Source organism: Dromiciops gliroides, chromosome 3, assembly GCF_019393635.1.
Source record: "Dromiciops gliroides isolate mDroGli1 chromosome 3, mDroGli1.pri, whole genome shotgun sequence".
NCBI lineage: Eukaryota > Metazoa > Chordata > Mammalia > Microbiotheria > Microbiotheriidae > Dromiciops > Dromiciops gliroides.
In genome coordinates this window covers 255,017,460-255,305,817 of record NC_057863.1, presented here as the reverse complement: position 1 = coordinate 255,305,817, position 288,358 = coordinate 255,017,460, and the positions used below count along the sequence as shown (strand labels likewise).

Here is a 288,358-nt window from a genome sequence, read left to right as displayed (position 1 = left end):
CTGAAAATAAAGGAGTAGGCATATTTTCTCAAAGGAGTTAATTGGCAACAGAATCACCTCCATCCAACTTTTCATTTCAGTAAGGGCAGAATTTTTTTGGTGTTGTCACTAAAAAGTATGCTATGCACTATAGAGATGGACTTTAATCACTTCCTTATCCCATGCCTTGCCTAGTATGACCAAACCTTACCTCAGTCATTCTGTACTCTAATCCCAATAGAATTACTCCTTCAAGAAGAGAAGGGGAAAATATCACCATTTAACATAGCAATTTTCAAACCTTAGCATTACAAGACTATCTTCCCTGCCCAAATCCACATGCACATTTAGTATTCCTGCAAGTCTGTTCATCACTTCATACACATCTCACATTTTCCACACAACCCTGAGGAAGAGGTGATAGAGAAACAGCATATAAAAGCAATGATTTCAGTGTTGGTATGCCAAAAAGTTTCATGGTGCTATCATCGACTTTATTAGAGTTCCACAGTTTGGATCATCATATATTACCCTCAAATCACCCCTATCACCCACCTTCTACATGCCATTTCTAGTTATTTATTGCTATTAGAACGATCTTAGCATTGAGATTGTGTAGATCCTAGTTCAGCCTTTTGAAATCGGCTTTCTGCCATATATTTGCATATCCCTGGAGAAAGATTGCACCTGTTTGGGATTTATTCAATTTGAAAAATCATGGAGTTCCAATAGGCCCTGAAATGACCTTTACCCTGGAAGCTATGCATCAGCATTGGCGTGCACTATTTGGCAGGCACTGTGAAGACAACCTAATCTTAAGTCATGTCCCTGAGTTGTCTGTCCAACAGAATCCAGACAGAATGTGGCAACTCAAACTTTGATTCATCCATACTGCCCAAAGATCTTTTGATTTCAGAGTCTGTTCCCTGTTCCAGATAAATGTTTTAGCAAGTTCCTATTGTACCTAGTTTATATATTTTTAAAAGTTGTCTAATTTGGATTACAAAGATAATAAAAGGAATCATGAAGAGATAAATATGAAGCTTATTAAATTGTCATCTGCATCATAGCACAGCAGAAGGAGTAATAGATTTGCAGTGAGAGGAGAGGTTCCAATCTGACTTTGCTACTCATTACTTCTATGCTCTTGGTCAGGTGGGTTCACTTCTTTAGGCTTTGGGAATTAGACTAGATGGCCTCAGAGGTCTCTTCCAGCTCTATATCTAAAACCTGGTGATATAGACAGGGATTGGATCTGCAACGCCCCAGCTATATAATCCAGGATGAGCAGGACTCTCTACCCGTGTAGGTTAGCTGCTTCTCTGCAAATCCTAGCCTTAAAAAATTGTATCGAGTAGAGGTTCTAACACATTGCTGCTGGTTCTACAATATTCTTGCATGCCTGAACTACATTAAAATGTAATTGAAGGGGCAGCTAGATGGCACAGTGGATAGAGCGCTGGCCCCGGAGTCAGGAGTACCTGAGTTAAAATCCGGCCTCAGACACTTAACACTGGCTGTGTGACCCTGGGCAAGTCACTTAACCCCAATTGCCTAACCAAAAAAAAAAATGTAATTGAGAAATATTGAATGAAATCAATAAAAATATAACAAAACATGAATACTACTGTATTTTAAAATGAAGTCAATATATGGACTTCAGGGATCCTAGTGTACTGTTTAGTGGACCCCATTTCTATTTGAGTTTGGCACTACTGGTCTAGAGCACAGGTAGGTTAAATGATTTGCCCAGAATCACACAACCAGTATGTAGGGGAGACTTGTACTCAAATCTTCTTGGTTTCAAGTCCATTATGCAAAACTGCCTCTTCTATGATAACAAAATTTAAAAATTTAAAAAAAACATATTTCCACAGTAGCTATATTGGAAAGGAAGGGGGTGGGGAGAGAAGCAAGAAAAATTAAGTGGAAAAAAAAACTTCAATCTTCACTCAGAGTTGATTGGTTTTCTCTCTGAAGGTAAATATATTTAATAATAATGAGTCCTTTAGAATTATTGTGAATCATTGTTTTGATCAGAGTATCTAAATTTTTTACAGTTGATTATTGTTACAGTATTGCTGTTGGGTAATTAATTGGCATAGTGGGTGGAGTGCTGACCGTGAAGTCAAGAAGACTCATTTTCCTGAGTTAAAATCTGACCTCAGAAACTTAGTATCTGTGTGACCTTGGGAAGTCACTTAACTCTGTTTGCCTCAGTTTCCTCATCTAAAAAATGAACTGGGAAAGGAAATGGTAAGCCACTCTAGTATCTTTCCCAAGAAAACCTCAAATGGAATCATGAAAAGTCAGACACCAATGAAAATGACTGAATTTTAAAAAACCATTAATCTAGGTCTCCGTTTTTTCCTTTATATTTTATTTTTAAATTTTTCATCTATTTTATTTTTAATTTATAGAATAAAGCATTTTATAACAGTTTAAGTTTTAAAAAATGATTGGCAGACAAGCATCCCCACAATTTCCAGTTCTTTGCCACTACAAAGAGAACTGCTATAAAGATTTTAGAATATCTAGGTTCTTTTCCTTTTTCCCCTAATCACCTTTGGAAATAGACTTAGTAGTGTTATTTCTGGGTCAAAGGGTATAGACAATTTAATAACTCTTTGGTCATAATTGCAGATTATTTTCCAAAATGATAGGATTAGTTCACAATTATACCACAATGAATTAGTATCCCATTTTTTCTACGTCCCCTACAACATTTGTTGCTTTCCCCTTCATTCATTTTAGCCAATCTGGTAGGAATAAAATGATATGTCAAGGCTGTTTTAATTTGCATTTCTCTTATCAATAATGATTTAGAGAATTTTTTCATGTGTGTTTTCTTCTTGATAAAATGAATTGGACTAAATGACCTTTCAAGCCACTTGTTGGAATATTATTTAATTCTATGAATCATAGGATTTTCTCTTTTTTTACTTTTATTTGGTTATTTTTATTTACGATTTTGAATTCCAAATTCTATCCCTCCTTCCTTGAGACAATAAGCAGATATAGGTTATACATGTACAATTATGTCTAATATTTACATATTAATCATTTTGTGTAAGAAGGCTAAAATAAAAGAAAAATGAAAGAAAGTGAAAAATATGCTTCGGTTCATATTCAAACCATATCAATTCTTTTTCTGGAGGTAGATAATATGCTTCATCATTAGTCCTTTGGGATTATCTCAGATCATTGGACTGCTGAGAATAGCTAAGTCATTGACAGTTCATAATCAAACAATATTGTTTTTATAGTATACAAGGTTCTCCTAGTTCTATTCACTTCACTATACATCAATTCATGTAAGTCTGCATAGTAATTTTTGAAAAGAGAAAAAGAAAGGAATTTTTTAAAACTGCAGAACCATATACAAATTGTTATAGGCCAGCAGTAAAAGTGAGGAAGGAGAAGTAATGTAGGTCCAACTTAAACTATTTCGTCTAACCTCCACTCTTCTCTGACAAGCATGATACTTACATGATACTTATTCCTACTTCCAAGCTTTTCCTTTAAGTTATTAACTAAGTCTGTAATACTCTCTTTTATCTATTTCTTCTGTAAAAATTCTATAGTTCCTTCAAGGCCCAAGTCCTAGCACTTCTCTATTTTTCTTCCTTCAGCATTCCAGTCCACTTTGATCACCCCCTTTGCTACCTCCTAACATATTTACCTTCTATAATGCATTTTAGAACTATAGTATATAATATTTTATATTATCAATTCTTTCTCTAGATTATTTTTTAGTTGAGTATAGAAACAAGATATATCTTACACTTTATCTCTACAGCTCTGGGCATATAGTAACTGCTCAATAAAATTTATTGATTATTTAAGTTCTAAATTTATTATGTACCTAGAGACACTGTAACCTCCTCAAGGACATGATCTGTGCCCCACTTCTTTGCCATTTTCCCATTAACAAGCAAAGTTCTAAATATTTCTCTCATAGATGCTTGGTAGACACTTTTGAATTGAGCTGTTGAAGGAATGTATCCTTAGCACCTAAGATTTCTGGGATCTGTAATGTTTTCTTACATTAACTACGGCATTTAGCACCATCTAGGTTCTTAATGTTAAATAATGGAAAGTTATGGATACTAAACTGAATGTCATTTTCACAAATCTAATAGCTCTAATCATGACTGGCTCCTTCTTTGATTTTTGTTTTTAAAGAATTGATTTGTACTGTCATGTTATATAAAAATCCCTAGACCTGAAATTACATATGTAGCTGAAATCCCCTTTGATTTTCTTTTTTTTTTATTAAGAAGTTTTTAAGAATAGCACCAGAATTCTGCTGTCCTATATAAAAATTACCTATTACTATTGTTGTAATAATCAACCTCCTGGATTTATTGTAAGGAAATCTTTCTTTAAAGTGCTATATAAATGTAGTTTACCATAAAAAGAGTGATGATCAGGATATTATCAGAAAGACATGGAGGGACCTGCATGAGCTGATGCAAAGTGAAATCTACTGCATACAAAATAACAGTAATATTGTGAGATGATCTGCTGTGAACGACTCGGTTATTTTCAGCAATGCAATGATCTAAGACAACTCTGAAGGTCTTATGAAAAATGCAGTCCATCTACAGAAAGAGAACTGATGGCATTTGAATACAGATTGAAAGACATTTTTTTGGTAGTTACTTTATTGGAAACAAAAAAAAAGAATGATGAGCAGGATGCTATCAGAAAAACCTAGAAAGACCTACATGAAGTAATACAGAGTGAAATGTACTGTATACAAAAATAACAGCAACAGTGTAACATGATCTGCTGTGAATGACTTGGTTATTTTCAGCAATGTAATGATTCAAGATAACTCTGAAAGACATGTAAACTGCAATCCATCTACAGAAAAAGAACTGATGGTATCTGAAAACAGATTGAAGCATAATTTTTGTGATAGTTCCTTAATCTAAATTTTTGTTTTTGTCTGTTTTCTTTCATAATCTGGCTAATGTGGAGATGTTTTACATGACTACCCATGTAAAATTTACATTGATTTGCTTGAGTTCTTGGTGGGGGGGTGAAGGGAGGCAGGAAGAGAAGTTGGAACACAAAGTTTTTTAAATTAATGTCAAAATTGGTTTTTACATGTAATTTGGAAAAATTAAATTCTAAAAAAAAAAGACCAGCACAAATACAAACAAGATATATTTTTCTCTTTTTAATTCTCTGAGCAGTGAATGGAAGCAGTAAAATATTTCTGGAAACTGGACTGGGCAGTACCCCCAATAAAAATAATATATGATAAGTGTTTTTGGTTAAATATATTTGTTTGCACAGTACTTTCAAGATTAAGTTAAAGTGGGCAAAGTACAGATTAAAATGTGAAGGTGCTGAAGGCTAAGAAAACTTGTTTTTGCTATGGAGATCTGGAGATAAGTTAGGAAGGAAAAGTTTATTTTGCTATAGAGATTTGGAGATAAATTGGGAAGCTTAATGAATTCAGATTAGGCCTAGCCCACCTGCTCAAAAATTAGAAAATCCTGCTTTCTGATCTTTATAAGTAACCATTCAAGTCTGGACACACCCAAGCTCTCCCTCTCTCAACTGCCCAAACCAGCTTATGTAACTAGAAAGGGCAGTAAGAAAATCCTTTGTTCTTTTTCATGCTAATCAATTTTTCTCACAATTTCCTGCATTAATTTCAGAAGTTACTTGAAAGTGTTGTTTTAGGAGTGAATTAAAAGATGCTGCTGATGGAGTTAAGTGTCTTACAAAACTGAAGTCATTTCGATTTATTTCTCCAGGACAATATAACCAAACATCTATTGATCCATAAAGGCAATTCCTTTGTCTTATACTGTTTTGAATTCCCTTCAGGAATTCAAACAACAATGTAACTTCTCTAATATATCCTTTGCCACAAATTGTTCAAATCTTTCTGCAAAAATATCTCAAACAATTCTGAAATCTAGAGATGGTTATTTAATTTGAGTTAAAATGTTGTAATAGTGGACCACAATCTTATGAAGTTAATATGGATTTTTAAATAGGTCAATCATACAATATGCAGATTTTATTTAAAGGTGTTGAAACTATTCATACTCAAAGAAAAACATAAAAAACTTTTTAGTAAATATTAGATAAAAGTTACAATGGAAATAATAAAATTCTGAATGGAGATAACTCCTCACCATCATATCATGTTCATTGTGTCCAAAGTTAGCTTAGACATGGTACAACTAAACAGAGCTATATGAGGTATTTTCTGCCCTATTCACCCTGTTACAAATATCTAAGGCAAATACGCCCAATTTAGAAACTTACAAAGGCAGTCTAAACAGAACTAAGAAATAAGATCATGTAAAATTAATTTCAGGAGTAAAGTTAAGACAACTAATGGGGTTATGATGGCAATGCATATGCAGTAGTCTCATCCAAATTTATGAAATAATTGAGGATACAAATGTATTTGCAAATTCAACAATCCAATTCAACAAACATTTATTAAGTACCCACTATGTGCCAAGGTATGAGACTTCCACTCTGTCTGCACCTCCATATTCTCTCAGTTTAGGCTTCCTGCTTTTTATTCACTTTACTTTCTTTAGTTTTAACCTTGCAATTAACCATCACAACTGTACATTGTCCTCCATCCTTGACTTCCTTATCTGATCATACCATCAGTTTTTTCCTGCTGTCTAGATCCTGCCAACCATCTGCTTTCTCTTCAACTATTAGGCTGTTAATTGCCACTGAAGGAAATCATATACTACAAAGTTGTGTTATCTAATTTCAACTGGACTGATGGAATGAGGGAGGGTATTTTTAAAAATGAAAATCCATATCTAAGACACCACTAAAAACTGAAATGTTTACTGAGGACAGACTCAAAATTTCAAAAAGATAATTAATAATATACAGTAGCAAATTATTATAGTAATCTTAGGCTTGACAAATATAAAGATTTAAGTTTGGAGGATAAGAATTCATTATTTGGTTGGGAAAACTAGAAAATTATTTGGCAGAAATTAGGCATAGATCAATTTCTTATACCATTTACCAAGATAAGGTCAAAATGGACATGTCATGTAGACATAAAGGGAGACATCACAAGAAAATTAGAAGATCATGGAAAATATTACCTATCGGACTCATAGACAAGAGGGCAATTTATTAATAAACAAGAGATACAGAGCATTGTGAAATATAAATATATTGTTATATATTTATGTAATATATAAAATATATGGATATACACAAATATAAATGAATAATTTCAATTACATTAAATTTAAAAGGTTTTGTACAAATAAAACCAATATAGTCAAGATTAGAAAGAAGAGAGAAAATTGGTAGGGGGTATTTATAGGCAGTTTCTCAAATAAAGGTCATATCTCAAATTTATAAAGAACTTTGTCAAATTTATAAAAATTTGTCATTTTGTGGAGATAGAGCCAAGATGTTAGAGTAAAGGTGGTCACCTGTCTGATCTTTTTCCCAAATCTCTCCAAACACCTTTAAATAATGCCTCAAAACAAATTCTAGAGCAGCAGAACCCACAAAGGGATGTAAGGAAACCATTTTCCAGCCTAAGACAATTTAGAAGATCAGCAGGAAAGGTCTGTCACACCAAGATGAAAGTGAATCATAGTCCAGAGCAGACTGTGCCAGCAAAGACCTGGCCCCAGTCAACCAGGAGCAGGCCTTAGGGCAACTGAATCAGTGGCAGCTTCTGGACCTCTCAGCCTACAAATGGTAAGGGGGTCAGACAACTGATTAGATGGAGATCACAGGGCTCCCTTTGTTGGCATCAGGGCCAAAACTCTTGCATTGCTCATACTTGGATATGGGTCATAGTTCTGGGTCTCAGTCCTAGGACAAAAAGGAGCAGTAGAACACCAGAGTTTGCAGTGCACAGAAGCAGGGACCCTGGTCACATTTACAGGGCAGAAAAGAACGCTTTCCATTGCTCACAAGCCACTGCACAGTAGAGGAGAGTAGTCCCCTTAAATCATACCACCCTGGAAGAAATAAAAACTTATAGATCCCCAGAATTTCCTCTGAAAACAGCTGTACAAAAAACCTGAAACTTGGGAAGATGTCTCCTCCATTCTGACAGCATTGAGCTTGCAGAGAGTTAAAAGTCAAGAAATGGAATGGAAAATGAACAAACAGCAGAAAAAGATATTGACTATAGAAAGTTACTATGGTGACAAGGAAGATCAAAATATCCAGAAGATAACAAGTCAAAACTCTTATATCCAAAGCCTCAAAGAAAAATATGAATTGGCCATGGAAGAGCTCAGAAAGGATTTTTAAAATCAAGTAGGAGAGGTAGAGGAAAAAAGTGGGAAGAGAAATGAGTGATGCAAAAAAAAAAAATCAGGGGAAAAAAAGAGTCAACACCTTGGTAAAGGAGGCAAAAAAATGCTTTAAAAATAACACCTTAAAAACAGAATAGAGCAAATTTTAAAATTCAATGAAGAGAAGAATTCCTTAAAAAGTAGAACTGGCCAAAGGGACAAAGATATATAAAAATTCATTGAAGAAAAGAACTCCTTAAAAAAGTAGAATTGGCCAAATGATAAAGAAGGGACAGAAGCTCACTGAAGAAAAGAATTCCTTAAAAATTAGAAGTGGGCAAGTAGAAATGACTCCCTGAGACATCAGGAAACAATAAAACAAAATCAAAAGAATGAAAAAATAGAAGAAAATGTGAGATGTTTCATTAAAAAAAACAACTGACCTGGAAAATAAATTGAGGGGAGATAATATAAGAATTATTGGGATACCTGAAAGCCATGATAAAAAGGGGGGAGGACTAGACATCACCTTTTAAGATATTATTCAGAAGGGGCATCTAGGTAGCACAGTGAATAAAGCACCAGTCTTGGATTCAGGAGGGCCTGAGTTCAAATATGGCCTCAGACACTTGACACTTATTAGCTGTGTGACCCTGGGCAAGTCACTTAACCCTCATTGCCCTGCAAAAAAAGTATTATCCATAAAAACAACCAGGAATTTTTATATATACATATATATGCACATACACATACACATACACAGGTATAAGTATAGGTATAGGTAAGGTACAGGTACAGGTACATTATGTATATGTGTATGTATGTGTATGTTTATGTGCATGTGTATGTGTATATATATATATGTCTATATCTGTGTGTGTATATATGTATATACATGTATATGTGTGTATTTATATATGTATAGATATGTATGGCCACATAGGTACACAACCAAGAATTACCTACCCAGCAAAATTGAGTATAGTGCTTTAGGGGGGAAATGGACATTCGATGAATAGAGTACTTTTGAACATTCCTAATGAAAAGACCGGAGCTGAATGGAAAATTTGACTTTCAAATACAAGACTCAAGAGAAGTATAAAAAAGTAAACAGGCAAGAGAAATAAAAAAGGACTCAATAAGGGTGAACTGTTTACATTCATACAAGTTTTTGTACAAACAAAAGCAATACATCCAAAATTAGAAAGGAGACAGAAAACTGGGAAACAATTTTTATGGCCAGTACCTCTGATAAAAACCTCATTTCTAAAATATATCAAGAACCAAATCAAATTTATAAGAATCCAAGTCATTCCCCAATTGAGAAATGGTCAAAGGATATGAACAGGCAGTTTTCTGATGAAGAAATCAAAGCTATCAGGGCAGCTAGGTGGCACAGTGGATAGAGCACCAGCCCTGGAATCAGGAGTACCTGAGTTCAAATCTGGCCTCAGACACTTAACACTTATTAGCTGTGTGACCCTAGGCAAGTCACTTAACCCCAATTGCCTCACTAAAAAAATTAAAAGAAAGAAAAAAAAAAAGAAATCAAAGCTATCTACTGCCATATGAAAAAAATGCTCTAAATCACTATTGATTAGAGAGATGCAAATTAAAACAACTCTTAGGTATCACCTGACACCTAACAGATTGGCTAATATGACAAAAAAGGAAAATAACAAATGTTGGAGAGGCTGTGGGAAAATTGGAACACTAATGCATTGTTGGTGGAGTTGTGAACTGATCCAACCATTTGAACAGTCTGGAACTATACCCAAAGGGCTATAAAGCTTTGCATACCCTTTGAGCCAGCAATACCACTATTAGGACTTTTTCTCAAAAAGATCATAAAAAAGGGAAAAGGACCCACATGTACAAAAATATTTATAGTTGCTCTTTTTGTGGTGCCAAGGAATTGGAAATTGAGGGGTTGCCCATCAATTGGGGAATGACTGAATAAGTTGTGGTATATGAATGTAATTGAATACTATTGTGCTGTAAGACATAATGAGCAGACAGATTTCAGAGAAACCTGGAAGGACTTGCATGAACTGATGATTAGTGAGATGAGCAGAACCAGGAGAACATTGTACACAGTATCAACAAAATTGTGTGTTGATCAACTGTGATAGACTTGACTCTTCTCAGCAATACAATAGTCCAACATAGTTCCAAAGGACTCATGATGGAAAATGCTCTCCAAATCCAGAAAAAAAAAAAGAACTGTTCAATCTGGATGCAGATTGAACCATATTATTTCTTATGTTTTTGTTGTTATTGTTTTTCTTTTTTGAGGTTTTTTCTTTTTGCTCTGATTCTTCTTTCTCAGTATGACTAATGCAGAAATATGTTTAATGTGATTGTACATATATAACCTATATCAGATTACTTGCTGTCTTGGGGAGGGGGGGGAAGGAGAGGGGTAGGGAGAAAAATTTGAAACAAGAAATCTTATTAAAACAAATGTTGAAAACTATCTCAACATGTAACTGGAAAATAATAAAATCTTTATATGAAAAAAATAAATGCTTAATGCCAAAAAAAAGGAAAAAAAAAGAAAATGTAGGGAACCATATATATATTGTCCTGGTTTTTCAATATTTTGTTTAGCTTTAAGAGTTTTTACTATAAAGAATAGCTCTCTAGGGAGATTTGGAGAGAGATTCAGTGTATAATCTAGTTGATTTATAAGCATAAGATATCAATAAAATTATTTTTAAAATATTTAACATATTTAACAATTAGTTTACCAAGACAATGAATTGACAATAAAAAGGTGAAAATTTTTAGCTGAATTTGAATAAAAACTTTTACATAATTGATGAATGGGATTGAAAAATTATTATTATGATTTCAAAACATAGCCTATGTTGGAAATCAAAGGAATGCCTATCAATTGGGGAATGGCAAAACAAACCCTGGTAGATGATGGTGATGAAATATTATTGTGTTATAAGAAATGATAAGCAGAATGACTTCTTAAAGGCCTGGAAAGACATGTATGAACTGATTTATAGTGAAGTGAACAGAACCAAAAGAACATTGTGCACAAAGACAGCAATATTGTTTGATGAAGAACTGTGAATGACTTGACTATTCTCAACAATGCAATGATCCAAGACAATCCCAAAGCATTCTTGATGAAACATACTATTCACCTCCAAAGAAAGAACTGATATTGATGGAACAGACTGAAGCATGCTATTTTTCACTTACTTTCATTTTTTTCTTTTAATCAAGTTGTGCAAAATGACAAATATGGTAATGTTTTACATAATGTGGGAAAATGTGGACTCCTCTCAATTTGATTGGAGCTGTCTGGGAAGATGGTTACAGGTGATTTAATGTCTGAGAAGTGGATTCAGAGTCAGACCAAAAGATCTTCCTTTCTGGAAGAGCTGATTAGAATAGAAGCAGAAACTCTAATGCTAATATCCACAATTGGAGGTTTCCATGAGAAAAATCAATGCAGAGGGATGGATGCTGCATTTGATTGATTAGCCAGATCCTGCCCATAGATTGTAACCCTAGGGAAGAGGCTAATCACCAATAGGGATGGGAAGGAGCCTCCGCCTTGGGACTTACTCCGATAGGGGGAAGCCCATTCTCGCAAGAATGAAAATAAATGAGCCTTTGATACATCACCAACACTGAGTTCCAGAAGTTATTGGAGTTCTATTTTCCCACACATAACCATACATGTATAACCCACATCTGATTGCTTGTCACCTGAGGGAAGGGAGTGGGGAGGGAGGGAAGGAGAGAGAAAAATTGGAACCCAAAACTATAAATAAAAATGTTTATTACATTAAAAACAAAGCCCATGATTTACTTCTTCCATTTGGAGTTACATATTTTTTTCAGCTATGACAACCTTTAGAATCATGTGTCAAAATAAACTGAACTTATAACCAGACTTTTTGATAGCTATATTACAAAGTATTAAACCAAAATTTTAAAAAATTATAAAGCATATTCAATCATATTACTCTCACTAACTATATCATTGATAACATTTTATTGATAGCCAAAACTGTGCGGGTACCATTAATGAAGTGTCTTCATTATAATATTTCATTTTTGGACTAGCCAAGTGGCTCAGTACATAGAGTATCAATCCTGGAGTCAGGAAGACTCATCTACCTGAGTTTAAATCTGGCCTCAGACATTTATTATCTGTGTGATATTTGGTAAATCACTTAACCCTGTTTGCCTCAGTTTCCTCATCTGTAAAATGAACTGGAAAAGAAAATGACAAACCACTCCAGTATCTTTGCCAAGAAAACCCCACATGGGGTGAGAAAAAGTTAAATATGACTGAAAAAATGACATAATAAATTTCATCTCTATCATCCCTTTTAATTTCTGTTTTATGTATGTTTTATTGGTGTAATTATTACTAGTACAGTAAAAAAATTAGGAAATATATTCGAAGTTATTTTACTGACAGGTTGGCATGATAAAAAAGTTTTCAGATTTATTATAAAGGATGACTCTCTAGGAGGGAAATTGGAAAGGAATAGATTATAAACTGCAAGTGATACAAAAATTAAAATGTAAATAATAATGTATTTGAAAAGTAAATGATGGTTAATTGATTGATATCACATGTAGGAAATAGGATTTCCTCTAAGAGATATACTCCTCCATATCCTTCTTTTTGCCTATATATTTGTACTGACTGCAATAAGCCCAAGAACATTCCAGGGCTTCAAGAAACCTAGAAAAAACTAAATGGATGAAAAATGTCTTCTCTACATATTCTAACATACATTTGGATGTCTAGTGCACTGAATTATTAAATATATATGTATGTATATACACATATATACCTCATAGAGGCATTGAGGTAAAACAGTAAGACAGTGAGGCAAAACAAGAATTTAATATTAGAAAGAAATCAGACTAAATTATATTGTGCATTGCTATTTCACCAAACCAAACTTTCCATACATAAAAGCCATCTTTTTTAAATTTATTTTTTAAACAAACATTTTTTTTTTTTAGTGAGGCAATTGGGGTTAAGTGTCTTGCCCAGGGTCACACAGCTGGTAAGTGTTAAGTGTCTGAGGTCGGATTTGAACTCAGGTCCTCCCGACTCCAGGGCCAGTGCTCTATCCACTGAGCCACCGAGCTGCCCCTAAACAAACATTTTTATTTAAAATTTTGAGTTCCAAATTCTATCTTTTCTCTCCTTCTCCTTCCCTTTCCCTCTCCCTAAGGTGGTAAGCAATCAGATATAGGATAACACATGTGCAATTATGTAAAACATTACCATATTAGTCATTTTGTATAAGAAAACAAAAAATGAAAGTGAAAAATAGCATGCTTCGATTTGTGTTCAATCAATATCAGTTCTTTCTATGGAAGAGGCTAGTATACTTCATCATTAATACTTTGGGAATGCCTAGGATCATTGTATTTCTGAGAATAGTTAAGGCATTCACAGCTCTTCATTAAACAATATTGCTGTCACTGTGCACAATATTCTCCTGGTTCAGCTCACTTGACTATACATCAGTTCATATAAATCTTTCCAGGCCTTTCTGAAATCATCCTGCTTATCATTTCTTATAGCACAATAATATTCCATTACAATCATGTACCACAGCTTGTTTAGCCATTCCCCAATTGATGGGCATCCCTTTAATTTCCAATTCTTAGCCACTACAAAAAGAACTGCTATAAATATTTTTGTACAGATAGGTCTTTTTCTCTTTTTTGGGATGTCTTTGGGCTATAAACCTAGCAGTGGTATTGATATATCAAAGGATATTCACAGTTTTATAGCCCTTTGGGTATAGCTTCAAATTGCTCTCCAGAATAGTTGGATTAGTTCACAACTCAACCAACAGTGGGTTAGCATACCAGAAAAACCCATATTTCAAACACAATTCCTTCCCAGTGATGGTTGAAGACTTTGTATCTAGATCTCCAAGGAGTCATAGTTGCAGGTAATCCAAAGGGTAATGGAAATATGGGCACAAGAAGGTTATAATACATGTTCAATAATAATCTATGTGCACAAAGTAAATTAATGGAATTTAGTGAGAAATGTATAATTAGAAAAAGAGACAAGCCATTCATGTAGTAAGTTCCAGCTAAACTGATGCCCAAATGATATAAAAAAGACCTGGAAAAAGGCTTCCAATTACTTGGGGTGCTCCTCCATGGAGGAACTATGGGAAAACAAGGACAAGGATAGCACAGTTTGAGAAATGTATGGATGGCTTACTCTCTGAGATGATAGAGGAAATGCCCAAATGAATGAGATCACAAGTCCCTTGAAGTACTAAATGTAGAAGTATATTTCTTATTCTTGGTTGAATCATAATTCCCATGTTTCACTTCAACTTCTGTTATTCTCTTCATTGAGTGAGTTTAAAAAAGGCAGATATTTAGACAGAACTAGATTTTATAAGCACCTTGAAAATGTTATAAGATTATAAAAACAGGCATTATATATATATATTATGACTATTACATTTGTGCAATGCTGAGTTCATTCACAATAATAGTGCAGAGATTTTAAAAATAGTGTTATTTCTTTAATTCTGTATGTTATTTAATGCTTCATTTCATTCATTGTTCTTAGTCTTTTTTCTAATTTAAATAGTTTTGTGATATATAGGCCAGTTTTACTGATGGATTTTCCTGGAGGAAGTCTGAAGACAGGGAACCTATAAATCATTGACTGATAATAATAGTTATGCTTTGCCATTATAAGACATCTTTTATCTCAAGATATCAAAGCACTTTTCAAAATATATCTATAATTACCTCCATTATGCAAAAGGATAACTACAGAACTGTGAGCCTGAGTGACTTATAGTAAGTGATTGACAAAGCTAGAAATAGAATTCTTGATTCCCATTCCTCTGCCCTGACTTCCAGACCATAATAGAGTTAGGGAATAATACAATCAAAAATAGGTTCTCGGGAGGTTCAGAATTGGACATAACAAATTGAAACAGCTCTGAGATTTACCTCCTATCCCCTCAAAGTAGAAAAGATGATTAAAGAGAGAGATAATAAACATTAGAGAAACTGTAGGATTACAAATAAGCTAATATAGTTTTAGTGGAACTATGAGTTAATCAAACTGTTTTGGAAAAACAATTCGGAATTATGACAGAAAAATCATTAAACTGTTCATCCCTTCAGCCCAGCCTTCCCTTTACTGGGCACATATCTTTAGGAGGTCAAAAACAGAAAGAGGAAAAATCAGGCTAATTGAAAAGAAAAACCTAACTTTTCTTTAAAAAAAAATTTTGGGGGTGAGGCAACCGGGGTTAAGTGACTTTCCCAGGGTCACACAACTAGTTAAGTGTCAAGTGTCTGAGGCTAGATTTGAACTCAGGTCCTCCTGAATCCAGGGCCGGTGCTCTATCCACTGTGCCACCTAACTGCCCCAAAAAACCTAACTCTTCTTAGTAACACTTTTTAAGAAAGCAAAAAACTAAAACCACAGTGGGTGTCCATCAAAAGAGAAATTGCTAAACAAGTTGTGATATTTAAATGTAACGGACCACAAGTTATTGTTCCATAAAGAAAAATGGATGTCAAGAATTCAGACACATATCAAGACTTGGATGTGCATCACCACTGCAAATTAAATAGAACCAGGTGAATATACAGAGTAATTACAATAAATTAAAGTGACACCATGTGATGTTAAGCTTTCATTATTTGTAATTACCCATTATTTGGGGGAACTGTGGCAGCAGAATGACAAAAGTTGTTGGCTACTGTTTAAGTAGGTTTTGCTTCAACATTTTTCTTTGTTAAATGGGGTGCTTAAATAAGGTATAGACTCTCTTTAAGGAGGAAATGATGTGCTACAAAAACCAAAGGTGACAGTAAAACTTTTTAAAAAGAAGTATTCATAAATAACATGCCAGTCACTATACCAAATGGAAACAGACTACACTCCCTTTGTTGAATATATCCATCCATCTAGCAGCAGCTGGGTGAGGATGCTATTGCTTGCAGCTTTCCATCCAACATTTTAATTGACTGACCTTTACAGGATATCTTTTACTTTGCAAATTTCCTTTGGAAATGACATTATCTAAAACTAATATGGTAGCTATTATAAACTTTTCCTACAGAAGGTTCATTTAGCTTTTTGTAACTGACCCTTCCTAATGCACATCTAGTCCCTTATTTCCTCCTATAACATTCAATTGCACCAGAGCAAATTTTAGCAGTCAAGAATAATTTGTATTGGTGTTTAGTAACATCCCAGCAAAGTGAATGCTTATATCAAAATTTTTTAAATATTTTATTTAATAAAATGGATATCTGAATAGAATTTGCTGACTCAGATGTAGGGTCAGCATTGTTAAAATGATTTTTAGCCAAGCTTCCCGCAGTATAAATAAGATCAATGAATCCTACCATGGGATATGATGTTCTAATATTCTATTGATGAAAGCTAAATCCTTCTAACATACACTTTTTAATATAGAATTTCTGGTTAGGAGTACCTTGTTATGCTCAGACAGCAGTGATTCTCAAGAAATGGTCACACATTCCAGATACTGTCCCCCCAACCCCACCCAACTCCTAGAGTGCACCAGCTGTATTTAATTCCTCCCTGAAAACTCCCTCATGAACCAGAGCCAACTCAGCTTTCAGCCACAACATTTCCCAGAAACCAGACTTGCCAAGGTCTCCAGTAACACCTTCACTGCCAAAACAAAAATGATATTTCTCCATCTTAGCACTCTTTGACCCGCCTATTGAATTCGATGCTGCTAAAGCCAGCTCAGATGAGTATTCTCTCTGATCTTGTTTTACAATGCCCTTCCATTATTCAGTGCAATTGCTTTCAGTCCTGCCTTGTACCTTTGTAACTTGCTCTTCTCCTTTGCACTTGAATCATTGATTTCCAGTAATTTGTCTATCATTTGTACATGAATAATACTCAGATTTATTTCTGTATCCCCCACTTCTGGCATCTCTCCATCATTCCTCTGCCCTATCTGTTTAGGCCTCCAACTCCATAGCAAGTTTCATCAACAATTCAAATTCATCTGAGTTTCTCACCTACTTTCAAGTTTCCCTGCTCGACATCCTCATCCTAATGCATTAACTTATAACTCCACTCCCAAGGAGAAAGAAAAATTAACCCCCATATTATCTTTGACTTTTGGTTATTTATACACTTTGAGTCCTTGTTTAAATTTGCAATTAATTGTACATCATATGCCAAATCCAATGTCTTATTTCTTTCTATACCGTGTTAGGCCATAGCAATGCAACATATCTGAATCAAATAGGTAAAGCCATCCAAATGGTCCTGTCAAATTTAATAGAGTAAAAATCACAAGTCACAATTCCTACCTAGCACAGTGCCTAGCACATAGTACATATTCCAGACATATTGTTTGGCACTTAGTTTTTCCTACAGAATGTACATTTAGTTTTTTGTAACTGACTCTTCCTAATGCACATCTAGTCCTTTGTTTCCTCCTATAACATTCAATTGCACCAATACAAATTTTAGCAGTCAAGAATAATTCATATTGTTGTTTAGTAACATCACAGCAAGGTGAATGCTTGTATCAAAATTTTAAAAATATTTTATTTAATAAAATGGATATCTAAATAGAATATGCTAATTCAGATGGAGATGGCCAAAACTGAATCAACTGTGTCATGATCTGCTTATTTCATCCATGACCAAATCAGATCAACTAATTAGTAATTGGATTGGGGGCGGGGCAGGGCAATGAGGGTTAAGTGACTTGCCCAGGGTCATTCAACTAATATGTGTCAAGTGTCTGAGGCCTGATTTGAACTCAGGTACTCCTGAATGCAGGGCCAGTGCTTTATCCACTGCACCACCTAGCTGCCCCAGTAATTAGATTTTTAAAAGGAGATAGTCATCACTATGCCTAAATACAATCAAACTAATTCTCTGAACAGTTGATTAGGCCAAGTATTAGTTCAACATGCAACCCTAAATTATTATCTGATCAAAATGATGAGCCATTTATCCCTGGCATCCCTGTTTGCAATACTATTACCCTATATTCAGTCTTAAAATTTTGCTGAAGTTGTTTCTACCACTCAATCATTTTACATGGCCTCCTCTTCTAAAATGTCTTTCTCTTGGCCTATGGATCTTGGCTTCTTTCTCCACTTTAAGATACTTTGTGTGACTTTCACAGACATCTTAATTCTCTTCATCACTTCCTCAGACATCCATGAAACCATGATAATTTATTTTGGGCATATTTGTTGACTACACATTTCATCTGATAATTGTGCCTGTGTAATTTAAGATTCTAAATGTGGATTCTAATCTGTTCCCCCAGTTTTGGGGGAAACTGACTAAAATCACTGATAAAATGAGTTTAGGTTTTTAAGGGTTTATTGGAAAATAGAAAGAAAAATGATTGAGAACAGAATTCCAACAGCCTGGCATTCCTATCTTTCCTCAAATTTCCTGTGAAGTCCTCTGCTGCCACCACCACCATCAAGTCAGGAACCCAAAAGAGCGAGAGCTCTCCACGCAGGCTCTCTTTCCTCCTTCCTGTCTCCTCCCAGAAAATAGGAGGCTCCTCAAGTTGATTGGCTGGTAGCCTTGATAGGCAGCACCCATGAGCAAACGTCATTTCCTGACGCCAAGGAAAAGCCACAATGCCTCTGAGGCATTTTCCTCATGGTGCAGCTTTCCCACAGCAAATCTCCAGTAGGTGGCATCATTCCAATCATTACAGTCCCCCCTTTTGTTTCATTTGAAAAACGAATGCGTTTGCTCAATGAAACAACCAAAAATAATATCCTATGTTAGCTAACAATATGTAAATAGCAATATAGAAAAGGAAGAGAGGAAAGTTTTGTACAGGGGGCGGTTTTTTGTCCTCATGAACCGATGCTTTGACATTAGTCTTGCAAAGGGAGGGCCTCTGTAGAGGGTACATGTTACAGAGGGTGTATATTATAACAGAAAGGAGATAGTAAAAACTAACAAAACAAAACAGTTCATATAGAGTCTCTGATTTCTCTTGTCTTCTTGAAGTGGTAAGATGTCATCAGGAGGAAGCTGGATTCTGGTCTGGAAAGCTGGATTCTGGACTCTGGTCTGGAAAGCTGGATTCTCTTTAACTGTTTGAATTGCTGGATTTTTACTAAACCTTAGCATAGCATTGTCAATGATCAAATTAATAAATTCCATTACATTCCCTCCTTTAAATCCTTAGACTTCTAATAGAGGGTTGAGGTACTTATGCAATCTGTAACACTTTTTACCACCATGTGTCTGGATCAAAGCCAAATTTAGGATGTGTTCATGACACCTGAAAAATGTTATGGAAAGGTTATCATACCATATCTTATGGTTCTGAGACAGCCAGTGATTATGCTAGGCCACCAAAAAAAAAATTTTTTTTAAAGATATATGTTCTCAATTCAAACAAAACATATTGATCTTGAAGACAGGACAAAAAGTACCTAGGGATTATAAGTCTCCCAAAAGAACACAAGTCAAAAAACCTGAATACCATAATATAAGAAATACTACAAGAAAAACGTCCAGAAATTTTGAACACAGAAAGTGAAATACTAATCGAAAGAATGCATATATTGCTGCCAGAAAAAAAAACCAAACAAACAAAAGCAAAAACCAAGGCTGCAAAATCCAAGACACATAGTAGTTAACTTTAAAAATTCAATTTTTAAAATATTCTGCAATAGGGGGCAGCTAGGTGGCACGGTGGATAAAACACCGGACCTGGATTCAGGAGGACCTGATTTCAAATCTGGCCTCAGACACTTGCCACTTAACTAGCTGTGTGACCCTGGGCAAGTCACTTGACCCTCATTGCCCCCCCCCCAAAAAAAATTCTGCAAGCAACCAGAAGAAAGATCTTCAAATACAAATGACAAGAAAAATCTAATAACACAAGATTACTCTGAATCCACCAGAAAATGCAGGAGGGAATATAATAGCATGCTTTATGTACAATCCCAAGTTGACCTATGTTGTAAATCTGAGCTTAACCATAAATGGAGAAAAAAGGATCCCAATAATAAAGAGGTGTTTGAAACATTATTAGAAAGAAAACCAGACTTGAAGAAATTATTTGCTTCTTGAAAAAACAAGACAACAGAAATATAGGACAGGTAAGCAACTACAGCAGCCAAGGACAGCAACAGAGTGAGAAGAGAAAGACCAGTAATATACTTTTCCCCCAAATGTACTCAAGGAGACATAGGTGAAAGCAGAAATAAGGTGGAAGAAGAAAAGCAGGACTGGGACATTCTGAATAGAACCTCATGAGACCTCACCTACAGATGAATTGTTGTATTTTGTGAGATTACATTATAAGAATGAGAATGGGCTTTAAAGAAGGGAATATGTAATATGCTTGGGTAAAATTGAGGGCTAGAAATGAGAATAAGAGAATCCTTTTGGCTTTCCAGTAAGAGAAGAGCCTATATGGAAGAGGGTGAGGAGAAAAGGGAAAGGATTAAAAGTGGAGAGGGAGAAGGAGGTCATGTTTTGGTGGTAGAAGAATGTTGTTCCACTGATGAATGTTCCTATGGGTGAAGATGTTTTTGTGGAGGGAGATGGGAATTCTGTGCTAAGTGTTGTCTGCAGAGATTTGGTACTTTAAAAGACTACTTGTCCTACCACTGAGAGCAGAGAGGACATCTGGGGGCAACTGTTGCTTAGGGGAGCCAGAGATCATGGACCCAGGGACTAGAATTTCAGGTGAATGGAAAAGGAAGGTGACCAGGGAAAGGATATGTATGATAGATGGGCTGCAAAATCAGGTATGTGGGTAAGAGGGGGGAGGAGAATCCTGCCATGGGGTAGTATACTATCTGTCTTTGACAGGAATTGTTACTTTTCTGGGAGGAAGGTACAATAAAAAAGGAAACCTAGGGGGCAAGCTCTACAAGACAATGTCAAAATATTTAAATGGGAGAGCCTCAAATAGATATCTCAGAAGTTTTGACTCCTTGCATAACTAAAGCAATCAAAGAAACATAGTACTATGTTTAGAGTAGTTTTTAAAAATCACAAATTTAAAATATATAAATGGAGAAATTTAAATGTGAATGTATTAAATAATCTAATAAAATGAAAAAATATTGGTTAAAAAACAAAAGCATACCATCTATTTCTTAGAAACAACACATTTTAAAAAACAAAGATATTAACAGAGCAAAAATGAAGGATGGGGGAAAAATTTTATTACGCATTAAGTGAATCCAAAAAAGAAAGTGCTGAATTCGTGCTATATTACAAAGCAAAAAGAAACATTTAAAAAATAAAAAGGGATAAACAAGGAAAGTCATGGCTATTGCAAAAATAAGTTTTGCATGAATTCATATGTACAATGAGCATTGTATTTCTTGCCTTCTCAATTAGTATGGGAGAGATAGAGAGGGAGAAAAAAAATAAAATTTAAACAAATAAAATAATAAAGAAACTATATTATGCTAAAGGGAACTATAGGCAAAAAAACAATATACATATATACTCCAACAGCCTTAGCATACAAATTCTTAAAGGAAACATTAACTGAGCTACAAGAAGATAATAGTGAAAGGAAACTTCAATAAACCTCACTCAATTTGCAATAAATTTAACAGAAAGATAAACAAATGGGAAAGAATGCACCTGAAGAAAAAACTGCTAAAGAAACTATAGATAAAAGACTTATGGCATCTTCTAAATAGAACTGCAAATATATTCATAAGTATATGGGGGTATGTATGTATGTGTATATGTCTGTGTGTATGTATGTCTGTGTATATGTATATATGTATGTACATATTTATAAGCAGCATATTGTACTTTTTACAAAAATTAAGCATATATTTAATGTCACAGAGATATTACAAACAAATGTAAAAGGGCAGAAATAATAAATACATCATTTAAAGACTATAATGAATATAATAACAATAGTCATTGGATCAGGGACTGAAAAAAAAAGACCTAAATGAAAACTTAACAATGAAATCCTAAATAATGAGTGAGTGAAGGAACAAAACATAGAAACAATTAAAGATTATGTGAAATAAAATTATAATAATGGAACAAAAAGGAGTCTTCAGGGGAAAAGCCATATCCCTGAAAAGTATGCATTCACAAAATAGGAAAAGAGAAGACTAATTTCTTAATTATGCATCTTAAAAATTAGAAATTCAACAAATAAACAAAACTAAAGTACAAAACAGGAGATATCAAAAATAAGAGAAATAAATTGCAAACAAAAGATAGAAATGATAAATAAAAAAAAGTTGATTCTTTGAAAAGACTAATAAAGCTGATAAATTTTTAACTAATCTCTTTAAAAAGAAGAGGGCAGAGGGGCAGCTAGGTGACACAGTGGATAAAGCACCGGCCCTGGATTCAGCATGACCTGAGTTCAAATCCAGCCTCAGACACTTGACACTTACTAGCTGTATGACCTTGGGCAAGTCACTTAACCCTCATTGCACCGCAAAAAACAAACAAACAAAAAAAACAAAAAAGGGCAGAATATCAAAACAATAAAATAGCAATGGTGAAATGACAACAAAAACAGAAGAAATAAAAAGAATAATCAGAATATATTATGCAGTTATACGCTAACAAAACTAAGAACACAAAGGCAATAGAACAATTCCTTCAAAAATATAAACTACCCAAACTATCAAAAGAAAAGATAGAACCCATTCTCCTCAGAAACTTTGTGTATGTGTTAAGAGAAAAGATGAAAGCCTTATTGTGAGGGTATTTGTAACGTCTGTTGCTATACTGCCTCAGTAATTATCCTTTTCTAGAAGGTAATTGATGCCTTCTTGTTGATTAATTTGGGAAAACGCACAAGATAGGGGCTCATGGGTAACACTACTAGAAATCAAAACTTCTCAGGTTATCTCTGGTATACTGAGGGGAGTAGTAGTGCCATACCACTGGAAACCTAACCTTATAGTGCAATGGGAGTTGGGAGAGTAAACCCAAAGAGGATGCAATAGTGGACTAAAATTGAGGAAAAAAATGTTTTCCTTCTGATGAGAATATATTCATTCTGCTTCAATAAGAGGTCAGGTGATGTGAAAGTTATGAATTCTATAGAGAATACTTGAAAGAATAACATTATCTTCTATTTAGTTATATTTGCCATGCTATTTCCCCCAAATTTAGAAGTGAAAAATTCTTATATTCCTGGAGAAATATAAATCTACTGGAAACATTAAAAAAAAACTATCTAGGGAGATGTGGGATAATATTTTCCCTCTGAAGACTCTACCACCACCATCACCATGTGACTGGACAAAATATGTCTTTTATAGGAAATTAAAGAAACATTTTTTCCAGTTAGAGTTAGTCCTTACCACTCCTGCCTTATGTGACTTGTTTTAGTTACAAACCATCTATATAAAAAATACCTTCCTTTGCACAGTTTTCTTCTCTTTGTTTTGCTTGATATTTAAAATCTTCAATAAAATATAAGTGAGCAATAGCTTCCTAAAAACCACAAATTTCCATTTATATTTAACTTTATCTCAGTGTTCTTTTTGATTGCCCAAAGGACTCTCTCTTCTCATTTGGCATAATTCTAAATTGATTTGAATCATATTCATCTTACTTCTACTGGACCTGAAATTTGAAACCAATAATAAGTTGTATTCTTTCATTATAGTAAATTACTTTCATTACAGTAAACTACATGTGATGGCTTTAGTTCACTTGGGCTGCTTTAGGTACAGGAATATTAATTTGGTTCAATATTTGTGCAAATTGTACAAATTTCATTTGTACATACATTTGCCAACAAAACCAGTCAATTCATTTTATTACCATATTGATAAGAAGGTATAAGAGAAGGATTTTTTTTAAATTTAAGTCTAAACCAAACAATACATTTTTGCTGGTGCTGCCAATACTTTCAGCACCAGTTTGACTTTTCTATTTTAATTATTCAACAAAAACATATCAGTTAAAACCCTTGTGGCTTTTGATTATATGTTTTCTTTTCAATGTCTTACTCAGAAGATTGTCATTTTATTTCAATATTGAGGAACTCTTTCTGGGCCACCAAGGACTGTGGCACTGTGCCCCCTTTGTGTTTTATACTAAGGCATGTGTCTAGATCAGGTTCAAATCTGAGAGGACTACCACTAAAGAGAGGAGTTAGATTTTCTTTATTACTTAACCTGTGGCTCATATCTAGGTTTTCCTGAAAAGTACAAAGAGGAAGTCAAAGGCATTCATTGTTTTTTGAGATTGGTAATTTATTTTCTTATATAAAAGAAATGATAAACATAAAAGATTCACAGTGTAGATTGACAGAACAACTTAAAACAATTCAGTAACAACTTAAAATTATTGTTATAAATGCATCGGATTGTAATTGGGTTAAATTTTTACCCCAGACTAGGAGGGATCCTTGCTGATATTTGAATCTCATAACAACATAAAGCAATTTGTAGAATTTCTAATTAGGAGTTTTTAAATTTCACCTCAGCTCTGTATTGTCCTGGTACATGCCTGATAAAATTTTCAGACTTGTACCAATCCTCTTGTCAGTGGATGGCTTCTGCAAGAGCACTGGAGTGCTCACTGTGTAGATAGGACCAGGCCCTCTTGAACTTTTTACCTTGATTTATAACTACTGTTCTTGCTACTCTGTCTCAGTAGATATCCTTTTCTAAAAGCTAATTAATGCCTTCTGATTGAGTAATTTGGAGGAACACAAAAGATGCGGAATCATGAGTGACACTATTAGAAAAACTCCAAACCTTTCATATCCTTCTCAGGATAGATACTGATTCACTTGATAGCCAGAAAGAACAAACAATGCATTTTAATTTTATATAATCAAAGTTGTCTATTTTATCTTCTATGATCCTCTCTATCCGTTATTTGGCAATGAACTCTTTCCCTATCAATAATTCTGAAAGGTAATTTCCTCTTGATTCTCATAATTTGTTTATCATGTAACTTTTTATCTAAGTCATGGATCCTGTGAGAAAATGGGTAGTTGTCTCCTCTCAATGGGGATATAACAGTCAATCAAATTCCTCCTGACCTGTTTTTAGGAAAAAGGTCTCAGAACCCCTCCTCCCCCTTGGGCTAACAAAATCACATGGTTCAAGGAGCCCTGGCCTCAATAAGGTCTGCTCCTGAGTTGTGTCCCTATAAGGAAGAATAAGGTCCACTCCTGAGTTATGCTCATATAAGGAAGAACTGATTAGGGATGGGAATACTGTGTTCTGATTAGCTAGATTTTGCACGTAGATTGTAACCCTTGAGTAATTGGACCAATGATGAAAAACGGGAGGGTCCATTCATGTTAGAGACTAGGGTTTAAAACATGTCCTGTGAGCCCCCTTTCTTTGTACCCACTAGCTGCACAGTAGGGTGCCTCCTTCTCACAAGAAGGAAATAAAAGAGCATTTGTCACATCACTGCTGAGTTCCTGAAAATTACTGAGAAGAGGATTGTTTTCCCTCACAGATCCATTTGGAACTTATTTTGTTATATGATATGAAGTGTTGACCTAAACTTAATTTTGGCCAGAGTGATGAATCCTTATTCTAGTAGCTGAGGTCTTTTAGTTTATCAACCATCAGGCTACTTGATTCTTTCTGTCCTCGATTCTAGCCCTCATACTAAGGGAATTCAAGTATATTTGTGTGTGTGTGTGTGTATGTATGTATGTATGTAAAATTCCCTCTAACATCTCAATTCCTCGATTTACTTTTTCATGACTTACTTCTTCACCACACCACAGCTACAAAGAGAGATTGTCATACCCTTAGTCTTGCCATCTCTCAAAAATATTCCACATTCATTTTCATGAACTTTGAAATTACTTTTTCTGATCATAATCTATTTCCACATCTCCCTCTGTCTTGAAACCCTGTTCTTTGTCCTCACCATGACCTTCAATTGCTTCACAGTTCAGTTCTTTTCCAGATCACTCCTACACTGGCTATATTCTTTTCCTTTTCCCATTTTGACCTCTTGGTGACCAATTCAACTCTGCTCTGTCCTTTTCCCTTAAGTCACTTGACCCTTTATCATACTGAATATTTTACCCTGTTAAACCTCTGACTCATTGCATACCATCCAGATATCTTCTGCAACTATCTCATCCTTCACCTGTTTTGCATGATAAAAGGCTCTTCTCCTTTGCAAGACAAACACTTTTACTTGCACAAGTGATCCCATTCCATTTCCTCTTTTCAAGCAGAATGCCCCCCTTAAGCATCCCCATCCTCTCACTTATCTTCAATCCCATTCTCTGGATTTCCCTAGTTCCTATAAATATGCCCATGTTTCTCACATTCTCAAAAACAAACAAAAAACCCACTCACTTGATCTATCCATCTCCACTACTTTATATGTGTGTGTGTGTGTGTATGTGTGTATGTAAACACGTGTGTGTCTTAGATCACTGTATTGCTGAGAATAGTTAACTAATTCACAGTTCTTCACCAAAGAATATTGCTGTCGGGGGAAGCTAAGTGGTGCAGTGGATAGAGCACCAGCCCTGGAGTCAGAAGGACCTGAGTTCAAATCCGGCCTCAGACACTTAACACTTACTAGCTGTGTGACCCTGGGCAAGTCACTTAACCCCAATTGCCTCACAAAAAATTTTTTTTAATTTTTTAAAATAATAATAATATTGCTGTCACTGTTCCCAACATTTCCCTAGTTCTTCTCACTTCGCAATACATCAGTTAATACAAGCCTTTCCAGGCCTTTCTGAAATCATCCTGCTTGTCATTTCTTATAGCACAATAATATTCCATCACCATCATATACCACAGCTTGTTTAGCCATTCCCCAACTGATGGGCATTCCTTTCATTTCCAATTCTTAAGCACCACAAAAAGAGCTTATGCTACTGTATTCAAAGCTAATTCTAGGGGTCTGAAAGTTTTCAGTGCTTCTCAGGTGGTGTGATCCAGGAAGAGGTGAGATCAACGCTCTGTCAAGTCTGGTCTTTACCCAGGAAGGCCCTCTATTCCCTTGCACCCACAAGGGCTAGTGCTCTTCTCTTCACTTAAATTGCAACCCATCACTGTCTATGGGCAATGCAACAAGGTCCTGTGCCTAGTGTCAGCTCAGGGTCCCTTATAATCCCTTTCTGTCCAGTTGTCCAACCTTTTTACAATCTCTGGGCTGGGGGCTCCCAAAGATACTGTTGCTCCTGCTGTCACCCCACCTCCAAGGGTCACACCTAGTGCTGCCACCGTGTGTGCTATAGGCTTCTCCCCACCCCAGTGTTACAGAATTCCCCTGCCCATCATCTAAATTTTCTGGAGCTGAAAAAAAAATGTGTCATCATGACCTTTTATTGGCTCTGTCATTCCAGAATTTGGCTTGAAACATTATTTTAAAGTTGTTTGGAGGGGAATGTTGGAAGTGTTCAGCTGAGTTGCTGCCTCTACTCTTTCTCTCCAATTTTTGATGTCCTTTTATGCTTATTTTAGATTTGTTTATTTGCTGACTTTCTTAATTCTTTTCATGCTAAACTTCTATTTTTCTACTTAAGTATGCTTGTATGGATATTATTTTTTTTTTCTCTCTGAGCCTGACATTCTATCCACTGCAGAACTTAGCTGCCTTTAACCTATTGTAAGGGAAGTCTATCCAGACCAGATCTCTTCCTTTCACCGTCTACACTGCCCCTCCCTCCATTTTTATCCCTTTCCCTTGTTAGTCTTTGACTTGTCTTACAGTTTTACTTAATAACTCCCTTTTTCTCACTTGCTTTAATCTAGTTATTTAATTCTTCCCTTATTTTTTCCCTCTAAAATAATCAAGTAGGATCCCCCTTCCTCTCCTCTCCTCTCCTGCAACTTATTTTGTTCTTTAGGGTTTGTTTGGTTTTTTACTTAAACTTCAGTTTCTGGACCGTTTTCTAAAAAGGATTTCTTTCCCTCATTCTCTTCATTATTTATGCTCCCTTCTGCCTATTCTAGGCTTTCATTCTTTGACTCATGTTTTGTATACTTATATATTTAGTGTTGGTTTTTTATTATTTGTATCCCTCATGGAATTCAAAGTTGTGTGGTACCTTTTGGGTTTTCACTTCTAAAGAATTTGTTATTTCATTGTAGATCTTACTCTTTGCACCCCCCCCCCACCTTATTCTGTTGTTCATCATTATGAAAAATAACAATTCCTGCAGGTAATAGAGGTTATTGTTGCATGGTACTAATTCATTAGTGATCTTTGCCCTCCTTTTGTTCTATTTACTCTGTTACCTAGAAATTTCTTCCCTGGGTCCATACCCTCTCAGTCTTCTGGGTATCAGTTGCCCCAGGAGTGTTCATTCTCCTTCTCCTGAGGCAGGATTCTGTAAGCATGTATCTGAAGACAGTGTCAATTGTAAGGTCCCCATCTCCCTTTATGGAATATCTCTTCTCCCATAGCAGGATTCATTAATGATGTCTCCTCCCACTATTAGAACAGGGTTTCCCCCTTCCTTTTCCCCTTTTTTCATCCCTCTCTTTTCCTCCTCACTCAGTGTTCTGTAGGCTATCATCTTCCTAAAAGACTATAGGAGTTGGGGCAGCTAGGTGGCACAGTGGATAAAGCACTGGCCCTGGATTCAGGAGTACCTGAGTTCAAATCTGGCCTCAGACATTTGACACTAACTGTGTGACCCTGGGCAAGTCACTTAACCCCCATTGCCCTGAAAAAAAAAAAAGACTATAGGAGTTATTTTCGCTTTATTGTTAGCCTTTGACTAGATCAGTGTATATCACACATTCTCCTCTACCTTCTTCCTCCTCTTCTTTCTTTTATGTACTCTCTCATGTGGTAATTTATTCCTACCAAAACAAAAGACAACAACAAAAAAATGTTGTTTTGCCTGTAGGTGGGGTGTTATGAAATGTAGTCCGTGATGTTTCTGGCCTCTTTCTCCATCGCAACTACTATCTGATGTTTGTTTTTACCTTGTCCTCTCATGCACTTTTAGGAAGAAAACCCTTAATGATTTTTCTGTTATTATTTTTGTTGTGGTGTTGGTCCTTATTTGCTGCAATTATTTGTCCTTCTTGTATTTCTGTTGTCTGGGGTGTTTGAGAAGCAAATGATCTCGTCAGGCCTGGTTTTTTTTCTAAGAACATTTTAAATACCTCTTTTTCATATATGGTTAAGCTCAGATTTGCAGGGTAGGTCACCTTGAGCTCCTTTGCTCTTTAGAACATATTATTTCATTTGCTCATGTAGTTTCTGGTAGGTACAAAAGTGTTATTCCAATCTCCTTTCCTTTATATTTGAAGGTCTTTCTCCTGGTCACATGTAGAATTTATTGCTTGTCAGTGGAATTGTTCAATTGAGCTACCATGTGTTTTAGAGTTTGCAGCATAGTTTTGTTTGTTTTATTTTTTTCTGAAGGAACTTTATGGATTCTTTCAATTGGCATTTTGTCTTTTGTGTTCAGAAGTTCTGGGTAGTTTTCTTCTATTAGTTATTGCATTATATTGTTTATGATTTTTTTTAACTTCTCATGTTCGTTTGAGAGACCTATTATTATTAAGTTGTCTTTTATATCCTGTCTTTAAGATAAATATGCTTTGCTGGTAGGGAGAGCATGTATTATTTTAATAGAGTTATTTTTTGCTTCTGTTCTTCCAAATTGTCTTTCATTTCCATGTATTTGTATTCTCACTCAGTTGTATTCTTTTTTGTTTTATGGGTAATATTTGCTACCAAGGATTTTAGGTTTTCTATTCTGCCAATTATTTCTTCTGTGAAGGCTATAATTCTGCTTTCACAATTCTTATTTCTTTTTAAAACCCCTAAAGAACATCTTGCTGCAGTTTAATGCTCTCTTGAGAATATAGAGGGTCTTCTGCCTCATTAGGTGGTGATGCATTTTTCTTTTTCTTCTAATGACCATTGATAGATGTTTGAATTCTTTTTCCTAATGTGGAGTCTATTTTCCCTTCTATTTTTAATATGTTATATTTATTAATATTTAATGTTTATTCTGTTAATAATATTTCCCTGTTGATTTATCTATTGTTTATTTATCTGTTCCTCCTGAAATCTTTGGTAATTTTAATATTTTCCCTCTTGCTCACTTTCTGACTCCCTCTCTTTTGATCACAGTTTCCCTAGGGGCTGCATCTCAAAATTCTCTCAATCCTTCCCATGCTTGGGAATTTACAGTTCGCTGCCTTAGATCTCCTCCTCAAGTGCCTTTTGAGGGGATAAAACTGGCCCCAGGGCATGCTGCATTCTTTCTTTCAAGGTTAGTGTTGTGTCACACATCCCTAACACCCATTTCCTGCCCCAGTTCCCTGTTTCTTCACTCTTTGGCTGATATGCTGCAACAAAAAGTACTGCCTTCCTTACCACTGTCACACTCCTCACTACTGTTGCAACCTAAGCAAATTTCAACAGTTTGGATCTCTGTAGAACTGAGTTTGAAGGGAGTCTAGTGTTGACTTCTGTTGTAAGAGTGTGAGTTAACTTGTAGATCTCTGCTGCCAAGAGTATACTGGGTATTAGTGGAAAGAGTGTTGACTAAGAGTGTTGTCTAAATTTTGCCTTGTTTGTGTTCTAAGTTCCCTAGATCATGGAAACAGCTGAAATTTCTGGAGCATAACTCCTATTTTGGAGAAGTTTAAGAAGTTATGACAATAAGAAAAGATATCTAATCCTCCCTTGTTATTCACTTCTGCATTATGTCTATATCCCAAACAAATCAAAGAAAGAAGGTAAGGACTCATGTACAAAAACCTTCTAGCAGCTCTTTTTGTAGTGTCAGAGAAATGGAAACTAACTGGCAGCCTGTCAATTAGAGAATAGAGAAACAAATTATGTTATATGAATATAATAGAATATTGTTGTAACACAAGAAATGATGAAAAGGACAGTTTCAGAAGAACCCAGGAATAATTTTGTGAAATGGTACAAAGTGAAGTAAAGAAAATTTTTTTAAAATTCTATAACATTATAAACATTATAAAGAAAAAAACCTTTGAAAGACATGATCAATGTAGTAACTAACCATATATAATTATGTACTTAAAAGTACTTGCTCTGAAGTCATAGAACATAGGATCAAATACTATTTGTGATATTTACTATCTATAATAGGTAGAGTATATATACCATAGGCAAATCAATTAGCCTCCCCAGGACTTAGTTTCCTCATCTATAAAATGAGAAGTTTGGATTAGATCACCTTTGAGGTCACTTCCAGCTCTGGATCTATTATCATGTGGTCCTAATATAAGGGTGAGTTCAAAATCTTTACACTCTGACCAGAAGTATCTATATTAAAAAAAAAAAAAGGCTGCTATGAGCATAGAGAAAACAATGACCTTTCTCCTGTGGCTTAGTTCTTTCTTAGCGCCTTTTCCCTACTTACTTCTCTACATGAGAGAATGGAAAAGTTTTAGCATTGGAAACTTGGGTACCCTAAACCACATAGCAGCTATTTACTAGTTATTATTTATTTAGTCCTTGTATGGTTTGTAGTCTAGCCTTCAGAAATTAAAATCAGGAGTTTAAGAATGCCCTCCATGAGCAAATATGAGGTTATCCACAGGGACCTCAAGCCTAGCCAATGAAAAGTTTAGTACAAATAAGCCTTAAGCCTGAAGCACAATCTACTTGGCTAACAGGGACTCTGCTCATTATTCTAAAGATCTTGGCAACTGGGGTTCTGAATCTCCTTGTATCCAAGGCTCAGAAGGGAGTAAGGCAGTTCAGTCCACAGAAGCAAAACTGCTGAGCAGATATTTTTCCATAGTAAAGACTTTTTACTGTTCCATAGCTGGGGCAATCGCTTTTCTAAAAGAGCTATAAAAAGCTACAGACTTTGAACTAAAAGAGCATGGTAGAAATAGACTTACAATTAAAGACTTCAACTGAGGCCAGAAACTGGAACCAGAGAGAAGCTCTGCAAACACTTGTTCAGTAGGTTCATGCCTGGATGTATCTAGCAGAAGTTATTAGTTAAATGGAATAACATTGAGTGAATCCACATTTGAAAGAGAATATGCATCTAGAAAAAATTAAACATATTAAATATCCAGACCAGCTTCAGATAGTTATTGTTCAGTCATTTTCAGTCATGTCCAACTTTTTGTGACCCCATTTAGGGTTTTCTTGCCAAAGATCCTGAAGTGGTTTGTCATTTCTTTCTCCAACTCATTTTATAAACGGGGATAACTGAGGCAAAAAGGGTTAACTGATTTGCCTGAGGTCAAACAGCTAATAAGTGTCTGAGACAAGATTTTAATTCAGGGAGATGAGACTTCCTACTCCAGGCCCTACACTCTAACCACTGTACCATCTAGCTGACCCCATCAGACAGAATACTGTATAATAAAGTTTAGGAGGGACCAGGCTCAGCCAGCATAGTAAAAAAAAAAAAAAAAAGATTACCAGAAAACAACATAAGCATAAATTGACCTTTGATACATGTTGGGCAGCTAGGTAGCATAGTGAAGATGGTGCTCGGCTTGAAGTCAAGAAGACTTGAATTCAAATCTAGCTTAGACACTTTCTCGCTGTGTGATCCTGGGCAAGTCACTTATCCACTGTTTGCTCAGTTTTATCATCTGTAAAATGAGGATAATATTAAAACCTACCTCCGAGGTTTGATATGAGGAGAAAATAAGATAATAACTATAAAGTGCTTAGCACAGTGCCTGGCACACAGTAAGTGCTAAATAAATACTAATTATTGTTAGTTCCCTATATTTATCCACATCAAGCATGTGCCTTCTCACATATCTACCTTGACCATGATTATTTCTTATGTCTATGTGTGTCTCTCAATGTATATTCTCTATATTTATCCATTCTTCCTCCAATTGTGTGTATCTGTGGGAAAATGTGTTCTTCTAGGTTTTTAATGAAAATTATTCCTTTTTTCTTGTAATATTTCATTAAATGAAATGCTTAGAATTACTTGTGTCCTCCTGCTGGCTAGTAAAAGTAAATACATCAGGGTAGAGCCAAATGGATGTGTAGAGGCAGCAACATAGCCAAACTCTCCAAATATTCACCTTCAAACAACTTTAAAATAATGTCTCATATTGAATTTTGGAGTAAGAGAGCCAACAAAAGGTGTGGTTGAGACATTTTTTCCAGCCTAATACAACTTAGAAAGTTAGTAAAAAGAGGTTTCTCAACTCTGAGGTAACACTTTACATCCATCATATTGGTTAATATGACAGCAAAGGAAAATTATAAATGTTGGAGAGGATATAGGAAAACTTAGATACCAGTGCATTGTTGATGGAGTTGAGTTGTAAGTTGATCCAACTGCTCTGGAGAGCAATTTGGAACTATGCCAAAGGGATACCAGGCATACCTTTTGATCCAGCAATACCACTACTAGGTCTATACCCCAAAGAAATTTTAAAAGGCTGGGGGAGGATAGGAAATCTATTTATACAAAAGTATATATAGTAGCTCTTTTTGTATTAGAGAAGAATTGGAAATTGGGGAATGGCTGAACAAGTTTTGGTATGTGATTGTAATGGAATATTATTGTGCTAAAAGAAATGATGAGCAGGATTATTTCAGAAAAACCTGGAAAGACTTATATGAATTAATGCAGAGTGAAGTCAGCAGAACCAGGAGAACAGTGTGCACAGTAACAGCAGCAATATTGTATGATGAACACTGAGTAATTTAGCTATTCTCAGCAATATAATGATCCAAGACAATCCCAAAGGAGTTATGATGAAAAATGTGATCTGCCTCTAGAGAAAGAACTGATGGCATCTGAATACAAACTGAAGCACACTATTTTCCACTTTTTTGTTATTCCAGGTTTTCTTCCACAAAACGACTAATATGGAAATGTTTTATATGATTGCACATGTATAACCTATATCAAATTGCTTAGCATCTCAGAGAGGGGATAGGGAAGGGAAGAAGGGATAGAATTTGGAACACAAAAAACCTGCAAATGTTAAAAATTGTTTTTACCTGTAATTGGGGGAAAATAAAATATTTTAAAATCTTGGAAAAAATAAAAGAGGTTTCTGACTCCAGGGTAGGGGCAGACCTGGAATATCTTCAATGGTAGCACCAGCAATGGGCCTTGGAGGCAGCCACAACAACTCCAGCAGGAGCTTCAGGAACTCTCAACTCAGAAACTATAGAGGATTTGGACAACTGGTCAGAAAAAGATTACAGGGGAACCTTTGTTAGCTAGGTGGAACTGGCACTGATTGAAGCCTCTATTGCCCATATGTAGTTCTGTGTCACAGTTCCAGGGAGAGGAGCACTTGTGGTCAATCACAACTGATCGGTGTCCCGATCATAGTTCCAGGGCTAGAAGTAACTCTAGTGTTTGCGGCTACAAGAGAGCATGGGACCTGGTCCTAGGGCTGAGAGAAGTGCAAACATTTGCAGCTTCAGGGAAACAGGGGACCTTTCAGAACACAGACAAGGAGAACAGTGATGATACCTCTCCTCAGATCTCACTACCCTGGAAGCACCAAAACTCATAGATGCCCAGAACTAGTTCTGAAAATAGCAACAAGAGAAAGTCTGAAGCTTGGGACAGTGCCTCCCCATTCCCAGGTGAGGAGAGCCCAACTTTAACATAGAGTTTAAAGTCAAGAAATAAGCTGAAAAAAGTGAGGAAATCGTAAAAGGGATACAAAAAATAGTGAAGAAAATAATTCCTTAAAAACAGAATTGTCCTAATTATAAAAAAGGCACAAAAATTCATTGCAGAAAAGAACTCCTTGAAAAGAAGAATAAGCCAAATGGAAAAGGAGGTACAAAAATTCACTGAAGAAAATAATTCCTAAAAATTAGAATCGGTCAATTGGAAGTTAAAGACTCCATGAGACATCAAAAAACAATAAAACAAAGTGTAAGAATATCTCAGTGGAAAAACAATGACATAAAAAAAATGTAGAGGAGATATTTTAAGAATTATTGGACTACCTGAAAGCCATTATCAAAAAAAAAAAATCCTAGACATCAACTTTCAATAATTATCAAGAAGGGGCAGCTAGGTGGCACAGTGGATAGACCACTAGCCCTGGAGTCAGGAGTACCTGAGTTCAAATCCGGCCTCAGACACTTAACACTTACTAGCTGTGTGACCCTGGGCAAGTCACTTAACCCTAGTTGCCTCACTAAAAAAAAAAAGAAAAGAAAGAAAGAAAGAAAGAAATTATCAAGAAAAATGGCCTTGGGGGCAGCTAGGTGGCACAGTGGATAAAGCACTGGGCCTGAATTCAGGAGGACCTGAGTTCAAACCTGGCCTCAGAGACTTGACACTTACTAGCTGTGTGACCCTGGGCAAGTCACTTAACCCCCATCGCCCCACAAAAAAAAAAAAGAAAAATGGCCTTGATATCCTAGAAGCAAAGGGTGAAGTAGAAATATAAAGAATCCACCAATCGGGGCAGCCAGATGGCGCAATGGATAGAGCACCGGCCCTGGAGTCAGGAGTACCTGAGTTCAAATCCAGCCTCAGACACTTACCACTTACTAGCTGTGTGACCCTGGGCAAGTCACTTAACCCCAATTGCCTCACTAAAAAAAAAAAAAAAAAGAATCCACCAATCACCTTCTGAAAGACAGTCCAAAATGAAAACTCCCAGAAACATTTCAGCCAAATTCCAGAGCTCCCAGGTCAAACAGAAATTATTATAAAGAGCCAGGGAAATAATTCAAATATCATAGAGCCACAGTCAGGATAACAAAAGCTTTCACATTAAAGAACTGGAGAGCTTGGAATATGATATTCTGAAATGTAGAGGAGCTAGGATTATAATCAAGAATCTCCTACCCAACAAAACTAAATATAATCCTTCAGAATGAAGATGGAAACTTGGTGAAATAGAGGATTTTCAAGCATTCCTAATGAGAAGTCCAGAGCAAAATAGAAAATTTTACATTCAAGCACAAGACTCAAGAAGAACATAAATAGGTAAACATGAAAGAGAAATTATAAAGGATTCAATAACATCAAACTCTTTATATTACTATATTGAAAGATAATATGTGTGATTCCTAAGAACTTTGTCATTATTATGGCAGGTAGAAGGAGTCTCCATGGATAGAAAATATGAGTGTGAGTCAATTATGTTGAGAAGATCTCCAAAAAATTAAGGGGTAAGAAAAAGGGTTTCACTGAGAGAAGGGAGAAGGAAAATATAGAATGGGAAAAATTATCTCACAAAAAAAAGGTTGGCAGGCAATGCTTGAATCCCACTCTGATCAGAATTGGTCCAAAAAGGGAAGTGTATGCATGTGTGTGTGTGTGTGTGTATATATATATATATATATGTGTGTGTGTGTGTGTGTGTGTGTGTGTGTGTGTATGTATATATGTGTGTGTATATGTATATGTACGTATATGTATATGTGTATATACATACATACACAAACAGTTGGGTTTAGAAATCTATCTTACGCAACAGGGAAATAAGAGGAGAAGGGGATAAGAGAAAGTGGAGGGGGTAATGATAAAAAGGAGGGTGGTTTAAGGCAAGAAGTGGCCATAAACAAAACAAACTTTTGAGCAAAAAACAGAAGAGAGAGAGAGAGAGAGAGAGAGAGAGAGAGAGAGAGAGAGAAGGAAAAACAGAAGAAAATAGGATAGTGGTAAATACAGTTAGTAATCATAACTGTGAGGGACAAGTTCACCCATAAAACAAATATGATTAGCAGAATGGATTCTAAACTAGAATCCAACAATATGTTGTTTATAAGAGACATACTTGAAACAGAAAGACACACCCAGAGTTCAACTAAGGAGCTAGATTAGAATCTATTATGCTTCAGCTGAAATGAAAAAGTCAGGGCTAGCAGGCATGATCTCATACAAAGCAAAACCAAAAATAGATCTAATTAAAAAAATAATCATGGAAATTACCTACCAAGTACCACAGACAATAAAGTAATATTTTTTTAAGTGTACAGAAAGTTTCTTTGATAAAGGTATCTTTTTTTTTTTTTAGTGAGGCAACTGGGGTTAAGTGACTTGCCTAGGGTCACACAGCTAGTAAGTGTTAAGTGTCTGAGGCCGGATTTGAACTCAGGTACTCCTGACTCCAGGGCCGGTGCTCTATCCACTGCACCATCTAGCTGCCCCTAAAGGTATCATTTTTCAAACATAGGGTATTGAATCAAATTTACAAAAGTAAGGGCCATTCCCCAATTGATAAATGGTCAAAAGATAGAATATGCAATTTCCAGAAGAAGAAATCAAATCTCTATAGTCATAGCTTAGAAATGTTCTGAATAACTACTGCTTAGAGAAATGCAAATTAAAACAACTTTGAGGTATCACCTCATACCTCCCAGAAATGACAAATTCTGAAGAGAATTTGGAAAATTACATACTCTAATGCACTGTTGACAGAGCTGTGAACTGATTTAAACATTCTGAAGAACAATTTGGAACTATATCCAAAGGACTATATGAATGTGATACCCAGCAATGCCACTATTAGACCTGTACCCCAAAGAAATCAATGAAAAAGGAAAAAGATCAACATGTACAAAAATATTTATAGCAATTTTTTGTGGTGTTGTTCATCCTTAGTTTTAAAGAGGACCAATGATATAATGGGGTGATGTCTTGACTTGCATGTGAATTGGATTTAAGTGAGGCAGAGTTGCAAAAATTTGTCAGCTTCACTCTCTTCCAGCATCATCAAAGTCCAGGAGCCAGACAAAAGTCAAGACAACTGGAGAAAGCTTGAGATAACCTTGACATCTGTGATGTTTGACCAATCTTTAAGTGTTTCACAGAACCTACCTCTTCCTCCTTCATGGCCATTGGAACAAATTGTTCTCATCCACCCCTGGGGGCAGAGAAAGTCTTCGTATTCTTAGGGCCAGACATCCCTTTAATTCACTGACAGGTTTAAGGCTTGTCAGTTACCCTTAACCTGATTTAGCCTATCTGCTGGATGGTTTTACTGGGTTGTGGTTACTGCACATGTGACAGCTTCTTGTCACAGGTGAGAGAATTGAACATTGAGGGGATGCCAATCAATTGGGGAATGGATGGAACAAGTTGTGGTATATGATTGTGATGAAGTACCATTGTACTATAAGAAAAGATGAGAGGGATGGTTTCAGAAAATTATGAGAACTATATGAACTGATGCAAAGTGAAATGAGCAAAATCAGGATATCATTGCAGACAGTAAAAGCAATATGGGAATAATGATCAACTGTGAAAGACTTAGTTATTCTTTTTTTTTTTCAATTTTTTTCTTTCCTTTTTTTTCCCCTCAGGGTAATCAGGGTTAAGTAACTTTCCAAGGGTCACACAGCTAGTAAGTGTCTGAGGCCAGATTTGAACTCAGGTCCTCCTGAATCCAGGGCCAGTGATTTTTCCACTGTGCCACCGAGCTGCCCCCACACTTAGTTATTCTTTTTTTGTGTGTGAGGCAATTGGGGTTAAGTGACTTGCCCAGGGTCACACAGCTACTAAGTGTTAAGTGTGTGAGGCCAGATTTGAACTCAGGTCCTCCTGAATCCAAGGCCAGTGCTCTATCCACTGCAGTACCTAGCTGCCCCAGTTATTCTTATCAATAAAATGATCCAAGACAATTCCAAAGGACTAATGACAAATACTATCCATTTCTAGAGAGAGAACTGATGTATTCAGGGTAAAAACCAAAGTATATTTTTCTCACTTTATTTTTTGTTGTTTTTTTTTTAATTATAGCCAATATAGAAATGTTTTACATGATATCATGTGTCTAACTGATATATTTCTTGTCTTCTCAGTGAATGGATAAGTATTGGGAGTGAGAGGAGAGAATTTAGAACTCAAAAAATTTTTAAAGAACATTTAAAATAAATAAAAACTAGTTTTGAAAATAAAAATGTAAATACATAATAGGGACTTGTTTACTATGTCTTTCAGTGGATGCAAACCTACAAGCTAGTTTGAACCTAGAATAATTATCTCTGAGGGATTTGCCCTGCAAGTTACAGGGAAGATGATGTCAGATAGGATTCCTAGGGATGTGCATAAGAAATAAGGGAGAAATGACAAGGCAGCAGCTACCAATAGTTTATGACTGAATAATTGGGATTCTGAGTTAACCCATGAGTCAGTAAATTACCAGACCCTTGCCAGTAACAATGTCAAAATTCTCTTTCTTGTGTAATCACCTAAAACTGTTTTTCCTTAACTTATTTTCTAATGAGGGACAGAATGACATAACGTACACAGAGCTTGCCTCAAAGCTAGGAAGACTTAATTTCAATTCCTGTCTCTTGAAGATATGGGCTGCATGACCTATGGCAAATGACTTATTATCTTAATGTCCTTGATAATTCTCAAAGACTGTAATATGACGACAAGGTACCAGTATACACTGGTAGAAATAATTTCCTTACCTGGGAGTTTCCTGTACAAATAAAACAGGTTTAATCCTTATTTCTATCTCTGATATTAATTCCATTTCTGAAACTCACCCCCTCTCTTATGTTTCACTCTTGTTAACTCATCTTCACATCTTAATAATGGCCTTCTAATCTTTGAGAAAATTGTGAAAACTCCATCAATGCAGATGATTTAATGGAATGCATAACTATTCACTTGTGAAGTATATTTCAATATTTTTTTTATTTTTATTTATAACTATTTCAGGGTTTTATGAACATGACCATATAAGACTATTTCAAAATTCATGTTATTAAGCCAATATTTGTCCACAGTTATAATAAAATTGAAATCATGTGAAGAGTACTATAATCAAATATTATGAATACAAATTCATGTAATGTTCTAAAATTTTCATTTAAGGTTTGCTCTGTTATAAATTCAAGCAGAAATTCATGTACATGGTTTTCTTTTGTAATTCTCAAGGAACCTATTTCTATAGGTTAAGATACTTCAAATTGTTAATATGGAAAAATGTGTAACTATTTTCTATAAGAAATAAACTCTAAAAATTTGTTTGAAAATAGTTATCAGTGGGGGCAGCTAGGTGGCGCAGTGGATAGAGCACCAGCCCTGGAGTCAGGAGGACCTGAGTTCAAATCTGGCCTCAAACACTTACCACTTACTAGCTGTGTGACCCTGGGCAAGTCACTTAACCCCAATTGCCTCACTTAAAAAAAAAAAGTTATCAGTGGAGCTAAGATGGTGGAAGAAAGGCAATAACTTGTCTCCAAATACTATCAAAGAATGCCCCATAAGATAATTTCTGGAGCAGCAGAGCCCACTCAGAGAGAGGACTTTCAGGCATTCTCAATGAAAAGACCTGAGCTAAATAGAAAATTTGACTTTCAAATACAGGATCATAGAGAAGCATAAAAAGGTTAACAGGATAAAGAAATCATAAGGGATATTAAAAAGTTAAACGGTTTACATTCCTACATGGGAAGATCATACTTGTAACTCATAAGAACTTTCTCATAATTAGGGCAGCTAGATGGTGTATAGTTAGACAGAGGGCACAGGTGTGAGTTGAATATTATTAATTAATAAATTGAATATTATTAATTAATAAATTAATAAAATTAAGGGGGTGAGAGGAATGCACTGGGAGAAAGGGAAAGGAAGAGGTGGAATGGAAACAAGAAGCTTATACAGTGGAAGGGAAGATGGAGAAGGGGCTGGGGATTGAGTGAACCTTACTCTCATCAAAATTGGCTCAAAGAGGGAATAACATACACATTCAATTGAGTATAGTAATATATCTTACCCTGCAAGAAAGTAGGAGGGGAAGAGGATGGGGGGTGATAGAAGGGAGGGCAGATTAAGGGAGGGGGGAGGCAAAAGTAAAACACTTTTGAGGATGGACAGGGTAAAAGAAGATAGAAATAAAGTAAATGTCATAGGGAGGGAATAGGATGGAGGCAAATACAGTTAGCAATAGTAACTGTGAAAAAAATTGAAGCAAGTTTGTCTGACAGGCCTCATTTCTCAAACACATAGAGAACTGAGTCACATTTGTTAAAATAAGAGTCATTCCCCAATTGATAGATGATCAAAAGATATGAAGTTTTCAGATAAAATAATCAAAGCTACCTATAGCCATATTGGAAAAAAAAGAAAAAAACCCATTAATACTCTAATATTCTCTAGAGCAATTTGGAACTATGGCCAAAGGGCTATAAAAACATGCATACTCTTTGATCTAATAAGACCACTACTAGGTTGGTATACAAAATGAGATAAAAAACCAAAAAGTTGAATTTAAAATTGAGGAGATGGCCATCAATTGGGAAATGGCTGAACAAACTGTGGGATGAGATTATAATAGAACACTATTGTGCTATAAGAAATGATGAGTGGGGGCCGGGGTGGGGGCAGCTAGGTGGCATAATGGATAAATCACTGGCCCTCGATTCAGGAGGACCTTAGTTCAAATCCAACCTCAGACACTTGACACTTAATAGCTGTGTAACCCTGGCCAAGTCACTTAACCCTCATTGCCCCTCAAAAAAAAATTATAAGCAGGATGCTATCAGAAAAACCTGGAAAGATTTACATGAGCTGATGCAAAGTAAAATGTACTGTATACAAAGTAACAGCAATATTGTAAGATGATCAGCTGTGAATGATTTAGTTATTTTCAGCAATGCAATGATCCAAGACCACTCTGAAGGACTTATGAAAAAATGCAATCCATCTTTAGAGAAAGAACTGATGGTGTCTGAATACAGATTGAAGCATGATTTTTTTAGTTCCTTTTTCTAAATTTTTTTTGTCTGTTTTCTTTCATAACCTGACTAATGTGGAAATGTTTTGGATGATTACACATGTATAACTTATATTGAATTGCTTGTGTTCTTTTTATTTTTTTTGTGTGTGTGTGAGGCAACTGTGGTTAAGTGACTTGCCCAGGGCCACACAGCTAGTAAGTGTTAAGTGTCTGAGGCCGAATTTGAACTCAGGTCCTCCTGACTCCAGGGCCGGTGCTCTATCCACTGCTCCACCTAACTGTCCCGAATTGCTTGTGTTCTTAAGGGGGGTTGGGAAGGGAGGTAGGAAGAGAATTTGGAACACAAACTTTTAAAAATCAACATTAAAAATTATTTTATATGTAATTTGGGAAAAATAAAACTAAATTACAATTTAAAAAGAAAATAGTAATTTTAATGTAAACCATAATAATTACTAAATCTAAAATATAATAATAGTAAGAAGAGTATATCAAAAATGTATTAATAGATAGTAAGAAAAGGGGACATCTAGGAGCTTCAGGATATAGAGTACTAGACTCAATCAAAAAGACCAAAATTTAAATCATGTTTGTGATGTTCACTAGCTGTATGGCCATGGATAATCCACTTTACCTCCCTCAGCCTCAGTTTCCTCACCTATAAAGTTGGGTTAATGATAGCAGCTACTTCCTAGAGTTGTTGTAAGGATCAACTAAGATCAAACTTAAATTGCTTTACAGATTTTGAAGTACTAAATAAATGATATTTATTGTTATTCTTATTCATAAATCTCATTAAATTAAAATAAAATATACTTACAATGATCATCAAATCAATGCACAAGAAATGTTAATTTATCTTTATAAGGATAAATTTTGAACATCAGATTTTCAAAATAATATTTCAGAAGTCCAGGTAAGGGCAATTTCAAAATTAAATTTTATATTTTTATGATCAATCACTTACAATGAGCTTTTAAACAATGAGAAAATCTAAACCCTACAGTTTAAAAAAAGGATATTTATATTACCAACCTATCAATCAGGTTGTTATAAGACTAGTTGGAAAACTTAAAACACCATACTGTCATTGTTATTTTTATTGTTATAAATCTTGCCTCTAAAAGAATCTATTATAAATGTGTAATACTATTGTGTCAAATATAGGAAAGGATAAGATCATGAACACATTGAGTCTAAAACATATTTGTTCTAAAAATAAACTGGTAATCTATTTGAAATTAAAAGGTTGTTTAGAAATCTACTTTAAGCAAAATAAAATATACATAGTGATTATGCTTAATAAGAGTAACACAGATATGTAAATGTGTATATATCTAAACACTATCTTCAGAGACTATTATATATGTACACATACACACACACACACACACACATATATATATATATAAACACTGTATCTTCAGAGATTATTGCATCTCATAACTCAACCAAACAACAATACCATGTTGGTATTTTGAAAATATGCCTTTATTTTTGAGAGAAGTTTAGAGTCATTAAAGGAAATTTGTAGTTTCCTAAGGGCAATCCCGCCTCTACTGTTTGTTTAATTTGAGGACCAATTCATCATCCATCTGTGCTCTCTGTTCGGATGGATGTGTGTATGTGTATGCATAGCGCTAGATAAATTCTACAAGTTGTCCATCTAACTGCAGGTTATTATCTGGAAAACAGTGGTTAGGGGTCTATTCTTTTAAAAAATTAAAAATGTGCATCATCTCCTTCCTGTCAATCTTAAGATGTAAAGACTACTCTCTGAACTCCAGAGGGTTAGTGGGGCATTGCATTTCCCCACACTGGGCCATAAGCCATGAGGTCCTGGTCTCCTAGGCAACTCCATGCTTGGAATGGGGTCATCTCTTGTTTGTCTTCTTTATTATTTTTTTTTTACTTTACTTCTTTACTTTTGGTACAGGGTCTTTTGAGATTTCAAAGGCAGCTGGCAACTTCATCCCACTTTTGAAAATCCAAATATCAGGGTATTGACTACCAGAGCAGTTGGGGCAGAAACATCAGCAGAAGCAGACTGGCCAACAGGGAGAGAGAAAAACTAACAGAATCTAGTGTGGGGGTGTAATTGGAGCATGAAGCAGCCTAATTCCCCTACTTAAGAGACGAGCAACTGCAAAGCAATGAATCCAGTACAAATATCAAGGGAAGGTAAAAGGATAGGAATTGGTAAAATTCACCAACCCATGATGCCTTTTCAACCAATGTGCTAGATAAGGGGGGACCTTTTCTGTTTTTTTGTGAGCGACTGATTTCAGTCAACCCTGAGTGCTAAATTCCTTTTGAAAGTTCCACATGTGTTCAGGGCTTATCTAATTCTCTTTTTTTTAAAATCTCTCCTTTTATGTTTAACATCAGGAAGCAGTATTATTTTATCAGTGGAAATGACATTAAAGAAGATTCATTACCATCTGCTCTGTCTCTGTACCCTAAGGATTATAGGACCTTTCCATCTGACTTGCAGTTGAAATTTCTGTGTTTGTCTTCCCTATTTCAGTGTGACTTTCTAGAGGGAGAGACTGTCTTACTTTTCTATTTGTATCCTTAGTGCTTAGCACATAGTGAGCACCTAATAAATGATTTTTATTTATTCTTTCTTTCTTTCTTTCTTTCTTTCTGTCATCCTTTCTTTTTGACCTGTACATACTGATCCTATTGTTTGGTGAGTTTAGAATTTTATTAGGACTGTCCTTTTTGTGGCAGAGATCCACTAGGGATATTTCAGATACTCATTAATATAGAGACCCAAAGGAAAATTTCTTAGACTTCTAAGAATATTTATGTTACAGTAACTCCTTGAAGTAATTTTGGTGTGCCCTATATGGAAAGGAACACAAAAGGATATTCATTTGGACAAAAAATAAGTTTAAGGAGGGATGAAAAGGTCAGGAAGAGCCTCTTTGGAGGGTAGGAAAGTGAATTAATGGGAGAGTTCAATTTTTCCTATTGACAGGTTGAGTATCATTTGAGTTAGGAATAGCCATCTTGTCCTTAGTAAAAGAGATCATATGGTCCTATGCCCAGCACAGGATGGTATCACCACTCAAATGTCCAAATTGATACTAGATCCACTCTCAACCTTCTACTACTATTGTAACTGCTCCAACCTGGTTTTTTAGTGTATGCCTTTTGATGGGTGCTGGCATGCCCCACAAACAACTGTATGCAGTGGGGGACATGAGCAGAATTCCTCCACCTGTCTTAACCTCAAAAGGGAAAGTCTTTGATTGTCTAATCCTATGTTCTCCAGGCCCCAGACCACTTGGTCAGACCTATAACCACTGCTCAGGAACTAGTATACATGGAGATCTTTTCTGCTCCATCCCTCAAGGCTTTCTCACACGTCAGCCATCACAACCTGGAGCTCAGCCAACTCAAAAGATGTGCTAGTACCACTATCCACAAGGGTATCTTCTCTTAGCAGATTAGGGATTGTTGAAGTCCCTCTCTTATAGCAGATGGAACCATCAGATAACCAGGCAAAATGGTGTTCCTCAGGAGGCAGGTACATAAAAACTAGAGCCAACTGGGTCATCAGAGGAGCCAGGGTTTAAGAGTCTAAACTGGAAGCCTCAGTCGCTGGCACAGTCGCCCCCTATTTGTGAAGAGCAATAACAACAGAGGGACCAAGGGAAGCATAATTTCTAATGTAAAACTTTCATTTAGCAGTAGAAGCCTCCTATTCTCTCCACAAGATGGACCATGTTGTATCACTCAGCCAAAAATAGGCAACTCTAAACAAAACATGATTGTAAGACTGTTATCTATTCAGTAGCAATTAGAACTCAGTAAGAGGCGAGCAAGTGCTCTTCAAAATCAGTATAATGAGTGACTACTGGGGCAGCTAGGTGGCACAGTGGATAAAGCATCGACCCTGGATTCAGGAGTACCTGAGTTCAAATCCAGCCTCAGACACTTGACACTTACTAGCTGTGTGACCCTGGGAAAGTCACTTAACCCCCACTGCCCCACAAAAATAAATAAATAAATGAATACATACATACATACACACATACACACATACACACACATACATACACACACATACACACACATACACACACATACACATACATACATACATACATACATACATACATACATACATACATACATACATACATACATACATACATACATACATACATACATACATACATACATACATACATACATACATACATACATACATTATTCAGCTTACCTTAGTTTAAAAACAAAAACAAAAACAAAAAATGAGTGACTACTCTGGAGAACTTGGAGCTCCAGTAGGCAACTATGGCTTATTGTAGCCACCTGTAAAAGGCTCGCACCAGCCTTGTTTTTATGGACAAAGACCTGTGGAAAGAGGGGCCTTTACTGGGTGATAAAGGCCTAAGGGGAGAGACTGCTGAACACCCTTCTTTACATCTTCTAGGATTGTAGTCTGTCCTGAACTTCACTTGAAAGACAATGATTTCTGGGTGACTCAGTAAATGGGGGCCATCAAGATATCCAGGTGGGGTATGCTAATTTTCCAAAACCTAAAGAGTCTCTGAGCTTATTACTTAGATCATGGAGAAGGAAGTTTCAGTAGCTTATTCTAGATTGTGCCTGGAATCCTCTAGCCTTTCCCTTTCTATTGTATTCCCCAAAAGTTTCCTGAGTGGACTGCATTCTGGGTTTTCTTAGGGTTTTTCCTCACCCCTTGTGTCTCATTTGTCAATATTATGTCATCGAAATAGTGGAGTACACCCATGCCCTCAGGAAGGGAGGCTCTGCTCACCATAATGTGGCAGTATGAAGGAGAGTTCGGGTGCCCCTGAGAAAGGACAATGAAGATGAATTGGACTCCTTCCCACAGGAAAGCAAATTGTTCCAGACTAGTTTCGACCACAGAAAAAGAGGAAAAAGCATTAGCAAGGTTCACAACCCCATGCCATTCACCCTGGGCTTAAGCTAGCTGATCTGCAACATTGATGAGATCAGGAACAGCTGAAGTGATGGACATGATAACTTTGCTTAGTTCCCTGTAATGCATTGTAAAGCTGCCAGTTACCAAATGCCTTCCTCAGGGTTGTTGTAAGTGAATCTGGTATAAAGAAATACTTCAGCTTCTTTAATCTCTATCATTATAGAAGAAATATCTTTCATACCTCGGAAAAACAGAATAATTTCTGTAACTCTAAGGGTTTCCATTTGGTCCTAACCACAGTAATATGTCTAGAGGTTGCTGAAAGGGTGTGCACAAATACTGAGCCCATAGCACCCCTTCCCTCCATGGACTGCCCTCTGGTGCCTCTCCTGAGCTCCAGGCTTAGGGTGGGACTGGAAGACCCTTAATGATACTTAATTGGTACTTAATTTTCTGGTTCCAAAGGTTTGTCATGCCGGGGCGGGAGTGGGGATAAGCTCCCACTCTCTATAAAATGCTCCAATAGCGTGCATCTCAAATAGCCTCTGAAAACCCGAAGCCCAACTCCTGACCTTCTCGTGGTGAAACTGTTTCCACTAACAGGAGAAGGGGCGAAGGCGAATCACTGGCGACTTAAAAACCAGTCACTTCGGGCAGGTGGGGCTGATTAGCCTTGGCAGGCAACCTGCCTAGGGGAAGGAACCATGATTTTAAACCTCCACTGCCTTGCAGCTATACCCATATATGGGAAAGGCTTCGGGAGTTAACTCCGAGGAAAAATCAGGAGTCAGAGTCCCTTAGGCAGTTGGATGTTGGACATCACATCCCTCTGGCAACTCCTGCAGTGTCACTGGTGCCAAACTGTATTGGCTCTGCCTCTCCTTTGGATCCACCAATGTCGCGGAAAGGGAAAACCTGCTGCATGGGCAACAGCTTGTTTTCCATATTGATCTTCCCAGGCCAGCACCCTGGAGAGGACACTCCAGCTACTCCTCATGGGGTAGATACAACACAGGATGCGGCAGTTATTGGTTATAAGTCACTCAGGAGCTGAGGCTCCTGCATCAGACTGCACAGCCACACTGTGACCTGTGGCTCTTCAAGGCGCTGATCCATGGTCGTCCGCAACTGGTGGAGGCCTACTACTACTACTACTACTACTACTACTACTACTACTACTACTACTACTACTACTACTACTACTAAGTAATTTTCCAGTACAGTTTTACAAGCACCCCTATGGGCTGGCCATCAATTTCTTTCATATCAATCCCATGTTTCAGGAGCAACAACCAGAGCTCCCTTCCGGGAATACTATCATCAACCTCTGTCCACCTACCAAGACTGGTATCTGTGACTACTCCTCCTATTCTCAGAGTGACTGTAGTAAAAGAAATATTTGCCCAAGCCAATACCCTCCCAACGTTCAGCTTAAATTTCACCAACTGATCGGTCAACGCCTGCATGGTTGCATGGTAGAGTTCCACTCAAAATGGGGAATCTAATTGCACCAGGAACAGGCTGGGCATAGGTTGTGGCAGTCCTTGAGGGAAGGGGACAATGAATCCAACTTACCACACCCATTTACTTTAGGAATTTCACCCCCATCTCCAAGCTAGCTGCAAAGGGAATTCATCTTTACAAGACCAAGTAGACTACTCCCCATCTCAGCCACCCAAAAAGGGAAAAATAGTATAAACCTTCAAGAAGTTCCAATACATTTAGTTGACCTTGAGCCAGTCCTCAGAGTTCCCAAAGGGCATGGTAGTCTAAAACCTTCAGCACCAGTTCCACCAGACTATATCCAGATGAACCATTGCTTCAGGGACTCCTCAGATTTCTGTTGGAACTTCTCTTAGGTGGAGAAAATTTGCCCATAGCTTGTTTCCTCAGAGCAGGGAGTCACTACCCTCCCTCAGCCAGCAGATATAGGATAAGCAAAGGGCTTTCAAACCTCTGATATGAGTTCTCCAGTCTCTGCCTCAAGTCTGCATCCCTTCTCCAGTCTCATGGCTCCTCTGAGAGCCTCTGGGTCAGAAATTATAGAGCTGGTTCCTGGCTGGGTCTCCTAACTTCCCACCTTTTCCAGGAGAGATGTGTCCATTTGCACTGCCATCTGCTCCACTAGTTAGTTGCCCCTCGGCTGTCATTGTGCAGTCGCTGAAAGCCCAGACCTCTGAATCTAGCAGCTGAATGTGCCTCCCCAGTTTACATTCAGTCTGACTTCACTGGCCGTCCAATTTATTCAGCACAATCAACAACATCCATCGAATGCTGAACTTGGTGCTTTCTTTGCCTTTGCTGGCATCCTCCTCCATAATCCACTGAGATAATCTCTCAATTTGAGTAGAAGCCTGCTGAAGGTCTTCCAAAGAAGACTCCCCATACATGATGAGGGGATATCTGGCCACAGAGAGCCAAGCATTGTTCCCCTAGGCACTCATACCACCCACATCTTCTTCCCTATTTGTGTGGTTCTTTCTCCAGTTCAACCTTGATGTGAACTGTAAGACCATCTTGTCCTAACCTTCCAAGACTATTCCAAATGTTCTAAGTACAGTTATAAAGCCAGTCCTCTCTCAGTTCAGGTTTGATGTTGGGATGAAATGAGGTACTTGTGAGTCATTCAACACTTAACAAAGCAAACATTTACTTTGCCCTAACACAATAACAATATGCAACAAAGATACACAGCAAGGATAGAGCATCTCTAGACAGTCCCAACTCATCTCCATCTGGAAATACATCTCCTCAAAGTATAGCAACTTGCATAGTCTCAGGCACCTACTAAGTTTAAGAGACTCAGAGCTCACATGGCCTTGGGCTTTTTGTTGGCTCTAAGCCAGGAAGCTACATTTTAGAAACTGGAGCCAATCAGATTTCACCAAGAGAGGAAAATTTACCAAAGAAACCACTAGGGAAACTGTGGGCAAAAGAAGGTGGAGGGGCAGGGGGAGAAAGTTATGGCAAGGTAAGGGATGCTGTGCCAGAGAACTACTGTCCTACCATTGTAGCCTGCAATGGAGAAAGACATCTCAGGAAGGGGAGAGAAAGACAGAGTGACAGAGAGACAGAGACAGAGACAGAGTCAGAGAGCTTAATTATTCTAATACAAGAAGATCTTACGTGCCTCTCTCTTTTCTTCTTTTCGAGGACTGAAAGCTCTTTAACAATAATATGATGAGGGGCAGCTAGGTGGCACAATGGATGGAGCACCAGTCCTGGAGTCAGGAGGACCTGAGTTCAAATCTGGCCTCAGACACTTGACACTTACTAGCTGTGTGACCTTGGGCAAGTCACTTAACCCCAATTGCCTCACCAAAAAATAAAAAATAAAATAAAACAATAATATGATGAGAAGATCTTTAAACACTAGCAAAGAAGCCTTGCATCTATCAGTTTTAGGTGCTTGTTTCAGACAGCACTAATGAGAAAGTGAAGCTAGTGCCCTCATCATGCATGGCATCATTATCATTAATCATTGAGAAATCATGGAGCAAAGATGCCAGAAGAGCAGATATTGGTAAAGGGCTTGATTTTCTAAAAAGAATGGATACTGAGAATTACAAGCCAGTAAATGATGTTAATTCTAAGCAAAATATAAAAGGGTTTATCAAATAGGTAATTTGTAGAAAGCTTTCACTTGATCTTTTGTCCAATATCTCTCTAGCTCTTTGTGACTAAACTTGAGAAGCCCATCTAGATTAGATATATTCATTTTTCTCCTCTTACTCATTTCCTAACCTCCCACAATTCATCTTCCAACTTCATCATTCCACCAAAATTGCTCTCTCCAAAGTTACTAATGATCTCTTAGTTGCCAAATCTAATGGCCTTTTCTCAGTTCTCATCCTTCTTGATCTCTGTGCAGTCTTTGACCCTGCTGATTCCCCTCTTCTCCTTGATACTAACCTTGGGTGGCCCACAGAGCTCTATCCTGAGCCCATTTTTCCCTCTATGCTATTTCACTAGGTGATCTCATCTACTTCCATGGACTCTTTTATCATATCTCTGTTCATGAATCTCAAATATACTTATCTAGCCCTAACCTCTCTGCTGACATATCTCCATATCTCTAACTGCTTATTACATATCTCCAACTGGATGTCCTGCAGACATCTTAAACTCAACATGTCTAAGATTGAACTCATCATTCCCTCCTCTCCTCTAATTCTTCCCCTTCTATACTTCTCTATTGTTGTCAAGGGCACCACCCTCTTCCAAGTGTCCCAGGTTCACAACCTAGGTTTCATCATTGCCTCACTCTATTTAACAGCCCCCCCTACACACACACACACTTCCCATATCTAATCTTTTGCCAAGACCTGTTGGTTTCACTTTTGAAACATATCTTAAATACATCCCCTTCTCTCCTCTGATACTGCCTCTCTCTCTCTCTCTCTCTCTCTTTCTCTCTCTCTCTTTCTCTCTCTCTCTCTGCCATCCCCCCATCTCTGGTTGCTATTCTAGGATGATTTTTTTCCTGTGAGACTATATATATATATATATATATATGTTCCTGTGGGTTATACATGTCCCTGTTAAAATTTTATGTTCTAGGTCATGCTGCCAAGCATACAAAAATATTAAGCACAGAAAACAATGAAGGTTTTGGCAAAGATGAACCTATGTCATAAGATCAGCAATACATGTATTCTTTTTTTTTATATGAGATATTTTATTTTTTCCGTTACATGTAAAGATAGTTCTCAACTTTTGTTTATACATGCTTTACAATTTCAGATTTTTCTCCCTCCCTCCCCTCCCTCCCCCCTCCCCTAGACAGCAGGTAATCTGATATAGGTTATATCTATATATCTCTATACATATACATATATATATATACACACACATATATATACACATAATAACATTAATCCTATTTCTGCATTAATCCTGTTACAAGAGAAAGAATCAGAGCAAATACATGTATTCTTAAGAACACCTTCAGAATCATTCCCTATTCTTTTAGGATTTTCTGTGTCTGAGGTTGTAGGATGCTAATTATGTGGTGGAGGGGAGGGGAGCTGAATAAGTGTTGATACCTTTTTTTTTTTTTTTTTTTGGTGAGGCAATTGGGGTTAAGTGACTTGCCCAGGGTCACACAGCTAGTAAGTGTTAAGTGTCTGAGGCTGGATTTGAACTCAGGTCCTCCTGACTCCAGGGCCGGTGCTCTATCCACCGTGCCACCTAGCTGCCCCTTGATACCTTTATTTTACACCACAAATATTTTTCCCAGATTCCTCCTCCTCCTGACCCTTCCCAGAGAGTCATACAATATGCCAAATGATATTTAAAAAAAAAAAACAGGAGAGAAAAAAATCAATAAAACTGATCAAAGCATCAACTATGGAACTCTCACTTCTGCAAAGAGTGGGGTTGGATTGTCTTTTCATCTCTCTTCTTTGAAACTCCTTGTTCTTTGTGATTCTGCAAGAATCACTTTTAATAGCTAGCATTTTTAGTGCTTTAAGATTTACAAAGCTCAGGGGACAGCTAGGTGACGAAGTGGATAAAGTACTGGCCCTGGATTCAGGAGAACCTGAGTTCAAATCCAGCCTCAGACACTTGACACTTACTAGCTGTATGACCCTGGGCAAGTCACTTAACCCCCACTGCTTTGCAAAAAAAAAAATTTGCAAAGCTCTTTACAAATTATATCTTGCCTCATCCTCACAATATCCCTGTGAGGTAGGTGTTATTCTTACTTCCATATGGGGAAACTGAGGTAGAAAGAGGCTAAGTGACTTACACAGGGTCATACAGCAAGTGAATGTCTGTGGCTGGATTTTAATTCCTCTCATTTACATTATAGTAGTCATGGTATTTATTGTTTTCTTAATTCTGCTTATTTCAAATCTTTCCATGCTTCTCTGTATCCTTCATATTCAGTTCCTTACATTGCAGTAATATTACAATAAATTAATTTATCACAATTTATTTAACCATATTCCAGTTGATGCAGATCTACTTTTTCCAATTATTTGCTATCACAAAAGTGCTTATTTGTCTTATATACATATATACATATACACATATACATATGTGTGTATAGACACATACATAATGTCTATGTGAACTTGCTTGTCAATGGCATACCTAAGTATAAGTCGGAGTAGAGTTTGTTCATCAAAGAGTATGGACATTTTAGATACTTTAGTTTCATGATTCCAAATTGCTTTCCATAATTGTTGTACTGACTCATAGCTTCATGAATAATATATTAGTGTGTCTATTTTTCAGGCTACCCCTTCTATAAAGATTGTTCCATTTTTTTTGTCTGTTCCATTTTGCAGAGTATGAAGTGATATTTCAGGGTTGTTTTGATTTGTATTTCTCTTATTAGAGAATGATGTATTAATTCATTCTTTCATATGGTTATTAATAGTTTTCAATTCTTTTTTTGAAAACTGTTCATATCCTTTGACCTCTTATCTATTAGAAATGCTTGTGTGTGTATGTATGGATGCACGGATGTATTCAGGCAGCTAGGTGGCACAGTGGATAGGGTGATAGGCCTGGAATCAAGAAGACTCATGTTCCTGAATTCAACTCTAGCTTCAGACACTTATTAAGCTGTGTAACCCTGGGTAAGTCACTTAACACTGTTTGCCTCAGTTTCCTCATCTGTAGAATGAACTGAAAGAAATGGCAAACCACTCCAGTATTTTTGCCAAGAAAATGCCAAATGGGGTTACAGAGATATGGACATAACTAAAAAGAAAAATATGATAATATGTGTGTATGTAAATATATACATATATATTTAAATATACTCACAAACACAGCTATATATTATATATTATTATATATTATACACATGTATATTATTATATTATATATATTATACACACCTGTTATTTGTTTATATTTCTTGGGTACTCAACACTTACCATAGAAATATGAGGTAATTGTTTTTTCCTATTCAACCACTTCCCTACTTTTATCTTTGGTGCATTAATTTTTTGTGTGTGCAGAAGGTTTTCAGTTTCATATAATCAAAGTTATCTATTTTCTCTTTTTTAATTGGTTCTATTCCTTGTTTGGTTGTGTATATCTCCTATCATAGCTACAAGAAGTATTATGATCTATTTCTCTTCTTTTTAAAAAAGTATAGGTGCTTTAATACTGAGCTCATGTTTTCACTTAGAATGGATTGTAAAATACTGTTTTTAAATTTTATTTAAGTAAGAGGTGGGAGGATCGGGGGAGAAGATAAGGTAGCAGGGATAGGGTAAAAAGAGAGACTGGGAAAGAATATGGCGAGTAAAAAATAAGATGGAGGGAAATTCTCAAATAGTAATTACAACTTTGAATATAAATCTGATGTTTATAGCAGCTTTCTTTGTGGTGGCAAAGAACTAGAAACTGCAAGGATCTTCACCCCCATATTATAAGTACATGAATTAAAAATAAAAGACATACAAAGAATATCGTGTAAGGTATTTGTCTAAGCATAATTTATTCCAGACTCTTTTCTAGTGATTCATCAAACACTGGGTTTTTAAGTTCCACTGTTTCTGATTCTCTTTTGTCTAGTTTATTCTATTAATCTACCTCTTTTTAAACAATACCAGATGGTTTTGATGACTACTGCTTTATAGTATAGTTTGAAGTCTAAAAGTGCTATTCCTCCTTTATCTCTATTTCTTTTCATTATTTCCCTTGGTCTAGCTCTTTTGTTTTCTAAATGAACTTCATTTATTTTTGGAGTTTTATAAAGTATCCTTTTGATAATTTGATTGGTATATCATTAAAACTATAGATTGTCTTTGGTAGTATTGTCAGTTTTGTTATATTAGCATACTCCAACCATGATCATTGACTATTACTCCAGCTAATTAACTTATTCTTATTAAGGAGTACTTTGTACTTTGTAATTGAATCCACTGAAATATTGTGTGTGCTGTGGAGTATTAATCCCCAATAATTTATGCATTTTTAATTATTTGGGATGGGATTTTGCTTTCTATTATTGCTTACTGGCTATTATTATTACTATATAGAAATGCAATTGATTTTCAAGGGGTTATTTAGTAAACTCCAACTTTCTGAAAGCTATTAATTCAATTAGTCTCTTTTCAGATTCATTAGAATTTTCTAAATAAACTATCATTTTATCAGTAAATAAGGATGGTTTTATTTCTGTTTTTACCTGTATTTATGCTTGTAATTTCTTTCTGTTTGTGAGAAAAAAATGGGTTTTGAAATACCCAAAGGCCCCAGCTAGAGGGGATTGATTGGATTGATTGGACAGACTGACTTGGATGATTAACTCACTTAAAGTTAATTCAATTAAAACCACACCTGCCTGACCTTCAAGAGGGTGTGTTCTCAGAGGGGAAACTCTGACCTCAACATGGGACCACCCTCAAGTCCAGTGAACCAATGGATTTGGGTGATGCTAGCCAATTAGCTTGAAGCAGTGTGTAAATAACAAATATATTAGAAACCCTAGCTAATTTTTCCTAAACTTGGTACAGAAATAAGGTGACCACATATTTAATTTTAAAAGTCATATCTTATCTTATATTACTAAATAATAGTGGAGAAAGTGAGCATACTTGCTTATTCTCACCTGTATACTGGAAATTATTTCAGTGCATTCCCTTTGAATATGAAACTTGCTGTTAGTTACAGATAAATTTTTTTTTTGTGGGGCAATGGGGGTTAAGTGACTTGCCCAGGGTCACACAGCTAGTTAAGTGTCTGAGGCCAGATTTGAACTCAGGTACTCCTGAATCCAGGGCCGGTGCTTTATCCACTTCGCCACCTAGCTGCCCCCAGATAATTTTTTTTTTAAATGCCTCTATATAATTTGTATAGTTTTAACATAATAAATGTTGTTCTTTGTCAAAGCATTTTTCTGTACCCATCAAGATAATAACACAGTTTTAGATATTTTTATTTTTAACATTATTATTTTTGTTGATTATTTTCTTAATGTTCAACCATCATTATATCCCTCATATGAATATAAATTAGTCAAAATGAGTGGTTTCTTGGGGGAATTATAATAGTCTGATAGGATTTTATTCTGAATTCTGAATCAATATTTATTCATGATTTTCATTTACAGTTCTGTGTTTCATCCTTCCCTGGTTCTATTTATCCCATAAAAAATAGAATGCCTTTTTTCTCAATATTTGAAGATAATTTTCTTAGAATTGGTAATAATTGCTCTTTAAAAGTTTGATAGAATTCTCCTGTCAATACATCAAGACCAGAAGTACATTTCTTGATAATTCCTTATAGCTAGTTCTATTTCTTTTTCTTAGATTGGATTATTTAAAATTGTTTTTTGGTCTTCCCTTAGTCTAAGTATTTTATATTTTTGAACATATTCTTACTTTCATGTTCTCAATTTTGTAAATACATACATTACTGTATATAATACTTCTGATTATTTTATGTCCTCTGATATTATTGATTTCACCTTGTTTATTTATTGTCTTGATCTCATTTCTGCCCTTTTCTTTTAATCAAATTAGCTAAAGGTTGATCGATTTTGCTAATCTTTTCAAAGAAATAGTCTTTAAATTTATTTTTCATTTCTGTGAGGGATTAGGAGCCCAAACTATCTATTTCTTACTAATTTTTCATATCTCTTCTTTTGTGCTTACTTTAGGTTTCTTTATTTGTTGGCCTATTTTAAAAATATATACATACATACATGCACATATATTCAGCTCATTTATCTTCTATTTTCAATTTTGTTAATGAATCTTTTTAGAGATAGCTATTTTCTCCCAAGGATTGATTTAGTTGTAGCACAGATATTTTGGTATATTCTTTCATCATTATTATTTTTTTTTTTGCAGGGCAATGGGGGTTAAGTGACTTGCCCTGGGTCACACAGCTAGTAAGTGTCAAGTGTCTGAGGTTGGATTTGAACTCAGGTCCTCCTGAATCCAGAGACGGTGCTTTATCCACTGCGCCACCTAGCTGCCCCCCATTATTATTTTCCTTCACATAATTATTGATAGTTTCTATGATTTATTCTTTTGCCCATTTATTATTCAGGATATCATTGTTTAGTCTCCATATGTGCCTGTGTCTTAAGTTTGTGCTCACTGAACTTATTACTATTTTTATGTTACATTCCGTAAAGGATAAGTTTATTATTTCTGCCCTTTAACAATTTATTTGCAATCTCTCTGTGCCCTAACATGTGGTTAATTTTTATAAAAGATCCCTGTGATACTGAAAATATGTATATTTCTTGGCAGTCCCATTTAGAAGATACTTTAAATATATTAGCTATAGTTTCTCTAGCAATTTGTTCAATTCTATATTTCCCTTTTTAAATCTTTCTATTATCCAAAAGTGAATTAGGAACGCTAAACTCCCCTACATTAGTCACATTACTGCCTATGTCTTCTTGTTATTCAGTTTATTTTCCTTTACAAATTTAGATGCTAAGTCATTTGGTTCATATAAGTTTAATATTTATATTGCCTTTTTTGTTTGATTTCTTTTAGCATAATGCACTTTCCATGTTTATTTTGCTTTGTCAGATAGCATGATTACAACTTCTGCTCTTGGGGATTTCCATGATATATAATAAAATTCCTTCAAATAAACAAATAGATTTTTTTTTTTAATTTTAAGGTGTGTTTCTTGTAAGCGATAGATTCTGGGGTGGCATGCTTAACCTGTCATTTTATTTCACTTTATTAGATTTTTTTTAATCCATCCTTATTTAAGGTTATAAAAGGTGTATATCTTTCTACATTTGTCTTTATTATTTCTGTATTCTGATTTTTTTCCTCTTCCTTGATACAGTACATTGTCTTCTTGATTATTCTTGTTTAATCTACTTTAAGACAAATCTATACCCACAGCTCTCTTCTCTTCACCTATAAGTTTCCTCCCATTTGGCACCTCTTTCCATAGATTTGAAACTCAATTTATTAATTTCTTTTCTATCTTCCTTTTGCCTAGTTATCTAATTCTTCACCTCTTTTTCTCTGTTAAGTTGTCAAGTAAGTACTCCTTCCTTTCAAATTGTTTTGTTGGTTAGTTTTTACTTCATTTTCCAAACTTTTAAAAAATGGATTTCTTTCCCTCATTCTCTTCCCCTTCTGTCTATTCTAGACTTTTATTCTCTAATTTGTGACCTTTATACTTATTTCTTCATCATTCTCTATATTCTTCTGGGAATTGTAGATTCTAGGGTACTTTTTTGAGTTCTCTCTTTTAAACAGTTTCTATGTTATTATCTTGTAGATTTTGTTCCCTGCTCCTTTTTTCAGTTATTACTATTATTATTATTACTATTACTACCATCATCAACAATAGCTAACATTTATACAGTGTTTACTATGTGCTATGTACTTTGTTAATAACTTTACAAATATTATCTTATTTATTTCCCACAACAACCTTGAGAGGCAAGGGTTCTTATTATCCTCATTTTACAGATGAAGAAACTAAGGTAAACAGAAGTTAAGTTATTTGCCCAAGGTCACACAGCAGTATCTGAAAATGGATTGGAGCTCAGATTTTCCTTACTGCGGAAGATGATCACTTCTCTTTGTTTTTCATTTTCTTCTTATAATTAACTATTATTTTTGAAAATGATGTCATCTGCTTCTTTTTTAAAAATTTCTATCAGTTTTATTTTTCCCAATTACATGTAAAAACAATTTTTAATATTTGTTTTTAAAACTTTGAGTATGAAATTATCTCCCTTCCTCCCTCCCCCCCCCAATTTGAAAAGGCAAGCAATTCAATATAGGTTATACATGTGTAGTAATGCAAAACATTTCCATATTAGTTATATTGTGAAAGAAAACAGACAAAAAAATAAAGAAAAAAAAGAAAGTTAAAGAGTATGCTTTAAACTATATTCAGACACCATCAGTTCTTTCTCTGAGGATAGATAGCATTTTTTATCATAAGTCCTTCAGAGCTGTCTTAGATCACTGGATTGATGAGAATAACTAAGTCATTCACAGCTGATCATCTTAAATATTGCTGTTACTTCATACATAGTACATTTTACTTTGTATGAACTTGTAAGTCTTTCCAGGTTTTTCTGAGAGCATCCTGCTCATCATTACTTATAGCACAATAATATTCCATCATAATCATATAAGCAATTTGTTCAACCATTTCCTAATTGATGAGCATCCATATTTTTTCTTGGAGGTTTTGGATGTAGGGGCTTTGACTTTGTTATCTTCTTTTGGTGTGTTTTAATCATCCTTGTCACCATAGCAACTTTCTATGGTCAATTTTTTTTCTGTTACTTGCTCATTTTTCCAGCCTGTTTCTTGACTTTTAACTCTTTACTGACATGGGGCTCTGCTTCCAGGATAGAGGGCACACTGTCCCAAACTTCAGGGTTTTTGTTTAGCTGTTTTCAGAGATACTTCTAGGGACCTGTAAGTTTTCAGTTCTTCCAAGGTAGTATGATCTAAGGAGAGGTGTGTTTACTATTCTTCTGGCCTGTGCTCTCATTCGTGAACAACTATGAGCACTCTCTTCTACCCTGGAACTGTGATGAGGATCCCTGCTCTACTGTACCTACAAACTCTGGTGTACTAGAGCTCCTCCTTGCCCTGGGATTGCCTCAGAAGACTGTGGCCCAGATATGATTTTGGACAAAGCAACAGAGTCCTGCCTCAGTACTAGCAAAGAGACCCCTGTAATCTCCCCCCAACTAGTTCCACCCCCTTACAGTCTGTGGGCTGAGAGCTCTGGAAGCAGACTCTGCCATTAGAGATTCAGTGGCACCCAAGGCCTGTTCCTGGTTTTTGGGGGCTTGGTTTGTGCTGGTGTGGCCTACACTGGGCTGAGATCCACTCTCACCTAGGTGCAATAGACCTTTCCTGCTGACCTTCTAAGTTGTCTTTGGCTGGAAAATTATTTTATTCAATCCTTTAATTTGCTACTCCAGGAACTGTTTTATGGCATTATTTAAAGGTATTTGGAACTGTTTGGGGAGAGCCCAGGTGAGTCACTGCTTTTTCTCTGCCGTCTTGGCTCTGCCCTGTTTTTCATTTTTTTTGTGAGGAAAATCTTCTTGTCTCCTTATGTGCTTTTAGTAAGAAATGTCTTAATGATCACTTTGTTGTTATGTTATTTTGTTAAGTTCATAGGTGTCTTTGGGTTTCTATTGTCCCCCTTTTCTTCCCCTGGGGCAATTTATTTCATTACCTATATGCTTTTCTTGATTGCTATGTTTGCAGCCCCCCCTTTTTATTGTATTTCTGTTGTCCGAAGTATATGCAAACAAATAATCTGTGTCTGGTATTCTTTGTTGGGATGTTTTACCTCATTTTCCCACACACACAGACACACACAGGGCAATGAGGGTTAAGTGACTTGCCCAGGGTCACACAGCTAGTAAGTAGGTCAGATTTGAATTCAGGTCCTCCCGATTCCAGGGCCAGTGCTTTATCCACTAGGCAACCTAGCTGTCCCTTAACTCATCTTTCTTATGGAATGCTCATCTTTTTTCATTACTGATTAGGCTCAAGTTATTAAGATATGTTACTTAGAATTTTACTTTGTTCTTGAGAACACATTTATCCATTCTTTCCTACAATTTCTGATAGGTACAGAATCTTGTGTTATTGTGTTACTCTCATTTCTTTTCCTTTACGTTTTAAGATCTTTTGCCTAATCACTTACAAAATTTATTGTTTGTTATTAGAATAATTAAATTTAACTACTATGTGTCTTAGAGTTTTCAATATATATCTTTCCCTTTCCCCACAGAGGCAATCTGTGGGTTCTTTCAATGTACACTGTTGTATATGTTCAGTTCTTATTAGTTTTTTTGTATTATTTCTTTTTTATATTATTTCTTTCATTATAATGTTCAGCTGTTTCTTCTTTTTGAAAATGTTGTTAATATTTTCCTGAGAGATCTATAATAATTAATTTGTCACTGTACATGTTATCTAGAGAACAATCTGTTTTGCTTGTATAGAGATCATGTTTTCTTTTAACATCATTGCTTTTTGCTTCTCTTCCTTCAGATTATACTTTACTTTTTTTTTTTGTATTTGCACTCCAAAACAGTTGCTCTATTTTGTTTCCTTAGTGATATTTGCTACTGTGGAATCCAGGTTTTCTATTCTGCTGAATATTTCTTCTTGTCAGGCCATAAATTCTTTTTTCTTGATTCTTATTTTTCTTTTAAACCATTCAGAAACATTCTATGTGATTCCATGCACTCCAGGGAATGCATGGGTCCTCTGCCTCATTAAATATTGATTCATTTTCCTTTGTCTTGCAATATTAATTCAGGGATGTTTGCATTCATTTAACTGACCTGGTAGCCACATTCCTTCATGTTATTAATATCTTCCATTTTGGTTTTTGTGCTTATATTCAAGCTTTTTCCTTCTGAGAACTTTGATAATTTCAGTCTTTTTTCCCCTTAATATTCCCTTATTGTTCACTTTCTGGCTCCATTTTTAATAGTGGCTTCCTGGGGGCTGCACTTTAGACTATAGTGTAAGTCTTAGCTATAAATCCCACATTGGAGAATTCACTTTAATCAGCCTTAGGATCTGTTTCAAATGAATTCTAAGGGGCAGAATTGTTGTTAGTTGAATGCCAGTCCCCCTTTTTTTCAGGCTTGGAGCCTCCTCAGCTTGAAGTGGCACCTTATCCCAGTTCTCTCTGTTATTTACTTCTCTCCATGAGCATTTTTGCAATACAGAACTCTGCCTTATTTTGGTCCTAGGGAAAGTATGCTTTCTGCTTTTCTTCATGGTAAGTAAGGGATCATGAGTGGGGAGAGTAGTAGAGTTGAGTTCTGTTGCAAGCTAATTTGGTCAGCTGCTGGAGTATGGAAGCCAGTAGAAGAAGGCATGCTGATAGAGATTGTGTATTACTAGCTTTCTTTGCTTTTAGCACGTATAGTTGTTACCCCATTGTGATTATTGGTACCTTAGAACATAGATACCAATGGAGTTGCTTTATCTCTCTCTTTTTTGGGGGTGAGGGTGGGGCAATGAGGGTTAAGTGACTTGCCCAGGGTCACATAGCTAATGAATTCTCAAGTGTCTGAGGCCAGATTTGAACTCAGGTCCTCCAGAATCCAAGTCTGATGCTTTATCCACCACACCACCTAGCTGTCCCTGGAGTTGCTTTATCTCTTACACATAATTCCAATTTTAGAGAGGCTTAAGAAGTTGTGAGGATGAAAGAAAAAATGTTATGACCTATCTCTAATTACATTTTCATATATCTTGAGCTACAGTTCTCTAACAGTGTTTGTTTTATCCTTTTGATTCAAAGGTCATTCTCCTGATAGAGGAGGAAGAAGGAAAATAGAAATTGAACTGTTTTCTTTTTTACTAGCATCTGTTAACATTATACCATCTGCCTCAAGGACTAAGCCTACCTATTCTTTTTTCACTTATGGCTTTAAACATAGCTAAAAGAGAAATTTTTGTTGTCCTTAGTATTTTTTTCATGAGCTCAGTCTTATAAGGATTTTTAGTTTTCCTGACACTATTTATAGGTTAATGTCATCTGCCATAGACATGATTTATTTTGTTCAGGCCTTGGGCCAGAAGGGGTTGTCTAGGTTTCATGGTATATAGTTTGCTTGGAACATTTTTGGAGCAGAGAAAATTCCTGAAGAAGGCCGACCCTGCCTCCCATACTGGCGCACACCCTGAACTGACACATGATTCCCTTGCACCCTAGTCTCTGGTTATAAAGACAGGCAGCAAGCAGAGAGGCTGTCAGGTGATGGAGCTCCATTGTGCAAAGGCATCAGAATGGGAGGGGAGTCACAGGTCAAACCATACCCTGGAGAAAGCACCTGGCAGGAGAGTGAGCCTGTAGACTTGAACTCAAATACATCTTCTAATGGATGTATGTTGCTAGATGAGAAAGCTGAGGTCTAGAGGTATGAAGTGATCTTCTAGTATGTCAAACACTACCAGAGCCATGCTTCAAAGCTATATTATCTGACGGCATAGAATGGAAAGAGCACTAAAGTTGGAATCAGGAGAACCTTGGCCTATGACACTTGTTGGCTATAACAAGTTGGATATAGAGCAAATCACAGGCACTCAATAGGCCTGCATTCAGTGAATTACAAGCCTCAGAATTATGGTACATTCATATTAGAATATTATATTCAGTGAACTACAAGCTTCAGTATTGTAGCAGTCAGTGAATGAGTTAAAAATTATCAAAACCTAACATCTTCCTAGCTATGATGATCAGAACTTTGACACGCACATTCCAAGGGCCAAAGAAACTACTATTGGGTTAGCAAATATGATCTAAAATAAACAACACTGAGTCTAGCAAGAAGTCATACCTGATTAAGGTACAAAGCTACAACATTATGTTTCTGAAAACAGAAGGATTTATGACAACCATTGTTCATTGTTGTTCAGTCATTTCAGTGGTGTCCCACTCTTAGTGACCCCATTTGGGGTTTTCTAGGCAAAGATACTATAGTGGTTTTCCCTTTACTTCTCCAGCTCATTTTACAAATGAGAAAACTGAGGCAAACAGGGTTAAGTGACTTGCCCAAGGTCACACAGCTAGTTAGTGTCTGAGGCCAGATTTGAACTCATGAAGATGAATCTTACTGACTCCAGGCCTGGAACTCATCTACTGTGCCACATAGTTGCCCTAACAGTTTTGAATTGTGCATAAAGAGATAACATAACTAAAGAAGTAACATAACCTCTCTTATGATCATAGGTAATTATTCTGAAATGAAAAGTTATTTGTTGAGACTGCTAATGCATCTGCCAGGAAGACTCATATACCAACTTCCTGTCACTTTGAAGCTTTTATATGAATTTGGAAAAATAGCACCCAACATGGATGAAACTCTCGAGAAGTTCCACTATCAAAAGATAAGCAGTCTAGATTGGAGATGCAACATCCGGAACCTAAGGAATAATCTTCTAGGGAAACATATTTATGCTCTGGGCTAAAACAGAAACCCAAACCCCAAGAATCAGTATAAATAAAAATCATATCTGCCCCATTCCTCAAGTTTCTCACATATCAGCCAAACATCCTACGACTTAGCCTACTGGAAGGAAATAATTGTCAGTACCCCTATTCTTCACAGCATTGCCTATTACCAGGTTAATGGTTGATAAAATCCAGTTTCATATACCTCTCTCAAAATAGGCAGAGCCACCAGCAAATTAATCAAAATGGTGCTCCTCAGAAATCAGATTCTCATAGGTGGAAGCCCATTGGGCAAGCAGAAGAAGGAAAATTGTCAGGGTTTGGACTGGATGCCTCAGTCCCTGTCGAGTTGCAAGATACTAACACTCATGAGGCCCAAGAGGGCTCAACCTTGAATGTAACATTTTCATTTAATAATAGAGACCTTTAGGGAAGCTAGGTGGCGCAGTGGATAAAGCACCAGCCCTGGATTCAGGAGTACCTGAGTTTAAATACGGCCTCAGACACTTGACACTTACTAACTGTGTGACCCTGGGCAAGTCACTTAACCCATATTTCCCTACCAAAAAAAGTTACAGAGACAAAATAATAGAGACCTCTGGTGCCATTTTCACCTTGTTAGGAAATCTATTTTATATCACACAATTTATAATAGATAACTCTCAATGAAGGGTGATGGTATAATATAATATCTGTCAACTAGCCATGAGGGACCAGTAGTAGCAAGAAAGTAACTACTTTTCAAAAGAGGTGTAATGAATGGCTGCTTCAGGAAGATTTCCATTGTACAAATATAAATGAAATTTCAACTAGCCACCCACAATTGCCTGCCAAAGGTACTATTCAGCCTGATCTTTGCAGAGAGAGACCTCCCAAAAGGTGGGCCCCACAAAGCCTAGAGGGAGAATTTATTGGACAGCCTGTTTTAGGTCTTCTAGGTCTCTAGCCTGTAATAGGCCTCATTCAAAAAAGGCAGACTTACAGGTGATTTGGTAAATCAGGGCCATTAAGATACCCAAGGAAGGAATGTGGATTCTCTAGGATACAAACAGTTCAAAAAAAGCTTCTACCACTCCTCTTTAAGATTATGGGGGGTGGGGCAGCTAGATGGCTCAATGGATAGAGCACCGGCCTTGGAGTCAGGAGTACCTGAGTTCAAATCCAGCCTTGGACACAACACTTACTAGCTGTGTGACCCTGGGCAAGTCACTTAACCCCAATTGCCTCACTAAAAAAAAAAAAAAAAAAAAAAAGATTATGGGGAAGCAACCATGTAGGTTAGTCCAAAATCCCCTGGGTTCTTTCCATCAACTGCATTCCCCCAAAATTGACCAAGCAGGCTGGACCCTACACTTTCTTGAGGTTAATTCCCTAATCCTCACCCTTCATATGGACCACCATCTAATCCAAGGCCTTAGTCACTATGGTTTTATATTGCCGACCAATATCATGTCATCAATGTAATGATGTATTTCATTGTTCTATGCAGGTCTATAACCCTCTAACACTTACCTTGAAGATAAGTTAATTGATTAACCACATTGACAAGGTCAGTAACAGCTGTGGCAATGGGCCTAATAACTTTGTTCAGTTCCTTGTATTCCACCATAAAATACCAGGTGCCATCTGCCTACCTCACTGGCCACACTAGGTTGTTGTAAGGGGTTGTCATAGTAATCTGGCCTCTTTCATCTCTACCACTAGAGAGGAAATATCTTTTACTTTGTCCCCCAAAAGTCTGCTCTCTGCTACTATCTTCAGACTTTTGATATTGATATTCTGTTATTGGTTGGTATTAACTATCCTGAATGATTCAGGTAACTCCAAGGGTTTCCATTTAGTTTTACCCACAAAAGACCTGCATGGTCTTTGCTAAAGGGCCCTAGATAGGTATCAACTTCAAAGAGCTCCTATGATCCATTCCCAGAATCTATTCCCTCTGAATGTTCATCACAACTGTGGTCTACACAAGGGGTCTTCTACATACTTCCACCTAAGCAAATATGTCCTTCCAAAGTTCCTACAGAAATTGAGGCAACTCTATATATCCATTTGGGCTCCCTTGTTATGATAGTAACTTGGAAACTGGTGACCAGCAGACCCTTGTATACTTGACATCCTCCCACACATATACTTTCCAAGTCACCACAATTTGGGCATATAGTCTTTGGTCCTCTTGAAATCTTAGAGCTAGGATGACCTGAGCCTCAGGGGTACTTGGCCTTTTGATTCATAAATCATTTTAGAAGTCACTTTAAAAAAATGAGGGTTGGTAGGCAAGAACCAAAAAAGGCAAGGTGATAACTTAATCATATATATATATATCCCATTACACTCACAGCTGCCATTTGTAGAACCAAAAAATTAATAATGACAATAACAATAGTCAGCCCCTAATTTAAGAATGGATCTTCTAAAAGTTCATTTGTTTAGAACTTGGAAAGTTTATTACAGTACAAATTAGATTATAATGGGTGAGTACATAGACTATCAAATCCTTGAATGCAAGTACTGCTTTTTCTTTTGTCTTTCCACCTCCAGCACCTACCACAGTGTCCTTCACATGATGGGTACATTAATAAGTTTGATGGATCTGATTGATTGGGTTCCAAATAGAGTTCACATTTGCTTGGTTCAATCTGTTGCATCTAGGCCCTGTCACCAATTTGCACCCAGAAAGCTATCCTTTTCTTTTAATCACAGGTTTAAGGCACCTGTGAGGTCAGTACCCACTAAGGATCATGGCTCATGAGCCCTCAATGATGTGTTTGCTTTTGCTAAGCCAATCCAAAAGGACATATTAGTTAAAAAATATTTGCTCAAACAGAATAGCACACTCTCCCTTCAGTCACTATAATACAAGTTGGGAAATATACATATGCTGAGAACATGTACAATATAAGTGAAGGGACTTAAACGCGTTGCCAAGGCAACTTATATCTCTGGTAATGTCATTGTACTTCTCTCTTTAGTTCTTTGCAACTCTGTTCTATACTACATATCACTGCTCTCTGCTACTATCTTCAGACTTTTGGAGCAATGCTTGCTCTCTTAAAATCTGCTAGGATTCAGTGTCTATCATCTCTTAGCAAAAGAGGGCTAATTCATTGTTAGTGCAAAGAGAATGGGGTCATGACTGCTACATTTTGCCAAGAAGCCAGCAGAAGCCACCATAAGCCTTTGGGCTGGGTTTGAGTTTATTCTTTTTACCACCTTTTATTACTTTCACTACAAATATCTAGCCCCAGTCAACTATCAGAGTTGGTCTAGAAAATTTCTTTTAACCTCTGTAAAAATCTCTGATTTTGAGTCTGTGTCCTCAAAAACTGTTTCAGAGACTACACCCAACAAAACTTCAAAGCAAATTGTCTTGGGCTAGGGCAATAAAGTTCCTTTCAGTCTAATTGGCATGCAGATTAAACTAGGAGGAAAACAAAAGAGCTCAGTGAAACCAACAGGTTTATCTGCATCTGCCTTAGATCTTTTGTGCTATATCACTTGTTTTATTACATATACCTGTCGTCAAATAAATCACTTGTCTTTGTGTAGCATTCCTGCCAGCTGCAAGCATTGTTGGTCTCCCTACAATCCAAAAGTAGATGAATATTAGCACTAACAGTACCTGCTTAAGTTCCGGAGTCCTCGAAGCAGAAAATCCCTATTCATGATTCAGAGGTTAGGGGTGTTTTCTTGCCTTTTTTCCTTGTTGCAAGAAGAAAGCAAAATTTAAAAATAAATGAGGTTTGTGTTTGGCATCATCTCTTATGACTTTCTCCATTGTCCTTCCAACTACTGGTATCACCTTTTCTAGTTTTTCATGTTACACTAAACCCCTTGCTTCAGCATCTCACCTGGACCTGCTTTAATTTCCAAAGTATTCTATCATTCAAAATCACCTCCCTTCCCATTCCTTTAAATAAAACTCAGTACTATGTTAGAGGATTTCAGCTACGCAAAAAGCACTATGATTGAACTAATTCATATTAATTTGTGAATGGTTGCCCATCAATAAAATAATAATGATTATCATCATCATCATCATTAGAATTAACATTCATTTCGTGTTTAAAGGTATAAAAAGTTTTGATTTTGAGATCCCTTTCCAGAGATGATCAGTGGATTCTTTCATTTTTATTTTACCCTCTGGAACTAAAATATCACAGTATTTTTCCTTTCTTGAAAAACAATATCTATGCTCTTTTTTTTATCATGGCTTTTTGTAGCCCAAAATTTTTAAATTTATTTCTTTTTTATCTATTTTTCAGGTCAGTTGTTTTATATGCTAAATTTAAATAATAATTTATAAATATAAATTAATATGTCTATATATGTATACATGTACACACACATAGAGAGAGAGAGATGTAAAATTTTATTTGATTCACATAACAACACTGTAAATTAAGTTCCATTATCTTCCTTATTTTGTAAATGAGGAAACTGAGTCAAAGAGAGATTCAGTGACTTGCTCAGGATCACACAGCTAACAAGTGGCTGAAGAAGGAATTTAAATTCATCTTCCTGACTCAGTTCTAGTAGACAATGAGTTAAATTAAAAATTAAACAAGTAGAGGAAAGTGGGCTAGATTGCCCTTGTGAAATCACAAAGTTCTTTTAGTGACCCCAAATTTCTCTCGGAAACAAAGGTCCATCTTTTAAATTCCAATATTCCATCGGTTTTATTGTATGATTGTGAGTCTTGGGACACTACAGTCTTTTAAATCTAATATACAGCCTAGATATAACTGCTGATGGGAATCATGGAGATTCTGTAACCTAGCCATGTGATTTTGCCCCATGTTCACTATCAGGGGAGCCTGATCTCTCCTCAGGGAACTGGGCATCTCACTCTCATTTTCATTGATTCATCACCCTGATCCTAGCTACTCTGGGACAATTTTACTTTGGGTTCTATTCTACCATTTCCCCCAAAACACAAAGGGAGTGTAATTTTTTTTTTTTTTTGGTGAGGCAATAGGGATTAAGTGACTTGCCCAGGGTCACATAGCTAGTAAGTGTCAAATGTTTGAGACTGGATTTGAACTCAGGTCCTTCTGAATCCAGGGCCAGTCCTCTATCCACTGTGCCACCTAGCTGTCCTGGGAGTGTAAATTTTTAAAAGGTACCTAATGTGCAAATGTGAATCAAGTGTAGAAGAGATCCTTTATTCCCACATAAAAAAGGAATGGTTAGAATGCTTAGAATAGAATTGAATAGCTAATTTATTACTACTAGTACAGTCAGCTAAAGTAGACAATGAGCATCATTGGAACTGTAAACACATACTTCAATGCTGTTAATTAGCTACTTCTCGTTTTACCTCTGCACAACCTTGATCTCTCTGGTGGCCTTAGTCTGATTATGACTCCTCCCTTAGCACCAACCCATCATTTCCCCCAAGAATCCCAAACTCCAAATAATAGAAATTAGCCCAGACTGTAATAGCGCCAGCATAGCTGCACTCTGTACTGTTGGGCCAGAGAATTAAGGAATAAAGGGAATGGGAGAGGATACCATGTGTGGGGATCTGAAGGGTTTCATAGACTTTCCACTAGTCAGAGAATGTGGTGAATATGCCTTTCTCTCCCTTGTCCCATCCAATTTTTCCCTATCTTAGGCAATATAATATAATACCCTTTTCAGTCTTCAAACTCTGTGGTAGATCCTTACTATTATTACTCCATCATATTAGTGAGGTTATATAGGGGAAGTCCTGAAGAATTTGTAAGAAGATTGTGTGTTAATTTAACTATAAAATTTTTGTTTCACTATAGGGTTTAACCTCACTGGTCCTCCCCCTTCAAAATGGGAATAGTATCTTCTCTGTGTACTTCCTAAGACATAAATGCAAGCTACGGTCTGACTTTAAAAATTAAACAAATAGGGGGCAGCTAGGTGGCGCAGTGGGTAAAGCACTGGCCCTGGATTCAGGAGTACCTGAGTTCAAATCCAGCCTCAGACACTTAACACTTACTAGCTGTGTGACCGTGGGCAAGTCACTTAACCCCAATTGCCTTACCAAAAAAAAAAAAATTAAACAAATACTTCATATGTAAAAACTTATTATTGATCCTGCCTCACTCCTTCAGACTCCCCTCCTTCCATCTTTTACCCACAACTCCTGTGGCTATCACAGGAGCCATCATGAAAAACTTTAAGCTTTTCCAAAGTTAACAATCATCAATTAGTTGTTAGATCTAATGGCTTTTTTCTAAATCCTCATCCATTTTTACATCTGTGCAGCCTTTAATACTATTGAGCACCATTTTCTGTCCAGGTTGTTATGACACTGCTTTTACCTGGAGAGAACAGTTTCAAGAGAATGATGAAATTGGAAGCCATACTGCAGAGAGTTAAGAAGGGAGCGAGAAAAAAAAGAAGTGGAACCATGTATCATTGACAGCCTTCTCAAGAAATTTAGGCAAAAAAAAAAAAGAGAAGAGAGATGGTTCGAATCCCTTAATATGAAGAATTGGGGAGGAGAGGAAAACTATGAAACAGGTACTCAACTCTTTGAGGAAAGAAGTATCTTAGAGGTTGATAGACAATGACCACCAGATTCTTGTTTGGGTTATAAATATGTATTGAATGAACCTCAGAGGAAACAATAATGGTAAAAGGAGAGTGTGGATATGGCAATGAAGAGAAAGAAACATTCTAACTGCCCCGCCATGACCAGTGAGTGGGATGGTGATCTGAGGGGACCAGTGAAAATGCAACTAGTGCTCGAAAGGGCAGCCAGGGGAAGCTGTGATATCAGGAAGTAGTAAGTCTCATATTGAGTGTAAGAAGCTGGAAGGAGAAAAATAGGAAAAGTTTTCATATGAAAGCCAGTTTGTTACCTACCAAGCAAGAATTCTGGAGAGCAGAGTCAAAGAGGTAGGTAGCTTTAGGGTGGAACACTGGTGAGGTTGGGTTGAGGGCTATGGAAATAATGGAGAATATCAGTGGGTGGCCAAGAATAGGATTTGTAAAATGGCAAATGGGAGTTTAGAATCGCATGAATGGGGATAGAATGGGAGATGGGAGTTTGTTAGTCAGTGAGGAATGAGTAGATTATTGTCCATAAAGTTTTATCCTAGAGGTGGAGTTCTCCGATGATATCAGACAGCTGGAATGGTGAAAGAGGGAAGGATGCATGGAGCAGGGAAAGACACCTGCTGTGAAATTTGGGGGCTCTTTAGAATGCCTGAAGCGCCCTAAGGCAATCCAGATTTTAAAAAATCAGTTGATTTTTATCAGCTAAGTCTTTCTAGAGACTAGATCCTAAAAACCACTGGAACAGAGTGGTATTTATTTGTTTCAAATATGGCTTTTAGGAGGATGGATAACTGGCCTAGCAGCCAGCTGCAACTGTTTTGATTAGCATGACCAAACCTCTTGCCCTGAGATCAAAGATGATCATTTTGCCAGCTGGAGAAATGTTGAAAACCATTTGGGTTGAGTGGGTGCTCCAACTGGCATAAGAGCCCAATTGGGCAAGGATAGCTTCCTTAGTCTTACTTACATAGGAGAATCATATGATCTGGTACCCAGCAGAGCATGGTATCATGACTTGAATATCCAAATTGGACTTAGACTCACTGACCTAGGCTGCTTTTGTAACTGCTCCAATCTGGTTGTTTAGCATATAACACTGGTTAGTGTACAGCCTGGAACTCAGTCCTCTGAGAGGACTAGGCAGGACCCTATTTCCTTTTTTTTTATTTCTTTTTTTTTTAATTTTTTTAATTTTTTGCAGGGCAATGAGGGTTAAGTGACTTGCCCAGGGTCACACAGCTAGTTAAGTGTCAAGTGTCTGAGGCTGGATTTGAACTCAGGTCCTCCTGGATCCAAGGCCAGTGCTTTATCCACTGCGCCACCTAGCTGCCCCAGGACCCTATTTCCTAGGGTATTCCCTGTTGGTGGAATACCTCTCTCAAAAGCCAATGAAGCTAATAGTCAATCAGGCAAAATGGCATTCTTCAGGAGCCAAGTCCTTATAGATGGAGGCCCATTGATGTGGAGGAGGCAGGGCTCCAGGCTCTGAACTGGAGGCCTCAGTCCCTGGCATAATCACCAACTATTTGTAAAGGGTACCAATACCAGAGGCACTCAGGTAAACATGATTTTTAATGTATCATTTCTATTTAGCAACAGAAACCTCCTGCATTCTACAGATTTTGTTAGTGGTCACACGATCTTGTATCACCCAACCCATAATGGGCAGCTCTTGACAAAGAGTGATTATATGATCCTGTATCATTTGTTTAGTAGCATCTAAAACCCTTTGACTGGCAGCCAGTCAAAGATTTATTAAGTGCCTACTATGGGAATGCAAATACTAAAAGTCCCTATCCTTAAGGGACTTAAAAGCTAATGGGGGAAGATACACACAAAAGTTAGCTAAATAAGGAGGGGAGAAGGGGAAAATAACATACCAAAATCTACAGGAGTGCAGACAGGAGAGAAATAAAGAGAAGGCTGAGCTTCCTTCCTTAAAAGTTCTGGAGGGGGGAGGGTGCAGCTAGGTGGCACAGTGGATAGAGCACTGGCCCTGGAGCCAGGAGTATCTGAGTTCAAATCCAGCCTCAGACACTTGACACTTACTAGCTGTGTGACCCTGGGCAAGTCACTTAACCCCGATTGTCTTACCAAATAAACAAAAACAAAAATAAAAGTTCTGGGAGTATCTCTCTACCCACTAATCATAGGGCCCCCAGGAGCTGAGGATACTGATGAAATGTGAGTTCCAAGTCTGACTTGATCTTCTAGAATGAAGAAATTCCCCAGAAATGATGGAGAAGTCCATCCAAAGGAGTGCTTATTGATTAATTGTTTCAGTCATGTCCAACTCTTCATGACCTCACTTGGGTTTCCTTGTCAAAGATACTGGAGTGGTTTGCTATTTCCTTCTCCAGCTCATTCTACAGATGAGGAAACTAAGGCCAACAGATTTCAATGACTTGCCCAGGGTCATACAATTAGTAAGTATTTGAGGATAGATTTGAACTCAGATCTTCCTGAATCCAGGCCCAGTGCTCTGTCCACTGTACCACCTGGTTTCCCGCAAGGAGTGCAGCTGGGTGAAAAAGCAACTGCCTTTCAAAGGTGCTATAGTAAGTAACTTCATTGGGGAATTTAGAGCTCCAGAAGTCTAGCAGCCCCTTATTCTAATTACCTCTTGGTGCCTGCTAAAGACTCCACTCAACCTGGTCTTTATGTACACCTTCAGAAAGATGGTCCTTACAGGTTCAAAAGGACCCAAGGGGAGAGAATGTTGGCTAGGCTGCTTTACATTTCCTAAGACTGTACATAACTACATTGATGCTGTTCTGGGTCCCCCTTAGAAGATAAAGATTCTTGGGCAAATTGGTAAATGGGGTCTGTCAAAATACCCAGTTGAAGAATGTGGGTTCTTTAAAACCTGGAGAGTATAGTAAGTCTCTGGACTCCCTTATTAGATTGTGGGAAAACAAGTATCAGTAGCATATTTGAACTGCTTGGAATCCTCTAGGTTTTCCAAGTGTTCCCCAAAATTTCTGAGGAGGCCAGACCCTGGATTTTCTTAAAATTTATCTCATACCTCGTCCCTCATCAGGGCCAACTCTAATCTATGGCCTGTGCCACTATAATTTCATCTGCCTCAATTAACATTACATCATCAATGTAGTGGTATACCACAATGTGCTCAGGATAGGAGGCCTCTTTTATAATGGGGCAGTATGAAGGAGAGTAGCCTGAGAGAAAAAAAAAACAAGGAAGGTATATTTAATTCCTTCCCAGTGGAAAGCTAGCTTATCTTAACTAATCTCAGACTCAAGAATAGAGAAAAAAGAGTTGGTAAAGTTGATAACACCATACCACTCACCTTGGACCTGGGCTAATTCTTCTGCAATATTGAGGTCAGAAGCAACAATAGCTATGATAATGATGACTTTGTTCAGATCCTTGTAGTTCACCATAAGTTTCTACCATATACCTTGTTGACAGGTAACATAGGGTTGTCTTAAGGGATATAATAAAGTACAACTGGTATAACAAAGTAATCCATGGGCAGCTAGGTGGCACAGTGTATAAAGCACAGCCCTGGATTCAGGAGGACCCGAGTTCAAATGTGGGCTCAGACACTTGACACTTACTATCTGTGTGACCCTGAGCATGCCACTTAACCCTCATTGCCCCACCAAAACAAACAAAACAAAACACAAAGAAATCCAGCCTCCTTCATCTATATTACTGGAAAAGAAATATCTCTCACCTGCCTAGGGATCCAATATAATATGCTATTAAATACATGGGATGGTTCAAATAACTATAAGGGTTTCCATTTAGCCCTAACATCAATAATATGCCTTGGGGTTTCTGAAAGGGCCTATACAAAGACTGAACCCACAATGCTCCTTTCCTCTGTGTTCTGCCCTTTGTAGCTTCCCTTGAATAATCTAAATGAGGCAGAGGCTTTAGCTCAGGCTTGGGTGACACTGAAGGGCCCCTGGACTGAATTTTGCTTCATAGTTTTACTGGCAACCTCATAGGCTGGCCATCAATTGCTTTATTATCACCACCATGTTTTCGGAGGCAAAGGTCCCTCAAAGAGATGGACTCATTTTCCTTGGCCCACCTGGCATGCCAATGAGTTCTGTGACTCCTCCCCTAATCGCAGAGTGCTTAGTGGCACTTATTGCAGTATTTTCCCAAACCACAATTGTCTTATCCTCCTTTTCAAATTTCACCAATTAATCAGTGCACACCTTTATGGTTATAAGACAAGGGAGACCCACAGTAAATTATGAATCCATTTGATTAGGCCTCCAATCTTAAGACAAGATCTAATTGCCTCTGAGACAGACTGAGCATAGGATTGTGTATTGGTGTGTGTATTGGTATGGGGCACATAAATTTGATCAATTAAACCCACTTCCTTTAGGAACTTTACCTCCTTCTTTCCAAATCCCCAACTAGGAGCTTGTGAGGAGGGCAATTCATCTTTACAGGGATAGGTATGAATAATTCCCCATTCTAAAAAGGGACAAACAGAATCCCCTGCCTGGATACTCTTATAAGTTTAGTTGACCCTGCAAAAGTACATTTTCACAGAGCTCCCCCATCCTATGGAAGTAGCTTAGCACTGGCTCCATTAAACAATGCCTCATTAGAGCCCATTGCTCTGACTCCTCAATTCCCTGAACTTCTCCTGCAATGTCCCCAGTTTCTTGGTAGAAATCCACTCACCAACTATTCAGATGTCATATTCTTCCCACCCTACCCCCCAGTAGTGATTTCAACCTACCTGTGGGAATTTCCAAATTTCTGCCTCATACCAGCAGTCCCCCTTTCTCATGGCTCCAATTTCAAAATCTCTGGGTCAGAGACCATAAGGCAGTTTCTTGACTAGGTCTTGTCAGTCTCTATCTCTGTCAGAAGAGATCCCTTCATTTTCACAGCCACCAGCTCTATTAGCCATGCCCTCAGTTTTCACTGCACAGTCCTTGAAAGCCAAAAACTCAATTTCTAGCTGAGAACTGTGCCAGCCCAGTTTACTCTTAGCTTTATTATGTTGGCAGTCCAATTTGTGCAGAACAGTTAACAGCAAATGGGAAATACTGGTCTTGGTGTTTTCTTCTCCCCACCCCCAGCCCCATCCTTCTCTAGTGCCTATTGAGTTAATCTCTCTGCCATACAGAGGGATTAGTTACTCAGAAATCCAGCAGCATTGGACTTCTTGATGTTGCTTGCATGGGACAATCGATCTCCCCACTCCATTCCTTTTCATTTCCTGCCCTCCATGCCTGCAAAATGCTTCCCCTCCTTACCTATGCCTCCTGGTTTTCCTGGATTCTTTTAAGATTCCTACTCTCCTCCGACCCTAGTGTCTTCCCTCTAAATGATTTCCTTTCATTTACACAATATACCTTGTTTGTAAAATTATAAGTGTGCAGTCTCTCTGGTTAGGATGTGAGTTTCCTGAGGATAAGGGCATGATTTTGTTTTTCTTTGCATCCACAGCCCTCAGCATTGTGCCCCAAATATACTAAGTGATTATTTAGCACTTGTTGGCTGACTCTCTGAATCAGGATTGATCATGTAAAAAAAATGCCACATATCTGCTTCATTTCGTTTTGTGTAGACATGGGGGGGGGGTAATTGGGGGAGGGCAGTCACAGAAAAATCCAGACACCTGAGTAGAATTAACATTCTTAATGTGACAAAATTTCAATTAACAAGGATATTCAAGAAACACATTTCTTTTCAGTTCAATCCTTGCTCAATTTCTTTCTAAAGGGTATTCAATTTCTACAACCAATGAAAATGGTAGCGTAAACTTCGTTGAGTCTTTAGTTGTTGAGTATCTTGGAGAACTTAAGGGCCATTTTTATCTTCTGCAAAATAAGAGAATTGAGCTAGATCAGATTGAGCTAGAGTCTTCAACATTTTCCACTCACAACTTCTTTTCACCTGAGAAATTTTTATGCAACCCCAGGTATATAGTATATAAAATAGGTATATAAATCAGATATTTACTGACAAATTTTTCTCAATCCCCACATTCATTTAAGTGACCCCATACAGGTCACACATGACCCAACCCTGACCCACAGTTTAAGATGGTTTGAGCTAGATGATATTGAAAACCCCTCTAGCTATGAAAAGAAAAATGAGCTCTGCGAGTATCAGGGTTTGTTTGTTTCTGTTTTGTTTTGTTTTGCGGGGCAATGAGGGTTAAGTGACTTGCCCAGGGTCACACAGCTAGTAAATGACAAGTGTCTGAGGTCAGATTTGAACTCAGGTCCTTCTGAATCCAGGGCAGGTGCTTTATCCACCTGGCCATTTTTATGCCCAAGTATCAGTTTTAATTGTAAGTTAGAGTAAATGCCAAAATTTATAGGATATTGAACTGAATGCATACTGGCCCCATGACATTGTCCTTAGAATTTTTGTGGGGAGAAGAGATTATTATGTATGTATTCTTTGTCATTTGCCTATTGCCTCTAAAATTTGAGGATAGGAAAAGTCTTATATTAACTAAGTGTTCAGATTCACCAAGTTTTTCCTAAACCAGCAATTTTGTATCCTGTTCTATTTCCATGGATTTTTGTGGTATTGCCGTGTTTTATATATATATATATATATATATATATATATATATATGTGTGTGTGTGTGTGTGTGTGTATATATGTATGTATATATGTGTATGTATTATGTATGTATATATATATATATATATATCTCAAGGGGCTGTGATTTTGTCATTATAGTCACTCCAATGACATAGATCATAACCCAAACATATCTTAGTTTTAGAAGGTTGTTTAAGGCTCAAAGATGTTCTTATTTGCTTTTGGTCACACAGATAGTAAATATTAGAGATAGGATTCAAACACAGTTCTTCCTAACTCCAAGTCCAGCACCCTCTCCATTATGATATTCTGCCTCTCAGTTTAACAGGTTGAATATTAATCTCATGAGAAATTTAGTTTCTGCCATTGATGGAAGCACCCCTTTACTGGATTTTTTATTTTTTGTTTTTGTTTTGTGGGGCAATGGGGGTTAAGCTGCCCCCGTTTACTGGATTTTTTAAAATCAAAGGTTTAAAAAAGGAATGTCACTTTTCTTTCAAATAACTAGAAAAATAGGCATTTAAAATTAAGTGAAAGGGGCAGCTAGATGGCACAGTGGATAGAGCACCAGCCCTGGAGTCAGGAGGACCTGAGCTCAAATCCGGCCTCAGACACTTAACACTTACTAGCTGTGTGACCCTGGGAAAGTCACTGAACCCCAACTGCCTCACTAAAAAAAAAACCAAGTGAAAAGTTGTTGGGTAGGGCTATAAAATTTTGGGGTTGGAAAACTAAGCTAAAATGAAAACATTAAAGTCTTGAATTGGTTTGAAGCCTTGAATGTTATGGCAAGTCACTGACCTGTCATTGTATCACTACAGACAGCAATATGAATCTGTCAGTATGGATGTTCACCTTGGGGCTTGTATTAACAATGTATGACTATAATTATAGATTTGATATTAGAAGTAAAGCAGTCAGCAAAAGTAGTGATTTTTGTAAAGAAAAGAGTTGGCTTTGCTCAAAATACTCTGTTACTGTTTCACAGTGTCAGTGTGAAAAATATATATATACTATTTTCTTTTGAGAAATATCAAAACTTCCTCCTTTGGAAACTTGGACCACAATGTGCTGAATTAGAATAAATATGCTACTGATTACAATTATGCTAAATGAAATATAAATGGTTTTCCATATTCATAGATTCCACACTAAGAGTGGCAATACCACTACTAGGTTTTTATCCCAAAACCTCCCCAAAAGAGGAAAAGACCTATTTGTACAAAAATATTTATAGTGGATCTTTTAGTGGTGGCTAAGAATTGGAAATTAAAGGGATGCCCATCAATTGGGGAATGGTTAAACAAGCTGTGGTAGATGATTATAATAGAACATTATTGTGCTATAAGAAATGACAAGCAGGATGATTTTGGAAAAGCCTGGAAAGACTTATGTGAACTGATGAATAGTGAAGTGAGCTGAACCAGGAGAACATTGTGCACGGTGACAGCAAAATTGTTTAATGAAGAGCTGTGAATGACTTAACTATTTTCAGCAATACAATACAATGGTACCATCACAAAAACTGGGCATGTATTAAGGCATTAAAAAGCTCAAAAACCATTGTAGAAAAGCAGAAATATTTAATGCACCATTTTCAGACCCTAATGCAATAAAAATAACATTCAATAAAGTGTTTGGAAAGTTAGATTAAAAATCAACTGGAATCTAAATAGTCTGATCCTAAAGGATGAGTGAATCTAAGAACAAATCATAGAAACAAGCAATAATTTTATTAAAGAGAATGAAAACAATGAGACAACATGCTAAAATCTTTGGGATGCAGCTTAAGAAGTACTTAAGGGGAAATTTTATCTAAGTGTTTACATCAATAAAAAAGAGAAAATGCAGATCAATAAACTGGACATGCAACTAAAAAGAAAAAAAAATTCCAAATTAAATACCAAAATGGAAATCCACAAAATCAAAGGAGAGAATAATGAAATTGTAAATAAGAAAATCATTGAACTAATAAATAAAACTAGGAGCTAGTTTCATGAAAAAAAGATTGATAAACTATTAGTTAATTTGATTTTAAAAAGAAAAAATCCAAATGATCAGTATCAAAAATGAAAAGGGTAAATGCACTACCAATGAAAATGAAATTACAGCACTTATTAGAAGTTATTTTGCCCAATTATATGCTAGAAAACTGACAATCTAAGTGAAATAAATATTAACAAAAATATGTTTCATTTTTAATAAAAATATTTTATTTAAATTTTGAGTTCCAAATTCTATCCCTTCTTCCGTTTCTCCCTTTTGCCCTCCCTGAGTCAGTAAGCAATCAGATATAGCTTATACATGTGCAATTATGTAAAACATTACTATATTGGTCATTTTGTATAAGAAAACCTGAATAAAAGAAAAAATGAAAAAAAAGTGAAAAATAGCAGGAAACCAGGAAAAGCAAAAACAGAAAGGTATAGAATAATTTCTCTAATGAATTTTGACAAAAAATTTTTTTACAGAAAATACTAGCAAGGAGATTAAAGCAATATATTGCAAAGATCAAATTCCATTACCAGGTGGGTTTTATACCAGGAATGAAGGGTTGGTTCAATATTAGGAAAACTTTAAGCATAATTGATCAGAAAAAATAACAAACAACAAAAATCATATGATTATATCAAAAGATGTAGAAAAAGTTTTTGAAAAAATAAAATACTCATTCCTATTAAAAACACTAGAAAGCATAGGAATAAATGGAGTTTTCCTTTAAATGATAACCAGTATCTATCTAAAACAAGATCAAGCATTATCTATAATGGGAGTAAGCTAAAAGTCTTCCCAATAAGATTAGGATGTCTATTATCTCCACTATTATATAATATTGTATTAGAAATGCAAGCTACAGTGATAAGACAAGAAAAAGCAATTAAACAAATAAAAGTAGGCAATGAGAAAACAAAACTATCACTCTTTGAAGATGATATGACAGTATACTTAGAGAATCCAAGAGAATCAACTAAAACCTAGTTGAAACAATGAACAACTTTAGCTAAATTGTAGGATATAAATCAAATCCACATCAATCATCAGGATTTTTATATTTACCAACAAAATACAGCTGGAAGAGAGAAATTCCATTTAAAGTTACTGGAGACATTATAAAATACTTGAGAGTCTACCTGCTAAGACAAACACAGAGAATATATGAACACAATTACAAAACACTTTTTGCTCAAATAAAGACAGATCTAAATAATGTAGAAAAATATTAGTTGTTCATGGATAGGCCAAGGCAATATAACAAAATAACAATTCTCCATCAATTAGTTTACTTATTTAGTGACATACCAAACTGCCAAAGAATTATTTTATGGAATTAGAAAAAATAATAAAATTCATCTGAAAAAACAAAAGATCAAAAATATAAAGAGAATCAACAAAAACAAAAAATGTGAAGGAGGGTGGCTTGCCATTACCACATTTCAAACTATATTACAAAGCAGTAATCATGAAAACAATCTGGCTAAGAAATAGAGTGGTGGATCATTGGAATAGATCAGGTACACAATACACAGTAGTAAATAACCATAAGAATCTAGCATTTGATAAAACCAAAAATCCAAGCTTTGGGGGCACAAACTGACCATTTGACAAAAACTGCTGGGGAAATTGGAAAGCAATTTGGCAGAAACTAGTCACAGGCCCACACCTCACACCATATACCAAAATAAGGTTAAAATGGAGAAATTATTTAGACATAAAGAACAATATCATAAATTAATTTAAGGACCATGGAAAAATTTACCTATCATATCTATTGATAAGGGAAGGGATTTTGGTCAAACAAGAGATAGATTGTATCACAGGAAGTAAAATGGATAATTTCAATTACATGAAATTAAACAGTTTTTGTACAAACAAAAATGATGCAGCCAAAATTAGAATTAAAGTAAGAACTTGGGAGAAGGGGGGAATTACAGCAAGTTTTTTTTTTCTGATAAAGTTATCATTCTTCAAATATATGGGGAACTCAGCCAAATTTATAAAAATATGAGTCATTCCCCAATTGAAAAATGGCCAAAGGATATGAATAGGTGGTTTTCAGAAGATGAAATCAAAGCTATCAATAATCACATTAAAATGTTTTAAATAACTATTGATTAGAGAAATGCAAATTAAAAGAACTCTGATGTCCTGCTTTATACCTATTATAATTGCTAACATGACAGCAAAGAATATGATAAATGATGGAAGGGATGTGGGAAAAAAGGTATGCTAATGCATTGTTGGTGAAGTTATGAAATGGTCTAACCATTCAATTTGGAGCCAATACCCAAAAGGCTATCACACTCTGCATACCCTTCACCCAGCAATACTACTACTAAGTCTGTATCCCAAAGAGATCAAAGAAATGGTAAAAGGACCCATATGTACAAAAATACTTATAAGTAAATCTTTTGTGATGGCAAAGAATCAGAAATTGAGGTGTGTCCATCAATTGGGAATGGCTGAAAAAGCTGTGGTATAAGATTGTGATAGAAGACAATTGTCCTATAAAAAATGATGAACAGAATACTTTCAGGAAAACCTAGTTACTATGAACTCATGCAAAGTTAGGTGAACAAAACCAGGGGAATATTGTATACATGAACAGCTATATTAAAACAATAATCAATTGTGAAAGACTTAGCTACTCTGATCAAGGCAATGATCCAACACAATTCCAAAGATCCCATGATGAAAAAAGGTTATCCACCTCCAGAGAAAAACTCTTAGTACAGATTGAAGCATGGTTTTTTTTCACTTTCTTCATGTTTTCTGTTTCTTTTCCAACTTGGCTAATATGGAAAAATATTTTGCATGATTTCATATGTAAAAGTGATATCATGTTGCTTGCCTTCTCAAGTGAGAGAGGGTCAAGAGAAAGGGAGAGAATTTGGAACTTAAAATTAAAAAATGAATACTAAAGATAAAAGTTGAAAGTGAAATGGATCTCCCCAAAAAAGTAAGGGGAAAAAATATATATATAATAGTCCAGCAAACTAATCTTTTTCTAGAAAAATAAAGTACAATTATAATAGTATCTTTACGTATGAAATGCAGAATAGTATGCTTATTGGTTGAAAAAATGATTCATAGACTAAATAAAATAGGTATTCCTTATTTTGTTTTGAATCACAATAAAAGTTAATAATATAACAAAATATTATGAATAAGAATTTTAATTCTTATGTAGTATGTGAACGCTGTGGGTCAGATAAAGCTATTGTTAGAGCATCAATGAAGTAGAGATAAGACTGAGAAATTGCCTGTAAATAGTCTACATCCTGCAGAGGAATTATTAGAATAATGTTTAGGATGGATTCTACCAAAGCATACTTTGTTTGAGATCTGTATTCAATAGTTAAGTGTACATTTTTACTTTTAGACCTTGTGATTTTTCTTTACAACATTTAGGAGAGCTCAATGCAATATATTAAGATAGATATGCAACCATGAGTAATCCCCCAAGAAATAGCAAAACTTTTTTTTAAGGGTAGGGAGCAACATTTACCAGATAGATATGATGGCCCAAAGCAACCCCAGAAATGATTATTCAAAATAGACATGTTGTTCTTGTTCTTGCTTCTTCAGGGCAAATTAAAAATTGTAAAATACTTATTTTGTTTATATTAGTCACACATATTAAAACACATTCATGAAATACTATAATGTTGAGGGTAGTGCCTACCTTTTTCTTGCACAAAAATGTAAGTCTTACACTGTTACCTCTAATTATAAAATATTAGAGTGATTTAAAGATTGAAAGTATTTTTGCATTTAATATTGGTGTACTAAATGTGTTGTACATCTGCTTCTTGATTAAGGAGAGACTGATCTTGCTTATAGTTATATCCCAGCTATATGTCATTACTTTCATCTTTCCTATAGTTTGCCTTTTAGGAGTTCCAGAATTTAGGGAAAGATAAGAAGAAGAAATAAATAAAGTACTCATTCAGGCACACACACACACACACACACACACTTTTTGGAAGTGGAGACTAAAACATGACAAAAATGAAATTTTATACTCTTTGTAGATTTTATGTACACATCTATACCTCATTAACAAAGGTATCCAAAATTGACCACATCTTTGAAGCATTATAATATACTAAGCCTTAAATAAAATACTTTATTTTTGAGTTGCTTCATTAAATATTTAGCATCTCTAGATAAGATAATGTTTAGTCACAAGCAAAGTGACTAGCTAATTTGGTAAACTGCAACTTGGCCTTTTTTTTAGTTGAACTTTTGCTGAGGAAAGAAAGAATAAACAGGGGAGCAGGGAATATACTATATGCATCACTGAAACTTATTGTTTATCTTTATTGCATTTGAGTAAGTGCTTTTTTTTTCCTGTTGCCAAGTAAGTCATCATATTTTAGTTCTGCACTGAATCCTTTAGCAGAAGCTGAGATGTAAATAAATCCAAATGCATGAAATAAAAAGAATGTACACTTTGATTAAATCTGCTTCCCTCAGTAGGTTTTATTTTCCCTTTGTTGGTAGTCCTTACAGTTTGTGGTTATCTATGTGAGACATAAGTCATATAAAGAAAATGGTGTTTCATTATACATTTTAATATCTCTAACTGATGATTATAACCCCCCAGAAGAGGCTTAGCCTTTTCTGATTTTTTTTTTGGATTCACATCTCCCTTTACCTCTAGAATAACAGGCAAACACCATGTCTATTATTGCCTGTACTCTTTCCCCCAGAGTCCTTAGAACCCTCATATTGCTACTTGTTTTAGGAACAAGTCTCTAGATGCCTTATTTTTGCAATACATTAACAGTGTGCCAATTATCATATGTAGTTAATAAATAAATTGGGAATGTAAAGGCAATTTATGTGTAGTAGTGTATCTCTTATTTATTAGGATTTCCATTTATATAAAAATATTTCCTATAAAAATCAAACTGAGAAGTTTCCTATAGAGGAAACTTTCAATCTAGGCTCCAGGGATATCTGGATAATAAATACAAGGATATCAGCCATTTACAGACAGCTTCCCCTTTTAGGAGTCCATTTCTAGATGAATTGTGGTTAGGTTAAAGATATGTCATTTGTGTAAATATAGGTAAGAGTGAGATTTGTGACTTTGTTTGAAGGTATAAGTGGCAGCTAGGTGATGCAGTAGATAGAGCACTGGGTCTGGAATCAGGAAGACTCATCTTCCTGAGTTCAAATCTGTCCTTAGACACTTAATAGGTGTGTGACTGGGCAATTCACTTAACACTATCTTCTTCAGTTTCCTCATCTATAAAATGATCTAGAGAAGGAAATGGTAAACCATGCAAGTATCTTTGCCAAGAAAAGCCCAAAGAGAGTCACAAAGAGTCAGACATGACTGAACAACACTGTTACAACAAGGTTGTTCACACCTTCTTGAAAGTATGTCTTGGGGCAGCTAGGTGGCACAGTGGATAGAGCACTGGCCCTGGATTCAGGAGTACCTGAGTTCAAATCCAGCCTCAGACACTTAACACTTACTAGCTGTGTGACCCTGGGCAAGTCGCTTAACCCCAATTGCCTCACTAAAAAAAAAAAGAAAGTATGTCTTACTAAAGTATTTTAGTAAAGTAGGTGAAGTCTTTAGGGTTATGTGGGCAACAAAAGTGCATGTATATTTATCTCTGTTCTGGCAGATCTCTGTGTGTTGATCTGGCTATCTCTGTTCCTAGCAATATGTGGCCTTGTTTTAACCTATACCTATGGCCTTTTATGATTTTTTTTTCTTTACAGACTTACCAGATGTCTTACTGTGTCTGTTTCATTCAAGTTTGGCTTTATATCTATTCCTTTACTAAAAAGACAAGGAGAGTAATTAATAAATAGTCAGCCTAAATGGCAAACTCCAGACAGTAAGATTGAAACCAAGTATGGCAGAGTTGTAAGGATAAAATGCTTTCTCATTCTCAAGTACTCCTTTATAAACAAACAGCTTGTGCATATGTTCTGACAGCAGAGCTTGTTTCCAAGAAGTTTGGAGTTCCACAGAATAAATCAAATTAAACTATGGCTTTGCATACTCCTGAATCTCAAGTACTCAATACTGTCCCCTAAATCATAAAATGCTTTCCTAGATAACTCATAAATCTTATTTTTCTTGAGGCTACTCTCTCCCTCAAAAGGAGATCCCATTACTCTTTTTTTTTGTATTAACAGAACAAACTACAATAAAAGCAGTGGACAGCCCAGCGTCCATTGTTGCCTTGCTACCCTACCAAATTTCACTGCTTAGTTGGTTGCCTACAAAACCAGTTTCCATCATTTTCTTTCCACAGAAATACAGCCTTAATTGGAAGGTGGAGATTTAGAGGAACACAACATCTTGGCTATTGAAAAAGAAAAAAATATATATAATTTTGTGTAAGTTTGTGTCCCATTTAGATAAGCAAAGCTGTATGTGGGAAGAACATAGCATAGATGCATGAATAGGAAATATTTTCAGGTACAAAGGAAGTGATGTATACCTTAGAAGGGATCTGAAGTGTGAATAGCATGACTGCTAAAAATCCTACAACACATAGGCATAGAGAAAACTTTAAAAATATCACAAATAGCAGAAGAGGAAACTAAGGCTTAAAGCAATTAGGTGACTTATACAGTGTCATGTCTCACAATTTTTAGTCATTCCCCTCTTGACAGGCATCTATTTGTTTTCAATTATTTTCTATCACAAAAAGTACTGCTGAAAATATTTTATTGTCAAAAAATACTTTATTGTCCATGAAGAATTCCTCTTTTTTAATAGATTCCTTAAAATATAAGCCCAGTAATGGAATCTCTGGTTCAAAGGGTATGGATATTTTAGTTATTTTATTTTCATAATTTTAATTTTTTCTGAATGAATGAATGAAGCTTTTATTGGGCACTTACTTTGTGGAAAGAACTGTGTTAAGCACTGATGATATAAATAGAAAAGAAAGACAACACTTGCTCTCAAGGAGCTCAAATTTTAATCTAAAAAACAACACATGAGGTTTCAGTTACAAGTCAGATGAAAAGATCCTATGATCCTTATGGTGTAGAGACAAAGCATCAATGGTAATGCTTCTTTTTAAATGTCATTTCCACAGATCAGTTCATACCACCTTCTGATGCTGAACCATTTGACTCTAGGTTGGATGTTATTCTAAAGGTCCTTGTATTCAGGCTACTGGGCTGTGTTCATCAGGGTTAAGGGGGGGGATTGTGTTTAAGGGGTGGTGATTTGACTTACTCTGTACACGTAGCCTGCTGTCTCTCCCTCCGGGTGCCACACTGCTTCAGCTAAGTTTCCCCAAGGGTGGCAACTAGTTAGCAGTTGGTGAGTTGGCTAGCCCATGATCACAAGAATTTGCTTCTCTGAACAATGACTGTGAGGGCTGGGAAGAAGCAGGGCCAGCAATTTGGTTCTATTGGCTCTGGGGCTCCTACCATTACCTAACTGTTGGTAGTAGTATACCAGCAGCTGTTTCTGGTCAAGCTGAGGAAGGTGGCATCCTTCTCTGCATTGATTTCTGGCCTCAATGATGACTTTTGGGACTGGGATGGAAGCAGGCCTGGTGTTCTGAGGGACATTTGTATTCCCATAGTGCTTAGGTTCAGGATCCTGTGCTATCTTCATCAGGATGTAAGGAGAGATGGTAGTCAAGGTGTTAATCATCATTTTAAATTGTAAAATGGTCATACTAAACAAAGTTTCTCCAATAGTGTATGAATGTGTTTATCATCCCACAACCCATCCAACATTAACTATTGCTATTTTTGGTCATCTTTGACAATTTTTAAGATGTGAGGTGGAACCTCAGGGTTGTTTTGTTTTGCGTTTCTTTCATTATTAGTGATATAAAGCATCTTTAATGTGGTTGTTAATATTTTGCAATATTTCTTTTTATAATTTTTGTTCATGTCCTTTGACCACTTATCTACTGGGGAATGGAAATTGTTATTATTTAATTTGTTGTTTGTATATTTTGGGTATCCACTCTTATTATAGAAAGTTGATATAAAGATTTTTTTCCTGTTCAGCTCCTTCCCTTTTATGTAAGAGGAATTGATTTTATCTGTACAGAAGCTTTCCAGTTTTGTTTTATCAGAGTTATCTCTTTTGTCTTTTATAATTGCTTCTATCACTTTTTTTGGTTAAAAATACATCTATTCATAACTCTGAAATTTTGCTTCTTTTCTAATTATATGTAGTGAGGATTGTTTGCAACATAGAGGAAAGGGTACTGTTTTATGGTTCAAAGGAAGGCAGAATAGATGTCTCTAGCCTTATTTCCCTACCACCCCCTACTCTTTTCCAAGGGTATTTGGATACTTTATATCTTATACAGAGAAGCAAGAAGTTGGGACCAGAAACTTGGCCACTCTGTTCTCCTCAGAGACATGGGGTACTAGCCTAGTGAGATAGACAGATGATAGATAGATAGACAGATTGATAGATGATGGATGGATGGATGGATGGATGGATGGATGGATGGATGGATGGATGGATGGATGGATGGATGGATGGATGGATGGATGGATAGATCTGCTTCCTTAAAATTTATTCATGTAAGGGATGTGGTTTTCAGGTTCAAGCTAACATCTTATTGCTGTTCATTTAATGGGAAAAGCAGGACCTCAATCTTTACTTACAAGGCTTTACTCTTTTCCCACCAAATACCAACAACATGGTGGGCACACGTAGGAACTAGCAAAGAAAACCATTTATCCAAGTCAGTAGTAAAACAGAAATCAAAGTATACATAGGAGAATATACACCAGACAATACAGATTGAAGCTCTTCCATTGTGAGCAAGGTAACTCAGTTCAGCCAAAAGAAAGAGTCCTTGATCTCACACGAAAGGAAGTTCCCTGAAATTTCTGGAATAGCAAGTTGGGGATAGGAATGTGATGGAGACTACCAATTCCTCTAGTATCAGCTTTTTCTAGTCTTTTGCTTCAATACCCTGAAGTAAGATGACATCTTCTATCTTCTCCCTCAAAACTGGAAGCCAGAAATGCCTGAAGTACCTCAAGAGCCTGAAGAAACTGAAGAGACATGAGCAGGTTCAAAGACTTAAAGAGACTGGGTCTCTCCTCTCTTGCTCCATCAATTCTGCCTTGCCCTTTACATAGGCTTAGGACATTGATTTCCACTAATGAAGGAAGAATCCCATAATAATAGGCTTTGGCGCTTGGGTTACATACAGTGATTATTTTTAATAAACATATCTTCTTAGAATATATTATAAAATATGGTGAAGAGCAGTGGTGTCAAACACATGGCCAGTAACCTTCACACAACCTGAATCTCCTTAAAATGTTGAGAAATCTGCTTTGAGGAATCTGTTTGAGGACGTGCTTTAAAAATTTAAGAAATATTTAACAATATAAATAAATACATAGCATTTTAAATATATAACATTACATTATAAAATTAAATCAATATGTAGCCTGCAGGGATCCTTATGTACAGATTAGTGGCTACTGTCTCATTTCTATTTGAGTTTAATGCCATTAGCATAGAATGTTAGTCTAAACCTAATTTCTGCCAGACTTCATTTAAGTTTTCTGAGCAGTCTTTATGAATTAGAGAATTCTTTCCTTAGTAATTTAGGTGTTGAACAATGAGTCACTAAGTTCTTTTGTTTCTGAGTCTCCATTGTCTAGCCTGTTCCATTGATTTATCTCTACATTTTTAATGAATACCAGATGCTTGTGATGACTGCTGCTTCATAATATAGTCTGAGTTCTGAAAGTATTATTCTCCCCCTTCAACCTTACTTCTTATCATCGTAGAATCTTGATATTCCAGAGTTTTTGTTTTTCCAAATATATCTTTTCAAGTATAATCTATCCCCTTTTAAATTCAATTGGTATATTAAAAATGAAAATTGACAATTTTTTAAATTAAAAAGTTTGGTAGTACTGTCATATTTATTATGCTGTCATAGCCTAGCCATGAGACTAAATGTTCCTCCAACTAATAAAATTGTTTTTATTATTGTCAAGGTGCATTTTGTGATTGAATCTATAAAAGGCTTTTATATGTTTTGGTAGTTTGATCCCCAGATACTTTATGTAGTTATTTCAAATGAAATTTACCCTCCTATTATTACTTCTTAGGTTTGGTTATTACTACACAGAAATACAACTGATTTTTCAGGGTATATTTTGTTGCCTGTAACTTTGCTGAAGCTATTAACTCAATACTTTCAGTGATTCTCTAGGACTTTGGGGAGTGTGGGTCTTTAGAGAAGACTAGTATCTCTGGTATGTGGGTTGCCAAGCCACTTTCAAGGCTACTATCCACCTTTGGTGTCCACCCACCACTGAACTCTCACCCATGGCTCTGAGAAGCTTGCACAGTGGCTACAATCCAGTAAACTGTTTCAGAAGATGGGCTAAATCAGGTTGAGGGTAATCAAGGGGCCTCAACTCTGATGGTGAGTTAGAGGGGATGGGGGAAAAACTGTAAAGACTCCCCTCAGTGGAAATGGTTGATAAAAATAATTTGTTCCAATGTTCATGAAGGTAGCTGAATCAAGCACTATCCATCACACAAAGCAAGCAGTGGAGTTCAGAATAAGTGATATAAGGACACTCTCAATATCTCTCTGAGAAACTTTGGAATTGATTGTGAAACATGGGAGACAATGGACCACTCAGCATGGTATACCCACATCAAAAAAGGCACTGGGCTTTATAAGCAAACGTAGCTCTATGGCCTATCTTTATGCTTTTAATTTCTTTCTCTCATTCTATTGCTATCTCTAACATTTCCAAAATGGTTTCAAATAAAAGTGGGGAGACCTGGAATCCTTGTTTCATTTCTAGATTTACTAGAAAAGGTTTATGTTTATTTGTATTTAATGTTATTATTTTTTAGTTATAGATAGATTTTTAAACGATATTTTTAAAAGCTCCCTCTATGCCTATACTTTGTAGGGTTTTTAGCATAAATGAGTTTTTGTACTTTGTCAAATACTTTTTCTTCACCTCCTGAAATAATCATATCGTTTTGAAAGTTTTGTTTTTTAAAATGAGAAATTATATAGGATGTTTTCCTAATGTTAAACCATTTTCAAATCCCCAATATGGTGCTTTCTTTTTCAATTTTCAAGAATAATTTGTTCATTATGCGTACTTCCGTTATTTAAAAGTTTGAGAGAATTCTCCTATGAATCTATCTGGCCCAGGAGTTTTTTTCCTTTTCCTTTTCCTTTTCCTTTTCCTTTAGATCTAGATCTATTTCTATTTTATGAATGTTGTTATTTAAGATCCCTAAGTAGTCTTTTGATTGTTTGGGTAATTTACATTTTTAAGATACTTCTTTTGTTTTCTCAGTTTTCTTAGCATATAACACAAAAAGAAAGTTATAAGCTACTATCATTAATGAATTTTGGTTCAAAAATTTTCAATAAAATCCTATCAAACAGACTATAGTGATTTTTTCAAGAAACCATTCATTTCGACAATGTTGGATTTATACCAAGGATACAAAGATGGTTCAACATTAGAAAATCAACATAATTAATAATATCAGAATCCAAAAGCATATGATTATCTCAGTAGATGCACATACTACACACATATACCTTACAAGAATGTGTTGGACAATGGGGAAAGCAGTGCTAAATGAATTTTCCTGAGAAGTTAGGGAATATTGGCCTTCTCTCTTATTAATTCATTGAGTTTTTACCTGGTTTGAGTTCTTGATGTCCTACACCATGGAAACAGCTGAAATTGCTTTCTCTCCTGTACATAATTTCTATTTATAAGATTTTTGAAAGGTCGTACAATCAGAGACAACGTCTAGTTCATATTTTTGTTGGTCACATGACCTATGGTATGATCTTTAAAATTATGGTCATGTATTTGATTAGAATGTATTGTGAAATATGGCATAAGGTACTGGTCTAAGTCCAATTGCTTCCAGACTGCTTTCAGTTTCCTCAGCAGCTTTTATCAAATAGGGAGTTTTTTCATGAATAATTTGTTCTGTTTTATTGGACACTGGGTTTAATTCCATTGTTTCTGATTCTCCCTTGTCTAGTCTTTTCCTACCTCTCTATTTTGTAACCATATTAGTTTTAATTATTAATGCTTGATAATATAGCTTGAGAACTAGAAGTGCTATTTTCTATTTGTCCCTACCTTTTTTTAATATATAAAGATATACTTTCAACAATGGGGACATTTTAAGTATTTCTGGGGGAAAATATCCAAACATGAGTAAAATATTCTACTTGCAAAAGCCCCCAAACAATGAAAAAAGAAAGTTAAATAAATACAATAGTCAAGGAAAGAAAAAGTAATTAATAATTTTGTGTTTAGAAGCTATAGTTCCCAAAAGTAAAACAGAAATATTGACATTTTTTTTTTTAGTGAGGCAATTGGGGTTAAGTGACTTGCCCAGGGTCACACAGCTAGTTAAGTGTTAAGTGTCTGAGGCCGGATTTGAACTCAGGTACTCCTGATTCCAGGGCTGGTGTTCTATCCACTGCGCCATCTAGCTGCCCTGACATATTTTTTTTAAAAAAAAGAATCATTATTAAGAGACAAATAAGGATTCAAAGGGATAAAGATTCATGTGGAACTTAAAGAATCAGAAAAGGCTAAGGATGGAGTTGAGGTGAAGTGCCATGGACTAAACCCCTTGACCTCTCTAGAGGGAAACTGATGTCTTTATAGAGTCACTGAGTGGATGGGTACTTACATTTTGAGGAGGATGGGGGTGAGAGGAAATCACCTTATCAAATCCCATAGATCAACAATAGAGGAATGGTAGTGATTTCTATACGTTCTTGTCAAGAGGGTATAGCAGAAAAACGGGAATAGTGACAGAGGGGAAATCAGAAGAAGTGGGGATTGATCCCAGCTAAGAAGAGGGTACTCAATTGAAGAGTATTTCCATGTAGGAGGTGTGTGACTTCAAAGGGAGACAAGGCACTGATATGTTTAACCTGGGGAGGGGGGAGAAGAGTGGAATTTGAATATTGGGAGACCACTTTTTGAGAGAGTATTGTACATCCATGGGCAACATTCTGAACCAGGACAAGGGATCTGTGAGTTCATAAGAGCAGATGACACCCAGAATAGAGGGGAGGGGGAAGGTCACATAGAGCTACAGATGAAGAGACTTGGCCTTTGGAAAGGAGATTGATAATGGTGTGCTCATGGGGTAGTTCTGAGCCATATGATTTGAGATATAGGGTAATTTCTATTATGTTATGATGCTTCTTTCATTGCTTCCCTCAGAAACTGTTATTTCTAAGAATTAGGCACAGAATAAAAATAAGAGAATATGGGGCATGATCTACAAAGGAAACAACAAAGAAACTGGTTAGAAGGCAGAGCCTGAACCTGATACTTCTGAAGCTCTAACCATATAAGAGACACAAAAAGAATGGAAAAGGAATATAGAAGGCTGTACCCCACCAATGAGACAATGCAATTTAAAATAAACTGAAAGGGAAGAAAAACAATGATTTCACTTTCTCTCTTCCTACTCTTTGCAATCTTGCTACTAACTTCACCACTCAAATGAAATTGCTCTCTCTAAAGCCACAAATGATCTCTTTTTCCCCTTTTTATTTTCATATTAATACATATATGTATTAATATGTAATAAAATAAATATTTCCATAACATTGTACAATGAAAAAGAATATTGTACATGAAACTGCAAATCTACTAAGCAAATCTTGCTATTCCTTTCAAATATACAACAAAATTATCATGTAAATTTCTTTTTTCTTCTTTTTTTTGTATCTTCCCACCACCCCACCCTGGAGATGGCTACCATTAGACATAAATAGGTGAAGATAGACAGACAGATAGAAAGATGTACAATTAATTATTCTATACATGCTTTTATTTATCAGTTCTTTCTCTGGATGCAGATAGCATCTTCATATTTCCTTTATATTTAATTTGGGTATTTATATTACTCAAAATAAGTTATTGACTCAAAGTAATTCTTAAAACAATATTCTGTTACTGTATACAGTGTTCTCTTGGTTCTGCTCATTTAATTTCTTTTTTTATCCACCATTCTTTTTTTAATAGAATTTTATTTTCCAAAATATATGTAAAAACAACATTTTTTTTTTTTTGCGGGGCAATGGGGGTTAAGTGACTTGCCCAGGGTCACACAGCTAGTAAGTGTCAAGTGTCTCAGGCCGGATTTGAACTCAGGTACTCCTGAATCCAGGGCCGGTGCTTTATCCACTGCGCCACCTAGCCGCCCCCTAAAAACAACATTTTAACATCAATTTAAAAAAAAACTTTGTGTTCCAACTTCTCTTCCCCCCTCCATTCTCACCCCCCACCCACAAAGAACTCAAGCAATTCAAAATAATTTATACATGAATAGTCATGGAAAAATTCCCATATTAGCTAGTTGTGGGAAAAAACAGCCAAAAAAACCCAAAACTTCAGATTAAGGAATTGTCAAAGAGGAAATAAAAAAAATTTTAAATGTGTTTCCATCTGTTTTCAGATACTATCAGTTCTTTCTCTGCAGATGAGCTGCAATCTTCATAAGTTTTTCAGGGTTATATTGGATCATTGCCTTGCTGAAAATAACCACATGCTTCCCAGCAGATCATCCCCCACTATTGCTGTTATTTTGTATACAGTACGTTTCACTCTGCTTCAGTTCACATAGATCTTTCCAGGTTTTTCTGATAGTATCCTGTTCATCATAACCTTTATATAGCACCTTAAGCTTGACTGAGAATTTTCTTCATAACAGCTCAGCAAAGTAGGTACCATATGGGCAGCTAGGTGGTGCAGTGGACAGAGCACCGGCCCTGGAGTCAGGAGGATCCGAGCCCAAATCCGGCCTCAGAAACTCAACACCCACTAGCTGTGTGACCCTAGGCAAGCCACTCAACCCCAACCGCCTCACAAAACAAAACAAAACAAAAAGTAGGTACCGTATGTTTTGCCATTATAATCAATCATCATAGCTATTTTCCTCCATCCCACTCCCTTCCCATGACATTTACTCTATTTTCTTTTTACCTATTCCTCCTCAGAGGTGTTTTACTTTTGACTCTCCTCTCCCTCACTCTGCACTCCCTTTTTTCGCCCTTCCTTCCTTATCCTCTTCCCCTCCTATTTTCCTGCAGGGTTAAATAGATTGCTCCTCCCAATTGGGTATGAAAGCTATTCCCTCCATGAGCCCACTCCAATGAGATCAGGGTCCCTGAGCTAATTCTGTGGTCTAAATTTTTCTTCCTCCCTCTTCAATCCTCCCTATGAGATCAAGCAATTCAGTATGTCATACTTGTGCAGTAATGCAGAACATCTTCATCCTCCTTGAAAGTGTTTTGTTTTTTACTGCACTCTCCCCCAATCTGCCCTTTCCTCCTTCCTTTCTCCTCTCCCCCCTCTTTCTCCCTCCCCCCCCCCAGGGCAAAAATATATTACTATATCTACTTGAGTATGTATGTTAGTCCTTCTTTGAGCCAATTCTGATGATGTTAAGGTTCACTCTTTCCTCAACTCCTTCCCCCTCTTCTACTCTCTTCCATAAGCTTTCTTCTTGTTTCCTTCATGTGAACTACCTCTCCCCAGACCATCTCTCCTCTTCTCCCTCCCCCAGTTTATTCCTCCTACACCTCAACCCTATTTTAATGATGCCATCATGGATTAGTTAGGTGGCACAGTGGACAAAGCACCAGCCCTGGACCCAGGAGGACCCAAGCCCAAATCCAGCCCCAGACATAAGATACCCCACCCTGTCTGCCCTACAAGGAACAAAACATAAATGCTTTACAGATATCATCCCTTCATATTCAGTTCAGCCCTGTCTTCTGTGAATTTCTTACTGAGATAATTCTTATGATTTCAAAGTATTAATCTTCCCATGTAGGAATGGAAACAGTTTGATCTTTTAATATCCCACATGAAGTGTTTTTCCTGTTTACCTTTTTATGCTTCTCCAGGATCTTGTATTTGAAAGTCAAATTTTCTATTCAATTCCGGTCTTTTCATCACAAATGCTTGAAAGACCTCTTTCTCATTGAAATCCAATTTTTGCCTCTGAAAAATTATACTCAGTTTTGCTGGGTAAGTGATTTTTGGCTGAAGTCCCAGTTCCTTTGCCCTCTGGAATATCATATTCCATGCCCTTCAGTCCATTAATGTAGAAGCTACTAGATCTTGCTTTATCCTTATTGGAGCTCCACAGTATTTGAATTCCTTTTTTCTAGTTGCTTGCAGTATTTTCTCCTTGACCTGGGAGTTCTGGAATTTGGCTATAATATTCTGGGAGGTTTTCCTTTTGGGATCTCTTTCAGGAGGTGATCTGTGGATTCTTTCAATTTCTATTTTAGCTTCTGCTTCTAGAATATCAGGGCAATTTTCCCTCACAATCTCTTGGAGGATGGTGTCTAAGCTTTTGTTTTGGTCATGGTTTTCAGGTAGTCCAATGATTTTCAGATTATCTCTCCTAGATTTATTTTCTAGGTCAGCTGTTTTTCCAAGGAGATATTTCACATTGCCCTCTATTTTTTCATTCAATTGGATTTGCTTTACTGTGTCTTGGTTTCTCATAAGGTCACTAGCTTCCATTTGTTCAATCCTAATTCTTAGGCAGTTATTCTCATCAGACAGTTTTTTAATCTCCTTTTCCATTTGGCTTTTCGGACTGTTGACTTTTTTCTCATGACTCTCCTGCATTGCTCTCATTTCCCTTTCCATTCTTTCCTCCTTTTCTCTACATCTTCTTTCTATTTCTCCTACTTCTCTTCAAAGTCCCTTTCGAGAGCTTCCATGGCCTGAGACCAGTTTATATTTTTCTTGGAAGCTTTGGATGTTGGAGCTTTGACCCTGTTATTATCTTCTTCTTCTGAGGTTGTATTGTGGTCTACCTTACTCCCAAAAAAGTTTTCAATGGTCTTCTGCTTTCTCTGCCTACTCATCCTGGCTTACTATTTCTTGGCTTTTAACTCCTTCTTAAAGTGTGGCTCTGCTTCCAGGACCCACTGTTCAAGCTACAGCATGGCCTGGGGGATGGTTGGGCTTTTTCTCAGCCTGCCTGGCCTCACTTTCATTTGATTTTAAACTCTCCACTGGGGGGGGGGTGGCAGGGTGTTGGGGGGGGGGGCTGCTTCTCAGCTCCACTCCTGTTCTCAGCTTCAGAGGGTCCCAGGTGTTTTGGGTTGAGAGGGGGCAGGATTTAATCTCACCTGGCCTGTTCTCAGGTCCAGAGATAACCTCAGGCCTACTTTACTAAGCAACCAACCAGCAAAGCTTTCTGTGGTGTGGTTCTCAGCTTCCGATGAGACTGCTCCCCTGCTCCCCTCCCTCACCTGGGTCTTCCGCCACTCAGGATTTCTTCCTGGGGTGGGACAGTCGAATCCTACCCCCCCAGTCCACTGGTACCCCTGCACTTACACCCCTGGGCTAGCCGTTCAGTCCAACAGCACTTGGTTCCAGAAGACTCCGGTGCTGCAGCCAATTCAGAGGCACTGGGGCAAATTCCTCTGGCGGGTGTCTGGTGTGTCAGCCCATTTGCAGGATTAGGCTTTATTCATGGCCCAGCACGGCCCCCTGAAATCTATCAATAGCTGGAGAAAACTCTCAGCCCGTATTTATGTGTGTTTTTCTGCCCCAACGGTTCTTTTATTGCTATTTTTGGGGTGATTGTATCAGGAGCCTTATGGGTTTAATGTCTTTCCTCTGCCATCTTGCTCATTTAATTTCATTATTTCATGCAAATTTTTTCATGTTTTTCTAAGATTATTGAGCTCATCATTTCTTACAGCACAGTAGTATTGCATTAAAACACAACTTGTTCAGCCATTCCCCAAGTGATTGGGCATCCACATAATTTCTAGTTCTTTGTCACCACAAAGAGAGCTGCTATAAACCTTTTAGGACATATAGGTTATTTTTCTTTTTCCCTAATCATCTTTGGAAATAGACCAAGCAATGATATTTCTCTCCAAAATGGTTGGTTCAATTCCACAATTCCACCAACAATGAATTAGTATCCCAATTTTTCCATATCCTCTCCAACATTTATCACTCTCCCCTTCAATCGCTTTAGCTAATCTGGTAGGTGTAAAATGATATCTCAAGGTTGTTTTAACTTGCATTTATCTAATCAATAATGATTTTGAGCATTTTTTCATATGTCTATAGATTGTTTTGATTTCTTCACTGGAAAACTGCCTATTCATATCCTTTGACCATTTATAAATTGAGGGATGACTCATTTTTATATGTTTGACAAAGGTTTTCAGTTATATTTAGATGAGACCTTTAACTGATAAACTGTCTATAAAAATTTCCCCCAATTTTCTGCATTCCTAATCTTGGCTGCATTTGTTTTATTTGTATAAAACCTTTTTAATTTAATGTAATTAAAATTATTTATTTTGCCCTTAACTTTGCTTTCTATCTCTTGTTTATTCATAAATCGCTTACCTATCCATAAGTCTGATAAGTAATATGTTCCATGTTCTTCTAATTTTCTTGTAGAATCCCTCTTTTTATCTAGGTCATGTATCCATTTTCACCTTATTTTGGTAAATGGTGTAAGATGGTGTAAGATATTGCTTTATGCCCAGTTTCAGTCATACTTCTTTCCAGTTTTTCAACAACTTTTTACCAAATAATTAATTCTTATCCTAAAATCTGAAAGTCTTTACACTTGTCAAATGCAAGATGATGTTTATTTTATCTCTTAAGTGCCAAATCTGATGTTTTTTTCAGTCCCAATTCTTCAGTAATCTGTTTTATTTGGACACTATTGATCATACTCTCCTAGATATTCTGTCCTCTCTAGCTTGTCATGAAACTAGTCATTCCTGGTTTACCTCCCACTTTCTTAATGTCCTTTCCTTGCTCATCAGCCATATTATAACACATCACTGTAAATGTTTCCCAAGGTTCTGTCGTAGTTCTTCTCTAACCCCTTTACACTTAGTAATCTTTTCAGTTCCCATGATGTGTAGATGATTCTTAGATTTATACATCTAGCACTACCAGTGTATCGCCTGAGTTTTAGTCCTTCATCACCAATTGTTTATTGGACATTTCACATTGAATGTTCCAAAAATACTCTCATTTCAAAATGTCTAAAGCTAAATTCATGATCTGCTTGCCACCTCCAATCCCCAATCCCATCTTCTTTTATGTTTCCCTATTTCTGTCAAAGGAATAACAATACTTCCAGTTTCAGATTTATTTCTCAGATTGGCATCATCCTGAATTCCTCATTCTCCCTCAATCCTTATATCCAATTATTTGACAAGTCTTGCCATTAAAAACTTTACATATTTTACTTCCATCCAATTCCTTCTTATTATATACATGATTACCACCTTTGTTGTTCAGCCACTCACACTTTTTGCCTCTTGACTCATACTTATTTAACTTTCTTGTATTTTTATTGTTTAGAGGTTTTTCCAAGCAGAATGTTTTACTCATGTTTGGATTTTTTCCCCCAGAAATACTTAATATGCCTCTCTTGTTGCAGATTGTTACATCTCCTTGTTTCAAGTATCTCATCCATCTAGTCCATCTTATGCTCTGTTACCAAAGTAATTTTCCTTAAACTTATATCTGATTGTTTCAATCCCCTACTCGATTTTGGTGGCTTCCTTTTGCCTCTATGATAAAATCTAAATGTCTCTGTTTAGTTTTAACAGCCCTATGCTGGTGGTGTCAAACTCAAATAGAAAACATCCTTATGGGCCACATATTGACTTAGAAAATCACAAATTAGCATTATCTTTGTTGTATTTTTATTTATTTTTTTAAATATTTCCCAATTACCTTTTTTTTTTTTTTTGCAGGGCAATGAGGGTTAAGTGATTTGCCAAAGGTCAACTTTGAACTCAGGTCCTCCTGAATCCAGGGCCCATGCTCTATCCACTGTGGCACCTAGCTGCCCCTCCCAATTACCTTTTAATCTGGTTCAGGCTGCATACTTTGTGGGCCACAGCCTATGGACCACAAGTTTGATGCCTCTGACCTATACAATCTCAACAAATGTTTTCAGGCTCATTGGACATTCTGCTTTTCATACTACATTATCCTGACAAACTGGCATTCTTCCCATTCCTTACAAATGACACTCTCTTACCTCCATGCCTTTGCATTAACTGTCCCACATGCCTTGAAATAACTGCCCTCCTTTCCTTGGTTTAATAGAATCCTTTTCTTCCTTTAAAATGCAACTCAGGTTGCACAGTGGATAAAGCAACAGCCCTGGATTCAGGAGGACCTGAGTTCAAATCCCACCTCAGACACTTGACACTAGCTGTGTGACCCTGGGAAAGTCACTTAACCCTCATTGCCCCGCAAAAAAACCCCAACCCCCCAAAAAACAAACAAAAAAAATGAAACTCAGGCATTATCTTTTACATTGAGCTTTTCCTCACCTTCCCAACTATTAGTTCACTTCCTTCTAAAGTATCTTCTTAATTTTTGTGTCATCCCCTCTTTTATTTCTTATTTATCCTGTATATAGCTTGTTTGTACATATTTGTTTGCTTGTTATTTCCCTATTAGATTGTGAATACCTTGAGGGCAGAGGCTGTCTTTTGCCTCTGAGTCCCAAGTGTTCAACACAGTACCTAGTACATAGTAGTCACTTAATAAATGTTTATCCATCTACCAGAACCAGGGACAAAAACAAAGATAGATTTCACAATCACCGAATAAAAGAAATATCAAAAGGGAAAGTCCCAGGAATGTCACAGTCAAAATTCCAAACTTCCATTTCAAAGAAAAAAATACTGCAAATATCCAGAAAGAAGCACCTCAAGTATCAAAGAAACACAGTTGGGATTAAACAAAGGGTTCACTGCATCTACTATAAATGAGAAGTTCTTGGAATACATTATTCCAAGGGGAAAAAGATATGGGTTAGAATAATTTACCCAGAAAAACTGAGCATAATCCTATAGAAAAAAAGACCTTTAACAAAAGAAGACTTTCAAATATTTCTGATGAAAGAACCAGAACTAAGTATGAAGAAAAACCTATCCTTCAAGCAACTGAAAGGCTTTATGCTGAAACAAGAAAAGAAACAAATAACCTCCAGAACTTTAATGACTTCAAAGGTATGCTAAATAAAGGAGGGAGTTAAATAAGACAGAGGATCTAGATGAAGTGCATTGGTTCCATTCTGTGGGTTTGGATAGGGTAAAGAGAAGGGAGAATATAAGAAATACACTAGTGTAGAAAGGAGGGATAAGGGAGTAAAACTTGTCATTTCTCATAATGGGGGTATGAGAATGTAGAAGAAAGGATTGTGGAACACATATCAGTTGAACCTCACTCTGCTCTGAAATGAATGAACAAGGATTAAGCATATACTATTGGTGTAGAAAGACATCAAAGAACAAGAAAACAAGAAGGGATGGGGATGGGGAATTAAGAGTGAGGGTATACTAGTTGCAAGCAAATCAAAACTTCCTGGTGAAAATGGAGGAGTAAAGGGAGAAACAAAAGCAAAGAACTAGAATCCAAGGGGTGCCTATCATTTGAAGCATAGCTGAACAGAATGTGGTATGTGAATGTAATAGAATATAATTCTGCCATATGAAATAACAAAAGAAGGATTTTTAGAGAAATCTGATAGCATGAATTGATACCAAGTGAAATGAGCAGAGCCAGGAAAGTAATTTACACAAGGCAAACAGCATTGTAAAGAAAAATAACTTTGAAAGACTTATGAATTCTGATTAAAGCAATGACCAACCATATATTCAGAAGACTTATGATTGAAATATGTTACCTCCTAATAGAAGTGATGAACTCAAGGTGTAGAGACACATAGAAGCAATTCATTCATTTATTTATATTTGTATATAATCCATTTGAGAGGTAGCTGAGCACAGAAGATATAAGTTCAAATCATGCCTCTTGACACATTAGTTGTGTGAACATGGACAAATCACTTAAACTCTCACTGTCCCAGGCAACTCTCACTCTTAATTACCAATGACTCGACCCAAGGTGAAAACTTAGTTTTTCCCACTTTCATATCTTCTATTAATTCCTCTGTCCCTTGCCCCATGACTTCCATTCTCAGCACTCCTTACTGCTTTCTTCAGGGTCACTAATGATCTTTTCTTTTTCTAAATCCAATGGATTTTTCTGAATTCTCATCCTCCTTGGCCTCTTTGCAGCTCCTGACAGGGTTGACCACCATCTCCTTCTTGATACTCTTTCCTTCCTGAATTGTGACACTCCTGTAATTTTCTTTCTACCTGTTTGACCAATCATTGGCTCTTTTGCAAGTTCCGTGTCCTACCTCCATTTGTGGGTATACCACAAGTCTCCATCCTAGGCTCTTGTCTCTTCTCTCCACATACTATCTCTTTTGATTATCTCATTAGGCCCCATGCATTTCACTCTACAAAGTTCAGTGTTTTACAAATTGAAATAGTTAATGGTTCAATGTCAACATGTCAGGTAGTCTTTATTTTAATATCCCAGGGATCTACATGACTCTCCAATACTTCACTTTTTTAAATTAAGGATTTGGATAAAGACATAGATATCATGTTCATCAAGTTTTCAGGTGTCACAAAGTTAAGAAGAATAGTCAACATACTGTATAACAGAGTTAGGATCTAAAAGGATCTTAACAGATTAGAAAGGTGATATGATATAAAAAGGGAGAGAAAGAGAAAGACTTTTTATTTATTAAAAATTAGAGAAATATGAGGGTAAATAGTTTCAATGGTATCAATAGAGGATGGTGTATTCAGTGCTGCAAAATATGGTAAGTACCTCAATAATTTGCATTTACTATTTTATGAATAAAGAGGGTAAAATTTAAAAATGGGAAATCACAAACTTTTGGAGGCTGCGGTAAGTTTTAAAAGGATTGTCAGTTTTGTAAGGGAAATTTGGGTAGTGATAACTTTTTAAGTAAAAAATATGTTATTAAGAGTCAGGTGGCTTTCAGCTAAGCCATAGGAACTGGAAAGAAACTAGGTTATAGAAAAACCTAACATAGCAATGTTAGTAGAAGAATTGAAGACAAAGCAAGGGGACTTCAGAGCTGTGCTGTTGGAACAGTGGTAGTTAAAGCAATCAACTGATAGAAGGTTTCAGTAGAGGGATTCATGAATAGTGAGAGAGAGATTGACTCTCATGGCCAAGAGCTCCAGTGAAAGCCATTGTTCTTCAGAGCCGCCTTGATTCAGAGACTGATAAAGTTTTTTTTGTTGTTGTTTTTAATAAGGACCTATTCTTCCCTGATGCACCTCTTGCTTGAAAGGGAAAAGCAGAGAAGGCTTTGCAGCAACTTTGTTCTCTGGGTAAGCTGCCTAGGTATGTTTGTATAGATTAATGAGTCAACCTGAGACATATTGCATTGACCTCCATTCTAACTGGATGCCACAGGCATACCTTGGAGATATTGTGGGTTCAATTCCAGACCACCATAATAAAGCAAATATTGAACTACAGTGAGTTACACTAATTTGTTGGTTTCCCAGGGCATATAAAAGTTATGGTTGCACTATGCTATAGTCTATTAAGTGTGCAATGGTATTATGTCCTTAAAAATGTACATACCTTCATTTAAAAAATTTGAAATATTGCAAGAATTATGAAAATGTTACACAGAGATGCAACATGAGTTGTTGCACCATGTTGTTGAAAAATGGCACCAATAGACTTGCTTGGCACAGGATTGCCACAAACTCTCAATTTGTAAAAAAAACCAAAACTTCTAAACCAAACCAAACCATGCAATACTTGTGAAGTGCAATAAAGCAAAGCACAATAAAACAAGGTATGCCTATACAGTATTTAGGTTAGCGAATAAGTGAATGCCCTGGTGAATATAGTCTAAAGATAGCCAATCTCATGAGCTTTGCAGTTTTCTAGCTTAAAGAATACTCCATGGATAGTATGGTCCATGGGGTCATGAAGAGTCAGACATGACTGAATAGCAACAACAACAAATTATAGTAGCTACTATGTGCCAGGCACTGTGCTAAACAAATATTATCTCATTTGATCTTTATAACAACCCTATAAGGTTGATGTTATTAATATTCTCATTTTATTGTTAAGGAAACTGAGGCAGAGAGTGGTTAGGTGACTTGCCCAGGGTCACACAGCTAGTTGCCATCTGAGGCTAGATGTGAACTCAAGACTTCCTGATTCTAGGCTCAGTGCTTCATCATTCCATCTACTGTGCCACCTAGTTTCCACTATTCTCAATGGATAGTTAATGAATTGGTGAGAGACTGTGTCAGGTTGGAATGTGTATTGTGATGTATTTTATTTTGTATGCATTGACTTTAATATGCTAGAATACAAAATAGTATTTAAAAATATTTTTGTATGGCTATACTTAAGATATAAAGTGTCAACAATGTGAGTACTTGTTTGTACAAATATCATGCACTGTGAAGTTACATCAAATTGTGAGTAGTTGATTTATATAGAGAAAATGCATCAGATCAGGGCTCAAGAGCTAGAGCAGTGAGTGGAGAAGGAGTATTCCCTTCAGTATAGGGTTACCATCAGGACCATGAGATAGTTTGAATATAACCATATAGTGATGGTTTATTTCTGGAAATTTAGACATACCAGGAAAGAAGAGTGAGCTAACTTGAATTAGTTAGTGGGTTCGTATTCCTACTCTATGTGAAGGCTGATATGTATCATATTAAAAATGTGGGTCTAATGCTAGTGCCTATGTGTATGGTTTGTCTATGCCCACTATGACAGTAACATATATTACTAATTTGAGAAAAACCTTATGAGCTGCACTGAAAGATATAGCCATATAACAAATGGGCAGAAACTATGATTTCCACTGACAACCCAAAGAGTTTAGTAATGAATTATCTACTTATATCCTGGTGTATATGTTTGTGCAATGAGGAGTGTTTGGATTTCCAATATTCTAGACGTTTCCCTTACCCAATCTGGTTTTGAATTGCAGGCAGTACCAGATAATGTCAGCTGTTCTTCAGGTTTCTCTCCTGTTACCACTATTTCTTCACCATTGCAACCTCCAACACTACTGCCTCTATAGTTGCCACCATGTAGCTTCACTTCCATCGCTATTCAGGCCACTTTTATTTTGTCACAACCACCATTTTTCCTCTATCTCAGTCACTGCCACAGACTAAGTAATGTGGAGAGTGAAAGTTAGGGTTTTTTTTTCTCTTTGCTTTAACCTTCTCCATACCCAAGTTGCTGGATTTTATAAATTACAAAGCTTCTTTTTAATCTTCTCTAATAGTTTGGACATTCCTTTTGATAAAGGGACTGTTTTATACATTTTCATATTCCTTACAGTATCTGGCATGGTACCTTAGTAAGCATTCAATAAGTGCATTGATTGAATGCGATTAGGTTCCCAGGCAACCAATAATGATTGCTTCTTACATTCAAAGGTTTCTTGTTTCAAATGACCTTTCTCTAACAACACCACTTGATCAAGAAATGTACAAATAGATTAGACTTAGTAACTGCACTCACTCCATTCAAAGACTAAATCCTTTTAATTTCTTTTAAATTCTTTTATGTAGAGAATGTTGTATAGTGGATAGAGAGCTGTCCTTAGAATCATAAAGACCTAGGTTCAAGTCCACCCTGCAACACATATTAGCTGTGTGATTCTGGGTAAGTTACTTAACGTTTCAGTGCCCTGGGCAACTCTTTAAGATTATAAATTACAGAATGGGTACCAACCTGCATTTGTAGAGGAATTCCCTGATGAGGAAGGTTTCCCATAACAATGAAATTATAGGTCTTGTCCCTAAACTATTCCTGTTTCTTATTCAGTCATGTCTATTCTTCCCCCATTATAATTCTTCTACATATCCCTCTAATTTTTCTCTTCTTTGCCTTGAGCCTACCATTCACATCCTCTGTGTATCCTCACTCAATGCTGTCAACATAGAGTAAAATGAATTTGTTTTCTAAAGCTCTCTAAAATTGTAAACATTAAATATTAATAGAAATGAAATCCTAAAATTCTTTGTTTAATATTTCATCCAACAGATTAATCTACATTATTGTCCTAAGTTAGGTCCATTGGCTTATCTGTAGAATAATACTAATAATATTCGTTACTCATTTTTAATTTATAGTTGTGAGAAATAATTATCTTGGGGGAACCCAGTGTTCTCCCCTTCTTTCTTAGTACTTTCCTCCCCCCTCTCCAAGGTCCAATTCTCCTTGAAAGTTAGGCTTTTTCAAACTACATGGAGGTGAAAGTTATTATGATCTGATTAGCTTCCGTGGGATCTACATTCTTTCTCTGATGTCATGTTGACTAAGATTTGAATGACCTAAGTCATACATCTCAAGACTTCATTTTATTGGTGTTTTGTGGGTAATTGTGTCAAAGTAGCTCTTTTCTTAAAGCAGAACTTCATTTTAATATAACACACCTCCAATCATGTTAACCAATTAGATAGGATTGCTGTTAACCAAATAGGTTTGATTGCTATGTGATGGACCACCTATAGTTAGAAAGGCATATAAGCTATGACCCCACTGCCATTAGGGGTCTTTGGTCTGAGAGAGATGGCCATTGACCATCCTTTTAATAATAACCTGTCAGCCTATTCATAAAATGATTAAATTACCCAGAAACTATGTCTCTAATTGTTACAGTGAAGAAATTTGTTGGACAATGAGATGGCATAGTGGATAGAATGTTGGGCCTGGAGTTAGGAAGACTATCTTAGTGAGTTCAAATTGGACCTCAGACACTTACTAGCTGTGTGACCCTTGGCAATTCACTTAATCCTGTTTGCCTCAGTTCCCTCATTTGTAAAATGAGCTGGAGCCTTCTCCAGTATCTTTGCCAAGAAAACCCCAAATGGGGTCATAAAAAGTTGGACATGAGTGAAAATGACTCAATAAGTACAAAATTTTTTTTATTTTAAAAAATTTTAAAATGCCTTTTACCAGTAGACTTATAATATTGTGGCATGACCATAAAAGAAAGTTGAGGGGGGGCAGCTAGGTGGCGCAGTGGATAAAAGCACTGGCCCTGGATTTTGGAGGACCTGAGTTCAAATCAGCTTCAGATACTTGACATTTATTAGCTGTGTGACCCTGGGCAAGGCACTCATTGCTCCATAAAAAAAAAGTTGAGGCCAGTGTTATTCAACTATAGAAGTGAAGAATCCTTAATGCTATCAGAACCAAATTTCTTATGTACCTTCACCAGAGTAAAGCATAGAACATAAGAGGTGTACATGCCCAGGTTATGAAAAAATGCCTACTGCCATATTCAACAGTTTTGCAAAATTTACTCTGAAGGATCATAATATGAATAAATGATTCAAGAAGTTTACTTGCATTGGCAAAATTTTTCAAATACCCAGCTTTTCAGTTCCTCAAACTACTCAATGTTTTTTCCCTCCACTTCCCCTTAGCTACAGATAGAGATGGTCAAATCCTTGATCTTGCATCAGACAAAAATGTTCCACTTCCATGATCCTGAATTCTGAAATTTTAAAATCTTTCATCATTTAATCTTTTCCCCAACCTTGTTTTATGTCCTCACTATGACTCATCAAATTTCTCTACTCAGTTCTTTCACAGGCCATCACCCTGCACTGGCTACACTTATCTTCCCTTCCCTATCTCAAATCCTTGTTGAGTCAGTACCATTCTCCTCTTGCTGAATTAAACTGGAAAAAAATTATGAAACGATATTATTTTAAGCTGGGCCCTCATTGCAGTAAGGCAATACTTCCATACCTCCCTAGTTATTAACTATCCCATTCTCCAGTTGCAGTTCCAAATATTCTCCTCTCCTCAAGCCTCCCATAGCACCTCCTCTCTTCAACTTTAAGCTGAGAACCTGGCCTTATACCTCAACTAAAAAACTGAGGTCATTTACCTAAAGCTTTCTTTTCTTTGTTCCTCCATCCACACCTCACAGTACTTAACTCTTCTTCACCTCTGTCTCATATGAGGAAGAGGAGACCAGGTCACATTTTCAATTTTGCTAAAGCAAATTCCTCCACAATCCAATTCACTTTCACCTTATCCCGAACATTGGCCCCTCTGTTATCCTCATCTTTCCTCTTCAATCTCTCCCCCACCCACTGATTCCCACTACACCACTTCCATCCTAAGAACAAAAACAAAAACTATCCCCTTCTGATTACCCTTCTAAGTATCATCCTATATCTCCTCCCCTTCTAGTATAGGCTTCTTGGGAAAGCTGTCTGTGTTGGGTACTTCCACTTTTTCTCTTCTCACTTGCTTCTAAACCTTTACAGTTACCTATGCCTTTTCTCAATCCTTATTCTTTTTTACCTCCTTGCATCACTTGACCTTGTCAATCAATTTTTCTGTTAGATGCTGGTTCCTTTTTAGGTTTTTGTGATACTACTGCCTCCTAGTTCACATCCTTCCTATCTCACTACTCTTTATCAGTCTTTTTTGCCAGATCTTCAATCCATGTCAACTATGGTGTTTCCTCAGGGTTGGTCCTTGGCACTCTTCTTCCATCCCTTTATATTATCTCCCTTAATGATCTCATTAGCTTCCACTGACTCAGTTTTCACCTCTATGTAAATGATTATTAGATCCAGCCCTAATCTCTCTCCTGAGTTCCAGTCCAGCATCTCTAAATGCCTTTTGTACATCTCAAACTGTTTGTCCCATAGGCATCTTAACCTCAATGTGTTAAAAATCTCAATGTGTTACAAACTCATCATCTCCACTCCACTCCCAAACTCTTCCCCTGATAGCAAATCTATTATTTTAGGAAAAACCATAATCCTTTCAATCACCTAGGTTCACAATCTCAGTGTCATCCTCAACTCTTCACTCATACTCATCTTAAATATCCAATCTATTGTCACCTCATGTAGCTTCTGCCTTCAAAACAGTTCTTTCCACACACAAGATGCTTTGGTGCAGGACCTCATTACCTCTTGCTTGAACTTTTGTAATAGCTTTCTAATTGGTCCCCTCTGCCCCATCTCTACACTCCAATCTATCCTCCACTCAGCTGCCAAAGTGATTTTCCCAAATCACAGATCGAACCATGTCACCTGTCTACTTAATAAATCCCAGTGGCCTCCTATTACTTCCAAGATCAAATCTGTCTGGCATCAAAAGCCCTTCACAATTTTGCATCTTCCTACCTTATGCTTTATTCTCTTTCCCATACTTTCCAATCCAACTTTGCTGGCCCACCTACTATTCCTCACATGATACAATAAGTTTCTTGACTCCAAGCAAATGCATTAGTTGTCCCCCATGTCTGGAATGTGCTGTTATCTCACCATTGACTCATAGCTTGCTTCCTTCCAGACTCAGCTCACATCTGACTGCTTAGGGCCTTAATAGTTCCTTTCTTATTTCCCCACCAAGTCCCTTTTCACTCTCAGATTATTTTTCATTTATACTGTATACATCTTGTATGTACACAATTATTTCCAAATTATCTTATATTAAAATCTGAACTCCTTAAGAGGAGCAACAGTGTTTTTACCTTTTTTTTATGTGTGTGTAACCCAAGTGCCACACCCCATAGGTAAGAGTTTCTCTCTTTATTCATAGAGATCAATGCCCTGCTCCTGTGTGAAGAGCAGGGAAGGGTTGTCAAGACTAGGAGAAAAGGGTCTTAACTCTTTAGTTTCTTCAGTCTCTTCAAGTCCTGAAGTTGCTTTGGGTGCTTTCAGCTCCTAGCTTCAAGTGAGAATATGGGCAATGCCAAATCTCACTTTAGGTTGCTAAAGGGAGATTAAGACTCTGAGAAGAAGCCAACTTGAGAGGAGCTAGCAGCCTACAGTTTGCCTCACCAGAGACTGTGGGGAATTTTACCTTGGGCAAGATCTTGAATTCTCTCTCAGTTGAACTGCTACCTTTCTCTCTTCACTCTGTATTACCTGGTGTATATTCATCTATGTATACTTTCTCTGATTTCTGTTTTGCTATTGACTGGGACAAATGGGTTTCTTTGCAACCTGCTATGTGTTTTCATTGTGGAACTGTATTGGAGTGAAACCTTGGGTATAAAACTTGGGGCTGTGTTTCCCCTATTAGGAAACAGAATCCAGAAGCTTAGCTTGAACCTGAAAACCACATTTCTTGGACTAATTGTTGTTGTCTGTTCTTCATTCTCTAAGAGGACCGTGACATTGGGAAGTGATGTTATTTATGGTTTGCAGTGAACTGGATTTAAGTGAGGGAGGGCTGTGCAAGGTCACCAACCTTACTCTCTCCTTCAGAGCCATCCAGGTCCAGTAGCAAGATACACACACACACACACACACACACACACATCAGGACGATTGTAGATGGCCCTGGATTTTTTTTTTATGGCAATTGGGTTAAGTGATTTGTCCAGGGTCATACAACTAGTAAGTGTCTGAGGTGACATTTGAACTCAGGTCCTCCCAACTTCAACACCAGTGCTGTATCCACTACACTTGGCTGCCCTCTTAGACTAAGAATATTTAAGGGAGTAGATAGATTCTAGGCTGGAAAATATAGAATTTTAGCCTGGTACCCCCTCTTTCTGAGGAGAGCAGAGTGGCCAAGTTTTGGGTTCCAACATCCTCCTTCCCCTTTTGGCAGAAATTAAAGCCTTGGAGAAAGGTGGAGGGAGAAGAGGCTAGTGATGTCTGTTCTGCCTCCCTCTGAGCCACACAGTGACATCTCCATGCTATGTGTGGGGGATATTGTTTTGTTTTGTTTTTTACTCACTACTTGACCGTTGATCCTCACTACTGCACTTGGGCAAATCCTCTTCTCTTCTCTACTTAAACACAGAATTTACCTCTCTTTCAATGAACTATCATCCTTAAAAGAGTGCTTAGGAAGTCAGCTTTCAATGTGAAAAGCAGTTGTCTTTAAGCTAGAGAATTCTAAAGCTCATCAGACTGGCCATCTTTCTTAGTCTAGCTCAGCCAGTTATTCATTTACTTAGATTCTACACTGTTTAGTCAGAAAGGTGCTCACTGCAACACAGTTCAGGTTGACTCTAATACAGCTGACCATGATACCAATGCTGCTGCAAAGTTCTCAAACCAAAGATGGCAGAAGAATTCAACAAGACCTTATGAGAAGTTTCACCTCTCTCCATTTTTAGGTGGCACTGAAAGGCAATAGTTGTCACCGGAGCTCTTGGCCAATAAAGTCAATTCTTTTCTCCCACTAATCAGGTATTACTCAACTGAAGCCTTCTATTATCTGACTGTTCCTAACTTTTTCAGCTCCTCTACTGTGTCTTTAATTTTTTGACTTAGGCTTCTAAGTCAGGTTCTTCTGATATCCCATTCCTCTCATTTCCTTTTTCTTCAAGGGCATAAATGAGAGCCTCCCAACTATTAGTGATTCACCTCCCCCATCAGATAGTTTTAAAAAAATCTTATCTTGGAGTTCCCTGTTCCCTGGAGTTAGTAGAGGAGGCCACAGACAGCTTGAGGGCTGACTGTCCTTCCCCTCTTCCCCCTTCTATTCCTTTACTCCCTAATGTTTCTGCATTTATGGGGGTATGTGAGAGAAGAAAAGAAAAGCCAGTTTAACCAATTGATGCATTTGGAAAACGTGTACAATGTGTAACACCTGGGGACCTCTCACCTCCAGGAAAGGGGAGGGAAAAAAATCAGATCAACTATATAATATTCAGAGGACAAGATATTTGTGGAAGAAGATACATGCCCTGAGAATATTCCAGTTGCTACAGTATTAATTCTCTGTGGAAACACATCTACTCTCAGAACACTTAGAGGACATGATACTTATGGTAGAAGACACTCTTCTGAGAACATTCCAGTTACTACAGGTTTGCTCACTATGAAAATTTATCTAGTCTCAAAACACTGAGAAGACAAAATACTTTTAGCATGATCCACAGTTTTTGATAACATTTCAGTTGCTTCAAGCTCGGTCTTTGTAAAAGCTAATCTTGTTTCAGAAAACTCAGACCTTTCATCTTGGTCATGTTCATTGAGTAATGAAGATAAGCCAAGACAGACAGACAGATACACACACAAAATAATCATACCTTAGCTTCTAAGTGTATATGTGATTTCTCATTTTTAGCTTTACTTTCTTTAAAAGAATTAAACTAATTAGTTGACATACCATAATGCTTTGCAACTCTGAATTCTTTAACATGGTCATCCATCTTTTTGGTGCCCTTGATGGTGTTTTTACACACCTATTTATCTAGTTTTTAATAAAAGATCTTTTTCTGCCGCTTCACAGCATGAAATTTCCCCTAAGGGAAATATTATATATAGATTATATAGATATCATTTACAAACATATGTGTCTCTATATTTTGTGCCACAGATAAATTTCTCTCCCAAATTATCTAAATCTGTGTGAAAGCTTTGTGTCTTCATTTGCATATTATTAACAGTGTACATGAAAACAATGATATTTTAAAAGTTTTTGGCATTAAATTGTTCCTCTCTAATAGGGAATCATTTCACAATTGATATAAATCTTTCCTTTTCTGCAAAAATATTTTTACGTATGTCCTTTTCATCATTAAACTGTTCTATATGGAAAGGACAACATACCCTACACAAGCTATTTATTTTCCTTCAAATTATTTTCCTTGAGAGCTAATTCAATTCTTTGCTTTATTTCTTCCTGCAACTTCTAAAGTACTTTTGGCCAACCCAAAACCAACTACCCCCCCCACCCCCAACCCTTCTGCTTTTACCCATTGTGGATTTATTCTTCCTCTATGTTTGCCTCATGGTTTTCCACAGCTCTTCATGTATTTGGAATTTTCTTCTATTTATTCATTTTTATAGCCTTAGTTCTTTTTTTTCTGGGGCAATGAGGGTTAAGTGACTTGTCCAAGGTTACATAGCTAGTAAGTGTCAAGTGTCTGAGGCTGGATTTGAACTCAGGTTTTCCTGAATCCAAGGCCAGTTCTTTATCCACTGTACCACCCAGCTGCCCTCTATAGCCTTAGTTCTTGAATTAGGATTTTATTTCTGGTCAGCCTCCATTCTACCTTGCACTCTTGTATGGGTTAAATGGGCATTGTTGGTCCTGTTCCTTCTGTAGTCTGGATAGTACAGGTACTAATATGGATAGTATGGCTGGTGCTTGGCCCCATCTCACTCCACGGTTCTCAGTTTCTGTTTCAGTGTCCTGGTAGTTCACTGTAGGTACTGACCTTTACCCATCCCTATTTCCTTCTTGCACATTTTAACAGGGAACTGGCTCTTTCTTTGGTTTTGACCCTGACAAGCCTTAATCTGATGTAGGACAATGCTCTGGTCTCAGGTCCTCATTGAAGGTAACTAGGCACTGAGTTGGCCCTGTCTCCTGCTTTGGTTCCCAGGGAGTACATAGCCAGAACTTCATCCTATCAAATGCACAGTGACCTCTAAGGGTTAGCTCTGTCCCTCCCAATCTGTTCTAATAGGTGAGGGTTAGAATATGTCTTCAGCCTCAATTGATATAGAGCTTGCACTAGTTTGTGATCCTTGTGAAACATTCTCATTTATACTGTTTGATGTCTTTCAACCCTTTTGTTGACTTCTGTGGTATAATCTTCCTCCCATTTCTCCCAGACTTCCAATGTAATTTCTAGTGCTCCAGCTAATTTTCATTCTTCCAGGTTCCACAGGTTCTTGATCATCTCTGTGTGAATTTCTGGATTGGTTTCAGAAGCTTACTTCTTTCTATTTCTTGTTGGTTTGCCCTATTATTTGGGGTCCTTATTTGGTGGTGTGGGTGTGAGACACACACACATAGAGAAAGAGAGAGAGAGAGAGAGAGAGAGAATGAACTTAGTTCCTCTACAAGCTTGTTTTTGTGTCTCCTTTACCAATCTGTTGACTTTTTTCATGATTTTCTTGCATCACTCTCATTTCTCTTTCCTTTTTATCCTCTATCTCTCTTACTTTATTTTCAAAGTTCTTGGTGAGATCTTCTATGGACTGAGACTAATTCATATTTTTCTTGAAAGCTTTGGATGTAGGAGCTTTGACTTTGTTGTCTTCTTCTGAGGGTATATGTTGATCTTCCTTGTCATCATAGAAACTTTCTATGGTCAGCTTTTTTTTTTCTTCTGTTTGCTCATTTTCCCAGTCTATTTCTTGACTTTTAACTGTTTGTTAAAGTGGGACACTGCTTCCAGGGTGGAGGGCACACTGTCCCAAGCTTCAGGGGGTTTGTACAACTGTTTTCAGAGATACTTCTAGGCATTTGTAAGGTTTTAGTTCTTCCAAGGTGGTATGATTTAAGGAGAGGTATGTTTACTACTCTCCTAGCCTGTGTTTTGGTCTGCAAAAAACATAGGCCTGCTTTTCTGCCTGGGAACTATGAACAGAGTCTTGTTCCACTGTGGCTGCAAGCTCTTGTGTGCTTGTGCTCCTCCCCTGCCTGGGACTGCCACCCAAACCTTTGACCTGCATCCAAGTATGGGCAAAAGAACAGTTTTGCCTCAGTGCTAACAAAAATACCCCTGTAATCTCCTTCTGGACAATTGTTCGACCCCCTAACCCTTTGTGGGCTGAGTTTCACAAGTAGTTGCTGCTGCTGCTGCTGATTTAGAGGTTCCCAAGGCCTGCTCCTGGTTTTCTGTGGCTGGGGCTGGGGCTGTGAGCTTGTGCTGGGCTGTGCTCCACTTTCACCCTGGTACAACAGACCTTTCCTTTGGACCTTTGAAGTTGTCTTTGACTGGAAAATTATTTCACCCTGTATTTTTGTGGGTTCTGCTGCTTCAGGAATTGTCTTATGGCATTATTTGAAGTATTTGGAGGGGTCTTGAGGAGAGCTCAGGCAAGACACTGCCTTTTCTCTGCCATCTTGGATTCGCCCCTCTCCCCAATTTGTTTTAATTATTTTAAAAGTCCTTGGCATTTTTAAGTTTATGGGGACATTAATTTATTTCCCTAAAGCAAAATAAGCCGTGGGACACTTTCCTCTGTCACAAAATGATATTGTGAAAAAAAAGAAACCTTATATCTAGGGAGATGTTTGAGAGAGGCATGAATAGTTCTAGTTTGAAGTTTCAGAGATGAATGAATGAAGTGCTTGTTATATGCAGAGGACTATACTAAGCAGTGGAGAGAGAAAAAAAAAGTCTAAGTCTCTACTATGAATGGGCTCACATTCTATTTGGGAAGACAACATATACAAAAGATTTCAACTATAGGGAAATTGAAAAGGACTGGAAGTCCTAAAGGTGACAGGTCAGGTAAGTATCAGTTAGGGAGTGGAGAGTAGGAGGGGGTGGAGGGAAGGGCTGGAGGGTATTGAAGCAGGGCATAAGGTAAAGCTCAAATGTCTGATAGCCCTAACAGCAGAGCAGATGGCAGTCTGTTGGTCCTCCATCTCTAAAGGAGGATTACAGATGGTGACTTCCAGTTCTGCTAGGCAGTGTGAGCAGCCATTGCTGCTTTTCCAGTCTATTCCCTCAAATGAGGTCTTGGCAGACTAGGGCAAGGGATGGTTGATGGTAAGGTATGGTCAAAGGGTGTCCTCGTTGCCCAACTGTAGTAAAATCGTCAAGATGAGAATTGAAGGCAAAACAATATATTAGAAAGATAAATATAATGGGTGTTTCTCTTCATTAACTGCCACTTCTTTCATAAAAATTTAAAGTGAAAAGCCCACAAATTACCAAGACTCCAAAGTACGAAGCAACTGAACTTATTCCTTAGTGATACTTCACTGTCCTCAGAATGGTTATAATGTAATACATAGTTCCAATCCAGGAGAAGATGGAAAAGAACATGACAGGATTTTTAGGACTTCTGTCTTCGGTCCTTATTCCTTCAGTCAATGATAGAGAATTGTTGACAAACTCCCACTGGGAACTCTTCAGGTGACAGAGGGTTGGAAGATAAGCTCTTCCTGTGGGCTTCAACTTCTTCCCACAGTTAAAGGGGACTTCTCTGAGTTGGTACAGTTTTCTTTTTAGCATGGAATTAAAATGGTCACAGGATCATTCATGTTGTTGGTGAGTAAACTTTAAGGGGATAGAAAGGGTGAATGGAGGGGCTGTGGTTGAGGAAGCCTACAAGCTGGTTGTAGTAAAGAGAAGGGAAACCACAGAAGTGTTTCCACTCCAACACTTCTGGTACACCACAAGGTAGATAGCAAGTAGTACCAAGATTTGGACGCAGAGGCCCTGCCTGTGGTGGAAAAAGGAATCTCATTCTAATGTGTCCTTTTGGCCTGTGGAAAAGGAAAGGATGACTTCACCAAGGTAGAAAGGAATTGTCTCCAGAGAAAAGGTCAAGGAGGGCCATTGGCTGGATAGAGCTGGTAAATGGGACGAGGGTTTTTTTTTTTCTCCTTTTGGGTGGGGGAGTTGGAGGGAAAACGTCCTAAAATGTGGTTTCCGTTTACAGTCTAATTAAGCTGAAATCTCCGATGCCCTTTAATCCCTTTGCTTATGCCCCCGAAGCGTTGGGTCAGTCCGTGTTATAAACAACCAGGACCCACGCTGGGCTTCTCCCTCTTCCCCCCCTCCCCCCACCCGCCCCGTGACAAAGGGAAGGAGGAAAAAAAGGGGTTAAGAAACTTGGCTGAACCGATGAATGGCGTGGAGAGCGAGGGGAGGGACCGGGCTGAACCGAAGAGGTGGAGGAGGGAGGAGCGCTGCTGCTGCTGAGGCTTTGAAAGTCAGCCTCGCAGACATTGCAGCAGAGCCCCGAACTAGCGAGAGGGCTGGCCCGAAGGGGACCAGGAGGCGGAGGTTACGAGTAGGCGGCGGCGGCCGGACCAGCTCCCTCCCTCCCAGCTTTGTGTGTCGGGGGAAAGCGAGGCCGGCCGGAAGCGGGCAGAGCTGCGGCTGCTCCCACAACTTGCCTCTAGGAGCGGGGTCGGCGGTCCCCGAGCTTTTCCGCTCGCCTTCCTTGGGCCAGAAACGTGCAGGGGATATTTCTTCGGAACCGTCACCGCCCAAATGGTGTGGATTGTTTTTGTTTGCTTCTCTTCGCTCTCCACTGTTTAAAATGCTGTCGGGCTTTTTTTTTTCCCTCCTGAGCGGAAGAACCTGAGGGATTGTTGAGGCGACGGAAAGAAAGGGGGGAGGAGGAGGAGGAGTAGGGGTGCTGCTGGGGCTACGTCTGAATTGGTGCTTAAGTGACACGGCCAAACGGGCACTGACTGGGCCAAGTGCCCCCGGCCCAGGCGGCTCTCGGAGCAGCTGTGAGCCCTCCTTCTTCAAGGGCTCCGACTGCGCCTCTGGAACGGGAGCGGGAGTCGGCGGCCCGAGACCCTGGCTGGGGTGAGTCGGAAGTGCGGTCGGATGGTCCTCCCGGGGCTCGATGGATGTATGTGTGACCAGAGGGGGAGGGGCGAGGTGTGTGTGTGTGTGTGTGTGTGTGTGTGTGTGTGTGTGTGTGTGTGTGTGTATCTATATCTATGCGGGGGGGGGGGGTTCCTCGCGCGCGGACCCCAGCCCTCCCCCTCCCGGGCTGCTTCTCTCAGGGTTGCTCATCCGTGGCCTTGGAGGGGGGGGGCGGCCTGGGCGCTGCGGCCCGGAGCACCTAGCCCGCCAGGAGGCTGGAGGAGGAGCTGCCCGAGCGGGCACGCGGGGCGGGGGTGAGGAGGCGGGGGCCGCGCGGTCTTGCCCGGACTGAGCGCGATTTCGAGGCGGAGGGGAGGGGGGAGGGAGGGAGGAAGGCGGCTCCGGGGGCGGGCGGGTGGGTGGCTGGAAATCCTAAACTAGGCGGCGGGGAGGACTTATTTCCTGCGAAAGCCCCGTTCACCTCCCGCTTCTTTTCCCACCCCCACGCCACCCCGCCCCCTCAAATCTCTCCATAGAAATAAAAGTTAAGTCTAATTTTCAGTCCGATACCGAGGCAGTAACATGGCTGGTCACGCTCCCATCTTCATCCTCCCCTCTCCCGGCCCGCCGGCTCCTCTGTTCTCGGCTGGTGATGGGGAGCGGCGGCTGCTTCTCGGCTCTCCTTGGCTGCCCTCGGCTGGGCGGGGAGGATTAGCTAACAGCTGAGTGTATCCGAAATAAATGCGCCGGGGTGGCAGCGGGGGTCGGTCTGGGGGAACCCCGGGTGCGGGGGCGCCGCGCGCTCCCCACCAGCCTATTCTTCACTTTCTCTCCCTTCTTCCAGTCCCTACTGTTTTGCTGCCGTTGTCTGTGTAGCACCAGGGCTCGCATGCATGAACTTCCTACCTTTTCACCTCGATTCCTGCCTGATTCTGGAGGAGAAAAATAAAAACATATAATTAGACCTTACCCTCCCCCCGCAGCCCCCGCCCCATCCGTCCCTGGGTCATTTTTTTCCCCCTTCACCTGCTCATGTGAATGAAACACCTTTGACCAGGGGCCTCTTGGAACTGTTTCTTTTAACTGAAGAATAGGTTTCAGAGCATAGGTATGTTAATAAAGGACCCTGCTTTACCTTTGGCCATAAGGATTTTTCCTCTTTTAGTTTTATACAACTGTTTCTTTGCCATTTTCGATTGGTCAAGTTAGTTTTTAAGGGATTTCTCTGATGTGCTCCTAAAATGTTTATCTACCTTAAAGAGAAAAAAAAAGACTTTTCAAAATAAACAATTTAGTATAGAAATTTAATATTTTTGAAAGAAAATGTTGGGTGGTGTGTGTATATCTCTGTCTCTGTCTGTCTGTCTGCCTGCCTGCCTCCCCGCCCGCCCCTCCTCCCTCAGTCCTGTTGGAACCGAAACTTAACACATGTTGATGTTGAAAAATTTAAAGGAAGTTCCTAATAACAATAATTTATTTAAGTTCTGGGACTGGTTAATAGGAGGAAAGAGTTTTACATTCTTCATAGTACTTCTTGCTACTAAAGGAAAAGGAGGTGTGGGGGAATTGTTAGCAATGTGTGGGTATTGCTTCTAAGTGTTGACTTTTATGCAGGGAAGCTGGTTGGAATTTTAAAGTATAGTTGCATAACTGATATAATCTTAGGTTATAGGATTTGTTTTAGATGAAGGGGAATTAAAATATGTTTACACATATGAGTTTTTATACATTTCTTGGGAAAAGTATGTAGTATGAGTGGATCTGGATCATAAGTTTTAGTTTAATTAGAGATTGGGAAGGGAAGTGATCTTTTTCCCTCCTCAGACCAGTTGTTAAGCATCTTTTTATGGTGATCCAAGTTGAAAGACTGTACCACTTATAAGTGAACTTTTTAAACAAATGGTGGCATATAACTGCTAAATAAATGTTGGTAGCCATGTGGATGTATGGAAATAAAATTCTCTTTTCCATTAGAACCTGAGTTCCTTGAGGACAGGGATGCTATATTTTCCCCTTTTCCTCAGAGCTGAGACTGTCCCAGCATATATTAAGCACTTGATAAATGCCACTAAATTGGTTGACTAACTTAGATTAGGTTTCTCTAGTTTAAGAGGGGTGCATGGAGCTTTATCACCATGAATAGTGCTTTCATTCTTGTTTGGGTAGAAGCCTACATCTGCTAAAAGTAGAAACAAAGATACAAAATTGATTATGGCTAGCTACTAACTTTTTTGGCTACAGAGTTACTAAGAGAATTTGTACTCTTACTGCAATTGTGGAGATTAGGGGACTCCTGGCTTTTCTTAGCCTGAAAAGTGACCAAGAATGAATTTGAGTTAAAAGTGCCTCTCCTAAACTCTCTTCCTCCCTTTTCTCTCTTTCCCCACTCTTCTCAAGGAGTTTTAAGTTACTGGTTCACAGAAGTGAATTCACTGTGTTTCTCTTTGGGTCAGTAGGTGAATTGAAAACTAGGCTTAATGCCTACTGGGCAGTTGAATGAGGGGACTTTCCAGTAAACATGACATGTGCTATACACCAAATTATCAGAGAAAAACTGATCTTAATAATGATTTAAAATAGAGTAAATTGTCTTATAACAATACCAATTATATTACTGCCATAGTACTGTCTACATATATGACTAAACGATCTGGAGACTTCAGTAGGAATAATAGCTAAACATTCAAAGATGGGGGTGGGGTGAGTGGGACTAAATTCTTTGTTACTAACTGGGATGTTAATCTATGGTTCTATATTTTGTTTTAAATTACTAGATTCTCATAAATTGCATTGAGTGAGAGGATATAACTAAAAGTGGCTTAGATTTTGTTTGGGAAAACAATCCATATGAGATACAAGCGCAAAACTTAATTCAAAAAAGTAATAAATAGCCTGATCAATTTAAATTGACTACCATATTTTGTGTCAAATCACATGTCCCAAATTGGATATTTTATTTTTTAAAATATTGACCCCAAATCTGTTAAGCAGTGATTTCCAACCCCAATTTTGTAATATTTTAAAGAGCAGTATTAATTATTTCAAAGATTGCTGTGGAATTCATGAAGTAAATAATTTTGAATGTTATGTAGGATTTTAAGGGTCTGTATGTCACAAGATTAAAAAAAAAAATCAACTCCAGAAAGTGGATGATGGGCACCGTTACCATTTCCGGTTCCTTGCCACCACCGAAAGAACTGCTATGAACATTTTGTGCATTTTCTTTTTAAAAATCTCTTTGGGATATAGATCCAGTAGTAGTATCTCTAGGTCAAAGAGTATGCGGGGACAGCTAGGTGGCCTGAGTTCAAAACCAGTCTCAGACATTTAGTAGCTGTGTGACCCTGGGCAAGTGATTTAAGCCCTATTGCCTTCTTCTTGCACCCCCTGCCCCCCAAAAAAGAGTAAACATCATTTAATGGTTGGTTTTTTTTGAGGGGAGGGCATAGTTCCAGATTGCTTTCCTGAATGGTCGGACCAGTTTAAAGCTTCACCAACAGTGCATTAGTACCTGCTTTCCCATAGATTCTCTAGCATTTGTCATTTTCCTCTTTTGTCAACTTACCTGGTGGGTGTGAGGTGGTCTTTTAATTTGTTTTTGTCTACTTATTAGTGATCAAGAGCATTCTCTAATTATTAGGGATATTGGGCATTTTTTCATATAGCTAGCGGTAGCTTGGGTTTCTTCCTCTGAAAACTGCCTTGTCATAACATTTGACCATTTTCAGTCAGAGAACAAAATATATTCAAAACACAATTTTAATAAGGTATTTTACTCATTATGGTGCAGTGCATAGATTGCAGGGCCTGGAGTCAGGAAGACTCAGCTTCCTGCGTTCAAATCTGGCTCCAGATACTTCCTAGCTGTGTGACCCTGGGTAAATCACTTAATCCTGTTTGCCTCAGTTTCCTCATCTGTAAAATGAGTTGGAGAAGGAAATGGCAAACTACTCCAGTATCTTTGCCAAGAAGACTCCAGATGTGATCATGAAGAGTCAGAAGTGACTGAACAACAATACAGCTTACTCTTGTTTTGTTTTGTTTTGTTTTTTGTTTTGCAGGGAAATGAGGGTTAAGTGACTTGCCCAGGGTCACACAGCTAATAAGTGTCAAGTGTCTAAGGCTGGATTTGAACTCAGGGCCTCCTGAATCCAGGGCTAGTGCTTTATCCACTGTGCCACTTAGCTGCCCCTATACAGTTTACTCTTAACAGAAACTGATCGATTGTATCTTTCAATATATAAATCAGGTTAGATTTCATAAAAAATATGGGTAATGTAGAAATAATATTAAGGTTGGCAATTTAGTTATTCTTTTCTGTTAATATATCTCATTTGCAATAATTTGTAGTTGAAAAAAAATAAATGAAAACTGTCCTCATTTATTGTGTCCTTTGGTAGCCATGATGAGGTGAAATTTCCCCGGCAACTTCTGGCTCCAATGGCACCAGATCAGGAGTTGATGGGTTTCAGCTTTTTTAAAATCCATGTGGCATAGATGAAGACTAGAAAGAAGACTCTCTTATGCTGTATTGTTTGTAGTAGCATAGTTGATTACAATAAAATTACTTATTGAATTGAGATCCTATGGGTTATAAGATGTTACTTTCAAAGCTATCCTACTTGTCTTTTTTCTTTTTCAATTTACTATTCATAAAAAAAAATTGCAATACTCTCTCCCACTTTTTGGGGCATTGTTATTGTCAGCTTACTCCTCTTCACCCAAGTTATGAGAAATGGTAAATTCTACCCTCTTTTTCCTCTTTAGAGTTTTGCCCTCTGTTATCTTTGCCTGCTTAAAACCCTCAGATTAGAACCAGTCAATTCCTAGGACCAGTGTTTTCCTATTTAAGAAATATCTCTAAGGTTCAGAAGAGAGAGTTGTTTTTTCTTCCCCATCAGAATATTAGCACAATATCAGTAGCTGGATGAGTAAATTTGAAAATCATTAATGATATTTGAAGATGAGGAGGGAGAGCATTTCCAGGTATGGGGATCAGCCAATGAAAATGCTTAGTTGGGAGTTAAAGAGAACTGTTTGAAAAACAATCAGGAGGCCAGAATCATAGCCTCTGTGGAGGGATAATAAGGTATAAAAAGACTGGACAGATAGTAAAGGGTCAGGTTAATTAGGGCTTTGATAGTCAGATGATCTTTTAATTTCATCTTGAAGGTTATTGGATAGGGAGAATGATATAGCTAGATCAGCATTTTAAGAGCAATTTTAGTGGAGGATGTATTAGAGCAGAGACTTGGGAGGGGGCTTATAAGACAGATGTTAGGAAGGTAAAATTGACAGGTCTCGGCAACAAATTAGGTATGAAGGATACAAGAAAATGCCCTCAGGATTTGAGGATGACACCTAGGTTTTAAGCCTGAGTGACACTGGGAGGATTGTGGTACCCTTGACAGTAATCAGGAGGTGAGGAAAAAGGGATAGGTGAAGATACTGACTTTAGTTTTGAACCTGTTGAGTTTAAGACATCTATGGAACATCTAGTTTGAGATATTATGACAGGCAGTTGAGCTATGTGACTAGAAGTCCAAAGAGAGATAGGACTAGAAAGGAAAATTTATGGTGCATGTGCATTTCAGGAGGTGATAAGTGGATCTTTTTATCTTCACTTTTCTCTTTGGGCAGTTTTAATTTATGATTAATTGAAGTATAGTGTTAAGAATTTAAAAAAAAATACCATTTTAGGTGGTCCTGGAATTCTTAAATTTATATCAGAAATTCTCCCAGCTTTTCTTTTTTGCTTTTTAAGATTTATTTTTAAAATTAAGTTACAGTATAATTAAGAATTTCAGTTCTAGAATCCAATCACAATAAGTTAGTTTTGTTTTGCACCATAAATAAAACTTGGCTGTTTTATTTTTAAAATGGTAAACATTTTAAGATAGGCAGGAAATCATACTAAGAATTTTTAATTCACCTCAACAAACATTAAATGCCCACTCTTTACAAAATAATTTTTCAATCTAGGCTGCATAATCTGTTATGATGAAGCCTGGAATTCAATTTAATTTCCAAGTTTTATTTTAAACATTAAAAAAAGGTTCTCTAAAGCTTGAAGCATTTGAGGCTCTATGCATTCCAAAATCATGTGATAACTTAAGTTCAGCTAAAATCAAGGAAAAAGGGGATGAGAGGAAAACGTTATTCATATCTTGTTAAACTGGTATCTTAACCTCTGACTCAGAGAACACAACCTAAGACTAAATGAGTTATAATAAGAAACAAATTTAAAGTTCAAAAACAAATTGTACTCAAAGGTTACTCATTATTATAATGCATTAGGTACGAAATTTCATGAGTGTATGACATGGAAATTTTAATTTGAATGAGCTTATTTTTCTCCTGGTTGAAATAATAAAAAAATCACAGTGAAAGAAAATGGTTAAGGATTTGTGTGCATGTGTGTGCGTGCCTGTGTGTGTGCGCGCAAGTGCAAGCCACTTGCTTGATCTGAATTTGAATAAGTAGAAAAAAATGCACATATGTTTAGGCACTTGAAAGTAGAGTTGTTCTTTGCCATTGTTCTACACAAAGATAGTGCCCATCTGTACACTTTTATTGTATATACGTATTGAAATTCATGTTAGGACATTTAGAGACTTGAAACTAACTTTGAGCTCTCTAGGAAAATGGCATAAAAAGGAGGATTGATTTTGGTATAGCTGCCTCATCTCTCCTTTAAATAGTAACCTCGAAAGAGTAAAGTACTGTGTTTTGGGAAGGAAAATTTAGTTCATTCAAGCATTTTATTCTAATTGTTCAGGATGTCTTTCAAAGAGCCTAAAGATTTAATTTAAAAAACATGCTTTGTAGTAGTGAGCATGAAGTATTGTCAAAATCTCAACTCTGAACTCACACATACTGTGTTCCCACGGGGCAAAGTCCTATTATTTTAGTTTCATATGATAGACTGAACACATTTCTATTGACGTAAGCTATCTTAGACATTCTTTTTTTGTTCAGGTGTTATCCACAGAGCTTCCTGATACTCTGTGTGTGTGGGTATCTATAAACAAGTACATATAGCACATATTTATAATGTATATTATGCTTAAAGGTTTGTAAAGCTCTTTACACATATTTTATTTTCATATCAACCTTGTGAGGTAGATGTTATGCTTGTTCTTATTTTATAGTTAAGGAAACTGAGGTTAAGAGAAATTAAGTGACTTACCCAGGATCACACTGGATTCAAACTCAGGTCTTCTGACTCCAAGTCCTGAACTCTATCCCTTGCATCATTTACCTGTAAATTTAGGGAACTATGGAATGTAATACAATCATTGAAATAATTATAAAGGACATTTCTCTCATTAAAGTGGAATTATGTTCGTGAGGTAGGCAAATCTGAATAGAAAATCCTGTCTTCTATCTTTGGTCCTACAGAATTTCTTTCCATAATGATCTGATAAGGACTGACAAAGCTAAATATACAACCATGTGTCTTGTTGCAATTTATTATAGAGACACTCTGGTCTCAGTTCAGAAATGCTTCTATTTGTGATTTTTAGTTTCCATTTTACCAGTAGGACCAAGCAACATACTCTACACATACCTAATTGAGGACTCTTGTCTTAGCTGATTTACTTACTATTACAATGACCTAACTTCTTACTGGCTTAAATGTCATCCTCAGTAATTGTATTTTAAAGATAGTGCTCATACTCTAGTCACTTTATAGTAAATGAAGAAAAGATCAATAGTACTATTGTACATTGACTAGGGGGAAAAAGTAGAATCTTATGAGAAGATGTAGCAGGAAATTAGATTTGTGGGAAAGACTCAGTGTGGCAGGGACAATTCTGGCACATGATCTATTTTTAAGTATATATATAAAGTATTTGTATTTTGTTAAATATCTTTAACTTTTAAAACTTCATTTAATACCTATGCATCTTTATGCCTTGATATTTATAGAATTTTCTGAACTTCATTAATACCTCCCTGAGAAAATTATGTTGCGTATTTCCCCATAGACAGTAAAGGAGTAGTTAAGTTAAAACTATATTAATGTTAAAAATGAAGACAGAACTGTTTTTACTATAATTAGTACTTCTGGAAAAGTAGACATACTTTTTTAATTGGATACTTCCTTCTGCTACTCTCTATTAGAATATAAGCTTCATGAGGGAAGGGACTGCTTGGCTTTTGTATTTGTATTTCTAGAGCTTATTGTGTTCCTCCTGACACTTGAAGAAAGCTATCTTTTGATAGTCTTTTCTTCTTTAAACCAGCAGTTCTCCAAATGTGGTCTAGGGACCCCTGGGTATTGCTGAGGTCCTTTTGCAGTGGTCTACAATTCCAAAACTGTTTGTATAATATTAGTAAAATGTTTTAATTTCTGATACAATACATATAAATAAGTATAAAAAAAGCTCTTTGGGGATTCCTTAATAATTTTTAAGAGTGTAAAGATGTCCTGAAACCAAAAAGTTTGAGAACTCCTGTTCCAAACGAGCATCTTCAAATGATCTTTGTCACCATCATGGTTGTCTTACTCTTAATGTAATTCTTTCTCCAAAGGGACAGATCACAATTCCCATTCATGCCACTTTTATGGAGTAGGTCTTGGCAATATCAAATAGTTTATTTATGCATATGGTGGATCTCTTCATAGTCCTTTGGGTAACCTTTAACTTTACTTCTTTGGAGATTGTGGTATTCCATACTTTGCAGCATATGCAATCACTAGAAGAACATTGATGAGCCTTTGTTACAGGGAGAAGCTTAGGATGGTTAAAGGGCCCTTTTTATGAGTTGATCAAGATCACACTTAAGTGGAAAAGACAGAACTAGAACTAATTTATTCAGATCACTTGCACTTTATGGTATATACAAGTGGATCTTAGAAAATGGAATTTTCCATTCAGACTATTGAGTTGTTAATATCTTTCAGAGATGCTAACTCAGCTGATAGTTGAGTCAATTTGTCTTGATGAATTTGGCATTTGGAGAATTGAGAAGTTCAGAATGGCCATTTTTCTGAGTGCTTATTTGTTTGCTTTCTTAAAACAATATAAAAAGAATTAGCATTGTTGTGATTATTGTTCTGATATTTTCCATATTTCTAATGATTTCTAGAATAATGATAAGGAGATTTTCCAGTGTAAGTGCGGATCATTTTCATGACTATAGCTTATTTTTAAAAATACATTATTATTGGAGCAGCTAGATGGCACAGTGGATAGAGCACCGGCCTGGGATTTAGGAGGACCTGAGTTCAAATATGACCTCAGACACTTGACACTTAATAGCTGTGTGACCCTGGGCAAGTCACTTAACCCCAATTGCCTCACAATAAAACAAACAAAAAAACATTATTATTGATTTTTTTCCCATACATCAACATAATTACCCCAAGTTTCTTTTCCCCTACTCTTCTCAGAGAACCATCACCTGTAACAAATGAATGTCTGTAAGGTGGCTAAGATTCTAGCAAGACTGTCTAAAAATCTAATGAGTGGTCGCCGATGAATTAGAAGCAAGAATTAGAAGCAAGAGTTTAGACTTTTAAGCATTTATTAAGGAGCATAAGAATTTGGTGAAGAGAGAGAAAGAGGCCTAAATTCACCTATCTATCTCAGGGAGCCAGCGTCTCCAGCTCCACTCCCACTCAGGTCCCAGGCGAAAAAGCCAGAGAGAGAGTGAGCCTTGCCCCCTTCTTCATCCCAGAAGCCTCATGTGAAACAGCACACAGGGCTGTCCAAACACACACAGCTCCAAGCTAATTGGCTGGTAGCTTTGATCCACAGTACCCACGAGCAAACATCACTTCCTGATGCCAGGGAACTGACCTTCCAAGCCGCATGGCTTGCCTTCAGACACCTTTTCCTCATGGCAGAGCTTTCCTACATTATGTCTCCAGCAGGGGGCGTCACTCCAATTCTCACACAAATAATATTTTTTAAAATAAAAATAGCACAATCAGTTAATATGTGCATTACAGAACATGTGCAGTCTGTAACACCTGTGCACTTTCTGCCTCCATGAAAGGGTAACTCGGGGGTGACTATATCTTAATTTGAGTCTTGTTTATATTTATAATTTTGTTAGATTTTGATTTTTTTTGGTGTGTAGATATTTCCATTTCCATTGTTGTAGTTACTGTGTAGATTGTTTTCTTGGCTCTTCTTCTGCATCTGTACTCTGGATCAGTTCATATGTATTTTTCTTGCTTCTCTGTAGTCATTGCACACAACATTTCTTTCAGCACAGTAATCTGTTACATTGATAGGCATTTACCTTGTTTCCAGTGTTTACCTATCAGAAAAAATGTTTCTGTCAATATTTTGGAATGTGTGGAGGTTTTCTTATCTGTGGCTTGCTTTGGGTTTAATCCTGGTAATGGAGTCTCTTTTTTTTGGCTTCTGGGTGTACTAAACCATAGAAAGAACTGAAGTTGCCTTATCTTTGATGAATAAATTCTGTTTTATAAAGGTTTGAGAAATCCTAGTTATAAGAAAAAACAACAACGTAGGCTTCCATCTTGTTCATCTAGAAGTACATGTGTAATTTAAAATTGTTATGCCACCTGAATCTTAAAAGTACTTCATGAGCCTACCATTTGAAGGATTCTATAATGATCAATTTAACACGAATAATAATCACCCCTAATTTATTTATTAAAAAATATTTCTGTTTTAGATTCACTAAAAGCAGAAAAAATATACATAGAATGAGTGTTTTGTGTATATTGTAAGCATAGATTTTTTTCAGGGAATGATTTTTTCTTTTTCTTCTTTGGTGGGGCAGTGGGGGTTAAGTGACTTGCCCAGGGTCACACAGCTATTAAGTGTTGTGTTTGAGGCTAGATTTGAACTCAGGTCCTCCTGAATCCAGGGCCAGTGCTTTATCCACTGCACCACCTAGCTGCCCCCAGGGAATGATTTTTGATAAAATTTCTTTTTGTTATTACTACTTAAGTACTATATCATTTGTCTTCCATTTCACAAATACTTGTGATGACAATTGTGCTAATTTTGCAAATTATAAAGTAGCAAATCAAAATCTGAAGAACCTGGAGTTTATATAGTTCTAGTTTTTAATGAAAAAACAAATATATGCATATATTGTTTCAGAGTTACCTAATGAATTAGTAGACAGGATTTTTTTATACTGTGTCGTGGAGGGCTTATAGTTTTCTTTGACTAGAACTTAGTCTTTCCTTTCACAAATGGACTCCGTTTATTATTTAAGAGTTGACCTAAATAAAAACCCCATAAATAAATAAACTAAATAAAATACCCCATAGCAAAATTTGGTTTTTAGAGTTTGCAGATTTGGAACTGTTGGTCCAATTTGTAACATAATCCTAAGGCTAAGATTTGTGGAGGTTAAAATCATATAGTATTATTTTAGTTTCTTGCTGCAGCTTGCAGCCCCTGTTCATTTTCCTCACTGTGCTCTCCAATCCATTTACCCTTTAATTTTCTCTTCATTCTCTTTATCCCTCAGTTTTTTCCCAGGCCATCACTCCTGCACTAATTATATACTCTTTTCCTTCTGCATCTTGACCTGTTGGTGAACAAGTTCAACTCTACCCGGTTCTCTTCTCTCAGGTCCCTTGCTGTGTTTCCTATTGCTGCTCTTGCCTTGCCAAGCTTCATCCTGGGATTGCTCCCCTCCGTCCACTCACTGTCTTTGTTCCTACTTATGTGCTGCTGAATGAAGCTTAATAAAATCATGAAACGTTGCCAACTCAGTCTACTACAAGTTTATATTACATATTCTTAGCTCGGGCCCTTACTACAGCAAGACAGTCCTTTTATATTTCCCTAATTGACTCACTATCCCACTCACCACTGTGGTTTTTCCAAATTTTTCCATCCCTCTTAAACTTCCCCTTTCCTCACCCTCTCAGCAGAGAAACTTACATGATATTTCACTAAAAAAAAACCTGAGACCTTTTGATGAAAGCCCCCTCTTCTCTCATCTCTTCTTACTCTGATGACTTCTACCGCCCTCTCCTCCCCCTTCTCAAGGAGAAATGGCCCTTCTTGCCTCTCTGCATGCACACATCTTAATTCTATAGTGGATTTTCCAGCAGAATGTGACTAATATCATCTCTACTATCTCACAAATCTTCAGTATTTCCTTGTCTGCTTGCTGCTTCCTGAAATTCACCTATATCTCATCCAATTCTCAAAAAAATCTTACTTTATTCAGCTGTCTCTATTAACTATCTTCTATATCTCTTTCCTTTCATGGCCAAACTCCTTGAGAAGGTTGTCTATAATAGGTGCTTCTCCTTTTCCTCTCACAATCATCTTAACTCTGCAGTCAGGTTTCTGACTTCATCATTTAGCTGAAACTGTGCTTTCCAAAGTTAGCTAGTGATCTCTCACTTGCCAAATAAAAATTTGGGCGTTTTTTAAAAGACCTCTCAGCTGCCTTTGACACAGTTGATCATCCTTTTCTTCTTGATATTCTCTTCTGCTTTTACATGACACTTCTCCTAGAAGTGACTAGGTGGCGCAGTGGATAGAGGGTTAGGCTTGGAGTCAGGAGCATGAGCTCAAATCTGACCTCAGACACTTAGTAGTTTTGGGATCCTGGGCAAATCACCTCTGTCTCCGTTCCCTCAACTCAAATGGGGATGTGAGCAGCACTTACCTTGTAGGGTAGTTATGAGGCTCAAATAAGAGAATCATAATGTACTTAGAAGAGACTCTGTATAAATGCCGGTTCTCTTTTCCTTTCCCCTTGTTCTTTTCCTTTCTGACCACTTTCCTTTCTTAGATCTTCATCTGGGTTATGTCCAATAATCATGAATGCTCACATCCTCACCTGTGCTTTGTCCTGGGCTGTCTTCTCTTCACCCTCTATACTATTTCATCAATTCCCCATGGATTGATTGTTATCTTTGTGTTGATGCATTTTTTTTTTTTTAGCCCTAAACTCTCTTCTGAACTTCAGTCTAGCATCTCTAATTGCCTTTTGGGCAAGCCTGAATTGAATGCCATGTATAGATCTTAAACTTAACATGTCTAAAACTAAGCTCATTACCTAACACCCCCCCCCCCCCAACACACTTCCTTATTAATTTCTTTCTTTTTTTTTTTTTTTTAAATGAGGCAATTGGGGTTAAGTGACTTGCCCAGGGTCACACAGCTAGTAAGTAAGTGTTAAGTGTCTGAGGCCGGATTTGAACTCAGGTACCAGGGCCAGTGCTCTATCCACTTCGCCACCTAGCTGCCCCCCTTATTAATTTCAAGAGCACCACCAGTCACCTACAGGTCCTAATCTAGGTGATATCCTCCGTCCCTCATTCTCACCCTTCCCCCCACCCATCCAATCTGTTGCCAAATCCTGTCCATTCAACCTTTGTAGCACTTTTTTTTTTTTTTTTTTTTTTTTGCGGGGCAATGGGGGTTAAGTGACTTGCCCAGGGTCACACAGCTAGTAAGTGTCAAGTGTCTGAGGCCAGATTTGAACTCAGGTACTCCTGAATCCAAGGCCAGTGCTTTATCCACTGCGCCACCTAGCTGCCCCCCCTGTAGCACTTCTTAATATGCCTCCTTCCTTCTTTCCTGTGACATTGCCACCACCTTGGTACAGGCCCTCATTAGCTCATACCTGAACCATCAGTAGCCTGCTGGTTTTCTCTCAAACTCAGGTCTTTCCCCACTCCAATCAGTCCTCCACTTAAACTGTCAAATTGACCTTCCTATGTAGATCTGACCAGAACTCCACCCCTACCCCCACCCCCATTCAGTGAATAACAGTGGCATCCTGGCATCTTTAGGATCAAGTATAAAATCATCTCCTTGATGCTTCAAAACCTTTCTAACTTGCTTCTCTTCCTACCTTTTCAATCTTCTTACACCTTATTCTTCTCAACATACTCTGTGATCAGTGACACTGGTCTCCTTACTCTTCCTTGTACAAGATGCTTCATCTTCACACTCTGCATTTTTACTGGCTGGTCTCCATACTTTTAATGTTCTCATTTCTCATCTTTTCGGTTTCCCTGATTTTTCTGTAGACCCCAGCTAAAATTCTGCATTCAGCAAGAAACCTTTTCCCAACTTCCTTTAATTCTAGTTCCTTCCTTTGAAATTGTTTATCGTGTATGTGTGTATATATGTATAAAATCTTTTGTATGTAGTTTTTTTTTTTTGCATAGTCATGTTATTTTCCCCATTAGACTGTGATGAATTGTTTTGAGGGTAGGGACTATTTTTTTCTTTCTTTTTTGTGTTCCCAGCACTTTACAAAGTACTTGGCATGTGGTTGATGCTTAATAAAATATTCGTTGACATGATGTGAAGGACGCGCAGGATGCTTATTGAAACCTGTTACTGCTCTTGAGAGAGGCAGTGTGGTATAAGTTACCAGACTTGAAGACAGACTTGAATCATGAGTATGCCACTTACTTATTCTCTAAGTGACCTTATCCAAATCATCTAAACTCAGAGCTTCATTTTTCTTAGCTGTAGAACAGGGATAATAATGCTTATGCTACCTTCCTTATAATGTTGAGCACTATATATAAAGGTGTGTTCCCATGGAAGGAATATTATGTCTGATCTGGGTTAATAATTCAACTTTTAAGAAGTTTAGTATTATAATCTTAGCCATTGTTTTACTTTTTCCTTTTGAATTTTATACATATTATGTTTAAAAGGAATATTTTTATTAAATTTTTCAGTTTTAATAATTAGAAAAAGTAAAACTTATTTTTGTACCTGGTATCTTAAATTTTATTTTCTGTCAGGTTTCTAAAAAATCCCAAACCATTAGTCACTTAGGATTAGACAAATCTTTATCATTTTTTCCAGATATGAGACAGAACAATTTTAGAATTGTATGAAATTATTTGGCAATTTTTCCTTAGCTTTCATTTTTTTTTTTAACAGGTTCTGAGTGAGCAAGAATGGGGAAGTTGTTTGGGCATAGGATCTGTCTTTTTTTTTTTTTTTTGTGGGGCAGTGAGGGTTAAGTGACTTGCCCAGGGTCACACAGCTAGTAAGTGTCAAGTGTTTGAGGTCAAATTTGAACTCAGGTCCTCCTGAATGCAGGGCCGGTGCTTTATCCACTGCGCCACCTAGCTGCCCCTATAAACTCATTTTCACAGCTAGTATTTTATATGTAATATTTAGTTTTAAAAATTAGAGCAAATAAATTTTGTTATTTTAGAAAAGCAAGGCATTAAAAACATTTCATTTATGCCATGTAATCTTAAAAACTTTTGGGGTTAAGAAGAAATAAGGGCAAGAAAAAATCTTTGGGTTGTCAGAAAAATATATTAAACCATCCCTTTTTTTAAGTTTCAGGATTTAGACAACACAAATATCAAAAATATTATATTTGAAGAATTTTCAGTATAAATAATATATATAGGTAGATGAAATTAGAAATTCTATGTTGAAGAGCTAAGTATATATTCTTAGGATTGGGTCTCATTGTCCTAATCACTTAGATAAATTCTCATGAAAGAAGAAATAATTAGTATCGTAACATAAGTAGTATAATGTGGTTGGTTAGTGACTCTTTCCAGGCTTATTTTATATTATTCCCCTTCACACACTCCCAGTGGTACAGATTGACTGACCCTTTTGCTGTTCCTTACCCAAAACACTCCCATCTCATCTTATTGCCTTTGTATTATTGACTGTTGTTCATGCTTAGAATATACTTTCTCTTCACCTTTACCTCTTAAGATCTTTTTTTAGGCTTAACTATGCCTACCCTCTACTCTTTCCTTCCCTTTCAATTAAAGACTGAGAAAAAGGAAAGGAAAAAAAAATCCACCTTAAAACAGATAAGCATAGTGAAGCAAAATAAATCTCAGGGTACATTCAAAACTTTGTCTCTTTCTTTACCTTCTGTCAGAAGATAACATGCTTTATCATATGTCCTCTGGAGACATTGTTGGTTATTTCATTTATCAGAATTATGTTTATCAAAGTTGCAGTTTTTGTATAAAGTGTTCTGATTCTAGTGTTTTCACTTCTCATCAGTTCATTCTCTGATTCTCTCAAATCATCTTTTCTATCATTTCTTATGGTGCAATAAAATTCCATGACATTAATATTCCACAGTTTATTTTTTCAACTTTTATCCAGTTATCTTCAAGGCATTTTGAGAAATTTCCTTTACTCTCTTCTCCCCATCCTCCAGTGCCTTCCTAAGAATCAGGCAATTTGTTTTTCTTGTTACTATTCCTTCTCTGGTATCCTCCCTCTTAACAACTACCCTTCCCCCACTCTGTTTTAAAATTTCAAATCCAAACTATGTGTATGTTCAACCCTTCTTTGTCCCCTTCAGAGAAGAATGTGGTCCCTTGCATGCACTTTGTAAACTAAATGATTGTTTACTTTTATTCTTATCCATCCCCAATTATGAGGAATAGCAAAATCTTCCCTTGTCTTCCTTTCTACACTACCATATCAAGTACCCTTTGGAGACTGTGGTTCTGAAGAAACACTTGTTTCTTCTCTCCCACTCAGAATGTTTGAACTACATCATCATATAACCTTCCAATTCCTCAAATAAAATTTACCTTTTCTATATTTCTCAGGACTTTTGTATTTGTTATTGCAACTCATTTGTGTGTGTGTGTGTGTGTGTGTGTGTGTGTGTGTGTGTGTGTTGTTGTTGTTGTTCCTATCAGAAAATGCTTGAAAATCTCTCCTATTGAAGATTTACTTTTTCCCCATCAGCTTTGCAGGGTAAATTAATGTTGGTTGTAAATCTCTATCTTTTGTCTTTTGGATTATTATATTGCATCAAGTATTGTGTGATGGTGAAAGTAGTTTCTTGGTAATTGAAGTGCTTCTTTCAGAAGGACTGAAGTACTTTCCCCGCTTTTGAAATGGAAGTTTGGATTTGTATCATTCCTAGCACTTTTCCTTTTGGACTTTCTCTTTATCATTGGATTCTTTCTGTCTTTTGCCGTCTGATAATCTGGGCAGTTTTCATTTATGATTTGAAATATAGTATTGAGGATTTAAAAAAAATATTGTTTATAGGGAGTCTGCTGATTCTTAAATTTATCATAGTGACCAATTTTTCAGGGCAGATATCCAACTACCTTATATTTTCTTCTATTTTTTCAGTCATTTAATTTTGTTTTCATAATTCTTGCTATCAAATGAGATAATGGAGTTTGGTTTGGTCTTTCTACTTTTCAGGGAGTCTGTTAGTAGGGTAAAGTTTCCTTTCTGTTCTATGCTATTCAAAACAACACAAAACTCCTTCCACTTCTTTCCATAGCTTTTCTTTCTTTTTTCTTCTCTTGCTTAATTTCTTCTGTGTAGTTATGTGGTCCTTGAAGAGAATCCATTTTTCCTTTTAATTTCTTGTAGCAGTTGTTATGCCTTACTCTTTAGATTTGGCAATTTTTAAAATACTGGTTGGTTTTAAAAAGTTTTGGATTTATTCATCTTTATTCATCTCTCCAGTTTTATTTCCTGAGTTGAGACTTTGTACTAGTTCTAGGCTCTATTTCCTGCTTTGCTTTTAGATGAGGTGATGGGTCCATTTTTGTTTTCACCCTATATTCCTGGTTTGACCTCTACTCCCTAGGGTTAACCTCCCCCACTCTCACCTCCCCCCCCCCCCCAGATCTTTGAAGTTCAGTGTACCAGGGACCTTGTGTGTGTGTGTCTGTTCTCATTGCTACTGAGCCTTCATTGCTTGGTTGTTTACTGTTGGTTTCCAAGGTTAAATCTTTTTAACCACCCAAGTTTTCTAAGGGGGTCCTCCCCTCTTGTTGCCTTTGGATACATTGTTATACAAACTATAGGCTTTCCTAGGCCATCTTTGCCTGATCTGGAAGGGTGCCTGTTCGTTTGCTTGTGCTGAATTGGTGGTAGATTGTCTGGGTACTCCAGTTCCTAATACTGTGGACTTAATGCTACCTTTTGGTGCGGTTCTTTGGTGGAAGAAGTCATGTACTGCAGTTTCTCTTTGGATTTCTTGATTAGTTTGGTGTGGTGAGAACTTAGACGTTTTGCTAGAGCACGTATATGGGAGTTGGTGAGGAGTCAGAGGGGCATTTGGAAATGTTGGGGGTCTTATTCCCTTTCAGGGAGCCATCTTGGTTGGAAGTCTTCTATAGTGTTTTCTAGAGATCCTGCAAGATGATATTTCTGGGCAAAAAGTGATGTTACATTTAGACCTGTTGAAATGATTTCACCAATTAAATGTTGTCTTGAATTTCATGTTCTTGATCAAATTAATTGAATGCACTGAACCTTGTGAAATGTAACATCAATGGTTCTGGAGTTATAGGATCTGGGTTTAAACTTCACCTCTTTCTTACATGTTTCACCTCTGTGATCTGGGGCAAATCACTCAACCTTGATGATTTCAGATTCTTCAGTTGCAGAATAAGGAGGTCAAATTAGATGGTCCTGAGGTCCTTTCCAACTCATGATCTATAAGCAATAGGCTATGAAGGGACATTCATTGGGATTTTTTCCAGCTAGACATTTAATGTTTTACAGCAAAGTTTTTAGCTTAACATATTTGAACTTGTACTAGATAAGGTTAATAGGCTAGAACAAAAGGTCAAAACATAAGGCATTAAGCTTAATTAAGGGAGAGCAGGAGTGGCAGGAGTATGTGACAGTTAAATGAGTTTCCCACAGACTAATGTCGGTTACAGAGGAACCATGCTTCAACTTAAGTGGGTTATTTTGTGCAAAGGGCAGCAGTGATTAGCAGATTGACATACCAGACACTGCTAGCCAATCCCATCTGTTTTAGAGGTTAAAAAAGCACACCCTTTATGAGCTGATGGATTGATTTGTGTGCCGGTCTGGTAAAGATTAGAAGTCCAAGGCCATTGCAGTAAAAATGTCAGTTACAGAACATTGTACTTTCTTGGTTGGTTCCTTGTTTTAACTGTCAACTGTTTTATAATGGGGGTGTATAGCTTGTTGTTTATAATACAAAGTGGGGGAAGTTGGTGAGGGAGGAAAATCTCACAGAAATAGTTGTCAAGTAACAGATTCTATAGCAGGTACTTCAAACTGAGACAAAGCCTACCTTGGAATACATTTGGTTTTATATAGTAGATTTTTTGTTTATTTTGTTTGGCATGTTCATTACAACTTAAGATATGCTGTTTCTATTCTCATGCCATTCCCCTGTTTTACATAGGCTTTAATTTTAGATATAGAATTATTAGACTACTTCACCTAGGCATTTGCCACAATCAAAATAGGCATTTTAATAAGTTTTTTTCTGATGTACTACTCTATGCTGTGATAAGAAAGACATTTATTCATTCAATTGAAAATTTGCCTTCGAATGGGGGCAGGGATCAGGATATGGATGGATTGGTTTTTGTTCTTTGTCTTTGAATAATATCTATTAAAATTAGTTAAGATTATATTGCAAAGATAAATTATATATGTACCATAGGAATGGGGGCAGTTAGGGACTGAAGTGGATAAAGTGCCAGACATGGAGTCAGGAAGACATCTTCCTGAGTCTAAACTGCTATTCATTATTAATAGCAGTGTGATCCTGGACAAGTCACTTAACCCTATTTGCCTCAGTTTCCTCATATGTTGTTGTCCTTCATTCTCTAAGATGACCCATGACATCAGGGTGGTTTCATGACTTGCACTGAATTGGATTTAAGTGAGGGAGGGCTGTGCAAGGTCACAACCTCTCTCTTCCAGAGCTATTTGGGTCCAGTGGCAAGATATATATCAGGTTAACTGGAGATGGCCCCAGATGTTTTTAAGGCAATTGGGGTTAAGTGACTCGTTCAGGGTCTCAAAGCTAGTAGGTATCTGAGGTGAGATTTGAGCTCAGGTCCTCCCAGCTTCAGGGCCAGTGCCCTTTCCACTGTGCCACCTAGCTTGTCTCCCTCATCTATAAAATGAGCTGGAGAAGGAAGAAATGGTAAACCACTTTAATATCTTTACCAAGAAAAAAACAAAAATGGGGTCACTGAGTTGGGCACGACTTGGGGGGGGAGGATACCCCAAACTATAACAATGACATTATTTCTTTCTCAGTTTTAAAAGAAAGCAGTATTTTAACTTCATTTCTGTTTTTCCCAGTGTTCAAATTTATATTACATTTAAGGTTGCATTAAAAGTGAGAGTACGGTATGAACCAATCTACAAATCACTTTGTATCGAGGAATTACTACCTAAATATAAAAGCCAAACAAAATTTTAAGCTATTAAGGTAAGGAAAAAAGGCTTGATAAAAAAGGTTAGAGGGCATATATCACCAACTTTATGTGCAAAGGAATTTTAGGAAATCTAACATACTTCTTGGGCCATTTGGGGAAAGGGGGAGGGAACCGAAATAGAAGTCTTATGTACAACATTAATGCATTAATCCCACTCTTTCCGCCCTCCCCCTCTCCCCAATTTCAAACTCAGAGCAGAATAAAGTTGCTAAGGCTCTGCCACTTATACTGTTTGACTTCACACAAAGTTGTAAGCCACCTGGTATAGTATAGTTAAATCAAGTGCTGGGATTAGGAGTCAAGAAAACTCTGGGTTTCAGTTTTGCCTAAAATGCTAGTTGTGTTGTTCCTGGGCAATTTACTTAATCTCTGTGAGCCCTATGCCTTGGTTTCTTCATTAGTAAAATGGGGGCCTTGGATTCAGTGACTTCAGAGGTCCCTTCTGTGGGGTTTTAAAATTGCCCAGTCTTCAAGAAAAAACACTGGGGCAGAGCTTTGAGCCAGTGGCACTTTATTAATGGATCCACAGTCCCCTCTAATGAAGCGAACTTCAAATTTTCCTCATGACCTGAGATTCCCTTGGTCCCCAGGACCATTATAGGGTTTGATACTCAAATATGCAAAAGAGGCATGGTAAAATATAGAATCTCATCGACTGATAGACATTGTTCTTGAGGGCCCAAAATTAAGTTAGGCAAGGCAAGAGTTCTCCCCAGTGACCAAGTGTTCATAAGATGGTCACCTGCTTATGTCTGGCAAGAGAGGGTCATCTAGAAGTACAAAAATAAGTTGAAGGATTTTCTAGAGTCAAGGCATCCCACCCATGCTGGGTTTGGATATGGAATTTGAGAAAAAAAACAGGATGGAGATATCTTTGTCAGAATTCTTGTGGTTGGACAAGTGAGTTTCATAACTGATAAATGAGTAGTGAAGATTACATTAAGGTTTGAAGCCTATTACAAAGGCCTACTATAAGATCCTGTCTTATCTAATTATTACTATATTATTTATGTTAAATATCAAACTGACTAATACTAATTGGAATAGAGTAGGGGTCCAAATGCATCATTTCTCACACTTGTATCTCTGAATCTATTATAATTCACCATTACAAGTTATTGTAGTAGTAAATTATAGTGTTCATCACTGAAGAACAAGGTTCACTTTTTGTAGTTTGGGGTAGTGTGCCAAAAAACTAGGCATTCAGTAAAATTGCTTGGTGTCATGACAGTCTGGGAACTAGGATTCAAGTGCTAAAATGATATGATTTCAATAAAAGAAACAGATTGTTGTATACAAAATCATGAAAATAATAATTTTGTGTAAAACAAAGAACTTGACCATTAGTATATTGGTTTCTTTAAAATATGTAATCTTTATGTATACAGATGCATAAAATAGCAACCCAGCTTTTTAGAAGGAAAATTAAAAAAAAATAACAACTGAGAAGAAATTCCATTTAAAATAATTATAGACAATAAAATGCTTGGGAGTCTACCAGCCAAGACAAATCCAAGAACTATATGAACACAATTACAAAACACTTTTCAGACAAATAAAATCAGATCAAAACAATTGGAAAAATTGCTTATGGATAGGCTGAGCCAATAAAATTAAAATGACATATCTACCTAAATTAATTTATTCAGTGCCATACCAATCAAACTATCAAAAATTATTTTTTAGAGATAGAAAAATAATAATAAAAGGTCAAAAATATCAAAGGAAGAAATGAAAACAAATGTGAAGGAAGGAGGTCTTCCTTCATACCAGATCTGAAACAGTATTATGAATTGGTAATCATGAAAACAATCTGATACTGGATAAAAAAATAAAGTGGTAGGTCAGTGGAATAGATTAGGTACACAATACGCAGTAGTAAATGACCATGGTAATCTAGTGTTTGACAAACCCAGTGACCCATGCTTTTGTGAAATGAATTTGCTATCTGACCAAAACTGCTAGGAAAATTAGAAAATAGAAACTAGGGATAGACCAACATCTTAACACTGTATATCAAGATACAGTCAACATGGGTACATCATTTACATATACAGAGTGAATCCATGAGTGAATTAGGAGAGCATGGAATAGTTTCTGTCAGATCTATGGATAAGGAAAGAATTTATGACCAAACAAGAGATAGAGAGCATTATGAGAGGTAAATTGGATAATATTTATTATATTAAATTAAAAAGTCTTTGCACAAACAAAACTAATACAACAAAGATTAGAAGGAAAGCAGAAAGGGGGGATTGCTATTAGTGTCTGATAATTTGACTCAATTCAAATATATAGAGAACTGAGTCAAATTTATAAGAATACAATTCATTCCCCAATTAATAAATGGTCAAAGGATACAAATAGGCAGTTTTCAGATAAAGAAATCAAAGTTATTTGTAGTAGGAAAAAAAAATCACTTTTGAGAAATGCACATTAAAACAACTCTGAGGTACTACCTCATACCTGTTAGATTGGTTGTTATATGATAGAAAAGGAAAATATAATATAATATAATAAATGCTGGAGGGAAGGTGGGAAAATTGGAACACCAATGCATGTGTGATGATGTGAATTGATCCAACCATACTGGAGAGCAGTTTGGAATTATGCCCATAGGGCTGTGAAACTGTGCATACCCTTTGACCCAGTGGTACCACTAGTAGGTCTGTATTCCAAAGTGATTTTTTTTTTTACAAGGGGGAAAGGACCTATTTATTTTTTTAATATGCATACATACATATGTGTGTATATATGTGTATATATATGATATATATATATATATACATATACATATATCTTTTTCAGCAGCTCTTTTAGTGGTGGCAAAGAATTATAAATTGAGGGAATGCCCATCAATTGGGGAATGGCTAAAGAAGTTGTGGTATATGATTGTGATGGAATATTATTGTGTTATAAGAAATAATGAGCATGATGATTTCAGAAAAACCTGGAAAGACTTAAATAAACTGATGATGCAAAGTCAAGTGAACAGAATCAAGGGAACTTTGTACACAGTAATAGCAATTTTGTATGATGATCAACCATGAATTACTTAGTTATTAATACTCAGAAATATGGTGATCCAAGATAATTCCATAGGATTCATGATGGAAAATGCTATCCACTTCCAGAGCATGACTGAGTCTGAATGAAGATTGAAGGATACTGTTTTTCACTTCATGTTTTTCATGTTTTTGCTTTTTTATTTTCTTTGACTAATATGGAAATATGTTTTGCATGATTGCACACATATAACCCGTATCAAATTGCTTACTGTCTTGGGGAAGTAAATGAAGGAGGAAGAGAATTTAGAACACAAAATTTTATAAAATGAATTTTAAAAATTGTTTTTACATGTAATTGGGGGAAAAGAAAATATTCAAAATAGGGGGAAAAAGCAACAGAGTACCTTGATTTTCATCAGTCAACAAGTATTTATTAAGCACACAATCATCCAGTATCCTCTAACATAAAGTTCTTTCTCTCCAAAATCAACAGTGATCAATTTATAGCCTGGTGACTTTTGTCTCTTGGCCTGACTTCAGCATTCATATTGATGCTCTTAAAAGCACCCTAAAATGCCAGTTCCTTAATATCTTCAGATTATATGACCTCCTTCACTTTGCCTCACATAGGAGTCCCTGACCCCAAACAGGGGTCAACATTAACCCCATATGTCCCACTAATGTGTTAAAAATCTCTGACATCTCTTTGATTATGACTTCTTATCATTCTATTTTTCCCACTGCCCCACCCTTCCTAAACATTTTAGGTCATTACTGCTGGTCCAACTTAACTTTTATGTCTTTCCAGTCCTTACCATGTAATTAAACAGTTAAATTTCACATTACCATTTACTCTTAAATCCCTTGTCCTGTTGTCTTGACCTCCATGCACACCTTGCTAGCCAGGTTAGTGGTTTGGGGTTGGAAAGAATTGAGATGTGTAGACCATCTAACATTTGAAAAAAGGAGGTTTACCTAACCTAGAATGAAAGAGATATTTAACAAACATGCATCATTATTTCATCTGGATGCTATTTCCACACTTGCCATTTTAGTATTTGGTTAGAAATGTGTGTGTCAAACCTGAGGAGCCCTGATTACTTGCGGGTTAGGCCTTTATACCTAGGCAACTGGTAAGCTATATTGGGTGTCCTGGAAGAATTAAGTCATGAGGATGATTTCATTGTCTTTTAAGAAAAAAAAATAGCCAATTCTACAATGCAGAAACCTGAGTGAGATGATCCTCTGACCATACTTGTAAAATACCAACATTAGATTATTCTCAACCATATGTATTCTTTACTCATAATGTTGCTTAATGGAGCAAGAGGAAATCTCCTAACTAAGGAGATTGGGTCCACTGCAAATTTATGTTGTCTAACCTCAACTGGGGCCTCTGTGCAGCAATGCAGTTCTTTTATTCATTCCTGATTAATTTTCTATCCTACATTTCAAATCTCTTTCTTCAAAGCTCCGATAATGCCCTCTTCCTACCCTCAGCCAAAGACCTTATCATCTCATACTGAGACATTTCTCATTACTAAGAAAATAGAGGCCGTTTTCAATTCACTCCATCTACTTACTTCCCTTTTCTTAATTTCAGAACTCCATATGATACTATATTCTATATTCTCTTTTCTTCCAGTTTCTGAATGAGATGGCATTTTTCAACAAGGGTAACCTCTTTATTAGTACTCTTGATTTCACCTACCATCTTCTCTACCATCAGTTATCTTCTTTCTAGTTTTCAGTTTCTCCTAAATCTGCTGATTCCATTTCTGCTTCCTTTGAACATGTCGAACTTTCCCTCATTCTTAAAAAAATAAATAAAAGCTTCATTAGACCCTACGAAACCCTCAATAACTGTCTGATATCTCTTTTCCCTTTCATAGCCAAACTCCTAAAAATATGTCTATACTCATTGCTTCTATTTCCTCTTTTATTTCTTTTTACTCACTTAACTAGTTGCGCTCTGGCTTTCCAAATTTATCATTTGCCTGAAATAGCTATTTCCAGAATTGCCAATAATCTTTAAAAATTTTTATTTTATTATTTAAAAATTATTCATATGTATATATAATGTGTTATGTATATATGTACTATGTTTATATATATGTGTATATGTATATATATTTAAATCAGCAAATAACCACTTTTTCTTCCCTCCCTCAAAGGAGAATGAAAGAAAATAAAACTTCTGCTACAAATGTGTAATCAAACAAAACAAATTCCTTCTTTGCCCATCTCCCTCAAAATATCTTTAATCCTACTCTGAATCCTTCATTTGCCTATCAGAGGTGAGTTTCATCATTGGTCTTCTGGAATTGTGGTTGATTCTACTTCTTGCAGAATTGTTTGTCATTACCATATTGCCATTGTTTAAATTATTTATGTAGTTCTGCTCACAGCCCTCTGTATCAGTTCAAAGGTATTCTTGGGTTTCTCTGATATCCCCTTTATCATTTCTTATAGTCTAATTGTATTGTATCACAGTTATATACTATAATTTGCACAGCATCATTCCCATTCTTAGAAATCTTAAGAACTATAAATATTTCTTGCATCTTTAGAGTTGGTTTTTATTTAGGATTAATCTCTTTCTTAATTTGTCCTGCTTCCAATTCCCTCTCCTCCGTTCTCCTCTTTACCTCTTATTTCCCTGTTAAATGAAATATATTTCTATGCCCAAATGCATGTATATTCTTTCCTTTGACCAGTTCAGGTGACAGTGAGTTTCAAGTCACAACTACTCCATCTATGCTCTCCTCTTTGTATAGACTTCTACTTTTTCACCCCATTATGAGATACTTTTCTGTAATCTCCTCCTTCCCCCCACCCCGGTTTATTTTTTCCCCTTTTCCATTCTTTTCTTATAATCAAGACATAATAGAACCACTTTCAACACATTTGTCTAATTAGAGTCTCTATGACCTCTAACGATAATAGGGTTCGGAGGGGACATATTAACATCTCTCTCTTTTAGAATGTAAACAATTTATCATTGTTCAATCCTTTATTGTTTGTATTTACCTATTTTTAGATTTCTCTTAATTCCTGTGTTCAAACTTCAGAGTTTCTATGCAAATATTGGTTTTTCATCAAAGATCTTTGGAAGTATTCTCTTTCATTATGAGTCTATTTTTCCTCCAGTAGGACTATTTTTTTTTTTCTGGTTAAGTTATTCTTGGATGTAAGTCTTAAATCCTTTGCCTTCTGGACTATTGTGAAATATTTGGCAATAGAAAAGGATATTTATACCTATTTTATATACCTATATACCTAGGATCACAAAAAAAATTTCTCTGGTGAAAAGGGGTCAAGAGTAGAAAAAGTTTAAGAAGCCCTGGACTATTGTATTACAAGCTTTCAACTCCTTTATAGTGGTGATTACTAAATTGTGTATAATCCAGAAAGTGGTTCCTTAGTATTTAAATTCTTTGTTTCTGACTTTTTGTGGTATTTTTTCTTGGACCTGTAGTCTCTGGGTTTGGTCTGTCATTGCCTTGAAGTTTTCATTTTGGGATTTCATTCAGGAGGTTGTTAAGGGTTAAAATTCTAGCTAAACTGTCTAAAATATCTAATGAGTGGTCGCCAATAAATTATAAGCTTTAGCAAGAGTTAGACTTTTGAGCATTTATTAAGGAGAATAAGAATTTGGTAAAGAGAGAGAAAAAGGCCTAGATTCCTATCTATTAAAGGGAGAGCACATTTCTAGCTCCCTTCTCCGCCAGAGTCCAGAGGAAAGAGAGTGAGACCGCGCGCCAGTCTCTTCCTTCCTCCTCCCACTCGTCCGCGTCACTTCCTGATGCCTGGTCTTGCCCTCAAAGACCTTCGCTTCATGGGCAGAACTCCTCTACAGTAAGTATCCAGCAGGTGGCGTTATTCCAATCGTTACAGTCCCCCCTGTTGTTCCTCAAGAAACAAAACGTTTCCTTGACGGAACAGTAAAAACAATATGATAACTATTGCTAACTAATAATATGTGAACAACAATATAGAAAAGGAAGAGAGGAAAGTTTTGTCCAGAGGAGCGATTTTTTGTCCTCATGAACCGACGCTTTGACATTAGTCTTGCAAAGGGAGGGCCTCTGCAGAGAATACATATTACAGATGGTGTATATTATAACAGAAAGAGAAAAAAAAAACCAACAAAAACAAATCAAAACTGTTCATTTAAAGTCTCTGAAAGTCTTTTCTCAGATGTCCTCTAGGTGTAGTCATGGAATGGAAGTCTTTTCAGGGGTTGATGTGTGGATGCTGGTAATCAGCCAGGAAAATTTCCTACAAAATTGAGCTTAACACAACTTTAAAATAGCTTTGTCAATAATCAAATCAAACAATGAAAGTTCTCAAAAACATGTCTAAGGGAATTCAGAATCTTAGTTGTTACACATGAAACATATAATAAAACAAAAATTAAACCATTCTTTAAAATTATAATATTACTATAGTCCCCCCTTATGGAGGGTAATTGAGAAGATAATTGCTGCGATATTAATTTTTAAAAATAATTTTTATCTTTGTTTCATCACTTTTTGCATCATCTGCCTAATTATCCTCATGCCATTATGAGAAATTAGAAAATCTAATATAATTGGTAACAGGTGTCAAGGCCAAATTCAACACTGTTATTTATCATGACACCTGAGATAATTATGGGGGTTACCATAAAAGAACAGAGAAATGATGGGATATGAGCATTCCCACACTTGAGCAATATATACTGCCCATACAGTATGCCAGGCTTAAAATAGGTGGATGGAATATATGTCCATGCCACCGAACATATTGGAGGAAACTGAGTCAGACTTAATCAGATGCATGGGATTGAGATGTCCATGGCATCAGGCATATAGGAGGGGGCATAGAAGCCAGGTGTAGAAGTGAGATGGGTGGGATGAATACTTCCAGCCATCTGTACAATATTGTGGGGAAAAATAAAATAAAATATTAAACCAAGAGAATCCAACCTCAACATTAGTCAAAAGCCGTTCCCTCGGCCATACCTTGACTTCATGCATGTCTCCCCTCATGTGACAGTTCAGTGTCTGCTCTTGCATATATTTCTCTTGTGATTGGATGGCATCTTGGCCAACTGGCATCTGATAACTCAGAATAAAGGCAATTAATGTCTTAAATGATAAATTCCCATAATCCAAGTCTCATATGGATTTAAAAATTGAGGATAATAAATGATTGCAAAAAATGTGAATACATCTTGACTCAGAACACAATATATAATTATGCAACAATTTCAAATAATACCCCTTTTTTTTTAACTTAGTATACAATTACTTTTTTGAAAAATCTGAACATATTTAAATACAAGTTAAAGCACAACACAATCTCAAAGAAAACTTTTACAAATGTTCCCCTCTTTTTTTTTTTTTTGGAATATGCTTATCAAAAATAATACTTCTAGAATCAATTTACACTTGCCATGGCAAACAATTTGCCAGGGAAATGCTTTAAAGAGTTTGATCAAATAATCAGTTGAGAAAAAATAACAAAAACAAACAACTCAGAATATGGGAGCACAATACTCCTAGAATTAACATTGTATAATAAAATCAAAACCATCTTGCAATGTTTCAAAATTAGATAGACAAATGAATAGAAGAAAATACACATGGAACAATAAAATACAGTGAAATTCAAACTAAGGAAATCTAAATGAATATGAACTTAATATCAATAAGAGTATTATAAAATATAAACTTGATCACATGACTATAAAAAGCTTTTACAAATATTCTCCTTGTTTTAGAAACTAAGTATAAGACACAATCTCAAAAGCATGAAAATCTCTATGAAAATAAACCCATACCATTAATTTCAAAATGTATATATAATAGCACAGAAATCCTATGTAACCTCTGAACTGATACTATTACTCTGAGTGAATTCAGAACACTTTTGATTCCGATATCTAAAATCCCCAATACTCATATCAATACCTTGCTGCTTACTTCTACATTTCTGTAAAATATATACCCTTCCATGGCAAAAGAATCGGAGTCTTGAACTATGTTGATGATTGTCATTCTTATTCGGCTTAAGTTTTTCTTCTTTAACCCCTCTATATTGTCTGTCAGCCTTTTCACCATACAAATGCTTTATAAGATTACTAATTAAAGACAAAAGCAGGTTAGCAAAATTATGAACAAAACGAGCATATCTGGAATTTAAAGGGTTTTCTAAAGTTGTCTCAGAAGCACAGCCAGGCTGGGGAAGGGGTGAGCCTGAAGCTGCAAATGCAGTTAGAGAAAGTTGAGCATGCGCATTAGATCTTTGGACTTCCCGGGCCAGGGAAGCAATGGGCTTGGCCATGGGAGGAGTAGAGGGTGGGGTTTGGAGAGGAGGGGAGGGACCAGAGCAATTTGAAGCAGACTTGATTTTGAACTCAGGCCTGGATTCCTCTTCCCCCACTTTGCCTCCAGGTGCTAGGGGATTAAAAGCTTCTAGAGGGTGGGTCATTGCCTCCAGGCATGCAAAATTAGAGCAACAATTAGTGTTAGAATTGGGAAAAGCTGCAGGAATCTCTTCAGGTTTCTCTGAAAAAGCATGGTTGGGAGAGGGAGAGATATTTCCTTGTGTGAGTAAGTTGCTGGCTCTTTTAACAAAAATAAAAAGAAAAATAGAAAATCCACAAAAACAAAGCATTAACATGATCTTATCTCCCATTTGTCTGGTTAAACAGACTAAAATCAAAAATAGGGTAATTAGGGAGTTTAAAAGGTCCATTCGAAAAAATTTAAAGGGAAAACACAGCCAGTGCGCCAGTACTTAGCAGTTTAAAGGGTAGGGGAAATTTCTTACCCAACCGGAAGATCAGAAGTGAGGTTCAGCTTTCCTCTTCGTGGTCAGCCATCTGTTAAGGGTTAAAATTCTAGCTAAACTGTCTAAAATATCTAATGAGTGGTCGCCAATAAATTATAAGCTTTAGCAAGAGTTAGACTTTTGAGCATTTATTAAGGAGAATAAGAATTTGGTAAAGAGAGAGAAAAAGGCCTAGATTCCTATCTATTAAAGGGAGAGCACATTTCTAGCTCCCTTCTCCGCCAGAGTCCAGAGGAAAGAGAGTGAGACCGCGCGCCAGTCTCTTCCTTCCTCCTCCCACTCGTCCGCGTCACTTCCTGATGCCTGGTCTTGCCCTCAAAGACCTTCGCTTCATGGGCAGAACTCCTCTACAGTAAGTATCCAGCAGGTGGCGTTATTCCAATCGTTACAAGGTGATCAGTGGATTCTTCCTATTTCTACTTTGTTCTGTATGAGTGCTGGACAATTTTCTCTCAAGATGTCTAGACTGTTCTTTTGGGGTATTTATTGAATATTGTGATGTTCTAGGATCTCAGATAACTCAGCCTGTGGACCTACAAGCTTTTAGTGCTCTGAATGTGGTCTCATCCAGGGCACAGTCTGATTCCTGCTCCCCTAGGCTGATCTTTCCCAGTTCCTGACTTGGGTATCAGTCTGAGCAACAGTCAAGTGCTGCTGAACTTAGATCTTATCAGTCATCTGGAAAGGTGTACTGGGTCAGAGTTACAGCATTGCAGTCCCACTTTTGGTCTGGGATTTCTAGCCTGCTTATATTTTTGCAGGCTTCAGACTGGGCTAGAAGATAGAAGAATGATAATATTTACATAGTGCTTACTGTGTGCCAGCCACTTTGCTAAGTGCTTTACAATTATTATATCATTTAATCCTCATAACTACCCTGGGAGGTAGGTGTTGTTAGTATCCCCATTTTACAAACAAGGAAACTTAGGCAGGAAAAGGTTAAGTGACTTGCCCAGGGTTACACAGCTATTAAGTGTCAGACTGGATTGGAACTCAGGTCTTCCTGACTATAGGACCAGTGTTGTATGCACTGTGCCACTGTTCCTGGAATCTGAGCCAAAATGCCACTGCTTGTTTTGAAACTTCCTTCTCTCTCTCTCGCTTTTTGTTTTGTTTTGTTTTGTTTTGCAGGACAGTGGGGGTTAAGTGACTTGCCCAGGGTCACACAGCTAGTAAGTGTCAAGTGTCTGAGGCTGGATTTGAACTCAGTTCCTCCTCTGAATCCAGGGCTGGTGCTTTATCCACTGCACCACCTAGCTTCCCCCCTTCTCTCTTTTTTTGTTTTTGTTTTTTTTTAGTGAGGCAATTGGGGTTAAGTGACTTGCCCAGGGTCACACAGCTAGTAAGTGTTAAGTGTCTGAGGCCGGATTTGAACTCAGGTACTCCTGACTCCAGGGCCAGTGCTCTGTCCACTGAGCCACCTAGCTGCACCCCCCCCCCCCGCCCCCTTCTCTCTTAATATACTCACTCTCTAAGGTCTGAGATTGTTCCTTCCCCCTGGAATGTCACCCCTGGGCTCATGTCCCCATCTCAATCCACTTTTGATCTGTGCCTTGATACAAGGAAGTAGATAATACAGTTGTCAGTTTGTATCTCTTCTTGTTGAGTTTTCCAGGTATGAGTCTAGAGATGCTCCATTATGGGTCTGGGATATTCTCTTGCCTTGGTCTACTCACATATCTGTCTGCTGTAGTGTGGTGTGTATGTATGACTTGCTCCAGGCAAACTGTTCCCTCTGTTTCCCAAGGCTGATCTGGGCCGGAAAAATAACTCTTTTTTTTTTGTATTTCCCTACCAAGATTTAGTCTGATGTGTTTTCTAGATCTGTTTGGAGATTTGAGGTGGAGCTCACTATACTGCTTTCTGCTACTCTGTCATCATGGCACTGCGCACCCTTTATTTTAAAACGAGTTTTTTAGTGATATATTTTGTTTTTACATTACCTAGTTTCCCTCCTATCTCTCAGAGAGCCATCCCTTATAACAAAGCATTTTTTAAAAAGAAAAAGAAAAAAAAATAAACAATTTTTGTTGTGGTTTTTCTTTTATTTACATCTCTGTAATCGTTGGTTTTATTGCTCTGCTTACTTTACTCTGCATAAGTTCATATTAGTTTCCATGCTTATCTTATTCATAATATTTGTCATTTCTAATAGCCTAGTAATATTCCATTACATTCATGTACTACAATTTGTTAAGTCTTGTTCTTTGCTATTACACAAAGTACTGCTATAACTATTTTGGTATATATGAAGTCTTTTAGTCAATAACATCCTTAAAGTATATGACTAAGAGTGGGATATCTGTTTTTTTTTCCCTAAGTATAGGCATTTTATCTACTTCATTTGCATAATTCCTAATTGCCTTCTAGAATGGTTATAGAAATGCACAGGTTCACCAGTAATGCATTAGTGTGTGTTTTCCACAACCCCTCCAACATTGCCTATGTTTTCTTATCTTTGCCAGTATGATCATTGTGAGGTAAAACCTCAGAATTATTTTGATTTTGATAGACAGGTGGATGGATAGCATTTATTAATCTGTTACCTTATGCCAGTATGCTAAATGCTGGGGATGTAAATATAAACAGTTCCTATACTCAAGGAACTTACATTCTAATGGGGGGAGATGACACCATAAAAAGGAACTGAAAAGTAGGGGATGAAGAAGAAACTATTCTGAGAAAGCAGTGAAGCAGTGTTGCTGCTCAGGAGGTGAAGTCCAGAGAATAAGTTTAGCCAAGAGTGAAGTATTTCCATGGTCATGTGACCAGCAAGATGGTGGACTAGACATTTTCTCCAATTATTACAACCTCTCAAGCCTCTCCAAACTAGAAATTATGTAGCAGAGAGATAAAAGCAATTTCGGCTGTCTCTCGTCTAGGAGAAAGCTTCTTTAACTGTGGGTCAAACCCCATATGATATTGCATAACTGAATGTGGGGGGTTGTGAAAAATTTGGCAACAGTAAAAGGTTACGTATACCTATTTTATATACCTATATACTCAGGATCACAAAAAATTTCTATGGTGAAAAGGGGTCTCAAGTGGAAAAAGTTTAAGAAGCCCTGGTCTAGGACACCATGGAACCAATCAAGGTAAAAGCTACATGAACTAATGCCTAACTCACACTCACTCAGCACCCCTTCAACCTGTTGCCTGCTACTTTCACAGCTGCATGGTTGTATAAGCTGTGTAATGCCACGCTGCAATGCTTTTCTCTGTGCATTGGAGATCTAAAGCAGCAGAGTTTAGCCAGTATAGAGGAACAGAAGAAAAGGGGCAGAATTCATATTTGGCCTTGCAATATAGCTTTGTTTTATATTACCAGTGATTAGAAGAACAACATTCAGATCCAGAGGAAAGCAAATTTGAATAACTCAAGACTATTCTGCACCCACCAGAAAATGTAGGAGGGAATGGAATTTATGTTCTGAACAACAATGGAGCTCAGGATGCAACCCAAGGTAAACTACCTTGCAAATCTGAGCCTACCCATAGGATGGATGTCTAATAATAAGAGAGGTGTTCAAAACATTTTTAGAAAGAACCAGACTGCAAGGGGGTGATTTCCTTTTCAAATATCCCAGACAACAGATTCCATGAAAGGTAAATAAATACAAAGACAACAATAATAAAAAATAACAATAGACAGACTATTAAGAGACTTTTTCTAAATGTACATGAGGAGACAGGTGGAAAAGCAGGTCTAAAACATGAATGAAAGCTCACAACACTAATAAATCAATGTTTTTGTGACTAAATTACAAAATTCAAGGGAGAATAAAAAGGAAGACTAATAAAGTCAATGGAGACTCCTATAGTCTCTCAAGAAGAAGGTAAACTAATGGAAGAGAATAGATGGAAAGGCAAAGAGAGGGATTAAGAATAGAGAGAACCTTGTTTCAATGGTAGGAAGAGGTACCACCGATAAATGCTCCCCTGAGTGATGGGTACTTTGTAGTGGATTCAGTACTTAAAAAGACCACTCATCCTGTGTCTGGAAAAGGGGAATCTATGGCTCCTTGTGGCAGTTGACATCCAGAACTGAGAGGATATGGATCTAAATAAAAGATTTCATAAATGGTAAAAAAATAATTAAAGGAAGGGCAAAGAAATAAAATGCATAAAGACATAGAATCCTACCATGGGAGTAATATATTCTTTTTAAAAAATTAAATTAGCCAAGGATTTATTTATTTTATTGTGTTTTTTCCTCCATAAAACCAGCTTAGTTCAAAATTTTATTTTCAATTTTATTTATCTCTTTTATTTCATCTTCATTGATTGTGTAGTCACCTTTTTATTTTTGATAGTGGTAATATGGATTTCTTTCAAGCAATATCATCTCTGTCACCTGCATTAAATGGTCTTTTTCTAAAAGGGAGACACAGAAAAAAGGGAGGCAGGGTTAAGCTCTATGAGGCAATAACAGAAACCATTTAGAAGAAGGTACTGAGAATGTATATTTTAAAGATTTTAATTCTATGGGGAATATGGAAGATGATGGACTAAATAAGTATAAGGACCATGAATCAAAGAATAAAAGTCTTGAATAGGCAGAAAGGGAAGGCAAATAATGAAGAGTGTCAAGGAATGGAATCCTTTCTAGAGAAAAGGTGTGAGAAATGAAATAAATAAATAAAAGAAACCATCACAAATTGAAAGGGAGGGAGGGGGAAATTAGCTATTTATCTGAGAAAAGAAGGGACAGCAAATAACCAGATAAAAACAAGGAAGAAAAAAAAAACAACCAATATGCAAAAGCTACAACTAGGGAAAGTTGTAACATACAGAGGCAAGGGATTTTGAGGGGTGGCGTGGGGGAACAGGGCCACCTTAAAAAACAACGCAAAAAAGGCTATAGTAACTGATAAAACATAGCACTGTGTTTATAGTAGAAGGCAAAAATTATAACTTGGAAAAAATCCAATGTTAGAAACAAATCGACCACAATATAAACCTAACTTATAATTTTAAATGTAATACAATAATATGAAAAAGAATGAAAGAATGGATGAGAAAACAAAACCCTACAATCTGTTGCTTTCAAGAAAGAAGAAATGCGTTTAAAAAACAAAGATATACATGGAATAAAAATGAAGGGACAGAAAAAAATTTGCTGTGGGTCAAGTAAATTTTAAAAAGCTGGAATTTTAGTCATGCTATCAGACAAAGGAAAAAACATTAAAAACATAAAGAGGAATAACAGGGAAATGAAATTATCCTGAAAGGAACCATAACCAACAAACCAGTATTAATACTAAACTTTGATGCTCTGAATGCCTTATCCAGATTCATAAAGAAAATATTAACTGAACTATAAGAATACATAGATTGTAACAAAATAGTGACAGAAGATTTTGTCCCTGTCTCAGTTTTGGTTTAGAGTAAGAGAAGGATTAAAGAGAAAATAAAGAACTGAAAAAAATTGCTGGAGACCAATCTTAGTGGAGAGTTAATGGAAGCTTAAGTAATGAGTGGGTACAAAGAACAAATGATAAAAATAATAATTATGTAAAAGAAAATGATAATGATGACATACCAACATTTTAGTGATGCAGCTAAAGCAGTCCAACTAATAATAGCTAATATTTATATAGGACTTTTCTGTGTGGAAGGCATTGTGCTAAACATTTTACAATTATTATCTCATTTGTTCCTCACAACATCCTTGGTAAGGTCAGTGCTGTTTATATTCCCATTTAAGTTGAGAAAACTGAGGTAGACCAGTTAAGTGATTTTGTCTGAGCTTACATAAGAAGTGTCTGAGATTGGATTTTAATTCAGGTCTTCTGATTCCAGGTCCAGAATTCTGTCTACTCCCCTACCTTGCTGCCTATAACTTGATATAAATGACATAACTATATGTCATATTCCTGTAAGTGTACATTAACAATATATGAAATAGGTTAATTAACAAATAAGCATTTTAAAAAATTAGAAAGCCAACAAATAACCCTAAAATCAGTTGAACAAAAGATTAGAAGACAAATAAAGACATTTTAAAGTTTAAAAAATAGAAAATATAAAAAATAAAAACTTCTTTGAAAAGATGAAATACAATCATTAAGTCTTTATTTCATCTGATTTTTTAAAAAGTTCAGAAAAATCAATAAAATATTAAATGAGCAAGATGAAATCACAATGTGATGGGTAAAACTAAATGTGTGTGGTTACCCTGTCTGTCCCCTTGTGGGGAAAGCTAACTAGGACAACAGTTTAACAGATTAGGTATTAAACATTTACTAAAATATATTAGAGGCTAACAAAGAGAGAAAAAGTGTCTCTGAAAGAATAGGAAAACCCTAATTACCTCAACCACTCCTGGTTCAGTTGCCAACCCCAGGAGGTTCCCACCACCAACTCACAAAACCAACTGCCTCACACACACTGCTTCAAGCTGATTGGTTGAGAGTGCTCTCATGTAAAAACAAAAAAAGAAAAAAAAGAGGGGCAGCTAGGTGGCGCAGTGGATAAAGCACTGGCCCTGGATTCAGGAGGACCTGAGATCAAAATCCAGCAGGGCAGCTAAGTGGCGCAATGGATAGAGCACCGGCCCTGGAGTCAGGAGTACCTGAGTTCAAATCCGGCCTCAGACACTTAACACTTACTAGCTGTGTGACCTTGGGCAAGTCACTTAACCCCAATTGCCTTACCAAAAAAAAAAAGGGGGGGGGCAGCTAGGTGGCGCAGTGGATAGAGGACTGGCCTTGGATTCAGGAGGACCTGAGTTCAAATGTGGCCTTAGACACTTGACACTTACTAGCTGTGTGATCCTGGGCAAGTCACTTAACCCTCATCGCCCCACCAAAAAAAAAAAAAAAAGAATTCAGACTTTGGGCCAGCTAGATGGCACAGTGGATAGAGCACCGGCCCTGGAATCAGGAGTACCTGAGTTCAAATCCGGCCTCAGACACTTAACACTTACTAGCTATGTGACCCTGGGCAAGTCACTTAACCCCAATTGCCTCACTTAAAAAAAAAAAAAGAAATCCAGCCTCTCAGACACTTGACACTTCACTAGCTGTGTGACCCTGGGCAAGTCATTAAGCCCTCATTGTTCTGCCAAAAAAAAAAAAAAAAAAAGAAAGAAAGAAAGAAAAAAGAGAGTGGTCTTATGTTGATGTTAGGTAACTTCGGGACACTGAAACTTAGAAAGGTCAACCCATGCTCTCACAACAGGGGGCTTCTGGTAATAATATTCTCAAAACAGCAAAGACAAGAAATAATAAGAATAACCAGAATCCATAGTTGTACTCAGAAAACTGAGAACACAAAAGGAATAGAGTAATGCCTTTAAAAATATAAAATAACCACACTGACAGAAACCCAGATTGATATCTTAAATGACCCAATTTGAACGAAGGAAATAGAATGAATTATAAAAAAAGTTACAGAAGCAGTGGGGAATATCTTGAGATATTTACAGGAGAGTTCCATTGAACTTTTGGAGAACAGTCAGTACACACAGTACACAAATTATTCTCAGAAATTAAGAAAACACACTACCTGAATCCTTTTATGAGTCCTTATACTTAAATCAGGGATGGATATAACACAGAAGGAAAACTATAGGCCACTATTATTAATAAATATTGATTCAGAAATTTTGAACAAAATTATGTTAAGCAGACGATAGCAATTTGTCCATTATACCCAAATTGGAGTTATAGTAGGCATACAAAACAAGGATTTTTTTGTTGTTTTCCTTTATTTTTTAAGCCAGCACTTGATCCCTATGATTAATTTTTGCTTAAACTTTTTAAAGGCAACAACCTTGCTCCCATAAGCTATTTTCCATTTGACACCTCCATACTCCCATCAACTTTACTTTTGGGGTTCATGTTGATTTTTCCCCCCATTAATTTAGTTATCCAGCCCCTCTTTTCCTTTATTCCTCCTCTCTGACTTCCTTAAAATTTTTTTCTTCTGTGTGTTTTTTCTGAGGATTTCTTTATTTTTCATTTCTCTTCCTTTTCCAAGCTACTTATCATTAATTCATAATATGTATTCCTTATGTATCCTCTTTTGTGTTAACTCACAGAATTAAAATTTCTGAAGTACCAATTGAAATCCCTCTTTTAACCAATTTCAATGTTATTGCCTTGTCTTGTTCTCTAAGTCATTTTTTCTTTCCTCATTCTTAAAAGTTTTCAATTAATGAACTTAGATATAAATTTAATAGTCCATTGGTATGTTTCCCTGTGTTCCAAGTCATGCAGTCCAGTTCTACACCCTGCCCTCCCTATCATTCTCTTTTGCATCGTAAACTTGCTGGATCCATGCCTTTTCACCCATCTGTGTGTTGGTTACTCGCTGGAGCTCTAGTTTGCTTTTTGCAGAGGTAGAATGTAGTCCATGAAGCCGCAAGACTCAGAGGAAGTAGTAACCTTTCCCTTTCAATCCCTCTTTGCCATTTCTCATTCTCCTGTAACTCAAGGAGTTGTTGGTCCTATCTGTCTCTAAATGAACCTGTTTGGGGTTTTCTTGGCAAAGATAGAGGAATGATTTTCCCTTTCCTTCTCCAGCTCATTTTATAGGTGAAGAGACTGAGGCAAATAGGATTAAATGACTTGCCCAGGGTAACACAGCTATTAAATGTCTGAGGTTCAATTTGAACTCGGATCTTCCTTACTCCAGGGCCAGTGCTCTAACCACTGTGCCACATAGCTGCCCTTAGTTTAAGGGATTATTCTCCCCTCATTGATTTTACCATTGCACTTAGTTATATACATCACACATTCTCTTCTTCACTCCCACTCCCCCTTTTATGCACTCTCAAATCCTGCTATTTAGTCCCATAGAATACTTTGATTACGGGTGGTGGAGATTGCACTTTGTAATATTTCAGATTTGTAGATTTCATTTTGTATTTTTTCCCCTTTTAATTGTCTTGGGAGAACATTTTATTTCATTATTTATTCATTTCTTGGTGGTTGTATTTATTTACCTCTACTTTATTTTTATTATTTGGAGTGTTGTTTTTTGTTTGTTTGTTTTTTTTTTGCAGGGCAATGGGGGTTAAGTGACTTGCCCAGGGTCACACAGCTGGTAAGTGTCAAGTGTCTGAGGCTGGATTTGAACTCAGGTACTCCTGAATCCAGGGCCGGTGCTTTTTCCACTGCGCCACCTAGCCGCCCCTATTTGGAGTGTTTTTAAGTAGATATTTGCTCATGTGTGATTTTCTTTTCAAGAATACTCATTTCAGTTTTAAAAACTGAACATCTGTCTTTATCATTGGTGAGTAGGGTCAGATTTGTAGGTAAAATTGTTTTGGTTTGCATCTGGAACTGTCTGTAGTTTTTGATGTGTACAAAAGTCTTTGAATTTTCTTTCCTTTTTGGTTGAAGGCATTTCTCTTGGTTGGTTGTAGAATTTGTGTTTGTCATTGGATTTGCTAACATTTAAACACTTTGTATTTTGGAAGCTGAAGAATAATAGGTTTTTATTTTCCACTTTCCCTTGAGGTGATCTGTAGATTTGTTTAGTTGGTGCTTTGTTTTCTGTATTCCGAAATTCTGAGCTGTCTTATTTTTTGTTTCATTAAAATATTTAGGTGTTTTGATTTATTAGGTTCTTTTAATAGGTTATCTTTTTTAATGTCTTTAGAATCATTCTTTTTGTTTGTATAGAGATCATTTTAAAAACAAAAATTACCTTAAACATTTTTCTTTATGAATTTAACCTAAAAAGGGAGTATTTTCATATACATAACAAAGCATAAAACAATTGAATGTGAAAATGAGAATCTCCATTTGATACTACTTGTTTTTTTTAAAAGATACATCATAATTTCACAAGTTACTTTTCAAATTGTGCCACTTGTCTGTGCTTCCTCTCTTTGCATTTTTGAAATGTGTAAATGGCCTTCTTTTTTAGTATCACTACAGTACCTCTCTCCTTACAAACTGTGAGAAATTGTGAGAAATTATCAAAGAAATCTTGTAAAAAATAAGTACAAACAACATGAATCCAGACAGTGGTCTGATGTATTTGAAAGACATAGTTTCTAGGTAATTTCTTGTTTGTTGGTGGTGTTTTTGTTGTTGTTGTTGTACTTGTTCTTGTTTGTCTTTGGTTCTCAAAGAGAACCATTACATCAGGGTGATTTCATGACTTGCACTGAATTGGATTTAAGTGAGAGAAGGCTGTGCAAGGTCACCAACCTTATTCTCCTCCAGAGCCATCTGCGTCGAGTGACAAAATGTACATCAGCATGACTGGAGATGGCCCCAAATGTTTAAGGCAATTGGGGTTGTGACTTTCCCAGGGTCACACAGCTAGTAAATGTCTGAGGTGACATTTGAACTCAGGTCCTCCCAACTTCAGTGTAAGGCCAGCATGTTTATTACTAAAAGGAGGTCAGTGACACTCTCAAATGCCAATGACCCTCATGGTGTTGGGCTCACAGTTTATTTACTCTTGGAAGAGTGGGTTTTCCTGAGAGTGGCAATCGACTCTGATTAATAATTAATTAGAGGAATGAATATTACAATGAGTGGCTTGGTTATATTACAGTGAGGTCTTTGGAGTCATATGGGTCACCCAAATAGTGGTCAAAGAGATATCAGTTTCCATATCACTTATCTGACAGAAGAGAGGATCCACATTTTCCCAGAACTTTATTAGCAAACACAATGATCAGTAATGTACCCATTAGCTCAACCTTAGAATTCCTTTCACTGTTAGATCTTGGCCTGGGTGAGTCTTTTTCTAAGGTGCCCTACACTGATTTCTGTATAAGGAAGTAGAAAAGGGGAAAACTTTGGTTCTGATTCAATAATTATTTATTATAATATGAGAAAAAATAATTATTTCTCCGAGTAGTCATGTCTACGTTCTGCACCTTAAATCCATTCACCTCCCTGTCAAGCCATGAGGAGATGCCATCAATCATTCCTTTGATCAGAGCTCTTTAAATTGTTTTTCCCTTTCATTATTTTATACTTCTGAAATAAGTTCTTTATCATCCCCTTTTAGTCTCTTCTTCAGAATGAGGAAGCTTGTTTATTCTTTATTATTAACTTGTTTCAGTTGTGTCAGGCTCCATTTGGAGTTTTCTTGACAAAGCTACTAAAGTAGTTTGCCTTTTCTTTCTCTGTTTTTTCCATTTCCTTCTCTCATTTTGCAGATGAAGAAACTGAGGCAAACAGGATTAAGTGACTTGTCCTGGGTCACACAGCTAGTAAATGTCTTGAGACTGGATTTGAACTCAGACCCTCCTGTTTCCAAGCCTTGTCTTCTTTCCACAGTGCCACCTAGCTGCCCTTCCTTTAGGTTAGTGTTTCCCTATTATTATTTTGCCTCTTAATCCTTTCCTATCCTCCCATCTATGCTTGTTTTCCTGTTAAGTTGTTTTCCTGTTAAGTTTGATTATTTTTCTACCAGACTGTATGTGTGTTCAGATGTCTTTTGTCTTTTTCAGGTAAGAGTGTTTGTAAACTCTTCTCAAGTACCAGAGTTACATTACTGTATTTTTTGGGGGGGGGGGTGAGGCAATTGAGGTTAAGTGACTTGCCCAGGGTAACACACCTAGTAAGTGTTAAATGTCCTCCTGAATCCAGGGCCGGTGCTCTATCCACTGCGCCATCTAGCTGCCCCTTACATTACTGTATTTTGCATATTTACATAACTTTCTTCTTTTAAAATTCTCAGAGCAGACCTCAGTTTTCTTATTTAAGAAATAACTTAATATCTTAATACTCTCATTACTTTTTTTTTCCTTTTTTGGACAGGGCAGGGGGGTTAAGTTACTTGCCCAGGGTCACACAGCTAGTAAGTATAAGTGTCAAGTGTCTGAGGCTGGATTTGAACTCAGATACTCCTGAATCCAGGGCCTGTGCTTTATCCACGGAGCCACCTAGCTGCCCCCTACTCTCATTACTTTTTGAAGACATTAAGGTTCTGTAACACTTGTTCTTCTTTGTCAGAATGATAGCACAGTATCTTTTGCATAATCTAAAGTCCAGGGAGTAAGCCTGGGAACCTCTGGGAGGGGATAGTTTGGGAAATCCATAAAACAATTAGAGTCTGGAATTGACAAAGTCTGGTTAGCCCTGGGCAATTCATTGGCCTGGGAATGGAGATCAGGTAAGGATCAGTCAGTTCTTAGTTAATTGTGTTTGTTGTAGCATTACTTATTACTTACTTTTTAGGCTCTCTACATTTTCTATTTTTTTTTATACTGGCTGGTTTTTTCGTTGATTTATTTTATTATTATTATTTTTTGTTCAGTATTTTATTATTTTCCAGTTACATATAAGGATAGTTTTCAATATTTGTTTTCATAGGATTTTCAGGGTTTTAAAAAATCATTTTTTGGTGTGTGTGTGTGTGTGTGTGTGTGTGGTTTTTTTTTTTTTTTTTGGTGGGACAATGAGGGTTAAGTGACTTGCCCAGAGTCACACAGCTAGTAAGTGTCAAGTATCTGAGGCCTGATTTGAGCTCAGGTCCTCCTGAATCCAGGGCTGGCGCTTTATCCACTGCACCACCTAGCTGCCCCCTTTTTTTGTCATTGCAGGGCAATGAGGGTTTAAGTGGCTTGCCCAGTCATTGATTTAATCATCTCCTTTTTTTTTCCTTTCTTTCTTTCTTTCTTTCTTTCTTTCTTTCTTTCTTTCTTTCTTTCTTTCTTTCTTTCTTTCTTTCTTTCTTTCTTTCTTTCTTTCAGGGCAGTGAGGGTTAAGTGACTTGCTCAGGGTCACACAGCTAATAAATATCAAATGTCTGAGGCTGGATTTGAACTCAGGTCCTCCTGACTCCAAGGCTGGTGCTTGATCCATTGCGCCACATAGCTGCCCCTATAGTCTCCATTTTAGTTTGCAGGATATTTTGTATGGCATATACGAACTCTCCCTTTTCCTGTTGTTATTTGATTTGTATATGAAATATTAGATTCATTATGAAAAAAAATTAGGGAGCCCTCTGATGTTGATGACCTCATAGGTGATAGTTATAGGAGGCTGGTAACATTTATTATTGCTTTGATATATGTAATTCTTTCTATTTATTAAATATACTTAGTTCTGTTTTTTTGTTTGTTTTTTGTTTTGAGGGGCAATTGGGGTTAAGTGACTTGCCCAGGGTCACACAGCTAGTAAGTGTTAAGTGTCTGAGGCCAGATTTGAACTCAGGTAGTCCTGAATCCAGGGCCGGTGCTCTATCCAATGTGCCATCTAGCTGCCCCTGAGAATAACATTTTAAAAATAAAATTTTATTTTCCCTGTATTATATGTAAAAACAATTAAAAAGTTTTGAGTTCCAAATTCTCTCTCTCCCTTTCTCCCCTCACCCTCCCTGAGACAGTAAGAAATCTGATAATAGGTTATACATGTGCTACAATAATGTAACATATTTCTTTATTAGTCATTTTGTGTAAGAAGACTTGAACCAAAAGAAAGTGAAAAAGTGTGCTTCCGTCCATATTCAGACAGCATCAGTTCTTTCTTTGGAGTCGGATTGTATTTTTCATCATGTGTCTTGTCTAATGGAATTGTTTTGGACCATTGAATTGCTGAGAATAGCCTAGTCATTCACAGTTTCTTCATTATATAATATTGTTGTTACTGTGTATGAGGTTCTCCTGGTTCTGCTCATTTCAGTTTGCATCAGTTCATGTAAGTTCAGCTTTTTTGAGAGCATCCTGCTTGACATTTCTTTTGGCACAGTAGTATTCCATCACAGCTTGTTTAGCCGTTCCCCAATTGATGGGTTCTTTGCCATCACAGGGAGCTACTATAAATATTTTTGTACATATAAGTCCTTTCTTGTTTTTTTGTTTTTATCTCTTTGGGATACTGACCTACTAGTGGTATTGATGGATCAAAGGGTCTGCATGGTGTTTTATAGTCCTTTGGGCATAGTTCCAAATTGTTCTCCAGAATGGTTGAATTAGTTCACATCTTCAGTGACAGAGCATTAATGTCTCAATTTTCCCACTGCCCTGTTAACATTTGACCTCTTTCTTCTCTATCATATTAGCCAATTTGATAGGTGTGAGATTGTACCTCAGTTGTTTCAATGTGCTTTTCTCTAATCAGTAGTGATTTAGAGTATTTTTTGGTAAGACTATAGATAGCTTCTATTTCTTTGTCTGAGAACTGCCTGTTTATATCCTTTGAGATTTTATCAATTGGGGAGTATTTGTATTCTTATAAATTTGACTCTGTTCTCTATATATTTGAGAACTAAGGCTTTAATCAGAGATACTTGCTGTAAAATTTCCCCCTCCCCCAGTTTTCTGCTTTTCTTCTAATTTTGGTCCCATTAGTTTTGTTTATGCAAAGCCTTTTACATTTTATATCATCAAAATGATCCATTTTATACTTTATAATGCACTCTATAGCTTGTTTGGTCCTAAATTCATCCCTTACCCATAGATCTTATAGGTAAACTATTCCATGCTCTCCTGTTTACTTATGGTATTGCTTTTTATATGTAAATGATGCAGCCATTTTGACTTTGTCTTAATATACAGTGTGTGAGATGTTGGTTTTTATTTAGTAACTACCATACTATTGTTTGGGACAAAATTGCCTCAGTTTCCCCAAATAACTCGAGACCACCAAGTCAAGCAGAGGCAGATTTATCACATTCTCATGAGAACAGGCGACCTCATGCCAGAGATGAGATCCGCAATAACAGGCTCATGCTTGGGGTTTTTATAGGGATTTGGCAGGGGGAGGTCCCCTCGAGCACAGGGTGAGCTCACAATCTAACATCCAATCCTGTCTCACCCAGAGTGTGTATTTAGCTAGTGATCAGGGTATAGGTACATGTTCCAGGAACAAGGGGGAAAGGGGAAGGGGAGAAAAAGGTCAAACCAAGGGAGGGGGAAAGGGTGAAACCACGGGAGGGGTGAAACTACTCCAAACCACTCCACCCAGGTAAGGAGGGGCAAGGGGGAAGAAGGGAGTGATGGTACCAGGAGCTGGTAAAGGGGATGGGGGTGGTGTTAGGATTTAGGAATGCAAAAGGGAGAGGTAAGATTTGGGTGGGATTCAATCTAGCAAGAGACATCTTCTCCTGCCTGGTCATAGCAACAGCATGATTAACCCATAACAAGGACTGGGGACTGAAATGTATGCAAGGTGGGGGAAAGGGGTACCAGGGTACATCAGGTTCAGCAAGGCAAAATAAATAATTTCTATTATAAGCAATGGAATTAAACATGAACAAAATGATCTGACTGTAACAGGGCCTGGGGGCTGGGTACTTTCCAGACCCCATCCTCAGAATCTAAACTGACTCAAGTCCACCTATCCCATTCACTATTTTCCAGTCTTCTCAGTAGTTTTTCTTCAAATAATGAGCTTTTGTCCAAAAAACTTGAATCTTTGGGTTTATCAAACAATACATTACCATGGTCATTTACTATTGTGTGTTGTGCTCTTAATCTATTCAATTGATCCACTACTGTTTCTAAGCCAGTACTAGATTGTTTTGATAATTACTTCTTTATAATCCAGTTTGAGATCTTATAAGGGTAGGCCACCTTTCTTTACATTTGTTTTCATTAATTCCCTTGGTATTCTTGACTTTCTGTTCTTTCAGATGAATTTTATTATTTTTCTAGCTCTATAAAATATTTTTTGGTAGATTGGTATGTCACTAAGTAGATTAATTTAGGTAAAATTGTTATTTTTCTTATATTAGCTTGTCTTAACAATGAGCAATTAATGTTTTTCCAATTGTTTTGATCTAACCTTAGTGTGTAATTGTATAGTTCCTGGATTTGTCTTGGCTGGTAGACTCCCAAGTATTTTATATTTTCTACAGTTATTTTAAATGGAATTTCTCTATTTCTTGCTGCTGGACTGGTAATAGCATTATTGAAATCATTTCAGTGTGCCAGCTCTGGAGCCAGGAGGGCACTAGTTCAAATTCTGCCATAGACACTTATTAGCTGTATAACTCTGGGCAAGTCACTTTAACCCGGTTTGTCCCAGTTTCCTCGTTTCTAAAATGAGCTGGAGAAGGAAATGGCAAACCACTCCAGGATCTTTGTTAAAGAAAACTCCAAATGGGGGGCAGCTAGGTGGCGCAGTGGATAGAGCACCGGCCCTGGATTCAGGAGGACCTGAGTTCAAATCTGGCCTCAGACACTTAACACTTAACTAGCTGTGTGACTCTGGGCAAGTCACTTAACCCCAACTGCCTCACCCCCCCCAAAAAAAAGAAAAAAAAAGAAAACTCCAAATGGTATCACAAAGTGTTAGATACAATTGAATGGTTCAGCATTTCAAATGCTTGTCTTTTTGCATCTTGGTGATACTTATGCTATTCCTTAGAAGCTTATTCTAAGAAAATTAGTTTAAATGTTGTTCATTTAGTTTTCATAACCAAATAAAAAACTTAGGAATGTACACTGTACTCTGGATAATGGCAATTTGCAATCTTAAATCTTATGTATCATCTTTATGTTTTACTTATCTTTATTCCATGACCTTGTAGTTACTAATTGCACTCTGGAAAAATTTCAAAGTAATGTAATTAATGTTTAACATCTTGCACAGTCAAAAAAGAAGCTGTTGGTTAGAAAAGTTTGTTTGCTGTATGTGGAAAGTGAACTTAAGTTTAAAAATATTGTCTAGGGCAGCTAGGTGGCACAGTGGATAAAGCACCGGCCTTGGATTCAGGAGGACCTGAGTTCAAATCTGGCCTCAGACACTTGACACTAGCTGTGTGACCCACCCAAAAAAAAATGCTTGAAATGAAACAGTAATACTTCTTTGTAGCTGCTGAAGAAAATAATATTCTGAGAGTAAATAAGATAAATTTTCTAAGTTCCTCCTGTAGATCAGTGTTGTCAAACTGTTTCAAGTAGAAACAGAACCCTGAAGGGAACCATAAATTAACATTATCTATGTTGTGTTCTATTATTATTTATTTTGCTAAGTATTTTCCAATTTTATTTTTATCTGGTACTCATGGCACTTGCTAACCTGGACTTTGACACCTCTGGCTAAGACCCTTCTTGGACTTCCACCTTCACCCCCCCCCCCCCATTCCCCAACTGACTTCCCAAATATTATTGTCCAGGGAAATTGGTAGTGGGTGGGGGTCCTTAGGTATTCCTCTTCAAAAAATTACAACCCTCTCCCACACAAATCTAATTAGAATAAACTAATCTTTTATTTAGGCACTAGACAAAGGAGACCAACAGGAGATGGTTCAGAGACATGGTTCTCTGAGATACCTATCTCCTCAAACAGGAGAAAGGCCATAGTTTTTATAGATGGGAGATGGGGTGATCACCTGAGGCCTTATTGGGGGTGGGTTGGGAGAAGTCACATGAGGGGTGATTGTTCTGCTTTCTGGAGCTATCTCTGTCCCCTTGGCTCCATTCAGGCAGTAATAGTCAGGCCTAATGGTTTTTTTTTATCTCTCTTGTTTCCCAAGGTGTGTTAATCCTTCAGTTTAGCTTCTCAAGGAGAGTTACCCCACATCCCTGTCCTTTAGTTTAGCTGACCAGTTTAAACTTTAAGAGTCCCAAATTTCCAACCCCATAACATTGTTGAAGACTGTTTTGGCTTTAATTATGACTTTAGTGACAGTTATGCAGTTGACATTCTTACCTGCCAAAAGGGCAGTAAGAAGTTACAGACTTGTGCCTGTTATGACTTTTCCTGGTGTCTTACTGCAGTGCTGTACCACTTGGTTCAGAACTTGAGAAAGAAGAAACCGGAATCCTCACTCACCTGCTTAGTTGGGAGCTCTTTGTACTGCTGGAAGGTTATCTCATGCAGGAAATATTGGCATGAATAAAAGTTAATTCTCAGAATTTCCCATATACGGAGTTAGAATAAAATTGTCAAGCATTTCTGTCTTTTCCCTTTTTGTGGTTCTACATACTTGCCTGTAGCTTAGGCGTAGTGTTTCCATGAAGTTCTAAGACATTGCTTTAATTTGCTCAAGGAAATTCAGAGAGCATATGCCACCTTAGATACTGGGTTTAAAAAAGTTGGACACTGATAAAATGAAGTGGGAATAAAGAATAGGAACTGAAGAGCTACCTACTTTTTAACCATGGCAGGCCTAAAAGTTTTAGGGTATGTATAGAACTGATCCTAAATTATGGGATTGGGGAATCATCTTTAGAGTGGGACATAATTGATAGAAACAACTCTTGGAACCAGACTATCCCTTCTTTGAAAGCTTTTTTCCCATAGATGTGTGGAAGGGGGTGGTGGTGGTGGTGGTGGGGCTGAGCCAGTCCTAGAAAAACCTTATTACTCTAGTATTAGCTAAGTCTAGGTGGAGAACTAACAAGTATGGAATGATGAGTATGTGTGATTTTAATTCAAACCTAGTTCTTTCTTGAAGCTCCCAAGGTTAACTGCTGGGGGGTGAGGAGGAGTATTTTGTGCATGTGTGTTGGGAAGGAGAGGAGCAGATCATAGATCCTTATATAGCTTATTATTGACATACTTGGAGGGAGGAGAAAATTCTCTGTTATCAGAACATGCAGAAGTGTTTGGTTAGCTCTCTATTTTAAGAACATGGCTCCTTTAAATAAAATAAAGACAGTAGTAGTAAAAATAAAAATTAATAATCGTAAAATAAAATTGGAGTACTGAATAGAAATTGAAGTGCTGCTCTCAGGGACACCAGTTTGCGGATTTATACTTGTATAAGTCTGTGGTCTTGAGTAGGAAAAATCCAAACAGGTTATAGAACATATGGGGGAGAAAATGTATAACAAAACAAGAGAGGAAGACTATTTTATAATTAAGTTTACTATGAAGTCATTCTGGTGATTTCCCTTTTATATACTCTTTAAAAAAAATAAACTAACCACCCCCTCACCCAATTCCTGGTGGCTGTTGCTTGCACAGATTTCTCCCTTTCTATGGCAGAATATCTATTTTTGAAGAGTGAATACTTGATTTAGTATATTCTATACTCATCTAAAGCAAGAAATTTCCATTGTGCTTGGTCAAAAGTCATAATTAGGGAAAGTACAATATAGAAAATAAAATTAGAATACCTACAAAAGTACTCTATGTGTTGAAGTATATTCTTTTTCCCCTCTTTGTTTTGTAAGAAGTATTATAATTCCTCATACTGCTTCTATTGAGAGTTAGAATGGTGTCATGCAAAGGGTTTTGGACTATAGAGTAGACAGATGTGGATTTGAAACCCTGTTCACCCAGATAATGGCTGTACTATATAGCCTTTCAGAGGTTGTTTCCTAATCTGTAAAACTGGACAAATGTTTGTACTAATTGTTTTATAGTTACTGTGAAAAAGTGCCTTGTGAACTTTAAATTTCTATTTGAATATCAGTTATTATTCAGAATTATGAAATGCTTTGAAAGGTTCCTTTAAAGAAATAAACATTGCAAAATAACCCTAGTCCTCAATTTATTTTTCAGGAACTTTTGGGATTGGAAAGATTGATCCACAGATGTGTTTACCTGTTGCCTCTAACTCTAATTGATACATGGTTTTCAGCATCCATTGTTTCAGCTACTGGGAGAAAATCAGAAGGTATGGCATTTTTAATTAGTATCATATGTATATAATTAAGTTCTTACTTAGGAGAGTAATAATGTTACTATATGACTTATTTGGCCATTAACTTCTAGATTTTGTTAAATTTCTTTGTCATTTATTGGTAGGAAAAGAATGTTTATTAATAATATGATCTCTGAAGGCTACTCTCAGTGATTATTCTTTGAGTTTTATGAAGGTAAAAGATATTTGGTATATATATGAGTACACAAATTCTTGCCCATATTAGCACATAGGATTTCATTGAAATTTTTCTTTGTAGTATAAAACCATTTAGAAAGTATTTTTCATTTATGGACAGTTCAACAAATACATTTTCAGATAGCTTTAGAGTCTTTTCTGACCTGCCTAAAGTCATTGGTTTATCAAACTATACTAGTGAAATCTTTCATGTTAATTAGTATTTTGAGAGAACTCTTGCAATAAACCAGCTTTAAAAATGATTTAATGGATCAAGGGAATAGGTTAGGCACAGGAGACACAGTAGTAAATGACTTTAGTAATCAAGTGTTTGATAAACCCAAAAACTCTAGCTTCTGGGATAGGAACTCAATATTTGACAGAAACTGCTGGGAAAACTGGAGGATGGTATGGTAGAAACTAGGCATAGACCAACATCTTACACCCTATACTAAAATAAGGTCAAAATGGGTACATGATTTAGACATAGAAGGTGATACCGTAGGTAAATTAGGAGAGGAAGGAATGGTTTACCTCTCAGATTTATGGAAAGGAGAACAGTTTATGACTAAACAAGAGATAGAGAATATTATGAAATGCAAAATGGATGATTTTGATTACATTAAATTAAAAAGTTTTTGTACAAACAGAAGCAATGCATCCAAAATTAAAAGGGAGGCAGAAAACTGGGAAACAATTTTTATAGCCAGTATTTCTGACAAAGGCCTCATTTCTAAACTATATAGGGAACTAAATCAAATTTATAAGAATCCAAGTCATTCCCCAATTGAGAAATGGTCAAAGGATATGAAGAGGCACTTTTCTGATGAAGAAATCAAAGCTATCTATTGTCATATGAAAAAATGCCCTAAATCACTATTGTTTAGAGAAATGCAAATTAAAACAACTCTGAGGTACCACCTGACACCTATCAGATTGGCTAATTTGACAAAAAAGGAAAATAATAAATGTTGGAGAAGCTGTGGAAAAATTGGAACACTAATGCATTATTGGTGGAGCTGTGAACTGATCCAACCATTCTGGATAGCAATTTGGAACTATGCCCAAAGGGCATACCCAGCAATACCACTATTAGGTCTTTTCCCCAAAGAGATCATAAAAAATGGAAAAGGACCTACATGTACAAAAATATTTATAGTTGCTCTTTATGTGGTGGCAAGGAATTGGAAATTGAGGGGTTGCCCATCAATTGGGGAATGGCTGAACAAGTTGTCATATATGAATGTAATGGAATATTATTGTGCTGTAAGAAATGATGAGCAGGGGGATTTCAGAGAAACCTGGAAGGACTTGCATGAACTGATGATGAGTGAGATGAGCAGAACCAGGAGAAAATTGTACACAGTATCAGCAACATTGTGTGTTGATCAACTGTGATAGACTTGACTCTTCTCAGCAGTACAATACTCCAAGACAGTTCCAAAGGACTCATGATGGAAAATGCTCTCCAAATCCAGGGGAAAAAAAAAAAGACCTATGGAATCTAGATGGAGATTGAACCATACTATCTCTATTTTTTTTGTTTTTGTTTTTGTTTTTCCTTTTTGCTCTGATTCTTCTTGAACAGCATGACTACTGTAGAAATATGTTTAACGTGATTGTACATATATAACCTATATTGGATTGTTTGCTGTCTTGGGGAGGAGAGAGGGACGGGAGGGAGGGAGAAAAAAAATTGAGACTTTATTTGATTATTTTGTGGTTTCTTGCTATACATACTGGGCTATCCCGAATAATAAAGTGCACACAATTACACACATAATGTGGTCCTGATGTGTCAAAGATTAATTGTCTCCAGTCCTCAACCCCCGTCAAGGGCATTGGCCCTCGAACCCGACAAGAGTTGTAGTCTGGTCAGACAATGGAATTGGTTGTGACTAGCATTTGTAGAGAGAATATCCAAATTGAGATAATAGATGCATTTGAGAATTTGAGTTAAAGAATGAATTAAATTAAGTGCACTTGTAAATGTTGAATAAGAGTTTCACGTTAGGGAAAAAATAATGCTTCTATATTACATTTTTGAAAAGCCATTTCTTTTATATTTAATTTACTTTCTGAATATTTTTGTCGTAAAACTTCTTCAGCAATGGAAAACTATGGTCTTTTGCCCATTTTTCCTGGTAATATTTTACTTAAATTTTTCTTGTAAAACATATTTGATTCTATTCTAGTGTGTAGCATATAGTAAGTGCTTAACAAATACTTGTTGACTTGATAACAATTTTTTTATCTTTGAATTTTTCAATGCTTGGTTTTTAAAAATAATTTATGCTGAGTTATAAAAGCACTTTATTATATCTCTTGTTGTTTAAGTATCTGTTTTGTCTGTAATTTTGTGACTAGTCATTTCAATTAAAGCCAGCATCTGTAGTAGGTCAACAGGCATTTGTGTTTTTTATGTCAGGCACTGTTTTGGGTGCTTGGTATAAAAGGTCAGAAGGAAAACAGTCCCTGTTGTCTAGGAGCTTACATTCTGAGTATCCACAAAATGTATAGTTTTGAAAGGGGAAGACTCTTACATGGTGGGGGAATTGGGAAAGGACTCATTCAGAAGGTGGCACTTGAGCAAAGCTTTTAAGGTAAATAGGTATTCTAAGAGGTAGACTGTCTTTGAAGTATGAGACATCCTATGCAAGGGCATGAAGCTGGTATATTAGAACCAGGTTGTGAAGGGCTTTAAATGATAAACAAAAGAATATATAATTGATTCTAGAAGGAAATAGGGAGCAATCGGGAATTTATTTAGTAGGTAACATCATAAGTCCAAGACAGAAAGGGATCTTAGAGTTCATCTATCTAGTTTAAGCCTCTAATTTTGTAGATGAGAAAACTGAGATTAGGTGAAGCTAAGTGAATTGCCACACAGATAGTAAAAGTCAGAGACAGGTTATGAATTCATTGACGCTAAAGCATTACTCTTTTTACTGTACCATACTGTGCTTTAGTAATAGCACTTTAGTTGCTATGTCTAAGACGAATTAAAGAGGGGAGAGACTTTAGACAGAGAGACCAATTAGAAGGCAATAGTTTTGTAGAGACGTAATGAGACTTTGAACTATAGCATGGTCTTTTAAATAGAAAGGGATAGATAAGGGAGTACAAATACTATAAGGATCAGCCAACAGTGTAAAATGCAGTCATTTTCTCAGATTGATATGGGCTGGATTTTGAGGGGGACAGGTTTAAGGACTGAATGTAAACCAGCAACAAACAAAAGAATAAAAGGGTTGTTTTGTTGTACTAAAAGCCTAATTGAGGTTAGCTAGCATATATTTGTACTAAACAGTAGTTTACTTCTGCAAAGTTTGGCATCTAAGAAATAGGAACAGAGTAGGCAAAATAGTAAGAGTTACTTAGAGTTGAGTGTTAGGACAGAAACAGCAGAAAGCAAAGCCATCAAGGTGAAGAAGAGGGCTTTATTAAAATAGCTGACCATGACAACAAGAATGTGTGACTGATACAGTGGAGAAAGAGGAATATAAAGACTGAAATTTGTGGTGATGGCATTGAATTGGTTATAGGAATTATAAGGAAATAGAAATGAATAGAACAGGAGAATGTGGTCAGACAGAGGAATTTAGCTGTCGTCTTGCAGTACTATTGCTTGTCCTCTGGAAATAGTAATCAAACCACCCATACTATCCCTGTAACTTCTCAGACCAGAACACTTCTCCCTGGCTTCTGTGTTGTCATATTCCTCAGAATGTGAGTTCGTTATGGGCAGAGATTCTTTTGCTTTTTGTATTTGTATCTCACGTGTTTAGCATAGTACCTAGTTCATAATTAGTGCCTACTAAATGCTATCTCATTCATTCTTTCGTGTTTTGCCTAGAGAAGGGAAGGATTTAGAGTCTGATAGCTGTTTTCAATTATTTAAGGGGCTGTTATGTGTATGAGTGCTTACAATTGTTCTTCTTGGCCCTTGTAGACTAGAACAGTGTGTGGTAGTTAACAGAAGCCAATTTAGTTTCAATGGGGGGAGAAATCTCCTAACAGAGTTCTCTTGAAGTGAAATCTCTCAAAATATAATATGTTACCCATAACTGGAAGTCTTCAAATCCAGGTTGGAGATGAATAGATATGGTGAACCTATTAGGAAATCATTGCCAGCTTGGGATCTGGAAGGCAAGATCAGATGGTAGAGCCCCAAAACTGTAGCTGTAGCTGTAGCTGTAGCTGTAGCTGTAGCTGTAGCTGTAGCTGTAGCTGTAGCTGTAGCTGTAGCTGTAGCTGTAGCAGTAGCTGTAGCAGTAGCAGTAGCAGTAGCAGTAGCAGTAGCAGTAGCAGTAGCAGTAGCAGTAGCAGTAGCAGTAATAGAACTGGACAGTGGTCACAGAGCAGATCTGAGGTTGACTTGAACTCTCATCAATCAATAAAAAATATCCCTTTCCATCTTATTTTAAAATAATAATATCTATTTATTTTCTTTCCATTCTCCATTGAAAAGAGAGATATACATAGTCAAATCAAAACACATCCCCTCATTGGCCTTGTTAAAATGTATATCTTATATTGTATTTTGAATCCATCACCTCTCTGTTAGGAGGTGGGTAGCGTTCTTCATCACTGTTCTTCTGGAATAGTGGTTGGTCATTGAATTGATTCGAATTCTTAAGTCTTTCAGGGTATTTGTCTTTACAGTGGTGTTGTATAAATTGATTCTGTTAATTTCACTCTATGAGATCATATATATCTTCCCAGGTTATGCTGAAATCATCCCTTTTGCCATTTCTTGTGACACAATGATGTTCTATTATATTCATATAACATAATTTATTCAGGCTTTCTCTTATTGACTTCCTTCCTTAGTTTCCAATTCTTTTCCATTATAATAAGATCTGTTATATATAGTTTTTGTATGTCTTTTTCCTGTTGTTTGATCTCATTGGGTATAGGGCTAGGAGTGGTGCTTTGTCAAAGGACATACACAGGTTACTATATTTTAGGTTAGTTCCAAATTCCTTTCCAGAATGGCCACACCAATTCACAGTGCATTAATATGTCTTTTCAAAGAATGAATGTTTCATTTGGCATCTTGAGTCTTTCATCAGGAGGTGGGTAACACTGTCATCTGTTACTTAAGGTTGTGTTTGCTCATTTCATTGATCAAAGTTCTTAAGTTATTTAGATTTGTTTGTTTTTATAATGTTATAATTTGTTTTCCTGGTTCCACTCACTTTGCATCATTCCATAGAATTCTTCACAGCTTCTCTGAAACCATTACTTTCATCATTTCTTATAACATAGGATTCCCTTACATTCATATATCATATTTTTTTAGCCATTTTTCAATTGATGGGTACCCCTCTTAGTTTTTAGGTCCTTGCTACTGCAAAAAAGAATGGCTATAGATATTTTTGTACATTTGAGTCCTATTTCTATTTCTTTGATCTCTTTGGGTGATAGATGTAGTTGTAGCACAAATATTTTTGTAAATTTTGTGGCATAGTTAAAAATTTCTATCCTGAATGGCTGGAATAATCCACAGCTCCAGCATCATTGTATTAATGTGCACCATGGAGCTGTGGAGTAGGCCTATAGTTCTTCTAATATTTTGCATGTTTTTTTTTTTGGTGCCAGCTTTGCCAATATGAGGAGTATGAGGTGGATCCTCAGAGTTGCTTTAACCTATGTTTCTTTAATACTGAGCATTTTTTTCCATGTGGTTGTTGATAGTTTATACCATTTACCAATGGGGAAATTGTATTATTCTTAAGAATTTCAATCAGTTTCTTTATATATCTTGGATATATAAGAATAAATAGAAACATATATGCATATATGTATAATTTCTCTTTCTGATAAATGTATCATGTAACTAAATATAAGTACAACATATAAATAAGTATTTCTATAATGTTGTTTATCAGAGAAACTTGCTGCAAAGTTTTTTCCCCCAGTTAACTATTTCCATTTTGATTTTAGTTTTGGTTTTGTACAAACATTTTTAATTTATGTAATTAAAATTGTGCATTTTCTCTTTTGTGATCCTCTCTGTCCTTTATTTGCTCATAAACTCTTCTAATTTTTAAATTTATTTTGTTTTATCTCTAAGTCATGTATCCATTTAGAGCTTACCTTGTTATGTGGTATGAAATGTGAATGTAACTACTTTTCCTAGCAGATTTTTTTTTAAACAAGTCTTTACCACAGTAGTTAGGATCTTTGGGTTTATTAAATTACAAGTCTATTAGGTTTGTTTATTTACATATATTTTGTACCTAATCAGTTCCCCTGACAGACCTCTCTATTTTTTAACCTGTACTTAATTGTTGGAAAAAATATCCATTGAGATTCTTGATCTTTTGTTCCTCTAGATGAATTTCATTTAAAAAATTTCTAGTTCTTTAAAGTAATCTTGGTTACTTTGGTATGGCACTGAAATTTTTATCATATTTACTTGATTTATCTATGAGCACTTACTAGTCCTTTAATTATTTAGGTTTGTCTGTATTTCTATGAAGAATGTTTTATAATTATATTTATGTAGTTCTTCTGTGGGTCTTGATAGGTAGACTACCAAGTATTTTATACATTCCATAGTTATTTTAAGTGGAATTTTTCTTTATTTCCTTTCCTTTAGAGTAGAAACTCATGTGGAAACATGAAGGGCATGTGTGACTTAGGCTGGTGCTTCATATTTAATTGATGAGGATGTTGCTGGGCATCTGCAGTTACCATTCAGTGTGGATTATAATAATACATGACATGCATATATTCCTTTAAGATTGCCAAAGTGCCTTATATCTTGTATTTCATTTGAATCTAAAGACAATACCGTGAGGTAAATAACCTACAGCTCTGAAGTTCTAAGTGTCAAAGGTGTGATTCAGACCCTAATCTTTTCCACTATGCCATCCTGCCTTTTGATAGTAACTAGGCCTGCTTTGTTATAACAAAATATAATGAATATGATAACCATTTAGATATAATTCTCTCTGAAGCAGCTTGCTTGACTTGAAACAGTATGTATGAGGGGTTATTTTGTTTGAATTATTCACATTAAAAAAGCAAAGAACATTTATTTGTTGGTGTAAAGCTTGGTAAATATTAGCTTATCCTTTAAGATTTCTGTGAAATTTGTCATTCATATTGTGTTATTACAGATGATAAAAGTTAATCGAACAGTCCATAAAGAATATCTATCACTTGTCATGGTATAGTAGCCTTCATAATATTTCTAAAAGTCTATTAAAGTATATTAAGCTTTATTGATGTTTGTATTAATTCTGGTTCTTTTTTGCCAAAATATAAATTTGCATTTTTCTAAAGTAATAAAAAGGGAATTGGGAAATGTCTTTTTCCTCTGTCAGGGGTGAAAGAATATCATTGAGAAGTTGTTGAACCTCTTTCCTTTTGAGAAGAATTGCTACTGAGCCTAACCTTATGGAGTGAATACTTCAAGCCAGCCATTGAGTTCTTTTAGAAGATTCCTTTGACTCTTTTTGACCTCTGACTTGTGAATTGTTTCATATATCAGTGATTTTGATTTAATTGGATATTATGAAATGAATTTATAATATGTTTAAAATTAGGAGACACTCTGATTACAAATACAGATTTATATAAACCTCGTTTCCTATAAGAGGTGAAAGGCTAAATTGAGACTTGCTTACAAGCTTATATTATTGTAGGGATAGCTAGGTGGTAGCAGTAGATACAATAGACCCGGAGTTAGGAAGACATTGAGTTCAAAGGCAGCCTCAGATACTTATTACCAGTTTAACCATGGGCCAAACCACTTAACCTCTGTTAGCCATAGTTTCCTAATCTGTAGAGTAAGGATAGCACCTGCCTCCTAGGGTTGTTGGGAAGATCACATGATAAAATTGTAAAGTGCTTAGCATGGTGCCTGGCACACCTAAATGTTGACTTTAGCTATTATTATTTGGACCTCAGAGAATCCAGGACAGAATGCTGGATTTTATTTAACTAGCTGTGTGATATTAGGTAAATAACAATGTCTCTGACAAAATAGTTTCCTAAGGTGCTTTCCATCTCTAAATTCTTAGATACTATGATAAAGGTACAAGAGGAATAGTATTGCTTAATTTATGAAATTTGACTTCAGTGTATCAGATTTTGTAATTCTTTAACGTCTTTGTAGTCAGATGCTGGACATGTTATGGTAAATACACCAATAATTTTACTTCTATGTCAAAGAAACTTTCCTAAACAGTTGGATATAAATTGATTAAATTAGTTATGTGGCCATGAGTAACTTAATTAAGCTCACTGGGCCTCAAGTTTCTTCCACCTGTGAAAAAGGAGACTGTTGGACTAAACAGTCTTTAAAGCCCCTTCCAGTTTTAAAATCTTGCGTTCTTTAAGGTTATTTCCAGCAAATCTAATCTTGACTTTTCTTTGTTTCTAGGTGTATGGCTTTAAAAAACGAATCTTATTTTCCCATCGACTTCTATCACATTACAAATGATTACATTAGAATTTATACTCTTCAGTCAATAAGAACTTGTAATAGTTTGGCAACATCAATTCTTATATAAATGAATTATTTTATGACATAAATGAACATGTTCTGATTTGTTGAGGAGGAACTTATTTTTATAGACATCTAATCTAGACACATTATTCCGTACTTCTACTCATTCAGCTCCAATACCAAGACTTCTGAATACTATTTTCTCATTCCATTGGTGTTTTTTACCCTGTGTGCACAAAGGAAAGAACACCAGGCTTGTTGTTAAAAATGAATTAGTTCATAAACACTAAGATAAGAATGTGACTGTTACCTTTCTACACAAATTCCTTAGGCTGCTACCTCTGGATCTTTTTCTTCTGCCACTACTGAGGTTGGGTGTGGGTATTTCAGGGGATTAGGAATTGGTGTGGGGAGTTAAGTAAGGCAAGGACAGATTAAGTTTAAAGGATCACATTGAATAGATGCCTCCTTGATAACTGAATTCCTTCAAAATATTAAGGTGCTGAAATAGTTGTGTTTTTTTCCTCCTATCAGTTGGATGATTGGACTGTTTCTGCTTGATGCAAGGAAATTTGAGAGACATTATTTATACTTTCCTGTACAGTTTTTTCAATAGACCTAAATCCTCCAGATTAAAACTCCAGTATTCCTCCCAAATGTTAACAAGGCAAGGAAAATCATTAACTAAATATGTGTTGATTATATTTCTCATTTTTACTAGGTCCTATTGATGACGCTGTGTTGTGTTTTTATGTGTGATTTGTATGCAGAACTTATTGTTCTGCACTTCTACAGTGTTTCACTTTGGTACTTATGTATAAAATCAGTCTTGTGGTAGTATAACTTTATATAATGAAATCTATCCAGGCAGAAAGTGGGTCCAAGCAAATTATTTCATTTTACCCACAAATGTATTTTTAGCATAGCATTCATTATATATGGCTCTAAAAAGAGCATAAGATCTCATTAGTGCTACTTTCTACTTTTGTCCAGATTTCATAAATGTCTGATAATAAGTTTTTTACTTTTGGAAAATATAAACAAGATAATGGAATTGACAGAGAATGGGATTAAGAGAAAATGAAATTAGAAAATTCTAGAAAGAGATTATTTTATGTAACTGTGATTTCTGAGCAAAGTAATGTGATTGGTATTCTCTAGACCAAGATTGACACATCCAATTGTATGTTATCCTTTCAAAGGAGTTACCTTATGGGACTATTTATCCTCCCCTTCTCTCCCCACAGACATTCAAACACACACACATAGACACTCAGACTCACACAACATAAGATTTCTATGCAATATATATGAACACTGTTCTACTTTAGTGATATTAAATTCCAACTTCCAAAGAGATGGTGACATGAACTTCATCTCATTTGTGTGCATAGGGAAAAAAAATATGACGCTATTGCTTTACCAAAAAAAAAGTATAGGTCTATAAGTCCTTTATGAGCATGAAGTTTAGACAAGTTATTTCCAAGACAGCTCCATTCATTTTATTTGCATGTTTATTTTTCGTACTAAATAGTACATTATAATATCATAGGATTATAGATCTAGAAATTGAAAAGGCCTTAGAGGCCATCTGGTTAAATCACTTAATATCATAGATGAGAAAGATGAGGTCCAGGGATATTGTATTATTTGCCCAATGTTAAACAAGGAGTAAATTCTGGAGGTCTGTTGTGAGCCTTAGGATAAAACCAAAAATCAAGACCAAAAAACTCGAAGAAACAGAAGAAAGAGAACAAAAGAAATAATTTGTCTAGCCTTCAATGTAAAGGCCATTTTTACTCTTTGGTTTTTAGTATATCATTATTATTTAGATAAAACTGACTTTTGGTTGTCTCACCAGCTAGTGTTAACTGTATCATTTCAGAAACAGGTAACTTCTTTGATCAGAGCTGTGTCTTTGTTCTTATCGCACCAGCCTCCCTGTAGAAGATAGTTTTTAACAGTATCAAAATAAAATGATAAATAGAATAATGCATAACTAATATCCAATAATTACTACTGTTATTACTCTTTTTTTTCAAAGAGGACCAATAACATCATGGGTTTTGAAAGTAAAAAAACCACAACACTAATGTTGATAGACTGAACTATGAAAAGTATGTGCTTAGATTCCTGCAACAGCTTAAAAACTGTTACCTTTCATTAGAAATTGCTGAAAATACACTTTTTTTTACAAAACATTAATTTTGACAATATACACTTTTCCTAACAATCCATGAAATATAGTGGAGAAGCAATGCAGGGGGTAGAAGGGGGACAGCCAGCAATGTCAGAAGAACCCCAGGGTAAAAGAGGGAAATGGAATGGGCAACCTGCCACCTCTAATCTCCCTTTCTGCCACATAGTCCCATAGTTGACCAGCCAACCCCTCTGATGCTAGAGACATCAATTGGATGAGGGAGGCTACCATCTCATTTACCCACAGACTTAGCCACTTTTTCTTTTTCCAATTCTCTCATAATGTACTTGAGAGCTTACTTTAGCACTTTTTTTTTTTTTGGGTGAGGTGATTGGGGTTAAGTGACTTGCCCATGGTTACACAGCTAGTAAGTCTTAAGTGTCTGAGGCCGGATTTGAACTCAGGTACTCCTGACTCCAGGGCCAGTGCTCTATCCACTGCGCCATCTAGCTGCCCCTACTTTCCTCCTTTTTGCAGGTATAAACTTAAGCATGGTGCCTTTTTTTTTTTTCCTACTATTGTACTTAGCCAGAATTGTGCATGGTTGCCAACTCAAAAGTGAAAATAAGGTTACTAATAAAAACTCAGGAATGCTTGGTTATGTTGCAAAAATGTCTGAATTACAGTGTTAAAGAAAAAAAAAAAAACCAACAGTCTCCCAGCCAAAAGAAAATAGGTTTATTGAGAAAGGGATCCTGTCTCACAATAAAGTTTTTCTCAGGTCTAGGACCCAAAGACTCAGAGCCTCAGGATCCACAGATATTTATACACAATGACTCCGCCCACTATGTAACATATTCCAAGGGGTAAAAATACTATAAGTATGGAATATAAAGAAAATATAATACTATAAGTATGGAATATAAAGAAAAAAAATATCACATCAGATACTAGCATAGTCATTTGCCATCCTATATTTCCTACTTAAAATGGCCCTGTAACTAAGTAACAGGCTCAATATAAGAAGCCATCTACTGAATTGCATCTTTGCTATCTTAGATGTAGCCTCTCTGGCCTATGTTTCTATGATTTGTTTCTCAGCTTTCCAGACTTTCCACCATATTGGTTAAGGCTGGCTTTCTAACTTCTCTCCCAACTTTGATTGGTCCCTTATAGCTCAGAAACTACTATTTTAGGTATCTGACCTTTAAGTTGATTGGTGGCTATATCTAACCACAATTAGAAGCCAAATAGTTGAGTCTTTGGTTAAGCTTGTAGATAAGTTAGCATTTGCCTTAGCTTCTTTCAATATGTGTCTATCTTAATCTTAAGCCACTAAAGAATATCTAAATATAATAATTCTTAAGCTACAAAAGAATATCTAAACATTTTAATTCAAAATAAAGAATATCTAAATATGTTAACTCAATTTGTAGTCTACAGACTGATTAGTATTATAATTATATCACTTTTATCTAAGGGGTGGGGAAAATCTCATTCACAGTTACAAAAGTTAATGGACTATAGTGAAACTATCAGAAGACCAGAGAGAGAGTTTAAATAAATCAATCTCAGAAAAGGAAATATATATATATAATTGTAATGGAACAAAGATAAAACTTCCTAGTCTGATGAATACACAAACTTTTTTAAAAAGTATCCATATTTCTCAAAAATTGAGAAAGAAAGCATTCTACAATGTTTTATTAGATAAATGTTCTAGTACACTATCCAGGGAAAGATAAAACAGAAAACTATAGGCCAATATCATTAATGAATTTTTTAAACAAAATCCTGTCAGGTTACAGTGAGAGTAGTTTGACATAAGGAAAATAGTCAGCACTATCATATTAAAAAAACAAAACATCTAAAATAACATGATCATGTCAGGAGATACAGGGGGGAAAAAAAAACACTTGACAAAACATAGCACTTCTTTATGCTGAAAACCTAAAAACCAGAAACAAGCATCAGGTGTATTGGGGATACATTGTGTTTTTTCCAGTAAATATGGGAATGAAGCAAGAATGCCCACTCTCTTTCTGGAAAAGCTATCATCAGCAATAAGACTAGAGAAAGAACTTAGAGAAATAAAGATAACCATGGAAAGGGTAAATCTGTCTGTCCCTGTTTGCTTATGATAAGATGGTTTACTTGGAAAATTCTGGGGAATCAGTGGAGATACAAATTGAGCTGCAGCAAAGTTGCACCTTACAAAATAAATCCTCAAAAATCAACATCACAAGAACACAAGATGCAGTAATAGAAGGGAAATCTCATTTCAAATAACCATAATGTATTAAGTATCTTAGATTGACCTCCCAAAGCACACAAAAGACTTGTCTAAATTCAATTACATAGTGCTTCTTAAATAGTTGGAACAATATTTCTGTGCTCGTTATTAGGTCATTCTAACGTAATAAAAAAAATAGCACCACCCAAATTAATTTATATACTTTTAATGTTCTGCCAATCAAGTTATATTCTAAAGAACTGCCATTAAAACCACTTCATTGGTTAAAGAAGAGAGAGGTATATTGGGGGAACAGACTAGGGAAGGGTCAGTCAGAAACAATATAACTCAGTAATACAGTTTTTGATAAAAGTAAATACAAATTACTTAGGGGATAAAATTCTTATTTGATTTAAAACTACTTGGAAAACTGGAAAATAGTTTGGCAGAAATTAGGTTCACACTACCATCTTATACCATATTCCATGATATGGACTTTAGGACTTTAGGATATATACATATCCTAAATATTAATTATTATGATATAAAAACATTACATAACTTTCATGACTATGGGTAGGAGATGTATTTTTATCCAAATAATAGATAGTATAGATTACCAAATACAAAATTGATAACTTGGATTACTTAAAACTGTAAAGCTTCTGCACAGACAACTTTAACGCAGTTGAATTGGGGGAAAAATCTTTGAATCAAATTTCTCTGATAAGGGTTTAGTATCCAAGATATATAAGACCAATAGCTATTCCTTGTCAAAGAATATGAAAATGAACACTGTTATCAAAAGAAGAATTGTAAGATATTCAGAACCATATCAAAGAATAGTTTGTTTTGTTTTGTTTTTTTGGTGAGGCAGTTGGGGTCAAGTGACTTGCCCAGGGTCACACAGCTAGTAAGTGTTAAGTGTCTGGGGCTGGATTTGAACTCAGGTACTCCTTAATCCAGGGCCGGTGCTCTATCCACTGTGCCACCTAGCTGCCCCTCAAAGAATGTTTTAAATCACAAATAAGAGATAGCAATCAAAACATCTCTGAAGTTTTACCTCATGTTGCAAATTGACAAAAATGACAAAAAATGACACTGTTAATGTTAGAGAGATTGTGGAAGGATAGGCTGTGAAATAGAACAACCATTTTGGAAAGTGATTTGGAATTATGCAAATAAGTTACTATGGTATTCACATCCTTTGAACCATAAGACTTTATTGCTGGGCTTATGCCTCATAGAAGCCATTAATAAGAAGAACGTTCCCATAGACACAAAAATATTTATATCAGTGTGATAGCTAAGAATTGGAAGCAAGGTTGCTGCCCATCAATTGGGGAATGATGAGAGTGCAGTAAATAGAGGCAAGAAAACAATATACACTGTAACTACAACAGTGCACATTGAACAGCTACACACAGAAAGGAAGGAGAGAGAGAGTATGAATATGAATATGAATATAAAGGTCCAGCAAGACTCAAATGAAGACAAATGAGAAGACACTCTCAACCTACCCCTTAGAAGTGGGAAACATCAGGTTTTTACATATTGTACATATTTTTAGACCTTTTTCATTATATTGATCAGTGGTACTGATACTTTATTTTCCTTAAAAAAAAAAAATACCGTTTGTCATATGGGATGGCCCTGGAAGTTGGAGGGGTAAGGATAATTAGGTTAAGTATGGTGATGTAAGAAACTAGGATGGTGGCTAAGTCAGTGGAGAGGAGATGATATGTAGGAAACATGTGGAGGTAGAATCTGCAGTACTTGGTAACTGGATATTTTGTAGTGAGGTAGTTTGAAAGAACAAGGATGTCTCAGGTTGCAAACTTGAGTGAGTGGAAGGATGGTGGTGCCCTCAACAGAAAAAGGGAAATTTGAAAGAAGGGTGCATTTGAGGGGGAAAAGTAAGGAATTCTCTTTTGGACATGTTGAGAATTTGAAAGTTGGAAGGGACTATATTAGTCATCTAGTTCAACACTTACATGAAAGGAATCCTTAGTATAACATACCTGACAGGCATTTGATTGTGTAGCCTCTAGTTTGAAAATCTACAAGGATGGGGAACCCTCTTCCTCTTCAGGTAGCTCATTCCATTTTTTTTTTAAGTGTATTTTATTTATTTGTTTATTTTTATTTTTTTAAATTTTTATTTATTTTTTTTTTACCGAGGCAATTGGGGTTAAGTGACTTGCCCAGGGTTACACAGCTAGGAAGTGTTAAGTGTCTGAGGCCAGCTTTGAACTCAGGTTCTCCTGACTCCAGGGCCAGTGCTCTATCCACTGCGCCACCTAGCTGCCCCACTCATTCCATTTTTAAAGAGCTCTAATTGTTAGGAAGTTTTTGATAACTAAATTTTCCTGTGCAACTTTTGCCCATTTTTCTTGGTTCTACCTTCGGGGCTAAAGAGGACGAATTTTGTCTTCCACTTAGAGCCCTCCAGATTCTTGAACAAAGGTATCGTGTACCTCTAATCTCACTCCTAAGGTTCAGTCTCATATCACCAAATCTCTTTGACTTCTCGAATTAGATGTTCCATATTCACTTAGATTCAAATAGGAATAAATGTGTTGAAAAAAGATCTAGGTGTGTTAGTGGATTATAAATTTGAGACACCTGTGTGATTGTAGCAGCTAAAAACCTAAAGCAAACATGGGCTGGATTAAGATTGTCATGGTTTCCAGAAATTAGGGAGGTGTAATAGTTCCATTCTATACTCTGTCCTCATCAGACTCATCTGGGAAAAGGTGTTCTGTACCAGGCTGCACAGTTTATGAAAGACATTAATAGGGTTTAATGCAAATAAACTTGAAAAGGTATAGTGATTGTCACTAAGAATCAAAGTATCAGCAATCTTGCTAAAAATAAACAAAACCTTACTTTTTAGTTCTGTTGAGTGATTACAGTCTAATTCTGAGTTTGAAAACATTAAAACTTACATGTATAAAGCCCAAAACTTCTAGGAAAAATTCATAATGGTATAATTGTCACATTACCTCAAAAAGGAGCTGCAAACAAGCCATTTTGTTATGACATATCAGTTTTACAACTACATATATCATACCACACATTCCTAGTAGTTTTTAAGAGGCAACAAATTTTGTTGCACGTTATTATGGTTTATATGGAGATGAAATCGAAACTTTTCATTCCAATAATAGTGATTAATGAAAGTGTGATTTATGGACAAATATTATAGTTGTTAAATTTTTACCTAATATAAGATTCTTTTATATAAGACCTTTTAAAACATTTCATAAAAACTTAAGCTCTTTTAAAATGGAGTATAATTACTGTATTCTTGTATAATTGCCCTATAGTCTTCCAACATACAATTTATGGTAGAGATTAATATTTAATTTGTGATTTGAGGTGTTGTCTCTCTTTTTTGCTCTCTTCATGGTCTTTCCCTGCCCACACTCCATGTTATACAATTGTGACAGCATGGTGATAGACCATTATACAAGAATATTTGATGTTCTGAAATCTCCTGTGGATTATTTGATGACAAAGTCTTTGCCTTATATTTTTATTTTGGTTAATGGAAAGTTATAAATAAATATCATTGTGAACATTTTGGTTTATATGCAATGCTACTATAATGGTGCATGATCTTTAACATTCTGTAGTAAAAAAAAAAATCCACTGGATTTATTGTCATTCTCTTGCTCAAGAAGTTTGAGTGGCTCCCTACTTCCTCAAGGATAAAAAACCAAATTTCTGCTTGGTATTTAAGGCCTTTAATGATTTGGCTCCAAGTTATCTTTCCTGCTGATTATACATTTACTTCTCAATACACAATATACTCCATGATCCAGCCAAAATGGCACATATGTTCAATTCCATTTCTTACCTCTGCCTTTGTATTGCCTTTCCCTTATGCCTGAAATATCCTCCTTCTTTACGCCAGCTTTTTACAACCTCTAATTCTCTTAAACTCAGCTCAGGTGCTTTAAAGAGGTCCTTTAAGAGAGCTTTCTTGATTCTCATCTTTTTCCCCTCACCCGTATATTTATTTTGTATATATTTTGAATTTACTTATCTGTTTTCATGGTTTTCTCTCCCTTAAACCACTCTCCCTTAGTGTAAAGTTGAGGACAGTAACTGTTTTGGTTTTGTATCACCAGAGCTCAGTCCTTCTGTGATCAGAAAGCATCTTCCAGTTCCAAGGGAGGCTTGGTTTGAGCATTGGCCAATCAAGCCCAGGGGACAATTCTGTTAACTTTTAGGGAAAAGCTAGTCTAACCCTTGAGGCAGCTAGGTCACATAGTGGATAGACTCAGACTTGGTGTCAGGAAGATTCATCTTCATGAATTCAAACTGGCCTCAGACACTATCTGCGTGACTTTGGGCAATTCACTTAACCGTATTTGCCTCTCATCTATAAAATGAGCTGAACAAGAAAATGGAAAACCGCTCCAGTATCTGTCAAGAAAACCCCAAATGGGGTCATCTAAGAGTCAGAAATGACTGAAAAAAGCAAGACAAACCAAACAAAATGATTGACCAACATCTAACCCTTATTGGTGGGGGAAAACCCATTCATTGATAATAGTCTTCTTAAAATGTTTATTTTTCATTTAGAATAATTATATAGTACATTACAATATAAATCACTTCTCTTTTCCTCTTTGCATTTCCTAATGTGCGTTTCTTAGAGGGTTGCCTTGGGCACGAGGAGTTTTAAATGAGTTTCTCTTTCAGATAATAACAGAAACAAGTGTCAAAACAAAGAACTTGAACCTAACCTGACTATAAGTTTATCTATCTGTTCACTACTCTCTTAGTGATGCCTGTTTTCATAAAAAAATTACATAAATTAAATTCTCACATTAAAAATTAAATTCAGATATATTATGGCAGGCAGCTTAGGCGGTGCCATGGATAGAGTACTGGTCCTGAAGTCAGGAATATTCATCTTCCTTAGTTGAAATCTGACCTCAGATGCTTACTAGATGTATGACCCTGGTTACGTAACTTAATCCTGTTTTCTGCAGTTTCTTCAAATCTGTAAAAAGATCTGGAGAAGAAAATGGCAAATCACACCAGTAGCTGGGAAAAAAAAAAAAAAAAGACTGAACACAACAGAGGTAGGCAGTAAAAAATAAATTCAAAATATTTTTTAAAAATCTTAATAGTATTTTTATCAATATATATGGTTTTCAACATTTGTTTTTATAAGATTTTTGAGCTCCAAATTTTTCTCCCTCCTTTCCTTTCTTCCCTCTCTCCTCCCCAAGACAGAAAGCAATCTGATATAGGTTGTAGATGTATAATCACATTTAACATACTTATGCATTAGTCATGTTGTGAAAAAAGAATCAGAACAAAAGGGCAAAACCTCAAAAAAGAAAAAAAAGTAGAAATAGTATGGTTTAATCTGCATTGAGATTCCACAGTTCTTTTTTTCTGGATTTGGAGAACATTTTCCATCATGAGTCCTTTGGAATTGTCTTGGATCATTGTATTGCTGAGAAAAGCTAAGTCTTTCATAGTTGATCATTGCACAGAGTTGCTGTTACTGTGTACAGTGTCCTCCTAATTCTGCTCACTTCATTCAGCATCAGTCCACTTAAATCTTTCCGTAAGATATTGTTTAAGAAATAGAATAATACTAACAGTATAACTCATTTGTATAGTACTTTGCAGTTTACAAATGGACTTTTCTACATAATAATCTTAGATATGTTACATTTAGGAACATACTATAATCAAAACCAGACCAATAATGTTTCAACTGTCAGAGGTCTGTAAAGTGACCTGTTTAAATAACAACAATTTTACATGGGTATAAATTAATGATCTTGAAATATTTTAAATATTTTTTCCTTTTAAGTTGTTTAAACCTTGCTGAAATATTTCTTCTTTGTCTTTCTCTTTAAGAAAGGTCAGAAATAAATTATAGTTCATTTTTTAACCATAGTACTGTATATCATGAATAATTATAATGTAAGTCAGACACATATTGTAATTTTCATATCACCACATTTTAGTGCCTGCTGTTATTCCTTAAACCTTGAAATATTTACAATAGTAAAGGGAAATGGAAAAGACAGAAACAGATGAAGCAAATATAAGAGAACATATGATGTGTAAAATGTTATAAAGAGCCTTATTTTCTTTGGCCAGATCTGCATCTCTTGTAGTTCTTCATCTTGCAAAAATATGCACTGTGACAATAAAGAAATCTTTTTAGTACCTCACAAGCAATATATGTTATCACTATTTTCTTTTTATCTCCTATCTAGTTACCACTGAGTTTAGATTTATTATGTGAAATTTGATTGACAAAAGCACTGAATACAATGAAAAGGGAAAAATGAACTGGACACAGGTGGATTTGGAATATTAACTACAAAATAGTGGTTTCCTCACTAAAGAATATTTTTGTTACATAATCAGTTTATGCTTATTGATCATTGAAAAGGAGTTTTCTTTATTCATAAGCAGTGCAGGTAGGTGGTGCAGTGAATAGAGTGCAGGGTCAGGAGTCAGGAATGTTCTTCATGAGTTCAAATCTGGCCTCAGACACTACATTTCTGACCCTAGGCAAATCTCTTAACCCAGTTTGCCTCAGTTTTCTCATTTATAAAAATAAACTGGAGACAGAATTGGCCAACTGCTCCGGAATCTCTGACAAGAAAACCCCAAATGGAGTCATGAAGAATTGGACATGAGTGAAAGACAACTTAAAGCAACAAATATTCATAACAGACCACTGGGATATGTTAGGTTATCTTAAAAAAAAAATACTTGCTATCACTTGCTATACCTCACAGATTTCAGTTTCTATTTGAAATAAATAAAACTTTAAAACGTATTTAAAGGATAGAAATCCATTTGAATGGTAAGTATTGAAGTAGATGATGTACTGAGTGGTAATACTTCATACACACACACACACACACACACACAAATTTCCTTTTATTTTGACTGATAAATAGACATAAAGCACTGTGGAAACAATGTACTATTAAAGTCAAATATATAAAGCCTAAAGCTTTATAAAAAACACTATTTTGATAATTATGCATTTATGCTGTATTCATCAGGTCTTTTAAAAAATGAAATTATTTGAATTTATAAATATTTTAGAATCGTTTTAAGAAGTCATTTTCCCCCCTTTCTGATAAAAAGAGGGACCTACTTGGTGAAAGAGCATTGGTCTAAACTCATTTGAAATAGCCAATCTAATTGTTTATCTTTTGGGGGGGAGTCTTATAAGGGGGTGTGGAATAAACCATTACTGGTCCCAGTAAACTCAATCCAACAATTTCAGCCTAAGATTAAAAAAACATAAAGCTACCCAAAATTGGAATGGCCTGAGGTTTTCAGTAAAAGCTGTCCTAGGTGACCACTTGTCTAGCATGTTGTGTATGTTCTTGTTACTTTTTCAAGTAGAAGTTAGACTAGATGCTCTCCAAGATCTTTTCTAATTCTGAGATTTCTGATTCTGTAATGAACCATTTATACTAGCCAAACTTGCCTGTTTGTCATTTATTCCCTGTGCTCTTTTTCTCCTTCATGCTTTTTCTTTCTCTTTTACCAGCTACCTAAAATGGTACTATTGTTAGCACCCCTATACCTGTTCCTCTTTGCAAACCTTGTCTGTTCTTCAAGGACCAATTCAAATCCTGCCTTCTCTGTAAATTGTTTACCCTATATGGGGTTGCATGACTGAATATGGTGCCCGAAAAATTTGGCAACAGCAAAAGGTTATGTATATCTATTTTATATACCTGTATACCTGTGGTTGGGTGAAAAGAGGTCATGAGTAGAAAAAGTGTAGATCACACCAGAAAGAAGTAATCTTCACCTTTTCTGAACTCATACGCAAAAGCCAAAAAGAAAAATAGTCAGTTCATCTTCTACATATTGGGTCTAACATGTAAAAAGATGAATATATTCATGCAGAAAATATACATTTAAGGAAGAGAAAGAGAACATAAACAACAAAGGGGGGATCAGAAAAACCTTCTTTAGTATAAGTTTTAATTTTTTTGGTGTCATGGATATCTTTGTCAGTCTGGCATAAGCCAGAGAATTATCAGAATAATGTTTTTATTTATTTTAAAAATAATAAACATTTATACTTTTGAGTTTCAAATTTTATCCCTCCCCTTCCCCCTCCCCTCCCCCTACCTGAAGTGGTAAGTAATCAGATAAGAGTTATACATGTGCAGTTATGTAAAACATTACTACATTAGTCATTTTGTACAAGATAACTTGAATAAAAGAAAAAAAATGAAAAAAAGTGAAAAATTGCATGTTTCAGTCTGTGTTCCATCAATATCACTTCTTTCTTTGGAGGTAGATAGTATGTTTCATCAGTAGTTCTTTGGGATTTTCTTGAATCATTGTATTGCTGAGAATAGTCAAGGCATTCACAGTTCTTCATCAAACAATATTGTTGTTTCTGTGTACCATGTTCTCTTGGTTTTGCTTACTTCACTATACATCAGTACATATGAGTCTTTCCAGGCCTTTCTGAAATCATCCTGCTTGTTATTTCTTATAGCACAATAGTATTCCATCATCATTATATACTACGGATTGTTTAGTCATTCCCCAGTTGATGGACATTCCTTTGATTTCTAATTCTTAGGCACCACAAAAAGAGTTACTATAAATATTTTTGTACAAATAGGTCTTTTTCTCTTTTTTGGGATGTCTTTAGGATATAAACCTAGCTGTGGTATTGCTGGATCAAAGGGTATGCACAATTTTATAGCCCTTTGGGCATAGTTCCAAATTGCTCTCCGGAATGGTTGGATCTTTTCACAACTCCACCAACAGTAGATTAGTGTCCCATCTTTTCCATATACCCTCCAACATTTTCCTTTTTTGTTATAGAATGATGTTTTTAAATTCATAGGATTACAAAGGAAACCAGTTATACTGAAATATAAGTATAAAATATTTTTTAAATGAATATACTCAAGGTTAAGAATCTGTGCTATAGGCAGTAACATATTAGCTGAACCTTGAAACCAGGTTAACATAGTATGGTGGAAAAAGTACTGGCTCTTGAGTCAGAGAATATGGGTTTAGTTTCTGCCTTTGTATTATCCCGCTTCGTATTTTGTTTCCAGTCTTGCATTTCCAGTTGCCTGTTGGACATCTCAAACTCTATGTCCCCTAGATGTTGAACTCAACATGCCCATTATCTCTTCCCCAAAATCCTCCCCTCTGACAACTTCCTTATTAATATTGAAGGTACCACTATCCTCCCAGTCACTCAAGTTTCCAATGTAGGTCTTCAGTCTTTCCAACCTTCCATAGTCAATCAATTGTCAAGTCCTGTCATTTCTATTGTATATGCTCTTTTATATATACATCCTTCTCTTTCACTGCTATCACCCTGGTATGGGACCTCAATACCTCACACCAAGAATGTTGCTGGTTGGACTCTTTTCCTTGAACGTCTCCCTCTTTAATCCATCCTCTACTCTGTTCTCTAATTGGTCTTCCTAAAGGTATGTCTGACTATATCCCCGCTATTCAGTAGACTCCTGCAGCCCTTGTGTTGCCTCCTGGATCAAATATGAAATCTTTTGTTTGGCTGTTGAAGCCCTTCATAACCTTGCTTCTTCCTACTTCTAGTCTTCTTATGCCTTTTCTTCAGTCTGTTAATATTCTCTTCCTTGTTCCTAGCCCATCCATTTATAGACTCATTGTGTTTTCAATGGCTGTTACCCATTCCTGAAATGCTATTCCTCCTCATCTTTACCTTCTGGCTTCCCTGCCTAAAGTGGGACTTGAAAGACCCACCTTATGCAAGCAACCTTTCCTCATCCCTTTGAATTCTAGTGCCTTCCCTCAGTTGATTAGCTCCAATTAATCCCATATATATTTTGTTTGTACATAGTTTGCATATTGTTTTCCTCATTAGAATGAGAGCTCCTTTGTTCTGATTTTTTGGGGGGATATCAGTGCTTATAGGCAATTAATAAGTGCTTGCTTGCTAACTAACTGGAGGCAAGGGAGCTACTGAAGGTTTTTGAACAGAGCAATGACCTGGTCACACTTGATGTTTAGGATATTTTTATATACTCTGGTGTACATAATGGGCACTTGAGTACTTGTTGAATGAATTACATAAAACACAATATATGTGTTTACATGTCTAGTATATGCAGGGCACCATGTAGATAAAAAAATGAAAGATGACAGTCTGCCTTCAGGGACTTTACACTGTACTAGAAGAAGATGTATTTAGTTAAATGTTTTTTGAGAAACTGAAGTAAACTGTCTTTGTTTCCTAAGTGTTTGAGGGTTTGGTAAATGAATTATAGTATCTTTTAGAATGGTGTAGATTTAAGGAGATACAAATATATTTTTAAAATTATATTTTATTTCTTTTCAAAGTTTAGCCTTATTTGCTTAAGTGCTTCCCACTTTTCTCATACACTGCCCCCAACATTGAGAAAGCAAGAAAAGCAAAATCCCTTTTACAAACATGTGTAGTCAAGCGGAACAAAATTTCTCATTAATTTTGTGTGTGTGTGTATAAGTGAAATAGATATCTAGATATCTATTTTGTTTTAATCAACCAAGAAACTTTCTCATCTTCCTATCCCATTCCCCCTCAACTCCAGTTGTGAACACAAGAAAAACAGCTTACAACACATATGTTGAATCAGTCAAACAAATTTCCAAATTGCCCGAGTCCTAATAAATATTTTTGTCATTCTGCCTTCTAAGATCTTCACCTCAGGAGGTTGGTAGCCTGTTTTATCATTATTACTCCATAATCTGATTGGTCACTACACTGATTAGAGTTCAGCACAATAGTATTTCATCATATTTATATACTATAACTTGTTCATCCATTCTCCAATTTATGGGCGTTCCCTCAGATTCCTATCCTTTGCACCTTCAGAAAGACCTTTAAATATTTTTGTAAATCCTTACAGTTTGTTTTCCTAAGAACTATTCCATCTCTTAATCTACCTTCTAATCTTCCTTTTTGCCTTTTCCCTTTTTCCCTCCTATTTCTTTTTAAAAAATAAACATTTTTATTTAAAGTTTTGAATTCTAAATTCCATCCCTCCCTCCCCTCCCTGAGGTGGTATGCAGTCATATTTAGGTTATACATGTGCAGTTATGTAAAACATTACCATATTAGTCATTTTGTATAAGAAGACTCGAGGGGACAGTGAAGTGGTGTAGTGTATAAAGCACCATCCCTGGATTCAGGAGGACCTGAGTTCAAATCTAGCCTCAGACACTTGACACTAGCTGTGTGACCTGGGCAAGTCACTTAACTCTCATTGCCCTCCCCTGCCCCCCCCCCAAAAGACTCGATTAAAAGAAAAAACTTGAAAGAAAGTGAAAAATAGCATGCTTCAGGTCTACGTTCAATATTAGTTTTTTCTTTGGAGGTAGATAGTATGCTTCATCATTAGTACTTTGGGATTGTCTTGGATGATTGGATGATTGGATGGAAGAGAATAAAGTCATTCACAGCTCTTCATCAAACAATATTGCTGTCACTGCACAATGTTCTCCTGGTTCTACTTAAATCATTATGCATCAGTTCATATAAGTCTTTCCAGGCCTTTCTGAAATCATCCTGCTTGTCATTTCGTATAGCATAATATTCTATTACAATCATATACCACAGCTTGTTCAGCCATTCCTCAATTGATGGGTATTCCTTTTATTTCCAGTTTTTAGCCACCACAAAAAGCTGATATAAATATTTTTATACAAATAGATATTTTTCTTTTTGGGGGGAATGTCTTAGGATATAAAACAAGTACTGATATTGCTGGATTAAAGGGTGTGCACAGTTTATAGTTCTTTGGGCATAGTTTCAAATAGCTCTCCTGAGTGGTTGGATCCATTCACAGCTCCACAAACAGTGCCTTAGTTCCCTAGTTTTCCCACATTCCCTCCAACATTCAACATTTTCCTTTTTTGTCATGTTAGCTACACTGATAGGTATGAGGTGGTACCTCAAGAATTTTTTTAGTTTGCATTTCTCTAATCAGTAGTGATTTAGAGCCTGTTTTCTTATGTCTATAGAAAGCTTTGGTTTCTTCATGTGAAAACATCTTGTTCACATCCTTTGACCATTTATCAGTTGGGGAATGATTTGTATTTTTATAAATTTCACTGAATTCTCTTTATATTTGAGAAATGAGGCCTTTACCAAGAGACATTTGTAAAAAAATTCTTTCCCAGTTTTTTGCTTTCCTTATACTTTTGGTTGCATTGGTTTTATTTGTGCAAAAGCTTTTTAATTTTATATAATGAAAAATAATCTATTTTCATAATGATCTTTTTATCTTCTTCCCCTGTCCATAAATCTGACAGATAAACTACTGTATGTTTTTTTAATTTGCTTATGGTATCACCCTTTATGTGTAAATCATATACCCATTCTGACCTTATTTTAGTATATGGTGTGAGATGTTGGTCTGTATCTAATTTATGCTGTACTTTTTGCCAGTTTCCCAGCAGTTCTTGCTCAAATAATGAGATTACTGTAGTCATTTACTGTAGTGTAATTTGTATGTAGTCTTTTCCACTGATCCACTACTCTATTTCTTATCCAGTACTAGATTTGTTTTGATAATTACCATTTTATAATATAATTTGTGATCTAGTATGGCTAGCTAGGCTACCTTTCATATTTTTTTTGGTTTTTTTGTTGTTTGTTGTTGTTGTTGTTGGTTTTTAGTGAGGCAATTGGGGTTAAGTGACTTGCCCAGGGTCACACAGCTAGTAAGTGTTAAGTGTCTGAGGCCGAATTTGAACCCAGGTACTCCTGACTCCAGGGTCGGTGCTCTATCCACTGCGCCACCTAGCTGCCCCTACCTTTCATATTTTTTATTGATTCACTTGATATCCTTGAGCTGTTGTTCTTCTAGATAAATGTTATTATTTTTCTAGATGTGTAAAATAATTTTTATAGTTTGGAATAGCACTCAATAAATAGATTAATTTAGGTAGGATTGTCATTTTTGTTATATTGGCTTAGCCTCCCCATGAGCAATTATTATTTTTCCAATTGTTTAGATCTGACTTTATTTGTGTGAGAAGTGTTTTATAGTTGTGTTCATGATTCTTGGGTTTGTCTTCCTGACTTCAAGCACAGAACTCTGTCCACTTAACTACCTAGTTAGCCAATAGCACACTAGTATCACAATATACCACAGCTTGTTCAGCCATTCAGCCGTTCCCCAGTTGATTGGCATCCCCTTGATTTGCAATTCTTTGCTACTACCAAAAAAAAAAACCCAACCCCCAAACCTGCTATAAATATTTTTGTACATATAAGTCCTTTTTTCCTTTTCTTTGATCTTTTTGGGATACAGATCTAGTAATTGTATTGCTGGGTCAAAGGATATACTCGGTTTTATTAGCCCTTTGGGGCATTCTCCAGAATGGTTAGACTTGGTAATAACTCTACCAACAGTGCATTAGTATACCAATTTTTTCACATCCTCTCCAGAATTTTTTACTTTTTTTTCTGTCATATTAGCCAGCCTGACAGATATGAGACAGTACCTCAGGGTTTTTTTAATTTGAATTTTTCTAATCAATAGTGATTTAGAACATTGTTTCATGTTACTATTTAATAGCTTTTAATTTCTTCAGAAAACTGCCTGTTCATATACTTTAGCCATTTATCAACTGGAAAGTGGTTCTTATTTTTGTAAATTCGTCTCAGTTCCGTATATATTTGAAAATAAGACCTTTATTAGAGAAACTTGATATAAATTTTTCTTCCAGTTTTCTACTGTCCTTCTAATTTTAGTTGGGTAAAAGCATTTTGATTTTATGTAATCATAATTGTCCATACTTTCTACCTCTTGTTTGGTCATAAACTCCTCCTTTATCCACAGTTCTCCAAATTTGCTTGTTATTTCTTTATTTCTAAATCATTTGTTCACATTGAACTTGTTTTGGTAGACAATACAAGGTGCTTATCTGTACCTAGCTTCTGCCAAAGTGTTTTTAGTTTTCCCAGAAATTTTTGTTAGATGGTGATTTGTTGCCCTAAAAGTTTGTCAGATACTGGATTACTATGGTCATTTACTACTGTGTACTGTATTGTGTACTTAATCCATTCCATTGATCCAAAATGGTTTTTTAGCCCGTACCAGATTGTTTTCATGATTCCTGCTTTGCTATATAGCTTGAAATCTGGTACTGTGAAGCCTCTTTACTTCACATTTTATTTTTATTGATTCCTATTATATTCTTGACCTTTTATTTTTCCAGATTAATTTTGTGATATTATTTTTTCTAGCTCTATAAAATAAATCTTTGGTAGTTTGATATGGCACTGATTATGTAAATTAACTTAGGTAGAATTATCGTTTTTATTATATTAACTTGCTTTTGCCCATGAGCAATTAATATTTCCTCATTTGTTTCTGTCTTTAGTTGTGTGAAAAATGTTTTATAATTGTATTCAGAGAGGTATTGGGTTTGTCTTGGCAGATAGATTCCCAAGTATTTAATATTCTCTTCAATTATTTTAAATGGAATGTCTTTTTATCTCTTCTTGCTAGGTTTTGTTGGTAGTTCCAGCTAGTTTTTTAGTTGAGTTTCTAGAGTGCTCTAAGTATACCATATATCATATGTAAAAAGTGATAGTTTTGTTTCCTTGTTGCCTATTTTTAATCCTTCAGGTTTTTTTCTTGTCTTATTACCATAGCTTTCTTTTGTAAAACAAGATTGAATAATATTGGCAATAGTGGGTGTCCTTGTTTCACCCCAGATCTTATTGGGAAGGCTTCAAGTTTATCAGTATTATAGATAATGTTTTTTCCTAATTTTTAGATAGATTCTACTTATCAAAGTTTACTTTGATTTCTAGGCTTTTTAGTGTTTTTAATAGAAATGGGTTTTTATTTCGTCAAAGGTTTTGTCTGCATCTATTCAGATAATCATGTTTTTATTATTTTTGTTATTGATTTAGTCAATTATGTTGATATTTTTCTAGTATTGCATTAGCTCTGGATTCCTGGTATAAATTCCATCAAATCATAGTGTAGGATATTTTACTTAAAATTTTTGTGTTGGTATTTATTAAGGAAATTGGTCTGTAGTTTTCTTTCTCTTTGCTTTCCTTGGTTTAGCTCTCAAAATCATATTTGTATCCAAAAATGTATTATTTGTATTTCTTAAATGTTTGATATAAACCACTTGTAAATCCATCCAATTTGGGGGATTTTTTATTAGGGAGCTCATTTATGGCTTGTTCAATTTCTTTTTCTTAGATAGGGTTATTTAAGTATTCTATTTTATCATCTTCTGTTAATCTAGGCAATTTCTATTTTGGTAAATATTTATCTATTTCACTTAGATTGTTGGATTTAGCTGGGCAAAATAGCTCCTAATAATTGCTTTAATTTCATTTTCATTTGGTGGTACATTCATTCTTTTCAATTTTGATACTAGTGATTTGGTTTTCTTTTTAAAAATCAAATTAGCCAATATTTTTTCTGTTTCCCCCCAACCCCTGCTTTTAATTTTATTTATTAGTTCATTTTTTTAACTTAATATTTTATATTAACTTCTTAAATTTTTAGGATTTCCACTTTGGTATTTAGTTGGGGATTTAAATTTTTTTTCCCCCCGTTTTTTTAGTTTGCACATCCAGTTTATTGATCTGCTGTTTCTCTCTTGACCTATGCATTTAGAGATATAAATGTTCCCTGAGTACTGCTTTGGTTATATGGTTATATTCAATAAATTTGGTATATTGTCCCATTATTCTCTTTAATGAAATTATTGATTGTTTCTCTGATTGACTCACTCATTCTTTAGTGAGTCAATCAGAGAAACAATCAATAATCATTCTTTAGGATTAAATTACTTAGATTCTGCTGAATTTTTTTTTTTTTTTAGTGAGGCAATTGGGGTTAAGTGACTTGCCCAGGGTCACACAGCTAGTAAGTGTTAAGTGTCTGAGGCCGGATTTGAACTCAGGTACTCCTGAATCCAGGGCCGGCACTTTAACCACTGCGCCACCTAGCTGCCCCTCTGCTGAATTTTTAACCTCTGTTTTCATAGCCCTATTGGATATAATTTTAATATAATCTGAAAAAAATATATTTAGTGTTCATGTTTTTTGCATTAGCTCATGATTTTAGGAATAGTCAATTTTTATGTGTCATATGCTTCTGAGTAAAAGGTATATCCATATCCCTTTTTATTCCCATTTAATTTTTTCTAGAGAGCTAGCCTATCTAAAATTTCTAAGATTCTATTCATCTCCTTAACATCTTATTTGGTTTTATCTAGCTCTGAAAGGGGAAAGTTGAGATCCCCCACTACTATAGTTTTATTCTTTTTCTTCCCATAATTGATTTAACTTTTAAGAATTTGAATCCTTTACAGTTTGGTCCCTATGTTTAATATTGATATTACTTGTATGTAGTTCCTTTTAGCAACATGTAGTTTCCCTGCTTTTAATTTTAATTCCCTTTTAATTAGTTTTATTTTTTCTCTCTCTGAGATCATGATTACTATTCCTGTGTTTTCAGCCAATGTATAATAGATTCTACTCCAGCCCCTTATTTTAATTCCGTGTGTGTCTCTTTGTTTCAAGTGTCTGTCTTGTAAACAATATATTGTTAAATTCTAGTTTCTAATGCATTCTGCTATCCACTTTTGTTTTATAGGTGAGTTTACTCCTTTTACATTCAGTTATGATTATTAAGTGTTCATTTCGCTCCATCCTATTTTCTTCTGTTTATCTTTCTCTTTTTATCCAGTCTTTCCTCTAAAGTCTCTTTTGTTTGAATTTGTTTTTAACATTTTTATTACTATATCATATATATCACATCTTATATACATCATATCATATTATAGTTATCCCTTTCACCTCATGATTTTTTCCATCATTTTAAAAACTTTTTATTTTATTTGTGACATATAATTATATTTATGCATATAACAAACATGGATATAATATACACAGACACATATGTGATATATAATGTAAATTTTCTACATTATTGCATTTAGATATATGTAGATTTAGTCTAACACATATGACTTAGTATTTTAATTCCTTAAATAACTTTTATAAATAGCAAATACATATCAATGTATATAAATAATTTATGACAAATTTTAAAAATATAATTACTATATAAATAATACCTAAATAACTCATAAATGCACAGCATATGTGTGCGTGTATACATACATATATACCTCCTGTATCTTTCCCAGCACATCCCTCCTCCATCTTTCCAGATTAAACATTTTTATTGATATTTTTCTATTCCAGTCACTGTCCCTCCCTTGCCCCTTCCCTTCCCCCCTCCCCATGAGGTAAATAACTTGATATGGGTTATATATATATGATCATGGAAAACATCACCATATTTGTCACTTAATTAAAGAATGTGAAAAATAGTATGCCCCAATCTGTTCCATCAGTATCATGGTTTTGATATATTACAGGTCAACATAAGAAATTAAATGGAAATATTTTGGGGAGTTTTGCAAATGATGCATGTAGGCCAGCAGATGATACATAAAAAGTTTAGAAAATCAGAAATTCATAAAATATATGTATAGTATTGTATAACATCAACATATTTTATGTTTTAATTCTGTAAAAGAAAAATTCTATCCTACTCTAGTTTGAAGGGAGGGCCAAAACTTTTTATTGGGGATTTTCCAGATTGCTGGGGTGCCGTGCCCCTAACCCCTGTGATGTGGAAGGGATGACTGTATTTTATATGATGTTATATTACATTTATCATATTACATTACATTATTTTTGGCCTCTCTTTGGTTCCTTCAAATTTTTGAGGAATTTGTTGCTTAAAGTTTTGTACTTCTTTTGCCTATTTAGTTTCTTACCAATTTGTCTCTTTCCAATTTTTGATTTGAGTAAGTAGTTTTTTTTCTTTCAGTTTCTTCCTCAAGTACTTTCATTTCAGTAAAAAAATTTTTTTTTAATTCTTGCTTCTTCTCTTCTAGGAATTCTAGTTGAACTTGTGTTCAATACAGTCTAAGTTGTTCTTTTGTTTTTCTGTGTGTTTCTCTGACTGAGGCAGTGCTTGTAGATGTTTTAAAGTCCTTGACTTCTGCATTTGTCTTGATTTCCTGAGACCATAATAGTGGGGTTCTTTTTTGTTTGTTTGCTTTCTTCTAACTTACTTCCTGACTTTGAACTTAATGTTGGTTCTGGTCTCTAAGGCAGTTTTGGAGGGAACTGTTCCTATCTGGCATATTCCCTTCTCACTCTGCTCTGCATTCTGCAATTCAAGATTGGATAGTAGTGTTATCCAACTTCCAATTAGCACTTGTCCTTGTTGCAGTGCCCCACAACTGTGCTGTGTCTGGGGTATCCCAATATTATAATGAGAACTCCTCTTGCCCTTTTGTATAGCCTTTCCCTGAGTGCTGGAGTGGTCTGCTAGCAGCTTGCTCCTGGTCCACCTGTTTCCCTTATGCCTTGCTGGGCAGGATATCCATTGTGACCTCCTGGATTTCCCCATCAGTATTCCTTCTGGTGCATTTTTTTAGTTCTGTTATGTTAGGAGGAGTTTGTGGAGAAGAGGTCTCTGCTTTGCTTCCTATCGCTGTTAGCTTGGCTATACCTCTTAAACTTATGGTTTGAAATCATCTCATAGGTGAGAGATAGGCAGCCTTTCAAAATTAGTCGTTGTCCCTTGTGCAAATGAGAGTAAAACACTTTATAGTAGATTCATTATTCTCACCTTATTCTGAATACCTTTAATCAGTAATAAGTTAGGAAAATTATTGCCATACGGAAATGACAATTCTAATGGGGGAAGAAGAGACTTTAAGGGGTGAAAGGGTGAATAATTTCCCAACTTGAGCACTTTGAAGGAAGGTCTAGATTGTGTAGTTTGTGTAGCCAGAGGGCAAAATAAGGGCCCTAGGATAGGTGGACACAGAGGTAGGTAGTTAGAAAGGTTCCTGACTTCACCTTTTTCAGTTTTGCTTGAAGCCCCCTGAAAAATCCTCAGTGTTAGATTGCCCAGAAGTCAGCCTTTTAGCATTTTTGTGGTGAACAATTACTTAACCTGCATTAGATTTAGATTGTCATTCGCTACAAAGCAATTAATTTTATGGATTTAAAATTATGTATAAACTTTTAATTTAAGAACTGACACTAATTGTTTGCATAAAATCCTTGAGTAAAGCTAGATTCTTCAAAAATCTTTTCTAAGGCATCCTTTTCCCCAATACTACAACCTCAACAAAGGATGGCAAATCTAATTGTTTTGAAGTCATAGGTATAAATGTTTGAGTTTTGTGCTGAGTCATACCAGTAGTTATACAGCATAGTATTCTTTCTCTTCACTCAACCAGATGACATTTTGGGGGAAAGTGCCCTTCTTGACACTACTCAAATAGTGTTTGTCTTCTATTTAACTGCTTGCCCTATTATGGAAAATTTGTTTTCTTTAAAAGCTTTGTGTTTGGAAAGGACTAAGTTTTATTTTTTAAAAATAATTTCTGCAAAGCTGCTTAGCATTACTTTTCTTTATTAATGTCTAGATATTATAGAACAGGCTGAAACTTGTAACTAATGTTGTCTTGGCAGCTTTTAGATGGGGATGCTTACTCAAGAAGAAGTCGTTCTGCCTGGTTGGTTTTTATTTGTGGATACTCAATAAGGTCATTCCTAGTTGTGCCCTGTCAGTAATTCTGACTTTAATCTGCCAGCCCTTTTAATGACATATGAACCTTTAGATACTTATCTCTTTTGACAAATACCTTCTTACTTCATAGAGTTGGATGGTATTATTGTTTTCCTAAATTTTGTACAATATAAAGTTTATCCTTATCGTTTGGGGGGCGTATGTGGGGGGGGGAGCAGTCTTCCTTTCCCATACCAACCCTCTCCTTTGTTTGACCTCATTTCCTCTCAGTCTGATCCTGATATTGGCGTTCCCTGCTTGAAAGTACAGTCTGCTCTCTGGCAGATATTTACTTGACCCTGGTGATTCCTGTTCTTTCTCATTCCCTACTCTTTTACTTTGGCTGATATTCTGCTAAATTCTTTCAGAAGTCTAAGCAGGACAATCAGTCTCTAGCGTATCTAACTACACTCCTCAAATTACATGTGCCCTGGGTCTTCCCTCTGTGCTATGGGAATGCATTGTGTTTGTCTCAGGATGGTGAAAGATTTTCAGCTCACTAAATTGGCTTGATGTCTATCAAATCCATATATTAGATTTTAAACTCTTCTGGTGTTATGAAATCTCAGAGAAGGTTGTAATTTTGAGAACTGATTAAAAAGTACAAAGTTGATATGATTTTGGAAGTGCTTATTTAAATAACTCTATACCTTGCAGGTAGATAGTGATAGGTGCTCAGTAGATAGCTCTGTTTGATTTAATATTGATCAAATGCTTACTTCTAAATAACTGCTCGTGAATGATTTAAGCCAGAAACCTTGTATTCCCAAATGGATCATTTTTGTGGATAATCACATGTTTACTTTAGCCATAACCTTAGTTCACAGTCAAGACTGATTTTGAAGAGGAGATATTTTATGATAGGATTTGTATATTCCACTTACTTCTTTTAAAAACACCTTCCATAGAATTTGCCTATATTCTAGGTTAATTTTTACAGATGTTTGTAGATATTATGACAATTTAGGTCTTCTATGTGTTGCTGCAAGTGCAATAATAGCACTAAATTTCAAATTTAATTAAATACTTGTAAAATAATGTCACCTTCATCATCAGTCTGTTTTATACCATAAAGTTGCTTTATTTTATAGCTCTATAGTCCTAAATAATAAGAGGTGTGAGAAGGCAACCTCTGGCTCATTAGGTATTTTTGAGAAAATATGAAAACTTCTATATGTGCTTTGGCATTTGTCCTCTGATATGCAAATCAAGGTTACAAATAATTCATCAATTAAGGAAAAAAGGAGTTATGTAGCAAAATTCTGGCTAAATATGATTGAATCCTTTGAGTAAGTACTATGTTGTTAAATAACTTAAAGAAGTTGAACTATCATCTAAATTACATCTAACATCTTCTAAATGAAATTAGAATTCTCAATGAATAATAGCATTAAAAATGTATAAAATATAATTTATGTTGGGGCGGCTAGGTGGCGCAGTGGATAAAGCACTGGCCCTGGATTCAGGAGTACCTGAGTTCAAATCCGGCCTCAGACACTTGACACTTACTAGCTGTGTGACCCTGGGCAAGTCACTTAACCCCCATTGCCCCGGAAAAAATTATTATATATATATATATACATATATATATATAATATATATATATAATATATATATAATTTGTGTTCCTTTTTTGTCACATTTTAATAAGAAATAATTATTAACAATTTGTCTGACAATAAGAGTTAAAACTGAATTTTAGTGCATGTTTTGTTGAGAGAGTGATACTTCTTCAGTGTGATTAGTTGTCCCTTGTAGGTGTAACTGCCAAATATATTCTTTCACTACATATAACCATTCCTTCTAGAGTAGTAGAAGTACTTAAAAAGTCTTTGTAGAGTATTGCCTAAATTAAACTATGAATGCATAGCCATCAAAGAATTAGAACACCCTCTACTGGCATTTATAAACTGATTATTTTTTTTTATGTTTTTTTTTCCCCCCCTGAGGATTTATGTGGCTTGTGCTTGGGGAATGCTAGGAAAGCATTAAAGAAGTAATCCACCTGACAGAAGGATATTAGGTCATTTTATTTTGTTTTACTTATGTGCTTTGAATGATGATTTTTTTTTTCTACAATAGTCATTATGTTATAGAATGTAGCCAGTCATTGGTGGTGTTCCTTTTTGTATTCCATAATACTTAATGTGTGTATATTAAGATTTGTTTCTGCATCGTGATAATTTTGGATATTTGTGAATCTTAGAATATTTGACATTATTTAAAAGTAAAATAAACCTTAAAAAAATAGAATTGTGTTTTCTTGAGGGATCTCCTGGTAATAAAACTCCCTTAATTTATGCAGATATTTGACTGCTCTGCAAATTAGTCCTTGTGTTGCTTGCCTGGAGTGCTGAGAGGTTGTGATCTTCCTATTGTCTTAGAGCTGTTATTTGTCATAGACTGGATTTGAACCCAAGTTTTTCCAAAATCTGAGACCAACTCTATCCAGGACTCTACCTTGCCTTTCTGCAAGGGTAACTGAGTAATTTAACTGGTTAAAACAATGTGTTTTAAATGGCTTCTGGAATATGAATCAGCATTAGTATTATATTTGCCTGTTTTTTTTTTTTTTACCTAATACCCCTCTATCGGATTATTATGTTGTTCAAATGTTATAGTCTCAAATTTTTATATGATAATACTTTTTAAATGAAGGTAAGGAATAAATAAAATAAACACCCCTTAAGCTTTTTTCCTAGTACATGTTCTGGAAAGTGTTTTAATTTTTCAAGACTAATTGCATACATGCATTTTTATGAAAGAATGCTGCTGTGTATTTCACATGCTGAATTGTGTGTATTTCAGTTACTTATTAAATTATCTCCCTAGAATACTTCTGATTTGTTGTATTCTGTTTAAGAAGGGTTAAGAGGAAACAACATCCTGTTGGAGACCTTGTTTTTAATTTTGTTTCTCACACTGGAACAGATCCTGCTAAGAGCAGCCCAGATTAGTTTGGAAAAAACCTTTGAAGAGATTTAAGATGTCCTTCATCCAGTTTGAAGGTTTTTGTCTTGCAAATCCAGTACAAGGGCGCCTGCAGGCATCTCGACCCTTGCTGTGCTGCTGATGCAGCTCAAGGTCACACTAACCCGCCCTGTGACATTCAACAACAAAAAAATTATGCGGTGAAACTGCTTCAGCATTCAGCCAAACAACAACTTCCTTAAGTGAGGAACTGGTGTAGAAGTCTTCCCTTTTTTCTCAGCTCTTTCTTTCTCTTCCTTTCTTCCTTTCTTCCTTTTTTCTTTTTCCTCTCTCTCCCTCTTCCTTCTCCCTCCCTCCCCCCTCTCCTTCTCTCTCCCCCTCTCCCTCTTTCCCTTCCTCTCTTCCTCCCTCCCTCTCTCTGTTCTAAAAGAGGAGGGTGGGGAGGTGGAGAATCCTTAAAATTTTGTTGTAGGAAATAATCCAGGATTTCTGGTGTATGTGATGACAAGGTCATTTCTTAATTAGAACACATGTAAAGAACAAAGCTAAATAGCTTCAAAACAGCTTTGTAGTTGATGGAGAGGATTTAAATTATTTAAAGAGAAAGTCACCCAAGTATGATGGAAACAGAATTCTAAAGATATTAACTCCTTCCTTACTGTTCATTTATTTTAGAATCTTAAGTATTGTTAAAAGAAAGTTGCCCATGCTATGCTTTGCGTAGAGAATCCTTTATTACTTGAAATTTTATCAGATGACTTGAATTTAAAATCTTGTCTAAACTGGATCCCCAATTCAATTAATTTATTTCTTAAGGCTTAGAGATAATAAGTGGAAGACTAGCTCGTTCTTTCATACTTTTTCAAAACTCCACCCATTTTCCATTTTTTATTTGGGGTGAGTTGCCCTTTTGAGTTTAGAAAATTATAGCACAAATCATGAAAGTGGTTGAAATTAAGTTTTCTATGCTCTTCTATACACAATCTGTATAAAATAGGATGGGGGAAAAGTCAGGCTCCTATACTACTTAGTTGACATTATCTGCCCTCATTAAATTACAAGCCTCTTGAGGGTACAGATTGTTTTTGCCTTTCTTTGTGTCCTCAACTGTGCCTGGTAGATATTAAGCCCTTGATAAATGCTTGTCAACTGACCTCTGTGAGCCTCAGTCTGTTAATCTGTAAAATAGGGGTGATGATACTTGTATTACTTACTTTTCAGGGTTATTGTGAGGAACGTACAATCTGGATATTGTTATTAGCAACCATGAAAGAAAATTTATGACTCATATAATTATGAGTTGATTATATTGAAGAAACAGTTGCATTTATGTTGCATTTAATGGAATGCTTTTGTTTAATGCCTAATTAAATTACGTAGTTTTTCATATCGTTTGTCATTCTGTTTTAATTTACTTCCTCTGTGTAGTTTAAGCTAGTTTAGTGGAAGAGAGTAATTTTCTATTTCATGATATAATTGTCATACTTATAGGAACATGTAGTGCAATCTGCACTTGAAAGAGATTGAAAAAGCACAGAGAATTTTTTTACTTGAGACAATAAAAGTATTCTTAGATTTTATATCTAGTTGATGTCTTTAAAACAACGTCAGAAGAATTATTTCCCTTTATCTTCAAGTGCAACTCTGAAGTGGATATTAGAGCTTGTAAATGTAATTGACTTACATGGTACAATGTCATCCTATTTTTTTTAAAAAAAAAGATTATTATGAAAATTTAAATTTGAGTAGGTAGTGTCACCTTATTCTATAGAGTACAAGCAGAAAAATCTAGAATTAAAATTTTGTTTTGTAGGGGAAGCCTCTCCTTTTGAAGAAGCAGTTGTTTTTTCATCAAAAGGAAGGAAAGAGATTATACATTGGGAAACAAAACTTCTTTTACTTTTGAATATTCAGAGAAGATTCCCATAATCTTCTTCTTTATTCTTTGGGCTTAAGTTTGTAAGGTAAAAATGAGAAGCAAAACTGTTTATGCAGGGAAATGGTTATAAGAAAACTGATAAGCTATTTGAAACTGCGTTCTTATTATTGCCCTTGCCTGGGGTGTACAATGACCTTAATATTAAATGTGACCTAAGCTCACCTGCTAGTAATTTCTAATTTACTGTCTTAATTCATCGATTTGTTATCACTAATTGTTCTTCATTTACTTCTATGTCGTTTCCAGTACCTAAAGGGTTGAAAGGTTGCTGTAATTGGCACTCACAGCTGCTCTTTCTTTTGACAGGGGATAATTTTGCAGCCTATGCTTTGTGTGACAGCTGCCTAATTGGGCATTCTCCCCTTGTAGCAAGCCTGCCTCCTCTAGCCTCCCTGCTGACAAATGGTGGTGGATTATAGATGAGGACATGCTGACCCATTCGACCTTGCTGAGATAGCTGGGAGGGGCCTCCTGCTACTTGAGGGAAGCTTTAGGTCATTTAAAGGACAGGGTCATGAGGCAGGTGGGGAAATGGCATGATATCACATGACATTACCCTGATGACTTGGTCAGTATGTCAAGGACAAATTCATCAGTATTGATTAGACTTTTTTTTAGAGTATTTTATCGAAGGCACTGGTGTTTGTTGTTTAGCTTGTTGCGTATATGTTTTGGTGAGAGAAAATATGTAGGATTTCATATACTTCTTTTGGCTTCCATAAATCTCAGTACTTCCAAAGAGTTTGAGAAAAGACACCAAACCAAGCCAAATGGAAAAGAAACAGCTTACTTGGGTGGAAAAAAAATCAGCTTTCACCCTTGTTGGTTTCTGGCATAAAATTTCCATTCACATTTTGAATAAAAGATGAAAAGTAAAATGCAAATGCCCATTAGAAAGGAAACTCAGAGTTTGGGGTTTATATGATAAAAGTTGATTATTGTGTTTTTCAAATGAATGTGAAATACTAGCAATTTCCAAGAAATATCATGGGGTTTTACTTAAATACTATACTAATTTCAAGATAAATGAAAAGCTTGTCTGACATGTGCAGTATTAGTAAAATGCTTACTTTTCTTGAGCATTTGGAGTTGATATGAATAATAACACTTAATGGCAAAATCTTAACTCTTCTAAAGCACCTTAAATCTGTGCTAACACTTAAATTTAAAGTTAACACTACAACTACAGCAAAATTTGCTTTTTGATTGTAATAGAAATTTTAATGTAGAGAAAAATACTTCATTTAAAACAATGAACCTTTTAAATTTCGAGAACATTGAACACTAATTCTCATTTCTATGGGATCATAATTATTGTTAGATTCTCTTGTGTCTAAATCTTCAGTTTAACAGGAAATAATTTTACACCCCTGAGGTAAAAAGCTGTCAGTGGTAAAGTGTGATGAATTAGTTCACTGAAGTAGACATATCCGTGTGTTCGTAGTGCGTGTATGTATGTGCTTAATTTTGACCTTGCTGTGTGTGTTTAACTGCTCTCAAAACCGGAGTCAAGCTTGGTGGAGGTTTAATCCTGTGCCCTTATACTTGATTAGTAGTTGTGGTTATCTCAGCAGAAGACATTCCGCCCTCTTCCTTGTATTGGTCAGGACCTGGGCATTGGGGAGTCAAGTCGAAGGAGAAAGAAAAGAGATTCTGCATTAGTATTCTATGAAAGCCTTACTGTCTGCAGAACAAATTGATTGCTACAGTGTACCTGTGCTTGGCACCACTGCTGTGAAAGAAAGGTAGGGTTGTAATCTGTTTTATTGTATTACATATTGTGACACTACAGGAATATTTAACATTCACTCTTACTGTGGCACATGCTATATGTCTAAATAAAGGGGGAAAAACCCATTTTTTTAAATGAATGAAAAGTGTGAAGTATCAGTAGTTTGCAGCATTGTTTACTCCAGTCAAGTAGAGTCCATTCTAATAAGAAAAATTTGCTGTATACTTCCCTGGTAACATAATCTGATTGATAACATAACCCTATGAAATGCTTAGTGGCACAAATCTGCTTCAGTGGTTGCAACATGCAGGGCAGAGATGAAATTCTAGCTAATATTCTAATTTTTTTAACTATGAGATTGAAAGAAGGGGGGAGGGGACAGTTAGTGAACTCATAGACTTAAGTTAAGGTACTTATTTAAATCATTTTTTAGAATTTACTGTTTTCAGAAAGGTCCCGCATATAATATATTGCAGAGATGAGGAAGAAATTTTTGTAAAGAATTTTGTGAGAAGGCAAGCTTCTCTATGTTGTGATACCTTAAATTATATTGAGGAAACTTAAGAATTTGTGACATGGCTTTTGACTATTTTTATTTGTATAGACATCAAGCATTATCATTTGTCTTGATCTTTTGAGTGGGGAAGACAAGGAAAAAAATATACTTATTTGTTTTATACTGGAGTTCCTGGTTCTGCTATTAGCATGTTAGAGTGTTGGGCTTGTCTGTGACATTATCATGATGCTTTCTTTTGAGCGCTAGTTATATAAATGTATTTTTGAATATTTTCTTAAGTGACAAATTTTACTTTAAAATTATTAATATTCTAACTCTTGCCACCTGGGATATATCCTGCACTTTAAAATCTGAGTATATACTCACATGATAACTTCACAGCAGATTCCTCCTGTCAGTCTCTTGCCACAGGCAGAGTTGTAGTTTTGCTCCCTCTTTTCTTGTTCTTCAGTGGCAGATAGATGATTTAAAGAGAAGAAATAGTTAAATGTTTCATGATAAAATTTTGACTGCACATTATAATAATGTTTTGCTATTTAATTTAGAATTCTTTAAATTAGTTTATGCCTTTACTCATAGAGTATTTTTATTATATTCTCCATCATGCTAAAATGCAGATAGTTTTATGGTTATGAATTGTACATCATGAAGTCCCCTCCCCCCTTTTATCTTCTAGTATGCATCAAGGAACTTGTTGAACTTGTTATGTTGAAGGCCTGTTAGCAGGTAGTATTTTCATGAGCCTAGACTTGGTCCACAGACATCCTAACAGAAAATATTAGGGGAAAAATAATCTTTGAGTGATTATTAACAATGAGCGTAATATAATTTTTAAAAACCTCAGACATCTTAGTTATTGCATACTGATTTATTTAAAAGTGAGATATTTGAGATTATAACGTGTCATGTACAATGAATTTAATTTTCAGAAAATTTAAAGGAAAATAAGTGAAAGAACCATGCCCAAATTGGACTACTAGACTGTTTTTAAATCTTTAACTTCTTATAGTTATTTCTTTTTTTCCTTTGATAACCAGTATTTATTACTAGAAAGACTATATTTCTAAAACACAAGATTTATACTTTGCAATTTTTTGTATGTTTATTTTAACTTAGTTGTTTTAAAAGTAGTTTATTCACAGAATACTTTGGGACTTGTAATTTAATAATAATACCAATGATTGTAGTTCTGGGTATATGAAATACCCCCAATATTAAATGGTATGGGGAATTTTGTATCAATCAAGGAAGTACTCATTTTGGGGGAAAATGCCATATGTGGTAGTTATTAATGCATATTTAATTTCTAATTTAACATTTTAAGGGGGGAAGAAAACTAGCATTTGTTTTTCCGTTGAATCTCCATTCCTATCTATGGGAATTTAGGATTCTTTGCAACATTGTTTGTGAAATAGTCATTTTGGTGAATTCCTGATTATACTTTGTATTTGGCCTTGGTATGAATGAAGATTATATACCTCCATATAGGGGGGGATTTTTTTTTTCTATAGCCAGATTAAATGACAGTTGTATTCTTAGTGTGTGCTAGTTGTTTGGGGAATATCATTGTCTTCAGCCCACCATAGGCACCATCACCTTTTTGTTTACACCACTTATAATAGTCTGTGTAGTTTTACTTAACTGTATGATTCTGGACAGTTACTCAACTTCTTTGACCTCAAGTTTGCTCAGCTATAAAATGAGAAAGTTGGATCAGATAACCTCAAAGGTCCATTCCAACTCTAAATCTATGATTCTTTAGATTGTACTTTATCTGGGCCTGGCTTCAGCAAGCTCCTCTGTACTAACTCTTGTGATATCAATGATTTTTAAGTCATGTGATGATTTTTAATAATTTCTGTATTCTCATTGTGAAAGATGAAGAATGTGTGCATGAATGCCAATTTCATCAGTATCACTAGGATAGCCTAACTGTCTAAAACATCATTCTTATAATTGATGATAGTAGTAATGGTAGCGTTGACATGTGTAAGAATTAAATATAAGACAATGCATTTGTTTAGGGTACTTCTGTTTCAGTGGACTTGTTTTCTTATTGATGTTGGTGTTTATTCCATTGGAACAAATCATAACCTATTTATTCATTCCCATCCTGTGTAATTCTTGTCAGTGCTTTCCTAAAACCTTTTTATTTTTCTTAGATACCAGCGGAGAACTTAGGTTACCCATGTTTTATTACTTGTTCTCAGTACATGACCATTCCACCTCCATTTGCAGTCATATGTTTTTTGAACAATATGCTTTATTTCTTTTGAGTATGAACTTGAAAACATGCTCTATCTTGCCCTTTCTATAACTTTACAATTTTGAAGATGTTTAAGATTAATAATCACGACATCATTGGGAGAACATTGTTGTTGAAAAGATGGATTTTTGTGTCAGTGAGTATCTTGGGCTCATTGAAAACATAACAGTTTGTTGTAGATGCACTCCACACCCTTCATCCTATTTAATTCAAGGCTTAGCTCACCTTCTATCCATTTGCAGGTCCCTTCCAATATGTAAATCTATATCTATCTACTGCTTTCAGTATTTGACCATTTGCAGTCATGTTTTTTTGCACAATATCTTTTAATTCCTGTATAAACTTGAAAAAAATTCAAAGTATGATCTATGAAAATATATCTTTATCAATATCTTCAAGTTGACATGTAGATATCGATATATAAATATAGATATACAAACTCAATATTGGCCATTCAAGTTATGTATTAAATTCTGGCTAGCATTTTTCACTAGCTTCCGTGGTAGTGACAAATATTCTGGCAATCTGTTTTAAACCTGACTTGCTAATCATAGTCAGGGCCTTGAACAAAATTATCTCTTGTTTTTTCCTTCCATTAAGAAATATTTTTAAAGTCCTTCACATTCTAGCTCTAGCCTACATATTACGTTTTATGTTCTAGTCAGAACTGCCTGTTTGCTGTTCCCCATACATGATGTTCTGTCTTCCACTTCCTTGCCTTTGTATAGTTTGAGTTTGTATCTGGAAATGCACTGCCTCATCCTTTCTCTCTGCCTCAGTGTCTCTTCCTAGCTTCTGTCAGTTCAGGCTTTGCCTCCTACTGGAAGCTTATACTGATACCCAAAAATTACTTTATGAAAATGTTGTATTTAATTTTCTATCCTCTATAGTTTATTGCTCCCAATAGACTATACGTTCTGGAAGAACAAGGATTGTTCTTTTGTATCCCCAGTGCCTGGCACATAGTAACCCGGTAACAAATGCTTACTATTCAATTGAATCTTGTAGATACTAACATAAGAGATTGTTGATGACACTTTCAAGTGACTTTTTTTTTTTCTGTACAATTCTTACCCATATTTTCCTATAAATTCTCCACAAGGAAGGTCTGCCTTTTAGGGTCTATGCTTTACACCTGACATAATCTGTTCACTGGTTTATTCCTTTCTCCTGCTTCATATACTATAGTTTTTGAAGAATTTAAGTTGCAAGTTATACAAAGGGCAATGAAGAGACATATTGGGGAATATTGGAATATTTTTCGATGAAAAATGAACAGGAGAAACAGTATTGAAATGGATTATTAGAAATGGAGTTGAGCCAGTCATGTAGTGAGAATGAGGAGACATGATCAAATATGTATAATTGTGAATGACATAGATTAGACTAATTTGTAAAATCCTGAAGAAGTACCCTTTTGACACCTAATGAGATAAATGTGTACCAAGTACATTGAATTATTTTGCATAAACAGTATTAAGTATGCATTCATTACTCACAATAAGAGATAGAAAAGAGTATAAACATTTAAGAAAAATAGCCATAAATGGTTATTAGGCAAACTGATATATACCAAACCTTTAAGGTTGATATCAGGAAGGATTCTGTAATTTGTCCTTATTTTATCTCTGCCAAAAGAACCAGGATAGGTGGCCATAAATGAGCTATATATGCATAAAACATACATGCATGCACGCACACATACATACAATCATGTACAGACATATGCATATGTATACACACAAACACATGCATGTGCTGTTACTGTAATCATTATTTTTAAAAAAATATTGTCAACAAAACTGTTGTTGGAGTTATGAATTTTAAGGTTTAAGGTCCCGTAGAGCCTTAAATCTGTAGTTCTGTATGCCTAAAAGTATGTCCTGGAAAATATTTTAACTGAGTTTTCCCCAAATAAAAATGCAAATTCTATTTAAATGGAATATAGATCTCATTTTAGAATTATGTCAGTGGTAAATATGAAAAAGATGGACCATGGGTTTGACTTCAAAATTTAGTTTTTACTACCTTTTTGTAGATGGTTTAAATTGCCCTTTTTACTTTTTAATGTAGAATTAGCTTAGGTTTTTTCAATAACTTTGTGAAACACCTCTAAAATACTCCTTTGTATTCTTAAAGTTGAACCTTGCTAGACATCCTTAAAACTCTGTTTTAATTATGCAAATATTCCTCCAAATTGTGTTTTGGAATTTTCAACAAGTTCAAGATTTAGGTTAACTTTGGGGGGGGAGGGTGAGGCAATTGGGGTTAAGTGACTAGCCCAGGGTCACACAGCTATTAAGTGTCAAGTGTCTGAGGCTGGATTTGAACTCAGGTCCTCCTGAATCCAGAGCCAGTGCTCTATCCACTGAGCCACCTAGCTGCCCCTAGATTACCTTTTAAATTCAAAACAGCTAAACCAGCATTAGCAAAACGTGTTTTCAAATATAGTTATCCAAAATAATTTCTGTTTACCCAAGACTTAAGGTTGCACTATATTTATGTTTTTGTTTTTGCATTATATTTCTGGACTTGGAAATGTGAGTAGCAATTTATCAATTAATTCTTCAGAAATTAATTATGTAAAGTGAATTGTGCAAATTTGGGGATTTTTGTACAATCTGATGATACCAGCCACTCTTATAATTAGTTTAGTTGGAGAGGAGGTAGTTTTATATAGTCAAAACATCCCTAGAATGTGAGTAAGGCTCAACTCTTAATTCTGACACTTATTACCTATATAACCTTGAGCAAGTCACCTAAGTTCTAGCACACAAGTTCTCATTAAACACTTATTGAATTCAAAAGTATTAATTAGAATGCAGATCATACCAATAGAGCTCACTTCTTTTAGAAGAAAAGTGAAATTTGTATTTTCTTTGTCTTAAAATATATGTGTGACATCAAGAAATAAATAAAATCAAAAGAAGAAAAGGAGAAAATGTAAAATACCTCAGTGGGCAAACAACTGACTTGGAAAATAGATCCAGAAGAGATAATTTAAGAATTACTGGATTACCAGAAAGCCATGATCAAAAAAATGACCTGAATGTGACACAAGGAGAAAATTGCCCTTTTGTCCTAGAACAAGAGATTAAAATAGAAATTGAAAGAATCCACAAATTACCTCCTGAAAGAGATCTCAAAATGAAAACTTCCAGATTCCAGAACTCCTTAGTCAAGAAGAAAATGTTGCAAGGAGCCAGAAAGAAACAATTCAAATATTGTCGAGCCACTCAGGATTAAGTAAGATTTAGCAGCTTCAATATTCAAGGATCGGAGAGCTTGGAATATGATTTTGTGGAAGGCAACGGAGCTAGAATTACAACCAAGAATCACCTGCTCAATGAAATTGAACATAATCCTTCAGGAGGAAAATGGTCATTTGATGAAATAGAAGGTTTTCAAGCTGTCCTGATGAAAAAGCCAGAGCTGAACAAAAAATCTGATATTCAATTTCAAGACTCAAAAAGCGTAAAAAAGAAAAGTGAAAACATAAGGGATTCAGTAAGGCTAAACTGTTTACATTCCTATATCAAAAGGTGATAACTTGTAATTCTTAAGAACTGTATCACTATTAGTGCAGTTAGAAGTAGTAGACAGAGGGTGTGGGTATAAGGTGACTTTGAGAGGATGACATAAAAAAAATTAAGGGGTGAGAAAGAATTACACTGGGAACAGAAGGAAGAGAGAGATGGAATTGGGTACATTATCTCACATAAAGAGGTGCAAAAGACCTGTAACAGTGGAGGGGAAGATGGGAGGTTGTATGGTGGCTATCACTTGAACTTTACTCTCATTGGAGTTGACTCAAAGAGGGAATAACATATACAATTAGTTGAGTATAGAAATCCATCTTAACCTACAGGGAAGTAGGAGGTGAGGTGATTAAGTAAAGGATGTGGGAGGGAGACTGACAGAATTAATGGCAAATTGGGGGAGGAGGTGGTCAGAAGCAAAATATTGATGAGGAGGAAAAGGGTGAAAGAGAGAGAAGGATAAAGGGGGGGGGAATGGGATGGAGGGGAAATACACTAATCATAACTGTTAATGTGAATGGGATGAACTCTTCAATAAAACAGAAGCCAGAAGCAGAATGGATTAAAAAAAAGAATCCTACAATGAATTGTTTAAAAGAAACAATTAAAGAATGCGCGCACACACACAGTAAAGGTAAGGGCCTGGAGCAGAATCTATTATGCTTCAGCTGAAGTTAAAAAAATAAAAGCAGGGGTAACAATCATGATCTCAGACAAAGTAAAATACATGTGTGAATATGAGGGCCAGTGTGTTTAGTTGGATTTGAAGTAAGAGGATTTGTTTTGGAATACCATTTTTGCTACCTACCACCTGTGTAACTTTGGACAAACTCATTAATCTCATATGTAAAATGAGGGTCTTAGACTAGATCAATGATCTCTGTAATTTTTTCTAGCTCTAAATCCTATGATTGATCGCTGTGCTGTTTTCAGGAAATCTTGTTTTCTTGAAATACAAATGAAAAAGTCAGATGGTTTAACCAGAGGTATGATGAGCATGCTGCTAGTTGTAGGACTCTTTGTGTAGTAAATGAGATGGCATATTTCTGCTAATTCAACGTAATTAAAGTTAAATATATTCCAAAAAGTTGTCAGATTGTTTTTAATGAATCACCTCATATACACAAAGTCAGTTGTGGCCAACCTGAATGCTACAGTTAAAAGATGGATTCTTAACAGAGTATTTTTTGTTAGCTCATAATTATGTCTTCAAGTTTATTTGTGTAACATGACATATTTGAGTTTTTTTAATACAATATTTTATTAGAAGATCTAAAATATATGATACTTGATAAGACTGTGCCATTCTGCTTGAATAGTAGTAAACTCCAATGACATTTTGTTGCCTCTGGGTTAAAATATAAAACTCTTTGCAACCTGGTCCCACCATAGATTTTTAAGTTTGTTGGACATAACTCCCTTTAACATAAGCTGTCCTCTCATTTCTCACATAGCAATCCTTTCGTCTCCTTGCCTTTGCACTGGCTGGCTCCCATCTTTTCCTTACCCATACCTCTTATAATCAATTTCTTCCTTTAAGATGCATTTCATGGGGGCAGCTAGGTGGCGCAGTGGATAAAGCACCAGCCCTGGATTCAGGAGGACCTGAGTTCAAATCCAGCCTCAGACACTTGACACTTACTAGCTCTGTGACACTGGGCAAGTTACTTAACCCTCATTGCCCCATGCCAAAAAAAAAAAAAAGCAATTCATATTCCATCTTCTTTGTAAAGCTTTTACTGATTCTATCTACTTTTTATTTAATTATCTTGCATTTGTGTGCATTTATTTATCTTTTTTATTTTGTATATATTTATTAAAGGTACTTGTCTCCCATATAGAGCACAAACTTGTAGAAAATGTTATTTTTTCATTTTTTGTCTTGTACTCCTATTGCTTGGAATAGTGTCTGGCAGTAAGTAGGTGCTTAGTAAATGTTTGTTGATTAATTGGTTGTATAACTAGTTTAATCAATGTAATTTTTGTTGTTGAATGTTTTAATGGACCTGCGGCCTTATCCATTTGGATATTCCCTCCATCAGTGCAGATTCAACCCCATCCATGCTCTCTCATCCTGTGTGAATTTTCTCTGTGTTTCAGAATCAAATGAGGTTTCTTTTCCCTGAAAATTATTTGGTGAACATTAAAGCTCTATAAGGCATTTTAAAATATCACTTTGAGCTACTTCAATATCTCATAGTGGTAGAAGTGCTATACTTTGCTGCTTCCCTATTGCATGATATATATTTTCCAAATATATTTAGAAGCCACTGTTTTTCCTTTGTGGAATATTGAATGTAGTTCCCAAACTAGGAGGGAGAAAATTTAATGCTAAATCAACTTAGTTTATTAGTTTGCGGCAAAAACCTTTATGTTTGACTTGGAAAAGATACTTTTGTTGCTTTGAAATTTTGATTAACAACCTTGCTACTTCTGTTACAATTTTCCTGAAATACCTCATTCTTGGATGGAAATGACACTGGGTTTTCAGTTTTATTTCAGTACCATATAAACTGTGACAGGTCTTAATGAATTGTAAAGGCTTAGAGTCTAGGTACAGTTTGTCATCTGAAGACTAGTCTAGAAAAATTCAGATAGTCTTATCACCTAGTTGACTGCAGGGTAATAAAATGTTTATCCATAGGATCTCATGAAGATTATCTGCTAAACCATGGCAGGTATATGCACTAGGGGAGAAAGTACCAGTATGCATGAAAAATCACAAGTCCCTGAAGTAATTTTTGGTTTAAAGAAGAAACTGTTGTGATGACCAAATGAGTTCACATACATAAAGGACTTTGTGAATTTAAAGCCCTACATACATGGTAGCTATTGTTACTAAATGTCTCTAGATCAAGCCCCACTACAAAAGAAAAGAACTTCAGGGTAGATTATCCTAAATTCTGACTAGTTTATTTGCCTAAGCTAATGTTATTGGGCTTGGTCTTTAAAATAATAAAGATATGGGTTATACACAGACTCCAATTTTGTTCTCTGTAGAAAATTTTTCATATCTACATATACTTCTTTAAGAAACCATGTACATGAGATACAAGTACAACACAGGAGAGAAGGAGCTATTACCTGGATTTACATAGAACAGAACCCTATTGTAGAGAAGACCTATCTCTTCAATTGTATTTTGGGTCATGTGGCCTCCTTACCAATGCAGAGTTCCTTGCCTTTGGAAAGGAGTTTTACCTGGAGTAGTCAGGAAGACTATAGCAGTCTCTTGGTTGGAGAGGCCCACTAAAGAGAAGTTTATCTTGACAGTGTATGAGCTTCTACTAGATCTTTTAGTTTGCCATTGGCAGATGAAACTTATATCTGATGTTTTTGATGACTGCTTGCATGGAAGTTAAGGACCCTCAGAAATTATGTTCTAGAAGGGTATCTTGGTTGGAAGTGAAAATCAACCAAGTAGAGGGATTTGGAGACATTTGATTGAATCCAGAGTTGCTTATCTATGGTGATAAGGACTGTATGGATTTCCAATTTATATCATAGATTTGGGAGGAAATTTTGAATTTTTGATGTTGATTTTTCATTTTGATGAAGGTTTGATATTAAAAATTACATGACAAATAATGTACTTGACTTTCTGGCTCCCTGAGACAGTGGTGTTGGTAGGAATTATTGGTAGTATATTATTCACAGAAAGAAAAGATTAAGTTGAACTCTATACTTTGGATAGTCATAAGTAAAAGAAAAAAAAAGACTGCCCCATTCCACTACCCTCTCCCCCCAAAATTTGAAGACAAAAGAAGGGAAAAGAATTCCTATTTGCCATGGGGCAGAAATAAGTCCAATAGTAATTCCTTGCTAAATTAAAGACAGTTTCACAGAATTTGACATTTGGAAGGGGCCTTGGCATCCATCTAGTCCTATCCATATCTAAAAGGAATCCCTACAATAATGCAACCTCACGAATGCTCATCTAACCTCTCTTTGAAGACCACTTGAGGTAGTCTGTTCTACTTTTGGATGACTCTTACTGTTAAGAAGCATGTACCTGACAATGGGCCCAAATTTGCTCCTTATAAATTCTACCCATTATTTCAGTTCTGTCTTATGGGGTCAAACAGAACAAATTTAATTCCTCTTCCCAATGACAACATTTCTGATACTTTGAAGACAGTTATATACCTCTGGGTTTTCTCTTCTCTGGGTTAAACATTCCCAATTCTTTGAAATGATCTTCATTTGACATGAACCCAAGGCCCTTCACTATCCTATTTGCCCTCTAGGACAATCTCCAGCTTATCATGTCCTTAAACTGAACACAATACTGCAGCTATGATCTGATCAGGACAGCGTACAGAGAGATTTTCTATCACCTCTTTATTCCTGGAAGTTATACCTTTCTTAATTTAGCACAAGATTACATTAGCTTTAAAAAAAAAAAACTACCAAATTACAATGTTAAACTCAATGAGTTTGTCATCCACCAAAACGCAGAGATCATTTTCAGGCAGACTGTTGTCTAACCATGTCTTCTCCATAGTGAACTTCTGAAGGTGTTTTTTTATAACCAAGTACTATTATTGAATTTCATCTTATTAGTTTTAGGCCAGTGCTCTAGCCTCTCAAGATCCTTTCGATTCCTTCATTTATAGTGCAGAAATTGTTTTTCTTCACAGAGAAAACAGAACCAGAAGAAAAATTTAATCACTCTGCCTTCTTTTTTCAATTTTGCCTAATCCATTTCACAGTAAAGTATCTTTTCTCTAATTGTCTCTTTTCTCTGTAACTTTAACAAAAGACTCAAAACAACAATAACAACAAACATCTTTGCGATGGGGGGTGGGGGGGAGTTCATCAGTTTGGAAAGAATGAAATGCTTCCAGCCATTGGAAAAAATGAGTTGACACTCAGGATGCTATTGAAATTGATTGAAAAGAATCATTCACACATACTCTGGGGGTGGATGGAAAAAAAACAAGCCAGTTCAGAATCTGACATTCCATCCAAGCAGGGGAGCATCTTTAGCCAAGCCCATGGGAGAGAATAGTTGGGGAGAAGGATGAAAAGAGTCTCTGTCTCCTCTCTTCTCTCCACCTTCCTCCTTGAGGGAAACCTTGTCACTTTTGAAGAACTGAAAAATTTATAGTTCCCATCTGGATGCAGCATCTAAGGAGCAAGAGTGACCTGACGACACGCTAAGCCCATCAAGAAAAGGCAGCTTTAGGATTCTACAAGGGCCAATGATACCCTTGAAGCCTAGCAAAGAGGGCTTATACGCCTTAGGGGAACTGTGGTAGGACTCTAGGAATAGATAAAAGGATAAACATTCAAACTGAAGCAATGTTATCCCTTTGCCATGTGTGCTTTTTAAACTCAAGTGCCTTCCCCTAAGACTCAATGTACTTGTAGGAGAAAGTGTCTCAATTTTAGAGGGATTGTTTTTGTAGTTAGGTCCTGGTTATACTGTCTCAGTATATTCCTCTCTCAAATTGTTCCTTTGTAAAAACTAATTGATCTCAATTGGGTAGTCTGCCTGTCAGTCAATCATTATACATTCATTAAGTGACAAGTAGAGTACTAAGAGATTGGGAATACAAAAAGAGAAGACAGTCCCTGCCCTTCAGGGAGCTCATAATCTAATAGGCGAAACAACATGGAAACAAATATATATATATATATTTGTTTCCATGTTGTGTGTGTGTGTGTGTGTGAGTGTGTGTGTGTATATATATATATATATATATATATATATATATATAGAGAGAGAGAGAGAGAGAGAGAGAGAGAGAGAGAGAGAGAGAGAGAGAGAGAGAGAGAGAGAGAGAACTAGGATAAGTAGGAAATAACAGGGAGAAGGCACTAGAATTAAGAGGGGTTGAGAAAGGCTTCTTAGAAAAGATGCCAAGTAGCTATCAACTGGTTAATTGATCCTGGGACATGCCAGATGAGGGCTCATGAATGACAATACTAGAAAACTACCACCTCATTCTCTCAGGGTTAAGCCTTGGAACCCTGAGAAGAGAAATAGCCAGTTGCCCTTTGAGAACCTGACATGTCAATATAAATGAGGCCTATGCTACATGCACATTTTTATATATATATATATATATATATATTTTTTTTTTAATCTAATTTGGTTGGTTAGTTCCCTGAGCAATATACTAGGGCTTTCCTATTGTTTTTCATTGAAATTTTTCCCCTTTATGTCTTCACAATTTTGTTCTTGAGATTTTTCCATTCCACCTTGTCTGACTTCCATTGTAGAATTTTAGTCCCTGAGATACTTCTCTGTCCTTTGTTTGGATTCTTTGACATCCACATTCCAGAAATAGAGAATGCATGCTTGACTGCCAAGTTTTCTTCTCTATCCCCAAACTATGAGAGAGAGAGAATTTATCTTTTTTTCTTCTTCTAATTTTTATCCTAGTTATCCTGTTACAATACAGAGTTGTGGAGAAAACCAAATACTCCATTGTTGTGTTCTTTTTTCCTTCCCAGAAATTCAGTTCAACATTATTAAGCATCTTTTGTCTACAATAGACTGCTAGGACCTGGGGCACATATAAAGTTTAGATAGTTTGTGGAGTTTATGTGGTATCAGTAGAAAAAGATAAGTAAATGTTACAGGAAGAGGGGGTACACTTTAATCCTGGATTAAAGGTACTACTCTGCTACTATGAGCTATATGGTCAAATAACCATGCCTAATTAGGAGTAGGATGGGGAAGTGAGAATATGTTAATAATTCCCTATGTCCAAGAATGTTTTTGTCATTATTTTAAGAATGTTTAGCTATCAGGACCTACTCCCTGCATTTGGGGCACTGAAAGAAGGAGTACTTCATAATCCTGAGATAGGGTAAAGAAGAAGGATATCTAGTCTCCATTGGCCCTCAGTTATGTCTGTAAATTTTGCTTAGCTCATAATGGATGCTAGTGGCAGAGAGATGTAGTTAGTTTGAAAAGAGTAAGTCCTTATAGTTAAAACACCAAGGGATGGGCCTAAATGGCAAAGGTGGTAGAAGCAGTTTTTCCATTGAGCTGCTTAACTGGCCATAACAGAAAGATGAACAGACTGAGAAAGCAAGCAGCTTCTGAAGGAGCCAGAGCATAGAGACTTGCAGAATGGATGAGGTGATATGGTACCATGACCTGAAACACAAGGTAGAGTAGCTTTGGGGCCCAGAATGGATTGCTAAGGCCTGGGCCAGTGGTTTTGAGGGTAATATATCTGTGACAAGATCACTGAGCTGGGAGGTTGTTGGAAGAAAAGTTCTGCCTGTTTGGGTCCACAGTTGCAGTCTTCAGTGAAAGAGATATGATAATTTCAGTTTACCTGTCATAGCCACAAAATCCATTCATGTTTTTCTGACTTTCTCTGTGCAGAGTAGCTACCAGATTTCATTTCCCATGATCTTCTTCCTAATCCCTTGGGTTGCTAAATGGTCATGAACTATATACCAACTTGTTGAACTGATCAGGCTCCCATAGATTCTTTTTTTTTCCCCTGGGGCAATGAGGGTTAAGTGAGCCCAGGATCACACAGCTAGGAAGTGTCAAGTGTCTGAGTCTGGATTTGAACTCAGGTCCTCCTGAATCCAGGGCCAGTGCTTTATCCACTGCGCCACCTAGCTGCCCCTGCTCCCATAGATTCTAAAGATTCTTATAACCCTGACTGGTCAATCCTGCTACAATGCAAGTAGGACTGAATTAATAATGATCCGTGACCAAGAAGGAAAAAGTTAGGGAAAGGAGAGTGGAAAATGCCATATAACAAAGAAGATTGGGATTAAACTATTCAGAACTTGGATAAACTGTCATTGTACCCTATGTTATATAGTGCTTATAAAAGCCCTTTAAATCACCTAAGAATTCCTTTGTGCTGTGGTTTTGTGATAGAGGAAGAATGGAAGGAAAATCTCTTCTTTCTAGTTCCACCTCTACGAATTTATTATTTCCCAACTGGTTTTCTGTTTACTTGTATATATGTCATATTCCTCCCATGTGTGTTAAGTATAATCCAGGGAAAAAGATTTTTGGATTTGGCTTTATATGCCTAGGGACTTGCACATAATAGGTACTTAGTAAATGTAATTTGAATTCTTTGGAACCCCTGTGGTCTGGTGTATAAGGAATATTAACAAGAAATGAATAATGGGTATGCAAAACCTGAAGGGGACACTGGTGAGCTGAGACCTTGGTTGAGAAGAAGGAAAAAGAGGGGGAAGTCCCCCACCTGGGACTGCCACCCAAGACTGTGACCTGGATCTGAGTATGAGCAAAACAACAGAGTCCTGTTTCCCTGCTGGCAAAGAGATCCCTGTAATTTCCTTCTTGCCAATTGTTCGACCTCCCAAGGCCTGTTCCTAATTAGCTGTGGCTGGGGCTGTGCTGGGCTGCACTCCACTCTCCTCTCACCTTAGTACAACAAACCTTTCCTGCTGACCTTCTAAGTTGTCTTTGGCTGGAAAATTATTTCACCCTGTCTTTTAGCCGGATTCTGCTGCTCCAGGAATTGTTTTATTGGAATTATTTGAAGGTATTTGGAGGGTTCTTGGAGAGAGTTCAGGCAAGTCACTGCCTTTCCTCAACTATCTTGGCTCCACCCCCAGGACATTTTTTTAGAGGGAAATCCAGGGAAGCCCTTAAATTGGCCCTCTAAGGATTTCTAGAGGCAGAGATTAGTAGAAAGAATATTTTAGGTATATAAGTTAAAGCATGTGCAAAGAAATGGTGAGGAGGTAGGAAATGGAGTGACATGTATTTGTAATAGCAGGAAAGGAAGTTTGGCTAGATCGTAGAATGTATAGCCTGTGAAAGTAGACTGCACCAGATTATGAAAAGTTTAAATACTAAAAAAGATGTACAGGTGACTACTTTTTAGCAATACTTAGGTTCGATAAAGTTGCCACAAACACTGAATTAGCTAAATACTGAACCATTTCTCCTATGGGAAATAGAATTAGGTGCCTGTGAGCCTTTGGTTACATTTAATTTAGCATTTTCCTGAGTAGCCTAACATACAGACTGGCAAATTGCTTCTTCCTTCTTCTGGGTATACTATATTTATGGTTTATTCATTAACATTGAACTCATGGCTGACAGCAATAAAACTTATACCTGAATGAAGTTTATTGAACATGTATTTTTTCCATAAGGCACATTACAATCCTTTTTGAGCATAGGAACACTAGACAGTACTTCAGCACTTCACTTGGGAACCATTTTAAATAGCGAAATCAACAAAACGCACAAAATGCAAAAAAGCAGCATTAAATAGACTGAAAAGTGTACTTGTTTACAATATGAGAACTGAAACAAGAAGGTAGAGTGTCTCCTGGTTCATCCTCTGCTGGGAAAGTGGCTTCAGCTCTTTGTAGGCAATTCAAGATATTTTTGTCACTCTGTACAAGTCTGTGAATGACTGTAAAAATGCTGCTAGTATTGATTTTGGAGTTACAAATAAATTTTAGTGAGTAATTGAAATCATAAATATGGAATTCACTAATAATGAGGATCATGTGTATTTGTTTTTTTATTATAGGATGGGAACTGTATTGGATATAGATCAGAGAGGGGTTATAATGGAGTCAGAGATCAATTAGGAGGTTATTCTAGTAGTCTACATGAGAGATGATAAGAGCCTGAACTAGAGTTGTTGTGGTTGGAATAGAGGAGATAGTTGTCACATATTTTGAAGAGGTAAGATGAATTAGATCTGGTAACAGATTAGATAGATGGGAAGGGTTTGGGGGGAAGGAGGTGAGAGAGTTTGAGGATGGTTGAGTTTGTGAACCCAGACACATAAAAAGAGAGTAATGACTCATACAGAATAAGGAAAGTTAGGAAGTGGGGAGGAGAATGGTAGAAAGATAATGAGTTTCACCTTGTTGACTTAATGAAGATGCCTATGGGAAAACCAGCAGAGAGTAACATCCATTTTAGAAGAGTTTTTGTGCTTAGATATAAAATATTAAAACAAACTTTACCAAACCACCTAATAAGCTTTCTGACCTGAACCATAATATTAAAGACATATCAAAAATATCATTTTTTCTTCTTAATTTCAGCAGGAACACAATAAAAACCACACATGTAAACATGTATACATATAAAATTAAGGATAAATTGTCATTAATTAATATCGTTTTAAGAACGACTTTGAGCAAATAAGTTATTTTGTCTATTATAAATACCCCAATTAACTATAAAAGACATATGAGGAAAGATGCTATTTGCATCCAGAGAAAGAACTGATAAATAGAAGTATGTATATAGAATGATTATATATAAATATATAATATACAAATACATGTGTACACATATACACCCCCTCATTTGTGTCTAATGGTAGCCATCTTTAGGGTAGGGATAGGAGAGGAGAGGAGAAAAAAGGGGGGGAAAAGAAATTTACATGATAATTTTGTTGCATATTTGAAAGGAAAAGCAAGTTGTGTGTAGTAGATTTACAGTTTTATGTGTAATCATCTTTTTATTATATTTTTATGGAAATGCTTGTTTTATTTCCATAAATGAAAAATAAAATAAAATTTTTAAAAGATAAATTATCTAGGAAGTTTGCATATAATAGTATAAGCATCACTCTACTTTGTTACCTTAGCTTAATGTCTTTTCTAAGGTTTCCTCATTTTTAGAATGAAATGGGTTCACTCTCCAAGCTTCCTGCCTGTTTGGTTTAGTTCTATAATTCTTATCACCATGATCACATTCCATTTCGTAATAACCTTACATCTCCAAGTTTCTCTCCAAATGTGAAAACCTCCCTACTTCGCTGTACCAAAAATTTTCATGAGCTATAATTCTCTTTTTTCTTCTTCTTTTCTTTTTCTTGACATAGCTATTTATCATTTATTAAAACAAAAACTTCTTGAAAATATATGCCAATTTATCTTCCTTTTCCTTTTGATTGTGCTGGGGGTAGTACAAAGCCATTTGTGCATACATCCGTGTGTGTGTGTGTGTGTGTGTGTGTGTGTGTGTGTGTGTGTGTGTGTGTTTTAGGAGGTGGCATAAACTTTTTATTGGCAATAAGATGTATTACTGAAGTAGAATGTCACCAAAAAGAATTTTAGTGAAATGGGTGGTAGAAGTGTTAATGGAAAATACTATTTCATCCCAAGAACAATATACTTGATTAACCTGGTTAATGAATCCTAGTTAATGAATCCTCAAATAGTATCAATATGGATGTAAATCTCTAGCCTTCTCTCATTCTGGTTTAATATCATCCTGTAGTAAAATCAATTATTCCAAGAGATACTGCCCATCTGGTTTAATAGAATACCATTGTATAATCAATTATTGTAAGAGATGTTCTGAAATTCTTTACAAATTATTTATTTTACTTAATTTATTTTAAACTTAATTTAATTCACTTTAATTTAAAAATATTTAGTACTTGGGGATGGGAGAGTACTTTTTTTTTTCAAAGCAGTATTCCAACTCTAGGAGATGGGAAATGATGCCTCAGTTTCCAACTTTTATAAGATGGCTTATTAAAACTAACAAGACAAAAGAAATTTAAAGTAATGAGTTTTAAAAACTATTTCTCTTGACCCTATAATCTCATTTCTTTTCATATATGGGATAGAAAAGCTTCTTGTGTACCTAGTGGCACACAACTGACCATGCATGTGTAAAATGCCTGGGAATAAGTATCGGGATCTATTCCTTCCTATTAAAGTCCATTGTGGGATATAGTCCAAGATGAGAAACATAGAAGTTAAGTGGCAAATATTAAACAGAGACAGCTGCACAGAGATTAAGGTTAGGCTATCATTGACAGTGTCAGGAACACTGAAGCCTATGAAGGGAGGGAATTAAAAGTCACAGAATGTTAGCATTGGAAGAGCCATCTCATCCAACCCATGTATCATCCTCAGCAAGTCACCATAAAGCCATGTCTTGAAGATCCCAAGTGAGGAGGTACCCATTTTTGAGGCAGTCCACTTAATTTTGCAATTTCATGGTGAAATTCTAAATAGAATACCTGAGTACATTATGTTCTCAATACAACCCAGGATCAGGTTATGGGGTCAGCTTTTGGTGTTATTTCATGATTAGCTCATGTTCAGCTTCCATTCCACTAAAACTCCCATGTATTTTCCATGAGCTGTTTGTTGTCTAATCATCCCTCCCAGTCTTAAGTTTACCAAGTTGCTTTTTTAACACAAGTATAAATCTTTACATTTATCTCTTTATTTTCACTTTTAAGATTTGATATACTGTTATATATTATTGATTTTTTTTTTTTTACTATTTCCTAGTATGTGAACTAGCCCCTCTTAGTGTTCTGTTATCTGCAAATTAGATATGCATTCTACCTATACCTTTATCTGTCATTGGTGTTAAGGGGTAAAATTCTAGCTAAACTGTCTAAAATATCTAATGAGTGGTCGCCAATAAATTATAAGCTTTAGCAAGAGTTAGACTTTTAAGCATTTATTAAGGAGAATAAGAATTTGGTAAAGAGAGAGAAAGGCCTAGATTCCTATCTATTAAAGGGAGAGCACATTTCTAGCTCCGCTCTCCACCAGAGTCCAAAGGAAAGAGCGCGAGAGTGAGCGCCAGTCTCTTCCTTCCTCCTCCCACTAGCCCGCGTCACTTCCTGACTCCTGATCTTGCCCTCAAAGACCTTTGCTTCATGGGCAGAACTCTTCTACAGTAAGTCTCCAGCAGGTGGCGTCATTCCAATTGTTACAGTCCCCCCTGTTGTTCCTCAAGAAACAAAATGTTTCCTTGACGGAACAGTAAAAACAATATAATAACTATTGCTAACTAATAATATGTGAACAACAATATAGAAAAGGAAGAGAGGAAAGTTTTGTCCAGAGGGGCGATTTTTTTTTTTGTCCTCATGAACCGACGCTTTGACATTGGTCTTGCAAAGGGAGGGCCTTTGCAGAGAATACATGTTACAGATAGTGTATATTATAACAGAAAAAGAGAAAAAAAAATAACAAAAACAAAACTGTTCATTTAAAGTCTCTAAAAGTCTTTTCTCAGATGTCCTCTAGGTGTAATCATGGAATGGAAGTCTTTTCAGGGGTTGATGTGTGGATGCTGGTAATCAGCCAGGAAAATTTCCTACAAAATTGAGCTTAACACAACTTTAAAATAGCTTTGTCAATAATCAAATCAAACAATGAAAGTTCTCAAAAACATGTCTAAGGGAATTCAGAATCTTAGTTGTTACACATGAAACATATAATAAAACAAAAATTGAACCATTCTTTAAAATTATAATATTATTACAGTCCCCCTTTATGGAGGGTAATTGAGAAGACAATTGCTGCGATATTATTTTTTAAAAATAATTTTTATCTTTGTTTCATCACTTTTTGCATCATCTGCCTAATTATCCTCATGCCATTATGAGAAATTTTAAAATCTAATATAATTGGTAACAGGTGTCAAGGCCAAATTCAACACTGTTATTTATCATGACACCTGAACATATTTAAATACAAGTTAAAGCACAACACAATCTCAAAGACAACTTTTACAAATGTTCCCCTCTTTTTTTTGGAATATGCTTATCAAAAATAATACTTCTAGAATCAATTTACACTTGCCATGGCAAACAATTTGCTAGGGAAATGCTTTAAAGAGTTTGATCAAATAATCAGTTGAGAAAAAATAACAAAAACAAATAACTCAATATGGGAGCACAATACTCCTAGAATTAACATTGTATTATGAAATCAAAACCATGTTTCAAAATTAGATAGATGAATTAATAGAAGAAAATACACGTGGAATAATAAAAGACAATGAAATTCAAACTAGGGAAATCTAAATGAATATGAACTTAATATCACTAAGAGTATTATAAAATATAAACTTGATCACATGACTATAAAAAGCTTTTACAAATATTCTCCTTGTTTTAGAAACTAAGTATAAAACACAATCTCAAATGCATGTAAATCTCTATGAAAATAAACCCATACCATTAATTTCAAAATGTATATATAATAGCATAGAAATCCTATGTAACTTCTGAACTGATACTATTACTCTGAGTGAATTCAGAACACTTTTGATTCCTATATCTAAAATCCCCAATACTCATATCAATACCTTGCTGCTTACTTCTACATTTCTGTAAAATATATACCCTTCCATAGCAAAAGAAGAGGAGTCTTGAACTATGTTGATGATTATCATTCTTATTCAGCTTAAGTTTTTCTTCTTTAACCCCTCTATATTGTCTGTCAGTCTTTTCACCATACAAATGCTTTATAATATTACTAATTAAAGACAAAAGCAGGTTAGCAAAATTATGAACAAAACGAGCATATCTGGAATTTAAAGGGTTTTCTAAGGTTGTCTCAGAAGCACAGCCAGGCTGGGGAAGGGCTGAGCCTGAAGCTGCAAATGTAGTTAGAGAAAGTTGCGCATGCATGAGCATTAGATCTCTGGACTTCCCAGGCAGGGGAAGCAATGGACTTGGCCATGAGAGGAGTAGAGGGTGGGGTCTGGAGAGGAGGGGAGGGACCAGCGCAATTTGAAGCAGACTTGATTTTGAACTCAGGCCTGGATTCCTCTTCCCCCACTTTGCCTCCAGGTGCTAGGGGATTAAAAGCTTCTAGAGGGTGGGTCATTGCCTCCAGGCATGCAAAATTAAAGCAACAATTAGTGTTAGAACTGGGAAAAACTGTAGGAATCTCTTCAGGTTTCTCTGAAAAAGCATGGTTGGGAGAGGGGAAGATATTTCCTTGTGTGAGTAAGTTGCTGGCTCTTTTAACAAAAATAAAAATAGAAAATCCACAAAAACAAAGCATTAACATGATCTTATCTCCCATTTGTCTGGTTAAACAGACTAAAATCAAAAATAGGGTAATTAGGGAGTTTAAAAGGTCCATTTGAAAAAAATTTAAAGGGAAAAACACAGCCAGTGCACCAGTACTTAGCAGTTTAAAGGGTAGGGGAAATTTCTTACCCAACCAGAAGATCAGAAGTAAGGTTCAGCTTTCCTCTTCGTGGTCAGCCATCTGTTAAGGGGTAAAATTCTAGCTAAACTGTCTAAAATATCTAATGAGTGGTTGCCAATAAATTATAAGCTTTAGCAAGAGTTAGACTTTTAAGCATTTATTAAGGAGAATAAGAATTTGGTAAAGAGAGAGAAAGGCCTAGATTCCTATCTATTAAAGGGAGAGCACATTTCTAGCTCCGCTCTCCACCAGAGTCCAAAGGAAAGAGCGCGAGAGTGAGCGCCAGTCTCTTCTTTCCTCCTCCCACTAGCCCGCGTCACTTCCTGACTCCTAGTCTTGCCCTCAAAGACCTTCCCTTCATGGGCAGAACTCTTCTACAGTAAGTCTCCAGCAGGTGGCGTCATTCCAATCTTTACATTGGTTTAAAAAAAAATAAAACATTAAATAGTACTGGGATGATCTCAGATCCTTGGAGGAACTCCACTTGAGACTTCTCTTCTCATGAGGTCATAGATCCTGAGGGATTACAGAGCTGAAAGTGACCCCAAGATGCCGTGTAATTCCATTTCCTTAGATACTGACAGATCAGGAAAGTGAGACCTGCAGATGGAAAGGGACTTGCCCAGTCACACAGGGCTGGGATTTCAAACTTAGGTCATCTAATTTCAGATCGAACGTCCTTTTCGCTTTAATCACCATGAATCCACTCATCTCTGGCCTCATCTAGCCCACATCTCTGTGTACCTTCTTGTTACAAAAATAAAGAGACTTAGTTTACCTAGATTTCTATAAAGTGTTTGATAATTTCTGTGGCATCCTGATGGTCTACTAGTGTAGCAACTTTAATAGAAAGAGATTGTATTGGGAGGCTCCATGATTTCTTCTATATGAAACCTTCTTGGCTCTTTGAAATTACCACTTCCTCTTTCTAAGTGTTCATGAACCAACTCTTTAATATAATGTTTTCTAGAATTTTACCAGAAATCAGTCATACTTACTGGTATAGAGTTTGCAGGTCCATACTCTTCCCACTTCTCTCCTTACCTGTTATGAGTTTCAACTCACTATTAGACATTTTTTTTCTATACTATTCAGTCCACAGAACACTCTTATAGAGAAAATGGGAGCTAACTTAGATTAAATAGTAAGCCTTTTCACTAGATTTGTCTTTCTATCCATCCCAGTGATTCCCTCTCCCTCTCCCAATCTAGTTAATGAGCTTTTTATGTTGCCCTTTGCATTCCTTACCAGTCTGAGCTCATTCTGAGCTTTGACATACTTATAGGAAATGTGATACTTATATGTGTCGCATTCATTCCCAGTCCTTGTTTTTGTTTTTTAGAAATACATACTCAAAAAAATTTTTTTTAATAAAATAAAAATATGCACATTCAGCTGTACATGGTGGCACTTGCCTATAATCCTTGGATCATTTGAGCTTCGGAGATCTAAGCTGTAGTAAGGATTGATTGTCTGCACTTAAGTCCAGCACCAGTGTGGTGCTGGTGGTGCTCTCCCAGGAGTAGGGTTACGTAAGAAATGGAAAACCAATGTAGCTTTGAATTTCCATGTCAATGACTATTGGGATCAGGGATTTCAGTGATCATTGCCACTTTTAGACCTAGGTGAGATGGGGAGACTAATTCTCCAAAAAAAGTAAAGGAGAAAATAATCTATAAACTAGCAAGAGTTCCTTTTGTATCTATAACAGTTTCTTTAGATAACTCCCCTTGCTCTCATTTAATTACAATATTTTCTTTTTTGTGTCTTTAGACTTTTATTTTTGAGAATTTATCATTCTTCTTGGTCCATTTTTCCCTTCTAGAATTTAGGCCTTTAGAATCCCATTTGTCTTTTCTCTAAATTTTGAACAGTTGGCAAAAATCTAAGATGTGTGTGCGATTATACCTTCCCTATCACTATTTTTTGAAAGGAAAGTCACATTCCCCAGGATTCACATCATTTCTCCTTACACGGTTACTTCTTAGAAATTAACATTAAAGAGTGAGATGTTTTTCCACTGTCTGAGTACAAAACAAGCTAGACCAGTCATTAGAATAACACGGAATCCTTAAATACCAGGCCACACCTGACCACATCTGCCTTAGTCAGCCCCAGATTCAAAGGTTAATGTCTACTCACCCATACAGCATTCTCCTCTTTTGAACTCTAAATGGCTTCTTGCTTTTGCAGGCAAAATGTAACCCTCCCCACTTCCTGACTCCACCTCTTCCCTCTTGCTTTGACAGAGTTGTTTCTATATATAGGGATCAAAAACCTTTGTAGCTCTAAGTGTTATTAGTGTTTGTGAGTGCCGTGAAGAAGAAAGAAAAGCCAAAGATCTCTTAATTGCCAAATATAAGAACACTTTCTCAATCCATATACATCTTGATCTTCTGATAGCATTTCACACTGTTGAACAGTCTCTTCTCCCAGGTTCTTTCTCAATGGTTGTTTTGATACTGCTCTTTCTTGGTTCTCTTCCTACCTCTAAGACTTAACTATTCCTTCTCAGTCATGTCCTCTAATGATGGATGTTACTCCAGTGCTCTGTTTTGGGACTTCTTTCTACTCCATATTTTTTCCAGGTGTCCTCATAAGCACATAGGGGTTTTAATTTTTATCTCTATGCAGATGACTCAAAAATCTATCTATTTAGCTCCAGTTCTGCATTTCACACTGGGTCAGGTAGGTGTCTTGAAGTCAATGTGTCCAAAACAGAATGTTATCTTTCTGCCAAAACATGTCTGTCTTCCAGACTGTCCTATTTCAGTTGAGCATTACCATTTTTCTAGTGACCCTGTTATCCAGCCTTAATTCTCCTCAATTCTTCACTCTCACTCAACTCATATACCCTGTCATTTGCCAAATCTTGTCATTTCTACCTCCATACCTCCCCTTGAATATGTCCCCTTATTACCACTTATACCTTAAGTACTCTTTTTCAGATCACCTCTTTATTCAAGTAAGGCAGTGACTTCTTATTTGGTCTTGGGGACTCTCTTCCATTAATGCATTTTCCACCTAGCTGTTAGTCATTTTCCTAAAGTCCAGATCTATCTGTGTCACTCCCCCTACTCAGTAATCTTCAGTGGCCCCTGGTTACTTACCTCCAAGATCAAATACAAACTCCTCTGTTTTTTATCCTTTTTACAGCTGGCCCTATCACACCTCCCTACCTTATTATGCGTTAGACCCCTCCACACATACTCCATTAGCCTGCTAAACGAGCTTTCTTGTTATCCCTCAAATATTTGAACTGACTGGCTCCCATACCTGGAATATTCTCCCTGCTCACCTCAACCACTTTGTTTTTCTAGCTAACTTTAAGACTAAGTGAAAATGCTGCATTTTGCAAGAGCCCTTTCCTAGTATCCTTCCAGCGCTGCCAACTGCTAGAGGCTTTCCTTCTGAGATTACCCCCATCTATCCTGTGTACGTCTTATACAAGCCTAATTATTTTCATTTTTATTTCTCCTATTAAAATGAGTTCCTTGAGAGCAAGCATTGTTTTTGCCTTTTGTATCGCTAGGTCTTAGCATTGTGCCTTTCATATAGCATTTAGACTTAATAAATATTTATTGAAGGACTGACCGACTGACTTCAGCTAATCAGTTCCCACTTCCAAACCCCAAGTAGAACAAAGGGGGCAAAAGCCATTGTTTTGATTTGCCTGAAAGATGAATCATCAGTCCTTGTAGTAGTTCTTTGATGGCTCTCAGAAGAAGGGGAAAAAAGTAATCTGTTTTAAAATTTTGGTGGCTAGAAAATGAGATGCCATAGACTTAAAAAGGTCACCATTGGAAAGCTTCACACAGCTGCAGCCATAACTTCAAGAAAGGACTTGTTCAACCAGATGGCCTCCGTTGGCCTCTTTCCCAATACTGTGAAAGATATGTTCTTTCCTCCCAGGGTAACTCAGGGAAAGAGCTGATTATGGAATTAAAACAACCAATGTATATAATTAACCTCTTGTTTTGGTCAGTGTTTCCTACACAGTTCGGATAATTGGCTCACTTTACCTCCATAAAGGGAGGCAGCTGTTTTATTAGTTAGTATAATATATTGGGAGTAAGAAATCTGAACCCATTAATTACTAGTTTTGCTTCAAGATGCTCAGAGTATGGCCTTGAAGAATTTATACCTCTCTGTGCCTTTTGCTTTTTTCATTTGAAAAATAAAGGTGTCTGATATATGTTCCCATTTATGAGATGGAGCACATAGTAGGAGCTTAATAAATGTTTATTAAATTGAATTGGATAAAGGACACCACAATCCTTTAGTCACTCAGGTCTGCAACCTCAAAGCCATTCTTGATTCCTTAGTATCTGTTCATCTCCAACCCCCTTACATCTCTGACACAGATAACCAGTCAGTTGCCCAGTCTAGTCAGTTTTATAATGACATCTCTTCTTTCTCTCCATTTGTACAGCCAAAGCCCTTATTTTCTCTCCCCTGGATTCTTCTCCAAATTATCCCTTTCATAGGTAGGAAGTTGATATTCGTAATGCTTAGTATTGACTATGTCATTCCCTTCCTGAGAAGTTTCAATGGCTTCCTGTTCCCCCTAGAATATGGTAGAAATGCTTTTTGTTTGGCATTTAAAGCCCTTCACAATCTTGCTACTTTTCCAAGTTTATTGCCCATCATCTGAACCATTGGAATTCTCTCCATAATAACTATAGGCAGTAATCTCTTCATCTTGCAATCCCTAGATTCCTTTGAGGTTCATGTCAAGTGCAGCCTTTGCGGTCTTTCTTGATCTCTCTCAGTTGCAAGTTTCTTTCTCCTCGAAAAAATTTTTTTTTTATTTTGTTTCCATTTTATGTTTATCTGTGTTCATGTTGTTTCCCTTAAGAATATTAACTGAAGATGGGAACCATTATGTTTTTGTATACTTGGGACATAGGTTGGTATTTAACTAAAGCTGAACTGCCACAGAAATATAGCTCTGCTTCTTTGATGGGATTCAGTGACAAAATAGGATTTATTCTAGAAAATTTAGTTAGGTTGGGGTGTCACCCAATTTAGCTAATAAAAAGGTGGGTTTTTTAAAAGGAATTGTGAATATTTTTTAACTTGAAAATTAGAATATTACTTCAGTCTGGATTCCTAGAAAACTTTTAGAATTGAAAACAGTTAAATCGTTCTTAATATACAAAAATACAACTTTGGATGCTCCTCAGACAATTAACAAGGATTTATTAAGTGGACAGAGTAGACTGTGTGCCATATTTCCCTATAAATAAATTGGGACTTAATTTGAGCCTTCTCTCTGCATGTTTAAATATGGCATACTATTTTATAATTATCATAATTGTCTTCATTTCTAAAAGTTAAGGGCTTGAATCTTTATGACAATACCTGTGCCCTATTAAACATATGTAAATAGTCTCACTGGTAGACAAGATTTTTAAAGAACTGAATTTTTAATCTACTTTTTAATATCTGACTGCATGCCATTTTCTGGGAAGGACTTGATCATATTACTTCTGCTCATATTTCTTTAGATATCATAATGGTTTAATATTAAATGAAGTTTTATTTAAATTTCTCTAGAATGAGTGATTTGAAAGTATTGAGAATGGAAAGAATAGTGAGAAGACATGTTTTGAAGTATATTATATTTGCTATTCTGTGTAGTCAAAGATATATTAGAAACTACATGAATTTGTAGAAAATAATTATTTAAAAAATGATAGGCTTCATTCAGTTCCATCTAAACAAACATTAAATTAGAGATCCTACTATGGTTTATTTAACTTTTTTTTTCTTTCTTTTTTTTTTTTTTTTTAAGGCAATGGGGGTTAAGTGATTTGCCCAGGGTCACACAGCTAGTAAGTGTCAAGTGTTTGAGGCCGGATTTGAACTCAGGTCCTTCTGAATCCAGGGCCGGTGCTTTAACCACTGCGCCATCTAGCTGCCCCTATGGTTTATTTAACTTTATTACTATTCAGTAAAAGAATTTGAAATCTGACTTCATAAGCTTATAAATCTTCTGATTTGCCTAATTATTTGAGTAAATTTTATACAATGTTCCAGAGCTATCATTAGTTTAAAACTTAATAATAGATACCTTGCTTCAAACAAAACAATGTATTATTAATTCTTTGACTGTTTTTATCTATGGCATCACCTTCAAGTTGTTAATTTAGAATTTTATAGAATCCAACCACCAGCATCATACCCCTATTTTAATGTTTTGGTCAGAATTATACAAAGTCATGTTATTTTGAGAGGTTGGTCATGATGTTACATATTGAATGTAGTATAAATGAAGAATTTAGTTTGTCTAGATTGGGTGGATCTATTGGTTTTGTTGCTCTAATAAGGCCAAAGGTACCAATTTGATTCTTGTTCAGGTTAGTTGTATTCACTTTTAGAAAAGCATTATTAAAAGTTCATAGGTTGCATTTCACAAATGTATACTATTGTGTGAAAGATGGCACACACAGCAAGTTATTACAGATGATCATTATTAGTGGAACAAATACTCAAAGTGAATTAGTAAAATTTGGCAGGCATCTTTTAGTTTGAATTTAGAGGATAAAGCTTTATTGCTACAATTATTTTTAGCTAGTATTTTTAGTTCTTCAACATAGAGAAGGGTATTTTTCTTTCTTTTTTATTTTTTTTGAAAGAGAGAATGATACCAATGGATTCCTCATCTAAGTTGCTGTTCTTATCCCAGTTGGGTGGTAATAGAGAATTTCTGGTACAGGTTTATTAACTTGGGCTCCATGGACTCCCAAAGAAATCCTGGATAGATTTGAAGAGGTCTGCAAACTTGGATGGGGGAAAAAAATCTTTCTTTTTGCTAAACTTTAACTTAAATTTATCATTTCCTTCAAATATGTAAAGAGAACAAAGTCTTTATCAGTCTGCAAAAGGTATCCATACAACACAATAAAAGGTGAAGAACCCCTGATCTATTCTAGTTTCCTTACTCTACACCAGAAAAAAACTGAGGCCTAAGGTCACTCATATAAATGGCAGAGCTGGGATTTCAGCACAGATCTTAAATCCAGTACTATTTCCAATATAAAATCTGCTTTTAACAGAAAGAATTATATACTGTTTTTACAGACAGACATTACTCTGAGTGTGTGTGTGTGTGTGTGTGTGTGTGTGTGATATTAACTAGTAAAGAACATTTGTAAAGGGGTCTATTTTAAAGACTGCTATTTTTCATTCAGTTTTTTTATATGGTTGATAGTTTTTAATGTACTATTCTACTATCATGGCAGTTTCAAGTATGCTTTATTTGTAATTCACACAAAAATATGTAAAATAAAGAGCTTCTCATTGAAAATTTTACATTCGATATATTTAACTTGCATATACTAGAAAGCTATATTATGTAAATGGTGACTTAATTTAACAATTAATTTTTTTATATTATGGGCTCAACCCAGGGAACATTATATAGCTTTGAAAAAATGTATTATTCTGAATGGTCCAATAGGGACATTCATATTTAGTCTCTTTGCATTAAGAAATTTAGTAGCAGAATTCAACATATTTTTGATAACTATACCTAATGGCTTTTTTGTATAATTATATTTCTTAATAATATAATAGTTTAAAAATTATTTCTGTTAAGCAATTTCTTAGACATTAGGGTAAACATAAACATTTTTTCACCCCAAATTTCTATCATTTACAAAATGCTTTGATAAATTATACAAGGCATAATAGGGATAGATAAAGTCACTTGAACTAGACAGCATGTCAAAGTTTAGACACTCTATAACAGGTATTTGACTCCAAAATTATAGTGTAAAAATTGGAATTTCTTTGCCATACACGGTTTGGCTAATATAGTGGTTTCTTACACTGTGATACAACATTTCTACTGAACATTCATTTTAGAACAAAGAATGCATGGGAGCTCTTGTCTTATAAGATTGAGAACATTTTAAAACACAATGTACTATGTGAGGAAATTCAGAGTGTCTGATAAGTGTACTAAAAACCCCAGGAGCTTTGATCGAGTGCCAGCTGTTACATCAGTCTTGTTTGTAATCTTTCTTGCTGATCTGTGACCTTGACCTTGTACTTCTGTCTGTATGTCAAATCTATTTTAAGGATGGGGAAACCATACTTGAGTTTATTAGGATTTATGTTTTTATTCTCACAGGATATGTTCCCTTTTATAATATAAAGACTAAAACAGTTTCAGGAGAAGAAGGTTGCATTTCCCATAATTTTCTTGCTTTCTAGGTAAAGATTGAAATACATTGTGCTTTTGAAAACTGATGGAAATCAGTAGGCATGTCGGGTGATATTTTAGGAAGTTTGGAGAATTTACTAACCTTTTCTTTTTTCATTACACTCGTGAAATAGAAAATTAGTTATTGCTCCTTGTTTCTGTTGAACTGTTCTCTTAAAAACAACAAAACAAAGGTAAAAAGGTACTTAACAAATTTTAAGTTTAACTAATTTTAATTATCTTTTATACCTATTACCATTGAATGCTTGTTATCTTTTCATAAATATTTGGCAGTCTCCTCTAATAGATTCTTTAATCACAATGTAGTGGAGTATTTTCAGAAAAAACTGTTATGGAAGGCTAATCTTGAGGTAGAAGGTTTAATCCGTCTAATGTTTTGACTGGTCCTCAAGATCTCATATTGTTTCATTTTCATGTAGTTTTATCTTTAAGTTAACTTTTTGAAATAATCTAGTGAATTTGGTTAAGGTGCCTAGGCTTTCTGGAAAATTCATATCAAATAAGTAACTATTTTACCTCTGTTTTGAAGAGTTATTTATTTCTGTTGCCTACATATTTTCTTAAATACTCTTTTCATTTGATCTTGGGTACCACAGGGCCATTACAGTTTTGCTACTATTTCTGAGCTTTATGCAGGATATCGTCTGTTATGTGATAAACGAAAATTTTATGGTTGAATTTATATTTCTATTTAGTTTTAAGTAAATGCCTCTATGTGAAATATATATATATATATATAAAATGTCTGGCCTTACTGAAATGTTGAATATAGAATGTCCCATTTTGCGCATTTAGCTATTTTGTGTTTATTTTCATACCTCAGAATCCATTAACGATAGCTATAAAACATTGGTTATTGCTATTTCTACAACTTTGCGATAGCACATCATCTTGTGGTTTTTTATCAACTACAATTTGAGAAATTACTTGAACATATTCAGGTTCAACATGTTCAATATTTGGATTAAGGTACATATTAATATTTCCTACCTGTAAAATCAACTCACTTTAATTAGTATTGATAAGGTTTATGAAGCAAGGAAATGTTTTCTTTTGTTAACGCCTTTCATTATAGTAAACCCCCTAGCTTCCACCCCTCCAACAAAACAAAACACGAAAACAACAGGCAGAGAGATTATTCTGCTTCTCTGAAATCATCTCCATTTCAGGAAAAGCTGTTCAATGAGCTTTAAGACAGCATGGTATAGTGGGGAAAGCATTTATTCCCTGTGTGCCTTTTTAAAGACATTTGGCTTCTCTAGGTCTCTGCTTTCTAAGAGGTAAAATGAAGGTACTGGAATAAGATAATAGTCCTTTTCTAGATCATATGATAAACTTAGTGGGATAATTGTTTGTAGTGTACTTCTTAAGGAGATCAACTGTTTTTTCCTTTTGACATATTTTATTTTTCCCCTCAATTACATATTAAAACAATTTGGGGGGGGGGCAATGGGTGTTAAGTGACTTGCCCAGGGTCACACAGCTAGTAAGTGTCAAGTGTCTGAGGCCAGATTTGAACTCAGGTACTCCTGAATCCAGGACCGGTGCTTTATCCACTGCGCCACCTAGCTGTCCCTGTTAAAACAATTTTTAACATTTATTTTGTTAAAGTTTTGAGTTCCAATTCTACCCCTCTGCCTTCCCTCTCCTTACCCCTTCCTGAGATGGTAAGCATATGCAAGCATGTAAAAGATTTCTATGTTAGTCATTTTATATAAGACTAGAATAAAATAAAAAGAATGAAAGAAAGTGAAAAATAGCATGCTTCAGCCTGTGTTTAAGCAATATTAGGTTTTTCTTTGGAGGTGAATAGTATATTTCATTATTGGTCCTTTGGGATTGTTTTGGATCATTGTATTGCACAAAATAGCTGTCATTCACAGTTCACTATACAATATTTCTGTTACTGTCTGCATTATTCTGGTTCTACTCAGTTACTTTACATCAGTTCATGTAAGTTTTTCCAGGTTTTCTGAAATCATTCTGCTTTGTCATTTCTTACAGCACAATAATATTCCTTTACAATCACATACCACAACTTGTTCAGCTATTTTCTAGTTGTTGGGCATCCCTTCAATTTCCAGTTCTTTGGAACTACAAAAAGCAGCTATAAATATTTTTGTTGTTAAGGGTTAAAATTCTAGCTAAACCGTCTAAAATATCTAATGAGTGGTCGCCAATAAATTATAAGCTTTAGCAAGAGTTAGACTTTTAAGCATTTATTAAGGAGAATAAGAGTTTGGTAAAGAGAGAAGAAAAGGCCTAGATTCCTATCTATTAAAGGGAGAGCACATTTCTAGCTCCCCTCTCCACCAGCGTCCTCAGTCTCTTCCTTCCTCCTCCCACCAGCCCGCGTCACTTCCTGACACCAAAGAAAAGACTCCTAGTCTTGCCCTCAAAGACCTTCTCTTCATGGGCGGAACTCTTCTACAGTAAGTCTCCAGCAGGTGGCGTCATTCCAATCATTACATTGTATATTTAGGTACTTTTCCTTTTTGTTTTTTATCACTTTGGGATATCACTTTTGTCAGTTCTAAATTGCTCTCCAGAATGATAAGATCAATTCATAGTTCCACCAGCAGTGCATTAGTGTCCCAGTTTTCCCACATCCCTTACAAAATCTATCATTTTCCTTTGTCATCTTAGCCAATCTGATAGGTGTGAGATATGGTACCTTAGAGTTGTTTTAATTTGCATTTCTCCTATCAATAGTGATTTAGAGCATTTTCTTTGTCTGAAAACTGTCTATTCATATCCATTGAGCATTTATTAATTGGAAAATTACTTATTTTTATAAATTTGACTGAATTCTTTATATATTTGAGAAATGAGACCTTTATGAGAGACATTTGTTGCAAAACAATTTTTTTCCAGTTTTCTGCTTTCCTTCTAATCTTGGTTGCATTAGTCTTGTGTAAAACTTTTTAACTTTATATTTACATTTTTTCATGCTGTATATTTTCTTTGGCCCTACATTCTTCCCTTATCTCCATAGATCTGACAAATAAACTACTCTATTGTAACGATTGGAATGACGCCACCTGCTGGAGACTTACTGTAGAAGAGTTCCGCCCATGAAGCGAAGGTCTTTGAGGGCAAGACCAGGAGTCTTTTCTTCGGCGTCAGGAAGTGACGCGGGCTAGTGGGAGGAGGAAGGAAGAGACTGGCACTCGCTCTGAGGCTTTTTCCTGAGGACGCTGGTGGAGAGTGGAGCTAGAAATGCTCTCTCCCCTTAATAGATAGAAATCTAGGCCTTTCTCTCTCTCTTTACCAAATTCTTATTCTCCTTAATAAATGCTTAAAAGTCTAACTCTTGTTAAAGTTTATAATTTATTGGCGACCACTCATTCGATATTTTAGACAGACTAGCTAGAATTTTAACCCTTAACACTATGCTCTCCTAATTTGCTCATGGTATCACCCTGTATGTGTGTAAATCATGTACCCATTTTTACTTCATCTTGGTAAATGGTATGAGATGTTGTTCTATAACCTGTTTCTGCCAAATTTGTTTCTACTTTTCCCAGCAGTTTTTCTCAAATAAGTTTTTGTTCCAGAAGCTTGTAACTTTGGGTTTATCATTTGCTAGATTACTGTGGTCATTTACTACAATGTAATGTGTACCTGATCTCTTCCACTCGTCCATCACTCTATTTCTTAGATGGTACCAGATTGTTTTGATAATCACTGCTTTATAATACAGCTTGAGATCTGGTATGGTTAGACACCTTCCTTTACTTTTTTATTCTTTGATTCCCTTGATATCCTTGTCCTTTTGTTCCTCCAGGTGAAATTTATTTTTTCTAGCTCTATAAAATATTATTTTTGATCATTTGATTGGTATGGCACTAAATAAATAGATTAATTTAGGTAGAATTGTCATTTTTATTATATTGGCTTTGTCTACCCATGAGCAGTTGGTATTTTCCAGTTGTTGAGAGCTGACTTTATTTGTGTGAAAAGTATTTTGTAGTTGTGCTCATATACTTCCTGGGTTTGTGTTGGCAGGTGAACTCCCAAGTACGTTATATTGTATAGTTATTTTAAATCAAATTTCTCTGTCTCTTGCTTCTCAGCTTTGTTGGTAATATTTAGAAATGCTGATGATTTATGTGGGTTTATTTTGTATCCTGCAACTTTGCTAAAGTTAATTATTTCGAGTAGTTTTTTAGTAGATTCTTTACAGATAATATCATATCAAGTGCAAAGAGTGATAGTTTTGTTTCCTCGTTGCCTATTTTTATTCCTTCAGTTTCTTTTCCTTGTCTTATTACTATGGCCTGCATTTCTAACACAATATTATATTAAAATGATGATAATATACATTCTTGATCATATTGGGAAGGCTTCTAGCTTTCCCTATTACAGATAATACTTGCTCTTATTTTTAGATAATCATTTTAAGATAAGCTGTTTATTCTCTATGCTCTCTAGTGTTTTTAATAGGAATGGGTGCTGTATTTTGTCAAAGGCTTTTTCTGCATCTGTTGATAATCATATGATTTCTGTTGGTTTTGTTATTTATATGATCAGTTATGCTGATTTTTTTTCTAATATTGAACCAGTCCTACATTCCTGGTATAAATTCCACCTGGCCATTCGGTATAATCCTTGTGATATATTATTGTATTCTCTTTGCTAGTATGGCATTTTAAATTTTTGCATCAATATTCATTAGAGAAATTGGTCTGCAATTATCTTTCCCTGTTTTGGCTCTTTCTGGTTTGGGTATCAACACATTTGTGTCATAAAAAGAATTTGGTAGGACTCTTTTGCCTATTTTTCTAAATAATTTATATAGTATTGGGAATAATTGTTCTTTAAAACTTTGATAGAATTCATTTCCCAATCTATCTTGTCCTGAGGATTTTTTTCTTAGGAAATTCACTGATGGCTTGTTCAGTTTTCTTTTCTAAGATTGGGTTATTTCAGTATTTTATTTCTTCTGTTAATCTGAATAATTTATATTTTTGTAGATATTTGTTCATTTCATTTAGAGTGAAATTGGCATAGAGTTGGGCAAAAAAGCTATTAAGAATTGTTTTAATTTCTTTTTCATTTTTGATACTAATAATTTGGTTTTCTTCCTTTTTTAACTGTTAACCAAAGGTTTATCTATTTTATTGATTTTTTTCATAAAGCCAACTTGTAGTTTTATTTATCATTTTCTTACTTTCGATTTTATTAACCTCTCCTTTGATTATTAGGATTTCCAATTTGATGTTTAATTGGGAATTTTAAATTTGTTCTTTTTCTAATTTTTTTAGTTGCATGCCCAATTCATTCAGCTGTTCCTTGTTTATTTTATTGATGTAAGCAATTAGAGATAAATTTCCCCCATGAACCATTTTGGCTGCATGCCATAAATTTTATTATTTTGTCTTAATTCTCTTTAATGAAATTATTTCTGTGATTTGTTTCTTTGACACATTAACTTTTTTAGGATTAGATTTTTTTTTCCAATTCTATCTTTCCATTGCCCATTATTGAATGTAATTTTTATTGCATTATGATCTGAAAAGGAAAAATGCTTTTTTGCATTTGGTTGTTAGGTTTTTATGTTGTAACATATGATCAGTTTTTGTGTAGATGCCATGTACTGCTGAGAAAAAGGTTCGTTACTTTCTATTCCCATACAATATTCTCCAGGCATCTATCATATCTAACTTTTCCAGAATTTTATTTACCTTCTTAACTTCTTCCTTGTTTATTTTTTGGTTAGATTTATCTAGTTCTGAGAGGGGAAAGTTGAGGTCCCCCACTAGTATAGTTTTACTGTCTATTTCCTCCTGTAACTCATTCAACTACTTCTTCAAAAATTTAGATGCCATACCATTTGGTGCATATATGTTAAATACTGATATGACTTCATTTTCTATGGTACCTTTCAGAAAGATAGTTTCCTTCTTTATTTCATCTAATAAGATATCTTTTTGCTTTTGCTTTGTCTGAGATCATGAGTGCTCCTCCTGCTTTTTTTGCTTCAGCTGAAGCATAATAGATTCTGTGGCAGCCCTTTACCTTTGCTCTGATATAAACATTTTTTTTTTAAATCACAGCAAGATATTTTTAAATTACCTTTGGTACTATTTGATATAGTTAACTGGAGGAAACATTTTTGGATAGTGAAGCCTTTAAGGTGCTTGATATCATCCCAACTGAACTAGTCTCTTAGCAAGAGTTGAAAAGAGTTATAGCATAGAAATAAACATTAAGTTGTACTTTATTCAAAAAATAGATTATATTCATTTTTGGGAATGTATATGATAAATGTAAGTTTTCAAGTTTACTCTTTAAAAGAGTTGATATGGGGCAGCTAGGTGGTGCAGTGGATAAAGCACTAGCCGTCCATTCAGGAGGACCTGAGTTCAAATCCATTCAGACATTTGACATTTATTAGCTGTTTAACCCTGGGCAAGTCACTTAACCCTAGTTGCATCATACATGCATACATACATACACACATACATACATGAAAATAAGAGAGTTGATGAAGTCTACATTATTCACTTTACAAATAAGATTGTTTTGGGGGGTAGGACAGCGAGGGTTACATGACTTGCCCAGGGTCACACAGCTAGTTACAAATGAGATTTTGAGGAAATTTTTCTCAAATGAAGGTTTTCCTCTTTTCTCTTAAAACCTTAGTACAGCATTTTCATTTTTGGCTTTTGATTTGGAAGGATAAATTCATCTATTATTTTAAGCTTTTTATTCACATACACCCACACATATTCTTGGTGTGGAATTGCTTTTCTTTTGTTTGCTCTGAGCTTATAAGTGTTGTGCAGATCAAATTCCATTTTAAAAAATCCCAAAGGAACATTAGAGTTATTTTGTTATACTGGATATTGCTTTGAATAGTCAGCCCAGTGAGTTAGGCCAGATATTGTTGTTTAATGGAATTCAATTATTCTTGCATTTATTTTTTTTAATTGCAAAAATTTACCCATACTGAAATATGAAGTCTTCTCTTACGGCAATTATTCTCATGGGTATATTTAGGAAACTCATTAACTTGTTTAGGAATTGGAGCAAAAATTTTAATGAAAGCTACATACCCAATTCATTTTTAGCTCTATGTGGTGTCACATTTTTGGGTTTATATGGGAAATGCAAACTAGGGAAAGTCTTAAGAAATTTTATGGAAAAAAATATTGGAAAAATATTAGATAGTACTGTTAATTAGCCATATAATTCAAGTATATTACTATGCAAAGTAAATTTTATTGAAATTTAATACTGATCCTTGCTCTTAATAGGTCCAGTAGTTATCTGATTACAAATTAGATGTTGTATCCTTTTCTAATAAACAAATCTTGGCCATATATCCCCTTTGTTTCCTCTTTGGGCCAGCAAGAGTAGTGCCACAGGAGCAGCTAGGTGGCGCAGTGGATAAAGCACCGGCCCTGGAGTCAGGAGTACCTGAGTTCAAATCTGGCCTCAGACACTTGACACTTACTAGCTGTGTGACCCTGGACAAGTCACTTAACCCCAATTGCCTCACCAAAAAAAAACAACAACAACAACAACAAAAAAAAAGAGTAGTGCCACAGCTATATTCCATAGAGATATATACCCGATTCACCTGATTACAACTTCACAACAGAAAACTGAACAAAATGAGAACAATAGTCACATAAAAATTAAGGTGTAATTTAAAAGTTATTTTTGCATCACTTTGACTAAGAAAATGTATACACAAATTCGCTTAATTGAAAAAATTGTCACTTAACTTTCATTTTATGAAAATTTGCTATTTGTACCTTTACTTTCCTCCCCTCCCCAATGTTTTATTAATTTTAGAAAGTATTGTCTATGTTAATGAAATCATGGGTCTTGGGTTTTTTTTTTAAATTGTTATTTTGTAGCAATTCTATTCTACCAAGCTGGTGTAACAAGTGTTTTGAAGAAGCACCACAAAGCCAATTCAATTTGCATTTGGTTCTTTGTATTATTTTCTTTTAGGGACTTACTCAATTTATTATCACCACACATTAAAAATTGAAAGATCTATTATTTGTAATGACTCAGTTCATTCTGCTTCTTCATTTTACTTTGATACCATGAGCAGTCCACCAAGTTTTATTTATTTTTTTTAAAATTAATTTATTGATGGGGGGCAATGAGGGTTAAGTGACTTGCCCAGAGTCACACAGCTAGTGTCAAGTGTCTGAAGCCAAATTTCAACTCAGGTCTCCTGAATCCAGGGCTGGTGCTTTATACACTGAGCCACCTAGCTGCCCCCCCCCACACACACACACCAAGTTTTATTTTCAGGGGAAATTCTTGTTTATGTCATTCTGAATACCCTACTCTCATTGTTTTTTACCTTTTTGTGAGCAATACATTTGGAGTGTGCATTTATTGTTAAAAGTCTAGCAACATTCTTAATTGAAATACATAAAACTAGACAAATAGGCACAAGTGTATTCTGATCTGAAAATGATTCTTGCTTTCATGTTCAAAACAACCATTGATTACTTTGAATAGTACAGATCAGAATTAAATATCAGGACTAGTTTATAGTTTAATATTTGCATAATGTTGCCCACAAATTACTAATACATTTATAGGCATTCTTTAGCTAGTCAATAACCTTTTTTAAGTACCTGCAGTGTGCTGGGAATGCAAAGAAAGACCGAAGTCAGTGCCTGCTTTCAATGAGATTACAATCCAGTGAGGGAGACAACATGCAACCAGCTATCAAAACAACATATATACAAAATAAATGGAAAATAATCAAGAGGGAAGTCACTAGAATTAAGGGGGATCAGGAAAAGTTTCCTGTAGAAGATGGGATTTTAGCTGTCATTTGAAGGAAGCCAGGAATAAAAATTAGGTGTTGAGAGTATTCCAGGCAAGGGGTCAGGGTGCTGTACCCCCTAGACAGCCAGTGAAAATGTCTGGAGTAGGCAAATGAAATGTTTTATTTGATGAATGAATGGCAAGAATGGCAGTGTTCCTGGATCACTAAATATTGAAGTGGGGGAGGGGAGACAGGTGATCATGGTTTAAGGTATGTGGGATTGAAAATTGATTTTTTTAATCCTATTTTGTTAAGACTTAATCATGCTAGCATAGCTTTAATATACTCCATTCCCTGTTTTTGCCTAAATTCCCAGCTCTTGCAAGTTCACTTAGGTAACCTCAGGTCACTTGTGTCATGATTCTTCTCTTGTGACTTGTAACTCTGTCCTTAAATTGTGACTTGTATGCCTGCCCTTGTAACTTCACTCATCACCCACATTCCAGAGGAACTTGATTAACCTAAAGATCAATCTCATCAAATTAAACTGTTGCATTAAAGTCCAATCATATCAGTTTAAAACGTGTGGCAACTACCATGCCTATGGACTAATTCCATCTCTTGAACACTATTTTGATCACCTGAGAACTGATCTTATCTCCCACTGATTTTTATTGGGGAGAAGATGAGATGACACACTATGTCCTCATTGAATTTGCTGGCCAATCAGAAGACATACTTATGTTCAAGATTTTGCTGTTAATCACTAGAAAGGATTCTGGGGTACATGGGATAGCACCTCTGACTGAGCCCTATTATGGTCTGCTCATCTACATTTGGTGTTTACCTGGCACCCAGCTCTCGTGGGGCTCCAAGAAGCTGTAACATGCACAGCAGCCACACCACTGTAAACCCATCCCAGGCAGACAGGCTAAACCAGGTTGAAGGTAACTGACCAGCCTCATACCCATCAGTGAGTTAGTGGGGTGTCTATCTCAAACATATGAAGACTTCCCTGATAGAATGGGTAGATGAGAACAGTTTGTTTCAGCAGCCATGAAGGGGGCTGACACCAGCGTCACTGGAGCATTTAGAGCTTGGTCAGTCATCAAAGACGCCAAAGACATGCATTAAATCCTGTCTTGATGCAATGACTGGAATAATGAGACTGATGACTTTGTGCAACCCTGCCCCAGTCAAATCCAATTCACACATGGGTTAAGATGACATTGATCCCCTTCAAAAATGAAAGACAAACAACAACAATAAAACATCCTGTCATTCCCTAACTTGATCTCCTTGGGCATTGAGAGAGGCCATTAACTGCATTTATTGGTAAATGCTAGCCATATTAATAAATTGATCATACTCAAACTTTGTCTCTCAGAATTTCTATTGCGACTCGCACCCAGCACCGGTTGATTTTACCAAGAGACGTCTTTGCCGGGAGTCACCCCTGGGCCTGGACTTCTCCTTGGGTCCGATCCAATTCTTCTTTCTGAGCCAAGGTAAGCCCCATCTTAGTTGGGTCGTGGAACTGGAGGCATTCTCTACAAGAAAGCTAGTAGAATAGCTAGCTGGATATCAGTGGAAATTTCTTTCCAGAATGGGATACATATGTATATGTGTGTATCAAATTTATTATTTCTGATTGACTAATCAGATCCCCTGATTGACTACTCAGATCCCCTGATTGGACCTTGAAAAGGGACCCCAGTTATTACATATTTATTGTGTGTACTATATTTTTTTAGAAAGTTGTCTAAACAAGGAGTCTAAAAGAGGAAGTGCTTAAAAACATTCTCTCAGTTAACATGGACTTAGTTCTCAATAACCTAAGTGAGAGGCAGGGAGGAGGACTGTGCCAATAGGCAGTTTTTGTTTGTCTTTCTTGATTTTCATGTGTGAGTTTGGCAAAGTTTGCATAAGCATTTTGCCATTAGAAGTATTTGTTTAGTTCATCTGTAGTACTGTCCTTCCATCTTGTAATAGTGTGTATGAATCCAGACAAATCCCTGTCACAGAACAAGACTTCCCACAATTAGGGGAATTCTTATTGTAAATAGAGCAATATCTCTTACAAATAGAGATATCAGAATCATTTTTCCTCCATGCAGGTAAAATTCTCCAGGTAGAACAGCAGCTAAAAAAAAGAAAAAAGAAAATTTTTGAGACAAGAAGAAATCTATAAGGAGAAAGCGCTAAATTTCTAAAATCTCATCAGATTTTGTTAACATTAAAACTGACGAGTGAGAAATTTTTCGGTTTTATGTAGTTTGGTCAACCAAAGAAAAAAAAAGCAAATGTAATATTGTAAATATTTCTAACAGTTTGAATTTCAGAATTTATCCAGCCTAAGAGACAAATTAGAGAAAATTGTGTGGTTCAAAATTAGCATTCCAAAAGAATCACTTTAAAAACATTCCTATTATTCTATAAACAAGGAAAATCCATTTAAGCCAGGAATGACAAAGAAAATCTCATCTATAATTGTAAGGGATTCAACCTGCAAAATATTTTGGCCACAATTTGGAACTTTTTTAATATGATATTTTCCAGAAATTAAGATCAGCTATTGAGGATCCTCACCCATACCAAATCAATTATTGGTTTTTCTAGGAAGCTTTGTCCAAAGAGTCTCACCTGCACACTTTTAAAGAGTCTATGCTGCTTTTATCTTCTTCCTCAGCTGCTTCACTTTGCTTTCTCCTTTTTCTGCTCCTCCAATTTACTCTTCTCTTAAAGGGGCTGGTTACTTGGTTTCCTCTGAAACTGAGGGACAGCCCATTGCATTTTCCCTTTGGAAGAAAGGCTGACTCATGTCTATACTACAGGAGCTCTTGTTCTCATTAGACATCATCAGCCTTTTTGTCCCTCTGACCTTTCCTTCTGGAGGAGGGACACTCCTAGATTTGACAACCCTGGAGCTGTTATTACTTAGTTTCAGGCCATCTTTAGGGGATATAATTCCACCTGAGAGATGAAATGGACTTAATGGAGACTCTGCTCTCTCCACGAGAAAGAAATGCTGCTATAGAAACAACAGATAGACCTGTTCTGATCCTTGTGGCCCGGGGGGGGGGGGGGGTCTTCCTAATTGGCCTCTGCAAGACCCATTCTGAAATCCTAACAATCCAGTAGATTACTACAGGCTAGAGACTCCTTGATTAGGGGGATGGAAGCATGTGCTGGTCGCCTGTCTTGTCTGTCTAATTTAAAATAAGCCAGCAAGTCTGCAGGCAAGCATCATCTGTGTTTTTGTGTGTCCTGGTAAATTAAACTAACTTCCTCTTTCTGTGGCCCAAATAAAATAGAGAACTTTTTCAGAGAAAATTTCTCTCTTCCCTGTAGGCTTTTAGAAAATTGTGGGCATTTATAAGAAGAAATACCTTGCAAGAAAGTACATATCTATCTTATCATATTTGTTTTCTTTTTGCTAACTTTTTCCTGTGGCCTTTTCAACCAAAGGAAAGAGGGTAGAATTAAAAACTTTCCTGTAGAAGAAAGAGAATAATTTCTCTGTCTCTGCCTTGACTGAGTTTGAGATTGCTGAGACATGCACTGATAAGAAGGAACACTCTCTCTGTCTGTCTCTTTTTCCTCATCCTCTCCTCCTTTTTCTCCTCCCCTCTCCCCACCTCCTTTCTTACTTTGGTCAAGTTAAAAGCAGACAGGATAAGGAGACTGAGAAGAAAAAAGGGGATCTTTTTTCCAATATGAAGTCATCTTTTGTAGTTTAACTCTAGAGAGAAAATTTGTTTCTGCTTAATTTCCAGGTTGTGACATGCTTTACAAATATTAAAATATCATTGGAAAATTTTAACTAATTGGATACTAAGACTTTGGGAAAATCCCTTTGAGGGAAAAATCAGATCACATAACAGCATATCCTTAGGAATCTCTCTGGGAAATTAAATACATCTTGGGATCAGGGGAAACTTCTGTTTGAACTGGGAATAACAGGAAAGCACACCATTAAATTATGTGCTGATTATGTTTGCTCACCTTTTTTTCTGATGTCATGCCTTCTCTACCTCTTACCCCTCCTTCTCCTCCTACTATCAGATAATTTGAACATGAGGGACTCACTGCTGGCATCTTTCCCTTGCAAAAGCCATCCAGGTACAATAATGCCCATCACTAACCTTTTAGTCCCTCTTTTCTTTCCACATGGGAGACAGAAACCTTGAGTTTTAATGAGGAGATTGACAGTAGGTGGAGTGGGGGTGGGGGCAATTTCTTTCTTAGTTTTATTTGTATTATATGTATTTTAACATAAACTAAAAGCTGCTAGCATGTCTATATTTGCCTTACTGCATTTGTTTTGTGTAAAACAATTTAACTTTTTTTCTGTGGTTTTCTCAGCTCAAGGAATATATTCTTTTAGTAAAGTAACAATCTATAAAATTGAGTTTTAAAGAGTAGGACCTCTGTAGAACAATTCCCTTAACCACAGGAAAAAGGGTAAGTATATAAATTAGGAAGAAAAATATGAGAGTTTTTAAATCTTCATGAACTTAGAACTCTCTTACAAATATTTATGACATCAAACTGGAATTACATCTGTACATTGCCTTTACCCATATGGCCACAAAACTCTAAAATAAAGGCCACCTAAGTTGAAAGATCATCATAAGTAAGAAGGGTATAATGTGACAGTGAAAATGAAGGGAGTGAGGGCTGAAGAAAGTCAGAGAAGAGTATATAAAACCAAGTATTAACCAAAGAGTTTGAAAGAAATAAGGAAGGAACATTTTTGAAGATCTTTATTATAACTGCAAAATTAAGGATAAACACTACTCATTTTAGTAGAGATCATTTCAAAAGTCTCTGTCTCCATATGTGTGCATATACATATATACACACATACGTATATATGTATATGTGTGTACATATACACATATACGTACCTAAATGTATATACAGATATACATAAACACACATATATGGAAGAAAAAGAGATTTAAACAAGTACAGATGAGAATAGATAGATGCTAAATAGTAGAGTCCTGTAAGTTGAGGTTTATATAAGGGAAGCATTTGGAGTTGGGAGAGAGATTTGGGTAGTGTTGATTAAATTTTCTAGAGATGTCTCTGACAAATTCTCAGTGTCTTCTTCAGTACCTTCTTTTCTCTAACCAAATGAATATTTAAAAAGGAAACTGAGACTTGTAACAGACACACTGGCTCATCCCCTTCTTTATCCTATCTGATAAGACCCTTAGTAAGAGCCTAAGAGATGCTAGTTAATATACTGGTAAAGAAGGTAATATTTTTTTGGTCTGGTGTAGCTAGTTATGCTACAGGCCTTCGTTTTAAAAACAAAAACAAAAACTGTTTTTCAAGCAAGTAGTTTTTCCCAGCCTACTGGTCTTGTTCTCAAACCTTTCCAGGGTTACACCTGAAAAGCTTCAGGGTATGTACCCTTTTTAAGTATCTGGATAGGGTTAGGTTAGGTTAAGGAAATAAAAAGAATTGATTTGGCTCTTTGGTTGGTTTTAAAGAAAAAGAAAAGGAAAAAAAAAGTGCCATCATAAAAATTTTGAACCTGAGCTACCTGAAAACAATGGGCCCTTGGGAAAATTGAGATTTTAAATATTACTATTAGTGGTTATAAATCCAGATTTTATTTGGTCAAAATTTGTTATGAAACTAAATCATAATGTGGCCTCACTTACAGTGAGATACATTTTCCTATTAGGGTAATTTTAAATCAGAACTTAATGCAAATCATTAAGGTATTATACTGGAAAGTACATGGATCAGAAAACCAGAGTTAAAATTCCAGTCTCAGAAATTTATTATCTTTGTGAGATTAAGCAAGTTGTTTTATCTCTTCGATTTCCTAATCTATAAAGAGGAGAATAATGATGATAGCAGCCACTTCTCAGGCCCTTGTTAGAATCACATAATTGTGTAGGGTTTAACAGTGTCTGGCATGTGGTAAGCACTAGATAAATTTTAGCTACTGCCACCATCATCATCGTTGTTGTTTTTGTTAAATTGAATGTAACTGCTCCATACTAGATAACTATATGCTGGGTTTTAGATGCGATTATGTGGTAGCAGTGCCCATACGGCCCTATGCCAGGGGCACTCCGTTCCAAGCTCTAAAGCCGCTCTGGCTTTACGAGCTTCAGAGCTATGGAGAGAGTGGGGCCACACAGAGCACAGAGAGGGAAGGGGGAGGTGCAGGAGCACTGGCTATACTTTGATTTGTAACTTTAATCAAGTTAAGTGATTCATGGGAGGCATATGCTCCCAAGAATCAAAGGGAGGAATTGTCAAATTGAAAATTGAATTTTCTTAATCCTTGTTTTAAAGACTTAATCAGACTAGCATAGATTTCTTATTCTCCTTTGAGTATGTGTCTAAAATTCCTTGCTCTTGCAAGTTCATTTAGGTAACCTGAGGTCACTTGGGTGAGATTCTACTTTTGTGACTTGTATCTCTCCATTGAGATTTGTACCCCCACCCTTGTAGCTTCACCTATCACCCACTTTCTAGAAGTAAATCTCATCAAACTAAACTTGTACTAAAAGACAGTCCCATCAATATAAAACTCCCAATTGTCTTATGTACTTTTAGCCCATCACCATAAAAGATACTGTCATTCCTAACTTGGGATCTTTGGTCACTGAGAGAGACCATTGACCTCATTTATTGTTACTAATAAATTGTTGATGCTCAGAATTTCTATCATGAGAGGTATAAGAAGACTGGAAGGTTTATATATTTTCATCTTTCTAGTATACTTACTAATGCATTATTTTATGTTACAGTCATCTGGGTAGGATTCATCCCCCTGAAGTACCACACAGTACCAGACTGTAAGGTTCATGAAAGCATGAGTTATAGAAACTTTGTATTTCATCCAGAACTTAGTTCAGTGTTCCATGAAGCATGTTGAATTGAATTTGTTAAAATTGAACTTCAAAGAAGGAAGGAATGGCAACAATCTTATCCTTTGGTTTGTCTCACTCTCCTGTGTCCCTTCTCTCTCACTAGCTTGTTCTTCTTGCTCTCTCTCTTTTATTTTCATCCTCGTGTATACCAGCAGACTAACTGGGAAATAGAAAAACAAAGGGCCTGGCACTGGCATCGCCAGCTGTACACAATAGACTTCTTGAGTATTATTGCATAATGAAGTGACGTAATTTCATGGTGTTATATTATGCATCTAAGCTAGTCAGGGTTCATGATTTCTGCTAGAAAAATTGTCAGGGGAATTGTTACTGAGGCTTTTGTTGTGGCTGTCTCACTCACCTCATTAATGTCTGTCTTATTTTGTTTTTTCCTGTCCATCTCTTTTTCTTCTCTACTGCCACTTGTATTGGTGATTCTTAAGGATTATTTCTTATCCTTACAGTGTGCTTGGGTTGTAAGTGTTGGAAATATGAACAGCAGGGTGAATATGATTGGATCACTCACTTGTGAATCAGTCACATTTGGAATTTTGTGTTCAGTATTATTTTAGTAAGAGGAGCTCAAAATTGAAGTACCTTTATAACCTCATTTTATATTAGTACAGAGATATATTGTTAAGGGACTACTTTTCCTTCATTTTAATACAATCTAATGCTGCCTTCAGAACTTCTTTTAAATGATCCCCAGAAAATGATACAAAAGCCTTTCATGAATTGTATAAATTCACATTGTTAGAGAAAGGACAACTGTCTGGAAGGGAGTAACATTGTTCACTTAATTTTCTTGCTCTTAAGTTGTTTCAGTCATGTCTGACTCTTTATATGACTCTATTTGGGGTTTTCTTGACAAAGGTACTGAAATAGTTTGCCATTTCCTTCTCCCTCTCATTTTAAGAGTTTTTTTTTTTTTAGTCAGGCAATTGGGGTTAAGTGACTTGCCCAGGGTCACACAGCTAGTAAGTGTTAAGTGTCTGACAAATTCTCAGTGTCTTCTTCAGTACCTTCTTTTCTCTAACCAAATGAATATTTAAAAAGGAAACTGTACAAATTGCTATTTCTTTTAAATATATAATAGTTACCATGTAAATTTCTCTTTTTTTCTTCTCTCTCCCTCCTGCCCTAGAGATGGCTACCATTAGACACGTGTGTGTGTGTGTGTGTGTGTAGGCATTCTATTTATAATACATTTATTTATCAGTTCTTTCTTTGGATGCGGATAGCATCTTCATATATCCTTTGTAGTTAATATGGGCATTTATAATAGTCAAAATGATTTAGTCACTCAAAGTTGTTCTTACAGTATTGTTATTACTGTATACAACATTCTTAGTTCTCATTTCCCACTTCATTATTTTGTGCAAGTCTATGGTTTTCTAAGATCATCAAGCTCATCATTTCTTATAGCACAGTAGCATTCCATCATTATCTTAAACTACAAATTGTTTAGCTATTCTCCAATTGATGGGCACCCCCACAATTTCCAGTTCTTTGCCACCACAAAGAGAACTGCTATAAATATTTTAGAACATAGAGTTTCCTTTTTTTTCCCTAATCATCTTTGGAAACAGACCTAGTAGTGGTATTGCTGGGTCAGCGGGAATAGGCAACTTAAAAACTCTTGTCATAATTCCAGATTGCTCTCCAAAATAGTTGGACCAATTCACACCACCAACAATGAATTAGTGTCCCATTTTTTTCTTCTTAACTCTGACCTCATCATTCAACTGAATGCTTTGAAAGTTCCAAAATTGCCGATTGCCAAATATCGTCTTAATCCTCATCGTCCTTGACCTCTTCATAGTTTTTCACACTGTCAATCATCCTGTTTTCCGTGGTACTCTCTTTACTACCTAGCCACCTTTCCAGACTTCTTAGAACTCACTCTTCAACAATACATACTCTTCTATCCAGTGACTTTGGGCTCTTGTCTGTTCAGCAGTTAAGACACTCCATCTATCTCTTGGCCCTCATGTCCCTCCTCTGTCCTGACTCTGACCTCCCTGGCTTATATTAAATCCCAAATAAAATCATACCTTCTACAGAAAGGCTCCCCCAACCCCTGGTCATACTTCCAATGTCTTTCCTTTTTTAAAAAAATGTTTGGGTTTTTTTACTTTCCTTTTTAAGTTATTTTCTATCTATCCTGTATATAGCTTGCTTGTATATTTTTGTTTACATGTTGTCTCCCCCAATCCCCATTAGATTATAAACTCTTTGAGGCCTCTTTTTGTAGTCCCTCTGCTTGTTAGCACAATGCCTGGCCCATACTAGACATTTAATAAATGTTGATTGATTGATCTTCCTGAAAGACAGGTCACCTTCATCCTCCCCTTAACTCTAATGGATAACCATTACCTATAAGATCAAATACAAAATCTGCTGGCATTCAAATCCCTTCATAACCTGGCCCCCTCATACCTTTCCAGTTTTTTTTGGGGGGGGGTGGGGTGGGGTTGTTTTTTTGTTTTTTGTTTTATTTTTATGTACCTTATTCCCTAGAGCTCTGGCCCTGGAATCAGGAGGACTTAAGTTCAAATCCAGCCTCCGACACTTAACACTATTAGCTGTGTGACCTTGGGCAATTCACTTAACACGATTTCCTCAAACATCCAGGACCATCTCTTGCCACTTGACCCAGATGCCTCTGAGGGAGAGGGTGAAGCTGATGACTTTGCATAGCCCTTCCACACATAAATCCAGTTTGCTGTATAAGTCATGACAAGACTTCAATGTCATGGTCCTCTTCAAGAACAAAGGACAAACAGGAACACCTTATCCCCCTACACACCATTATATTTTGGATTTTAATCTTCATTTTTGCACTTTCTGCTCCTTCTTCCAGCAAGCAAGTCCTTCCCTTTAATTTTTGTTTAAAGAGGAAAAACATTTAGCAAAATTAACTACGCATCAATCAAATGTGACTGTTTGCTATAATCTGTACTGATAATCACCTGCTTCTGTAAAGAGACTGCAATGCATTTTTTTCTCACTTCTTTCCTAGGGCTAAGCTTCACCATTATAAATGTCTAGCATTCAGTTTTGTTTGCTTATTGTTTCTATTTACATTGTTATGATCAGTTTGTGTTATTTTTGTTTCTGGTTGTCATTCTACATCAGTTCCTTCAAGTCTTGTCAAGCTTCTTTGAAACTCTTCATATTCATTGTTTCTGTTTTCACAATTATGTTCATGTAATCATAATTTGATTAGAAATTCTCCATTCTATGGGTAATAATTTGTTTACAATTCTCTATTATCACAAAAAAGTGTTGCGCATGCATACATACACACACATACACACATACATGTCATGAGTTGTGTCTGTATGTTTTATATATAAACATACATATATTTTTTACCTTTCTGTTTTCCTTGGGTTTTATATCTGGCAATATGATCTCTGATTTAAAGTAAGTTTAGATACATTTAAAGCATAATTCCAAGTTGGTTTTTTGTTTTGTTTTGTTTTAGAATGGTTTGATCAGTTCATTAATGTGCCTGCGTTTTTTTATTGTCTCCACTATTACCCGCTTTATTATTTGTCATTACTTCTATCTTTGTTATTCTGTTCCATAGCTGTAGCTTTTTTTAAGGGCAGTGAGGGTTAAGTGACTTGCCCAGGGTCACACAACTAGTACATGTCAATTGTTTGAGGCCAGATTTGAACTCAGGTCCTCCTGAATCCAGGGCTAGTGCTTTATCCATTGCACCACCTACCTGCCCCCTCCATAGCTATAGCTTTGAAAAGTACTTGATTTCATTTTGTAATTTTTATTATAATGTGACATTAAGTATTCTAGTCATGACTCCATTTTCAGCTTATTGTGGTATATGGTGTGACATGTAATTCTAATTTGCTTTCTAGCTTTCTCAGCAATCTTTATCACATAAAGAGTTCTTTTTCAAGGGCTGTGTTTCCAAGTATATTGTGAACACTAGGTTATTGAGTTTGATATTTTTTTCTGATTATTGCTTATGCAGTTTGTTTAATTTTTTTACTTTTTTATTTTCTAGTTAGTGATAAAGTCCTAATGATTACTATTTTATAATCCAGTTTGAGATCTGAACATGGTATACATATACATATACACACAGACATAGACAGATTGACATTTTGGTATAGCACTAAATCTGTAAATCAGTTTAGGTAACCTGATAATTTTTACTATACTGGTGTGACCCAACTGTAAACACTGTCTCCAATTATTTATTTGTTATTCTTTATCACTTTAAATAGTGTTTGGTCTTTATATTTACATGTCTTGAACAACATGCCTTATAGACTGACTCCCTGATGCTTTATGCATTTTTATATATTTCTAATGACTCTTCTTTCTATGATTTCCTCCTGGATTTTATTATTGTTATAAAAATGCTGTTAATTTCATTTATTTTAAATCCTATTACATTACTGTTGCTTTTAATGTCTCAATGTTTGCTTTTAAAAATTAATTTTAGAATTGCATCACACAGTTAAAATAAATCTTGGTTAGAATGCACTTTATGCTATAGGTATATTCTTGAAAATATCTGTGTGGATTCAATTCTGTTTTCTCACTGATAGACTTTATCTTCATCTCTTTTTTATACAGCCTGTCAAGTTGTAAATTTATGAAAAAAATGCTTTAATGCAATAGAGGAGCTATTATATAAAGGAATTCTGTGGTGTTTTTTTTTAAACAAACAAACTGTGATTAACTTTTAAAAAACTTATTTTAAATTTCTTACATATCTTCATGCTTTATTGTGGCCTGGAGGTGACCCTAGGTTCTCAAAAACATAGCAACCAGATTGCCTAAATTCAGAGGTGAATTCTTCATCATTTTAGCCAGAGGACTGAATTTTCCAGCCATATCAGTTCTTAAAAGTAGTTTACTAAGTCAGAGTGGTTGAAATGTTTCCATGTCACCCCTTTCTCCCCCACAATCATTCATTCTTCAAGTATTAAAGTAGATTTCTTCAATGAGAGAACAATCACATTTATTCATAATTAACTAACTAATGTGCTTTGGAAGGGTCAGGTATAACATGAGTCATTGAAATTTAGCAGAAACACTGTTGAAGCTTTTTTTCAAATGACATCAAAATACCTACCTATCTTATCTTTTTAATTTAACTGTATCTTTGTTCACCTTCAAAGGAATAGGAAGATAGAAAAGTTACATATGACTTGGATAATTTGTGAAAATAAATAATTGAGCATTGAATAAATGAAAGTTGGTTATAGATTGACAATTTTTAAAATGGCATTAAATTATTAGTAATTAAGGCCATCTACTCTGTTTTTGTATGGGAGCCCAAAAATCAACCTTGAAAATTTCCTTTCATTTAATTCTTTATTTTTTAAATGCACAAATTAGTGTTTTAACATGGCGAGTTTTTAAGATATTGTTTTGAAAAGGAACACTTTTTGTTGCTTCAAGAAGTATATTTAGTATTTTGCTGATTTCTGTACCTCTTCAGTCTCTGGAGTAAACTTATTTTGCAGGCCTCAATCTTAACACCAAATTCAAAATTTTTGAGTCACAATTTGCAATAGTAGACTAACATTTTAGAATAAATATCATAAATGTAGTCATATCCTATTCCCCTTATTTAATATTAATATATGTAGCGTTTTTATAGATCAGCATTTAGAATATCAATTGTGCTTAAATTTAATAAAAATGTACTGGAATATAAGTTTTTAATTAGTTGAATTCAGTATATATATTAGCATTTAAAGATTTGAGGGTGGGATATGTTTTGACTTAATATAACTTTGTCCCAGATTTTTACTTCATTTTACCTAACTTCTTTTATTTTATTACCATAGGAATCCTGAGACGTGTGATGAGGGAACAATATCTACTTATTGAATGAAGATTTCAATTTCTTGCTACTGTGGACCTGTTTATTAAGGAATCCATCAGCTTTTCTTTAGTTAAAATTTTATCACCTTCATAGACTGGATTATCTTGAAGTTTTCCTGATTCCTTCTTTCTCAGAAGAATTTATGGTCAGAATGTAACAGTTGATCAATGTTTGATTGCTGTTCAGGATAATAGACTATTGTTCCCTTTCTACAGTTATATCTTAATTCACCTCTAAAAACAGTTTTTAACTGTAAATAGAAATCAAGTCCTTGTTGAATACTTTTTATTGAACATGACTCATGGAGAAGAGCTTGGCTCTGATATGCACCAAGATCCTATTGTTTTAACTTACCTAGAGGGATTACTAATGCATCAGGCAGCAGCAAGGTCAGCTACCGTAGTTGACAAAAAGTCTACTGGGCACAGTGGAGAGGATCAAAACTTCAAGATTTCTGGAAATATATTTCCCACCTGTCAAAATAATGGTCCAAGTCTCAACACAAATACTTATCAGGGATCTGGCATGCTGCATCTCAAAAAAGCAAGATTATTACAGTCTTCTGAGGACTGGAATGCAGCAAAGAGGAGGCGGTTGTCTGATTCAATTGTGGACTTAAATGTAAAACAGGAAGCTTTGCTAGCTGGCATGGTTGAAAATGTGCCTAAAGGCAAACAGGATAGCACATTACTTGCCTCTTTGCTTCAGTCCTTCAGCTCTAGGCTGCAAAGTGTTGCTCTGTCACAACAGATTAGGCAGAGTCTCAAGGAGCAGGGATATTCCCTTAGCCATGATTCTTTAAAAGTGGAGAAAGATTTAAGGTGCTATGGTGTTGCATCAAGTCATTTAAAAACTCTTTTGAAGAAAAGTAAAAGTAAAGATCAAAAGCCTGATGCTAATCTATCTGATGTAACTAAAAATCTAATCAAAGATGGGTTTATAGAATTACCCCACACTGGACAGAGTGGAGCAAAGGTAATTAATGAACCCTTATCGTGTGCTGCAAGACTCCAGGCTGTTGCAAGCATGGTAGAAAAAAGGTCTAGTCCTGCTACTTCACCTAAGCCTAGTGTTGCTTGTAGCCAGTTAGCATTACTCCTTTCCAGTGAAGCGCATTTGCAGCAGTATTCTCGGGAACATGCTTTAAAAGCACAGAATGCAAATCAGGTGGCAAGTGAAAGGCTTGCTGCCATGGCTAGACTACAAGAAAGTGGCCAGAAGGACCTTGTCCATTTTCCATTGTCAAAAGGATTGCCGAGCCATCTTAATGGTCAAGCAAGATCATCATCAAATAAGCCAATTGCTGAGAAAAACATTACAGCTTTCCAAAGTCCAATAGGAATCCTTCCTTCTCCTCCCAGAAATGCAGAATATAAAAGCACACTGGAGAGAAACAATTTAAAACAAGCTGCCAATAATAGTTTGCTTTTACATCTTCTTAAAAGCCAGAATATAGCTAAACCAACTAGTGGACATGATCAGAAGGAGAGAGTTAGTATTTTTGAGGATAGCAGTACACCCACAACTGTTGATGAATATTCAGACAATAACCCTAGTTTTACAGAAGATGACAGCAGTGGTGATGAAAGTTCTCACTCTAATTGTGTCCCAATAGATTTATCTTTCAAACATCGAATTGAAAAACCAGAATCTAGCCAGCCTGCCTCTCTAGATAATCTTACTCAATCCTTGCTAAATACTTGGGATCCAAAAGTTCCAGATCTCAGTATTAAAGAAGACAGAGACACCTCCAAAAATTCTAAATTGAATCCTCACCAAAAAGTAACACTTCTTCAGCTGTTACTTGGACATAAGAATGAAGAAAACCTAGAAAAAACAACTGGTTCTCAGGGATCACATAGTAATGTGACAAAATTCAGTGCACAAAGTAGTAAGAGGACTCCTGTAATAGAAAGCCCCAGCATAAATCGAGCTACTCCAGTGAGCACTCCACCATTACTTGCATCTACAAAAGCAGATTCACCTATAAACCTTTCTCAACAGTCTCTAGTCAAACACAGTTCACCCCAGTATGTTTGTAATGTTCAACCCAAAAGATTGATGAATCCAGCATCTAAACACTTGATAGACCTTACCAAAAGTAAAGAATTGCAAGGAACTAATAAAACAAACCAAAATGACAGTGCACAAAATTCTACAACTTTCAGTGCCAGCAAGCTGTTACAGAATTTGGCTCAGTGTGGAATGCAGTCTTCTGTGTCAATGGAAGATCAAAGAACAAGCAAACATCTGTTAAATGTAAACATAGATAAACCTGTAGGTTTGATTGATAGACTAAGTAGTCCGCTACTCACAAATAAGCCAAATATACTTGAAGAAAACAATAAAGCATTCAATAGTCAGTCAACAGTCCCTGAACCAGGACTCTCTGGTTCTGAAATAGAAAATTTGCTTGAAAGGCGGACAGTTCTTCAGTTACTACTAGGAAACCCCAACAAAAGTAAAAATGAAAAGAAGGAAAGAATTTCTCTAAGAGAGGAAGGTTCCCAAGACCATACCGATAAAGCTTTAAGTGAGCAAATATTAACAGTAAAAATAAAATCTGAACCATGTGATGATTCACATATCTTCCATAATGTGAATGTCCATCAGAGCCAAGATGCAATAAGTAACAAATTCCTAGGTGTGGTTCCTACTCTGCAGAGAAGTGCAGCTGCTTCACCAGCATCTGAGGACTTCAAATCAGAGCCTCTTTCACCTCAGGACTTTTCTTTTTCTAAGAATGGCCTGTTAAGTCAATTATTGAGACAAAATCAGGAGGTTTACCCTGCAGATGATCTGGATAGAAGTCACAGGAATAGTGAACTGCCTCTTTTTGAGTCAAAGAGTCTTTACACAGTTCCTAAGAAGAGAAAATTTCATATTGAGCCTTCAGAAAGTCCATTTAAAAAAAAGATGAAAAGTCATATTTCTGATGGTGCAAATAATCATAATCCTTCTACAGAATTATATGGGCCTTTGCTTAACAAACAAGAAATGAAATGCAAAAGAAATGATCTTGAATTTAAATATCCAGCATGTCATGGTTCAAATAATGAACATGAAAATAGGAGTTGGTCTAGAGATAGTAAAGGCTTTAATGTGTTGAAACAGCTGCTTCTCTCTGAAAATTGTGTGAGAGATTTGTCACAGCATAGGAATAACACTATAACTGATGTTAAGAAGAAAGGAAACAAAAATGATGTAATCAATAACAAATCTGAATTTAGCATTTCTTCTTTAAATGGAGTCATGAATCATTCTAGCCAACTCAGTAATTGTATAGATAATGGGACATTTCCATATCCAGTAGCAGTAAAGAGCCCTGCCAGTTCTCCTTACCAGTGCTCTCCTGAGCATTTGGGCAGTACGGTATCTAGACAGGAATCTGGGCAGTTAAGTGTGTGTCCCATTCCCAGTGAAAAGGGTCCCATTAAGTGGGTTATTACAGGTATGGATAAAAATGAATGTGAAAAAGACTCACCAAGACTGACTAAAACTAACCCAATTCTTTATTACATGCTACAGAAAGGAGGTAGTTCTGTTAGCAATCAAGAAGCACATGACAAGGACATTTGGAATGAGTCATTTGCAAAAAATGCTACACAGGTTACAGTCAAGGAAGAGTTGCTTCCTGCTGCAGAGACTAAAGTTTCTTTCTTTAATTTAAGAAGCCCTTACAATAGCCATATGGGGAATGCAGCTTCCCACCCACATAATACAAATGGAGAAGTTTATGGACTCCTGGAAAAAGTACTAACTATAAAAAAAGAGTCTGAATAAAATCTGTCTGCCATCAAGATGTGAATCTTTGTAAAACTAATATGAACTTGAATACTTTATAAATAAGAGCATGATTTGAAAATAGCATGTTCTAATTGAATTTATTTTTCTTAATTTGGAAAATTATTGGTTACTGGTGATGTTTAAAATAGGCATAGCTCACTTTTGCTTTACTTTAGCTATCACAGGGAAACTATTGAACTAGCAGTTGGTTGTGTAACACTTCTGTATGCATCTGACAACAGCACCTGTGAGTAGTATGTGAATGAATTTTTTTTCAATTACCAGTAATTTAAATATACATAAATTAAAATGTAAATCTGAATCCATAGTAGCAGTAATTCATTTTCTTCCAATTTGTGTACTATGGTACTGAATCTTACTTTGAGGAAGCATAAACAGAGCTAGCATTTCATACATATATATATACACACAAAAAAAATATATGTGTGTTTTTTAAAGGCTTACTTTTAAAAGAATAATTGTTCAATGGAAAAACATAGTGCCTGCTTATTTCTTATTATTCAATCCAAAAAAGAAACTTGAGAGATCTGTTGAAAGTTTTTAGTTACTCAAAAAAAATACATTTTTTTTTTACATCTGGTAGTTTTTTGTTGTTGTTGAATGCTCCTAATCCATTTTTCCCCAACTTCTTCTCCCGTATAGCATTACTGCATTCCCTTCATTATATATTTTCTTTTAAATCTTTAGTATTATTTAGTCAATATGAGTAATAAGAAGGGGGCGGGGCTGATAGCTCCTTTTAAAGAAAGCATTTTTTACTTTTTATTCCCTTTACACCCAATTGCATTCTTTCCTTTTTTTAGAATTGGGAATTCTAAAATGTTGCTTATAATATGCTGGATGTTTGGGATTTCTCAGAAATGATATTTTGTAACAAAATCAAAATGCTTTACCTCTATTCTGTCATCTTTTCACATGTCAACTTGCCTTGTTTGCAAATCATAACTATAATATTTCCTTTGATTCTTGTGGTTCTCCCAAGAATATAGAACAAGATTGTTGAAGCCAGTATTACTTCCTAAAACAAATTTTACCTGGATGTCCACACCTTAAGGGTGCCTTGAGGTTCATACAGTATCCTTATATCTTTGGAAATCTAGGTTCAAAACTCTTTTTTATAATAATAAATTGAGGTGGGAGGGCTTATAACCTTAATATTTGGTTACTGTCTCAGGAAAACCCACTGTTTGTCTCAATGAGCTATATCTGCTTAAGTGACCATAGAGCGAGAATAGATCCACTATAGCCCCAAACTGAGGTACTTTGGTTAAAATATGGCTTGCACAATTTAGGATCACACAGTGATCAATTTCGAGATGGAAGGGACCTCAAAGGCTATCTAGTTGAACTCCCTCATTTTATAGATGAGGAACCTGAGGCCTGGGGAGGTTATATGGCTTGCCTGAGGTCTCACAGGTAGTAAGTATCAGAGGCAGGATTTGAAACCAGGTCCTCTGATTCCAGAGCCAGCACTCTTTCCACTGTACCACACTGCCTCCACTTCTACTGATTATATCCTTAACTTCCATGAGAAGCAGTCCTAGAAGAAAAGTGCTAACATATTTTTGAAACCCAAGAAAAATAAGAGCAGATTTAGCTTGAATAAAAGGAAGCACACTGGGATAACTAACAAACATCAAGAAATGCAATCATTCGTTCTAATTGAAAAGTAGATCTTGATTTTATTTACATAAAGCTTAATATTTTATTGAGCTATATAGTTCAGGAAGTTTGCATCTTTTAAACCACTGTAAAAGTTATAAATTACCTTTTTATATCCCAGGCTTCAGTTACCATATTCTACCCAAATCTTAGGTTTTTGTTTTGATTTTAAGTATGAGCCATTTTAGTAACTGGCCCTGCAAGGACAGAAACTTGTGGTGCAATTAACCATTAATTAGAAGAAATCTAATTTAGGGTGTTACTAAAGTAGTTTGATAATTTTTATATGAAAGATTCAGTATAATAAATTAAGAAAAAGGGGATTTACTCTACTTATTGAACGTCTGTCTAAAGTCTTAAGTGATTATTTTTCTCAAAATGATTTGTAAATAGTTATGGAATCTATAGAATAATAGATAACCCAGAGTAAATAATGGGCTATATCAGGGTGACGTGGAGGCATGCACTTTTCTTATTGTGAAATGAGAATTGTTCTAATGGTCAGTGAATATATGCATGGAGAATCTGTTGTACTCCATCTCATATTTACTCTGTGGTGATCTATTATCTATAATATATACTTAAACTTTTAAATAATTTTTAAAGATTTTTAAAGTTAAAATGTTAACTTTTTCATTGTTAACAATTTAGCTGTCCCTTTAAATGGTGTCAATGAAAGGGTACTAGAGCTCTCACAGTCCACAAAAAGGCCTCTTTCTCATCAAACATATGCTTCCAGAATCTCTTCCTATACATTGCATTTCTAACAACATACATTGTTTACTATTGTTCCAACTTCGATGAGAAGTAAGGACAGTGAATACAACTGCTAGTTAACAGGGAATTCTAAAGGAGGTATGTTTTGAGGTGACAATTTCAAAAGGGCTAGAAACTGTTCAAATATGAGTCCAACAATAATCCCTTTTTCCCTTAAGTAAAGTAATGGTTCTTGTGGGGAGTGAAGTTTAGTCCTTGAAAAACAATAGGAAACCAGAATTGCATATTATTTTTGGTAACAAATAAAGGTATATAAATATGCAGTGTGTAATATGACTTCAAGAAATAGAACACTAATTCACTACAGGAAGTTTCCATTTGATTTTTAAGAAAGAATTCATTGGTACATTCACATTGTTTATGCAAGGTTATATACATAGACATTTTTTAGAAATCAATTTTAGGTATACAATTTCCCCTAATTAAGACTCATTTGTGGAAGGGTACTACAGCTCTCATTGACATCAGTAAGGTAGCTTTACCAGTTTATTTTCTGCTGCATCTTACAGAAGAGTAAACTTTTTCATATGTGTGTGTGTGTATACATATACGCACATAGAGAGAGTGTGTACATATGTTGACTTGTTACACATGTTAAAATTGGTTTTTAAAAGGTGATGTAAATAGTGATTTCCTTAATGAAAAATACATATTTTGTATTGTTCTAATTCAGAGGAAAAGCCTTTTAATCTCTTTAAGTTCTGTATAGCTAATGTATAAGTGTAAATATGATCAGATAGGTTTAAATTTTTTTGCATGTATGTATACGGTTGCAAGTCGGGAAGAATGTATAAAATAAACTTTTTATTTAAAGTTGTGATTACCTGCTGCATGAAACGTGCATGGGGGACCCTGTGCATATGGCAAAATGTCTTAAGTCAAATCAGACGTTCATCAAAAACAACAGTGTTCCATTTCAGGACATAACTTTTTTTTTTTTTTTTTGCTGTGGTATTTTAGCTTTGTGAAAGAATATGTTTTGAATCCAAGTGTCTAAAAGAATCATGTTAATGACTTTTGCAACATAAAGAACCCACACAACTAAGGTCATCAAGTTTTAATTCCATTGAAAACAAAAACAAAAATATTGTATCAGAAGTATTCCAATACTAGAAAATAATGGAATATTGTATTACCATTCATTATATAAATTATGAGGTTTACACAACCAATTTTGTTATGATGTGCTCAATATAACTTGTCATTTTTTATTAGAAATTTAATTTTTTCATGTGTTGTCATGAAACTGTGCATACTGCAGTGTGAAGGGTTTTTTGTTTGTTTGTTTGTTTGTTTTTGTTTTTAAATCTTTTGGTGTTTACTTCCTGCAGTGGATTTGAATAAATGAGAAAAATGCATTGTCTTGTTTGGAATGACTTTTATTTTGGTCTTTATCTAGTTCTTGTATTTTATTAATAATAGAGTATGTAAGTGAAAGACCTTGAACATGAAAATAACACATCTTCAAGGACTTTTTGTGCCCTTAGAAAAAAAAATAAAAGATGGTAAAACTTCTAGTTATCAGGTTAGTAGAACCTGTAAACGTACTGTTAATGAATTTCAAAATTATAATCTATCACATGCTAAATTTTTGGTATTATATAACAAATATTAATTGTAATTCACTCAGTTTATACATTACCATTATATCTATTGAAATGCAAGTTTATGTGAGTGTTGTGTGTCTGTGTGTATATTATTTCTCTTTATTCTGTACTGAAGGGGCAGCTAGGCGGTGCAGTGGATAGAGCACCGGCCCTGGATTCAGGAGGACCTGAGTTCAAATCCGGCCTCAGACACTTGACATTTACTAGCTGTGTGACCCTGGGCAAGTCACTTAACCCTCATTGCCCTGCCCCCCCCCCCAAAAAAAAGACTACCTCAAGACAGTTTTCATTTTTCTTAGACTATTTTTAGTGAATCATGTTTTTTAAGCAATAACTATTGAGATTATCTTTTCAGCAATGGACCACTAAAATAGATTTGGTAGGAAGGAATTATATCTAGAGGGGACAAGGCAGACAGCATAGAAGAGCACACACACTGTATGCTCAGATATCAAAATAAAGCACAAAATAAATCACAAAAATAACTTCAGCAGGAAAGTAATGATTCTTCCCTAAAGTTCCACTACTTTATATGGGTATAATTGGACCTATTTCACAAGTATCCAGTATTCAGCCAATTTGTCCTTAGTGTTGTTAGCTAGCCTCAAAATGTTAGCCGAAAACTTTTAACCTAAGCACATGTAAACTAGCAGTATTGTGTATTTTCCAACAGGGCTTCTGCTAGTAGGCTTAAATCAATTAATAATTGTAACTCAAGTTAAATGTAATTTTCATGTAACTTCTTTTCAGGTATGATAGATTGAGTGCCCCTATTATTGAGTGCTTCCTTTTCAATATTTAAACTAATAACTTCTCAGAGCCCAAGGTGGGATTTTTTAGCAGTTTTCACATTACGTATAGCCTATTGCATTATCACGATGTGCCAGTTTTCTTTATGGCTATCCAGTCAGATATCTAGGTAGCACCTACTCTGACCAGTGTTTTGTTTTGTTTTGTTTTTAACTTTAGAACCTTCAGAAGAAATGACCATTTTATAATTTGTGACAGAGTAGAAGAAAGCTGGAAATAGTACAGTTTACACCTTATATTTTGGGGACCAGATTGCAAGAGAAAGGATAGGTAAAAATAGATTGAGTTTATAGGGGTAGACACCTACCCCTATAAAAAGGAGTAAAAGGAAGTGCCCCCAAAATGATGTTCTAAGAACAAAACCTTCCCAAAAGGAGGAAGAAATAATTGTCTAACAAAATTAATGTGTATGCTTAGGGAACTCATCAAGCAACAGGGTTTTCGTTTTGCTTTGTTTTTCCTTGCAATGGGGGATCACTATAAAACTTGAAGTTCTTTGGTTTTGAGATTATTTTGCACTTTCCTGATACCATGCTTATTTCTTTTTTAAAAGCTTATTACAGAGTTTCCTCTATAATCTGCCATAATCAAGAAGTCATCTAAAATAATTGTGTAATGTATTTTGCCACATTTAGAGAGGAATATTTAGAGACTGAAATGGTTTGAGGAGAAACAGGCAAAAATAACTGGAGATTTATAGTATGGAGAAGAGATGATGTAGTGGACATGATTACTGCCTTCAAATATGTATGGAAGGCTTATAAGAAGAACAATGATTAGATTTGCTCTGCTTGGTCTCAGGTCAAAAGAGTAGTAGAGAGTGGATCATATCTTAAGCAAAGGGGAAAACGCTAGTCATTAGAATGCAGATATTGAATGGGCTAGGTGCCAGGCCTGGAGTCAGGAAGACTCATTTTCCTGGGTTCAAATATGGCCTCAGACACTGTGTGAAGCTGGGCAAATCACTTAACCCTGTTGGCCTCAGTTTCTTCATCTGTAAAATGAGCTGGAGAAAGAAATGGCAAATCACTCCAGTATCTTTGCCAAGAAAACCCCAAATGGGGTCACGCAGTTAGAAACTGATGAACAACAAACTTGAATGGGCTGCCAGTAGGTAATTTACTATCTCCTATTTTTACATGGTACTTAAAAGGGTTGCAAAGTGCTGCCATGTATGCAACACTTTAGTGGGAGTAATATCTTGATCACTGGAGGTCTTTAAGTAGAATCAAGGACTTTCTTACTGAGCATTTTACAGAGGATATTCCTGCTTTGGGAGTGGCCTAGATCTCTGATGTCACCATCCAGCTCTGTCAGATGACAGTTTATTTTCGTTTATTAATATAGTGATGCAGTTCTCAAACTTTGGTCTCAGTATTCCTTTATACCCTTAAAAGTTATTGAGGACTTCTTTCCAAAGAGCTTTTCTGTGAATTTTGTCGTGTTGATATTTGCTCTGTTAAAAATTTAAAAGTCTTAGTATTATTGTGGGATTAGTTTTGACCCTGTTGGACTCCCAGGGGTTCCTGGATCACACTTTAAAAAAAAATGCTTCTATAGAGAATAAGGCACTGGATTTGGAGTCATAAATACTTGGATTCAAATCCCATCTTAGGTTAGGATGGAGTGGAGAAAATGTTTTAAGCAAAGTTTATCCAATTTATATTTCACATACCATTCAATGCTTAACCCTAATTTTAAAATACTCAACTCCATCTGGAATAATAACTACTAACTAATAATAACAATTGTTTTGCTAGCACTGTGCTAAGCACTTTGCAGTTATTATGTCATTTGATCCTAAAGGCAACTCTGGCATGTAGATGCTATTATCCCCAAATGGTTTAAAAGCTCTCTCAAATTTGTTTTTGCCTCCTGTTTCATTGAGGTTGGACTCTAAACTTGTTACCCTATTCCTGACTTTGCAGGAAGGATAGCCTCTGAAAGATAAAAATGCTGTAATCTGTGGATCTGTTTATATTGTGTTTACTTCTGCTACTAGGCCAAGAATATTTTGAACAAACATTCATCTAAGTTCAAATCTGGAACTTGTGAAAGGACCTGCAGACCAAACCCACTACTTGTGTCATTCTAATTAGAACCCTGAGGCTGGTTAGTTCTACAAAACCCTTCTTTACCTAAGTTTTGCTTACTTACTACTTTCCCCCATTGTGAGTCCCTGTTACACATAATTACTCTCTCTTGCTTTATACCTGGTCTTTCATCCCTCCTTCTCCTGACTTCATTGGAATCTACAGACTTTTCCTCTGTGCCATTAAAAACCCCCATTCTACTAGGGAAGAAAAAGTAGAGCAAGAGGGAGGAGGAGAAAAATTTACCTTTTAGCTCAGTGATTCCTTTGACCTAATTTGATTTCTTGAAGATAACAGATCTTTCAGAAGGATTCTTGTTACTTGATCACTGCTGTATATACAATGCTCTTCTATTATAATTTCTGCCACTCATTTTTAAAGTTCATATCATCTGACTTTATAACCCTGTTCTTGTATAATCAGGACATTCTTCTACCTTGTTCAGTGACTTTAGCCCCTCAGCCATCCCTTTGGACTTGGATATACTTGATGATCTTTCTCATACCCTTGACATTAATTCAGATTACCATATCTCCATTCCACTGTAGAGATGGTACACAAAGACTTGCATCACTCAGAACTTCCCCACGTAAGACCTTAAACTGAATTTCACCTCCCTGATGATAGCTTGTTTATCCACACTTTACCTCACTCTTGAAAATTTTATTTCTCCTCACTTAGTCCTTTGAGCCCCCTCTAATTCCTCTATTTAGCAAATTTAACTCAATGTCCATTAAATAGCTACTTGTATTAAAGCATTGAGGATTCCAGTACAAAAATAAAATAATCCTTGTCCTCAAGGAGTTTATATTCTACCAGGAAGATAGAGCATGATGAATGCAGCTAAGGAAATCAAACATAAAAGAAGCAAGGAAGAGAGTAAGTGTTACGGAAAACTGAAGAGGGAGAGAGCCCTGACTGGGAAGGCTTCCTGGAGGAGGCAGCACCTGGACATTGAAATAAGGATTCTGAGATATGGCTATGAGGCAGCAGTGTATTCTGGCTTGGGTTGAGGTGGGGGTTGGGGGGGAAGGGACAATTTGTGCATGCAGGTGGGAAAGACCATGTCTGAAGAATAACTAGTTGCTTGGTATGCCTGAACATAGAGGGTATGAAGAAGGTTAGTATGATATAAGACTAGGAAGGAAGGTTGGCACCACGTAGTACAAAACCTTAAATGCCAGGCTAAGCAGCTGTACTTTATTCTAAAGGCACCGAGACTCCACTGAAGATTTTTGATCATGGGAAGGATGTCTTCAGACCTCTATCTTAGTAAGATTATTTTAACAGTTGTGGGGAGAATGCAATAGAGATGAATGGCGGAGAAATGAATTGATTTTGGAGAAATCTAATAAGTTACAATCCATAATTTCCTTCAAGACTCATCACGTTTCACTTCCTATCAGAAATCTTTCTGGTACATCTTCTTACTATTGTTCTTGCCTTTAAATTATTCTGCATAGGGGCAGCTAGGTGGTGCAGTGGATAGAGCACCGGCCCTGGAGTCAGGAGTACCTGAGTTCAAATCCGGCCTCAGACACTTAACACTTACTAGCTGTGTGACCCTGGGCAAGTCACTTAACCCCAATTGCCTCACTAAAAATAAATGAATGAATTATTCTGCATATACTTTTTATATATTTTACCCTCCTGCTCTCCCCATACCATAATGGAATCTAAACTTGAGGCTACTTATCATTTTGCTTTTGTATCCTCAGAATCTTAATACAGTGCTTTCATGTAGTAGGCATTTGATAAATAAATGCATTTTGGGTTGGATTCAAGGAGGAGGTGGTCAGAAATGTAAAATCTAGTTAAACATGATATGGACTGAGAAAAGACTGCTGGATTTAACAAGAGATCATTGATAACACTGAAGAAAGAAGTTTCAGTCAAGTGATAGATCTGGAAGCTTGATAGTAAGGGATTGAGCAGTGACAGGATGATTAAAACAGCAGAGGAAGAGAGAGGAGATGATTCTAGGTATTTGACAGTAAAAGAGAAGATAAAATATGATAGCTTAAGGAGATTGTAGCTCTAAGTGAGCCTTGTTTAAGATTGGGAGAAGTCAGCATATTTGTCAACACAGCATAAGGATACAGTTAGTAAGAAATTAAAGATGGAAAAACAAATGATCAGTGAGAGAAGAGGATCAAGGATGTAGTTGGAGATGTTACTCCCTGAAAAGAAGAATGGTATTGTAATATTAGAGTCAAGGAAAATATGGGTGAAGGTTTTGACTTGTAGAATAGGGGAGATGAAGGAACTCATGATGCATGGGCTCGCTTTTCTCAGTCAAGTAGGAATCAAGGTAATTTTTCAGAGTATTGGAGTGACATTGGGATAAGGGATTGAGGAATGAGTATCACAGGATACTCATTATCATAGCTAGAGTGAGTGTGACCATCAGAGAAGAATAAAAGTATTTCTGCGTAATAATAACGACCCAGTTGGGTGATATAAATAAGTTCTGACCTCAATGACACGTTTGTAAAACTCTGTCTAATCTTTCTTTCTCTGGAGTAGTACCTCTCCCTGAAAATGTGTGGGGTAAAGGGAAATTTGGTCTCCTGATGGGTCCCCCCTACCCCCCCCACACACACTTTGATATAGTTCAGGATGTAAATGAAACCAAGTATTTAATGAAGTTGCCAACTACAGACACTGTACAAAGCTGAAGTAAGCACTGTGCTAAGCATGGTGAGGGTGGAGGGAAAAAAGAGACAAATTCCCTTCAAGGATTTCACAATCTAATGGAGACAAATACATATGGCAAATTATATACAAGATAAATGTGAAATAATTAGCAGAGGGAAGACACTATAATTGAGGGTTTGGGGGCAGCTAGGTGGCACAGTGGATAGAGCACTGGCCCTGGAGTCAGGAGGACCTGAGTTCAAATCCAGCCTCAGACACCTAACACTTAACTAGCTGTGTGACCCTGGGCAAGTCACTTAACCCCAATTGCCTCAAAAATAAAATAAAGAGGGTTTGGGAAAGGCTTCCTGTAGAAATGGAAGTTTTAGTTGTGACTTGAAGGAAGCCAGTAGGTAGAGTGATGAGGGGGAGCATTCCAGGTGGGGTGGGGAAGGAAGGCAATACCCAGAGTTGAGAAATGGAGTATCTTGTTAGTGGAACAGCACAGAGAAGCCAGTGTCACTGTATTGAAGAGTATGACAGGGAGTAAAATTACGAAAACTGGAAATGTAGGAGTGGGATAGGTTAGGAAGGGTTTTAAATGACACACAAGGGATTTTGGAATTGATTTTGAAACCATAGGGAGCTACTAGAATTTATTGAGCAGGGTAGATGACATGGTTGGACATACACTTGAGGAAAATGACTGTAGTGTCTAAATTGAGGATGGATTGGGTGGGGAGAGAGACTTGTAGTAGGCAGACCTACCTAGAGAGACTGTGTCAAGGATGACACCTAGATTTTGAGCCTGGGAAACAGAATGGTGGCACCCTCAAGAGTAAAGGAAATTTACAAATGGGGAGGGTTTAGGGAGAAAGACTATGAGTTCCATTTGGGACATGTTTAGTTTGAGGTGTCCATAGGACATTGAGTTTAAGATTTCTGAAGGTAAGTGGAGATGCAAGACTGGAAGCCAGAGAAATTAGGACAAGACGGGTAGATTTGAATCATCAGCTTGGAGATATTTTTAAATAAACAAGAGCTGATGAAATTGCCAAGTGAAGTTGTATAAAAGAGGACCCAAGACAGATCCCTGAGGGCTATCTACACTTAGTAGGCGTGATATATATGGATGAGGATGCAGCAAAAGTGATTAAGGAACAGTCTGATAGGAATGAATAGGGACAGAGTACTCCTGAATATTTAGAAAAAAGAGAGTATCAAGGAGAAGAAATGATCAATAGTGCCAGAACCTGCAGAGAGGTCAACAATAAAAGGCAATTAATTAATTAATCAATCATTAGGTAATTTTGTAAAAAGGAGGTTGAATGGAATAAGGTTGGATGCCTGATTGTAGGGGTAATAAAAAGAGAATGAGAGGAGAGAAAATGAAGGATTCTATTTTAGATGGCATTTTCAAAATATTTAGTGCGAAGAGCACTAGAGATATAGGAAACAGTGGGGATAAAAGGATCAAGTGATTATTTTTTGAGGATGGGGGAGACATGGATGTGTTTGTAGGCAGTAGCGAAGCAACCAATAGGAAGAGACTGAAGATAGATGGAAGTGAGAATAATAGACGGGACAATCATTTGGAAGAGAGGGGATAGAATAGGATTTCCTATATAGGTAAATGGGTGTGCCTTGGTAAGGAATAGGACCGTCTCTTTGTGAAACAGGAGTGGAGGAGATAGTGGCAGAAGGCATCTGAGTGATACAAGATTAGGAAGATTAGAGAAGAGGGAACTCATGATGAATAGACAAAAGTGGGTTTTTGTGTGTTTTTTTAGTGAGGCAATTGGGGGTTAAGTGACTTGTCCAGGGTCACACAGCTAGTAAGTGTTAAGTGTCTAAGGCCGGATTTGAATTCAGATACTCCTGATTCCAGGGCCCGTGCTCTATCCACTGCTGCCCCCGACAAAGTATTTTTTAATTAAATGTGAAGCAAAGATCTCAGCTGAGTGGTTTTTTCCCACCTTCATTCAGCAACATGTGTGCAGAAGCAAAGGCTTCTTAGATTGTGGGAATGGTACAAGGCTAGGTTTCGGCAAGGTTCTTTTGGCAATAAGGGGGCCTGGGCATTCAAGAGGAGAGGATTAGTATAGGATTGAACTAGTTCATCAAGAAATCAAGATAAGGAAAAGAGGAAAGTGGCTAGTGCAAAAGAGATGGCCTGAGAGAGAACTGAGACATCAAGGGATTAGAGTTCACAGTGTAGACTGTAGATTTTGGCAAGGGAAGACAGAGGGAGAAGTGTAAAACCAATATGTTGTGGTCAGATAAAGTGATTTCAGAATTGTTTAATATGGAGGTCATCCATTTGTTGATGGTGGCAAGATCAAGATTATGACTATCTTTGTATGGGTCTGAGGTGGGATAGAGAAGTAGATCATGGGAAGTGAGTAGGCTGAAGAACTGAAAGTTTAGGGGGTCTGAGCCAGGAGTCATTATGTTTGTTTAAGTCTCCTGTTATTAGGGCAGTTGTTGGAGAAGAGAGAAAAAATGCGAGCTAGCTGCTGAGCTCATTGAAAAAGGAAGGGGATTTACTTAGATATCTATAGACAATAGCCATTAGGATTTTAATTGAGTGGAAAATATGGATTGTATGGATCTGAAATGAGAAGAGATTATTGAATGGTGGAGTTAGGGGGAGAACTTGGAAGTGATAATGGGGAGCATGGAATATTCCAACTTCCCTGCCAGCGAATGTAGGGAATGAGTAAAGGAGCATCCAGTAGTAGAAAGAGTTGTCTTTTAGGCTGTTTCATTGGGAGGAAGCCAGGACTCAGTGCTAGAATATAGGATTGAGAGGGGAAATGATTTAAGATGAAGTCAGTTGTTTTGCCTATAAAGCAAGCATTCCAGAGGGCACAGTGGAAAGGGGTAGGTAGCATTTGGTTGTGACTTTGATGTAGGAAGGATTAGAGGGACAGGAATAATGAATTAGATGGTGGGGGATAGGGAATGGAGTTTGCATGATGAGCTATGGGAATTCTGAATCACTAGGATGTATGGAATGTGACCAGGTGGGAGTATGTTAATCATTGAGTGAAAAGTGCCACTCCTCTTCCTAGAAGAAGCTAGTGAACAAACAAAAGACATGTTCACCTGAAATGGAAGGATCACAGTCAGATGGGAGACCCTGTTTGACTTTTCCATTCAAAGTCTGGAGATTATGTAGAGAACCTCACAACAGGCAACAGAAGTCCTAGGATAATGGGGAAGCTCACTCCTCTTTACCTGCAGAGGCTCTCCTCATCACAGGAAATAGGAGATTTAGGCTGGCAGATGCATCAGGAGGTAGAAGTTTCCTTGACTGGTACAGATGAAAGTCTAGGTATAGTTTAAACTCATTCTGCTTGCCCTTAGGGTACACTGAAACAGTAAATGGAAGGGTAGACGTTAGATGGAAATTTGCTCTTCTCACCTGATGTTGGCTCAGAGGTAGAAGTCTTGCACCAGCCATTGTGGGGAAGTGGGAGTTGCATTCAATTATCAGGTTGAGGCTAGGATAAGGAGCAAGGGACTCAAGAGGTATCACAGTACAGGGTTAAAATGGGGACCAGAGGAGGGTAGCCAGTGCTTGGATGATGACTGGGAAAGAACTGAGGGATGGAAGGATTAGGGGTCACAGTGAAGAATAGGATTTGGGGTTGCAAGACAGAGAGAGAGGTGGAATGATGGATTGAGATCAGATAAGTGAATTTCATTGTCAGTTAATGGGTTTTTTTTGTTTGTTTTGTTAGTGCCAGCTATGTTCTAGGCACTGTGTTAAACTGTGGATACAAAGAAATGCAAAAGACAAAACAAGTCCCTGCCCTTGGGATCACAATCTAATGAGGGAGACAACATAGAAATAACTACATACAAACAAGTTATCTACAGAACAAAAAGGAAATAATCAACAAAGAGAAGGTACATGCATTAAGGCGTGTGGGGGGGGGGTCCTCTAGAAGATAAGATTTTAGTTATGACTTGAAGGAAACCAGAAAAGTTGGGAGATAGAAATGAGTCAGGATAACATGTTGTGCATAGGAGACAACCAGTGAAAGTGCCCAGAGTTGAGAGTGTCTTGTTCACATAACAGCAAGGAGACCAAAGTCCCTATACCATCTGGTCCCCAACCTGCTGCAATGCTGTAAGAGTTCTGGTCATTAAGTCCTATGATCCTATTTGCCATGACTTCTAGATTAAGTAGAATTTCTGTAGCTAATGTCTCAGATGCCAAGATAAAGTGTGCTTCTCTATTTGTGATAGTTGGCACCAGTGATAAAGTACAATGTAATAGCCTGGTTTCAATACCTTAATAGCAAAGATAGGACAAATGAGGCTTTCTTGTGTGATCCACAAGAAAATTTTCCCACAAGACCAAAAGACACAGTTTAGGGTCAATAGTACAAATCCTTCAAGAGGTCTTAGAGACACACAAGGATAAAGTCATTTAGAAGCATAAAATTTCAACATGAATAGTGCTTGAAGTAAGGTCAAGACTTGAACCAATGCTAGAAAGTAGTCAAGGTAGGGGTTTGTGAGAGAAGAAAGGTGGATATCTGGAGACAGTAACCAATGATAAAAAACCACCCCTCTGGTAATTTCTAGTACCCATTGCCAAATGCACTCATTGGGCAGCCCTCCCAGTTCACCAGCACAGCCAATTTGCAACATTCTGCTGGATTAACACAGCTCAGGCATCATTCCTGAAACAAAACACTACAATTTAGGATATATACCTATTATAGACCTTAAAGCCGGTTTTCTCACCAAAGAGCCATTGCCCACGATAGTTCTCTTTGGAATGCCCTTCATCTACATCTCTTTGCATTTTCAGGCAAAATTCCAGAGATTTCTTCCTCAAAGATTTTCCTGATTTCCTGAGCTAGTATGGAATCTTGCCATCTTTGAGGCAGCCTTGTTGCACTTAAGGAATTCATCTTAATTTCCCTTGAACTAAAGTTATTCATGTATTTGACTTAATTCTGTCCCTTCTGCATTCTCCACCCCCAGATATTCCCCAACCCCTTCCTGGGGAAATACTTCACAGAGCCTACTATTCCACAGTGCCTTGGATATATCAGTTTTTCAGGCGATATTTGTTGGATGAAATTTAGTTTTATGTCATATCCCAAATCTTTAAAAATTAGAATAACAGCTTGAGAATGGAGATGAGATACATAAGCTAAAAGATTGATGTTTTGACTAAAACTTTAACTTTCCTTAAAGCTAAATGACATAGTTGCCAGTACAAGGACAGAACTATGAAATACTTTTATTATTATTTTTAAATTACACTTTCCCTTTCCCTTTTTATCTTTTTTTTACACACTATACCCTGGCTTCTATGAAGTTGAGAACAGGCCACATGAAGATATAAACCTCTCTGATAGAAAGAAAGGGTAAATGAAAGTTTAGTTTGTAGACATAATCTTTAAAAGCAGCATTAAATCATTAGCATTTGGGGCTGTAAATCGAAGCAGAGCAGAAAAAGCTCAGAGAGGAAGAGTAGCTAGGTTCAAACTTGCTCTCAGTTAATCATTTCATTTGTACAGATGATTAAAAAGCAGGAAATACATCTTAGAGTAACCTCTTTTTTTTTTTTTTTTTGGTGAGGCAATTGGGGTTAAGTGACTTGCCCAGGGTCACACAGCTAGTAAGTGTTAAGTGTCTGAGGCCGGATTTGAACTCAGGTACTCCTGACTCCAGGGCCGGTGCTCTATCCACTTCACCATCTAGCTGCCCCTTAGAGTAACCTCTTAAAGGTGAATTCAGGAGAAAGTTCACATGGACTACAATGATAATCACTGCTACTTTCAATAGTAGTGTGAAGGTATTATGAGTTCATAGAAACATTTATGATATTATTTTACTTGACTTATTCATTAGTTTATAATAGCTAATTTTATTATATGTTTTTCTTACAGGAATGATAAGGGTTATAATAATTTCTTACTTTTTGGTACTTATACAGCCAGATAAATTTATACATTGAGTAGTATTTAATATCGTATAGCTAATTTCTAGATACAAAAGAATATGATAAAATTATAGATTCTAATATTACCTCCCCATCTTCATGTAATATATTATGACACTAAATTTAGAACTTGAAAATTAATTGTTGTAATACATTATAAACTTTATTTTATTTTTATTGATATACCTTGTTTTTATATCACAAACATAGATTACTTCCAACTCTGAAAAGATCTCTTGTAACAAAGTAAAACAACTAAGCAAAACAAATTTAATATAGTTATCTCTTTTGAAAGTGTATGCAGCATTTCACATCTGTAGTCATCTCTCCCTGTCTTTTGATTAAAAAAAATAACAAATGGATTTTTCATCCTTCCCATCATCTACCCCATTGGGAGAAAAAGAAAATTTCTTGTAAAAAATAGGCATAATTGATAATCTCCTTGGCTACACGCACAAACATACACACACACACACACACACGTCTCATTCTGTACCCTAAATGTCACCTTTGTGCATGGATAGCATGTTTCATCATCAGTCTTCTGGAATCATGAGTGGCCATTGTATTGATCATAGTCCATAGAGGTTTCAAAGTTGCTTTTATTCTGTTGTTGCTATAGATATAGATAGATAGTCTGTATGTAGTAACTTGCACGTTATCTGACCCATTAGAATGTTAACTCCTGATGTCAGGGATCATGATTTTGTTTTTCTTTGTATCTTCATTGCTTAGCAAAATACGTAGCACAGAGTAAGAACTCTGTAAATATTTTTTGACCATTATAATAATGATATATTTAATTGAGGAAGGGGGACAAATTGGTAAACTAGTAGACCACCTTTTTTGAGAAATCATCGTATCTCTATGAACTGCATCATACCTAGGAGAAGAGTATAATTGGATGACACAGAGATAAATGGGGACTCATTAGTGAAATCTGAAGCAATGCATTAGTCAAAAAATAAATTAGAGAAACAACTTCTTCAGAGGCAATGTTAATGTTGAAATAATACATCAAAATTTCTGTCATTCATATAAAGCAGTCCAAGGAAAAAATATATCCCTAATAACATACAAAAACAAAATTTAAAAAGACATGATTAATGAACTGAATATGCAATTAAAATTAAAATGCCAACAAATAAACACCCAAGTATCATGAAAGAGAAAAAATTTTAAATTAGAAGTGAAATGGATAAATTAGAAGCCAAAAAGACTATAGAACTGCTGTGCAAAATTAAAAGTTGTTTTTAAAACAATTAACAAAAGCATTTAGCCACCCTGACTAAACACAAAATAAAACTGCAAAAACCAACAGTATTCTAAATACTTATAATAAAATCTAGGAAGAGGTAATAGAAAGGGAAGTCCCATGCAAAATAGCTACAAAAAGCATAAAATATCTGGGAGTTACTCTTCCAAAGCACATTCAATACCTACATAGATATAATTATAAAATCTGTCTTTAAAAAAAGAAATAACTTAAACAGCTGGAGAACTATTCAGTGTTCATGGCTAGGACATTCCAATAGAGCAGTAGTAATAATGATGATGCTACCAGAATTGATTTACATATTTGAGGCTATACTAACCAAAAATATAGTTTACAGAGCTATGCTAAACAAATAAAATAAAATTCATTTGATGGAACAAAAGATCAAGAACATCATTGGAAATAATGAAAAATGGCAGGAAAACATCCATACCCCCAACTATATTATAAAGCAATAATCATTAAAACCATTTAATACTAATTCAAAAATAGGAAAGTATATCAAGAAAGAATAAGGGCAGCTAGGTGGCACAGTGGATAAACCACTGGCCCTGGATTCAGGAGGACCTGAGTTCAAATCTGGCCTCAGACACTTGACATTTACTAGCTGTGTAACCCTGGGCAAGTCACTTAACCCTCATTGCCCCACCCCCCCCAAAAAAAAAGAAAGAAAGAATCAGACATAATTGAACTCATTAACTAAGAAGTCATTTTAGTCCAATAAACTTAAAACCCTTAAAATGCCTGCAAAATAAATCTTTATTAGTGAAGAACTGCTAGGAAAACTGGAAATGAATCTGCAGAAAATTAGTTTTAGAGCAAGATATTACACCATATTCTAACTATTCAAAATGGGTTCATATTTTGAATGTTAAAAATCATGCCACAAAACAGTTAGAAGGGAAACATCAGATATCTTTCAAAAATATTGATTGGGTAATCTAAGATCGGATAGAGACAATTATAAAAGGTAAAACATAATTTTCATTTCTTAAAATTGAAAAGAATTTGCATGAGCAAATTTGATGCAACTAGGATAAGAAAGAAATTGATCGGGGCAGCTAGGTGGCGCAGTGGATAGAGCACCGGCCCTGGAGTCAGGAAGGAGTACCTGAGTTCAAATCCGACCTCAAACACTTAACACTTACTAGCTGTGTGACCCTGGGCAAGTCACTTAACCCCAATTGCCTCACCAAAAAAAAAAAAAAGAAAGAAAGAAATTGATCAACTAGGAAAAAACTTTATAACACATCTATATATCTGATATTGGTCTAGTATTCAGATATATAGGTAACTAATATATAAAGCCAAAAGCTATTATCCAAAGACAGATTATCAAAAGATATTAATAAAGAGTTTTCAGAAGAATTTCAAAGTATTAACCATATAAAAGAATACTCCAAATCACTAATAAGAAGAGAGATGAACATCTGAACAACCTATGGCTTTGCCTCACTCCCAGCAAATTGATAAAGATGAAATGTTATGGAAAGAAGGGCATACTAATCCATAACTGGGAGAGCTATGAACTGATACAACCATTCTGGAAAACAATTTGAAATTATGTAAAAGGAGTGACCAAAATGTCCACACCCTGTAACATAGAGATCACATTACATAGCACGAGCACCAAGCAGGTTAGTAATAAAAGGACAAACCCCACATATAATAGCCAGGTCACACAGTGGACAGAGGACTGGGCCTAGAGTTAGGAAGACTCTTCTTGAGTTCAAATCTGGCCTCAGACACTTACTAGCTATGTAACCCTGGGCAAGTCACTTAACCCTGTTTGCCTCAGTTCCTCAGCTGTAAAATGAGCTAGAGAAAGAAATGGCAAAAAACATTTCAGTATCTTTGGTGAGAATACCCCAAATGAGGTAAAAAAGAATTGGGCATGACTGAATAATAACAGCAGTACATACAGAAAAATATTTATAACATCATTTTAATAATGGCAAAGAACTAGTAACAGAAGAGGTTTATGGATTGACTAAATAAGTTGTGGTACATGAATATAATGGAATATTGCTATGCTTTATGACACACTGCATAAGATGAACACAGTGAAGCATGGGAATATATATGAACTGATGCAAAGTGAAGTAAACAGAATCAGGAAAACAATATGCACAATGACTACAGCAGTATAAATAGAAACAAAAACAACAATAAAACAAAATTAAATGCTGCAAAATTATAATGACCAACTGTGGCACTATATGAGACGTTAGAAGATATTTCCAACTCTTTGGAAGAATCTAGATGGTCTTTCACAAATATCCAGTGACAATAATCTAACCAGAATGTGTGCAGTCTGAAGTAGGAATAGCTAAAACAACCTCTTTGCTGAACAGAAAAATTTTTAAATGATCTTCTCATTTAGGATTACAATAAATATAATAAATTTCAAGTTAATTATTTAAATATAACGGTTTAGGTTAAAGCAAGAAAGGCTAGCCCTCCATGGTATATCATGGTCTCATGGTATAAAATCAAATAAAGTGGTTCAAGTCAAGGACTTTGCCTTGCAGGCATATCTTTAATACCAAAGATGAAAAAATTAGCAATCAAAAACAATACTCTCTCTCCTTCCCCTTCTAACTCCTCCCATTAGAATGTAAGTTCCTTAAGGCCAAGAACTCTTTTTGCTCATATTTCTAGCTTTAGCATATAGTATTTAGTTAATAAATGCATGTTGCCTGCCTGCCTTCCATTGATTTCTCTCCTCTGGACTTCCAGTAAGGGGATAGAGGAAAATTCTCCCTTTTCCTTCTACCCTTTGTGGCAATATAAACTTATAGTAGAAACACATGGTAATGTAAGACTGATCCTGAAGTCCTTGGCTTCCCTCTTTTTCTTTTTCTTTTCTTTTCTTAATGCCAGTTAGTGTTTAGTGATCCTGAGAAAAGGATATTTTCAGCCTTAGTAATTTTGGGAATTTGGAGTTCAGGTTTCTGTCAGCTTAAAGGAAGAGGATTTAAGAGCCACTTCTTAGAGGAAAATAATTTTCTTAGCTGGACTATTAATTCAGTTAATCAGCAAACATTTATTACATGCCTATGATATGCAAGTAGTATGCTAAATCCTAGGGATTCAAAGACAAAAATGAAACAGGCTCTGCCCATAGGGAACTTATGCTCAATTGAATGAGGTAGTACTCAAAAGATCGACAAAATAAATATAAGATAATTTAGAAGAAAAGTACACTAGGAACTGAGAACACAGAAAGGCTTCATGTAGAGGATATCTCTTGAGCTGAGAGTAGGAGGAAGCTAAGGATTCTAAGGGGGGATAAAAAAGCCATGGCCTTGCTGATCAGGAGATCTAGGCCTTGTGAGTTCCTCAGAGAGTGCAGGTCTGAGGTGCATGGAAAAAAACTGGTTAGCTGTCCCAAAATTTGACTTTATTTTCTTGGGGAAGTATAAATTGGTATAATGGGGAATTCGAGATATTTTCTATCTTCTGCATCTGTGCTCACTTTTGTCATTCTGTCTTACACATTTTAGGTGTAAATACACAAAGGCTATCTTAAACCTGACATCTACAGGATACATGTAGCACCAAGGTGTAGTATTTTTCAGGGAAAAGTAGTACCTCTGCTTTGAGGGCTGCTTTCCACCTTTGGTGTCCACTTCATTCACCCAACTCTCACCTGTGGCTCCAAGAAGCTGTAGCCTGCAAAGCAGCCACACCCAAGTAAACTGATTTGGCAGACAGGCTAACCTAGGCTGAGGATAACAAGGGCCCTCAAACCCATCGGTGAGTTAGGCAGGTGTCTATCCCAAACATGTCAAGACTTCCCCCAGCAGAATGAGAGGATGTGAACAATTTGTTCCAATGGTCATGAAGGCAATTGAAACAGGTTTCCTGGAGGGCTTAGAGCTTGGTTAGACAAGGTTATGTATTACACCCTGAGCCATCACCAGTCATATTGACTTTTGTCTTGCCATTGGAACCAGATGACTCTGGAAGAGAGTGAGGCCCACAATTTTGCACAACTCTGCCTCACTTAAATCCAAGTTATGCATGAGTCAATGACATCACCCATATCATTTTACCACTTTTAACCTACCTCAAAGTTTGGTGGCAAAGTCTTATCACAGTTGATTATGACACAATGTTGCTGTTACTGTGTACAATGTTCTCCTGATTCATCTATGCAGCCTTTTGTAAGGACCACGCTGCTCAACTCCTGGTGTGAAGAGAGGGGCTAGAAAAGGTGTTCTAAAAATTATCTGCTTCACCCAGCCCTGGCCTGTTTACCATGCCAAGTGGAGATCTCACCCTTCAGTCAAAACACAAAAAAATATACAAAAACTTCTGCAAAGATGATTCCACTTACCACTGGTACATGTTTATGGACAACATGAAAGACAAACAACTCTTGTTTTGAGAGAGCTCAGCAAGTATTATATCCAGATAGTATCCCTGAGAGAAACAAGGCTGGCAAAGGAAGGACAGCTTACCAGAGTTGGAGCTGGATACACATTTTTTTCTGGCATGGCCACAGTGATTAGGTGTGCTGTGAAGCTGGAATAGGTTTTACACTCAAAGCTGGCTTCTATGCCTCCCAAAAGGAGTGAACAACAGGCTCATGACAATGCAATTGCCACTCAGAAGGACAGCACCATGACACCATCATCAGTGCCTGTGGTCCCACCATGACGAACCCTGATGAGGTCAAAGAAAAACTTTATGAATACCTGGTGACCCTCATCATCAATGTGCTGAAAGAGGACAAGCTTGTAATTCTGGGTGACTTTAATGCCAGAGTAGGCACAGACTATCAGACATGACAGAGAGTCCTTGAGAGAAATGGAATCAGAAACAGCAACAGCAATCATTGAAAATTTTCATGTCTCATGACCTCATCACTAACCCTGTCTTCTGTTTACCTAAATACAATAAAACCTTGTGGAAAAATTCTCATAGCAAACATTGGCATTTTATAGATTGCCATCTCAAGGAGAAGAGGCAGACAGGATGTGAGAATGACTAGGATGATATGTCACACAGAGTGCTGGATTGATCATAGACTTATTCTCTCCAAGTGAAACATTCATATTTAACAAAAGCAGCAGCCCCAAGACAAGAAGACTAGCAGAAGATGGTGTCAATGGGTTAGAGTGTTTCTCCAAGTGTAAACAGTTCACTGGTAACTTGGAGGGAAAGCTGAACCAACACATGGTTGCCAACAGTGGAGCAAAAAAGAACTGGGCAGCTTTCAGAGATTTGGTGCATAGTACTGTATTTATTTATTTGGACTAGGACACTTGGAAACATCAAGACTGTTTTGATAAAAATGATGGGGAAATTCAGAATCTGCTAAGGAAAAATGCGAACAGGATAGTTCATCTATCTCTAAGAAGGCAGCATTTAACTCAATACGGTGCAAGGGAAGCTTAGAGAGGTACAGAATTATTGGCTTAGTACAAAGGCAGATGAAATTCACTTTTACGCTGACAGTAACAATCCAAAGCACTTTTATGATGCCCTGAAGGTTATCTGTGGGCCAAAGACCTATGGTACATCTCAGCTACTTAGGTTCTGATGGAGCTACATTGATTAGTGACAAGGACATAATCCTGAAGAGATAGGCTGAACATTCCATAGTGTTCTCAACAGACCATTATTTGTTTTTGGTTTTGGGGGGAGTTTTTTGTGGGGCAATGGGGGTTAAGTGACTTGCCCAGGGTCACACAGCTAGTAAATGTCAAGTGTCTGAGGTCGGATTTGAACTCAGGTCCTCCTGAATCTAGGGCCGGTGCTTTATCCACTGTGCCACCTAGCTGCCTCTCAACAGACCATTCAAGGATACTTTGATTTTCCATCTCTGTAAAGGAAAGGAAATGAATCTTGTGACAGTCGCAGATTGGGGGCGGGGGGGGGGGGCATCTCTCTCTTAGTCATTACTGGCAAGATTCTTACCAGAGTCGTCTTTTATAGGCTGATCCTTCACCTAAAAGATGGACATCTACCTTAGCTAATGTGGCTTCAGAAAGGACTAAGGAATGGTCAATATGGCGTTTGCTATCCAACAACTCCAGAAGAAATGCCATGGGCAGAATGGAGATGTGCAAATTTTGTTTGCCTGGAGAAATTCATCAGTATTATATATCAATTTCACAATGGCATTTGGGAAAACCAGTGAAGTTCTTGCAATTTCCCAGTCACCAGTGGAGTGAAACAAATCTGTGTGCTTGCTCCCATGCTTTTTTTTTTTTTTTTTTTAGTGAGGCAATTGGAGTTAAGTGACTTGCCCAGGGTCACACAGCTAGTAAGTGTTAAGTGTCTGAGGCTGGATTTGAACTCAGGTACTCCTGACTCCAGGGCCAGTGCTTTATCCACTGTGCCACCTAGCTGCCCCTGCTCCCATGCTTTTTATCATGATGTTTTCAGCAATGTTGTCAAACACCTGACAGTAAATTATTTAACTTGAAAAGGCTACAAGCCAAGACTAAAGTGGAATGGGAGTTGGTGAATGACTTTTGTTTGCAGATGATTGTGCACTCAATGCCATCTCTGAAGTTGAGATGCAACAAAGTATGTCTGCTACTTGTGCTAATTTTGGCCTAACAATTAATATCAAGAAAACAACATAGTGATGTCATTTTGGTCCTCTTTGGGAATGATGGTCAAAAACCAACTAACGTGGAACACCTTTTCTAGAGGGGAAATTTTAAGAAATAATAATAAATATTTTGATCTAAAATTTTGAGTTCCAAATTCTATCCCTTCTTCCCTCCTTCCTTCTCTCCCCTCCCCCCTTCCTGAGGAAGTAAGCAATTAGATATAGATTATTATTTTATTTTGGGTGGGGCAATGGGGCTTAAGTGACTTGCCCAGGGTCACAGAGCTAGTAAGTGTCAAGTGTCTGAGGCTGGATTTGAACTCGGGTACTCTTGAATCCAAGGCCGGTGCTTTATCCACTGCGTCACCTAGCTGCACCCAGATATAGATTATACATGTGCAATTATGTAAAACATGAATATATTAGTCATTTTGTATAAGAAAACTTGAATAACAGAAAAAATGAAAGAAAGTGAAAAATAACATGCTTAAGTCTGTTCAATCAATATCAGTTCTTTCTTTGGAGGTAGCTGATAGTAAGCTTTATCATTAGTCCTTTGGGATTGTCTTGGATCATTATATTGCTGAGAATAGTTGTCATTCACAGTTCTCATTGAATAGTATTACCGTCACTATGTACAATGTTCTGCTTCTGCTTACTTCACTATACATCAGTCCATATAAGTCTTTCCAGGCTTTTCTGAAATGGTCCTGTTTGTCATTTCTTATATCACAAATATATTCCATCATAGTCATGTACCACAGGGGGCAGTTAGGTGGCACAGTGGATAAAGCACCAGCCCTGGATCCCAAAGGGCCTGAGTTCAAATCTGGCCTGAGACAATTGACACTTACTAGCTGTGTGACCCTGGGCAAGTCACTTAACCCTCATTGCCCCACCACAAAAAAAAAAAAAAGAATCAACATAATCATGTACCACAATTTGTATAGCCATTCCTCAATTGATGGGCATTCCTTTGATTTCCAATTCTTAGCCATAGAGGGGAAATTGTTACCAATGTTTTGGAGAGAACTTAGAAATCTGTTTTTGGAAATTTCTCTGTAGTTACTCCAGGATAGCGTCAAAGCCAGAGAGTTAAGGAACCTAATCTTCCTAGTGGGGCCAGTCTTCTAAAGATAGAATTGTGATTGAACTTGTCCATGGAATCTTAGGTACCCTTGCATACCCCTGGACCATTGGGTATATTCTTTAAAATTTTTTTTCCCTTTTATTATTAGGTACTTGGTTTTTGTTTTGTTTTGTTTTGTTTTTAGTGAGGCAATTGGGGTTAAGTGACTTGCCCAGGGTCACACAGCTGGTAAGTGTTAAGTGTCTGAGGCCGGATATGAACTCAGGTCCTCCTGACTCCAGGGCCGGTGCTCTATCCACTGTGCCACCTAGCTGCCCCGGGTACTTGTTAAATATCAATAAACATGGATATACGAAGTACAGAAAAAGAGGACTCTACTATTCTATGAATCTTTACTATATACAGCTTTTAAAAAGTCTACTTCAAATTTATCATTGTAGTTCAATATTGCCAAACTTATATATGCCTCCTTTCAATTTTCTTCTGTTCTCCTTGAATTTTAATGATTCACTGTTGTTTTTTTTTCCATTCTTTTTTAAAAAAATCACTAACCAGTCACTACTCCAATTAACACTTAACCCACCAAAAATCTATAGTCAGGCAAAACAAATCCACACATTTCCTGTAGGCTAACAGAAACCTTCAACTGCTCTTTGAATCTTAGGCTCCTAGATGAATTACATCTTCAGAATGGTTTCCTTTCATCATGTGGAAAAATTAACCTTGCCTGCATGAAGTAGATACTACATCTATGATATGTTGCCTTTTCGTGACAAGATTCTAAAGGTTTCCTATAGCAGAGGTGTCACACTTCTCCACAAAACTGAGTACTTCTGAACCAGATTAAAATGTAACTGGGAAATGTTTAACAACATAAGTAAAAATACTGCAGAGATAATATTTATTTGTGGTTTTCTCAATCAATATTAGGCCCACAGTAATCCATTTCTATTTGAATGTAACAGTTCTGTTCTAGAATACCTTATACCAATTAAAACCCATTATCGTACTACCCATAAGATCTATACCAATGCTGTGAGAGTTTCCCTTTCTTCCAAGGAAACTGGAAAATTATAAAGATGAAAGGGACAGAGCTTAGATTTTGGAGGAACAGAAATCCACTTGAATTCTCCCCAATTCTCCTCCAAACAACTTTAAAATATTGCCTGAAATTGAATTCTTGAGTGTCAGAACCACCAAAGGTTAGGGGGAAACAATTTTTCAGCCCAAAACAACTTAGGTCAGTAGGAAAAATCCATATCACCAGGGTGGTAGTCAGATCTAGAGTCCATGCAGTACAGACTTGTACAGCACAGGCCCTATGGGGTGCCAGCAGCAGGCCTTGGATACTAATGCATCAGCAATAGCAGCAGCTTCAGGAACTCTCAACTTACAGATGGTAAGAGGATCTGACAACTGATCAGAAGGCAATTACAGGAGACCCTTTTGGGTACTCTGTGCAGGACCCTGTTGCATTGACCATACACAGTCCCAGGTCACAGTCAGAGGGAGAATAGGAGCACTAGCACTTATGGCCACAGGGATACAGGGGACATCATCACAGTTCCAGGGTGGAAATGAGTACTTGTGGTCACAGATGAGTGAGACCTGGGGGGCAGCTAGGTGGAACAGTGGATAAAGCGCTGGCCCTGGAGTCAGGAGGACCTGAGTTCACATCTGATCCTAGACACTTGATACTTACTAGCTGTGTGACCCTGGGCAAGTCAATTAACCCTCATTGCCCCGCAAAAAAAGGGGGGGCTTTTTCCCAGGTCCAGGGCAAAGAAAAGTACTATCACTTGTCCAAGTTGTATTTACAGAGCCAGAGAGTGACTGTGCTCACAGGGAAAGAAGGGCCTTGGTTGCTATTAGGAGTGCTTGAAAATGCTTGCAGGATAGAATACAGGGTAGGCTAGCAGTGACCATACCTCTCCTTAGATCATACCGCTTTGGAAGAACTAAAAATTTTCAGCCCCCTTCCCCAGAACTAACTCTCAAAACAGCAGTACCGCTTCAAACAAACAAACAAACAAAAAACCCACAAAAAACCCCTTAATCTTTGGACAGTGCTTGCTCCACCATAGTAGCAGAGCCGAACGTTAATATAAAACTAAAAGTTGAGAAATAGGCTGAGAGAATGAACCAACAACAAAAAAGAACCTGACAATAGAAAGTTACTATTGAGACAGGATTGTTGTTTTTCATTCTTGAAGAGGACCATGACAGATGTCATGACTTGCAATGAATTGCATTTAAGTGAGGAAGGGCTCTGCAAAGTCACCAGCCTCATTCTCTCCTCTGGAACCATCCAAGTCCAATGATGAGATATATTATTAGGATAACTGGAGATGGCCCCAGATGTTTCAAGGCAATTGGGGTTAAGTGAGTTGCCCAGGGTCCCACAGCCAGTAAGTGCCTGAGGTCAGATTTGAACTTGGGTCCTTCTGACTCCAGGGTCAGTGCTCTATCCACTGTACCACCTAGCTGCCCCAACTGAGACAGGGAAGATCAAGACACAAACCCAGAAGATAATGAAATCAAAGTAGCTACATGCAAAACCTAAAAGAAAAAAGTTAATTGAACACAAACCCAAAAAGAATTCCTAGAAGATCTCAAAAAAGGATTAAAAAACAAATAAAAGAATTAGAGGAATAATTGAGAAAAGGAATGAGTGATGTAAGAAAATTATGAAAAGAGAGCTTGGTGAAGGTGGCACACACAAAAATACTAAGTAAAACAAAAACTTAAAAAAACAGAATTGACCTAGCTCACTGAAGAAAATAATTATTTAAAAAGTAGAATTAGGCAAATGGAAATTAATGATTTACAGGAAAAAAATAGACTCTAAATCTATACTAGTGGAGGACCTGAACTTTCTCCTCTCAGATCTAGATAAATGTAATTTAAAAAATAGACAAGAAAAAGTTAAGTAGATGAATAGAATTTCAGAAAAGTTAGATATGATAGACTTCTGGAGAAAAGTGAATGGGAATAGATGAGACTACATCTTTTTCTCAGCTGTACATAGCACCTTCAAAAAAAAATGACTACATGTTAGCGCCTACATACACAACCAACTGCAAAAAAGCATAAACATTAAATGAATCCTTTTCAGATCATAATACAATAAAATTCACATTTAAGAAAGGTTCATAGGGACATAGAATACACATTAATTGGAAACTAAATAATCTAATCTTAAAGAATGTTTGGTCAAAAAACAAATCACAAAAACAATCAATAATTTCGTTTAAAAGAGTGACAACAATGAGACAACATGACAAAATTTATGGGATGCAGATAAAAGTAGTACTTATGTGAAAATTTATCTCTAAATGCTTATGTCAATAATATAGAGAAAGAGAAAATCAATGAACTGGGCATGCAACTAAAAAAAATAACTAGAACAGGAACAAATAAAAAATGCCTAACTAATCATCAAATTAGAAAGCCTGAAAATCAAATGAGAGATTAATAGAATTGAAAGTAAGAAAACTATTGATCTAGTAAATAAAACTAGGAGCTGGTTTTATGGAGGGAAGCCAGTAAAATAGAAAGAAAATTGGTTAATGATTTAAAAAAAGAAAAACCAGATTACCAGTATCAAAAATGAAGAGTGAATTTGCCACCAATGAAGATGAAATTTAAGCAATTATTAGGAGCTATTTTGCTCAATTATATGCCAATAAATCTAATAATCTAAGTGAAATAGATGAATATTTGCAAAAATATAAATTGCCCACTTTAAAAGAGGAGGAAAAAGAATACTTAAATACCTTATCATAGAAAAAACAATTGTACAAGGCTTAAATAACCTCCACAAGAAAAATAATCCCCAGGAACAGATGGATTCACCAGAAAATTCTACCAAAAATTTAAAAAACAGTTCAAATACTATATAAACTATTTGAAAAAAGTAGGCAAGGGCATTCTAACAAATTCCTTTTTTTTTTAAAGGGCAATGAGGGTTATGTGACTCACCCAGAGTCACACAGCTAGTAAGGGTCAAATGTCTGAAGCTGGATTTGAACTCAGACCCTCTTGAATTCAGGGCCAGTGCTTCTTTATCTACTGTGCCACCTAGCTGCCCCCCAAATTCCTTCTGTGACACAAATATGTTACTGATACTGGAAGAGCAAGAACAGAAAGTTATAGCTCATTTTCTCTAATGAATTTTGGTGCAAAATTTTTAAATAAAATAGTAGCAAGATTACAGCTATATATCACAACAATCATAAACTGTCACCAGGT

The 288,358-nt window shown here is 36.2% G+C and overlaps 1 protein-coding gene across 3 annotated transcripts; it reads left to right on the top strand.

The window, feature by feature from the left end:
- The first annotated feature begins 115,338 nt into the window (after positions 1 to 115,338).
- On the top strand, positions 115,339 to 259,606 carry NRIP1 (nuclear receptor interacting protein 1). 3 transcript variants are annotated; one of them, XM_043993625.1, is made up of 4 exons: positions 115,339 to 115,981; positions 165,385 to 165,499; positions 244,417 to 244,537; positions 255,769 to 259,606. In XM_043993625.1, the coding sequence occupies exon 4, from the start codon at positions 256,101 to 256,103 to the stop codon at positions 259,587 to 259,589; it is 3,489 nt and encodes a 1,162-aa protein (XP_043849560.1). In that variant the 5' UTR covers positions 115,339 to 115,981; positions 165,385 to 165,499; positions 244,417 to 244,537; positions 255,769 to 256,100; the 3' UTR covers positions 259,590 to 259,606. The 3 variants fall into 3 exon arrangements, with proteins under 3 accessions (XP_043849560.1, XP_043849561.1, XP_043849562.1); XM_043993626.1 differs by lacking the exon at positions 115,339 to 115,981 and adding an exon at positions 157,155 to 157,285; XM_043993627.1 differs by lacking the exons at positions 115,339 to 115,981; positions 165,385 to 165,499 and adding an exon at positions 204,701 to 204,819.
- The last annotated feature ends 28,752 nt before the right edge of the window (positions 259,607 to 288,358 follow it).

Coding starts and splice junctions, on each gene's coding strand:
- NRIP1 (XM_043993625.1), top strand. CDS start 256,101: ATGACTCATGGAGAAGAGCTTGGCTCTGATATGCACCAAGATCCTATT.